Genomic DNA, 288,358 nt, shown 5'->3' on the forward strand with positions numbered 1-288,358 from the left:
GACTGGAAGAATTCAAAAGAGTTGAAATTCCCATCAAGAATCTAGTATGTGAAAGAAAGAGAGCCAAAATGCGAACATATATCTATATATTGATATACCGAATGAAAATGGAATTTTTGAGCTAATGGGAAGAGTCATAGATATGTGTTCAGTACTAGACACTGAAGTTGTTTACATACTTACAAAAGCTCCCAAGTCACATGAAAGGATTAAATATAGACTAACATATTCATTGTATGACACGAGAGAGGCATCTACAAAGTTGTGTAAACAAATCATAAATGAGATGAAACAAAACATTGTAAGTATTGTTATTTATATTTGTATTTTTCTTTCTTGAAAGTGTCTCCCTATATTTTTTTAATTTTGTTTTTATTGACATATGATATTTTGTTTGGCAGAATTTTGTTGAAAGTTGTTCAATTAGGTTGGGAGGCATTCATTTCAAAGAGCATGATATCATGAAAGTTGTCAGCAGTTTTTACTCAGTGTCAGAAGAAGATATGGATAACAAGCAAAATGTAGCAGTTGATGATGCTACAAAACTACATCCAAAGGATTAGAAAAAAGGCCTCTAGTGGATAAATCTAGCAAGGGTAGACAAGTTACTTTTGAGGACGATGAAGTTGAAATTGACAGTGAATCATATGTTGCCGTTATTGAAGATGAAATTGGAACTGAGAAGAGCCGTAAAAGACCAAAAGTAACAACGTCCAAGAATAAATCTGTTGAGAATGTTATGACGAAGAAAAGTAAAGTTGAAGATTTTGAAGTAGTCATTATCAGCAATCAAGAACCTAGTGAAACTTCAAAATAAAATAGAGAAATCGTTACACCAGGAGCTGATTTAGAGGATGTCATTATCAAAACAAAACAAAATGCCATTCGATAGAATTTGACAAAGAAAAACTTAATTGATGGTGGTCATACATTTCAGCTTAATGTCAGACAAACGTATAAGGCAAGTGAAGGAAAATGTCAATATCAAGTCAGAAAGCCACACCATCTGCATGTTCACAACTTGAAGACATTGATGAGGTACAATCCATATACTCATGTGGTTAATTATGTGCTTCTTGTTGATCCAGTTCAAGTTTCCAACAAAGAAGCATTTGATAAGTCAAAATGTTTTGAATACAGTTATTATGTGCTTGGGGGGAACCATTTTGTAGAAGCTCAAAGACAATTGATGGAGGAATATCCCAATAACCCACGTTTTGAAACAATGAAATGTATCATTTATGTTGGTTTATCAGATACAGAAGCAAAGTTAGTGGCATGGGATCATAATTCAGATAATGAATATAGGATGTCTATGACTTTCATCCAAAGGGTTAGATTTATTCACAGTGAATTTCAAGAAAAATGTGGTGGGGATAGGATAAATGTTACTGTAGATTTCCGAAGGGAATGTTGTATGGAAATAGGCTATCAAATTGAAGATAAACCCAATTCAAAAGGTCGAAAACACAACCTTCCTAGTGATATATTCAGAGGTGTTGATAACATTTTCCAATTGGCATTTAGAACTGGAGAGGTTTAGAAGTTGATTGATGAGATTTTTAGCATGTGAGAAAACATTGGCATTAAAAACCAGAAGGTAAAAAAGTCTAAGCCATTGATACGTGGCGGCAGTAAATTAGGTCCTGAATTGAAGCAGCTTCCAGAAGATATGACTGTCACACTTTGGAGAGCAATGCAAGGAGTGAAAGATGGAAAAATTGTCAAAACAATATTATCTCGTGTGAAGTCAGGGGAATTATCATTGGAGGAAATGTCTAAGGAATTTCAAAAGTAAGTTTGTTGAATTATTTTTATTTATTTCTAGATTATAATTTTCTTTTAAATAAAACATGTTGTTCTTGGTAGTATTTGTTATACATATCATTATATTGACTTTTTGTTACTTTATCTATGCAGTCACAAAGTTTACATGTAAATTCAAGAACAAATGGTTAGGTTGTTGAATGAATATAGTTGGGATGATGTTGTATGCAACTATCCAGATTCTAGTTCTACATCAACGTTAAAAACTTTTTATCTTGCATTTAAAAAGGTATCTTGATTTACACATTCATTTTTATTCATATGTATATTATTTTTAATTTATAACTTACAAATATATTTGTTTATTTTATAAGAGATGAAGAAGGATGATAATGGAGCGCCAACTAGCTTCAGAACCTTTATTGAAAAAATAAAGACCGAAAGACTGAGGAAGCAACGTGTTAAAAATGTTGATTTTGATCCAACTTTTACTCATTTTATTTGGAATGGGTTAGACACTGTTCAATATCAAGTAATACAAGGCGACTGTGAAGACATTGCTAAACTCATACCTAAAAGGGAGTATGCCCTAGTTATTGCAGATATTCCCCATGGTTTCAATATTCCAAACATTGACTATGATAGTGACCCTTATACTTATCAAGCTCTTAGTAAAGTGGTTGCGGGATTTGTAGAAGTCACGTCATCACCATTATGGAGATTTGTGACATTTCATTTAGACACACAATTGGCAATGATATTGTCAAGCTTCAAAGGGAAAACAAATTCAAGGATGCAGCTTACATGGTAAGACGTTTAAAATGTATATTTGATTAATGTTGAAAAATTCATTTATGTACAAGTTGATTGAACTTTTACTATTTCATGTTACAGGCAAAAGTCAAATCTTCTTAACCGTGACGATCAAGTATTTATAAATGATTGTGAGTTCATTCATATTGATAGTTGGGCAAAAGATGATAACTATATGTCTATGATTTTTAATCGGGTGGACGGAAAGAGTCATAGCCAAATACTGACTTATGATGCTGTTGTGAGAAAACTAACATATGAAGACAAAGAAGCAAAATGAGAGATAGTTAACATTTATCAAAAACCACAATTATTGATTAACTGTCTTATAGACATATCTTCAAATGAAGGATATTGGGTTCTGGATTTATTTTCTGGATTATGTAAGTTTTATAATATAGAATTGAATTTCAATATGTTATTTTTTAATTAATATGTCATTGTACTAATTTACTTCATTATTTCTTTTGTGCTTGATAATTAGGTACAACACTAGCATGCTGCCTTCAAAAAGGAAGAAATTTCATTGCAATTGAAAAAAATCCATTACAGTGCAATTTCATTCAGCAGAAAATTAATGCTCTTCAATTTCTTCCAGATGCAATGCAAGAAATTGGGTTGAAGAAAGGGGACTTTAGTGAATCACGTGTGGCAAAAAAGGCAAAGGAACCTCAACCACCATTACATGGGATGTTTGGAAAGACATACATTGGGAGATTCGCAGACATCAAAGATCTATTAGAAGACGAAAATGAGCAAAAGGAAGTAGAAAATATTGTGAAAGAAGACAATGATGAAACTCTAGAGGATGAAGAGTTTGGATTACATGACATTGTTGATTAAATTTAAGTTATGCTTGGAAATCAAACTCATTTTTTGTAACTATTAAGTAGTTATATTTGCAATGTTTTGACTTTGACATTTTATGAGAAGAATATACACTCAATTAAGGTTGTTATGCGTTCAATATTTGTAATATGTGATTTTTGCATTAATTTTTAAGTTAATCATTATTTTTTGAAAAAAGAAGAAGTGATTATTATTATTATTTTTTTGATATGAAATTCATAAAAAAAAACTATTATTTAACTATTTTTAGTTAAAATTTTCATATAAAAATTGTGATTTTTGCATATCAATTGTAGCAAAAAATTATCAAAATGTGTAGTTTTTTAATTATATTTATGTTAAAAATGACTATTTTTATGTCAATTTTTAAAAAATATTGTTTTTTAGAAACAATTATTTCATGTGGATTGAAAAATTAATTAATGATATATAAATATGTAGAATATCGAAAATTCAAAATATTGACCTTCTTCTTTAAATATGCGAAACAATAAAAACCTCACTACAAAAAAATAAAATTAAAATAAAAACAAGAAAATATGAAGAAAAAGACCACTTCAAAAATTATTAAATTTACAAAATAATTATATACATTTCATATAGTAGAAAAAAAAAGAAAAAAGAAAAAAGAAAAAAAAAGGGCCTGGCGTAGAATTACCACGTTTTTAAATCAGCGTAAAAACACTACCATTATAAAAGCAATGTACATAAAAATATTTGTAGTGCCAAAAAACTAAGCTCTAAAAAACACGTGTGTTCTGCATCACCCATTTTCAAAATCGGGTCACTTTTTTGCTATCTCAAAAAAACGGGTAACAATATGGGTTCTCGTTTCAAAGTTTACATTGTTCATGATGTTGATGCTTAAAGACGGCTTACCAATCTGACTCTTCTTATGAGAACTCTTCAGTTTAAAAATAACCTTGTACCAGGTGTACAATTATGAATACCTCCCTAGTTAAGAGGGAGTGTTGGAAAATATAACAAGTTTCGGTCTTCATAATTGTCAATGTATTTAAATCATTATGCATATTTTATGTTACAAGAAAAAGAAGAAAGAAAATATTATTTTTGAGAATGGGTTTCATGCCCCAGTTTGATGGTCATCTAGGTAAAGCATGTTCTTCATGCTTCTACGGTTTTTCATGTCAAAAGAACATTTTTCTTGCGTCGAAAGAGTCATTATATTTTATAAAAAGACCCTCTGGGGCAAGTTGTAACACGTAAAAGTTAATGATTTTGAGTCTAGAAAGTCCCATGATCCTCCAAGTACAAGTTGGCCCTAGTCAAGGACAAGTCAGACTAGAGAGGGCTATTTGACCTCTTGGAAAGGCTATATATAGAAGGAACTTCGGCCTCATTTGACACTCGCTCGCACACAAGTTCGCTCTGCAATAAGGAAGACGAATAAGAGTGAAGAAGACAAGATATAAGGAGAGAAGAAAAGCGAAGAAGGAAGATTTTGTTTTTGGGCTAATTTTCTCTCACACGTGTGAGTTAGGGTTTTTTTCTTGTTGTAAGGAGGTCGAAATTCTAAAGCTATTGCAGGTTCGAATTTATGAACTAGAGGGCTGAAATTTGTGATTGAGGCAAGATTGAAGAGGGTTGACTCTTGTTGCTAGAAGCTGATTTTGTCATCTTGAAAGGGCTTTGTTGGAGGGCTAACTTAGCACTTGGAAGAGGACTTGGTCTAGGGTGTGGGTCTTGGTTTTCTCATTTGAAGAAAATTCTATAGACGAAATTTTATGGGTTTTACCCTTGTAGGGTTTTGCCCTAGCTTGGAGCCTAATTTCTGTGTCCATTGTCTTCATTGTTTTGATCTTGATATTTGTTTGATGAAAAGATCAATTAAACAAACACAAGAAGATAAATGAAGTTCATAAGCAAATATTAAGGAATAATCAGAAATTGAATTAAATAGCTGCCATATTGCATTCTCCAACAATAAATTATGCTTGTTGCCTTATTTCACCTTGCTGATTATCAATTCCTTCTAGACATGTGCGATCACCTTGGGGCCTTTTATTTTATTATCTAGGAAGGCCATGAATGAGGCTTGAATAGAGACATAGTGTTCAAATCCTTCCATACTCAACACTTTCCATTGATCATTTTCTCTATTTTCCTTTCTTTTGAGTTGTTTGTTGTCAGTCATTCACACTAATTCTTTGTTTGTCTCATCCTGTGAGAAGGAGCTTGGGAATGCCCAGGGGTTGATGCAATTGCAAGAAAGAATAAAAGAGCATGTGCCAAATGTTAGAATACAAAATAATGGCAAGGGATGAATGATAGTTAAAAGCCAAGTTAGCTTGAGCTCTACCCCGTCATGTGAGGCCATCACCCCAACATGCATATCATGTTTTTTTTTTTTTTTCACTAAAGGAATCAACAACTAGGCTAGGCTCGTTCTCATGTGACATTAGGTCCATTTCGATTGCTACCATTATAACCCCTAGGTATAATTGCCCTTGTCACACAGAATGAGTCAATCTTGCGGACAAGATAGACCTTCCTAGAATCTAAAGAAGACCTAATGACAAGCAAACCAATCACAAACTATCTTTCTCTAAATATGATTTTATAAACAAAGGAAAACAAGTGTTTTAGGCCTACCTTGGGTCCAACACAAGTTTGTGGAAGCCTCGCTCCTTCGATCCAAATAAGCTCCCTTGTCGCGAATCTGCAAACACAAACAAACAAACAAATTAAATAGCACCTGAAAAGCCAATATCATAAAACATATTTAACATGAAAGTCAAGGAATTCATGAAACAAATGACATGAGACAATTTGTTGAGAAAGATGAATCTGATTGTATTAATTCAAATCAAAGAAGAACTTTACAACCTGTGCCTTGACGCTGTACAAGCTCCTCTCAAGGTTCAGCAAGAAGTCTCCTCTACTTTGACAAGTTTCACTCTCTTCCCAATGAAGACAAAAAAGGTATGTGATCTCTCCTCTCAAGCTCAACTAGGAAGTCTTAATTTCACCAGCATTTAACCTCAAAAATCTTCAGCTTCTAACCTCCATAGCAACCAGCCCAATGCCTGAATTTATAGTGCAATGGAGGGAAGTTACTAGGTCCTCCTTCAAAGGGATAAATCCCTCCTTCAAAGGGATAAATCCCTCCTTCAAAGGGATAACTCCTCTCATCAAGGGATTAGCTCCTTCTCTTTTGGGATGCATGAACCACCTAAGAGCCACCAATCCACGTCAAAATTCCTTCTAGAATCATCTAGAATTAACCCAAAGTGAATTTTTTAGAATAAACTTGCGCCTTTTTGACTTTCACAGGGGTCCGCACCCACATCTTTAGGGACAGAGCGGGCAGGTCCGTAGTTTTTGTAAACAAAAGGTGTGGGACTGCAGGCAACAGTGAGAGAAAGTGTGGAACTAGAGCTTTATTGATTTTCAATGTCTTTCTCTCATTTTCAAAGTTTGATTTGAAGAGCTGAGGTCTGAGACTTGCTTAGGAGGACAATACAAGTGATGATAGACCCATACTAACTGAAAATAATCACGGTGACGATATTTTTGTGTAACAACCCTGCCTTGTGAACGACACATAGGTCTACACATGGGGGATTTTAACAAAGGACCTCATTGCACACATAACTTTATATAAAACGGGCGTGCTAAGTGTGCTACCCTTAGAGGGCCGGTCCCATGCATATCATGATCTATTAGAGTAAAAAGGATTTAAAAGAACATCCAAACCGTTGTGAGCAATGATCTATCCATACTAAAAGGGGATTCAAAATAAAATCAATGAAGCTTGTAAAACAAGCTAATAATAGAAAAGTAAAAGGCTAATTAAGGGGTGGAAAGTGTAGTGCTGAAGAAAGGGTAACTCAAATACAAAAGTGCTCCCTCTATAAAGGCACTCATGTATGGTGTTCTTGTATAACCCATGTATAAGACTATGACAACAGTTGTGAAATCCAGTCCTATCCATGTCACTTATCACATATACCTATCAATTGAAGGGTCGACCTAGGAATTGTTCCTTTCCTTAGGGCATTTTCTTTCACTGTTATTTAGAAGCACTTAAGAGGGGTAGTTGATAGCCCTCCCATACCTAAAATTTGTAACTTTCATAAGGTCATAAGCTAGTGTCAAGTTTGTAGAAGATACGTAATGCGATCTACTTGTGTGGCTTTTGCATTAAATATGATTCACTCTTTATGTTATATTGAATATTGTATGCATGGGGGTTGATCTTACTTGACTCCTAGAGGTATGCTTGGTGATGACACACACACACACACACACATGGTCCTCTGGAGGACATTGATCATACTTTACCCATACTTCATGATGATGCTACAAAACTTTTGGAGGACGTTGGAGACTTTTTGATGTATGTTAGAGCCTTGATGATGAGCATTGTATTATGTGATGACTTGGAACCATGCTAGACACACTTCTTCACATATTGGAGCATGGACGTTGCACCTTGGAGCTAGCACATTGCATGGATGAGCTTGATGTGTCACTTGGAGAGTGCATGGAGCCCCTTGATGATTTGCATCCTTTGATGACATTGAGGCTTGGTTCTATGAGATGGAACTTGATGAAGATCATACACCTCTTGAGAGAGGCCATGGAGCCATTTTGAATTGATGACATCATGAGGATGATCGAGGATGTTACATATATGATGGGACATCATACTTGATGGGGAACTTGATGATATGTCATGTCCTTTTCATGACGAGACATAAATTTTGGAGAGGTGATACCTTTTAGGGGAGAGACATGTCGTTTAGAGCATTTACATTGTTGATTTTTGTAGCTTGAGAGGCACTCCAAGCCTTGAGGATTGAGGGTTTGGAGTAAGAAGCTCCATAAGTGGCCTTGTGGGCTTGAAACCCAAGCCTGGGGTTTTGTACCTAATGTTGTTGGGCCAAAACCGTGACGAGATTACAACATGTGATGGATGAGGATGATAATAGATGATAAGAGGAATCTAATGCATCGAGAATAATCCAATTCCAATTTGTCTTGAAGAGATATTTGTTGATCAGTGGTTGTCATTGATGTCAACCCAAGCAGCACAAGGGGCTACCCCGATCTTGCATGGGAATTTTGACTTGAAAACTTACTCTATTATGAGTCAAGGATCTTCTAGATGGGTTCTACTCTTTGAGATGTTTCCGTTGATATATGGCACACCAAGTAATTCTTAACGGTTTGAGAGATATTCATGTTTGAAGTTAGTAGCCCTAGTTAGTGGGCTAAAACCCTATGGGGTTGTGGCATGGCACTCATAATTGGTTGTGGTAATTGAATAGTCAATAATTAATAATGTTGTTTTTGCTCCTAAAATCCCTCCAACGTTCACTAGTTGAGGACCCTCTCAACTCAAGACATTCATATAAATAATGACCCTCATATCCTCCTCTAGTAGGGATTTTGTGGCTTCAAACAGGACATCGTGGAATTTTCTCTATAATTTTTTTTTTCTTTTTTTCTTTGAAGCTTCAGAAGCTGAAATTAAAACCCATTTGATCCGAAATCTTGATGAATCTCATGACCGAAATTCAGATCTTGGCTCGCTATATTTTTGGAGATATGATCTAAGGAATTTAGGGTTTTTGCAGGCTCCCGAATTCCATGTCAAACAGGTGATGTTGGGAAAATCTTCATAACTTTCTCTCTGAGCATTGGATTCGAATTTCATAAATAGTCACAGAAAGAGGACGGACTATAATTTTTTGAATAGCATCTTTAGGGTCGCAGGTAGCAACAGTGACACGTGGCACTTCGTACAAGTTTGCTCTACTGAACCAGTCTATAATCATGTCATTGTGGGAGAATGGAAATAACTCTTTCTAGAAGAATCCAATCTTGATCAGACTTGTGGGGTTGGAAAGAGGACTCAGAGGGCTACCACAAGACGAAATTTTAGACTCTGGAGATCGGAAATTACATAGATACAACAGATTCAATATTGAGCTCCTAGAAGGCAAGAAAAATCATGCATTCAAGGATGACTGCAATAAGGACCACACATCAAGAGTAAGTCTCCTAAAACAAGGTATGTATGATTAGTGTTTACATTTGAAATATGAGTATAATCTCTGACATATGTTTTGTAGGACAACATAAGTATATACAGGGTCTCGGTTATATCTCTATGTCTCCATATGTCATGGTTAGTTTTGATACCACATTTCGGATGTCAAGTCATGAGAGTGTGTGTTTGCATGATCACATATGCACCATTTCACGCATTCACACACTTAGTCATTTTACTGAAGTTCTAACGACCGGACCACCCTCTCGCAGCCAGACCTTCATCTGTCATCGACTCGATCGACTCCCACCAAAAATTGCGCAGAGGCTGCTGACCATGCCTACTCCGCTGACTAAGGAAATTGCGCAGACAGGCCAGACAGAGACCAAGTGTCTGCCCGTAGCTCCCCTCAAAAATTGTGGAGTTTTCCCAGTTAGTCACCTACTAGCCGATTGACTATTCCCTTAGAAAACTGCACAATTTTCCCAAGCAAGCCCTCCACTGCCCAACAGTCTGCTCAACTCAGAAATTGCGCAGAGGTGGTCAGCAGGTTAGCCTCCCAAAATTTGCGCAGTTTTTCTTGCCAGTGAACTGCTGCCCGCTACCGGTCCCTTCCAAGAATTGCATAGTTTCTCTGACCAGGGTCTCGCTGCCCGCTCCCATCAAAAACTACATAGAGCCTTCCTGTCAGTTACCTTGCAGCTCGACACCGCTCCTCCCAAAAACTGCGCAGTCCTTGTCTGCCCAGCCTCCAAGCAGCCCAGACTGCTTCTCCCGAAATTTGTGCAGATTTGTCCACCAGTCGAGCCAGACCCCGTGGATAGCCATTGCGGGACCAACATGCCCGATTCCATCTCCCAGTGACTCCTGCGAAGTTTTCACCAGTAGTGCTTGGAACCTGCATTCTTTCTAACCTTGTCCTCTCTCCCAGTCACCTGCATCCGAAGCGACCATGCATCATGGTAGCCTAGGAGATTTATGAATTTGATGTCGTCTCGTCATGAGTGACTGTAGATATAGATACATGCGCAAACATGACGCGATGATAGATGGGATTACAAAGGAGAGAACATGCAAAAGCACTTGGTCTCGAATGAACAAACAATTGAACCATGCAAGATGTGTTCGCGGATGGAGGACCATGCAAGAATGTGTTCACGGATGGATAGACGGTCAGGCAAACATGTGAAGATGTGTTCGCAGACGGACGACTGTGAGTTCGCGAACGGACGAATGCGGATTTTCGCGTATAGACAAAATGTCTTTGTGAATGAACAAACATGTTTGGCATGACCAAGTACAAGCAAGGAAGCAATGTGCCAACGCGACATCAAGCGAACCAACGACCATTGTGCACCATGCCATGCGAATGTGAAGCTGTGACACACCATGAGGACATCCATCACTGAGAAACACTGCAGCTTGACATGCACCAACAACATCACGAATGTCCCAACACTGTCATGTCGAGTCTTGTCATGAGTCATGCCATCCACATCTCTACTTTGGGCCATACTATCAATGTAATGTAACATGGAACTCCAAGAAACCCACTTGTCATATCAAGAGTCATGTAAAGTTTAAAGGTCATAGAAGTCAAACAGTCATGAGGGAAGTTGAACATCCACAAGGGTTAGTTTCACCCTTGGCTATAAATACCCCCTCATTTGTACATGCAAAGGGCTTTTCAAGCCGGCTCCTCCCAAATAGCCTTGAGAGTCTATAATCTTTTCTTTGAGGAATAAGTAGTGGCTCCAACGCCCCACATAGTGATGTATGGTGTAACGATGTGTCTTGGAACTTTCGCTTAATTCAGAAGCCTGCTAACAAGCCATCACGTTATCACACGTGTTGTAATTGTTGTAAGATTAATTTTGAACACTTGTAATGCATGGTTTTTTAACCTGTGTTTAACACTTGAATTCATTCAATTATTGTAATACATATATATTAATGAAAATGTGTTGTATGGGCTGTTAACGTTGTCCTGCCCATGTTGGTTACCTCCTCAGACATCAGACAGACCTTTCACGTAAACTTGCTATAACAACCGTCACACTCGCACGGACTCCTCCGCTATGTGTTATATTTCCTTGTTGACTGCCGCACCCGTGTGGACTGCTCCTTTGGAAGCTATGCACGTCCTATTGTGTTATGTGTTCCTAACAGAGTTGGGGCTTCCTCCCATTCGACTTGGGACTCACTCCCACCCTCTCTCTCTAAGGTGAAAGAACCATTGACACAAGTAACACTAGCAATCAACAGGCACGCGAACCTTGCTACTCGAAGACAAAGCATACCACTCTCCTATGGTGACAAGCAAGAGCTAAGGCAAATCTTTAAGATAATGGAAACCGGGCCATCATACTGGATGAGACTCCCACACCAAATGGTGAGAGGTCTAGTTGGGACTTCATATCGGGGTGATCCCCTGAATGTTGGCAGGTCCAACACCATCAACACCTAGATTTCATCATCAAATCTAAAGTATATTAATAATCTAAAACAATATACTTCTAGGGTTCCATTATCATGCCCTAGAATATCAATTTTTACTAGGGTTTTGTTACAAACCCTAAATTTCAAAAACTAAAACATGAATATCAATAATTAACATACCAACATTTCATCTCTAGGGTTTCATTGTTATTTCCTTATATCAATTTCTTTCTATGTTGTAAACCCTAGATGCAAACATCAAATTTCAAAATTAGATAACAATTTTGACCAGGCTAGGGTTTCGATCATACAGAAGAATATACACATAGGTTTTCATTCCTAGGATTTTACTATAACTATTACAAGGGTTTAGTTCATAAGCCCTAATTCAGCAACACCTGAAGATCTAGGATTTCATTACATAACCTAGACATTAATAGTAAACCCTAAAGGACTAGGGTTTTTACCACAACATTATCAAAACCCTACACTTCAAAAGAATAGTATTTCATTATATGTTCTAGACTTTAGCAACAACCCCTAAGTAAACTAGGGTTTCATTATTGACATTGACATACCTTTAACATCAAGAGGCTAGGGTTTTATAGTGAAACTTAAAGGTTAGGGTTTCACAAAAATGATCAAATAAGAGATAGTATGATAAGGGTAGATTCAATCACTAGAGGGTATGATAAGGTATGTATAGATCTGTCACTACTTTGTGGTTTCTATGCCACTAAATAGGTTTGCGAAATTATCTCCAAGGTGATAGGTCCACTAAATAATTCGACCTTATGTAAATTATATGCACAAGTCCTTTATCTTCTTTATGAATGTGATGGTGGCTTCAAAATATGCTTGAATCCATAACTAGAGGAGGTCTCGACTCTGTCTTTCCAAGATCGCTTTAGCTTCATGTTAGGCCTTTAAATTCAGCCTATTAATCCTTTAACCAACTTGGGTTGACTTGATTCTTTTGCTGGCTGAGAAAACTGATTTAAGCTAACATGGTGGCTCCAAACAAGGGTTTGGTTACTCACAAATATGCCCAGAATTTGGATGAAGTTAACACAAAAAATTCAGACCCTTTCAATGGAATTTCATACCTTATTTTACATACCCAGAACTACACTTTTCTTAATAGGATATTCAACCTTCTTTGGGCGATAGGACTAGCTTCCCGGTCCCTTAAAAGAGAGCTTTTAAACTCTTTAAAAACCCTTGCTCTATTTGTTATTCAAAACTTCAGTCTTGCAACTGCAATTTGTAAATAGGATCTGAATTTAGATCTTCCTTTTCTATGAGCTCGTCCCTGGGTGAAAGACTTCCTTTGCTTATCTTTTAATCCTTTGTGATCTCCTCCCTACCCTTATGTATGTGAACCAAGCTTTGATACCATGTTGAGAAATCTAGGGCAACATAGTTAGGGTTCCTTACTAAAAATGATTTCTCTTTTACTTGATAGTTTCTTGTAATTAGTTCTTACTTCTTCTTTATTATATGATTATCATCAAGACAATTGCCAAAATTTCAAAGACAACAAGAGAACATAAGATGTAGGCACTCATCTTGTAGATGATCCCTGGCAAAGTTTTCAAGTGTTAGCTTCACATAAGCAACTTCAATCTAGAATTTTAGCCCCTAACTACTAAATTTCAGACATGCTGTAAGTTCATAAATTTTGGCCCCAACTTCAGCCTAGAAACTTCACACATGTGAGAGAGAGATGCCCAAAAACTCGATTTTAGTCTTCCCAACGTCTTACTTCCTTCTCCTGCAACTTCGCTCTTATTTTCTACCTCTTTCTCTTGTAGATCAAAATTGTTGAGTGTGTGATTTAAATGAGTCGAGCTGCCTTTATATATAGCCTTTCTGCTGGGTCAAATGCCCCTAATCCAGGCCAACTTCAAGAGGACAAAACCGACTTGGTGTGGAGTTGAAAAATGATTCTTTTGACACAAAAATAATTCTTTTTACATGATACAAAATCCCAAGAAGGGTCTAATAAAAATGACAATGACTCTATTGACTCAAGGCAAAACCTAAAAGCCTTCAATGGAGGCTTTGACCTAAAAATCATTAACCCAAGCTATTGAAAAGTGTGCAACAAGAAATGCTTGTTGAGAATGAAACAAGATGATGGAGCTTAGTGAAAGGAGTCACCTTCACTAAGTGGGCCCACAGGCAAATTATGGCGCAAGTTCTATTTTTGATCACAGTGTGGATGATCATAGTGTGGATGATCACAGTGTGGGTGATCACAGTATGAGTGATCACAGTGTGGGTGACCACAGTGTGAGTGATCACAGTGTGAGTGATCAAAGTCTATTTTTAGACTGGCTGTCAAAAATAGAAAAGTCAAATATTATTGTCTCATAATAATATTTGGACTATAAACTTGATCTTATTCTCTTGGAGCACTTCAGGATGAGCTACGGATGTGGTACATGTAGATCCCAGAGGGAAATACGTGGTTACCTATGGGATGACTAATATTTTCATGCAGGACTTCAGTTAGAACTCAAGTGAGTTGTGTTTAGTGGACTGGAGGTGCAATTGATGGAGTTGTGTTCATTTTAGCTTTGTTAAACTGGTTGTATTTAATCTAACTGATCAATAGACTAGAGATGAGTTGGGTGAATTAGTTATTAATTAATTCACAAGTTATTAACTCATAATGCAACTATAGAATACATCAGTTAACTCAGTTGCATGTCAGTGCATGTTCAGTTCAACAGGGACAGGTGTTAGAGGATCAGATTTCTATCAGTTGTGACTATAGCTGTGCATGATGATTTTCACAATCAAAGGGATTGAGTATGCCAATGAATTGGCCAATACCAAGAATTGTAGCCTGTGCTCACGTGAAACACAGTGTGAGTGATTATTTGTAGGTCAAATACGAGTTTTGTAAACCATTCTCATCAATTCTTGAGCAGGTATTGAGCTGTGGAGGCAGGCAAGCAGCGAGGGAGATTTGGAGATCAGATCTGAGCTGTATTGTGTGTAGCATGTGGAGATAGTACTGAGTACTTGTGAGGAGTATTGTATTATGTATTGTTACATGATTCAATCACTATAATATACAGATAGTTGGGGTTTTTAGCGAGATGCTATCCCTGGGAAAATACTGTGTTGATATGTGTGATTGATGCTTCTATGTACACCTGTGAATGTTTCTGCTTCTGTAAATTGATGATCAACGTAGAGGAGGTTATGTATTATGCATGTTCCGCTTATAAGTGTATAATTAGGATAATCTCTGTGAATATGTGTCATATTATTCAAAATTTCTACATGTAATCAGAGCTAGATGATTTGTAGAAAAAGTTTCTACATGATTTCAGAGCTGCTTGATTTGTAGAAGAGATTTTTATAGGATATCAAGCGAGGATTGATCATCTGATCTACTATTCAGGAAGTGTTTACATTCTATTTCTTCAGGCAGAGTCTGTAATCGGGCCAGGTAGCCTCTGGATTCATCCTTCTTTTGGAAGGTGAAATATCTGGTGAATGCCCATACAGTCGATCTCTGTACAAGAAATATTGTGTTCTCACGAATCTTAGATCCGAGTTGGTTGAGTTGGTTGCTAGTGGAATTAGAATTTGCAGCAGTGTTTTCTTGGTGACAACGCAACAATGTCTTTCAACAGATTGCGATTGGAGTATGCTCTTGAGGGCAGCTCAAACTATATTGCATGGAAGGACAGGATGGAGGCAGTATTGGATGATAACGGGCTGAAGGAGTTCATAGATATGGATGTCCCAAAGCCTACTGATGCTTGGCAAAAGAAGACCGCAAAATGTTGAAGAATTCTGTTGGAGGGCATGAGGGATCACATTGTGTCCAGCCTCCATGGAAAGGCTACTCCATGTTTGATGTGGAAATCATTAACAGAATTATTCCAAAGCAAGAGCGATCAGAGGAAGCTTGCGCTCAAAGATAAACTCAGAAACATCAAATGCGAGAAGGGTGACAGTATGCCCAAGTATCTCACGAGGTTCACTCAGTGTCGAGATGAGCTGGGAAGTGTGGGGGTTACTGTCGATGATGAGGACTTGGTGAGCCTGGCTCTCCTTGGTCTTCCGAAGAGTTGGCATTCATATCAGGACTCTGTCAATGGTCAGGAGAAATTGCCAGGATGGGAAAGACTATGGTCAGATCTTGTGCAGGAGGAGATCAGGCGGAGCGCCAGAGACGGTTCTTCATCCATGCAGGATGAGGAGAACTGTGCCTTAGGGAGTAAGGCGAAGAAGGGGAAGGGGAAGGTTTCTCTTTCCAAATCCAATTCTTCCAATGATGGGAAGAAGGTTGACAAGGCGAAGGTGTGATGCTTTTGTTGTCATGAGTTGGGTCATTATGCTACTAATTGCCCAAAGAAGAAGTCCAAGAAGGGATCCGGGGAAGGATCTGAAGGTGAGGCACTTGCTTCATAATTTGAGTTGGATTTCACACTCTTCGCATGCATGGTTTCATCCATGATGGGAAGTGGTTGGTTTCTTGACAGTGGAGCTTCTTTCCACATGACCGGTGACAAAAGTTTGTTCAGTACTTTGGAGGAGAAAGATGTCCAGATACTCATAGGGATGGGTAATGATGAGAATTATAGTGTCTCAGGTGTAGGCACAGTTATTTTTCAGAGGGAGCATGGAGCTCGCCTTAACTTGACCGATGTCAAGTATGTACCAGGATTGAAGAGAAACTTGGTGTCGATCGCGATGCTGGAAGACAGAGGCTATGATGTGGTCTTCAGTAAGGGAAAGGTTTTCCTTAGACACATCATCACTAGACAGGTGAAGCAGATTGGTTCACAAGTCAAGAACCTGTATGCTCTTGAGTTTCAAGATGCATGCAAAGCCTTGAGCAGCGAGGCAACTGATGGAGACTTGGTGGTTGAGAGGGAGCGTATATTACCTTTCAACATGTAGAGCCAGAAGAAGTCTCAGACGATTGTGGAGGAGCCACGATTGTTGCAGCAACTTCAGGAGGTTGTGGAGTAGCCACAACAAGGGAAGCTGAGAGGAGATCGGGTAGAGACATCTACTCATGCAGAGACCTCCAGTGGGGGGAAACTTTGAGCCAGGTGGGCTGAGGGATTGCATGCAGCCAGACCTACAGGTAGGAGGTGGGGTGATGTGGATTGATCGTCCTAAGGAGGTGGGGCAGGATCCTTGAGGCACCCAACCTCTTGGATGAGACCTTGCTACGGGAGCCCCAAATGTGTAGTAGCAGGAACTGACTGATTGGGTAGAGACAGATGCGGATGGAGCAGCAGAGAGAGCGACAGTGCAGGGAATCCCAGAACAACGCATAGCTAGCAGGCTGCAGCAATGCGAGAGGCACACGTGTTTTGCACAGTGCTAGGTGGCATAGAGAGGTGTGCAATGGTGCGAGATGCATGGAGATGTTGCAGTAGCGCAGATGTCAGAGAGGGAGCACTTGTCAGCAGCAGGTAGAGCTTCAACATCAGAGGGTATTTCTAGCCCAACAGGGAGATCAGTTGGGAGGTGCAGTGCAGATGCAATGCTGGGAGATAGAACCAGCAGCAGCACGGATGCAGTCAGAGATCAAAGTGACAGAGGCTAGAGCAGTCAGATACTGAAGAGCACAGAGATGCAGAGTCTTCAGTCGACAGAGGCAATAACAGTTAGAGACTTTGATGACAGAGCAAGTGGAAGGGCCAGATGTGTTGCATGGAGAACATTCCAGAGTTACAGAATCGGGTTTGAGAGGAAGCCTTTCTTGTTGAGAGGGAGTGTTGAAAAGTGTGCAACAAGAAATTCTTGTTGAGAATGCAACAAGATGATGGAGCTTAGTGAAAGGAGTCGCCTTCACTAAGTGGGTCTGCAAGCAAATTATGGCGCAAGTTCTATTTTTGATCACAGTGTGGATGATCACAGTGTGGGTGATCATAGTGTGGGTGATCACAGTATGAGTGATCACAGTGTGGGTGACCACAATGTGAGTGATCACAGTGTGAGTGATCAAAGTCTATTTTTAGACTGGCTGTCAAAAATAGAAAAGTCAAATATTATTGTCTCATAATAATATTTGGACTATAAACTTGATCTTATTCTCTTGGAGCACTTCAGGATGAGCTACGGATGTGGTACATGCAGATCCCAGAGGGAAATACATGGTTACCTATGGGATGACTATTATTTGCATGCAGGACTTCAGTTAGAACTCAAGTGAGTTGAGTTTAGTGGACTGGAGGTGCAGTTGATGGAGTTGTGTTCAGTTTAGCTTTGTTAAACTGGTTGTATTTAGTCTAACTGATCAATAGACTAGAGATGAGTTGGGTGAATTAGTTATTAATTAATTCACAAGTTATTAACTCATAATGCAACTATAGAATACATCAGTTAACTCAGTTGCATGTCAGTGCATGTTCAGTTCAGCAGGGATAGGTGTTAGAGGATCAGATTGCTATCAGTTGTGACTATAGCTGTGCATGATGATTTGCACAATCAAAGGGATTGAGTATGCCAATGAATTGGCCAATACCAAGAATTGTAGCCTCTGCTCACGTGAAACACAGTGTGAGTGATTATTTGCAGGTCAAATACGAGTTTGGTAAACCATTCTCATCAATTCTTGAGCAGGTATTGAGCTGTGGAGGCAGGCAAGTAGTGGGGGAGATTTGGAGATCAGATCTGAGTTGTATTGTGTGTAGCATGTGGAGATAGTACTGAGTACTTGTGAGGAGTATTGTACTATGTATTGTTACATGATTCAATCACTATAATATACAGATAGTTAGGGTTTTTAGCGAGATGATTTCCCTGGGAAAATACTGTGTTGATATGTGTGATTGATGCTTCTATGTACGCCTGTGAATGTTTCTGCTTCTGTAAATTGATGATCAACGTAGAGGAGGTTATGTATTATGTATGTTCCGCTTATAAGTGTATAATCAGGATAATCTCTGTGAATATGTGTCATATTATTCAAAATTTCTATACAAGCATGAAACCCATGCTTTAATAAGTCAATTTCTTTTATAATAAAAACTATTTTTCTTTCTTTTCATCAAATACATTTATGAAGATGAACACTAGTTACATTCTTCAACACTATGATATTGAGTTGAACAGAGCATATATCTTGATCTTGTTGACCTGGATCTTAATGTGGAAGATTTTGGTCATCTCCTTCTCTTCTTGGTGATGAAGGCTACTTAGATTCACTTCCTTTTGCATTGACGTGAAAACAATCTTCTTGTCCACATCAAAGTTGCTTTCAACTTGATTGCTTGAATATGTGACTAGAAGATTCTTTTTATTTGCATATTTCTTATGGTTCTTCGAGTTTAGCTTTGGATGCAGTTTCCATCACTTTTCTTTGGTCTGACCATTAATGTTGCGATGGTTAGGATGGTTGCCAAAATCCTTGCACTGATGTTTAATGGTTGTTGTCTTCTTATCATTTCCCCCTTTCCACTTCTTCTTGCTTTCTTTGGAAGTTTCCTAGTGCTCTTTCTTCTTCAAACCACTTGGCTGTCCTTTCTTTTGAACCATTAATGTTGCAATGGTTAGAATGGTTGCCAAAATCCTTGCACTAATGTTCAATGGATGTTGTCTTCTTATCATTTCCCCCTTTCCACTTCTTCTTCCTTTCTTTGGAAGTTTCCTGGTGCTCTTTCTTCTTCAAACCACTTGGCTACCCTTTCTTTTGAACTATGCTATCTAGATACTGCACCTATACCAATGCTTTGTCTACTATCACTGGCTTGAACAATATCACTTGCTTTTGTAGATGGCTTTGTAGACTCCCCAGATGCTTGAGGAGTACATTTGGGTTCTTGGGGGAGATACCCAACATGATGACCATCCTTTTGAGCTTAGTGGTCTTCTCCTGCACACTTTTCCCTTGTCTTTGTCTCAAATAGTGCTATCGAATCTATTGGTTCTCTACATACGTGATAGGGTAGAATTGGGACTTAATGAGGTTTTGAAGTCATGCCACCTAGTTACTAGTGGGATCACCCTCTGGCCTAAGTGTTTACATATGGCTTTCTCACCAGGTCAAAGCATGGCTCTCTAACTTTAATCTACAAATGATATCTTATCTTCTTCATCTATGTGGTAAACACTTAAATAAACTTCTAATTGCTGCAACCAAGGATCTAGTTTTAATGCATTGATCTCACATTGGTATGGCTTTATGTCTACTTCGGCTTAGTGTTACTTGGGAGCGGGAGTGAAAACGGGTGCGGGAGCGACATTTTCAGAAGCTCCCGGTTTGGGAGCGAATCCCATAGCGTTATATATATATATATATATATATATTTATATATATATATATATATATATATATATGATACATATATGTCAACAAAAACATGTAGAATGATGAATTAGATATAAAAAACATAAAAAAAACATAGATTGAACATATAACAACAATCATCTAGAAGCTATAATCTTCATCAACCATGTCCACAAGTTAGTAACATAGTAACATACAACATATTGAGTCTCATGATTCATCAATCTTAAAGTTTCAAGCTTTCAAAATTCAATATATAACATTTATCATCATTGATCACCAAAGTTGTACTTGTAAGCTAAGTGTAACCATTACAACAAATAATATCTAACATGAAATGAAATTTTATAAAATGAAATGAAATGAAACAAATTTCAACTTTCATGAAGCATCATATTCATAAGTCATTACTAATGAGTTATAATTGCCAACTTCAAACTTAAATTTTCATATATTGTTTAAAAAAATATCATAATAAATATGAAAGCGTAAATAGTTATAACAACTACTAGAAACTAGAAAAGACAAGTAAATCTATTATCTATTGCTTATGCTTGGGCCTCTTGCTACCACGAGAAATGTCTAAGTTTTTAGTCTTGTTGGAAAATCAGGACCTTTGTCATTAATATCACCCTCTAAGCATTAATATCCAGAGGTATCTTTGTCATTACCTCTGTATCTGTATAGGGATCTTTGTCATTAATATCACCCTCTAAGAATTAACATAAGATAGAAAAAACATAGCATGTCAAGTCAAGATTTTGTTTGAGTGATGTGTACATTTTTAGGAGGGTCATGGTAGATAAGTTCGACAACCAATGTCACTAACATCAAGGTACATAGAGGGATTGGTGCTCTTGATTAAATAAGAGTTCCATACCCTAATACATGACAAAATTCAATGGAAACTTTGCAATCCCCCAATCCTGAAATCCTGAACAATTGATAAGTCTGTTGGATTTTGAATGAAATCTAAAATTCTACTTTCTCCATATGAAATCCAATGAGGCCGGAACCACTCTCAAACATCCTGAGTCATTTCATGATAGTGTTAAAAATTTAAGTAAAAGGATGAAAATGAAGATTAAGGAGAATGAGTGACATTCTCCTTAATCTTCATTTTCATCCTTTTTACTTTAAGAATTTAACATTGCCATGAATCACATATTAGTACTAGGGCCATAGGCTTGATCATTAAGTTGTCCCACTCAAAACTTATTTGTTTCTTTGAAAAAAAATTGTATTTGGAACATTATTGCAATTTTTTTTTTTTTGCAAAAAAGGCTAAACGATCTCGAAAAGGTAGGGATCGTTTTTTTTAGGGAGTGCGCTCCGGAGCCGCTCCTGCTCGGAGCGAAATTTGGGAGCATGAGTGAGAAGGGGGTGGGCACTCCCCCACAACCCTGCTTCCGCTGTTGGAAATACTGAGAAGGGGGGAATCAATATTTCTTATCAATTAGTAACTTATTAAAATTTTCAGAGCATTAACAACATATATAACATCAACACATCAAGAGAATAATGCACAAGAAGATTTTAGGTGGAAACCCTTATCGGAGAAAAACCATTGAATGCTTTTCTAACAATTTTGTCAGTACATAAAATGCGTCAGCTCCAATTGAAAAGGGAAGCCCCAACTCCCTAGTACTCTAGAAAAGTGTTCAATTCTCCCCGCTCCAACTAGAAGGACATTACAACACCCTGGTTTTATAAACAGATACTGAAAGGATGCTCCAACACCCTTGCAAGCTCCAACTTGCCTTACCACCACCCAACCACCCTGAAGTGTTTGTAGGCTACAACCTGAAGGTGACTTCAATCACTTGCCTAGCACCACCCAACCACCCTGAAAATGATAATGAGTTTGACACACTATTGTGGGCTCTCATACCAGGGAAAATGACCCACTTACAACAAACTATTGTGGGCTCCCATACCAGGGACAATGGCCTTACAATGATATAACAATGAAATCCCAACAATGAAACCCTTATAATAAAACGATGAAACCCTACTACGATTTTCCTCATATGCACAATGAGACAAATGAATCCATTAAGGCAAACTGCAAGATGACAAGACTTGTGTACTACTGCCAAATATGTTGATGTCTCTGCCTATAGATGCCAATACCTTGTAATACAACTGCTATAGTTTTATATACTTCAGTCAATGAAGCTCCTCATAAAACCCTGACTACAAAATCATGTTGCAAAGAAACTACTTATTCCAAACTTCCTTAATGATTGCAAAAAAGGCATCACAAGTTTATATTGCAACTCTGTCCCTATTTAACTTATAAGCCCTTTTTTATTCATGGCACCAATGATTAATGAACCGGGTTACTTATATATTTCACCAAACAAGAAGGACAATACTGCTGCAACCCTCATTGAATGAATTAGATAATGAAATTTTCAACTAACTAATTTCAGTTTGTCTTGTTGGAGGAGATGAATCTTCAAATTATGCCTTTAGAACAAGAGAACTATATTGTGGCTACAAGAATCAACAATTGCAAAACATACCTTGTTAGATGCTGTCAAGGGCACTTGATTAACCAACCTCCTTGCCAATTTTTTGACCACATCAGCAACTCATATCACTTGACTAACATTGTCACAGTAATGAGTATAGGTTCAGACTGTTGCTCGTATTACAACAAATTCCAGTAAGGTTGGCTTAATTCTTGAATGGATTCAATTAGGTCAGCTTGATTGGAGCTGTAGGCACAGGTATATACGTTGTCAACAAACTTGAGTAATTTGCACCTATAATTCCAACGAGTGTAAGACAAATCTTGTACCATTGCAGATCTGCTTCATAGCAACTCAAGGAATCACTGCTAGACTTACGAATTTCTAAAATTTTTGCAATTGAGTTATAGTTCAGATTGATGAGTAGCATTAGGGCTCGTGTCCTTGCTTAGATAATAGGTGATACTATGCAGAACCAATGCTAGATCCCAACCAACAATGCAAAATATCCCAAGGAGAAGGATAACTGCAAAAGAGAGATAGACCAAGCACCACTATATCAATTCACATGTTGAAACTTTCAGTGATAAGCCCACACCACAGGAGCTATAATAATTGTCAAACTTCACGCTGTCTTTGACTTAGATCTGCCGCAGAGAATTAATCACAAGGCTACAAAGGATGAAAGAGATCAAAACATGGTTATGCAAGGGTCGTTCTTCATATTTTCTACAAGAAAATCATGTCTCAAAAAGGGTCTGAACTGAGGACAGAGCCATGCCCTAATAGAGGGCCAAGATCCTTCAACGAGTTTACTCCTTTGCTGGTACAGTAGTTGCAGATATTTAAGAATAAAACAATGCAAATCTTGGCATAATATACTTCAGACTCCACTTGAAAAGAGATAACCCAACGAATCCCATAAGCTATACCAATAAACCCCACAACCTGCCTCTTGTTTGGTCTTCAACAATACCTTAGGGCCGAAATCAATTTCAGAGCTTGACAAAGATATGCGTTGAATTCTTACCAAAGGAGGGCTAACAAATGTCCTTATATAGTTTTTGAGGGTCATGTTACCGCTCAAACTAGTAGGGGTCCTAGGAGGGGATCATATAGAGAAACTACTAGGTCAAGGGGAAATAATGGAGTGATAGCCCAATGTCACCTCAGTTAAGGATCCTTGCTCTTTATAGAATTTCACTGAGGGGAGGAGACCAAATATAAGAGGGATCACAATGATGAATGGATCAATAATCAGATAAGGAGTGATTCCTAAAGCCTATTCACAAGAGAGACTCAATTAAATAGCTTGCTTGCTCCAGAAGCAAGGTGAAGGGCTCTTTAAGAAGGGCTATGAGAATACCTTGGCCTAGGGTTAGAGGATATGCCTTGAGAAGGGACTTCCTAGACTTAAGGATGGTTATTGAGAAATGGATTCTATGTAGTCCTTGTGGAATTTGAGTTATTAAATTGCGAGACTACAAAGAACCCAAGCAATGTTTTTAAAATCAGAACCGATGACCGGACCAGTCCATGTTATAAACAATTTTGTGCCTTACAGCAACAAGCATGAATTGTCAATAATCCAAGGGATCCAAAGTTCCCTAAACATGATGTTCCTACCCCTAGAGGAACAAGGTCAGCAAACCAACAGCTCTCAGATCAGTTCTCCACCTGAAAACACTCAAAAACAAGCAATCCTGAAATCAAAGCAGGTGCTCCACTGGGTTTCTGCGCTGAAACACAACTGCTCCATGGTGTACCTACGTTGCAAAGCAGGCAGAACAAAGCCCACCTGCGTTGGGCGAGTTTGGACATGTGGCACAGTGAGTCATTGCTTTGGAATCTTCCAAAAATGACACTTGGGTCAGGTATTTCGCCTTGTGATGAGTCAGAGGCTTTGTTTCTCCAAGTGGAAGCAAGGTTCACCAAGTGGACTCAAGAACTGAAGATCAACTAAAGATTAACTGAAGAGAGAGAGGACACAAGGCAGCTACACATCAGTTGCAAGCTAACTCATCCTTTCTCAATTCATCTATATATTGAGCTCTCTCCTATGAGCTCAGGAGGCTGGAATTTTGTGCAAAGTAATGATATGCTGTTGGTTTCATTCTTGAGTTATTGGGTGATTGTTTGAGAGAGGTGAAGAAGAGCAATTCTTTCTGCTGGGAGGTGTTGCTGGGTTGGAGCCTGCAATGGTTGTAATCCTCTCAGAACCTTTATTTCTTCATTAGTAAAAGCTATTGAAGTTCTTCTATGTGCTCTTGTTTCAATTATGTATTGTGATGATTGCATGTTTGGTTTACACTAATCCATGAACCAGTTATGATTGCATGCCTCTTGTAGTTTCCTTCTTTGTCATTGTGCAGGATCTCATTGCAGCTGGGCGAGCAGAAGGACAAAGAGCTAGGAGAAAGCGGCCAAAGAGAAGAGTTTGGATTCGACATTAAGCGCAAGGCAACGGTTAGTGCTCTCTCCATCCTCTTTTGCTTTCATAAAGAAGTAAACCTTCAGTAGTTTGTTTTACAGTTGTTGCTAAGGAACTGTCACCCTTAGAGTGGGTTAGGGTCATCCAAGTCGGATACTTTTCCCTACAACAGTCCACCTAATGAACCGGTTTACCGATCGGAACTGGTCGAACCAGGACTGGTTAGGTCTAAACGAACCGGTCTTAGAAAAATACATTAAATAATTTATTTTTAATGAAACAAAACTATTTTTAAGATTTAAAACCATGATTCCAAGCCAATAGAGACAAAATATGCAAAGTTTTCTCATTTATATACCATGTAAAGGTGAATATATCAAAATGGTACCCAGTGCAAGATATATCATCGACAAAATAGTCAAATACATAAACAATGACTCAAATAAACAATTTGTTTGGTTTGTAATTTTATTGCCATAAAAAAACCCTTTATCTTGCACTCAATCACCACGATGAAAAGATATTGTTGTTCATTAATAATGAAAAATGGTTTACTTACCTCCACCATGTTTGGCTCTTTGAGATCATCAAGGATAGACCCTATAATGCTTTCTTTGTGCTTCATGAGATGGTCTTTGACACTAATTGGAATTGCAGTAATTGAGTATGCCAATTAGACATTTCTCTATTAAACTCTCAATATCCATGTTAGAGATAGGATCTCCACAAACAAACCAGTAATACAAATGCCGTCTATGCCTTAAAATAAAAAAGGTGTCAAAATCCTCATTGTCTTGGCCGTCATGCTCTTCATTACATGAGGGAACGATAACACCTAAAAGGTTTTCATCTTAAGGGTTCTTCTACAAAATATACCCTCTCCAAAACATCAAAAGAATCATTACTAAATTTAGAAACTTGGAAGGGAATATGACTTACCAAACCCTTACCTTCATGCAAGTGTATCTCATCATCACAATGTGCTTTGTTTGAGACATGATGACATGCATACTATTTAATAGAAACATGGGGTGCTAGAACAAGGCCTTCGTCACACTTTTCTTCCTTGGATCTAAAATCTCATACATATATGGTTCAAGTGATGAGAGATAATGCTGGCCATCCTCATATAATTCATTTCCAAGCTTCTAATCATGTCACAGATAGGATCCCCACAAACAAACCAGCAATACAAATGGTGGAGGCTGGCATGGCAGGTAACTAGTCGATTTGACTACAAACCGGTCGGTTCTGTCCTAAACTAGCTAGTTAGGACCGGTTAGGGCCAAAATTTCACCACATTGCCTTCCTGACCGGGTTTTTCAGCTGGTTCCAACCGGTGGCCTTGCTGACCGGCTGGTTAGACTAGTAACTGGTTAGTTAGGCTGGTTTTAAAAGCACTGAACCCAGGTGGACACAAGCTAGGTTAAGGGTATGGAGTTGATCGACCAAAGAGGGGCTTCACCTAATTAGGGAAGAGAATGGGATCAAAGAACTAATTTCTTTTGAAATTTGAATGCAATGATTCAAGTGAGGATACTAATGCAAAATCAACTTAGGGAGAGAAATGATCCTTGAGCTAGGGCTTGCGATATCTCGGGATTCCACTGTCGGATTGTGCTCAAATATGGAGGACCCCTTGAGAAGACCCCAATGCAGTTGTGGACCAATTTTCAAGGTGTTTCGATGTATACAAAATAATTCTTGTAATGCCCTAGGAGACCTTTTGGGGTTAGGCCTAGAATTGGGAAAAGTGAAGAAAAGAGAGGGAAAGCCAAAGGGATACGAGGATCAGTGCCTTGTTACTTGGGCGTAATGGAGTCAAGATACACATAGATCGAGAATTTCGTGTGCTAAGGAGATCTAATTGATCTTTGCTAGTATCTCCAAGGGAAACAACTAGGTCAAAAGGGATTTATACCTCAAAGTTGTCAAAGAGATGAAGTTTCAAGGTCTTTCAACCTAAGAGGTGCCTCTAGGAATATTCACCCACTCTCTTCAAGTACAACACATGCATTAAATCACTAATTCAAGGTTCACAGAAGAATTTCACATTTACTTTAATCCATACAAGAATAATGGTAATCATAACATGCAGTAAACTAGTAAAATAACAAGAATATCATCAAAATTTGACTTACATGAGAGAGAAAGAGTATATCCATTCATCAAATTTGCATTAGAAAGAAGCTCCAAAGACAATAGCAAAAATCCAAACATCATAGTACATCAAGAAAGCTCCAAAAGTTTACCCAACAAAAAGTGCGAAAATTTGTCAAGGGATACTAATCCAATCCAAGTGATGAGGATTAGAATGAATAACCTCACTTCTTTTTATAAAATCACCAATGAGTTTGAGTTGCCTAATTAGGCCTATTTGAGCCCCAAATAATAAAATAATATGAAATAACACCATTTCTTGGTGACAAGCCCACCAAGATAGCTCAATAACATAATAATAAGCCTCTTAAGAGGGTGGAATGGTCAATAAAGTGAGTCATTGGGCCTTTGAGGAGGCCTAATGAAGTCCAAAATGTGCCATGATGTGAGAATGAACCTCAAACATAGTGGACAAGGGTTTGGCCCCTCATTTCCAAGCAAAATCCCTGTGGTGCACCGAAGTGGCTGTGAGGGGCATAAAGACATCCTCTTGAGTCTCCAAGTGGATAAAAAATGCCCGTAAACCATTTGTAAGGGATAGGATGATATCATGAGCTATATGTGGTGGTCATATGGACACTGGATCACGTGCCAAGTGCATGATAAAGGTGTGGAGCCAGTTGGGCATGGTGAACCAGGTGCATCATCCTCGTCCAAAAAGTGGAACATGAGCAAACAATCAGTGGTGCTGGGGATCCATGGAGTACGCTCTTCTATGGCAGATTCCCATGGCTCTCGACGCTCACCTTACAGATGCCACTGTGGCCCTCTGGAGGGCTAGGACCCCGTATAGGGGGACTAAGCCCCAAATGGAGACCCACCTGCAATCTTGCATAAGATCCAATGCGTCCGCTTGCCCTCCAATACAACAAATCATTAGAATAATCAAGTAAAAGAGCTTACAAGTCATGGAATCATTGAGGCACTTCATGGTGCCATGCCCTTCCATAGTGGTATTTGGAATGTACAAGTGTCTCCAAGCTCAATAGGGGGTTAATCAAGGACCCTATTAGGTGGTTTCAAACTTTAAAGGGGGTGACATGTCCATGGTACATCCCTCAAGTGGTAGTTGGAAAATGATAAAATAATGGAATGAAGTGGGGTTCAGGGAATCATCTAGACCACATGTCATGGTGCAAGGGTAGCTATAATAAGCGAAGCCCACACCCGGGTATATGAGTGTAGGAGGGAGCAAATCGTGGTACATGAGTTACCCCTATATTTGTTTTTCCACCCTTCTCCATATGCCTTTTTCCTTTGATTGGTTTTTCTTCATAGCTGTTCGGGGCTCCAGGGGATGAGAGCATGATGTGTAATATATAGTAGTGGATATCCCCTTAAGGCGGGGCAGTTCATCACCCACCAGGGGTTGGGACAATCATGGGTTCCTTAATGACAGAGGGGGCTCATCTAGGGCCCATAGGAACCAAGGTGATAGCCATGGATAAGGGGTAGAGCTCATGTTTGGCTTTTGCCCATGTGCTAAATTTGTATGTCTCGACAACCTTTTGCATTTTTTGGTACATTTCCTGTTGAGAGTGGCTAAATTAAGCTTTTTCTTTTCTTTCTAGTTGCATCAACCTTCGAGGCATCGTTCCAGGCTCGACCAAAGCTGTGGACAAGGGGAGCAGGAGGTTGTTGAAGAAAGTGTAATTAGGTTTGGTATTTACAAATGTAATTTTGATCTTTGTACTTGTCAAGAAAAAAAAACATTATTTTTGTAAATTATAAGAATGAGTTTCTTGCTCATTCCATAGGTCTAGAAAAGTCAAAGAGCCAAAGATGTGTAAAGATCTCTTCTTGAGCATGAAAAAATATTTGAGTCATAAACAATGTCAAGTAGCCTTCCAAATGACAAGCACCATCCTCTCTGTCACGTCGGATTGGAAATCAAATTAAAACATGGTCATTTTGGATCAAATAGAAGACATAATGGTTCACTGACACATCAACTAATTATGGAGGACTAACCACTATATATCCCCAATTAAGGTTAGCATAAAAGTAAAGGAAAATTCAGATTCTCTTTGAAATTTTTGGATGGCACAGTAAGTACAGAATCTCAGATATCTCACTGGGCAATATAACCTTCTCAGTGATATTAGTCTCAAATTAAATATGATAATAAAGGTCTCAGTGCAAGGAGAACTCAGTCACAAGGTCTTAGCACAGGAAGAAAACAATCATGATCTTGGTAATGAAGATGATCTCAGATCACATAGTATTACACACAAACTGAACATAATCATGGTAAAATGATCTCATAGTAGTGATATCATTGTCTCGGTGTACTGAATGGAGTCACTGTCTTGACAAGAAGGATTACAATGATTTCACTGTGACAAGAAGAAGCTCGATGATCACATAATAATGCTTTCTCGACACACTGAACTCAATCATGATCTCGATCTCAGGAAAGAAGTAGCAAGGATATTTGCGAAGGGGCAACAATGTGTGCAACAACGATTTCCTCAGTGAAGCAATAATGATGATGAAGAACTCAGTAGTGCAAAAGGAGAGGATTGGTGTCTTGGTCTTGGATTGGCATCATAGGCCAAGGGTCATGGTCTTGGTATTCGTCAATTAGAATCTCTATAAGAAGAATTATGTGCAGGGTTTCCTCTCCAAGAGGGAGAGGCTTTGGCCCTGGCATAAAGCCAACATTGTGTGTTCTTGTTTCTTTGTTTTGATAGCTATTTGATGAATTAATGAAGACACACTCTAATAATAATAAGTGAAGATTGGAATAAGAAGAAAAATTGAAAAACACCTCACAAATAGTTATCATGGCTAGAAGAATCTCATTAACTATAACTGCACTAGATTCTTCAACATGGTTTTAGAGCTAAGGTGCTAAAGTTAAAAAGGAAGGGCAAAAAAAAGAGGTATACAAGGATCAATTTTTGAGAAGGACATCAAAACAAGCTAAAGAGCTTTGTCAAAATTGAAGGGCCAATCTTCAACAACAGTCTACAACAACAAGACAATTCAAGATAATTTCGGTACAAGGATCAAGTAATCTCAGTCAAAGTGAAGTCTCAATGGTAGTGCTCAAAACTCAGATCACAGTCAAAAGAAGGAAAACACAGTACCTCTCATAGTTTCGGTAGCCCCAAATTGGGTGTCATTACAATCTATGTCATACCACAAAGACCTCAATGAATTAAGTTTGAAGCAGTTTTGATGCTTGGTATTGAACAATGCTTGAAGGCCTTAAAGATATTTGCTCATTCTAGTCAACTCAAGCAAGGTTCTACTCCAAGCAAGGAGCACTACAACAAGGTTACAAGGATATACAATCACATTGTACATTACAACAGTATCACTACATCAAGAGAACACAATGCCACATCTTGGATGGGCATCATGACAATACTCTCAAATTCTTGATTTCGATTTCATACCCTCACAAGGAATCAAGTAATCTGAACATATTATAAAAGCAGTAGTGCCTGGTGCTAAACAAGGCAAGTAAGTCTCAATAAAAGTATTGGAACTTAATTATACTAGGCACTTCAAGCAAGAATCTCATTAAAGGAGATCATTCAAGAAAGCATCAAGGCGAATATTTCATCTTCACATGACAAGTAAGTATCTATTCATTCTATATTCAAGTTTGGTTAAATGACTTCATGATTGCAAGGACATCTATGAATTGGATGGGTTATCAAGTTTCCTTGCATGAAGAAGGAGGATAGACATAGTCCTCTAAGTAGCTGAAGTCATCAAAAGGTCTCCTGTGAATTTATGAAAAGGGATATTTATAAAATATCCCTCACATTGCAATATTGGAGACATCAAAGTGATGTAGATGATAAACTCATTCTCTTAAGGTGCAATAAAGGACACTTGTTATCTAATCTACATGGAAGTAAAGATAGAGAAAGACAAGTCGATGGCAAAAGTATTGAAGGATAAAAGAACTCAACCATGTGCAGAAAGGAATGGCAAGGTTGGTCCTCAAGCAAGACAAAATAAGAATAGCTAAGACTCAATGCTATGGAAAGACTCTGGAAGCTCATATCACCAGATAAATGGAGGAAGCTGTAGAAAAGGGCCAAGAAAAGATGGAGTAACAAATATCTCCTATGAGTAAGATGATATCTCTCACAAAATGGTCCTATCATAAGCTTCTGTTATAAGTTATGACAATGATGATAAGATGCATCGTGGCATCATGGAATCATTATAAACAAAAGCTCGTGACATCACCATGGGAATCATGAAGGACAAAATGTATAACAAACAAAACATGAAGGATATAGCTCTTGAAAAACTCAGTGGACATTGAAGGAAAGAGTCATCTAGAACAAGGCTCATCATACATCTAGTCGAAAGGGGAAAATTTGCCAATTGGGGATATACAAGATCCTAAAAATTTCTCTGATGGAATCCTCATCATAGGGTTCACTAATCTAGAGAGGAAGCAAGTGTTTCGACAAGAATTCCAACTTATGGAATCCATGAGATGATGGTATGATGACATGAAGCAGATCAAGGGATTGAAGATCTTTTCAATCAAGGAAGCTGTTGGAAGAAGCCTTGATGACTTGAAGGTAAAATAAGGTATGTATGCTTGTGTTTAATATTATAATGACATGTCATATGGTTGTAGGAAACATGGATCATTACTTCTATCTTGAGAAGCATGAATCAAGAGAAAAAGGATCTCCTCCTCTGGAAGAATGCAGAAATACATAAGATACACTAGAATAAATCAACATAATATGTCCTCATATGAAGAATGAGGTAGGTGACTACAAGCAAGAAACTCTGATTAAAAGCTCCTAGGAATGGAATGTGCGAGGAAGGAAGAGATCATGAGATATGCAACCCCGATGAAGGCAATCAACATCCAAAATACAAAGAAGATTTGACTAGAAAATCTCCTGGAAAGATATGAAGGTTCTGATGGAAAAGATGAAGACCCTTGATAATGGATATCTTTGGGAGATGTGTCAACTTGAATGCAGGATGCTGATACCTACAAAAATATGTCATGATGAAGAGCCACCTAGTAAGGTACAATTTGATTTAATGATATATTTTGGTTTCTTGAATAATATTTGGATGAGTTCATGCAGGGCTACTTACAAGTACAACTAGCATTCATGTAATGAATGGAAGAAGCATGTTGAGAAAGAAGTAGTCATATGACGAAGGTTCCAGATATGAAGAAGGCCACTTTCCATGAAGAAAGGAATGACACGACGAACTAAGGAAGAAAGTGATCGATGGCTGTTTCCCTACAAGGAAGAAGCTCAACTAATTTTCATGACATCAAGAAGTGAAGTTGATCAAGCATTTGAAGGACCCCCGAAGAAAAAGTTACTGATGTACAGAAGAGTCCATAACTAAGATGGAGCTCTGACAGGTCCCTGATCAAGAGGGAGCTTGGATTATATCACCCCTGATTAAAAAGGAGTGACAATTGCGTTTTTATATTTCATGTGTCATGCACTAGACCAGGACTAATAGCCGTAAGTCTAGGTGAAGGCCATGAAGAGAAATATAAACACATGTTATCCTCCCTAGTTGAGAGGGAAAGATAGTCACAACATTATTGTCTCCACTTTGGAAGAAAGAATGGAGGATTGGGTAATCATCTAGCATTCGATGCTCTTTGAGGATGTGTAGGGCATCCAAGATAAGAGTAGGAAAGAGGACTGATATTCTTTGAGGGCTGTGAACTCAAGATAAGAATGGTCCTAGAAGGTCATAGTCAGTGAACACTTGAGTGGGTAGGTACCTTGAGATACAATGATAAAGGTGTCTATAAATCAATGGTCTCACCATAATTGTGCTCTGATCTTATGAGAGATAGAGTTATTAGTCAAGGCCTTGCCAGAAAACAATGTTGGTGACTATGATGCTATACAAATGGGTTACCAATCCGATTCTTCTTATGATAAATTATTCAGATTGAGAATGACCAAGTACCATTATAAATACCTCCCTAGGTAAGAGGGAGTGTTGAAGAAAGTGTAACTAGGTTCGGTATTTACAATTGTAATTTTGATCTTTGTACTTGTTAATAAAAAGAAATATTGTTTTTGTAAATTATAAGAATGAGTTTCTTTCTCATTCCATAGGTCTAGGAAAGTCAAAGAGTCAAAGGCATGTGTAAATAGCTCTTCTTGAGCATGAGAAAAATATTTGAGTAATAAATAATGCCAAGTAGCCTTCCAAATGACAAGCACCATCCTCTTTGTCACGTTAGTTTGGAAATCGAATTAAAACGCAGTCATTTCGGCTCAAATAGAAGACACAATGGTTCACTGACACGTCAGCTAATTATGGAGGAATAATCACTATATATACCCAGTTAGGGTCATCGTAAAAGTACAGGAAAATTTGGATTCTCTCTGAAATGTTTGGATGGTATAGTAAGTACAGATACTCAAATATCTTAGTGGACAATGTAGCCTTGCTCTCGGTGCAAGGAGAATGCAGTCACAAGGTCTTGACACAGGAAGAAGACAGTCATGATCTCGGTAATGAAGATGATCTCAAATCACATTGTAGTACACACAACCTCAACATAATCATGGTAAAATGATCTCATAGTAATGATATAATTGTCTCGGCATATTGAATGGAGTCACTGTCTTGACAAGAAGGATTACAGTGATCTCACTGTGACAAGAAGAAGCTTGGTGATCACACAGTAATGCTTTTTGGGCATAATGAAATTAATCATGATCTCGGTCTCAGGAAAGAAGCAGTAAGGATATCCGCGAACTGGCAATAATGGTGTGCAACAATGATTTCCTTAGTGTGGCAACCGTGATGATGAAGAACTTAGCAGTGACAAAGGAGAGGATTGGTGTCTTGGTCTTGGATTGGCATCATAGATCAAGGGTTATGGTCTTGGTATTCATTAATTAGAATCTCTATAAGAATAATTATGTGCGGGTTTTCCTCTCCAAGAGGGAGAGGTTTTGGCCTTGGCAGAAAGGCAACATCGTGTGATCTTGTCTCTTTGTTTTGATAGCTATTTGATGAATTAATGAAGACACACTCTAATAATAATAAGTGAAGATTGGAATAAGAAGAAAAATTGAAAAACACCTCACAAATAGTTATCATGCCTAGAAGAATCTCATTAATTATAACTGCGCTAGATTCTTCAATAGAGGCTAACCCTATGTGGACCTGAATGGGAAAAGAGATGAATGGGGCTAAAATGAGTGGAAGGGAGTGATGTATATGGTGTCGGGAAGTGGGACCATGCAACCAAAATTAGGATTTTCCATGTAGTGCCAACCCTAAATCTAATGGCCAGTAAAGGAGATCCCACAGGATTAGGATACAAGGCTAACCATGAAATCAGGTAGTGTAGGCAAGAGTACAAACCTAACCCGCTCTTTCCGCTAAATCCCCCCACCAATCCATGCCCAAAAGTGCCCATGACAAGTAAGGAGAATTACTCAACTATACCAATTAAAATCCATACCTTCGGGGCCGGGAGGCCCACCTTTAAACATACAATCATAACAAGTGGGCAAGGGACCACATGGCTAGCTCACGCGGCGGAGATAATGGCACATAGAGTTATCTAGTGGCTGTAAGGGGCAACTGGATGTCGACTGAGGACCATATAGGAGACATTTTTTCTCGTGTATACTCTACCCACAAGTGGTGGTTAACAGGTCACATAAGAGGCAGCTGAATTGATGTTTTGGAGGGAGGATAACATTTGAAATTAAAAAATGTTGGAGGGAAAAACCCCTTTGAGGGTTATTTGAATTTTTGAAATTCAAATGCATTTTCGAGACAAAACCCTCGCATGCTTTTGATTTTAATTTTAAAATAGATTTGGAAACCCTACAAAAATGACATTTTTCCATAAGAAGTATTAATTTAATCGTTAGAGAAGAGCCTCATTTGTCTTGGCCAAAAAAGAGTTGCCACATCATCAACCTTTGGGGATTTTGCCCACAAGTTGGGTGCATCTTCAAACAAGCATATCTCTCATATTGTGAGGGCTCTCATGGCATGCCACATAAAGCTGGAATAGACTCGACGAGGAGAATCCAACAAAGATGGTCTGGGCTTGAGAAACTATGATTTTCCATGTCATTTTGGTCAACAAATGTGGGTCATCTTTTGGTGCTGCTTGGGTTGACATCAATGAAAATCACATTTCAACATCCTCTTCCATCTTGAATGGGGTTTATGAATGATTAACAACTCTTGACCTCGACTGCTCTTTCTTGGGCTCTTTCCTTCAATCATTTTATGGGTTTTTGTGATCTCCCAATTCCTCCTTTTATCTGACCTCTAAGTTAAAGCCTCCCTCCTCTCTAAATGATTCACTATTTCTTGCTAAAGCCACCATGAGGAGGTCCATATTTTGACTAATGTTGGTGATTGCACTTCCATCCTCACAAATCTCTCTTCTGTTGAATCATGAGGGTTATTGTGAATATACTTGTTGCCCATGGTTAGGGTTTTGTTACTTTTTGATTAAACTGATTCTTGAAATCTTGCAACTTTTAAAGAAACCTGCTCTGATACCAATAGGATCTATAAACTACCGTGGATATTCCATTGGCACAATTCATCATGATAGATTTGATAAAATTATTGAAATCTATTATTGGAATGTAAATTCCCTTTAGATCTTAGATTTTTTATTTAATTATTTTATGCTAAAATATATTAACTAAAATTCAGGAATTATAGAACAAAAATAAATGCACACACCATTCACAATAGACACAATTTTTACCCTAGGAAACCCTTTTAGGAGAAAACCCAATGAGAAGGTGAGACTGGTCTACTCTCTTTTCTCTAGTATGAAAATATGAAAGTACAAAGTGTTGAGAAACTAAGCGTGGCACTTAATGCCTATTCTTGATAATTACTTTTGAATATTAGATGTCTTCTTCATCAAACAATTATACAATTGTTCAAAACATAAAGATCACACTGAGGCAAGAGACACAAAAATTATGTTGGTAGCCAAGGCAAAACCCACAACGGGAAAACCCAAAAATCCTTCTCTTATAGAATCAGATCAAAATGAGAAATATCCAAGACCAAGAGCAAGACCAAACTGCCATCTAAGAAACCGGATTCATCCTAGACCATTTGTGTGTCTTCAATCAGTTGAATCATACATAATTCTTTGGGACACGTGTCCTCTAATTGTGTCCAGTTCTGTCTGGGAAATGAGTCCATCGTGTCCCGATTTTGGGACATGTGTCCCTTGATTTGATGTCCCATAAAGGTCGGTTTAGGGCCATTTCTCCCTCACTTTTCTCTGTCTCTCTTGCTGTGGGTGTGTGGGAGCAAATAACAAAGGGTTTGGGAGCATTTTGGAGGCGATTCGTCTTATTTACAAGCATGGGGATGAGTGGTTGCAAGGAATGACAAAGATGCGGGATGTCTTTCCTGATGATATGGGTTTGGACAACAATGTTGATTTGGCATTGGTCAACTTGGATCTTAATGAGACGAAGCTAGAGCTTGTCACTTTTGATGATGGTGGTATTTGTTGAGTGGTCATCCTCCACACCAGAAGATGCAAAGATGACATTGGATAGAGAGGAGGAAGATGCAAGAAAGGAGAGTAGTGGTGATCATGATGATGATAATGATGCTGATTTTGATGATGATTATTGATGACTCATGAGCTACCTACTGCCTTTAGGCTTGTAGTTGTTTTTTATTTGCTATTTCTATTTTCCATTGGCATTGATACCAACTATGTAACACATTTTGATTTTGATGACTTAATGAGAAAACTGCAGTTTCTTGTCTTTCTCCTATTGGATCATTCATGAATCTGTCACAATTGTATTTGTATGCAGAATGTTACTTTGTAAAATTTACATCTAGATGAAGATCTATGTTTGAATCAATGAATTTATATCATGAATGAGAATTTGTGTAAGAAATATCTAATTTTTAATATATATATATATATATATATAACTTGTCCCAAATTGTCTTATTCTGGGGGGTCAACTGCCCGTGTCGGACACTCAAATCCTCATGTCCTACATGTCCCGTGTCCCCATGTCAGGTGACTTAGATTGCCACGAAGATACCGAGTGGAACCCTCCTCCATTCTCCTCCAAAAGTCAAAGTGAACATTCATAAAACTCCTTCAAAATTTGGTCAAACTCAGAATTTCTATCTTGCAATAGAGGTTGAATTTCGCCTTGCAATTACCCTCAGATTTTCGGCTCCACAAAAAATTCACACGTGCGAGTTGCAATAGGGTAGAAACCAATGTTGCGAAAATTGCGAAATCACGATTTTTTCGCATATGTGATTTTATTGGTGATATCTGAAAAACGAAAAAATCGCGATTTTATCATTGTTATCAGGAAAAATCATGAGGTGGCTAGTAAAAATCGTCGACTGGTCAAGAAGCAACTTAATAAAGGTTTTGACTTGGTTTTTTTGATTCATTTTTCAATTAGAGGGCAAGTGAAAGCGCTAAGGAGTAGGAGGGCGATTATACAAGGGAAATAGAGGAGAAAATCCACGTTATCGAGGATCCTAAGCAAAACAAATTATTTTGTACCTAGTTTCTTCAGCAAGCTGCGAATTCTAGGTATTGGCATTAAATTTTGCCCCATTTTTTTTCTTCTTGTTTTGTCTTGGGTTTCAGTCACCCATATTTTTTCCATGATTTTTGTTTGGATTTGACTGTGCGTTTTTTGCCATTATTGTTTCGTTTAGTAAAGGCATTTTTTTTGTCAAAAATTGAAAATGCTGATTGTTAATTTTGTTTTTATTAAATTCTTCTTGTGTTCTAGGTACAATCTAACAATTCAACAAACATGCCAAGACATTTGGATCCTTTGTGGGAATTTGGTGTACTCAATGGTGGGTTTGATTGTTAATTTGGCAGCTCAGAGAAAAATTCCCTCCCTTGAACAACCTTCCTCATCCAAAGAAGATCCTCTTTGCCCTTGGAAGAATTTAATTTGGTCAAGGAAAAATATATTTATAATGTGAAAAACCACATGTGCATAAAAGTACAGGCCGGGTTAAAGGACAATTGGGTCTCCAAAATCACATATAAATACATATAAATACAAATCAAGTCAACCTCGTTTGGACACACATCCCACACATCTTCTTCTTCTCATGGAGGTTCGTACAAGTCTGAAATTGCAAGTCTTCTTTCACACGTGTGAGTAGGAGAGAGAAAATTGTAGAAGGGCTGAAATTTGTCTTTGACCAACCTTTGACTAGTGTTGAATATTTTGTGTTTGGGCATACTTTGACATAGTTTTCCTTGTTGATGACAGGGTTTGACTGCAATTTGACCGTGGACTTTCTCTCATCGTTCACTGAGTTTGACCGAGTTGTTTGGGACCGTTTTGACTAAAGTTTAACCAATATGAAACGTTGATCATTTTTAATGTTGACCTAGCTCTTTTGGAGGAGTTTGACCATTGACTTGAACTGGTTAGGGCATCTTTGATTGCAGTTGAATTTGACAGAATTGCAGACTTTGACTTGTTGACCAAATTTGACTTTGAGGCTCATCTATTGGATATTGGTTGGTAGATCTCATGGATAGTCAAAGAATTAATTTTGACTATTTTGTTGATGAATTGAATCATTGTATCTCTCTACTGAATATTTTATGAAAATCTAATAAGAAGAATTTGGAAGGGTTTTCCCCCTTGTGGGGTTTTTTTTCCCGGTCTTTGAACAAATCTTGTGTCTCTTATTGCTTTTGATTGTCTTCTATTATTTATTGTTCTATTTACAATTGTTATTTTTTATTGGAAGATTAAATTTATTTGAAAGTGATTTATAATTGAAGAAAAGAATTGGGCTAGAGTGATTGTAACAACATAGAACAGTGGAAAATTAACATTGATAGATCAAATTTGAGTTGAAAATTGTGTGGGAAGCATATAATAAGGGGGGTATTCCAATTGAAATACCAACTTGCACAAGTTTCGGGACATGAAGTAGAACTTTGCCCAGATGCAACTCTAGGAATCATAAGTAGAGCCCTCAAAGCAATAGAAGATATGGACTCAACCAAAGTGAACAAGGAAGCTGTGAAGACTCAAATGGCAAGGGGTGGAGTGGCTACAAGTGAATTTGAGAGTGGTTCTTCTTCAACATCAAATTCTACAATCAACCCTATAGTTGCCTCCTCATTTTTTATGCCTAGAACCACACCTGGTGCACAGCCATCTATTAGGTTAACTCTTAAAAAAAATAAGGAAGAATTTGACAAGCTGGTGGGTAGGTGTTTTCTATGGATTGAAATTCCCTTCAACATTTCTAGGAGCAATCCATTTTACCAGCCCATGTTTGATGCTATTGCTATTGTTGGCCGGGGGTACAAAGCCCCTTCATATGATGACTTGAGAGGGACTATTCTTCAAAATGAAAAGGCCAATTGCACTAAGATATTGGAGAAATTAAGAGCATCTTGGGCATGAATGGGATGCATTGTGATGTTATATGGTTGAACTGATCAAAATTGTAGAACCCTTATTAACTTCTTGGTTAATTGTCCCCAGGGGAAAATGTTTATGAAATCTGTTGATGCATCTGCACATATCAACGATGCACAATTATTATGTGATTTTTTGTATGTGTTCATTCAGGAGGTAGGTCCACAACATGTTGTCCAGGTCATAAAAAACAATGCTACAAATTATGTTGCTGCTGGCAGGATGTTTATGTAGAGGCATCCTAACTTATTTTTGGACACCTTGTGCTGCACACTATATTGACTTGATGTTGGATGACATTGGAAAAATTCCGTTTGATAGGGATATTGTTGAATCATCAAAAAACATTACAAAATTTACATATAATCATGCATCTGTGCTTCATTTGATGAGAACAATCACCAATAACAAGGAGTTGGTGCACCCTACTATTACATGGTTTGCCACTAGCTTCATATCTCTTCAGTCTCTCTTGAAATGTGGGATGTGAAGAGAATTTTCTTTCAGAGGAGTGGTGTGCTTTATTATTTAGCCACAGACTAGAGGGAGAGGCCATATGCAGGCTAGTCTCATACAAGGAAATATTTTGGGTAGGATTGCAAGAGGCGTGTTCCATTACTGAACCTTTGGTAAAGGTTCTTTGATTAGTTGATGGAGACAAACTCGCAATGGGATACTTGTATGAGGCCATGGATAGGGTCAAAATAAATTCACAACTATTATGCTGATAAGAGGGATGAGGGGTTTGAGAAACAACGACTGATATGGAGAGTGATTGATGAGCGATGGAACAATACACTCCATTGTCACATTCATGCTTCAAGGATCTACCTAAACCTTGCATTTTTTTACTCTTGTGGTTTCATATTTGATGTTGAGATCATGGATAGATTCTTTACTTATATTCAGAAGATGGTGTCATCTCCATCAGAACGTGTAGGAATTTCCAAAGAAATGGAGATATATAAGATGGTAGGTGGCACATTCAGCTTTGACATGGTTATCCAGGATAGGACGACCAAAATGCTAGGTAAGCTTTAGTTTGTTTCAAATTTCATTGTCTCTTCATACTTTGCTTCAACTTTCAACTTTCAATTTTTTTCTTATGTTTCTCTTATTTGTTGTAGATGCATGGTGGAGAAGCTATGGTGGCAGAGTGCCCAATCTCCAAAAGCTTGCCAATCGAGTGCTCAGGAAACATGTAGCTCCTCCAGATGTGAGTGCAACTGGAGTGTATTTGAAAAAATACACGCCAAGAAGTGCAATAGGTTAAAAATTTGCAAATCAAAATTTTGAATTCATTAAATAATAAAAATTATAATTTATTATTTTTATAATTATTAATTTATAATTTATGACGCTCATACAAATTGGAGTCCCAACACCTTAATGACATGATCTACGTCTACTACAATCTCCGATTGTGGGTGAGGCAAATATAGAAGACACCTGATGTGGAGGCAATCTTATTGGATGGGATTGACACAATTGCTACATGGAGGGTTGAGGCCGAGAGGCTTGTCATGGAATTGACACTTGATTGGTTAGAGGTGGAGGTATTGGAGGAGGTAGAAACTATAGGGGAGGAGGAGGTCACACCACCTACCATGGTCACTAATAGAGGACATGGTCTACCACCTCTAGCTCTTAGTTCTTCGAATTCTAGAGGACATCAGAGTCCGTATCTAGCCCTAGGGCCTTCTTCATATAGAGGGAAAGATGTTACATTTTCTCACAAGAGGGGCAAAGGAAATCATTATTTACTTAGTGGTTCATTTCATTGTATATGACTCATGATATGAGAAACATTATTATATTTTTTGTTGATATTTTGAGGTTGAGTCAGGACTCAAGATTTTGGACATAATTCACTGTTATGTTTGATGTAGCATTATACATATTTCACATCTTATATATTATTTTTCTTTTCATGTTTATGTGTCAATGCATTTATTTTATGTTGTCGATGCTTTAGATGATAAAAAATTGAAAAAACGAATATTTTTGTATATTTTTAATTTTTACGATTTTTTCCTTTTCTGGACCCTCGCTGATTTAATCTTGATCATGATTTTTGCAACATTGGTAGAAACTTCAAATTTGTTCTTTGAATGCCTTCTCTCTCTGACTTTAGCTTTCTTCTTCGTTGTATAGGTGCAAAAGACATTTGTTGATGTGTTGGATTATTGATCTATCCAAGAGGTCGAATTGTATCTTATATATTGCCGTTCAGGAGGGTTGAATATGTGCCACTAGGATGAATTGTACAAGGAGGGCCAACTTGGTCATCTTGTGGGCTTATGACTCACAAATGAAATTTAAATCCTTTTTCTTACAAATGTTCAAATTGGACATGACTTAAATAAATTTTTCTTTTGACTCAAAAAAGTAAATTTCTTTCGACTCTTTTGACTCTAAGCATGAAAACATGCTTTAACAAAATATAAATAAATATAATAAATACATCAATGATAATTATATATTATGAAGAACGACTCTAGTTACAACTTCAACACTCCATCTTAACTAGGGAGGTATTCATAATGACTCAACATGATAATCTCAAATTGAAATATTCATATAAGAAAGGATCCATATTGATAAGCATCAATGATGATAACATCGTCATAACTAGCATTATCAAACTAACAAGGCCTTGATAAGTAGGCTCTATCTCTCCACTAGATCAAAGCACATTACTGGGAGGCATTCAATAGGACACCACCACCTCTTCGAGGCACATACTCCACCTAGGTTCACCAAAGTATGTCCTCACAGGACCATTTGTTAATCCATTATCACAATACTTGACACAAGGAAATGTCGGTCCGTCGGACCATTCTTATATTAGATGAATCTGCTTGACTTACGACTGTTAGTCCTGGTCGTAGTACATATCTCAAGAATGTTGGTCCCTGATGCTTATCCAATCCACCATTCTCCCTATTCATGTTCATGTACTTGACTTACGAGTATTAGTCCTGGCCATAGTACGTGACACATGGAGAACAAAGGTTTCCATCCTCACTCCCTCTCACACTTAGAGGAGATATCCAAAAGCCCAAGCTTGTCTAAAAAATAATCATCCTTTTCCTTAGAAAGGGACTTCATCAATACATCGAATACCTGTTCGTCAATGGAGATATATTGTTGCTTCACGGCTCCATTCCACATCATGTCACTAATCTTAATGTGCTTCAACATTCTTGGTTCTCTGACAATCTTCATATAGATTTGATCAATACAAAGTATTATAGTTGAATTCAACATGTTATCAAATATTCCATCAAACACCGTATGGAGCCAAACTGCTTTACAACTAATTGTACAAAATGTCATATCTTCTGCCTCTGTAGTGCAACAGAATCTTGCTTCATGCTCTTCCAATAAACCATACCAAGTCCCGATGATCAGTAGTAACTATACTCATCATCAACACTACCAACCTAATCAATGTATCCTTTTGGAAGATCTTGATCACAAGCTTCTCTTAATTTTTTTCCAAACATTAAGTGGTAATATATCCATCCAAGGTATGCCAAATTTTTCTTTCAACTCCCTCTTTCCAACTGATGTAAGTGAACTTCTTCCTTTTTATTGGGAGAACCTTGTCATGTTGACAAATCTAGGGCAAAGAGTTAGGGTATTTATTAACTTGATTTATCTTTAATTCTTAACACTTTCTTGTGATTTATATTAGGAAGTTATCATCATTATTTAGTTTTTTTCATCATCAAGGCAAATGCCAATAAGAAGATCATTATGCAAACACAAGAACACCAAATGTAGGTTGCTAGCTAGGGCAAAAACCTCTCCTAGAGAGGAAAACCCACAAAAATCTCTTATAGAAATTCAATGAAGACTTCCAAGACTGAGACACTAGACCATCCACCAAGAAACCAGGCCAACTATCCAAACAAAGAAACAAAATTTCTCCTTCTTTCACAATTTTAGATTTGTGTAACTTTTATTCTTCCACAAAAAATTCGACTACCAAAGAGAGAGTAGATTTGCCAAGATCCAAAATCAAATGATGTCTTCCTACTTTGCTGTCGTTTTGCTTCTTCTTTGCACTTTTTTTATGCCTCAGACTTGCTCAAAAAAACGAAATTCTTGTCTCTTCAAAGGAAGATGAATTCTCCTCAATATATAGCTTTTAGGGTGGGTTCTCAAGCCTCTTCTAGGTCGACCTTTAGGTCTAGCCCACTTGATTTCCTTGGTGGTTTCTAGAACTTTTATGACATAAAAATATTTCCTTTACATTGATACAAGACCCCTCCAAGGGACTTTACATCATGAATTTGACTTGATCCATTGTAAAAACCCTAGAGCACACAATGGATGCTTAACCTAGAACCAAAACCATCTGCTAGAAACCCATTTACAATAAATAAATTTTCTTTTACAAACATAAATATTGTTCTTTTAACAAGTACAAAATATAATTATGAATATCAACACTAGTTACATTTTTCAACACTCCCTCTTAACTAGGGAGGTATATATGCATCTCATCATATCAACCAACATTGTCATATATCAAGGCCTTAACTAACAACTCTATCTCTCCACAAGAGTATAGCACAACATTGTGGAGACAATGATTTATAGACATCTTCATCATTGTCTCTCAAGGCACATTCCCCATTTGAATGTTCATAAGGTATGTCCTTTTGGGACCATTCGTGTCTTGGATTAACACATCCTCAAGGAATTTCCTCTTCGACTACTCTTACCTACTGGATGTTGAAGAATCTAGGGCAATTAGGTATAGTAGGATTATTCTTTGACTTGATAACAATTTGTGGAGTCTTTTTACTTTTTCTTGTTAGCTTAATATTCTTCTTATTAATGCATGTGTGTGTACTTCGTCAAACTGCTACCAAAACATAAGAACAAGAACACAAGATGTTGGTTCTCTGCTAGGGCCAAAACCTCTATTCTCTTGAGAGGAAAACCCTTTAGTAAGTTTCTCTTATTGAAGCTTCTTATTGATTAATGCCAAACCCTAGACCCATGATTTGAATATCCTCCACGCACAAGTCAAGTCCTTCCGACACTTTCTCCTTCTCCTTCCGGCACTTCGTCTTCCTTCTTTCGGCACTTTGATATTCTTTCAACTGTTGATGGACCTTGTTGCACTTGCTCTAGAAGAGACACCTTTTGATGAGTCCCTTTTCTTGTGATGATCCCTTCCTTCTTCTTGACTAAATGAGCTCCTTCTTCAAGGTGTAGGCGCAGACCTGATATGACTATCCTGTAACCCTAAATTCTTGCACGTGTAGTGATTTACTTGATATGATAAGCTCTTTTCCTCCTTCGCTTGATTGGGGGGCCTTATAGGCATAGGTTACTAGCCTAGTTAGAGAGGTATGCCAACTGTGGGTTTCTGCTATTATGATCACAGGAAACCTTCCTTTTCCTCCCACGTGTGACTGTATTTTGCCCTAGAAATAGTCCTTTAAGGTTCGATGTTTTTCCTTCCTTCGTTGGTGTACTAGAGGCTCCCTTTCTTGTCTTTTCACCCTTTACTTGCTCATTTACTTCGCTAGTTTCAGAGGTGAGAGTGAGTGCGTTATAGTGGAGTGGACAAGCTCTATATATAGAGGACATTACCTCCCTTTAGGCCGACTAGATGACTGACTTGAGGACTGTTTGGAGGCCGAATTGCTGTCTCACTTTGGATGGCTTCTATGGTGGTGTCACATGCTTGAAGGAGCTTCTTTGATGGTGCCTTTGCCTAGGAGGGGACTTGACTTTTCTTGGAGGTATTCCCTTGTCCCTTGATACATGGTGTAACATGCCCTTAAGGCCTTCAATATTTCTATTTGACTATTTGACTCATCTATAGCACTTAACATGTGCTAGACCTATTTCAATGAGCAACAAACTCATTGTCATATATTATAAAAATAATGTTTCTTTTCTTGAATAAGTACAAATATCAAAAGTACATTTATGAAGACCGAACCTAGTTACATTTCCTTCAACACTCGCTCTTAACTAGGGAGGTATTCATACAATATTACAAGGTGTTTGGCTATGTTTCAATCTTGAAGAATTCACACAAGAGAAACCGGATTTGCAATCCATCTGTTATACCATTATATCAATCAACATTGTCATAGTGCAAGGCCTTGACTAACAACTCCATCTCTTCATAAGATCATGAGCTATAATGTTGGAGAGACCAATGATTTATATACACTTTCATCATTGTCTTTCAAGGTACATACCCACTCGAGTGTTCTTTGAGTATGACCTTATAGGACTATTCTTGTCTTGGGTTCCCAGCTCTAAAAAAATATCGGTCCTCTTGCCTACTCTTGTCTTGGATTCACTACACATCCTAAAAGAGTATCAAATACTAGATGATTACCCAATCCTCCCATTCTTTCTTCCCAAGTGAAGACATGAATGTTGTGTCTATCCTGTTTTTACATTTCCATTCATGGCCTTCATCTAGACTTACCGTTGTTAGTCTCGGTCTAGTGCATGACCCATGAAATGGAAAAACACACTTTTCACTCCTTTGTAATCAAGGGTGATCCAAAACTCCCTCTTGATGAGGGACTCGTTAGAGCTCCCTCTTAACTAGGAACTCTTTCATTCATCAACAACTTATTCTTCGTGGGTCCTTCAAATGCTTGATCTCCTTCCTTTCTTTGATGTCATGAAGTCTTTGTTCGAACTTCTTCTGGTAGGGCACCACCCATCGATCACTTTCCTTCCTAGTTTTTCATGTCATTTCTTCTTTCGTGGAAAGTGGCTTTCTTGTTATACATCAGATTTTCTTGTCATATGGCTACTCCTTTTTCATCTGTCCATGCTTTGTAATACACTTCTCATGGATACAATGTTGTACTAGCTTGTTTACATGCTTCAACCTAGTAGCCCGTCATGACTTCATCCTGATATTGCTTCAACATTAAATGGTGCTTTTGCTGGATGGCTTCTTGTTAAGTTATGTTATGTTCTATGCTTAGAGAAATTTACTTTTCTTTCTTATTATTATTAATAGATTAGAAATCACATGTGCCTAAGTAAAGTGTAGATAGAACATTAAACGATCAATATAAAACAAGCCAAGACAAGAGACACAAGATGTGGCGGCTAGCCAGGGACAAACCCCACAATGTGTGGGGAAACCCTTTGATCAAATATTATTTTATCTTCAATAATGCAGCAGAGAGAAATAGTAAAATAAATCTGATTTATATCAGCAGTAGCATACCCTAGATCAGCAGCATCAGCATTAGTGGCTTCATTATCAAAACTAGGGCAGTCGATATCTTGCAAACCGACCGTCGGATCAACTTGATTCCACCACCAAAAAATGCGGCTTTCAGAGGAGGTCCAAATGGACCTACAACACAGTTCAGAGGAGGAGATCTGGAGGTCAACGCTGGTCAAACTTTGGATCTGTAGTTGCAGCTTCAGGTTAAGCAACTTCCTTCCACATGTGTGAGAGAGAGTCTCTTTTCTGTGCAGTAGAGAAGAACCTATTTCTGTGTAGGAGAGAGAGAGAGAGATGTGATAAGATGAGTTAGTGAAAATGAGGAAAATTCCACCTGTATTTATACAAAACTGTTGATGTTTGAATAGATGTGACTATTGGGCTTCTGAGCCTACACGAGTTGTAGCCCGGCTTGATAATAATTCCATAATCAAAATAAATTCATATCTCCATAAATGCTTATCGGAATTGGATGATATTTAGATCAATCCTACACCTCTCGACGAGAGAAATATAATGAAAATATTATCAGCCATGAATAAGATGATCCACATGGAGGTTGGCCTTAGTTTCCAATTTTAACACTCCCTCTCAACTAGGTAGAACTCCATCTACAATCTGTTTATCGGTCGCTACTATTCATCCATCAAATGCACTGCCTAGTATAGCCTGACCCTTGCCCTGCTCTACTCTATTCAGGACTATTTTGATTTGTCTTGTTTTTCCCTGTAATGATCTGTACTGCTCTGCTCTTGCTTTGTTATGTTCTGCTCTGCTTTTGTCCGAATTATGAAGAAGAATAAATGATCGAGGATGCATCATACTGACTCAAGGTTAGTCTCGAAGTATGTACCACTGGTCCCAGACCAGTCTTAACCAACCCGAAGTCAGCGTCATAGTGAGTATAACTCCTACCACTGGTCCCAGACCAGTATCATCCTCCACTGACTCAAAGTCAGTCTCATAGTGCGTACCACTGGTCCCAGACCAGTATCGCAGTCCCAGAGAGTGTACCACTGGTCCCAGACCAGTCTCAACCGACCCGAAGTCAGTGTCATAGTATGTACCACTCTCACTAGTCCCAGACCAGTCCTGCATTGACCTGAGCTCAGTCTCAGAGTATGTACCACTGGTCCCAGACTAGTCTCAACCGACCCGAAGTTAGCATCATAGTGGGTACAACTCCTACCACTGGTCCCAGACCAATATCATTGATCCTAGATCAGTGAAGGTCATCCTAACGTAGGGAGTATGATAGATACAACAATGCATCCATCAATACTATTATGGTCCCTAACTTCATTTACCTGCTCATTGATCAGATGAGAGGTACTTCCCATGAGTCCCTGACTGCATGGGTAGGATGCCTTGACAATAGAACTTAATCAATCCCATCCTCACAGGAGAACTAATCATCCTGCTACGCAATCGCCATGGAGAACACATCATCCAGGCCTCACAGGAGAACTAATCATCCTGCTACACAGTCGTCATGGATAATACATCATCCAGGCCTCACAGGAGAACTAATCATCCTGCTACATAGTCGTCATGGAGAACACATCATCCAGACCTCACAGGAGAACCAATCATCCTGCTACATAGTCACCACAGGTTATACATGTATACCGCCAGGGGATGGTGAATCACCCTGGGGTCATATGTTGCTCTAAGAAGTACCCCACACCCCCCTGGAGCTCCCAGAGCTCAATGTAGCATACAGGACCCTCATCGGAGGGTATTGAACAACACTAAGTTGTTTTCGGAAAGTCAGGAATTTGAATTTCCCTAGGGGCTTTGTCAGAATGTTGGCGACCTATTCATCTGTACCAATATGTTGGAGCCTTATAGCTCCCCACTACACCATATCTCAAATATAGTGACACCTGATATCGATATGCTTGAAGTGATCATGAAATACAAGATTCTCTGACAAACGAATCCCACTCTAGTTGTCACATAGGATCACGGTGGTATCCAATGTAAATCCAAACAACTCATTGAAAAGCTTTCACAACCAGACTACCTCACAGGAGACCATGCTAGCAGCAATATATTATGCTTCGGCGATGCATAAAGCCACCGACTTCTGCTTCCTGCTCATCCAGGATATCGAAGCAGATCCCAAGGAGAAACAACACCCGAAAGTGCTCTTAGGGTCCTCCACATTGCTTGCCCAATCAACATCAGTATATCCAAGTAGTCTCACATCTCCGACAGTGTATCTTAACCCATAAGTGATTGTGCCATGAAGATATCTCAAAAGATTCTTGGCACCAATCCAATGTATGTGGTGAGGTTCAACCATATGTTGACTCAATGTGTTGACTACAAAGCATGTGTCTAGAGGGAAGTTCACTAAGAACATTAATGCTTTAACGAGTTGCTGATACTCGGTAGCATTTTGTAAAACAGGTCCAGCAACACTACCGCTTAACTTCTTGAAGTCAAGCTCCATCGGGGTAGTTATAGGTTTGCAATCTATCATACCAAATCTTTCCAATATCTTCACCACATATTTTCCTTGAGATAGGAAAATTTCCCCTGGCTTCTTCCATACTTCAAGTGCTAGGAAATAATGCATCAGCCCTAGATCCTTCATTTCAAATTCAGAAACCAACTCCCTCTTACATTTGTGAATAAGAGGGTCTACGCCTATTAGGAAGAGGTCATCCACATACAACACCAGTATGAGAGGTTTGTCATCTTCAACCTTAAAATAAAGGTTAGGATTAGCTTCACTCCTAGTGAATCCCAACTTCATCAAGTAGCTATCAATCCTCTCATACCATGCTCGAGGTGCTTGCTTCAGCCCATAGAGAGTTTTCTTCAACCTACATACATGAGATTTTCGATCATAAATCTCAAATACTTCTGGTTGCTCCACGTAGACCTCTTCTTTGATCGAACCATGCAAGAACGCGGTCTTGACATCAATCTGATGTAGGTTCCATCCTTGTGAAGCTGCAAGGGCTATGATAAAGTGGATGGTCATATATCTGGCAATAGGTGCAAATATCACATCATATTTTATACCTTCCTTCTAGGAGAAGTCATGAGCAATAAAACGAGCCTTATACTTTTCTGTACTTCCATCTACTGTAGGCTTTATCTTGTAAATCCATTTTGAAGTGACAACTGTCTTGTCCTGGGGTCTGGGAACTATTTCCCAGACATCATTCTTCATAATAGACTCATATTCTTCGGTCATAGTATCATTCCATACTTGATTCTTGACAACATATGAGAATGATGAAGGCTCATTTGGTATGATCGTGCTCATGATAGTCAGGTATCCATGATACCTGTTAGGTTTCTTACGGAAGGTTCCTCAGGATGCAGCATGTCCTTCAAGATCATCAAGTAGTCCCCTAAGCCATGAAGGCCTCTTCCTAGAAGAGGAAGGCTCAGTTGGATAAATGGGATCCATGGGTTCCTCCACATTAGGCATTTTTACATAATCTACCCATAGAAACTTCAGAAGTCTTTGATCATGGAGCATGGCATGGACAACTTCCACAATCGTACGGTTCTTCCTTTCTGCTACACCATTCTGCTCAGGAGCATGTGGTGTAGTAGTCTCCCTCTTAATGCTAGCCTCGGATATGCCTGAGTGAACTAACTGTAATATATCGGAGGTCTTTCTTTGGCTTGAGGGGAATGGTCCTCTTTTGAACTTTCCTTCGGCACATCCTGGACATAGACCTTCTTTCTCTACTTGGAATTCGGGCATCCTTATCACCATTTGTCTTACATTGGGTAGAGATTTATAATGAAGGTGGGAAAAATTTCGATGCCAAAGTTTGGACTGAAGAGATGTGTCATAAGACATGACACCTAGTGGACTTCCATTGACCTGATATAATGAATCAACACGTAACCCAAGAGTAAAGGCATCTTTAACGTTATTTTTCCATATACGTACCTTGCCATCGCTGAAGGTTACCTTATAGCCTTTGTCTTCCATTGCCGAGATGGACACCAGGTTCTTTTTGAGGTCAGGTACATATAATACATCCTGTAAGTGAATCGTATTACCTTGATTCAATTTGAGAGAGACATTGCCTACACCTTTCACGGGATATTTCATATTATCTCCAAGGACAATTCTAGGGTAGTTTCTTTCTCAATTAGATTATGGAGAACTTCTTTGTAACCAGTGAAGTGCCTTGAGGCACCACTATCAATGAGCCAAATTCCCATTGAGTTCGAAGGAGCAAAGGTAGATAGAGCAGTTGGTAGATAGTATTCATCCTGCTTATTTTCAACAATGTTGGATTAATATCTGGAATTTCTAGCCTTCTTGAATGGCTATCCTCTTCCTTGGTTTCCAGTGCTCCTTTTACCTTTGCTACTGAATTTTCAATTCTTTTGATTTCCATCATAGGGATTTTTATCATCATCGCAGTGTGAGTCCTTTCTATCAGGGAACTCCCTTGCATAGTGACCTGCTTTATCGTAGTTGTAACATCGTCCTTTTCTTCCACCCTTAGGTATAACCTTTCTTTTTGATTTAGTCCCAGAATTATTTCTTTTCTTAGCATGAGAAGAAAAGGTAGCAGGAGGACCTTTAGGCATGGGCATTTCTTGATCTTCTACCCTTTTTTCTTCTTGGATGCATCTAGCCATTAATTCCTTGAAACTAGGAATTACATTATTGTTTAGAAGAGTAGTCCTGAACACGTACCATTCGGATGGTAATCCTCCAAGAGTCATGAGTGCCATTTCCCTATCAATAATAGTCTCCCCAATAGATAGGATATCATTCCTGATCTCAGTGATTCTTAAGAAGTATGCTTGCATACTCTCATATTTACCCTTCTTAATTTCCTTCAGCTTATTTCTAAGAAGCAAAACTTGATTTGCATCATTAACTTTAAATAAACTCACCAGTCTATCATAGATTTCCTTGGAGGTGTTCAGGTCAGAGATGTAGGCTAATCGTAGATTTCCTTGGAGGTGTTCAGGTTAGAGATGTAGGCTACCAAGCGCTTGTCGATAGAGTCCTGGATGATATTCTTTGTTTTGAATTCTCCAGTTTTCCATTTGTTCCTGGCAACAACGGATGCATTTGATGGAGGCTCAACAATATTTCCTCTCACATGGTCCAACACTCCTTGATCTTCTAAGGTTAGATTGATAGACATCTTCCATCCATGATAGCCAGCTTTCTCACAGAGCTTGTCATTGGTAGGAAAGAATGATGAGGACCCCATAGTTCTTTTAGGATAGCCTTGCCAATCTTCTCTTCGGTGATTGCTCTTGCTCTTGCTCTGGCTTTGTCTTCACCTCAGCTCTGATCCCATGCTAAGTTATGGTATGTTCTATGCTTAGAGAAATTTACTTTTCTTTCTTATTATTATTCATAGATTAGCAATCACATGCGCCCAAGTAAAATGCAGATAGAACATTAAACGATCAACAGAAAACAAGCCAAGACAAGAGACACAAGATGTGGTGGCTAGCCAGGGACAAACTCCACAATGTGTGGGGAAACCCTTTGATCAAATCTTCTTTTATCTTCAATAATTCAACATAGAGAAATAGTACAATAAATCTAATTTATATTAGCAGTAGCAAACCTAGATCAGTAGCATCAACATTAGTGGCTTCATCATCAAAACTAGGGCAATCGATGTCTCGCAAACCGACTATCGGATTGGCTTCATTCCACCACCAAAAAATGTGGCCATTAGAGGAGGTCCAGATGGACCTACAACGCAGTATAGAGGAGGAGATCTGATGGTCAACGCTGGTCAAACTTTGGATCTATAGTTGTAGCTTCAGGTTCAACAGCTTCCTTCCACATGTGTGTGAGAGAGTCTCTTTTCTGCACAGTAGAGAAGAACCTATTTTCTGCGCAGGAGAGAGAAAGAGATGTGATGAGATGAGTGAGTGCGAATGAGGAAAAGTCCTCCTGTATTTATACAAAACTGTTGATGTTTGAATAGATGCGACTGTTGAGCTTCTGAGCCTACATGAGTTGTATGTCGGCTTGATAATAATTCCATAATCAAAATAAATTCATATCTCCATAAATACTTATTATAATTGGATGATCTTTAGATCAATCCTACACCTCTCGACGAGAGGAATCTAATGAAAATATTATCAGCCATGAATAAGAGGACCCACATGGAGTCTGGCCTTAGTTGCCAATTTTAACACTTCTTCATCATGACATTTTTGTAGAGTAGAATCAATTAGTTATCTATATCTTTCATATCTCCAAGGCCTTCATAGGTGTCAAGGGTCCTTCCTTCCTTTGTCAGAGTTGTCTTGCCTTCTTTCGAGAGATATCTTCAGTGGTTCTTTGTGAGATAGTGATTCTTTGTGATCATGGTGTTTTTCACATGTTTGATCTCTTTCTTCATTTGGTTCTTCTTGTATAGATTGGTTAACGACCTTGTGCATCTTGTGAGAGCACTTCTTCATTGCTTGCTTTCTGGCCTAGTCAACATTTCTTCTTGCTTCTTAGTCAGCAATATTATACTCCTTATGTGAGCATATCCTTTTGTTGACCTTTATTGCATTGTAGTACATGCCTTCGAGCATGTTATTGGTGAAAGAAATTCTTTCCTACTTGATCATGTTATATAACTATTCCTGTGACTCAATAATATACAAATGATGACATGACTAAACTTTGATGCATACATACCTCATCTTGATTCTCCTTTGATCATCTTAGATTTATTTGTTTGTTCTTGGTGAGGCCCTTCTTGCTTCATCTTAGCTTGCTTGCATATCACCCTTTTCTTGAATCCCATGAATGGGATTCCAAATGAGACATCTGCTTTAGCTCATGAACCTTATTTTGAAGATTCTAGCATAGCATCTTAAAGACCCTTGCCTTGCAAATGTTTCTTTTCTTTCGATGATGGAGGTTTGCTAAAATTCTTAATCATGATCAATTTTTCTTTCATCATGGATGAGGTCCTATTCTAGGTATGCTCTTTCTACATGAATATCTTGAGCTATATCTACCATGCTCCTAAATTCTAGAAGATATTTTTAACCATGCATTTTGTTCTCATTAGAAATGCTACTTATTCATGAGTATCTAGAACTCTATGTATTCCATGCTCTAGATTCTACAAGATGTTTCTAGCCATGCACTTTTCATTTTATTCCTACATGTTCCTATCCTACTCAAAACCTTGAAAGAAGACTTGAAGTAAGGATTTTGACTTAGTCATAGTAGAGATCCGAAGTATCTTCGTTCTTTTGCTTCTTTTCTTCTTCTTTCACCTCTTGAGTCATGTGGGCTTCTTCCCTCTTTCTTTTGTTGTTGTTGTCCTTCTTAAGCTTAGGAAAATTCCTTTTGTAGTGTCCATATTCTTGAAATCCATAGCATTGGATTTTCGACATGTCTTTGTTGTTTGTTCTTCGTGGACCAAATTTGCCAAATTAACCTTTTCTCTTGGCCATGGTAGCAAATGCTTGCTCCTTTAATCCCACATCTTCCTTTGCTTTAATTTTGGTTTCCTTTGTCTTGTAGAGAGACCACATTTCACTGAGTGTGGTTGCTTCCTTCTTGTCATATATGCTTGATGTGAAGTTTCTCGAATCCTCAGGTAGAGTATTGAGTACTACAATTGTCATTTCTCTGTTAGACATGACTTCCCTAAGATCTTGAAGTTGATCCCTCATTCCAAAAATTTTCATGAAGTAGGGAGCTACTCCTTGCTTTGTTATCTTCATTTTGTACAATTAATTCCTTAGAGATATTACTTCTCCAGCCGTCGATACCAAGAATAGCTCTACTAGCTTATCATAAATTTATTTTGATGTTTCAAATTTTGAGACATAAGGAATGAGAGAGTCTTTGATTGATTATATTAGAATACTTTGAGCTCTTGTCTCATCCTTATTGTACTTAAGCTAAGGCTTGAGTTTGTTCCTTAGCAGGGATAGTAATATTCCCTTTGACATGTTCTAGGGGTTCATTCTCCTTGAGAAGTAAATCAATCCTCTTCTTCCACGCAAGAAAGTTATTGGTAACTACCAATTTGTTTCTTTCCTTGCAAAGACATTCACGTATATTCATAAGGGGACATATACTTACTTGATAGATTTTGAGATGTAGTGGATTTGCTTTCTCCTTGAAGACTTGATGGCTTGCCTTCATAGGATCTTGATGTTCTTCAAGATGCCTTCTCCAAGTGGACTTTCTTGATGAGGAGATTTGCTTGGTGACTTGTAGATGATGTAGGTCCCTCTTTGATCTGCTCTTCTTTGTAGGTGCCTTTGTGTAAGGCTCTTCTTCTTGCTATGGTAGGCCTTCTTTTCCTTGAGTAGATTTGGCTTGATGCTTCAACCTTGTAGATGCCTTTCCTTTATGAGTGTTCTTGAGTTTCCCTCTCCTTGATGTGTCACCTTAGCTTTGATAACATGTTGAAGAATCTAGGGCAATTAGGTATAGTAGGATTCTTCTTTGACTTGATAACAATTTGTGGAGTATTTTTGCTTTTTCTTGTTTAATTAATCTTATTCTTCTTCTTATGAAGCATGTGTGTGTAGTTCATCAAACTGTTACCAAAACATAAGAACAAGAACACAAGATGTTGGCTCTCTGCCAGGGCCAAAACTTCTCTTCTCTTGAGAGGAAAACCCTTTAGTAATATTCTCTTATTGAAGCTTCTTATTGATTAATGCCAAACCCTAGACACCTGATTTGAATATCCTCCAAGCATAAGTCAGGTCCTTTCGGCACTTTGTTTCCTCGACACTTTCTCCTTCTCCTTCCAGCACTTCGTCTTCCTTCTTCCGACACTTCAATCTTCTTTCAAGTGTTGATAGACCTTGTTGCACTTTCTCTAGAAGAGACACCTTTTGATGAGTCCCTTTTCTTGTGATGATCCCTTCCTTCTTCTTGATCAAATGAGCTCCTTCTTCAAGGTGTAGGTGCAGACTTGATATGACTGTCCTGCAGCCCTAAATTCTCGCACGTGTGGTGATTTACTTGATATGGTAAGCTCTTTTCCTCCTTCACTTGAGTGTCCTTCTCCTTCGCTTGATTGGGAGGCCTTATAGGCCTAGGTTACTAGCCGAATTATAGATATATGACAAATGTGGGTTTCTGCTGTTATGACCACAGACAACCTTACTTTTCCTTGCACGTGTGACTGTAGGTTGCGCTAGAAACCATCCTTTAAGGTTCGGTGTTCTTCCTTCCTTCGTTGGTGCACTAGAGGCTCTCTTTCTTGTCGTTTTCACCCTTTACTTGCTCATTTACTTCGCCAATTTCAGACGTGAGAGTGAGTTCGTTATATTGGAGTCGACAACCTCTATATATAGAGGACTGTCCCTCCCTTTAGGCCAACTAGAAGGCCTACTTGAGGATTGTTTGAAGGCCAACTTGCAATCTCACTTTGGATGGCACTTTGGTGGTGTCACATGCTTGAAGGAGCCTCTTTGATGGTGCCTTTGCATAGGAGGGGACTTAAATTTGCTTGGAGGTATTCCCTTGACCCTTAATACATGGTGTAACCATCCTGTCCAGTATCCCTGAGCCAGAGGAGACTCGAAAATCATCCCAGAGTAGGGAAGAACATATCAGAAATGGGATTCCATGGGCTTATTTTGATGGGGCAGCTTAGATAACATAGCTGGGGCAGGGATTATCATCCATCTAAATACATCTCATTCATTAAAAGCTTCAGTGGGCCTTGGAACAGGATCAAACAATTATGCTGAACTTTCTGCTTTAAAACTCCTCTTATGCTGGCTTATACACAGGAACATATTCACAGTTCAGATCTTTGGGGACTCATTGAATGCAGTAAATTGGGTCAATGGGAAATACAGATGTCAGAATTATTTGTTGAGACCGCTTTTAGAAGAGATTCATAATTTAAAACTCTCTTTTAATGTGTTTACAATTGATCATATCTACAGGGACCGAAATGAAGCAGCGGACAAGCTTTCTAAAGATGGTCTGCAACAAGTTATGGGCTCGTGGAAAATAACTGAACAAATCCAGGATCATATCCGTGTGTCGGATCGCCCTTCTTACACTTAACTTTTATATTATCAGCTGGTTCAAAGTTTTTTTTGATATTTTTCTCATCTGTAGGCTACAGTTTAAAATTTTGGATGTTACAATTTTGTTGTTATTTGGACAAGGAAATATGGAGATCTCGGTTTCTTTTCAGTGGGTTGTTTTTCCTCTAGAAGGAGACCCACGAACTGGAATTGGACTTGTGACTTTTATGACTATGCTGTTTCGGTTGAAACAATGCCGAAACAGGTAAAGAACTGTTCGGATTCAGGGGAACAGTGTTTTGGTTTTTTCTGTCACTGGTTTTTGTACATAGGAGACAGGTTTCCCTTTTGGGACTGTTGTAGGTTTCATCACCACAGTTTACTGAATGTTTACTCATATGCTTGTAACTTTTTTATCCCTCATATATAAAAAAGTTCGCTCTTTTTCCTTTGGAAAAAAAGTAACATGCCCTTAAGGCCTTCAATATTTCAATTTGACTATTTGACTCACCTATAACACTTAACATGTGATAGACCTATTTCAATGAGCAAGAAACTCATTGAAATATATTATAAAAATAATATTTCTTTTCTTGAATAAGTATAAATATAAAAGGTACATTTTTGAAGACCGAACTTAGTTACATTTCCTTCAACACTAGATGCCCTACCTCATCCTCAAATATCAGTATCAGTCTCAGATGCTTACACAATCTTCCATCCTTTCTTCATAACATGAAGACACGAATGATGTGTCTATATCTCCCTTTAAACTAGGGAGGATCTTACTCATTCCTACAAAAGGAATATACCCAAGCCCCCTCTTAACTAGGGACTTGTTTTCAGCAGCAACTATCTAGTGGAGATCATGGTATGATCAACTACTTGTAGGCCTCCTTCAACTTCTATGCATATCATGGGGCCATCTTCTTTCTCATAGGGACTAGTAATCACTTTCCATATCATCAATCTTCATCAACTGCATATTCACAAACCAAACATAATAGAGCTTTAATATTGCTCCCTTTGAACATCAAGAAAGTGGTCTTCCAAGACATGACCAATCAACTATCTGAAACCTGCTACTTTTCTTGTCAGCGTGGTTTGCAATGTCATCTAATCATTTGGACCAAGTTCCAAAGTCAACTACTCAGATCATGCATCTTCTCAGGTAGCAGAAACATATCAAATATTTTTTGATTCATCAGATAACTTCTTCACAAGATGTCATGTCTTGTCTTCATAAACATCCTTCATCATGGTCTTCCTTCAAACATTTAAACAAGTAGATTCATCTTCATATCGGCTCATTGTGTTAAAACTTCTACAACTCCCTCTCAAGTTAGTAGTTTTTCATACTTTACAAGACCATATATGATGTTGATCACTGTCCTCATGTATTCATCCAGAAGAGCCCAAAAAGGTCCATGGCACATCATGCTTAGACATTCCTACAACCTACTCTTCTTGAATACATGAAACATGAGTTAACTAAATCAAAGAAGAATCCAAAAACATGCATACCTTTTAGTTCAATTGGTCATCTAGTCTTCTTCAAAATGCTCTTCATCATGTTGCAATTGTACTAAAAGGCTTCTAGGAAGCCAACTCCAAATCTGAGTGAGTAGAAGATATTTGTAGAACCATCATGGTCTCCCTTTTCCATAAATGAAGGAGTCTTCCCATGAATGTTGAAATTCTGGTAGATGGTTGGGCCAGATAGAGCCAAGGAAATCAGTTTGGGCTCCTTTCCCCTATTAGGATGGAACAACCTCAAGAGATAATACCTTCTCCCATGATGAGAGGAACCATATCCTATCCATCCAAGCTATATAAGCCTCTCTTTTTCCTAAACAAAAGCTGGTTGGAATATTGGAGCAAGTTTTGAATAACCAGCAAGTCATTTATAGCTTGTAGCTTTCTAGTGTGTGTTTGAGGGATAATAGTGTGATTTTGGTTTGGTTTGAGACTAGAGGGAAAAAGGCCTTAAAACTTCCATTTGTTGGGGTTATCCATGAAGTGTTAGCAGAAGTGTGGGAACTCGAATACATCGGAAGAGACCAACAACGTCAAGGCACTGGTTGTAATCTCTTTCTGATTTATATTAATGAAACTATCGATTGATTTCCTACATGAAGTGTCATTTTAAATCTTTATGGCTTAATTTTCCTTGACCTATTAAGTAGGCTGAATACAATATTGCATGCTGTCACATTTGTTGATGTTTTCTTGTTTCAGGTATTCGAAGGAAGGAAACAAAAGATAACTAGAGTGAGGAAGCAAGATCATCACCAAGTGGAATATCGTTCTAAGAGGTAGGCCCTCTTAATTGATTCTAGCTTAAGGAGATTTTCCATAGATTATTTGTTTGTGGAATTGTTTGTGTTCTCACTAAGAATTTACCTACACCACACACAATGCACAGTTCATGATCCCAGACTATCATCTTCATCCCAAAAATTGTGCAATCCCTCCCTTTAGTCACTGAGTTGTTGCTTTGATCTTTTTGAAGGAATTGATTTGATTGAGCTGATTCATATTCTCCATGAGTGCATCTCATGATATAGGTACTACATATTTTTGAGGTTATCTCTCTTTTATTAGTTTTTTTCATCATTCCACTGAAGAAATTTGCCTCTAAAGACACCACAAAGAGGAGCATTGGAAAAGTAGTTAAGAGTACTCCTGTCGCTATGCCCGTTCTATCAAACACTCAAATCTTCATCGAGAAATATTTAGATATAACATGGCACATAGTAAGTTATGCATTCATGACAAGTAGTTACAAAGCATATCTTGAAGACAAATAGGTTTATATCAATGTCCAGAAGTCAAGATTACATAAGATTGCATGTAGGGTTTTGGTCTTCTCTTGTGCATAAATTATCAAGTGGATCCTGTCACACATGGATGAAAAGAGAATGATACTCAACAATGTTAGTGGATAAAGGCTTGCCTCATTCATGGCACATGACTATCAGTTGATGTATCATTTTCTCTTTCGAGAAGTTTGCATTAATTCTTACTTCTACCTAGTCACTAGTTACTTGAGCACTAAATATGTCATCAAAGGTTGGGTGAAAGAGCCATCCAAATTCCATCAAACACCCAAAAATACTTACAAGACCAAATCTCTTAGAAAATAATTCCAGTACTTGATAGTGCTATGTTTATGGATCTATGGTCAAAAGAGTATTAAGACATTTCCCGAAGGTTGGGAATTGTTGCTACATTAGGTTGTGAATGATGGGAAAGAATTCAATTGCTCGGATTTGTTCGCTAAAATGTTAAATATCCATGTGACTAATTCCAAGAACCCTCCTAAGGGTAAGAACGCCAGGTTTTATATGTCCCCTTACTTGTTGGATGCGATATTTTCTCATAATTCATTTCCTGGCATGAACTGGACATGGATATCGAAGGAACCTATTGTACATATTTACTACAAGTTTCTTTCAAAGTGTAGCTACAAAGGATTCATGGAGAAGTTGACTGACAACTTACTCGTAGTGTTGTACATGATGATATTTGAGGAAGAGCCACCTTGCATGTCCCTTGAGGTGATGGAAGCAATAGCAGAACTTGCTGATTGGTTTGCATCACTGGATGACACTTACCTCAGGGTGTTCGATGGTTAGAAATCTTCTCATATGTTACTTAGGTATGCCATCAACAAATTGGTCATGCAGGAAGTAGTTTATCATCGTTCCATAGGTTTCTCAAGAGTCTTGCAAAGGAAGAATAAAGCACCTTGGCCTAATTCTCCTTTACAGATTAGATCATATGAGATTAAGAATTTGAAGGCAACAGAGACTGAAGGCAATGAGTTAGATAAATTTAGGTTTAGTCTTATGGAATACCACCCCTACGATCCCAAGCGTGTTTGCAAGTAGCACTATGAAAATATACATTTTAGTTGGCTAAGTGGGACTTATTCCAAACCAAAGTAAGAAAGGATCAAGAACTGTTATAATGCCTCTAAGCCTCGCGCACCAGTCAACTTTGCAGGAACATCGCAGGTTTCTCCTTAGCAACAAGCCACTCCATAAGTAGAACCATCAAAAAGGTGCAACCCAATGCATGAAAAGCGTAAGAGGAAGTTTGTGCATAGTATAGCATAAGAGCATAGCCGCAAATTCAAAGCAAATCCAATCATGTTGAAAGGGTCTATAGCAGTAGAAAGGAAGAGGAAGGAGAAGAAGCGGGAGGAAGAACTAAGGTAGAAGGAAGAACAAGAAAAAAATTAACAAGAATAGAAGAAGAAATGTGAAGGAAATAAGAGGAAGAAACAATACAGAAATGAGTCAAAGAAGAAGAAGAAAAAAATAAGCTACTTGAAGAAGAAAGAAAGTAGCTGCAGGACAAAGAACTTGCCTAGGAAATTGAAGACTTGATAGTGATCCAAGAGATGTAGGTAGATCCATAGAAGTAGAATGAGGATGTTAATCTCATTTCTTTCACGTTGTATATCATTACTCAATCTTCCCGTCCTCCTATAGAAGGGCAAGCTCTAGGTGAGGAAGATGAAATTGCTCCTCTTGATAAAGCTCCGATGATGGATATCTAAAGTTTAAATTTTGATGAGTTGCAAAAGAAGATTGTAAAAGCAAGAGATAAGTGCTTCGCGGATGACCTCAAACATCCATATTTAATCAAAGAGAAGGTGATCATGTTTACACCAGGAAGAATCCATAATCTATTTCTGCAGCCAACTTGGCCTTCGTAGGAGCCTCCAAGTAAAGCACACAATACTTGATGGCCGAGAATAGACATATGGAAAATAACTTAGAGGCTGCAAGGAAATAGATAGAACAACTCCAAGAAGATGTTTAGAAAGTAGGTCCCACATAGGTGTACCTAGAAGAACTCAAGGCAACCATACTTGGTGAAGTATCGACATTTGGAGAAACCATGAGGAACGTCTATGAGGAGTTGATCACAGTGCACAAAGAAGTTATCTGCTTGCACGACATGCAATAGAAAACTCACTAGCAATCAAAACCTCTCAAGATTGTTCACATAGATATTATTGTTGTGCATGAGTGGGGAATGCTGTGTATAGGTACACCTCCTGATTTGGTGAAGAAGACAAGGCACCAAGCTAAGTTGGAGAAGGCATAAGTTTTGATGCTGATCCAAAGCACCAAGCATCTTGTCACTTTCATAACCAACATTCAAACCTATTATACACGATTGCATAATAATGTGGACTTCATGGTAAAGTCACAAAAGATTCCTTCAGTTGGCACACTCACAGAAGCTAAGGGAGAAACAAGGTTAGACGGGAAGTGGAAGAATAGTTGGAATAGTTCAAGTAGATCACTACCAAAGGGAATTTGGAGGTCAATAGAAATGATATGTAGAAAAATATTGGTGACCTTTCTAGGATCAAAACCATGTTGTTATTGTCGAAGAAGGAAACACAAATTGGCTCCAAGACTGTGTACCCATATGTGATGGAGGCTAGAGTCCGCTTCGAGCCTAATCCCATCGCAAAGTTTGGGGAAATCAACACATAGTATAAATTTTGGCATCACTATGTGACCGAAGAGCTACAAGTAGAAGCAAATGAGCTAGAGCTTCCCCAAACTCAAGCTTGACATGTTGTTTTTCCTCTTAGGATTATTTAGTTGACTCTACCCAATTTTATCTTATATGGGTATTTTTAATATTGTATTTAAAATATTTTTGTAAGTGGAATTCCAAGTGTCAATTTTGGAATATGAAAGATCATTATGTAAAAGACGTCAAAGAGTCACAAAGGCATATCATATGTTATAAATATACCCTCATAACTCATGTAAAGGGATTTTGGTTGGTCTTTTGGCTTAGGATTTAAAGCTTCAGAGCACTGTTGAGAGCCTTGGCTTCTCCTTTAGCATAGAAGGATTATCTCTCTTTGGAGGAGCACTCTCTTTGGAGGAGCAGGTGTTGGCTTCATGTTCCACTATTGGGGCTAGTGGTTTATCAATTGTACATGTATGTTTGGAACTTTCAGTTTTTAATAAAATCCCAGAGCTGACATGTCTTCATGCATATTTTGTGGATGTAGTAAGGCTATTATTTTTATTTTTGCGATGTGTGTTGTTTCATTTACGCTAATAATTATGAACTATTTCATTTTACTTAGTATGAATCTTTTTGAATGCCTCTTGTTATGTTATTGCGATCATGGTTATCTTGGGAACTATTTCGCAAGCTAACTCATGGTTCATTTTTTTTATGCTTGTGAGTCCCTTTTAAGTGAAGTACTATTACAGGTTTCTAAGGGGCCCACTCTCTTTCCCTTTGATGTGATGGAACTTCTCATACATCACACTTGACACTCCATAAAGTCACACATTTGTTTCTGCCAAAGTTATGTATACATCATTCTATGTGTTATTGTAGCCAAGACATACCCTTAAACCATCCATATTCCATTTGGGACTCCTACTCCAAATGGTGCAAGGTCTAATCAAGACTTCAAAACGGGGAGACCCCCTGCACCTGTTGGCGGTTTCCAACACCGTGAACACATCCCTTATTTTTGGATAAATGAAGGTTGGTTGATTTTTGAGGAAGAATTTCAAGATATGCTAAAGGCTACCTAACAAGATTTAGAGTGCCTCTCAGTCGTTAGTGAAGGATCTATATTTTCACCACTAGGAATAAATTAACTATGCAGATATTTCAATACATATGTGGTATTAGACAAGTTAATACAAGGCCTACTCCTTGCACATTATCAATTAAAGTATTGATTAATCCTAGTTGTCTCCAAGTTAAGAAAGGTGTTATGGTTGTCACCAACATAATGGGATCAGATTGCTAGAGTAAGGAAACACTTAAATTTGAGGGTTATTTTAGAACAATTAATTATTTCCATGCAAATAGTTCCTCCACTTCAGTTTGTGGTGCAAGATTATGAAGAGTGGGCAAAAGAAGACGTCTTCATGACCATCTGTCCTAAACCAAAGATGAAAAATATTAAAGAGCCCCAGAGAATATCATTGGCTTCCACGTCAAAGAATTCAACCAAAGAAACTAAGAAATCTGCTAGAGGCAAAAATATCTCAAGGAGATAATTGTGTTAATTTATTTAATTGAACAGTTACTTTTCATTTAAAAACAAATATTTTAAGGCAATTAACTTAATCTTTTATAAATTACTTCATTTTGCATTTTAAGGGGGTTGATTTTGTGGTGAAAGAAACTTATGTTTTAAGAAGGGTCCAACTGCACTTGCTACACCGACCTGATCTCATGTTCTATAAATTTTGATTCATGTAGTTCATGTGCATGGTATATTTTTTATGTTCTACATGATTGCTTTGTAATATACTACTAAAGGAGAAAAATGACTTATTTATATTGACTTGAGAAATAATTTAAGCGACTATAAAATATCTGATTCAAAGGTTCTTGGTTTCACAAGCTAAGTCCTCAATGATTTGTTTTTCACAAGGCATCTTGGTGATTACTTCAGTATTTATTTTTCTTTTTCTGTGTGGTTAGAGTGTAGTTTTTGAGATAATGTTAAATTATTGACATGATCATGACTTAATTTTTCATCCAACTATGAATTCAATGATTGTCTGATATCATACTATTGGAGAGTTTCTTGGATGCAATATACTTGTCTTCAATGTTAAATTGTAGGGAAGTAATACTTGATATTGTGTACTTCACTTGGTTGTCTTAGATAAGTAATTGATTATGCACTATACCGATTAGTTAACCAATTTATTTTTTCTAATGTGTCTTTCTTTGGTTAATTATTAGTTTATGTTAATCTTGTTGATGTGCCATCCATAGGACTGTCGTTAGGTATGTATGAAGAATATGAGATCCCATTGTATGAATTAGTTTCTTACACTTAGAATCTTAAATTTAATATCACTTTTACACGCTATCATTAACCTGGTCAAATAAAAAAGGTATAACAATTTATATATAAATACAACGAATACCCCTCGATTCTACATGAGACCAGCCAGATAGCCTAAAGGTGGAGGACCTAGTCCTTAGTGAATGCCTTTTTAGTTGTTCCTTAGTCATCATAACAGTTAAGAAACCAACACTTGGCATGGGTATCATAGAAAAATGAAGTAAAGGAAAAAAACAGTGATTGGCCATCCTAGGTGCATTTCTGGGGTTGAATGGAGCAAGATAAGGTTAAGGATGCAACTAGCCATGGTTTAAATTTTCCCTCCTATAGTGACATTAGATTGTTTGATAATGTCTTAGTTTTAAGTTTCCCATTTCTATACAAGTATGATATGGTATGGTCAACACTAAGTTCATTGAGGCAATAGTTGAGACGGAAAAATTTACATAGCTCCAATATCAATGAAAAATCAACTTGAAACATATCTAAGGAACTGATACTAAAGTAAACAATGATTTTGAGTGAATAAACTAACTATTTGGTGAATAATTGAATTAAAATCAGCCATAAAAGACATAATCAAGTTGAATAAGAATAAAACTATGATTTGTTTTTATTGAGCTAGTTAAAACCAATGTTGATTAGGAAAGTTGATGTGAAATGCCTTGTCAATCAAGTGAGTTACTTCTAGAAGAGGAGAGCCAATTGGTGTGAGGAAATAACATCATTATGAGCTTGTTTTAAAGAGCTTCTCAAGATATTTTTCTTTGATTACTTGAGTGATTTATTTATTAAACTTGACTTTTTACTTTTTGTTAAATTAACTTGACTTAATAAAACTCAAGAAAAAGCCTTGAAAGCGAGAGAAAATATTGAAGTTATCATTATGTTGCTTGTTGAGGCTTTAAAATGTACTATAATGTTGTTAGGTCCCTATAATACTAGTGATTCTGCCATTACTATTGTCATTGTATCCCTTATTTTTATTATTGTGCCCCTATTGTCCCCATATTGTTATCAGTGTACCCCATAGAAATGCATTATTGTTATTATTGTGCCCTTATGTTATTACTGTTATGTCGGCTTGATTATATTATGACCCCTTAGACTCCTATATATAGAAGGGAGGTTTAGTCATTTATATCATCCAAGAATTGTTTATTTGTGTAATGTAAAGGAGGTTTCCCCCTCAAAGAGGCTGAATTCTAAGGCGTTTATCTATCTTTTCTATCTTTTTGTGAGCTGGTTTCCTAACATTTGGTATCAGAGCTTTGGATTCTAGGGTTTCGCTGCTCCAATTTTTTTTTTTTTTTTTTGTGATGTTTCAGAAGTTAAAAAAAAACCCATTTGAGCCGAAATCATTCTGAACATTGGGTCCCAATTTCAGAGCTTGTTGCGCTATATTTTCAGAGATATGATCTGAGGAAGTTGGGGTTTTTGCAGACTAGCGAATTACATTCCAAACAGGTGACCTGGGAAAAATTATCATAACTTTTGTTCTGGGCATCAAATTGAAATTTCGTAAGAAGTTTCAAAAATAGGATGGCTTGTAGTTTTATGTATATCAGTTTTAGGTACTAAGGTCGAAATAGTGACATGTGGCACGTCGCACAAGTTTGCTCTACTGAACTAGTCTATAATCAGGTTAGTGTGAGAGATTTGGCATAACTCTTCCTTGGAGAATCCAATATTGATCAAACTTGTGGGGTTAGAAAGAGGACTCAAAGGGCTACTGCAGGACGTGATTTTAGATATTCAAGATCCGCAGTTACAAAGATACAATAGATTCAATATAGAGCTCTTACAAAGTGAAAAAAAGTGTGTAGCTTTTTTTTTAAATTTTACATAAGATTGGTTTGAAAAATTAGTTTGAAGTAATTCAAAGGGAATAGTGAAGAATTATTAGCATTAATTGATGCCCCCAAAAAATGAAAATGGAAAAACCTAGTAAGAAACCTAAAAGCTCTAGCATGACTCGTGAAGAAGAGGAAGAAATGCAACATGATATATCAAAATTACAAGATCAAGTACAACAAATTTCACTCTCACAAAAGGTAAATGAAGCTAAGATGGATGGCATGGAAGCTAAGATGAATGAAATGGATGCTAAGATGGAAGAATTGAAGATAAATTTGAATATGTTGCTACAAGAAATGGTTACTAATGGCGAAAGGGTAGTAAAGGAAACTCATGATGAGAACAAAAGAAATGTTAATCATGATTTCATAGATTCTAATGTTGGATTGAAGACCCACCATGTTCCAAAAATCGTTATGAGGAAGTTTGATGGCAAGCATCATGGAACATGGATACTACATATGGAGCAATTTTTCAATCTCCATAATGTAAAAAACACACAAAAGGTACGTATTGCAACTTTATATTTGGAACCAAATCAGTTTGTATGGTATCGATGGCTTTGCTCTAGTAAACAAATTGTCGCTTGGGCAATTTTTATGGAAGAAATGATATCACATTATGAGGATACAAAAAGAAACACCTTTTTTAGCCAATTGATAAATCTCAATCAAAAGGGTTCAATGATGGAGCACACTGAGGACTTCAAAAAATTGAACACAAGGGTAAAAGATATTCCAGAGGAGCATATGATTGATGTGTTCATAATGAATTTAAAGGATAATATCCAACATGAGGTTCACCTTTGGGAACCTGATTCATTGGAGAAGGCATTCAGGTTAGCAAGAAAAATGGAAAGCAAAATTATGGCAATCAGGAAGCCTAACACTCACAACTATAAATATGGAAGTGTTGTTGCCCCTAGCCTTCCACAACCTACAAGGTTGACACCACAACAATTGGAAGAAAAAAGAGAAAAAGGGCTTTGTTATAGTTGTGATAGCAAATACACTAAAGGTCATAAGTGTTCTGAGAAGAAATTATTCCACATAGATTGTGAAGAGGAGGAAGAAAAGGAACAAGAAATGTCAAAAGAAGAAGATATACTCCAGGAACAAACCCTAGATAAAGAATAAATGAATCCGACCATATCTTGTAATGCATTGGCCAGAATTACCACTCCTCAAACTATCAAGGTAGAAGGGCATATCAAGAAGAAAAAGATAATAGTGTTGATTGATTCAGGAAGTACCCATAATTTTATTCATTGTAAGATAACTAAGGAATTGAATTGTTTCCTATATCCAGCATGAGAGTGTCAAGTGATGGTTGCAAGTGGAGGAACCATAAATTGCTCTAGAAAGTTTCATAATATCAAGCTATCCATGGGAGAATATGTATTTAATAGCCCAATGATTTCCATGCCAATGGGTGGAGATGATGTTGTACTGGAAGTCCAATGGCTACAATCCTTGGGTACAATATCTTTTAATTTTCAAGCAAGTTGAATTAAGGAGTATTATAGGGAAATCAGGAAAGGTAATCAGCTCTAACGATATGACAAAGCTTCTAAAGAAGGAACAACAAGGCATAATTTCACAATTATGTTTTCCAGAGGTTCCCACATTGAAATCATCTATTTCTCTAGATCTCCAAAAAGTCTTGGACAATCATTCCAAGGTATTTGAGACTTCCAAAGGCCTCCCACCTATTCGTCATCATGATCATGCTATTCATTTGAGTCTAGGAAGTGTTCCTCCGAACATCAGGCTGTACAGATGTCCCTATGCCCAAAAGAGTGAAATTGAACGTATGGTTACAGAAATGCTAGAGGCTGGTATAATTCAACCTAGTCAAAGTTCTTTCTCTGCTCTAGTAGTATTGGTGCACAAGAAGGATGGATCATGGCACATGTGTCTGGATTATAGGGAGCTCAACAAGCTCATTATTAAAGATAAATTTCCCATTCCCGTCATTGATGAATTATTGTATGAACTGCATGGATCAATTTACTTCACCGAGTTGGATCTTCGTTTAGGATATCATCAAATCAGAATGAAGACTGAAGACATTCCGAAAACAACATTCAGAACTCATGAGGGTCATTATGAATTTTTGGTCATGCCTTTTGGCCTTATCAATGCACCTTCTACATTTCAAGGTTTGATGAATTCCATTTTCAAACCCTTCCTTAGAAAATTTGTGTTAGTATTTTTTGATGATATACTAATCTACAACAAGTCTTGGAAGGATCATGTTGAAGATGTTGACAACGTGCTCAAACTATTGGAGGAGAAACAATTATATGCAAAAATATCCAAATGTTTCTTTGGAGTACAAGAGGTGGAATATATGGGTCATATTGTATCTCATGAAGGCGTTAAGGTAGACTCTAGCAAAATTAAATCCATTAAGGAATGGAAAATCCCCACATCCATAAAGTATCTACGAGGATTTCTCGGGTTGACAAGGTATTATCGCAAGTTTTTTAAGAATTATGGGAGAAAAGCAGCACCTCTAATAGCATTATTGAATAAAGATGCATTTTCATGGACTCCATAAGCAACAAAGGCCTTCGAACATCTTAAAGAGGCAATGTGCCAAGCACCGGTCTTAGCTACGCCAGACTTCACAAAAACATTTATTGTGGAATGCGATGCTTCAGGAAATGGAATTGGCGTTGTTTTAATGCAAGGTGAAAGACCCATTACTTTGGAAAGTCGTCCAATCAAAGGAAAGTATTTACACAAAACTATTTATGAGAAGGAAATGTTGGCAATACTACATGCACTTAAGAAATGGTGACCCTACCTAATGGGAAGACACTTCAAGGTAAAAATGGATCATGATAGTCTTAAATACTTTTTAGAACAAAGATTATCCTCTAAAGAGCAACAAAAATGGGTCACAAAGATGTTGGGTTATGACTTTGAAATTATCTACAAAAAAGGGAAGCAAAATGTTGTGGTAGATGCACTCTCAAGAAAGGATGAGGATGTGGAAGCATTGTTGTGCGCCATTTCTATTATCCAACCAGATTGGATAAACGAAGCAAGGGATGAATGGAAGAATGACGAAGAAGTGTGGGCACTCATTCAAAAGTTACAACAAGATCCCAGTACATCTGATACATTTAGCTTGAAAAATGATTCGTTATGGTACAAAGATCATTTATACCTATGTAAGAATTCCCAACTAAAACAAAAGATTCTTATGGAATTTCACACTTCTCCCTTAGGAGGGGACTCAGGATTTTTAAAAACTTACCACAGGGTTAAGAAGGAATTTTTTTGGGATGGCCTTAAATCGGATATTCAAAAGTTTGTGGCGGAATGTTTGGTTTGCCAACAAAACAAAGTTGAAACAATTAAGATCCCAGGTCCATTACAACCTTTATCCATTCCAAGCCAACATTGGGAGGAATTTTCAATGGATTTTATCATAGGTTTACCCAAGTCCGAAGGAAAGAGTGTCATCATGGTGGTAGTTGATAGACTTACCAAGTATGCACACTTTTGTGCATTATCGCATCCATTTAAAGAAATACAGTTTCTACTGCATTTATGGAAACAATTCAAAAGCTACATGGAAACCAAAAGATTATTGTAAGCGACAGAGATCCCATTTTTATGGGAAATTTTTGGACATAATTATTTTCTTGCCTCGGTACTCAGTTAGCTCATAGCTCATCTTATCATCCTCAATATAATGGGAAAACTGAGATAGTAAACAAATGTTTGGAATGATATCTTCGTTGCTTTGTATCTAATAAAGAGACACAATGGGTCAAATGGTTGCCTTTGGCTGAATGGTGGTATAACACTTCCTTCCATATTGTAGCAAAAATGACCCCATTTATGGCACTTTATGGATATCATCCACCATCCATAACATCATATTTAAGAGAAAATTCTAAGGTTCAAGTAGTGGAATATCACATCGAGCATCAAAAACAAGTTCTCCAACTCTTAAAGGATAACCTCACATTGGTGCAGAATAGAATGAAACAACAGGAAGATCAACATCAAAACAAAAGAAGTTTTGATGTAGGTGACTGGGTATTCCTACGGCTACAACCATATAAAAAAATGTCCCTCAAGCAAGCTAAGAAGGATAATAAATTATCACCAAAGTATTATGGTCCGTACAAGGTGTTGCAAAAGATTGGTACTATGGCATACAAATTGGAGCTTCTTGTAGCTTCCCGAGTGCACCCAATTTTCCATGTTTCATGTTTAAAGAAGGTTATAGGTGACAAGCTCCCAGTTCAAACAATATTTCCAAAACTTGATGAGGAAGGAAAAATCATATTGGAATCGGAAGCAGTCACAGAAACAAGAACTCGATAGCTACTAAATCGATCAATTTCGGATTATCTCATCAAGTGGAAGAACTTATCCGTTGAAGATTCCACATGGGAGGATGACAATTTTATACAGAAGCATCCTTAACTACTCAACCGTTGAGGACAACGCTTTTTGGAAGGAGAGGGGCATGTTAGGTCCCTATAATAATAGTGATTCCCCCATGACTATTTTCATTGTATCCCTTATTGTTATTATTGTGCCCCTATTGTCCCCATATTGTTATTAGTGTGCCCCATAGAAACCCACTAGTGTTATTATTGTACCCTTATGTTATTACTGTTATGTCTCCTCGATTATATTATGACCCCTTAGACTCCTGTATATAGAAGGGAGGTTTAGTCATTTTATCATCCAAGAATTGTTCATTTGTGTAATGTAAAGGAGGTTGCCCCCTCGAAGAGGTTGAATTCTAAGGTGTTGATCTATCTTTTCTATCTTTTTGTGAGTTGGCTTCCTAACAAATGTAGAGATGAGGCTCAATGGTGTGCTATAATTCCTCATTAAGGCTTAGTGATACACTACAGAGGAGGAAAGAGGCCAAAATATGAGATCAATGAAGAAAATATAAGTCCATGACAGTAGCTAGAGGCTCAATAGGGATTTATAGTGCTGGCTAGAAGCCCAATGGAGCATTAGGGAGGCTTAGGAGAGCACAAAAGTTGATTATTTTTGAGGCTATAATTCTCCCTTGAGGCCTAAGAGCGTGTTATGGTGTTGTACTAATGCTCAAGAGGGAAATATGACAAGCTTAGAAGATAAATTATTGAGAGAGAGACTCAAGATAGGGTTGTTCCCAACGTTGTAGCATGGATTGAGGCTTAGAAGGGAACTATAGAATTTCCTTGAGGTATAAAAGGGCACTACACAAAATGTTGAGGGCCTAAAACCAAGTCATATAATTAAGTGCAAGGAAATAACACTGGACTAAAGGTGTTTTGGTGTGCTATAACACTAGTTATAGGACATGTGTAGCGCTATGACACTTTAGGAAAAATAAAATATCCAAAGAAACTCAACTCAAAACATTTCGCAAAAGGTTATCTTAGTATGTTAAAGAGTTGCAAGGTTCTTCTTTGCTACTTGATTAGGGTTAGAGATCCACATTTTTGTTGATTTATTCATCAAGGCTTAATTAGGTCCACAAGCCTTCCTTCATTATCTCAAGTCATCAAACAATTAATCACAACTTACAAGTCCAATATAGACTTTGCAAGGAAACTTAAAGGATGATTGACTAAGTGGCCCCTCATTTCTCCCAAGATGAAGGCACTAGGAGAAATTGAGGGTTGTTGTAGTAGCTACAACACAAGGAAAGTCTAAAATTATTTTTGATAAAAGGAAGAACATCAAGATTTCCAAATTGATGACATGTGTTAGTGTCGGTATCTTCATCCCTCAGCCAGAGATCAAATCCTCTTGTTGCATTTCATATTAGGTGTCCCGCCTAGTCATCTGCATTCCATTAGGCGCATGGATCGTCTGACGGTAGTGGCTTTCCTACAGTTTCCCTCATGTTATTTACCTGCTGATTCATGTATGTTCATTAAAAAGCATATACAGTCTCCTTTTTATCTTAAAGATTGCAAAGGTTGTATTTAGGGTTTTATTGTCAATTATGTCTAGGGTTTCATCAAAAAATGTTTCAAAGTGTTTAATAGCAACCAGCAGGCCATAAGGAGGTTTCAGCATCAATAAATTTCATCACCAAGTGCTCATAATGTGTTTTTCCTCAAAACTCTGTTTTGAGGAAAAAACATAGTATTTGCTTTTATTGTACAAAAGTCATGAAAGTTTGTTTTCCTCATTGTAAATCCCTTCATCTGTAATCCTGGTTTCTTTCCTTAGCCCCAGTAGTTCCAACACCTACAAAACAAGCAAAGCTCAGGTCATTTAATTCATCACAAAACTCAAATGAAGTGAAAAATCCCAAAAAATAGAGTGTGAAAATAAGTCATTTCAAAACATTATGAAAGTGGGTTTGGAAAAATTAAGATCTAAAAGATCCACGTATAGATCATGTCTCCAAATGTTTAAAGCTCATTTTCACTGCAAGAGCAAAGAGAAAGCAAAGCAAAGTTGTTGTGGTGAGCAAGTGATAAGTTTGGGTGAAAATCGCTCCAAGTTACTGGCGTAGCACACTGGGCAGGAGGCACGACGCACTGGGCCTCAGACTCTAGTTCTATTTTTCGTGGGCGCGGCGCATACGCTGGGTGTGGCGCATTAGGTTGGATGTGCGGCGCACACAGCTAGAGAGCCTAAAAATTGCTAAACTTGCTCCAATCACCCAAAATGCATGGATTTGTCTTGGTACAAGTAGGTAGAGCCTCCATCATTGTTTTTTATCCAAGTTTGGTGCTTGTTTCATGGTGGTTGATGAATGGTGATTGCTTAAAGAAATCAAACCCTAACATTTGAAATTCCTCAAAGAAAATTGCTGCCTAGGGTTTTGATTCACTGTTTTGCTACCAAGTCAATCATTTAAATTCCTCCATCACTCCCTTACCCATATTTTCATTGATTTCATTATTCCCTAAGTTCCCCTACCCCGTAAATTCACTAATCCCCTATCCCAAGTTCCCTTTCCAAAAATCCCAAATGTAAATTCCCAAACCCTAGCCCCTCCTAAATCATTTCCTAATTCCCTATATCCCTAAATTACCCCTCCACTGTCCCTCATTTTAATGTTTTCCCTTGGTGGCAGAGGTCAAACACATCACCAAAGATAGTTCAAGATAGTTTAACACATTAGCTACTTCTCCAAGACAATTTATCTACCAGTAGCCATGGCATCTGATCCTTCATATTATTATGAAGAGGAAACCCACAGTGGCTCACCTACAGAGGGACATGCACCCAAGAGGCCTCATAAAGGTGGCAAACACATTAGAGAAGAACCAACCACTCTTGCTGAATTATAGGCCTGCCCTCTTGCCATCTCTTGTTTCCAACATCAGTCATGTTATGAATTCTGTGAGAAGGTTGCTAGCATTCAATTTCATCATGATTTGGCTTGTTTGTTTGTACTGCATTTACATGGTGATCAAGCCACTCTAGCTGGTGTCACTTTCACATTAATACCAAAATCCATTTCACTAGCAACCGGTATTCCAAACATTGGAGAGCCATGGAACAAGAGGCAGAAAATTGACCAGTAGCATTATGAACCGTACATCAAGCCCGGATTTTTGAGACAGCTCAAGAGAGTGTTTCCTTTTCGGTACCTCAAAGATGAATATTCTCCTTTAATGAAATTTATCATGAAGTATTTCAGCTGTGAGGGCCGGTTCTCCCGTTTATATGCTTATCATATCAGGTTGCTGATGCATTTTACCTGGGTACAGATGATGAACATCCCTTACTTCATGTACCGAAACATATAAAATATGACCACCCTAGTGCAGCACAAAACTCCTTAGCAGCATTTCAAAAGTATTTACCATTTTGCTCTCATCAAAATTGTGGTCGTTCATCAGCTTGGCTTGCAGGGCATCACTTGGGAGGACTTCATCTCTCGTGAGTTTTTCAGAGCTCAACAAGGACCTTTAGAGGCATGGCATGAGACAGGTGGACCTTCTTATCAGCACGAGGGCCATGAGACACAGACCGCTAGTGTGCTGGTGTTCATCACCTATCAGAAGGGCACTAGATGGTTGTTTGCAACAGCAAAGCGAGTGTTATCTCCACCCAGGGTGGAAGGGGCCTTGCTTCCGTCATTAGCACAACAGGTTCAGGACCGAGGCAAGAGGCCACTACAGGAGGAAGGACCATCAAGTGAGCGGGAGACTGATTTCATTCTCATTGAGGGTGATGATACTGATATGGGCCCGCAAAGCATTAATCTTAGAGAAATCATTCAGGAGCAGTAGGCGGACATTGATGCCTTGTATACCAACTTGGATAGAGCCTAATGGACAATACAGTACCTGGAGAAAAGGAATAAGAAACTTGAGGACCAGAAGGTGATTATGGAGTTGCAAAACATTCGGGAGAATCGCCAAGCTGCCCAAAGGAGGAGGGTGGAGTTCACTTCACTTGAGCAGGAGATTAATGTCGATAGGGAGTCATGGCTTGAAAGAGTCAATATCCACTTGGAAAGGAAGCTAGAAAAGGCCAACAAGGAGAAAAACTTGTTGAGACACATGGCTGTTCATTACATGGCGAGGAACAAAATTTGCAAGGCAAGAATCAAGAGTTTGAAGGCAAAATTGAAGAAGGCATCAAAGAGGAAAAAGGAGCATGATCGACTTCAGATATTGGCTGAGGCTTCCTTGGCCCAACATAGCTCTTGATAGAGAAGAATCAGCCCAAATTTCAAAAAATTTGGAGCAATTTTTTCATTTTGGAAATTTTTTGGCACAAAAACAGGATTTTTTGCCCTATGCGCCACGCCACATGGCGCTCGCTTTCGCTAGGGGCCTCCAAATCACAAAAAATAAAAATTTTTAGATTTGGCATGAAAACTTATGCTTGCCTACCTATGGCCAAGAAATTTGGGCAGGTTTTGAGCCCTCAAAAAGTTCAAAAACACCCAAAAAATGACCTCACTGCCCCTATTTTGACACACAGGAAGCAGTGTTGGGAGAATGGACTTTTGGAGGTGAAAATGGATGCCAAATTGAAAAATTCCATTTAGGTTGGAAAGTAGAGGCAAACCTTTCCAACAAGCAAACCTGGAGCTCATTTGGACACCGGGAAGGCCTCAAAAAGTGGGTCGAAACAGGTGCAATGCATAGAGAATCAGGCGTGGCGCATAGGGAAAATTTTGCCAGTTTGACCAAGTTTTGCTCTGTTTTTCACCCAGTTTTGCCTAGTTTGACTTTTTCACTTTCCTAATGGCAAATTTGTGATGTAATTTGCTGAAAATTGATGGATCATGATGTAAATATGCTAAATTTTCACTTGTAGAGGTAGATTCATCAGTTTAGAGGTTGTTTGAAACTGAATGAATCAGTTCCATTGTTTCTAGAGGCATGCTGTTATGTTGCCTAGTTTTTAGTTCTTAGTTTAGAATCAATTGGATCAACTCCTAAACATGTGAGCTCGACCCCTGGAGGCTAGGATGAGTTGTTGTTTGCTCATATCTTATGTTTTTTCAGTCATTAGCATGGTTGGACTCTTGAGAAAGAAAGGAACTTCATTGTACACTCAAATTTTCATTTTGGCTAAGGAATTGAGACCAGGATTTGCAGCACTCTTTGGGATTCATGTGGCAATTTGTCTTGGTACAGTGCTTCTCTTTGTAATTGTGAATTTTTTTATGTGATTGTATGTCATTATCTATCTTGTTTCTTCTGAACTAAACAAACAAGAGTGCAAGTAGAATCCATTGAAATTGCAGTGCTCTACTTGAATTTTGCTTTAGTTTCTTGATTGTTTCAGCTATTTGGGGAAGATCCATGATTGCTCTTTCCCTATTCAACACCTCACCTGTCTATTCCTTCCATTTCATTCAATTTTAAGTGCCAAAAACAATTGCCTACCTTGCCCCATTGAGATCTCTGCAAGACTGAGCCTCAATCCCCGCACCCAAAATCTATCTTTCCATCTGAGCCAACAAAACATCATTTTATTAAATCAAATTCTCTTGCACTTATACCTAGCCTAAGATCAATAGATATTTCAGTCATCTCAAGCCCTCATCGATCATTATTTTCTGAGATTGACCCAGAGAGAGCCCTCTCCTGACTTGGTAGGGCTAGCTACCAGGCTGAGCATGGTTTGATGTTGGCCCTGGATCCTACCTTTTCAGCTTGAGGTAAATCTAGGCACTAACAACATGAACCAATTATGAGGAAAAAAAGAAAATTTGAAATCATGGGAAATTTGACATCTTGTGTGTATGACCTTTCAATATTGATGGTGTAATTGGGCTTAACACGTTCTATTTTAGAAACCTTAAAAGAAAAAACTAAGAAATGATTGTAATTGGGTTGCATTTAAAATTTTAATTTTTCTAAATGGCATATTGTGCCATGGTAGGGTAGGAATCAGGGGAGATTCGAGGTCAAAAATGGATTTCAAATAAAAAACATAGTATCAAAATCAACTTTAAAAGATCTAATAGGATTCAATATGATGATGTAATCCCTAGGGATAAATATTTTTGGAGGGAAAAGAAAAAAAATAATCACGTTTTTTACTTACTTCCTTATAGGCTTGCTCAAATCAAGGCATTGTTTGGATGCAGAATTAAGTTTTGCATCCAATGAGTACCCATTATACATAGCTTAAGTAGACTTGCATTGAGATCAACTCAAAATTCATATATGTTATTCTTTTCCTCAAAAAATTCATAGCTCTTGTTTTACTATTTTAACTATCATATAATTAATTTCCTTAGGAGGCCCATTTTAGAACTAAAAATTTCTCTAACAATTTATTATATCAAAATAAGGATTAAAGTTCTTACATAGAATTTTTATGTCATTGTGGTTGTAGCAAAATAATTATAGATATAGTTTTCCATCCATGCTTTATGTTAAGGTTTTTAGGAGTGTGTGTGTGTGTTTTCACTCAAATAAAAACATACTTCAGTACATTTTAAACTAGATGAAAGCCTTGTGTCAAAGAAGTTAAGAACTCAATTACCTTTCCATTTTTTATCATCATATTATGTTCAAATTCTTAAGGAATAATATTGTCAAATTTAGTTTATTAGATTATGGTGCCAATGAGATTGAGATTGTTCAAGGATTTGAAGGGTTAGTCATTGAGTTTGGTATTTATTAATAAAATTGTATGTAGGCACAACATTTACGAAGTGTAATGTTCATGGCCATATTTTTATAAGAAGTGGAAAAATGGAATATTTTCCTTTCTTTTCAATAAAACTAGTATCACAATTTGATTCCATGATGTATGTGGTAGAATGGAAATAAAATGTATTGTGAAAGAAAAGAATGTGTGGACTATAGTTCGAGACTTATTGTTTTTCATTATATAATTATATTGGTATCTTCTTGTAATCCAAGGATTCTTCAATACCTAAGAGAAAAAAATTCTATTGGTGAAATAATAATTCTACTGCAATTTGAAATAGAATAATAGACAAACTTATTGCACTGAAAGGCACTCTACAACCTATTGTAGGTGAGATGTGTGTAATCTATCTAAGTAATGTAATGTAATTGAGTTTGTCAACATTTATTAAATACCGAGAATATATATATATATATATATATATATATATATATATATATATATATATATATATATATATATATATATATATATATATATATATATCTATATATATATATATATATATATATATATATATATATATATATATATATATATATATATATATATATGAAAAAAACCAAAACAAAAATAAGTGTCGACTTCATATTCAAATTAAAAAATGTAAAATGTAATGTAAAAGATAAAATGAAAAATTTAAAATGTAATCCACAATGAAAAACGTAAAATCCATATAAATTAATATAATGATTTCATATCGATATTTAAATTTAATTAATAAGCATATAAAACTTAACATTTACAATAAACTTACAATATAACAAGATTTTTAACCATGCATATTCACCCCCACTTTACCATGGATATTATTAACTTGTAAATAGTCTTTGTTACAATACCATGGGCCAATACCATGACTTATCAATACTAGATGGCCATAAACCATATTTTATTTTAATTAATAAGCACACAAAAACTTAATACTTATAATAAACTTATAATATAACAATATTTTTAATCATGGATATTCACACACACATTACCGTGGATATTATTAACTTGTAAATATGCTCTTTTACATTGACATGAGCCAATACCATGGCTTATCAATACGAGATTCCCAAAAACCATAAATCATTTCACAATTAAAATGATTTAATTTTATAACAAGTTTTAATTAAATGTAAAAGCAAAAAGTGTTATAACTATTTTGAGATATATTTAAACCTTTATCCTCGCCAGTTCTAAAAATATTTCATAGATATTCCAAAGACAAAGAGATGGATTTGAAGGGGGAGAGAGGGGGAGGAAAGAAAAAAGACGTAGAGAAAGAGAGGGGGGGATGGGGGGAGACAGATGAAGGTGGGATAAAAAGGGAGAGAGAGATGACCTGAGAGAGAGTGAGGGAGAGAAGAGATCAAGAGGGAAGAGAGAGGGGTTACTTTTAGATGTAAAACAAATAATTTATTTGTGCCTTAAGACAATTCAAACCTCAAGTAAAGTGGCATGATTACCACTAGCACGAGTTGTGCAAGGACTACATGGACACATCATAATGTTCATACATGGACACATCATAATTTTCATACACATGTCCAGAGGATATACATGTGGAAAATTAGGTTTATGATTCTAGGTAATCATGTGGTGAGTACACAATAGTGTATATGATGAACGATTTAGTGGTAAATTATAAGTGACTTCAAAGTTGTAATAAATAACATTTAGCATGGTTATTTTTTTTTTAATGTTTTTATGTATATATGGTAAAACTAATAACTAACAATTTTATTTGTTTATTTAACCAACCTATATCCATCTTAACTACTGATATACCAAGTGTCAAGAAGGATCAAATCTCTTGAGTTGAAAAACTCTTTTAGAGTGCAAAAATATTTGATCACTCTTGGTGCTTGGTAGATCCAGAGTTAAGATGGATCTAGGTTGGTGCTAGAAACAAACAATGCTAGCATACATAGAACCTTTGTTTCACCCTTCATTGATATATTTGGTGTGTGAAAAAACTTTAAAACTATAGAAGTAGATTCATTCCTTTGAACACTTCAATTTGTAACTCAAAATTGTGGTATGAAGGTGTTGTGCTATGCAACAACCCCCCCATTTATTTATATATAAATCTCTTAGGAAATTATTGTATAAATAAATGAGGACCCTTAAAAATTTTAAAAACATAAGAAAATAGCATAGTTTAAGTTTTTGAAAGAATAATTTTATTTTTTAATAAAACATATCCAATTAGCCCCAAACAACTTGAATAAAGCATTCCCTAAGGAAAATCCTGACGACATCACACATCGTAAAGTCTCAAAGAAACAACACTTTGCTTTTATGCTTTCGAAACTTGCGATGCGATAAGGGATAGCCCTTGAGAACCAAACATATCTATTCCTTAAAAGGCTTAAGTGTTAACACAATTAATTCATGGCGGAACTTTCTCACATCACAAACTTATAACGAAAACAATATACGAAAAGGAAAAGGAACAATCTTATTTCGAAATGTGATAAGCGAACCGAACCCGATAAAACAATAAACGCAATATAACAAACATATTGTGTCTATAACAAAAGATCCCCTCTTATTCCACTCACGATTCCTCCCGATTGCGATAAAGTTATTTCTCAAAAGGCGTGCTTAAAGAAAATCATAATACTGAATAACTAAAAAAACATAAGCCACACTTATCAAAAATTCGTTGGGCCCATTGTAACGCCACGTCATGTCTTGCGATTTCACAATCGCATAAAGCTTTTGACCATTATCCATTCTTTGCTACTCCCAAAACCTTTGATTGTGATATTGAAATTATCAAAATCGTACATCTATCATATTTAATGAACTAATACAGTGATATCACTGTCACGTATCGATAGAGTGCTTGAAAATAAGTTTTATTTACTATTTGAAAAGGTTTTTTGCGATGCGATATATTAATGCATAATAAATAACCACGTGAAGCCATGATTTTGGTTACTTAAATAATTCTAATGATATTTATGATTTCAAAGCCCAAGGTGATTTGATGGCATGTATAGATTGATCACATTTAAACTTTCCTTTCTGCCATTTCAAAGCCTTGTGTGTTTGTATGTTTACTAGAGATTTTTCGGTGAAAATCACATGAAATACCATTTGTCGACGCGTTTCGAACCAACCAGTGTGGTTCATCGTCAGGACAAGTTGAAGAAATAGATCCAACTTAGCATGTTAAATAGTCTGAGCAAAGCCTCCAACAGCTAACTTGACCAATGACTAATTTTGACTTTTGGACTAGGGTCATAATTTTTTTTATAATTTAATGGAAGTTAGTTATATTAGGTGACCATTCCCTTAATATATATATATATATATATATAGTAATAATAATTTTAATTGGTGTTAATAGTTAGTTAAAAAGGTATTATTTAATAATTAATAATTATAAGTTATTTAGTATTCAAATGGAAATTAGTTATATAAAGGACATTTCTTTTCCGAATTTCACATCTATTTCTTTGTGTTCTCAATTCATAGTTTTAGCATGAGAAAGAACTTTGTAACAAGATGACTAAGTCGAAGAAGGGAAATAAATCTATGGAGGCTTCACAATCTTCTGCTGCATATGTAACGGAAATGTCCCCACTGTTCTTAGATACGACATGCACATTCGACAACGGTACTTCCTCATGGGAAACCATGTACCAGTTGCTAGATAGCGAGGGTCGTAAGATAATTCAAAGAGTAGCAACAACTAGTGATACTACCTCTTCAGAAGCCTCCCACTTTGAATTTGCGAGCTCGTTTCTCCATAGAATTACTGCTAGGCCCAAAGTTCTTCCTTACACCGATATGGGAAAATGGATAATTGAAAACATTAACATTACCAATCAAACATTTCAGACTTCAAGGAAAACGGTTATAGGATCCTTCATAAAAGAAGACTTGAAGAGAATGTATCATGTAGCAGACCCACAAAAGGTATATGATAAAGCCTTTCTTGAGCAATTCATAAGCGAAAATGATTTTCCATCAGACCCAATTAAGAAATGGAGGTCAAATTCAAACAAACACAAGCATGAGAAATCATGTATGTATTATATTTCGCCTCTCGCTTCTCCATACTCGTATATCACAACCATGATGTGTAGATTGTTTGGTTATGTCGATACAACTAAGTTATCTATTGAGTGGGTTCCCCTAAATGATGTTGCTATAAATTATTTTATAATGGATTGGGGCAATATCCTGTCTAATAATATTGCTTCTAAAACACGAGAGTTTAGACAACACCGATATGTCACCACTAGAATAGTTCCACCATTTTTCATGAGTGCCTACATTATGGATGAAGTTTTTTCACTACGAATTTACCAACCATGGGATGGAAATGGACTATTTGAGATCCCACTCCCATCCATATATACCATAAAATCCCGTGGGAATCTAATTTCCACACCCATTTCTGTAAGATTTTTCAAGGAGTTATGCTTCCCATCCACCAAGCCATTTTTGACATAAGGGCCTCAAGATTGTTTGATGAGGCCAAAATTGACTTTTTACCAATAGGTAGGTGGTCTCGAGAAGAACTATTTACTTATGTCCGAGTCTATGGAAGCCTAGCACCTCCCCATGTTCTCCAATGGTATGTACTAGATAAATTTCTTGCTCGAGAGATTGCTTACCAAACTTTAGTGGACGGGTTAAACAACACCCTAAAAGAATCTAAGAAGTCTCTTTGGCCTTCCTTTCCCCTCTAATGTGGTGTTTATGCATATTTCAAGCATGCTACGCTTGAAATCGATCACATTACATGTTTAAAACTTGCCACCATTTCTGTCAAATAGTGTGACCCCAATAAGGTTGCACAAAACTTCACTGCCCAAGTGAAAATTAGACAGTTCAGCCATGAGGATGATGATTTTGATGACCTATTTGAGTTTGCTGAGCTATTTTTACAAGTGCAACATTTGGCTACTTTGTGAATGGATCCACAAATGCTAGCTCAATTCCACTAGTACAAGAGGAAAAGGCTACCACAAATCCCTTTGGATCTATTAAAGATCACTTCGCCAATTGTTCAAGAGGAGTAGGGTTTAGATCAAGATTTAGAAAAGGGCTTAGAACATAGTTCTGAGCATAATTCATAGAAGGAATTGGCACAAGGCTCAGAACATAGTTCAGAGTGTGCTTCAGAACAGGGCTCATAGCACAACTCATAGCAGAGTCCAGAGAAGAGCCCAGAGAAGAGTCCTGAAAAGAGTCTAAAAAAGGAAACTGCGAAGGAAACAGAAAAAGCCTCCAAGGAGAAAGAAGTGGAATATTTATCCACTGAATTACATATAGATGAATCTCCTTTCAAGAACTAGTTGGATGAAGTGTGGAAACAATTTGACCAACAACTTATAGGACAATAAGGGGAAAAAGATTGTGAAATGGAAACAACATTCAAAACTACCCAAAACAATGACTAGGGCTTGCTTACTGAAAGGTCCACTCATAAATTTGTCACTATGGAGGAATTTGAGATCATCTCGGCATTCCCTTCATCAAAAATCGTTCTCAGGGTAGAAGAAATTTGTCCTCTTGATGTCTTTTATAGTCCCAAGCAACGGGTTGTAGTAAAATACAGAAGAAAAGGAGGAGAATAGAATAGTCATCAGAAATAATTCCTGATAATGAACCTGTGGATGTAGTATGGAAGGATACCCCCATGGATCATTCAGAAAATTTGACAAAACTATCACAGTTTGCAGGTGCTTATGCATCTGCTACTATTGACCAGGCAACTCAAGTCAGACAACTAGTAAGAGAGAAAGACGATAGAATCCAGTAGCTAGAGTAGCAGTTGATAGAAGAGAGACATAATATTGACCATCAAACAAAGAGTCAAACGTCCCAATTACAACAAAGGTTTCACCAATTGAAGCTCTCGTATCAATCATAAACAAGTGCTAAATATATCTAGATACATCAGCTATAGTTTTCACTGGACCAGTTGACAGATAATCCTAAGGTTGAGGATTTTATAAAGGAAGCATTGGAGGTCAACTCTTTATTATCAAAGAAATAAGCAACATTTTGGCAAAAGTTGTCTATCATCAATCCAATGTGCAAGACAAGTGATTCATTAATGAATCAAGCATCCAATCTAAGGGTGACTTTTAATGAGATTGATGATAACATCTTAGGATATATAACATGGCAAGACACTCCAGAGGGTAGAAAAACAAATCTTCCCAGGATAGAGGAATCTCATAAAAAATCCTCTTTTCCGATTGGGACATTCAAATAAAATAGGTAGAAAGAGCAGTTTCCAGAATGACCAATGCTGCAAAGAATATCATTGAAACCATCAATGATAATTTGCACAACGGTAATCTGATACAAGAATTCCCACCTGGGAGTCTCCACAATATCAATTTCCTGGAAGCACAATGGCAAGAAACCTCAAAATTGAGGGAAGAGGCGATTAAACAATTGACAAAACTAGACTAGGAAGTATATTGGAGATATCTGGTGAAGCCACACAGTCAGTGACTAATGCTATGCTATCTTGCTGACTCATCCATGCACATGCTTCCTACTCTTTCAAATGCAGTGTATACAAGACAACTGCGCATGAGGACAAGTTAGCCTCCTGAAGTCAAGCCGGTGATGGATATGTACGAGCTCAAACAATGAATGAAAGAGTAGACACCATTACATGTTGGAGCTCGTCATTGCAACAATTTCTATTTCTGTATTCTTGTCACTTATTTTAAGGAGAGTTGTTTAAACCTCCTCAAAACTTTCATGTAATATCTATTTTTGTACTTTATTTTTATTATATAAACCCTTTCATGTCTTTAAATAAGGGGTCCCCAATTTTATAAAGAAATGCTTTAAAATATTTCACTTTTGTAATTTTAAAGTTTATCTTAGTAGAATGACTGGATCAGAGTCCTGAAGTTTTGTGAAGAAGGCTTTTGGAAGCTTGCACTTTTGTACTTTTGGAAACCATCTTAATGAAAAAGACTGGATTGGAGCTATTTACTTCATGAGCAGAGTTATATGCATTAGGTATTTGTATCATTGTGTATTTATTTTTTATGAATTGATAGCCATTTCTCTTTATATCATTTGTCATATGTATCTCTTTTCATGCAGTTCTATATCCATTTACTTTTAAAAATGCTTGGACTGTTATCTTTAATACATAGATGAGAAAATGTTTGAATGATATTTGATGTGATATATGTTTATGAATTATTTTGATGAACTATTTAATCAAAATATTTTTTTAAAGGATTTTCCTTTATGTTAGTATTTTATTAATATTCATTATCATACACTAAAGATAATCATTATAGATCGCATAAGTATAAGTAAAATCTAGGGTAATAAATATATAGGTTAAATATACATGTATTTCAGTTGAAAATCACCCCATCTATCACTTAGTTTTTGGTATCAACACCCTATCCATCGTATCACATTTTCATTAGGAAACTGGTCCCATTATATCCAGTCAGAGCCACTAATAAATAGATAAGGCACGATATTCAAGTCCCCGCCCGGGTGGTTTTTCCTCATGTTGTTGCAACAATTTTCGAGGCATCAACATTTTGATGCTAGAAGGAGCGCCAAGACTATGAATGGAAAAGAGAACCCAACCTAAATTAACAAGCCATTCCAAGAGTCACTCCCCCTCAAGATCACCTCCAACTTCTAGATCCTCATCTAAAACTCCGATTTCTAGATCAAAAGTTGAGCAGTCACCTCTGAAATCTCCTAGTACATTTCCGAAGCACATTCTTCTGATTATAATCCTGAATCACCTGAGGTCCAAAATTTAATAAAGAAATTAGAAGAAATCTCTATTTTAGCATAAAAACCTGTGCCATCTAAAGCATCTGAAGGAAGTATCATTTATATTTTACAACCTACTCAGGTTCTAACTCATTATCAAAGAAAAAAACTTGGAGTTCCTCCATTTGAATTTCCTCTTCCTTCTTTCCGAAAGAAGACTAAGAAATATGAGTCGCAAACATCAACTAGTGAGGTTTTATCAAATTCCCCTCCAAAAGCACTTTCATTCCCTCCATTCATTCCTGTTAATACCCATTCTTCTTAAGGTGTGGTGCTAGTTCATTTAGCCCAAGTAAACAACCCGCCCCTTCTTCCACATAAACACCCTCAATATCCACTTCCCCCCAAAACCCAATAATGGCAGGAAGACAACAGCAACAACCGCAACAACCAACACCAGTCAGACCATGGGCTAATCCTGGAGTTGTGAAAATGGAAGCACCTATTCATGATCTACCTAAGAATCCTGAAATATGGCTACCAAAATTTAATCCTGATGATGGCTAACCTGCTGAAGAGAATATCCATAATTATATGTTAGCCATTAGTCTAAATGGATTAGTTGAAGAAGACTGTGTAGCAAGATTATTTCCCTACACCCTTCAAGGATCAGCAGGTTCATGGTATTTCTCATTACCACCAGGGTCTATTACTAATTGGGACATGTTTGAAGAGAAATTCTTAGCTAAATTTGGTGATGACCGCACAATTTCATCCCTTATCAATGATCTTTCTAATTTAAAAACTAATTTAGGTGAAAAGATAAAATATTTCAATTCCAGATTCAATAAATTACTAAAAATAATCCCAGCGACATCAAGCCCTAGTGTTGATGTCCAGATTGAGTGACATATTTCTTCTCTTCCTTCCAATATAGTAACTTTTTTAGATAGATCCATTAAGAATACTTTGGTAGAAAACATGAAAGAAGCCCTGCCTGTAGAAAAGAGAATAGTTTCATTGGAAAAGAAGACAACCCAGGAATATAGGAAAACAAAAAAGGTTACATTTAAGGATGAATCAAAGAATAAATCCCTTAAGGATCATTTTGATCTTGAAGGCCTACAAAAAGTCCTTAAAACCATGTCAAATGAGATGGTAGATATTAAGAAATAGGTAGTTGAATCCTCTTCTAAGATCCTTCAAGAGGAATCCGACATCTAATCCTCAACCACAAAACACAATATCCAATGCTGAATTTGATTTAGATGAATATGAATAAGAAACTACATTATCTGATAAAGAGATTGAAGATGAAGAATTGGTTTAAGTACATGGAATGTGGGATTTTATCCTCCCTGCTTCTGATGATGAAGATGAGCAAGAATATCTACATGTTAGCACTAGGAGTAAGGGCCTGCTGATTCAACACAATCAACTCAAAATAAAAAGCCCTCAACCTCTGCGACCAAGGATAAAGTGGCCAGTGAAAATTCATCTCCTAAATCTCCTCAACCAACTCCATCCTCATCTAATCTTCAATCTTCGTCTAAAACCTTGGTAGTAGTTGATACCATGTAATATAACATAGTGGAGGACATGAAGAAAACTAAAGAAAATATCTCTCTTCACAAGCTTAGTAAGCTTAAACATCGGCATAATTTATTACTGAAAGAACTGAATGAAGTTCCTGCTTATCCTCTTCTTGTTGTTGTCATATCCCAAGCTTCCAGAGGAATGGGTAAGCCACCCAATGATTCATAAAATAAGGTTGATCCTACTAATGTTATCTTAGTTGGTGACAAATATAATTCACATACTCCCCCTTTCCTCTTGACTTATGAAATGTTCAATAAAAATCTACATAACTACTTAATAGACTCAAGGGTCCCTTCAAACATTATGCCAAGAACAATCTGCATTAAATTAAATGTTTCACCCCAAAAGTGTGTTGTTCACATTGTGCAACTTGATAGAATAAAGGTTGAAGTCTTAGCGGAAATGAATGTAGTCACCATTAGACTCTCTTCTAATCCGAAATTTTGTCAAGCAATTGACATACTAGTTGTTGATATTCCCCAGTTCTATGGTTTATTTCTTAGTAGAGACTGGTTTGAGAAACTTCACGGTTATTTTGCAATAGACTAGTTTCACATGTGTCTCCCTTACAATGGAAATCCAAATCAAATTAAAATTGACCGAGAAAATCATTTGAAGTACACAGTAACTGATTTTGAAGATGAAAATGATCCAATAGCTTTTAACAACAATATCATTGGAAACTACTCTCCTGAGTCATTTTAAGGAAATTCCACTGCAGAGAAGTCACCTTTTTGGATAACTTTGTTACTTCCCAGATTGAGAACTTTTCTCAAATAGATTATTCATGTATAAATCTTGTAGATAAACCATTAGTTAAAAATTTATTTTGGACATTATATTTTGATTGATCTAAATCCAATGATGGTGCAAGCGCTAATTGTATATTAATTAGTTGAGAAGGAGAAAAAACCTTGCTAGCATGCAGGTTATAAATTGAATGCACAAATAATACCGCTGAATATGAGGCATTGATTCAAGGTTTGTATAAGGCAACATGCCTTGATATAAAAAATCTTCAAGTTTTTGGAGATTCAGAAATAGTTATCAAACAAGTAAGAAACACCATTCATTGTTTCTCTAGACATTTAAAACATTACCAATCATTAGTCCAGGATATTACTTCACATTTTTTAGCATTCAACATCTCTCCTATCCCTAGGCTTCAAAATGCAAGCGCTGGCCTTCTGGCTAACATAGAATCCAAGCTTATACCATCAGAAGATTATAGTCCAGATAGGTTTTCCATAGAATTAATTTTTCGACCATCCATTCCCGATAATGTCACCAATTGGCGAGTCTTTAATGATGATGAGAATATCATAAGATTTTTAACATCTGAGGGGTCATATGATGATAAAATAATTGATGAAAGTGAGCATGAAAATTAGTTAAAACAGAAGTCCAATGAGAATTCCATACCTAAATCTGTGGTAAAACTTGAAGATCTTTATGATCTAAAAGACAGATTTAAGAAGGTTACTAATTATAAGCTCCAAAGTTCAACCTTGGAACTAATATCAAAACTCAAAACATCAATCTAGGACTTGGTCTCTCACCTAATGAGAGATCAACCTTTATTCATTTGTTAAAAAAATATAAAGGTATCTTTCTTAGAACTACGACGATCTTAAAACATATGATACCCCTATCATACAATACACCATTCCCATGATATCCAATGACAAACTTGTACAATAGAAATGAAGGAAAATTCACCCCAATTTAGAAAGTGAAATCAAGTTTGACCTGAACAAACTCCTTAAAGTCAGATTATCTTTTCTGTTAGGCATTCAAAATGGGTTTCAAACATAGTACCTTCTAGGAAGAATAATGGTGACATTCGCATCTGTATAGATTTTATAAATCTCAACAAATCTTGTCAGAAGGACAATTTCCCATTACCGACTATGGAGCAAATACTGCAATCAGTAGCTGGTTCAAAACTAATGTCTTTTATTGATGGATTTTCATGATATAACCAAATTCTCATCCACTCAGATGATAAATTAATGACTATGTTCAGGACTAAATAGGGAACTTATGCCTACCAGAAAATTCCTTTTGGTTTAATTAATGCAAGGGCAACCTTCCAAAGAGCTATGGATATAGGTTTCAAAGGTCTGATAAACAAAACTGTTGTCATTTATTTTGGATGATATAATTGTTTATTCCAAGAAGAGAAATAACCATTTACATGACTTAAAGCTAATTTTTGAATGTTGCAAAAAGTATGGAATTTAATTAAATCCAAAGATATCTTATTTTTCTCTAGATGAAGGTAATATTTTATGGTTTATTATATCCAGAAAGGGAATTTTTATTTATCCAGACAGAGTAAAAGAAATTTCTGAAATTTCTTTACCCCATAATAACAAATCTATGCAGTCTTTTCTAGGTCAGATAAATTTTGTTAAAATATTTGTCCTCGACTTTCCCAAATTGTTTTACCATTACAAACCATGATTAAGAAAAAATCTATTTAAGTGGGGACATAACGAAAGAGAAGATTTTGATTTAATTAAGCAAGCCATTATGAATTCTCCCTCTTTAACAACTCCAAATTTTCCTAATCATTTCTTTTTGTATACATTCACTTCTAAAACATCTTATGTTGATGTTTTAAAGTAACTTAATGATCAACAAATTGAAGCACCCATATATTTATTTAGTTCTAATTTTCAAGGTGGTGAACTAAATTATTCAGAGGTGGAAAATAAAGCTTTTGCTATTTTTAAATCTGTAAATCACTTCAATCATTTTCTCCTAAAAACACACACTAAAATAATAGTCCCATTCTCAGCAGTGAGACAATTACTTATGCAAAGGTAAGTAGGAGAAAAAAAGGGAAAATTGGGTAACAACTCTGCAAGAATATGACGTTGATATTAAACCAGCCAAAATTGTCAAAGTACAAGGTTTTTGCAGATTGTTTATAGGAGCTTCCAACCTACTAGTAGATGAGGAATCAGGTAGTATTGTACACATATCATAGGTAAACCTAAATTATTTAGAGTCCTAATATGTTGATCTCATTTTCTATTTGAAAAATGGATATGCTCCCCCTGAACTCAAACACAAAAGGAAAATGGCTTTAAGATTAAAAGAAAATCAATATGAAATCATTGATGATGTGTTATTAAGGAGAAATTATGATTCTATATTATTAAGATGCCTTGGAAAGTCTGAAGCATAGAACGTTTTGAAGGAACTCCACGATGGACCAGCTAGTGGAGATTTTGGAGGGGATACTACTTCACATAAGATCCTGCATGCTAGGCACTATTGGCCAACATTGTTCAAACATACCCATCAATATATGAGGAAATGAAAAATATGTCAAACTGCTACCAGAAGACAATGGAAACCTGCCTTACCTCTACAACCAGTCAACATTGAACAATTGTTTGAACAATGGGGATTGGATATCATAGGTGAGATTGTTCCTCATTCCTTAAAGCAACATAAGTATATCCTTACAGCTACAGACTATTTTACTATGTGGGTAGAAGAAATTCCACTAAAGGTAGCCAATTCTTATGTTATCATTGAAATCATTGATCAATTCATTATTACTAGTTTTGGCTTACCAGCTGCACTTATGTTTGGTAACTCATCTTACTTTTCAGGAAGTAATATGACTGAATTTTCTCTTAAGAGGGGTTTTAAACTTAAGTACTTTGCTAACTACTACCCTCAAGGAAATGGTTTAGCATAATAAAACAACAAGAAACTCATAAGAATTATTAAAAGGACTATTGATCAGAGTCAAAAGAATTGACATAAATCTTTGACATTTTTTCTATGGGCAGTTCGAATAGCCCAGAGGGTCTCAATAGGCACTTCTCCATTCAATCTAGTATATGGGAAAGAAGCTATCATCCCTTCAAATATAGCCCTTCCCTAATTAACCCTAGTCAAATTTATTGAAGAAAGACCTTCTTCTTCTTTACAGCTAAGACAATCACAAAATTTTAAACTAGAAGAAGAAAGTGGGAAATCCAAACATACACATACTCGCCATCAACAACTAGTCAAATATTCTTTTGATGCAAGTTTGTTTCCACAAAATATTTTCAAATTGGAGATCTCATCCTTAAATGGGACAAGGCACATGAGGAAAAAGGAAAGAATACTAAATTCTAGAAAATGTGGCTTGGACCATTTCAAATTGTTGAACACGTAGGCCCATCAAAATTCATATTGCAAGATTATGAGGGAAGAGAGATTATGTTCCTGTCAATGGGCTTATTTCGAAAAAAATCTTTTCTTAGAAGATTATATCTTCTATTGTAACATTATTGCATTTATTTTTTACTTCTTTTGGAAAATAATGTTAAATAGCATTACTTTTGGCTTTCCAAATAAAATCTCTTCAAATATTTTTGATCTTTCGCTTTGAATGTAGAAATTCTTAAGGAAATGATCACAACATTTGAAAATTAGCTAAGTATCATAAAAATCTGAAATTTTATTTTTTGTTGAAGTTGTAAATTCTTTAAAAACATCAACTTTATAAAACCCTTTTACTCTATTATAAGTCAAGAAAGGTTATCTTTAACAAAGTAAAGGCTATTTACAACTAAGCATCTCCAACTCTCAAATTGTCATCCAAAACTCTTGAGTCAATGATTCCCCCCATCCATTAACTTTACTATTTTTAGAGTGTAATTCAAAAATATATTAACCTTAAAAGATAAGGGGTCTCATCACGAGCCTTCTTACCATGTTAATAGGGAGATAATAGACTGACATTACCAACACTGAATACCAAACCAGGGTAATGGCTTATGATTATTTTAATCTTAAGACAAGGGGTCTCATCATTAGCCAGCTTGTTTAGTTCAATTACAACCAGTGAATACCATTGTCACTTTTTGGTCACCAAACTAGGAAAATGGCTTTTAGGTGATAAAAAAAAGTTGTTAAAAGAAAAAAATAAATAAATAAAAAAGAAAAAATAAATATATATACTTTTGGAATTATCTCTAAGGAATGCACTCTTATATGGATGAGATTTTGAAACATTGATGGTTAAAAGGTAACCCCGTCGAGGCTATGAACGCTTGTTGGAAGTAGTGGCTCTACCTATGACAAATGAGTATATTAAAAAACATTAAGTTGTAAAAAGCCCCCTACTTTATCTTTACAACTAATTAATGGGTGATATAGAGAAAAAGTATTTTCATCTATAAGAGGATATAAAAAGATTTATAATTAAGTTTTTATGTTAAGAGTAATGTTACTTTTCTCAATATTTCGAAAATATTTTTCCTTTCCTGAATTAGTTTACTTAGAAAAGTTTTAGAAATTTCATTATAAATTAGAGATAACTAGTTCTTCTAGTGAATCACCAATTGTTGTGCTATGCAACAACTCCCCAATTTATTTATATATAAATATCTTAGGAAATTATTGTATAAATAAATGGGGCCCTTAAAAATTAAAAAAAACATAAGAAAATAGCATAGTTTAAGTTTTTGAAAGAATAAATTTTATTTTTGAATAAAACATATCCAATCGGCCCCAAACAAATTGAATAAATCATGCCCTAAGGAAAATCCCGACGATATCACACATCGCAAAGTCTCAAACAAACAACACTTTGTTGTTACCCTTTCGAAACTTGTGATGTGATAAAGGATAGCCCCTGAGAACCAAGCATATATATTCCTTAAAAGGCTTAAGTGTTAACAAAATTAATTCACAACGGAACTTGCTCGCATCACAAACTTATAATGAAAACGATATATGAAAAGGCAAAGGAACACTCCTATTTCGAAAAGCGATAAGCGAACCAAACCCGATAGCACAATAAACGTAGTATAACAAACGTATCGTATCAATAACAAAAGCTCCCCACTTATTCCACTCCCGATTCCTCTCGATTGCGATAAAGTTATATCTCAAACATTTAAAGAAAATCATAAGATTGAATAACTAAAAACATATAAGTCACACTTACCAATGTCATTGGGCTCATTGTAACGCCATGTCTTGTCTCGTGAAAAACCTTTTATTTACCATTTGAAAAGGTTTTTTGCGATGCAATATATTAATGCATAATAAATAACCATGCAAAGCCATGATTTCAATTATTTAAAGAATTCTAATGGTATTTATGATTTCAAAGCTCAAGGTGATTTGATGGCTTGTATAGATTGATTCGCATTTAAACTATCCTTTCCGTCATTTCAAAGCCTTGTGTGTTTGTATGTTTCCACATTTCACAACTATTTCTCTTCATTTATTTGTGTTCTCAATTCGCAGGTTTAGCCCGAGAAAGAACTTTGTAACAAGATGACTAAGTTGAAGAAGGGAAAGAAAACTATGGAGGCTTCAAAATATTCTACTTCAGATGTAACAAAAATTTCCCCATTTTTCTCAGATACGACATGCACAATCGAAAATGTACTTCCTCATGGGAAACCATGTACCAATTGCTAGAGAGCGAGGGTCCTAACATAATTCAAAGAGTAGTGACAACCAACGCTACTACCTCTTTATAAGTGTCCCACTTTGAAGCTACCAGCTCTTTTCTCCATAGAATTGCCACTAGGCCCAAAAGTCTGCCTTACACTAATATGGTAAAATGGATAATTGAAAACATTAACATTACCGATCAAACATTTCAGACGTCATGGAAAATGGTTATAGGATCCTTCACAGTAGAAGGCTTGAAGATAATGTATCATGTACCAGACCCACATAAGGTATATGATAAAGCCTTTCTTGAGCAATTCGCAAGAGAAAATGATGTGCCATCAGACCCAATTAAGCAATGGAGGTTAAATTTGAACAAACACAAGCATGAGAAATCAGGTATGTATTCTATATCATCTCTCGCTGCTCCATACTCGTATATCACAACCATGATGTGTAGATTGTTTGGTTATGCCGATACAACTAAGTTCTCTATTGAGTGGGTTCCCATAATTGATGTTGTTGTAAATTATTTATAATGCATTGGGGAACTATCCTGTCTAATAATTTTTCTTCTCAAATTCGAGAGTTTAAACAACACTGGTATGTCACCACTAGAATAGTCCCACCATTTTTCGTGAGTGCCTACATTATGGATAGAGTCTGTTTCACTACCAATTTCCCAACCATGGGATGGAAATGGACTATTCGAGATCCCACTCCCATCCATATATACCATAAAATCTTGTGGGAATCTAATTTCCACACCCATTTCTATAAGATTTTTCAAGGAGTTATTCTTCCCATCCACCAAGCCATTTTTGAGAGAAGGGACTCAAGATTGTCTGATGAGGCCAAAATTGACTTTTTACCAATAGGTAGGTGGTTTGGAGAAGAATTGTTTACTTATGTATGAGTCTATGGAATCCTAGCACCTCCCCATGTTCTCCCATGGTGTGTACCAGATAAACAACTTGCTCAAGAGATTTATTACCAAACTATAGGGGATGGGTTAACTAAGACCCTATAATAATCTAAAAAGTCTCTTTGGCCTTCCTTTCCCCTCCAATGCGGTGTTTATGCATTACATAGTTTCAAGCATGTTGCACTTGAAAGCGATCACATTACATGCATAAATCTTGCCACCATTCTTGGCAGACAGTTTGACCCCAATAAGGTTGCACATAACTTCACTACCGAAGTGAAAATTAGACACTTCATCCATGAGGATGATGATTTTGACAACCTGTTTGAGTCTTCTGAGTTGTTTTCACAAATGCAACATTTGGCTACTTTGAGACTAAATCCATGAAAGCTAGCTCAATTCCACCAGTTGATCCAAGTGGCTCAAAACACATGCATAAGTCCAAAAGGACTCAGGAAGGGTCAAAAATCAAAGTGTTTGGATTGTGATCAAGCTAGGTTCATGTTGAATATCTCGTCGTCGTGATCACAGTGGTTTGAACGGTTTGTCAAACTGAGTTCGTATGTGAAAGTTAGGAGAAGTCAAAGTTTTGGTTGACTTTCACTGACTCGGAAAGATTAATGGAGACACAATTTGGAAATTTTCTGGCGGACGGAATCCGGCCTACTCTAGCTAGATTTCGGGTGAAATTATCGCCTCATTAAATCGTCTCCTTTGGCCCAAATTCTGAATTTTTAAAAAGGGCCATATTGTTATATAACTAAAGAAACAAAATTAATAAAAAAATGGGGCAGGTGGCCATGACCCCATTGCCCCCGGAACTACCATATGACAAAAATTTAAAATAGCGGGGTGGGCGGCCATGACCTCGCTGCCCTAGGTACCCACCGAAACAAAATACAAATTAAGTGGGGTGGGCGGCCATGATATCGCCACCCCGAAACCTTAATAACGACCATGTAAAAATAGTGGGGGGCGCGGGCTTTCAACCCCGCCGCCCCTCCACCTCACTCAAACAATAGCGCCAACGGGAAATGGGGGGAGCAGGCCACCGAGACCACCGAACCCACCCCCAAAATAAACTATGCAAAATATTACGTGGGTAATACGGGAGGGGTGGGATTTGATCCCTCAACCCCTCCTCAACTAATTTCTAACTTTTGCCATTACACCAAACCAACTTATTGTTAAGTCCACCCATCAAAACATTAAATAAACCTTTTTGCATAGTGTGTTGGGGAGAAGGATACCATACGCAGTTCAAGACAAGTTAATTTGTAGGTGGCAGAACTATGAGCAGTGCAGAGAGGGGCGGAACCATGATCTGAGCAATTTCTCTTGGGGGCCAGATTTTCATTTTGTCAGTTTTCGACAAATTTTATATGGTTTCAACATTTCTCGACACTAAAAATTCAATGGTGCTATCCATTTCTCCATCTGAGGTTTGTAATTTCCAAGCTTCTTCAATGTTCGAGGTATAAGGTTGTCATTTTGATTTTGATGTACTTTCGTTATTTTTCCATCTAATGAAAACAGGTTCTCCCCACTAGTTAGAGTAGGGCTCAGAGACGTAATCCCTCCTGGATGAACTTCGATATCAATCCTGTGTCTTCTATGTGTGACTTGTTATTCCTCTCTTCCTCTTATTTTATGCACTTGTAATTTCATGGTTAAATGCAAGCTTAATATGTAATTCATTAATGCATCACAAGGAAAGGGTTTTTGGGATCAAGTGGTATCAGAGTTGGTCCTTGTAGATGTGAATTTCATGTTTGTATGCTAACAAGAAATAGGCTCTAAAAAGGTGAAGGGAAACTAAAGTATTTCTATCTCGAAGCGGGGCATGCATATCGAAGGAGAAGCATGGTAGATGAAGAGGCTCGTTATGAAGAGGAGCTCAATTTCCGCAAAACATTATATACAATGGCAGAAAATGTTAGTCAGTTGCTTTCAAGGTTGGATAAAGAAGAAGGGAAAAAGGAAGAAGAACAAAATTCAGTGCATGGAAATAGTGGAGAAGAACCCCCTCCTTCTCCTTCCACGAGTGAAAGCTCTTCTTCCTCTCATCACATCATCATAGAAATTTAAGGGGTGCATCTAAGAAACCTTTCTTTAAATTAGATGTCAAATTTGATTTGCCCATGTATAACGGTGAAAGTAATGAAAAAAATCTTAATAATTGGATTAGGAAAATTGAAATCTATTGCAGGATTCAGCAGATCGAAGAGGACGATGCACAAATTCAGTTGGCCTCTCTTAGGCTGAGTGGCACCGCTCTCGTATGGTGGGAGAGAAAATTGCGAAGTAGTAAGAGTGTGGGTAATCTTCTTTCCTCATGGCCTAGTTTCATTTTTGCATTAAAAGAACAATTTTATCCCTTGGGTTATAAACAACAAGCCTTAATGTATTGGCAATACTTAAGGCAAGGTAGAGGTCAGGATGTTCAGAGCTTTACCAAGGAGTTTAGAAAACAAGCACTTAATTTGGGCATTGCACTTGACTCACCTGAAGTAGTAACTAAGTATATTGGATCATAACATAGTTACATTAGACATTCATTATTATTGTTTGAACCTACTACCGTTGACTCGGCCAGTGTAAAGGCCCTTCATCTGGAAAATAGGGGAACACATGGACGAGCTGACCACCCAAAGAGAACCATAGCAACCAAGAGAAGGTGAGAAAAGCCCTCTTGTACACATTGTGAGAAGAGGGGCATGATGAAGAAAATTTCTGGAAGCTGCACCCTGAACTGAGACCCGAAAGAAATGATAGAAAGGGGAAGCAGAAGGTTGTCACCACCATGTAGAAAAACCAAGATTTCGAGTCAAAGGAAGATGAGAAGGTCACATCTGCAGGATTTGCATGAGGTAGACCCATTGACCTGGGGTCTGATTCTAGCAATGAAATGATGTTTTCAGACTTGGGATCGTGGCAAAAGGACCCATAGATTTGGGGTCTGATTCCGACAATGAGTCAAGGGTTTCAACAGACATAGCGAAAAGGGCACTTCCCGCAGTAGGACTTCAAGAAATTGAGGAGATCAACCACCGCATCCAAGTAGAGAATGATGAGCTAAGGGGGATTCTACATGAGGAAAGGGAAGAAAAAAAAATATTTCTACGCCAGTTGCAAGCCAAGGATGAGGCATTGGAAAAGCTGCAGCATCACTATCTGGAGGTAGAAAATGATTCTCCGATTTCATATAATTTTCATGATAATGAATTCACTGCTTTTGAAAAACATTCTATAGGGATTGGATCCAAAATATTGAAGAAAATGGGGTATCAGGGAAAGGGCCTCGGCATCAAAGGCCAAGGCATGATAAACCCCATCGAAGTCAAGGAAATTTCACGTCGTGCAAGACTCGGATACGCTAGAAGGGAAATGGGAGAAAGATCCAACACAACTATCGACAAATGATGAAACTCCTTCCTCACATTCCAGTGATAGTGAGGGATCAATGAACACTTATCGGAGGAACACCAGGGGAAAGTGCCCCAAGATAGCCCCAAAAGTTTGGAGGAAAAAGAAATGTTGTAGTCCTTGCAACAAAGCGACACACCAACAAACCATGTGCCTGATGCTCCATGCTCCGGAAACATCATCAGAGGAGTCGAAAGGTGAACATGTTCAACAAATGAATCCACCCAATTCACGGTGATATGCTTTATTAAGTTGGTTTTTTTAGAGGTAGTAGCTTGTTATGGCCACCATTGTAAATCATACGCTGCAAGTAAATGTAAAAGTGATGGTGCGTTTCCTATCACTTCAAGATGCAATGATGATATTTTGGCCTTTCTTTATTAGTATTGATTCCTTTTTATGTAATCCTTGGCCAAGGAGTGTGTGTTATAAATTCTTGGTAGGGAAGGGTTGCTAAGTCATGTGTGGTGTGCATGGTTGCAAAGAATGTACTAGTTTCGCATGCAGGTGATTGAAAGTGTGGATTGAAAATGACACAAGCAGTGTGCTAAGTGTAAATTCTTTTGGGGCCCAAAAGCTCCTCAGTGGGGAGGATTGATCCAAGCGGCTCCAGACACATGTAGAAGTCCAAGAGGACTCAGGAAGGGTCAAAAATCAAAGTGTTTGGATTGTGCTCGAACTAGGTTCATGTTGAAGATCTCATCGTTGTGATCGCGGTGATGTGAATGATTAATCAAACCGAGTCTGTATGCAAAAGTAAGGAGAATTCAAAGTTTTGGTTGACTTTTGCTGACTCGGTAGGCTTAATGGAGACACAATTTGGAAGTTTTCCGGTGGACGGAATCCGACCAAATCTGGCCAGATTCTAGGCAAAATTGTCACCTCGTTAAATCATCTCCTTCGGTCCAAATTTCAAATTTTTAAAAAGGGCCATATTGTTATATAACTAACAAAAAAAAAAGGCGAGAGACCATGACCCCACCACCCTGGAACCTTACTAACGACCATGTAAAAATAGTGGGGGGGGGGGGCAGGCTGTCAACCCCGCTGCCCCTCCACCTCCTTCAAACAACGACGCCAACAGGAAATGGGGGGAGCGGGCCACTGAGACCGGCCGACCCACCCCAAAAATAAACTATGCAAAATATTACGTGGGTAATTCGAGAGGGGCGGGATTTGATCCTCTGACCCCTCCTCAACTAATTTCTAAATTTTTCCATTACACCAAACCGAATTATTGTTAAGTCCACCCATCAAAACATTAAATAAACCTTTTTGCACAGTGCACTGGGGAGAAGGAGCGTGCACACAGTTCAGGGTAGGTTAATTTGCAGGTGGCGGAACCATGAGCAGTGTAAAGAGAGACACAGAACCATGATTTGAGCAATTTCTCCAGGGGCAGATTTTCATTTTGTCAGTTTTAGACAAATTTTATATGGTTTCAGCATTTCTCGACGCCACTAATTCAATGGTGTTGTCTGTTTCTCCATCCGAGGTTTGAAATTTTCGGGCTTATTCAATGGTGGAGGTATAAGGTCATCATTTTGATTTTGATGTACTTTCATTATTTTTCCATATAATGAAAACAAAGCATCCCCAATAATTCGAGCAGGGCCCAGAGACGTAGTCCCTCTTGGACGAACTCTGATATCAATTCTATGTCTTCTATGTGCGACTTGCTAGTCCTCTCTTCCTCTTCTTTTATGCACTTGTAATTTCATGGTTAAATGCAAGCTTAATATGTAATTCCTTAATGCATCACAAGGAAAAGATTTTTGGGATCACCAATACAAGAGGAAAAGGCTACAAAAAATCCCTTTTGATCTATCAAAGATTCCTCAGCCAGTTGTTAAAGAGGGGCAGGGTTCACATCAATATTCAGAAAAGGGCTCAGAACATAATTTTGAGCATAATTCAAAGAAGAAATCGAAACAAGGTTTCGAGTAGACTTCAGGGTATAAATCGACACAAGGCTCAGAACATAGTTTAGAGCATGATTCAAAAAGGGATCAAAGTGGTGGGCTCCAGTATTGTAGCAATAATGCTACAACTCCCGGGGCTCCCTATCTCTAATTTTATCAACCCGGTAGTTCGTACAAACTTGGAAGCGACGGTGTTGTATGCACAAGTACTAGCTCTTGTCACAACTGTCACTTGGTCAGCTGGCACAAGTCCGCTAGGGCTCAAGCCAACTTCTATATGCTCTTCAGAAGAAGCTTTCTAAATGATGGACGAAGGCTATCTCGAGGGAAATTGATCTACTTTGAAAAAGTGAACTGAAAGCCAACCAAAACATGAAACCCTAGTAAACCCTAATTTGACTAGTTTGACCTCTATGATGCAATATTGAAAGTGAAAATGTCTAAAAAGGATGCCATTACCTCTAATGATGTGAAATGCATGAACTCAAGCTACTTCTATGAAAAAGAACATTGTTTTTGCATTTTTGCTTAAGTGGATGGAGTGATTATGACTTTGTTTCTTATTAGGGTTTGGCTGTGCAGAGGTGGTGCGAAGGGAGAGAAAGCTTGGGAAAGGTCAGGATGGTTGGGAGAGGTCCCAGAGGGTCCCTAGCATCAGTCCCCAGAAGTCTACAACGTTCAGATGCTCGGCAACCAAGTTTGCAGGCTTCTACAGGATGTCTGCAGGGGATCCTACAGGAAACTAAGGAATTCTACAGGAAGTCTGCTAACTTCTACAGGATGTGCTGTAAGTGGAAGTTTTGGGTGATGGTGAAGTGATGGAATGGCTTGGGTGGATAGGTAAGGTGGAGATGGAACTTGTGATGGCTCAGGGGTAGAGGAATAAGATGGAGAGAGAGTGCACGGAGTTGATTGGTGGATAGAAGGATGGCAGCAACGAAAGGTCAAAAAGATGAAGCTATGTGGCAATGGATGAGTTGGAAGGTAAACGAGCTGAACAAAGGTCGAGGAGGTGGCTTGAGGAGAGGTGAAGAAGAAGAAGAAGGAAGTAGAATGATATGGAGCAGTGTAAATAAAACAAATGACTTATGTCTTGCACCAAAAATGAGAATTCATTAACCAGTGCTACCTGTGCTATTAAATCAATAAACAATGATGTAAATCATGAAGGAAAGTCGTGCATGGAAGGATCCACGATTAAACCGACTGTGTTGCAGCTTGCATGAAAGTAGAAAAGACTGCGTTTTTTTTGGTGGTTGGTATAGACTGCACCCTAATCCCTAAACAGAGATGGCAGTGATCTCTAACAACCTTTTCTTGGAGCTCCAGTGGATTAAAAACCTCCTATCTGAATCTAAACAGCTGAAAGTAATTTAATCATAAACCAATCCTACTCAATCCTATTAAAGAAATCAAATCAGCAAACTGTGTTCTTGAAATGCATATCAAAACAAGTAAACAAAGTGCTGGAAAGAAAGGTAAATAACACTACAAGAAGAGGAGATCTATTGCTCTCAGGTTGGGCCCTAACCTGAGAGCTATAGCTCCCTTAAAAGCTCAGAATTAGATCCAAATCTGCTTGACTTTATTCATAATCAAAAGTCTAATGTCATGCCAAAACTGGCTTACAAAAACAAACACCGAGCTATGCTCCAAAATTACAATATCAGTCCAAAAGTTAAAAAAGCTCCTAACAAAGGCTACGACCTTCATATTTATACAAAATGAAGATCAAGCTGGCTTCCTCCATTCGTGGAGCTTGGCTGTCTAACTGAAAGTCAAACTGCTGTAAAACTGCTGATCGTGTAGAACGTGTTGGATGTCTTTAAGCTCGGTGGGGAGAGCTGTTAGGGCTCGAAGTTAAGGTGAAAATCACGAGGAGGGTCATCAAGACTGTGGACAACCTCCCTATGAACCCGCAATGTCACCTTTGCTGTCTCCTTGTCTCCTTTTGTGTGGTCTTTTGCTCTCTTTAATGCCAAGAACCTGAAATCATCATGTATTAGTCACATAGATATAATTCCTGCCCTTCTTCCTACAAACAACACGAATATACTAAGAAATGAATGCATAAGTGGTAAAATATGAATGGTTGAGCAAGGTAAGTAGGCCAATATGAGCCCAAATTGTACCAAAAATTGGGGCTCATCATCACCCCCCAGCTAAACTATTTGCTCATCCTTGAGCAACTTAGTCCAAATCTTCATCCTTCATTGCTTTCACTGCTTCCCTTGCATCCCAAGGCCCTGTGGTAGTGTCCTCTTTGTTGATATGAAACCCTGCTTTCCTGTTCACCTCTTCCCATTGTTGACTGTCATCCTCCTCTGTATTGCCTTCAGTCAACCCTAGCAGTAGTGGTGGGCTGAGTTTAAGGCCAATCCAGCTGGCCTGGAGGCTTTGCATGGATTTCTTGTAAAGGTCAACCCTTGCCAAAGCTTCCCTCATCCGAATGGGGGTATGGTACTCTTGGATTTTCAAGCTGTGTGCCAAGGTATTCCATCTGCGTGCACATGCTTGGGCGGCACTTTCTCCTAACAACCTTTCCATGTCTTCAAAGTGAGCTATGGCTTGGGCCTGTTGGTCCATAAATCTCAAGGAAGCTGTGGGATCAGTAGCCAACTGTTGGTGGGCTGAGATGAGTGCCACCGGATCCTCTGGTTCTGCTCGAATGAACAGTGGCTCGCTCACTTCTCGGTTCATGACCGATTTTGCTTCAGCTGCTCTTTGATCCTCATGGTTTAACCATGAAGTGAATGCCATCAATTGCATATCACCCAAGGCAATATTAGGATCCCAGGAGACTTCATTAGGCAAAGCCAAATTGTGGAGGTAAAACTCTGCTAATTTGGCTTTGTCTTCTGACGAACTAGTACTGCACAATTCAGAAAATTGTTGTGGGTTTTGGATATGTGAAATACCTCTTTGTGCCAAGGTGTTTATTTGGAACTGCAGCCATTGATCTTTTAAGTACAATCCATAGGATTTTGCAGGTTGTCTGCACTGTATTGCCTCCATGGCCCAGCTGGCCATGCAGGCCAATTGTGTTTCCTTTTGTTGCAGCTGTTCTTTTAGAGCTTGCACTTCAATTTTTGTTTGCTGTTCTGATTCTTGTAGAAGTGTCATTGGCTCTTCAAGACCGGTGGTCAGCTCCTTTTTGCCTTGTTGTTCTTTTGTGATGTCTTTGGAGGATGTTCCTGCCCCTGCCCTTAGTTCCTGTAGCTGCAATCTCAGCTTCTGATTTTCTTCCTGTAGAAGCACATGTTGGCAATTAGCCACATGTTTAGCCATGGTGAATTCACTCCTAACCTCCTTGAGTTGCTCTTGTAAAGGGCCTATGTCCGCCACACCCTTTGATTTGGTGATCTGCATCCATGTGTGGGAACAGACTCTTTCTTCCTCTAAGGCAAAAAATAAGGGTACAGTAAATTTCTGCGGTATGATTTTGCCCGCCTCTAAAAAGGTGTAGTATGAACTCAGACTAGGCTGAGGGCTGGGCTCTGGTATATGTACTTCTTCTGCCTCTTTAGGTGGCTCTACCTCACGCTCCTTTGGTGGTGATGAGGGTCCTTCTCCTTCCCTCTTCTTTGTTTCCTGTAGCCGGGCCAGAGTGTCCTGTAGAACATTTTCAGCTTCCTGTAGCTGAGTTTTTTCAGTCAACAGGTCTAACCTTTCTTGCTACGTATTTTTCTTTGGACTCCCCTTCTCGTAGGTGACTGTGATCCTGGAGGGTGACTTTTCCTTGGGAGAGGCAGGTGTATCTTCGATGACAATCGGGCTGCTGGACGGAGGCTGTGGCTTGCCCGTCTTTATCCTAACACTTCTTCGAGCTTTAAAGTATAGAGGGGTCTCCCTCTTCCTCTTTTATTTTGGCTTAGGTGGCGTGCTGAGGCCAGCTAATACAACTGCTGCCTCCCGTGCCAGAATATCCACCTTCTTCTCTTTGGGTTTCACCTTTTCGGGGCTTCCTGTAGAAGCCCCTGTTTTGGTAATTTTTGGGCTTCCTGTAGAAGACCCTTTTGCCAATTTCGGGCTTCTTGTAGAAGACTCTTTCTCTGTTTTCGGGCTTCTTGTAGAAGCCTGTTTCTGCTTTCCTATAGACACGGGTGTCACCACCTTTTCTTTCTTAGCCGCATGGGTTTTGCTTTTTGCTTTGGTTGCAGGTGCTGATGAGGTACTTGGGCTGACGTGGACCACCTCAGTTTTGTCCATTCTGCTCTTCAACCTCTTTTCTCTTGCTGAAAAGATGGGTGTGCCACCTTTTTCTTTGTCATCCTTTTCCTCATGCTTCTTCTTTTGTTCTTTCTTCTGCACTGTGGTCGGGGTCTTCTGGCCTTTTTCTCTCTTTCCCTCAGCCACTGCTTCTTGTTCCTCACTGCTGGAGGAACCCGTTTCTTCAATCAACATTTTAATGTCTCCATCTCTTGTCAAATTCCGGAATGATTCCCATGAGAGGGGAACCTTATATGAATGCAGCGCATCCTCCACAAGAAGCTTGATCAACCCATGGTGGGCTATCTGATCTGGTATGCCCTCTTTTACCTTTGTGGCACACTCAATTAGAGACTGCAACAGGAAATAAGGAATGCTCAGTTTTTGTTCTACAGGAAGATCAATCCGGTGCCTCAATTCAGTGAGAAACCGAAAGTGATATGCATACACGATGCTAAAATGGCCTTCACAAGTTATATATTTCATGATTTGCAAGCTGACTTCATTCCAAGGTGCAGCAAGCTGGTTCTTCGCACCCCATTTTTGTTCTCTGAGAATTCCTCCTCAGGTGGAAAGAATTATTTCTTGGCTTGCTGGCTCAACTTTCTTTCTTCCTTATCCCATGGCAAACCCATCGGAAGTTCAGTAATCCGACTGATATATTGCGGGGTGAGCTTGAGGCTTAGACCTCTGAAATTCACTGTGGCCAGTGTCTTGGATTTTGGCTTCAGAGCCTGCAAAAATTCTTCTGCCACTTCATCATCGTACCCCTGCAATTTGTCACAAAAAGATATCCATTGAACCCGTGTGAAGAGCTCTACCACTTCCTGGTTTTCCCTTAATTTGGTTGAATCAGTGGGTTCTCGTCTTATAAACCCACCCGGCATGATAAAACAAGTTTCTTAACCAGAGGTAGTGATTGTGGATGGGATTTTGGTTTACTGAGACAGAGCGTAGAATGTCATGCACATAACCCACAAAACTTATCCCTGAGGAACTCACACAGTTTTAATTACTTGACATCCTGTAGAATGACAGTATAGGCACAACAGACAACAATTTCACCGTTTTTCTATGACCGGACTATGGACGACAATCTTGCCACCTTTAATAACTAGTTGCATGAAGAGTTCAGGGTTACCTCTTTAATTGGCCACCTTTTTAAGTGAGGCACCTGCTTTCCTGTAGAAAACTGCGTTCCTGTAGGATGACAACGTTCCTGTAGAATGCAGCGTTCCTGTAGAATGACAGCGTTCCTGTAGAATGCAGCGCGCGGTTTTCGGGAGAGATTGCAGTCGGTCTGCGCCTTGGGCGTGCTTCTCAATCGCTCTGATAGCCAAAGGCTCGGCGTATCACACTGCAGAAGGATCAGGATAGCCGCTCGAGTTCAAACCGGTGGGTGATAAATGCATGAATGCAATCTAGCCGATTAGATTTTGAATTCGGCGGAATCCGTGGCGCGACGGTGAGCTATCCCCGCCGGATCGTTGGGTGACGTCACCCCATCATTCAACTGTGCGTTCACTTGCTGCCGCATCAATTCCCGCGGATCTGCCGCCACCTCTTCTGTTGAACTCGTTTTCTCGACGGTATTTCTCTCACGTGCGTGCTGCCCATTTTTTTTGTCACGGCCGCCACCCATACATCCAACTAGACCATTAACTGGCCGACGTGGCCGGCCAACTGACCATACTGCCGCTCAACCCATTCACCTTTACACTTAAGCAATCAATCAAAGTAACATTCATGCAATCTAATGGAAGGAAGGGTCGAGACACTTACCTGCGTGGCTGCACACAATGTTTCGGCTCTTTGGATGCTGATGAGTCGATTTACCTGCTGCTGGCGGACTTATACAGGCCCGAAGGTCCATGTTCATGAGCTGCCGTCGATGGATGGGATGCTTCAGTTGCATGCACCCACGTTTCACTTCATATGGCCTGCGCGGTGAATGGTATCCACTCCAGCAGGCTTAACTGTTACAGGACTCCCGCGGGATGTCTTGGAACAGTTCTTCCTCCTTGGGTGCATGCTGCACGACGATGGATGGCCTCACGATCATGCTCTCAGAGCTTCGGGCTGACTGTGATGAATATGGTGTGAGATCTCTAACGATTTTTCCATTTACAAGTTACTTTTTTTCTCGAGACTCATCGATCTGCTTTGCTGGTGCAGGTACTTTGTTGCATGTCGACAAGGATGGTGGAGCAAGATAGCAGCAATGTGCATGGTTGACAACAGTGGCATGCATGCATCCAAACTGATCCTTAGCCGTTAGATCACCTCATGAAATGAATTCTAGCCCGTTCTGAGCTTCTACAGGAAGCTTCCTGTAGAAATACAACGCTTCCTGTAGAAAGGATGCGTTCCTGTAGAGAGTCTGCACCTTCCTGTAGAAGATCTGCATCTTCCTGTAGAAACTCTGCATTTTCCTGTAGAAACTCTGCATTTCCCTGTAGAAAATTTGCGTCTTCCTGTAGAAGACTCAAGCTGTAATAAAATTTCACATACCTTGGAGAAAATGAGGATTCTTGGAGGAGGTGCTGGTGAGGTGTCCTGGCTGCATGATGAGGACCCTTGGCTTTGAGTTGAGAGGCTTCCTCTCCTCCATAGAACACCTGCATGCAATTTTACATAATGAATCTGCTGACCTTGTTTTTCTTTTGTTTTTTTTTGTTTTTTTCTCTTTTTTTGAAAGATAACAGGGGCGCCTCATTGAGGTTTTCACCCTTGCCATCTGCCTTGAGCGCCTCAAAGAGGTTTTCACTCAAAGATCTTTTTCCAATCTCTTTTTTTTTTTTTTGAAAAGACAATAGGGGCGCCTCAATGAGGTTTTTACCCCTACCACCTGCCTTGGGCGCCTCAGAAAGGTTTTCACCCAAGGATCTTTATTATTATTTTCTCTCTTTTTTTTTTTAGATTCTTCAAGGTATGCCCAAAGCAGAGGCAGAACCATTCTCTATGACCAACACTGCCTTCTCCATAGTTTTGATGAACTCTTGTCTTGAGGGAGGCTTCCTGTAGATCTTCAATCGATGCCCATTGACAAGCATGGGGATGGTTTCCTCATCAATGGTCCTAATAAGCACAGATCCATTGTCATGACATTTTTCCACTGAATATGGCCCTAGCCATCTGGTTCTCAGCTTCCCCTTGAAATCTTTGTATCTGGAGTCATACAACAAAGCCCAATCTCCCGACTGAAATTGCTTGTCATGGAGATGTTGGTCATGCCACACCTTTCTCTGAAGTTGAACCACTTCTGAGTGAAGGAGGGCCTGCATTCGGTGCTCATCCAGGCCATTCAGCTGCAATAGCCTTTCTTGTTGTGCATGGCTGAGATCTAGGTCCAGCTGAGCTGCCATCCTCAAAGTGTTGTATTCAAACTCAATGGACAACAAAACTTTCTTCCCATAGACCAGCTCATAAGGTGTGAAGCTGGTGGTGGTCTTCCAAGTGGTGTTGTAAGCCCATGTGGCTTCAACCAGGCGATCTGCCCAGTCCTTTCTGCTGCTGCTCACCACCTTAGTCAAGATCCCTTCTAATGCTCTATTGGTGACTTCCACCTGCCCATTTGCTTGAGGGTGATAGGGGGTGGAAGTCCTGTGCTTGATCTTGTGATGAGCTAGTAGATCTTCAACCAGGTTGGAGGTGAACTGGCTCCCTTGATCAGTGACCAGCTCTCTTGGATAGCCAAACTTATAGAAGATGTTTTCTCTTAGGAACTCGGCCACCTTTTCTTCTGTTGCTGCTTTGATTGCTTTGGTCTCTGCCCACTTTGTCAGGTAGTCAGTACACACAATGATGTAAGACCTTTGCCTCGAAGGAGGGTTGATTGGGCCCACAAAGTCCATACCCCACTTCTCAAATGGCTCAAGAGTCACCTGAGGTTGGAGAGGCATCTCATCCTTTTGGGTCGGTTTCCCCATTCTTTGGCATTGGTCACACTGGCTGACATATCTTCTGACATCTTGATGAAGTGTGGGCCAATAGTAGCCTGCCTACAGGATCTTAAAGGCAGTTCTCTTTGCTGCAAAATGTCCTCCACAAGGCCCATCATGACAAGCGAGGAGGATATCAAAGACTTCCTCCTCCCTTACACAACGCCTTAAGATTTGATCGGGGCCAAGCTTGAACAGATTGCCCCCGATCCAAGTAAATGAGGCACTTTTTCTGATGATTCTGCTCTTCTCTCTGGAAGATAGGTGCGGAGGGAACTGTGCTGAAACAAGGTAGTTTGCTATATCAGCAAACCATGGAGAGAGTATTGAAATAGAAAACAGATGCTCATCGGGAATCTGGTCATCCACCGTTCCATCCTCATCTGCAGACAAATCCAATCTAGATAAAAAGTCAACAACAACATTTTCTCTACCTGGTTTGTCAACAATGGTCAAATCAAACTGCTGCAATAAAAGTAACCATCTAATAATACGAGCATTCACATCTGGTTTATTCATTAAATATCTAATTGTAGCATGGTCTGTATGTAAAAAGGTTTGATAGCCAGTAATATAATGTCGGAACTTGTTAGTGCATGGACCACAGCCAAGAATTCTTTCTCGGTTACAGTGTAATTCAACTCAGCTTTGGACAAGTTTTTGCTAACAAAGTAAATGGCATATGGAAGTTTTTGCTCAACCTGTCCTAAAGCTGCACCTATGGATTTGTTCGAGGCATCAGTGTGGATGTGGAAAGGTAGGGCCCAGTTTGGACCTCTCAGGATTGGGGTTGACACCAACTTTTCCTTCAATTCATTTAAAGCCCTCTGACAATCGTCAGTCCATTTAAACTCCACATCTTTTGCCAACAGGCCAAACAATGGCGAGGCTAGCTTGCTGAAATCTTTAATGAATCTCCGGTAGTATCCTGCTAATCCCAAGAAACTCCAAACATCCCTTACCTTTTGAGGGGGTGGAACCTTCTTGATGAGAGCAATTTTGTTAGGATCCACCTGCAACCACTAAGGGACAAGTTCATCTCAATGCATTTGATTAGGACTTTTCCCAGATTGGACAATGCTTCCTGGAAGTTGGCCCCATAAGGAGTAAATTCATCCATATAGATTTCCACTGCATCATGGACCAGCTCCGAGAAGATGCTCAAAACAGCTCTCTGGAAGGTAGCAGGAGCGTTGCATAGCCCAAAGGGAAGGACTCGGTAGGCAAAGGTGCCCCAAGGACAAGTGAAGGTGGTCTTATCTTGGTCTTCCGGGCTGATTTGGATTTGGTTGTACCCGCTAAACCCATCCAGGAAAGAGAAGAAATTCTTTCCTGCCAGTCCATCCAACACTTGATCTATGAAAGGTAGAGGGAAATGGTCTTTCTTGGTAGCTTTGTTCAATTCCCGGTAGTCCACACAGATTCTCCATTTCCCATTTTTCTTGGGAACCAACACCAGAGGGGACACCCATTCACTATCTGAGATGGGGTAGATGAATCCGGCATCCAACAGTTTTTGCAATTCTTCCTTGACAATGTCCTTAAGGGCTGGATTCATTCTCCTCTGGGGTTGCCTAACCGGCTTACAATCCTCTTTGATGTATATGTGATGGGTACAAACCGAAGGATGGACTCCTTTCATCTCCTTATAGCTCCAAGCAAAAGCATCTAGGTGACTGGCCAATAGGCTACACAACTCCTTTTCCTGGGAAGGAGATAGGGAGGAGCTGATTTTCAACGTTCTCTCAGGGCCGAACTCCACATTCTTGACTCTGGGAGTGACAGGGTTGGTTGTACAAAGATCCACTAAAGTGCTAGCTTGGGCATCCTCCACCAATTTCTCTAAGGATAGTGTACTGGAAGGTGGATTCCGGATCAAGGTCTCAATCAAGTCATCCTCGGTTGGGGGGTCTCTTCTAGTGGTCTCTAAGGTGCACAGAGGTGCTGAGTACACCTCGTCTTCCTCTCCTTCTTCTAACCAGAGTGGTAAGTCATGCTCTAAGGAGGGTTGGGCAGGAGGGTATAGGACTAGCTGTTTGGACATAGGACCATTTTTGATGGTCATATTTCCTGCACGACAACTTATGTAAGCATCTGCAGTGGCTAACCAAGGCCTTCCCAAAATGAGAGGATATCCAGTAAGCTTTGCCTTGGGTTGCAGAACCAAGAAATCTGCAGGATATTCCCAAGAGTCGATAGAGACCAAGACATCCTCCACAATCCCTTCGGGAGTCACAGTGGAGCGATCTGCTAATTGCAGTACTGTCGAGGTCTTCCTCAAGGAACCCTGAAGATTGAGTTTGAGAATGGTGTCCCTGGTCATCACATTAATGGCAGCCCCCAGATCAATCAAGGTGTGAGGTATGATGGTGCCATTGATGTGGACATCGACTACAGGACTTCCAGGATCTAGGTACTTTGGGCAAATGACTTGTCCTAACATAAGGTCAGACAATTGTCTTATGACATTGATGGTTGAAGCATCTTTCTTCCACCTGCTGGGTGTTTGAAACACTTTTCCTTAACCAGTTTGTTGTATATTGGCACATCCTTGATGGCTTGGAGAAGTGGTATTTTTACACACAACTGCTTGAGCTCACCCATAAGCTCATCCTTCTCTGGGTTGGGTTGTGTGGTGGCTGTTAGTCTCTCAGGAAAGGGTGGAATAGCCTTTGGTTCACTTTCATGTTTATCTTCCTCATCCTCTGGGGGAGGAGGTTGGCGATCTGGTAGAGTCTTCCCAGATCGAAGGTTGATCTCCTGGATCTCCACAGCATAGGTAGGGCATGAGGTTTCCCCAGTGTATACCTGCTGGGCCTGTCTATTGTTGGGGTTCGGGTTCAGTTGAGCAGGCATTGGAGGTTGCCTTGGAGGAGCAGGAGGTAATGGCTGAGGTTGAACCGGTGGTGGAGGCAAAATGGCGGGAGGAGTGTTGTACTGGGGCCTCCACCCCGACTGAGGTGCATTCCACTGAGGCTGTGGCTGGGCATGTGAATGATATGAATGAGAAGTAGGTTGAGTAGGGTACTGAGGTGGATAAGACCATGGAGGAGGCATGGACCAGGAAGGATGAGCAGGGGGGCCCCAGGAAGGCATAGGAGTCGATTGGTTGGGGCTGTAATAAGCTTGAGGTGCCCCTTGCATCCCCTGCTGATAAGGTCTAGATCCTTGTGGCCTCCTTTGGTTGAGGTAATAGAGAGGTTCAGTGGGAGCTTCTGTCCCTTGGTACATGGCTTTAAACCCAGGTAAGGTTGGACACTGATTTGTGGGATGGTTCTCCTCACAAACGAAACATACTTCAACCGAATGCAATGGGCATTCGTTCTTAGGGTGTCTCCTTGTGCACCTAGGGCAGAAGACAGCCAAGGCTCTCTCAGATTCTTCTTTCTTCTGCTGGATTCTGAATGTGTCCAGCTGCATGGAAATGGTCTGTCTCACCTCACTCTTGAGATCTTCTAATTGATTTGCAAGCTCATGTTTGGAGAAAGGGACACTAGTTGAGAGAAGGTTTCCCCTACCTCGTTTTCGAGCTGCCCTGGAGTGGTTTCTAAACAAAGTCTTGATGTCCTCATAAGGCAGTTGGTAAATTTCCCCCCCAGCTAACATGTGAAGGGTATCTAAGAGGTCTTCAGGGACTCCTCGGAGCAGGACCAACTTGAGGGATTCAGGGTCAAGTGTGCACGTGGCCCGCTTATAGCTTAGCTGGAACCTCTCCTCATAATCCTCTAAGGACTCATCATTTCCCATGGTCATCCGAAAGATTTCTCCCTTGGTTTCCTTAGACCTACAATAATCCCTGTACTTGGTATTGAAAGCTTGCTGCATCTGAGCCCAAGTGGTGATACTATTCCCAGGTAAGCCATGAACCAGCGTAATGCTGCATCCTTAAGAGTTGAAGGGAAGAGTTTCAACTTTTGCTCATCTTCAGTATAGTCATAGGTTCTACAAAGGACAACAAACTCAAACAGGAAGGTATCAGGATCTTCAATAGTTAGTCCATGGAAGTGAGGTAAGGCGGAGGGGCTAATGTTCTTCATTTTCATCTCTCCATTGGTCTCTCGGATGGGGAAGGCACCTTCTATTCTCTCATCTTCTCTTCTATTGTTAGCCATAGCTTCAGGTGGAGTGGTCTCTAACTCTTCTTCTACTATAGGATCTTTGTATATCTCGGGATGCTCACCTATAGGTTCTTCTGGGTCACTGTCACCAGAGAAGAGAGAAGGGTGACTCAGTGATGTGGTGGGGGTGTTGGGTAGGAATTTGCCTGATTTATCTCGGTTCCTACGAGGCATGAAATGGAAAAGACTTTCTTTTTTGATTGTTTTTGCTTTTTTCTTTTGTACCTGCAAAACTGAAACAGATTGATCTACAACTAACTATAAAGATGCAGAATTAAAATGAAAGCAAGAAGGAACTAATCTACTTTGCTCAAATGAAATTGCAGGAATGGAAATGCTAGTCTACGCTTGCAGAAATGAAATGCTAATCTATGAAAGCAGGAAATGCTAATCTATGAAAGTAGGAAATGCTAATCTATGAAAGTAGGAAATGCTAATCTATGAAAGCAGGAAATGCTAATCTATGAAAGCAGGAAATGTCTATGCTACTTTTGCAGAATGGAAATGAAATAAACTACTTAGCAGAAGGCAAGAGTAAGAAAATAGAAGAAAAGCAACAATTACTAATACTTTGACGCTTCCCCGGCAACGGTGCCAAAAAGATGGTGGGCTCCAGTATTGTAGCAATAATGCTACAACTCCTGGGGCTCCCTATCTCTAATTTTATCAACCCGGTAGTTCGTACAAACTTGGAAGCGACGGTGCTGTATGCACAAGTACTAGCTCTTGTCGCAGCTGTCACTTGGTCAGCTGGCACAAGTCCGCTAGGGCTCAAGCCAACTTCTATATGCTCTTCAGAAGAATCTTTCTAAATGATGGACAAAGGCTATCTCGAGGGAAATTGATCTACTTTGCAAAAGTGAACTGAAAGCCAACCAAAACATGAAACCCTAGTAAACCCTAATTTGACTAGTTTGACCTCTATGATGCAATAGTGAAAGTGCAAATGTCTAAAAAGGATGCCATTACCTCTAATGATGTGAAATGCATGAACTCAAGCTACTTCTATGAAAAAGAACATTGTTTTTGCATTTTTGCTTAAGTGGATGGAGTGATTATGACTTTGTTTCTTATTAGGGTTTGGCTGTGCAGAGGTGGTGCGAAGGGAGAGAAAGCTTGGGAAAGGTCAGGATGGTTGGGAGAGGTCCCAGAGGGTCCCTAGAATCAGTCCCCAGAAGTCTACAACGTTCAGATGCTCGGCAACCAATTTTGCAGGCTTCTACAGGATGTCTGCAGGGGATCCTACAGGAAACTAAGGAATTCTACAGGAAGTCTGCTAACTTCTACAGGATGTGCTATAAGTGGAAGTTTTGGGTGATGGTGAAGTGATGGAACGGCTTGGGTGGATAGGTAAGGTGGAGATGGAACTTGTGATGGCTCAGGGGCAGAGGAATAAGATGGAGAGAGAGTGCACGGAGTTGATTGGTGGATAGAAGGATGGCAACAACGAAAGGACAAAAAGATGAAGCTACGTGGCAATGGATGAGTTGGAAGGTAAACGAGCTGAACAGAGGTCGAGGAGGTGGCTTGAGGAGAGGTGAAGAAGAAGAAGAAGGAAGTAGAATGATATGGAGCAGTGTAAATAAAACAAATGACTTATGTCTTGCACCAAAAACGAGAATTCATTAACCAGTGCTACCTGTGCTATTAAATAAATAAACAGTGATGTAAATCATGAAGGAAAGTCGTGCATGGAATTGCAATGATGAGGTATGGCTCAAGAGCGAAAGTGCATGGAAGGATCCACGATTAAACCGACTGTGTTGCAGCTTGCATGAAAGTAGAAAAGACTGCGTTTTTTTTGGTGGTTGGTATAGACTGCACCCCAATCCCTAAACAGAGATGGCAGTGATCTCTAACAACCTTTTCTTGGAGCTCCAGTGGATTACAAACCTCCTATCCGAATCTAAACAGCTGAAAGTAATTTAATCATAAACCAATCCTACTCAATCCTATTAAAGAAATCAAATCAGCAAAATGCGTTCTTGAAATGCATATCAAAACAAGTAAACAAAGTGCTGGAAAGAAAGGTAAATAACACTACAAGAAGAGGAGATCTATTGCTCTCAGGTTGGGCCCTAACCTGAGAGCTATAGCTCCCTTAAAAGCTCAGAATTAGATCCAAATCTGCTTGCCTTTATTCATAATCAAAAGTCTAATGTCATGCCAAAACTGGCTTACAAAAACAAACACCGAGCTATGCTCCAAAATTACAATATCAGTCCAAAAGTTAAAAAAGCTCCTAACAAAGGCTACGGCCTTCATATTTATACAAAATGAAGATCAAGCTGGCTTCCTCCATTCGTGGAGCTTGGCTGTCCAACTGAAAGTCAAACTGCTGTAAAACTGCTGATCCTGTAGAACGTGTTGGCTGTCTTTAAGCTCGGTGGGGAGAGCTGTTAGGGCTCGGAGTTAAGGTGAAAATCACGAGGAGGGTCATCAAGACTGTGGAAAACCTCCCTATGAACCCGCAATGTCACCTTTGCTGTCTCCTTGTCTCCTTTTGCGTGGTCTTTTGCTCTCTTTAATGCCAAGAACCTGAAATCATCATGTATTAGTCACATAGATATAATGCCTGCCCTTCTTCCTACAAACAAGATGAATATACTAAGAAATGAATGCATAAGTGGTAAAATATGAATGGTTGAGCAAGGTAAGTAGGCCAATATGAGCCCAAATTGTACCAAAAATTGGGGCTCATCACAAAGCACAACTGAGAGCATAGTCCAGAGAAGAGCCCAGAGAAGAGTCCTGAAAAGAGTCCAGAAAAGGAAACTAAGAAGGAAACATAAAAAGCCTCTAAGGAGAAAGAAGTTAAAGATGTATCCACTAAATTACATACAGATGAATCTCCTTTCAAGAACCAGCTGGATGAGGTGTGGAAACAATTTGACTAGCAACTTAGAGGACATCAAGGGGAAAAAGATGTTGAAATGGAATCAACATTAAACACTCCCCAAAGAACTAGGTAGGGTTTGCTTACTAAAAGGGCCACAGATAAATTTGTCACTATCGAGGAAGTTGAGATCATCCTGACCTTCCCTTCATTAGAAATCGTTCTCAGGGTAGAATAAATCCCTCCTCTTGATGTCTTTTATAGTCCCAAGCATCGTGTTGTAGTAAAAAGACAGAATAAAAGGAGGAGAACAAAATAGTCATCAACAATAATTCCTGATAATGAACCTATGGATGTAGTATGGAAGGATACCCCATGGATCCTTCAAAAAATTTGACAAAACTATCACAATTTGCAAGTGCCTATGCATCTGCTACTATTAACAAGGCAACTTAAGTCAGGAAACTAGTAAGAGAGAAAGAGGAGAGAATCTAGCATCTAGAGCAACAGTTGATAGAAGAGAGACAAAATATTGAACATCAAATGAAGAGTCAAATGTCCCAATTACAACAGAGCTTTGACCAATTGAAGCTCCAATATCAAGTAGAAACAAGTGCTAAGGATATAAATATACAAGAACTATAGTTTTCATGGACCAGTTGAAAGATAATCCTAAGGTCAAGGATTTTATAAAGGAAGCATTGGAGGTCAGCTCTAATGTGAAAGACAAGTGATTCACTGACGAATCAAGCATCTGATTTGAGGGTTACTTTTAATGAGATTGATGATCAGATCTCGAGATATATAACATGGCAGGACACTCCAGAGGGCAGAAAAGAAGATCTTCCCAAGATAGAGGAATCTTGTAAAGACATCCTCTTTACTGATTTGGACATTCAACTAAAACAGGAAGAAAGAGCAGTTTCCAGAGCAACTACTGTTGCAAATAATATCATTGAAATCATTAATGCCAATTTTCACAATTCTAATTTGATACAGGAATGCCCACCTAGGAGTCTCCCTGATATCAGAGTCCTGGAAGTAGAATGGTAAGAAACCTCAAAAGCGAGGGAAGAGGTGATTAAAAAGCTGACCAAACTAGACTGGGAAGTATATTGGAGATATCTGGTGAAGCCACATATTCAGTGGCTAATGCTACGTTGCCTTGTTAACTCATCCATGCACATGCTTCCTTCTCTTTCAGCCTCCTGAAGTCAAGCTGATGATGGATATCTACGAGCTCAAACAACGAATGAAAGAGTAGACACCATTACATGTTGGAGCTCGTCATTGCAACAATTTCTATTTCTGTATTTATGTCACTTATTTTAAGGAGAGTTGTTTAAACCTCCTCAGAACTTTCATGTAATATCTATTTTTGTACTTTATTTTTATTATATAAACCCTTTCATGTCTTTGAAGAAAGGGTCCCCAATTTTATAAAGAAACACTTTAAAATCTTGCACTTCTATACTTTTAAAGTTTATCTTAGTAGAATGACTGGATCAGAGTCCTGAAGTTTTGTGAAGAAGGCTTTTGGAAGCTTGCACTTTTGTACTTTTGGAAACCATCTTAATGAAAAAGACTGGACTAGAGCTATTTACTTCATGAGCAGAGTTATATGCATCGGGTATTTCTATCATTGTGTATTTATTTGTTTATGAATTGATATCCATTTCTCTTTATATCATTTTTCATATGTATCTCTTTTCATGCAGTTCTGTATCCATTCACTTCTGAAAATGCTTGGACTGTTATCTTTAATACATAGATGAGAAAATGTTTGAACGATATTTGATGCGATATATGTTTATCAATTATTTTGATTAACTATTTAATCAAAATAATTATTTTAAAGGCTTTTCATTTTTGTTAGTGTTTGATTAATCTTCATTATCATACACTAAAGATAATAATTGTAGATCACATAAGTATAAGTAAAATCTCAGGTAATAAATATATAGGTTAAATATACATGTATTTCAGTTGAAAACCACCCCATCTATCACTTAGGTTTTGATAATCAACACCCTATCCATCCTATCACATTTTCATTGGGAAACCAGTCCCATTATATCCAGTCGGAGCCACTAATCCAAGTGGATAAGGGATGGTATTCAAGCCCCCAACCGGGTGGTTTTCCCCCATGTTGTTACAATGATTTTCAAGGCATCAACATAAGGATACACTAAATGGGGATATTTGATTTTCTCATGTATCCTGTTGGGTGAAGATGTCCTATATGAAGCCAATACTTATCCTTAACAATATAAAGTTTAATTTTTATGGCCAAATAATTAAGGTGGCACTACATTGAGTGCCTTTGGTGATGCAAATTTTTTTAGGATCAATAATGACCCTTTATAAAAGACCCATATAGTGCGCTAGATGCACTATGCATCTTTTAAAGTGAGGAATTTTGGGGGGATTACCCAACTAAAATCTTGGGAAATCATAGGGAGGGCACAATGACACTATGCCAATAGAATATAGCACCAAGGAGTTAATGGGATCACCCTCTTATAGGTTGTAATACTCCCATGGAAATCCCCAAATGACATTATATTCATGATCTTACATCTAAGAAAATTCTAATTTCACCCTAAATTAATTTTAAGACTACTCAATATGAAGGATGAAATCTTATCTCACAAGTGGAAAATAAATGACAAGTTAGACAAGTGGTGCAACAATGGCACAATGTGAAGTGTTAGTAGGAAGATAAGGATGATGTAATAAAAGGTGGTATTTGGTTGTTGATGTGGAATGGTGACAAGGCCTAGATATGGTAGGGTGGAAGTAAATGTGTGCATGGAAAGTAAGAGAAAATGGTAGCATATTCTAATATTTCCCCCAAATACAAATGTAAAGTGATTTTTAATATAAACCTTTATTGGAATTTTCATACTAGGAATATGGTTTAAATAATTTATACTATGTCTCGAGACCATGGATTCTTAGGATATGTTAGAGTCCTATAAATATAGTAGTCATGTATGATTATTAGTCATTCATCCCACTGGGATAATGTAAAAAGTTATTTTTCATTTTAAATTTGTTTAGCTCATAAAAGAAAAATAAGAAAAAATAGAAAAGAAAAAGAAAAGAACGAAAAATAGAAAAATAGAAAAAGAAGACAAAATAAATAAAAGAAAAATAAAAGTCTATATAAGAAAAATAAAAAATAAATCCCAAAGGTATGGACACGCTAACTTAAATGATGACGGAAGGGGGGGGGGTGTTGGTCGAAAGGTGGTTTCAATAAAACCCCGCTCGACTATGTGTCAGCTCTTGGGAATTTTTGGGGGTCCCTTCCATTTACCATTTACCACCCCTACACCCCCAGAAAACTGCCATCCCGCTCTCCTATCCACCGTCACCCACGTGCCTTTTCCCTCACATCCATCTGTCATCCCTTCCACCAGTCATGTAGCCCCACGTCACCTCTTGCCATCGACGTCAACTCTCACCATCCACGTCATTAGATTGTTACCTTTCAAATCACCCGCCAATTTGCAAATGGATGTTATGCATTAAAACTCCTCCCACCAACTGATCCATTACAAATAAATGCTTTGCTCCCAAAACGATAATAATTTCGTTATAATGCCTATCCCACCAGCTATAAAATCCATTAGACACCTGCATATTTTCCCTTTCAACATTTTTTGGATTGTGCAGGTTAGGATCAAGCCATTGCAAAGTTACCAGCGTAAATTTGTGAGTCATTTTCCTGTGCAACTTTAGTGAAACAAGTCACCTGGTAGCTCTGTCCCCCAATTTCCTATGTTTAATTACCTATTCCTCCATTTTTCCTCTATAATTCGATATGTCTTCACATAAGGACAAAGGAAAAATACCTGAAGAGGATCCCCTGGTACCCCCTGTCCCTGATCTTGATAGAACTCCATTTATAGATACCCAATATAAAATTGTTGAAACCCAATGTGAATTTGACCTCTTTGAGCTCCATATTTCGGCAAAACAAAAATACTTAGACTAGAGTGATGAATTGAGCATTTGGGAGTCTTTCCTTCCCCAGTTTACCTTTCCCCAAACTCATTTCTTCCCTGAATTTTCTACTTGGTGTCATCTTAGATACCTCCCAAGCTAGAAAGCAGTGATTGCCCATAACAATGAGGTTCTATTTTCCATTTCCTTTGAGAGAATTTTCCAATCCTTGCTGATAAAACCTCAGACCTCCCTGCATGCATTTTCCACTGGTGCACTGATGGAATTATACAAGAAGCTTAGCTTCCCCCAAGGAGCTCACATTTTTGAATGGTTTCTACCTGAAAATGTTGAGTTTCCCATAACAAACCCACCATATTATGCTTTTATCTTCCCAGAAATTTCAAGACAAGTGATCTCTATGGTTACTCGTTTACCTAGTTATCCTATAGACCAGTGGGTTATGAGGTAGTTTTAGGATTTTTATTAGTTTTTGTAGTTGGTCAAAAGCCCTCAATTTTGTTCGATTATAGTGAGTATTTATTAGATATCATACATAAGCAATTTTTGAAGTTAAAAGTTGAGGATGTCTTCAAACACTAGTGAGTTTTGGTTTATTTAATGTTGTTTTACCGGATAGATAGATTTAAGTTTCAATTGGAGAAGATGGACGAGTAGGGTACTCATTTAGCAGTCATTCATTGGACCTCTCTAGTCAAAATAATCTCAAAGGAGTATCCTTATACACGTTTTGTAGATAAGTTCCTTCACGCATCTTTATGTCTACTATGTAATGATGTTATACCAAGGATATCCCCAGAAATCAAGAAATTTTTGCACCTCTCAGAGCAGTCAAAGGTTGGAGACTGGTATTTATATCAGAACTATATAGAGATCATAATTTATGGATGTGAGCTCTCTCCTTATAGATTACCAGTGTTTGTTCTAGTAAGAATTTTTGCCTTAGAATATACTAGACAAATGTTGAACATGGATGAATTACACTTTGTATCCAATAAGAAGAAGGCACAATTTTGAATTAAAGGCACAGATAGGTCCTTATATTGTAAATACAAGAGCATCAACAAAGGAAGTGGAGGCAATTTTAAAACAGATGAAATTCAAACCCAATTTCACATGGTCTTATGATCCTTTAGGGATAATTTCCAAGTTGAGGGTTGAACAAAAGAGCACTCCATATCCACATACACCAAGGCCAGAGATAGAGTAGTATGCTAATCAAGAGGAATGGGAAGAAAACAAATTACAGGAGGAAGAAGAGCAATTTTTCATTCAATCTTATTTACAAACGCATATTCCTAAAGACAAGGAAATCAAGAGGCCAAGGGAAAGCATGTCCCCTACAGATTCAAAAACTTAGGCTACAAATTTGGTTGTATTCAAGAGAAGGAAAAAGGATCCACAGAACACCACAAAGACTGATAGTAAGATTGATCATTAGGTAATCATTATTCAAGAAGAATCTTCAGAAGAAAGAGATGCACAGGAGCATACTACTTTGGTTTTGACATACCCTCTTACCACCTCTATCCCATACGTAGAAGAGACAAATTAGTCTCCTATCTCTTCTACCTCTCAGGTTCCACCAAAGCCAAGAATTTTTACAAGGTATAGGGAGATCAAATTGAAGAATGGAGCTCTCAAAGTTTCAACCTACTCAAAATTATGGAAACAAACTGCCACCACTCAAACTAGGTTGTTGTCTGAATTTGACTCAGAAAAGGGACAATTTCAAATGGCCTTTTTGGACCCCAAAGTTCCATCTCCCATAGGTGTTGAACATTATAAGGCCTCCATTTTTTCAGTTGATACTAAACAAGTTCATGCAATTGATCAGATCGATCTGCGTAAGAAGGTACATGAGATGATATACTCAACTCTAACTAGATCAACTATGGATACTTCTAAATTGTAAGTTTCTTTGAATAATATGCACTCACATTTTAAAATTGAAAGAATGTCTTCTCTGGCCAAAGACACCAAGATTAATACATTAGAAGATTTGGTTGTCAAGCTAGGATATGATCCTAGTAATGTCAAGGCAGTAGAGGAGATAATCAAGAACAAGAATGCAAACATTCAAGCTCTCAGGAAGCAACTCAAACTTCCAACTACAGAACACCCTTAGGCTAAGGAAGTCACTAATTTGGAGATGGAGAAAGAAAAGTTGTTCACAATAGTAGTGGAACAAAATGTTCAAATCCGAAAAATGGAACAAGATATGGAAGCATTACTGAAAGAAAAAGAGTAATGGGAGGTAGCAAGAACATCATCAACAGGAACATCGACAGCAGGAACATCAACAATAGGCACATCAACATCAACAACATCAACAACAACAATATCAACAACAAGAATATAAACAACAGGAACATCAACAATAGGAACATCAGCAGCAGGAACATCAACAACATGAGCATGAACAACAGGAGCATCAACATTAGGTACTATAACACAGCTAACAACACAAGCCTCAGTTTCAGATTCCTTAGAAAATCTATCTCAATATTTGGAGGAATTATCATCGACAAATAAATAAGTAGAGAAATTAACAACAACATTCAACAAGATGGAATAAGATATGATTAAGGTAGACAATGCATACTTGGTAGAATTGCAAAAGAATTTAAAATTGATTCATCATATTCAGAAGTATGAAGATAAATCTATCATTATTCAGATGTTGGCAGAAGACAAATGCAGTATTTGGCACAATATCAACGCAAATTTTATTGAGTTGTGGCCATCAATTCAAATTATTTTTGAATAAGAGGAACTAGTCCAAAGAGTTAAAGAAGCAGTGGAAACAACTAGAGTTGATATTAAGCATAGGCGGAAGAAGCAAAGAAAATTATAAGAATACTAAATTCCAAAAGCAGAGATAAGCTTGAGGAGCTAAACATTTAGGATAGGACAAAGACAGTGATGGAACTCAAAATAGTTTTGACTAAGAATAATCTGATGGTGCAGTTGGATAATAAGTGTAAGGAATTGGAACTACAGGTCAGAAGATTTAACAAGAAGTTTTCTTTGTTGTAGGAGAAAGGACTTCCAACTCTCATAAATTCTATTGGAAAATTGATTCCATTAGAAATTTACCAGGAACAATTATGAAACATAGTTGTAGATGCATCTAAGTTTGCAAAGGCAAAGGGAGCTATCAGTTGAGAAGCCTTTCTGGAGGGCCTGTAGTTTGATTTAAACATACAACATGAGATTCATCATTTGTTTTTGAATAAACCAACTTTTTAGACTTACACTGAGGTAGATGAAAGATTTAGAAATATGGTGAATTTTTCTATCCCAGGTGAAGAGCGGTGGGACCAATTACTAGAATTGGTCGAATAAGCACAAGTATAAATTTTACAATTTTGGAAATAAGACAAACAAAAGGAGTTGGAAATTAGCCACAGTCAGCAACATATTTCCTCCAAATTTTCAACAAACAACTGAATTTGTCCAAAACTCCTATTTTCTAGTTTTGTTTCAGAAATATATGTAATTTTGTTAGATATTATTTTGTAATCAATTCCTTTTTTAGGAATCCTAAGTTATTTCAATAGCAATTCTATAAATATTTTGTAATAAGACTTAGAAGGGGTTGGAATGTGTTGGATTATGTATGAAGAAAGGAACTTTACATTGATGTAAGCCATGGATTGTACTCAAAGTGGTCAATATACAAAAATACATAGAGTTTTGTTCCAGTATTCCTGTGTCAAGCAATTGGTGATGTGTTCTTTCATGTAAAATTATGGTTTTTTTCTCAATTTCCATATGTCTCCCCCCCATTGTTGCAAGATGATTAAGGGCCAAATTTTATTAAGTTTACTCTTCTTTGGCTTGTTAATAATATAATTTTTTTCTTTCTGATATTAAGTATATAATTCATTTGTGTATGCTCTATATGTAATAAAACTTAAATATCATTCATCGTATTCACACCACAGACACTCTATAAGATCCAGGAGTTTTCCTACCTTTCCATGTTACAGTTCCTCTGATATTTTATAATTGATTACTAAAATCCTTATGACTCCATGCCCGATGGAATTTCCCAACATCTTTCAACCAAACTTTTGAAAAACCCACCTCAAATTTTAATAGCTAGCCTAAGATCTTAAAAGCAGAAATCTAAATCAGACAGAGAGAGACCTCTCTGAAGCTAGAAGGGCTAGATCCCAGCTTTACAAGTGGTTTGTGGTTACCTTTGTAGTTTTCTTCCTCAGCCTAGGAAAATTACAGAGTGATAATAGGATCATGACCTAAGCTATAGTGGGACAAATCTAGAGTTGGATAGCTCATTGGAATGTTAATATTCCTTATTCAATCTCTCTTTGTCAACATGCTAACATTTTATCTTGAGGCTTGGGGTTTAGGACAATACCTATAGGGATAGGATCATTATGAATAGATTGATTCATTCCTTCAATAAAGAACAAGAATTCACTTGTAAAGGTAGAAGTTAAAACCATCATCACATCCAACCAAGGGTAGTCAAGAAGAATGTTATACTTAGGTATCATTATAGTACTAGAAAATGAATGTCATGTGTCTTATATCTAATATTCAAAGTAATATCAACATCCTTAAGGGGTCTAGCCTCTAATTTGTTAAAACCCTGAAACATACAAGGAACATAAGAAAAGTGGGTAGCATCGTAAATGAAAAACAAGTGTAGCGATGATACAAAGGAAAGATAAATATCGTGTATGGATCACCTTATAGTGAATTCATTGCATCATATATCAATGAATAATGCATTTTCCATGTTGTTCTATCATTCCTTGTTGGAAAATATCCAAGAAAGGTTAAAGGAGAGATGGTGAGCCTAAGATTTGGAAAGCTCATGGGATAGCTCTAGAAAGGTTCAATCATTCAATCCATTTGGTCAAGGCATGCTCAAAATGATATCCATATATGAAATATTAGAAGCATGAGAGGACAAACAATGGACAAGGGGAGAAGGAGTGAAAGGTGACAATGTAGATCAAATATCAAGGCGAGGAGAGAGAGTGACAGAGTTTAGGAAACTTTCTATTAATCCTAAGGGATATCCCTAATCTAATGAGAATGAATGGTACCCTTAGTAGCAATGAGGGTAAGTGAGGGTTAATTAATCACATAATATATGGGGAAATTCCTACTATATGAAATAGGAGGATGGTGTCAAGATCATTAGATTAGGCAAGGAATGAGAAAAAGGATGCTCATTTGTAGGTAAAAAGGTCACAACTTTGATCCAATATGGTATAGCCTCTAGTTCACTAAGGACTTGTTAAAAATATGGACCCATTCTTCAAACTTAGGATAGACAGAAGAAGAGTCAATGATATTTTCACTTCTTCATAGGGTAAGATGGGCCTCTTCTACTTCCTCTTCTTCAAAAGAATCAATTTTGGGGAAATACTTCTTATTCCATTATATGAATTTGGAGGGTCATGTTAAAACATTAGGTCTTTACATATATTCAAAGTGCATTTTAGTTTGTGACAATATTTTTAGGTCTCAAATTCGGGTTGGTTTGGCCTTTGTTTATCTTTGATAGTTTAAGAGCATCTAGTTATTTAATTTTGTGGAATTCCTTGGCATTATGAGTATTTCACTTTATTTTATTTAGAACAACATTACCCTTTCATGTTGAGACATTAGGTTGATCCTTATCATGGGCATAAATGACTTTTTTATTTTCCTTTCTAGTGAGGGTGCTTCTATTGCCATTTTTTCCATTGTAATTTTGTTGGAAACTTGGGTCTAAGGTGGTTTAGGTATACTCTCTCATGGAAGCCTTCAATTAATAATTTTATATTAAAAAGAGGAGCTCAGTGGATTCATCAACTGAAATTTGTATTCAAGAAAAAATAAATGTTGTCACTCTTGATTGAAGGTTTTATTAAATACTTCATGGAGGGTGTCTTCGAAGAATTCCATTGAATGAATGTTGAATAAGGTTTTCTATCATGGTGTTTAAGGCCCATATGGGTGAAAACATCAAAGTTATCTAGTATAGGGGTGTTAAAGTGTTGGATGAACTTTTCTTATAACAAGAAAATGTTAAAAATGTACCCTTCAAGGAGATTATGGAACTAGTGAATGGAATTCCATGTTAGGGATTGTAAAAATAACTTAACCATAACATTGTTTTCATGGTTAAACTTGGTAAAGCGTAAAAGTGGAATATATAATGTTCCTCAATAGTGACACTAAGCTAAGATAATTCTTACATATTTAGAGAAAGCCATGTTATTTCAATTTAAGGCAAGAAAAGGTTGTCTAAAGACTCTAATAAAACAAAGCCTTGTGGAAGTGCACCTTATTTTATAACTATGGTTTTGATTTTGAATAGGATAACCACCATAAGGGTTTGTGTTGTTATCATGGGATAGTGCCCCAATACCACCTTCTATGAATAATTACATTTAAGGGCATGCATTATTAAAAAGGGGTGTTGTTTAAAATGTTTGTACTCAAGATCCATCTTCCTTGGAAATTAAAGCTTTGAGAAAGTTTGATTGGTCTCATGAATACTTTTCTATGGGCCTATAAAAAAGTTCAAATGAATTATTTCCTTGATATCTATAAAAAATAGATATTATTATGGTCCTTGAGGAAATGTTAGGATTTATTATTGGATTTAGGAGAATGTTGGGAGATGTTTTTAGTTTTGTGGGAGCATTGGGAAGTAAACTTGTCTTATCAATTATATAAAAGCTAGTTTCAAAACTTGGATTATATAGGAAATCGTGGTGTATGAATAGTTTTCTAAGGAGGGGACTTAATAGAGGTTAATTGATGGGCCTACCAAATACGTACAACATAAGTCCCATTTAACCTATTCTAGGCACATTATACCTATCCTTCTACAATTAATAATTTTTTTAGCTTAAACAAGTTCTTAGGAAGGTTAGAGATGTTTATCATACTTTGTGTGCCTAATAAGTTTATGTTGCAGGATATCGAGGGGATTTGGTTCAAATAATGAGGATACCCAATCAGAGAATTTTATGGGACATGTCTCCCTATTGCAAGATGACAAAAATCAACTGGTTCAAAGCACTTATTACTCCTCGTTGTAGCTGCGATGTCACTTAAGGAACAACATCTTTTTTTTGAGGGATTTTGGAGGGAAATAAATCATCCTTTCAAGGAGGCCGAACCTTAGCCATTTTATGTAAATAAAGGGCTTGAGTAACCATTATTTTTGAGAAGACAAAATTTTCGAGTATAAAGTTCATAGTAGTCAAGTTAGTAATGACATTAGCCTAAAAGTTCCAGTTCTACAAATTTTCATGTATAAGTACATTTTCTGATCAATGAAAGCCATATTTGCTTCTTAGACTATTATCTCTTCATGGATATGATCCTCCTTAGGTTAGGGCCCAACCTAGGCGCTCAAGACCCCTCTTTGTACTCTTATTTTATCTATTAAGTTATTTCTACAATTTCCTCCCTCTCTCTCTCTCGCTCTCTCTCTCCCTCTCTCCCTCTCTCTCTCTCTCGCTCTCTCTCTCTCTCTCTCCCTCTCTCTCTCTCCCTCTCTCTCTCTCCCTCTCTCTCCCTCTCTCTCTCTCTCTCTCTCTCTCTCTCCCTCTCTCTCTCTCCCTCTCTCTCTCTCCCTCTCTCTCCCTCTCTCTCTCTCTCTCTCCCTCTCCCTCTCTCTCTCTCTCTCTCTCTCTCTCTCTCTCTCTCTCTCTCTCTCTCTCTCTCTCTCTCTCTCTCTCTCTCTCTCTCTCTCTCTCTCTCTCTCTCTCTCTCTCTCTCTCTCTCTCTCAGAAGTTAGATTGCTTACAAGTTTTATTATGCATAATGTTTTGGTAGACGTAGCAATATTTATTTTATCGGGTCCCACTGCATGCATGATGTCTGGTCGGGTACCTGTCAAATAAAGTAGAATTCCAATCATAGATCTGTAGGTTGGTTGATGCACTGCTGCTGATTCATCATTTGCACTGAGGCTACATCCTGTGACCATGGGTGTACATACTGGTTTTGCATCTTCCATGCCATATTTCTTCAAAATCTGCTTGAGATACTTGGTTTGAGACAAAAAGATCCCTCCTTCTTTTTGTTGGATTTGCAAACCAAGAAAATATGTCAGTTATCCCAGCAAGGACATTTCGAATTCTTTTTGCATCACCAAGGCAAAGCTTTGACTCATAGCTTCTTCATTGCTGCCAAAGATAATGTCATCTACATACACAACAAGTATTAGCAATTTGTCATTTTCAACTTTTATATAAAGATTGTTGTCTGCTGATCCTTTTGAAAAACCTTGTTGATGAAGATATTTGTCCAAACGATAGTACCAAGCCCTTGGAGCTTGTTTGAGACCATAGAGAGCCTTTTTCAATCTGCATACAAGATTTGGATCATTTCCAAGAATGAAACCATCTGGCTGCTCAATGTATACTTCTTCTTCCAAGTCTCCATTCAGAAAGGCTGATTTCACATCCATTTGAAATACTTTGAAGTTTTGAAATCTTGAGAGAGCAAGGAACATTCGGATGGCCTCAAGTCTTGCAACATGAGCAAAGGTTTCTTCAAAATCTATTCCTTCTTGCTGCACATACCCTTTACAAACAAGTCTGGCCTTGTTTCTAATTACTTCTCCATTTTCATTCAATTTATTTTTGAAGACCCATTTTGTCCCTATAACATTCTTATCCTTTGGTCTAGGAACCAGCTCCCAAGTGTTGTTCTTTTCGATCTGCTCAAGTTATTCATCCATTGCTTTCACCCAACATTCATCTTTGCATGCCTCTTTCACATTTTGTGGTTCAGTGGAAGAGAGTAATGCCAAATAGCTTGAAGCTTCTGCAACTGTTCTTCTTGTTTGTACACCTGCTTCTTTCTGCCCCAAAATCTGAGATTCTGGATGATTCTTCTGAACATATCTGGATGGAGTCTTCTCTTCTATCCTTATCTGCTCCTCTGTTTCTTCTTGAGGTTCTTCTTCTTCATCATTCTGTCTTTGAGGGTAGTTTTCATCTTCTTCGATATCTTCATGATTTACTTGCCTAGGAATGTATCCCTTCTCATCAACCACTACATCAATGCTGTCAACAATTCTTCCAAGTCTTTTATTGTAGCACTTGTATGCTTTGCTGTGTGGAGAATAACCAAGAAGAATGCCTTCATCTGCTCTAGGTTCAAGTTTGCCAAGTTGCTCATCAGTATTCTTAATATAGCATTTGCTCCCAAAGATTTTGAAGTGCTTTACTGAAGGAGTCTCACCATACCAGAGCTCATGAGGAGTTTGAGTGTTGTTCACCCAGACATTTGTTTTGTTGAGAATAACAACCGCAGCATATGCAGCTTCACCCCAGAAAGTTGCGGGAGTTCCAGACTCATCAAGCATAGCACGAGCCATTTGTTGGACTGTTCTGTTCATTCTTTCCACTACTCCATTTTGCTGAGGAGTTCTAGTTGTAGAGAATTCTCTTCTTATCCCATGTTCTTCACAGAAATCGAAAAATTCATTTGAGGTAAACTCCCCACCTCTGTCGGATCTGAGGCACTTAATTTTGTATCCTGATTCATTTTCAACCAAGGCTTTAAAGGATTTGAATTTTTCGAATGCTTCATCTTTGTGCTTCATAAGTCCTAACCAGACAAACCTGGAGAAATCGTCAATGAATAATATCAAGTATTCTTCTCCTCGAGGTGTCCTTTTCTTGAATGGTCCACATACATCTGTATGTACAAGCTCAAGAGGCATGCTAGCTGATCCTTCCTTCTATGGAAAGTTAGTTCTGGTTTGCTTTCCAAATTGACATGATTTGCATATGGCGTTGTCTGGAATTTTGATATCTGGAAGACCGCGAACTGCCTGATATTTGCATGCTTTCCTTATTTGTGAAAATCTTAGATGCCCCAACCTCCGGTGCCATAACCAGTGTTCATCATCCTTGCTTAGATAGCATTGTTGTTGTCCTTCTTCAAATATGTATAGATTATTTGGAGTTCTTTTACCTTTGATCACCGTTTTACCTGTATCAAGATCACGAACAAGACATCCATTTGTTCTAAATATCACCTCGGTTCCTTGATCACACATCTGGCTGACACTTAGAAGATTATGTTTCAATCCATCAACATACAAAACATTTCTAGCTTTGACCTTTTCTTTTAACTGAGCAGTGCCTTTTCCTTTTATAGCTGCAGGAGTATCATTTCCAAAAGAGACTTTCTTTCCCTTTTCTAGAGCAGAATATGATTCAAGTTTTTCTTTATCACCTGTCATATGCTTCGAACATCCACTGTCAATGTACCATAGATTTTCTTGTCCCTCTGCATAAAATGCTATCCCACATCTTTCTGTTTGTGGTTCCTTTATTCTCCATGTTTTGGTGCTTGAGGCTTGTTCCTTTGTCTGCTGAAACCTGCTCCTGCATTCAGAATCTTCATGACCAAAATTATTGCAAATAGAACATTCAACTTCATTTTCAAGAACCGAAAAGTTGTTATAGGTTCTTTTTGTAATCCCGGTCATACTTCTTTGTTTTTGAGCTTCTCTAGTCATGATCGTTTTATATGCAACACATTGAGCTGCTTTGTGACCAAAGTTATGGCAAGAAAAGCATTGTCCATTGAAGAAACTTCTGCGGTTATCAAGTCTTCCGGCCAAACGATTGTAATTTCTATTGTCATTCATTCTTGAAGCAAATTTAGAGGATTTTACCTGTGGCTGGTTGTAGCTTTTGTTCATCCTTAAGATGGATTGCCCCTGATTTGCCTGATAGTCTTTGTTTGTAATTGGTCCCTGCTTTACCTGGTGATCTCCATTGTGCTTTTGCTCATTCCTTCTTGCTGCATCAAGATAACTCTTTGAGGTGGATGCTTGAGAAGTTTCTCCATTATAGCCCAGACCTGTCTTGTTTAGAGGAGAACGCTGTACATTGATGATCTCATCCATAGTTTCAGATCCTTTGACAAACTTAAGATTAATAGCCTTTGTTTTCTCAATCTCTTTTCTAAGACCAACAATTTCACCTTCTAACTTTTCAAGATATTTTTCTTTTTCATCAGTTTGAAGTTGTAGAGTATCAATGATCCTATTCTTTTCTTCTATACATGTCTTGAGTCTAGAAATTTCTTCACAAAAGCTATCCACATCTATAGCATCCATGTAATCATCATCTTCAAATGCCATTAAAAGTTTATAGTCATTACCTCGTTCATCTTCATCACTATTTGATAGACCATCACTATCTTCATGAGTGTAGTAGCTTTTCTTATTTGCAATCTGTTTCTTGTTCCATCTAGCAGGTTCCTTTCCTTTATCCTTATGAGGACATTTCGCAGCATAGTGACCTACTCTTCCACAAGCAAAGCATTTAAAAGGTAACTTACCTCTGAACCTTCCAGTACCCCTTTGAAGATTTCTGACAAAATTTGATTCTTCTTCTTCTTCTTCTGGCACGTGACTTGCTTCATAATGGTCTCCTTTGCCTGAAGCCTTGAAAGCAGCTTCTCTTCTGTCTGATGGACCTCCCTTTCTCATTTCATAAGCAGTTAGAATTACGTGTAGCTGAGACATAGTAAGAATTCGTAGATTTTCCTTTTCTTCTATTGCAGACACTTTAGATTCAAACTTGGGGGACAGTGATCTTAGAACTTTTTCAACCACAATAGCCTCTTTTATTTCTTCACCCAAGTTTTTCATGCAATTAACAATCTCGTCTACCCAAAGGAAATAGTTAGCCACACTTTCATCATTATACATTCTGATATTCTCATACTGAATCCTGAGGGTTTGAAGTTTAGCACGTTTTACCTGTTCATCTCCTTCGTAGCTCAAGACAATCTTGTCCCATATTTCTTTTGCGGATTTATATTGCATAACCTTCACGAATTCTGTTTGAGATAAGCATCCCAACAGAGTATTGACTGCTTTAGCATTTGTTTCATATTTCTTCTTTTCGACCGTATCTATAGGAGTAGCTGAAGGAAAATTGTAGCATGTATCTATGATATCCCAAACTTCTGTACCAAGAGATTGAAGATAGGCAGTAACTCTTACCTTCCAATAATTTAAGTTTGTCCCATAAAAAATTGGTGGCCTGATTGATGCTTCCCTCTTGTAGTTGCTCATGATGAATGATCTTCCTTCAAGCGATCAAGCTTCTCTGAAGGACCTGCTCTGATACCAATTGTTGGAAATAATACTGAGAGGGGGGGTGAATCAGTATTATCTAGTTCTTTTAATAAATCTTCCTTATTTATACTTTGAATTATTTTTGCATGTCAGTACCATAAAATAATGAGCATGAACAAAGAAAACAGAGAGTCACACCAAAGAACACCAGATGTAAGGTGGAAACCCAATGTGGGTGAAAACTACCTGTTGCAATATGTCTCTATCTTCTTTCAAATTAGAAACTCCTTTTACAATGGTTTTGTACTGGTGCAGTCCTTTACCAGTACGCAGGCTGCAACTTGCAGAGAGCTACAACTCTCTCTCGTTTTCCAGTTTCTCCTGGAAGGGAGCTACAACCCCCTACTTCTTTTCTTTCAAGGACCACTTTTCATAAATTTTCAAACTGGATCCATAAACATCAAGAGATCAACAAGTACAAGTAAATCACCCAGTCAACTGTAGTAACCAGATCCACAATAACAGTAAACTAAACCCAGAACACCTTATCAATAGAAAAATTCAGTCAACAAAAGATCTTAAGACAGATACGCAGTTTTTCTTTCTCTGGCCTGTGTGGCTACGCACTTCACCTTCTGCTCCCTTGCGTATACCCGCAGAGAGCCTTCTGTTGCACCGCATACCCACGCCTTCTGTTGCACCGCATACCCACGCTCTATTTCTTCAATCGCGCTGCGTACTGTTACTGTAGGCATGCACCCACAGATACTATCGCGCCGCGTACTGCTACTGTAGCCACGCACCCACAGATGATATCGGGCCGCGTACCTACGCACCTGCGGCTTCTGAAGCGCCGCGTACTTTCCCTATGCCTACGCACCTGAACCTCTGTCGCGCTGCGTACCCACGCACTGCGCCTTCTTCTGCTCTGCGTACCCACACACTTCTCCTTCTTCTGCTCTGCGTACCCACGCACTTGCACCGTTAATCACCTGCGTACCTCTGATTAGGGTTGAATTGGCAATCCCCCAGTGTGCCACAGATAGTCAGATGCTCAGATCTGTTCATGCGCTCGAGAGGTCACCCTTCACAGATTCGCTTTCAACTTCACTTTTATATAGATCAAGCTTTTAAAACAATAACCCAATATTTCAGATCTTAAGATATTCAATTTGCAAAAGATGCTTAGCCAAGTGATCTCCTTTGCTTTATATAGGCAAGCTCTTCCTAAAATCATGGATCAATACCATAGATAACCAATACAAGGGGCCCAAAAACATGGGGCTCAATAATAATAATAATATAAAACAATACCACGGGCCAAAACCATAGAATCAAGAATGGCGAGCTAAATACCACGGACCAAACATAGGAAACCCCACATGAACGCGCTTCTCTGCCTTGAAGTAAGTGAACTGGGGGTACGCACCTTCTGAATGGGAGACCTGCGTGTGTGGCCACAGTCCCTTCACGGTGTACCTGCGTGTACGCACCTTTTGAACTATTCTCCTGTGTACCTCTTAATTTTCAACATTTTGAGAGCCTGATCAGAGCATTGCCACTTGAGGGTGTTGCCATCAAGTACAACATCTGTAACATAGAGCCATACCAGAATCATAATGCCAACAATGCCTACCCCTTGTGACTCTTTGACTACCCTCATGACTGTTCAGCTTCCTTTGAATTTTAAAATTACATGGTTCTTCATATTCATGTGTGTCCAATGGACTTCCACTTTACAATACATTTGATTTACAATAGACATGGCTTACAATAATGATGTGGAAGGTGACAAATCATGACACGACTTGACATGACACTGATGACATGGACTAGCTTGATGATGTGGCAATGTCAAGCCGCTACTACTATTGAGTGATAGACGTGTTCTTGGATGTGCTTTCTCTTCTCCTCTGCATAGCTTGATCATGTGGGGTCTTTAATGGTCTTCTATCTTGGATGATGTTTGCACATTGTTGTTCCTCTTGCTTGATCTTGGTAGGTTCATTCGTTCATTCAGCTACAAGTGAGTCTTTGGGAATGCTTCCTCTTTCTTCTTCGTCATCTTGCCATGATTTGACAATGTAATTATTCCTGCAATTCACTCATGACGAGACAACATCAATCCAAAAAATACCTAATCTAAGGTGATGCATTGTTATCCATGGAATGAGCCTGAAACCAATGACAGGTTGAGAGACAGGGCCCAGTAAATGTGCATTGCATAGTTCCAGGTGATCGGGAGAGGGGTTGAACACTGAGACTGTTAAGAGTGCAACTCAGGCTTGACTGAGGAACTTCTGAGCACAGTCCCTACTGGGTAGAAAAATTGCACATTGGCCATTGGGATTTAGGATTGTGCAGTTCAAGCAAATAGTGGTTGATGTGGGATGGGGCTCTGGGAGGTATATCTGTGCAGTTTTTGAGACAAGGAGGATTGTGGAGTAGAGAGACCTAGAGGACAAATCTACACAGATTTTGAGATCAGTGAGCTCTGGCTATGGGAGGACACTAGGGACACCTCTGTGCAGTTTTAGAGGCTAAGGGAGGTTGGGGTCTATGCACATTGTGGGGTTCCAACAGAAAAGGGGGAGAGATTTAGGACTGGAAGTGCGAAGTACGATGTTCAAGTCAGACTGAAGGAACTGTTGCAAAATTCTAGTGGTCAAGGGAGGTTGTTGAGCTCTAGAATTATGAAGTGAAAATTCCCTAGGGGACAGTGATTGCACACTGTGTAGTTCTAGGTAGCAGGGTTACATCACTGAGGGCTGAGACTGCATAGTGCGCAGTTCATTCGGGGTTTGGTGAAGTTGAGTTGCCTAGTCGAGAAGATTTTCAGAAAAATGGCTAAGTGCGGGAGGACGATGTGAAGAACTTGGACTTGTGATCACACACTTAGATTTCTTCAATGATACAACAAGAGAGGCCACCGAAACAACAAGACAAAAATGACCCTCTGTGTGATTGTCTCATAATAAGAAGCAACATGTGCGACATTTGAGATATAATTTAGGATGACATTGACGACACTTGTGCGACAATGCAAGAAAATTTATGTATGAGTGTGACCGATGTTTACATAGATAGGATAACGTGTCTACACAAAGACCAACCACCAGAAAAGTTCGCAAACATGACATATTATTCACACATGCCAAAAGATGATAGCTAATCTAACAAGAAAAAGGGGTTAGAGGACTTTAGGAAAGCTCATGAAATGAGCTTAAGTGTTTGCAAAAATCAAGGGGAAGACTAAGGAAGGCTACAAAATTTGAGTGCGATCCAAAATATTGGAGGGTGTTGCAGCCACTACAACACTTGGCGACACACTTGTTGAATTCTAGCTTACTTTTCTTGGTTATTTTCTTCTGTGCGGGGCCTTGGTCCTTTAGGGAATATTGATTCATCATGTAGATTACTTTGTCTTACCCACTTACCCCATGGGAAAGCATGGTTCCCGGTGTACCTTGTTAGTTGAACACAACATATGATTCAACATGATCAAAATGTTTTGAATTGGGAAGGGTAGTTTAGCTCATGAGCTTAAGATTTCTAGAGTATATTTTTTCATCTATGGTGTTTATCTGCTGCCAGTAGACCTGGATAGTACTCCAAAGGAGTCACGTAGGAACACAAGCATTTCTCTACTGCCAGTGGACCTAGTCAGTACCCCAGTGGATTTTGTTGCTTCACCTCTCTACACCAGAATCCTTTCTCTTATTTCACCTTTCTTTATTTATTTATTTAAAGAGAACTATGCATTGGCACTTATTTATTTTGGGGCGTGTTAGTGTCTGTCTTCCCAGCCTTCCTCCAGTGATCAAATATGCTCTTACAAAGTGGTCTCAGAGTTTCCAAGTCAAATTTTGTCATTTCAAAGAGTTTTCAAGCAAAATTTGGTCACTAGGCATTAGGTCTAGGGTTTGCTTTAACTCCTTCTAAAGTTGTCAAAATGTTGGTCCATGTCACCATTCAGTTGAGTCTATCATCATTCATAGGGTTTTCATTGTCATATCAGTGTCTAATGAGTCATTTTACATCTTGTTCATGCTTCAGTTGTGCCTTGGCAAGGTCATTTCCCTCTCCTAGGGTTTTGAAAGCCAATTTCTCTTGGATGGTCAAATCATCGGAAAAACTTGTTTCCTGATGTTCATACACCTTCCCCTATCCTTAAAGTACCTTATCAAACACTTCCCATCCCTTAGATCCGCCAAATTCCTCATTTTTGCACAAACCCTAGTTTCTAGCTACAACCTAGCAATTTTCTAGGTTGGGCCTGTGTTTTGCCCTTTTGGACCCCTTCCCCTCACTCAATCTCTGCGATTCCACTTTCCCCTACTTCCTAACATCCCTCCCTACTTCCAAAAATTTCCCAAGAATTTAGAAACCCCCTATCCCCTTCATTTCGCTCCATTTCGACAAAATTCCTTGTTTCATACATCGGGACAAGTCGCACTCAAATGATGTTCCAGAGCAATAAAAGATGAATTTTGGAAAACTGAGAGAGGTTTTTGTCCAAAAAATTCCAAATAAGAAAAACCTCCTTCACTTTTTGCACATGTGTCATGGTTTTAGAGAAATGTCAAAATTACAATCGCCGGATCCAAGGCGGTTGGCCAAGGCACAAAAAAAGAAAAAGAAGACCAATCCACTCCGTATCTTGGCTGAGGCTTCACTCATAGATCATGGAACTCAATAGCCTAGCCACAACTCAAATCCCAAAAAATTTTGAGAATTTTGGGTAATTTTGGCAATTTTTGGAAATTTACAGGTTTTGGCTCCTCAACGGGTCTCACCCCCGGTGAGACCCTTTGTCATGGCAGCTCCTTTTTGCAAAAACTCAGCATTTCTAGATTTTTCATGCAAATTTACATATGTCTATGGATGGACTTGAGTTTTTATGGAGTTTTGGGCCTCCAAAAGGTCAAAATACATGCAAAATTTGACTTTCTGCCCCTTTTTTGAGTTGCAGAAACTAGTCTTGGGAGAATTAAGTTTTGACAGAGAAAACGACCTCCAAATCCAAAAAATATAATTGGGTTGGAAAGTAGACTCACAGACCTTTCCAACGAGCTATCCTGCACCCAATTCTGACACCTGCAAGTGCCTCAAACAGAGCTCCAAAGGGGCGCGACCCGTTGAGCAGGGGGGCGCGACCCGTTGAGCAGATTTTGCCAGAATTGACTTGTTCAGCCCAGAAAACGCAGATTTGACTCTTTTTGACTTTTTGAGGTTAATGATGGTCCTCTTGGATGTAATTGTGACACTTTTTAGATACTTTTACTCTTTTTTAACACTTCTAGAAGATTCATTTATGTAAAGGGTAAAAATTGAATGTATGAACTGGTTTCCAAGTTTATAGAGGCAAGTTGTTTTGACTGCCTATTTTCTAGTGTCTAGTTTAGAAGTTGTTGAAACAGCTCCTAGGATAGTGATCTCGACCCATGGAGACATGGAAAGAGGTTAGATCATCTATATTATGTACTTTCTTGCTCATTTTCATGGTTGGACTCTTGAGGGAGAAGCTATCATTGTATATTTTCACTGTATCTCTGCAATTTTTGGCTAAGGAAGACCAGGGTTTTGCAATCCTCTTTGGGATTCTTGTGGACTCATGTGTTTATGGTGTGTTTCTCAATGTTCTTGTAATCTTTTTATGTGATTCATTTCCTTTCTTTTACTTCTGCACATTAAACAAATGAAGTGTTAAAGTAAGAATTCATGCTTGCCATGCTCTGCTTTTAAGTTTGTTTAATTTCAATGTTTTCTTCTGTCTAAAGAGAATTCAAAGTGATTGTTTGCTATCTTTAGCTCCTCATATTTCATTCCTGACCATTCATTTCATTTAAAGGCATCAACGCTGTCTCCTACCTCGCCCCAAGGAACCCCCTGCAGAAACTGTGTCCAATCCCCGCACCCAAAATTGCAATTCCTCAATTTGCCACCAAAAACCCAAAAAACCCCAAATCAACCTTTTTAATCAGTTTACTAGCCTAATACCAGTGTTACCTTGTTGGTCATCTCATCCCATTGAAGATCTACCGAGATTGACCGGAGAGAGTCTTCTCCTACCCCGTAGGGCTAGCTACGAGGCTAAATGGTTTGATGTAGCCTTGAGGTTTGCCTTTCTCAGCCTGAGGTGAAATTTCAAGTGCTAACATACTGGCGACCATACTGGGGAGAACAAACTTGTTTGTGGGTTGATGTGTTTGATTCATAAGTCTTAGACGGAGCTTGAAGTTATGCCAGGTAGCCTTCGAAACGCTTTTGCTTTGCATTAGCGGAAGTAGATAAACGCTGCTTCAGTCAATCTCCGTGAGCTTGTGAATACAACACTTCATTTGCATTTTACCCCAGCACATGTATCAAGTTCAGATCTGATTGTTGATAGTGGACAACGATCAGACACTGACAAGGCTGAAATCATTCACTGGCGACTCCTTCATTGAAAACTTCAGAGATCAATGCTTCATGGTGACTTCACTGCAGGAAGATCAGTGGATTTGAGCTTTTCAAGATGGACCAAATCGCAAGAAGATATGCTCCCTTGAGCCGAGATCACATTCCAGGTTTTCCAAATAAAATTCCAAAGGTAGATTGGTCAAGGAATTTGCCTACATTTAATGATGATGGTAAGAAGGATGCTGCTTTACATCTAGTTAGATTTCATATGCATATTCGCAAGTTGAAGGTGGATTTTCCTGAAGATTGCTTGATGAAGATATTCCTGGCCACTCTAGAAGGTAAAGCCCAATCATGGTATGAAAGTTTGCCACCTGCTTGTATTTACTGTTTAAAGGATTTTCATGCTATGTTCATTGAAAGATATAAGGACTCTTATCCATCATTGAATTTAGTTCAAGACTGTTGCAAGTATGCCTATAGTTTTATTGAAAGCCTTGAGAAGTTTTATGAAGATTATAATTTCATGGATGAAGAGATCATGGAAGCCCTGTATGAAAAGCCGTTTCAGCAGCACATAGAAATCTTAGAGGATACTTGTCAAGATCAACTGGTTGAAGATGGCCATATGGCTGTAATTGATGAAAGAGAAGATCTTGTTTCAGATCTGCCCATAGAAGAAGACAACGTACAGGGTAGCCAAGATTCAATTTTAGAATGTAATGCAGTCAACTCAGCTATTTCAGATCAAAATTCAGATCATGGTGACCAAGAATACCTTGTGTTGAATCCTATAAAGAAGAACTCGACTGTTGAGATTAGCTGGCATGAAGAAATCGAAGTTACAAATCTAAATGCTCCCACCTCACCAGAACTAGATCTTCATGAGGAGGTCATTCAGTCAACTCATGAACAACAAGGTGAGATCTTTGCTCAAGCAAGTGAAAAAGTTTTTCTGCATGAATTTGTGGTAGACGATATAAATGATCATCTTGTGCTTCAAGGACCATCTGAAGTTTCTTCTCTTATGATTGATGAATGTAATGAGAATCTGGCTATCATATCATATGAGGATGACTTACCATGTATTCAAACTATAAAAGATCAGATCATTCAGGATTCCATTTCAGATTCTTCCTCATATGTCTCATGTTTTGAAATGTTATTTCAAGAGGAGATCTACTCATCTACTTGTTCAGAATTTTTTGAGGACCAGGAACATACTCTTTCCGAAGCACATGATGAAGGCATATCAGAATTTGAAGCAAAGGATACCTTGTTCTTTCAGCATGAGGTGGCAATGTCAAGTCTTCATGTTTTCTAGGATCCAATGGCAGATTTGTTACAATCAGCAATGATAGTGTTTATTGCAATGTTCAGTGATGAAGGAGACCATGGTCAACTATGTTTTTGGATGCCCAGTGATAGGTTTGTATTGTTGACCAAAAGATCTAATCAGGAGAATCAATCAAGAAGGCATCTGCTTGATTGGTTGCATTGGCATTTTGATATAGTTTGATGTATATAGTCTTGTAAGAAACACCGGTGGTTGTCATCATGATTTCACATCTTGATGGACTGCTGCCCTTCTCTTGTTTTAGTTAAGTCAGTCATGAGTCATTTGTGTTTGGTCTATTGAGTGAGTTTTTTCAAGTTATTTCAGTTTGCCATCGAGTCGGTTTGAGTCAAGCTTCAGTTAAGTTTCAGTCAGTTTTCAGTCAAGTTTTCATTCAATAAATGTGTCAAAGTTTTGTGTCAAAGGTGTAAATAATGACTCCATCGCCCAATGGTTGCAAGCACTGGTCTGCTCTCCCAGATGTCTAAGGTTCTTGGCACCTCCAAGGAGCTACCATCCCCATTGGAGCCAATGTTAGTGTCAGTCTTCCCAGCCTTCCTCCAGTGATCAAATATTCTCTTACAAAGTGGTCTCAGAGTTTCCAAGTCAAATTTTGTCATTTCAAAGAGTTTTCAAGCAAAATTTGGTCACTAGGCATTAGGTCTAGGGTTTGCCTTAACTCCTTCTAAAGTTGTCAAAATGTTGGTCCATGTCACCATTCAGCTGAGTCTATCATCATTCATATGGTTTTCATTGTCATATCAGTGTCTAATGAGTCATTTTACATCTTGTTCATGCTTCAGTTGTGCCTTGGCAAGGTCATTTCCCTCTCCTAGGGTTTTGAAAGCCAATTTCTCTTGGACGGTCAAATCATCAGCAAAACTTGTTTCCTGATGTTCATACACCTTCCCCTATCCTTAAAGTACCTTATCAAACACTTCCCATCCCTTAGATCCGCCAAATTCCTCATTTTTGCACAAACCCTAGTTTCTAGCTACAACCTGGCAATTTTCTAGGTTGGGCCTGTGTTTTGCCCTTTTGGACCCCTTCCCCTCACTCAATCTCTGAGATTCCACTTTCCCCTACTTCCTAATATCCCTCCCTACTTCCAAAAATTTCCCCAAGAATTTAGAAGCCCCCTATCCCCTTCATTTCGCTCCATTTCGACAAAATTCCTTGTTTCACACATCGGGACAAGTCGCACTCAAATGATGTTCCAGAGCAATAAAAGATGAATTTTGGAAAACTGAGAGAGGTTTTTGTCCACAACATGCCAAAGAAGAAAAAACTCCTTCACTTTTTTCACAGGTGTCATGGTTTTAGAGAAATGTCAAAATTACAATCGCCGGATCCAAGGCGGTTGGCCAAGGCACAAAAAAAGAAAAAGAAGACCAATCCACTCCGTATCTTGGCTGAGGCTTCACTCACAGATCATGGAACTTAATAGCCTAGCCACAACTCAAATCCCAAATTTTTTTGAGAATTTTGGGTAATTTTGGCAATTTTTGGAAATTTACAGGTTTTGGCTCCTCAACGGGTCTCACCCCGGTGAGACCCTTTGTCATGGCAGCTCCTTTTTGCAAAAACTCAGCATTTCTAGATTTTTCATGCAAAGTTACATATGCCTATGGATGGACTTGAGTTTTTATGGAGTTTTGGGCCTCCAAAAGGTCAAAATACATGCAAAATTTGACTTTCTGCCCCTTTTTTGAGTTGCAGAAACCAGTCTTGGGAGAATTAAGTTTTGACAGGGAAAATGACCTCCAAATCCAAAAATTCCAGTTGGGTTGGAAAGTAGACTCACAGACCTTTCCAACGAGCTATCCTGCACCCAATTCTGACACCTTCAAGTGCCTCAAACAGAGCTCCAAAGGGGCGCGACCCGTTGAGCAGATTTTGCCAGAATTGACTTGTTCAGCCCAGAAAACGCAGATTTGACTCTTTTTGACTTTTTGAGGTTAATGATGGTCCTCTTGGATGTAATTGTGACACTTTTTAGATACTTTTACTCTTGTTTAACACTTCTAGAAGATTCATTTATGTAAAGGGTAAAAATTGAATGTATGAACTGGTTTCCAAGTTTATAGAGGCAAGTTGTTTTGACTGCCTATTTTCTAGTGTCTAGTTTAGAAGTTGTTGAAACAGCTCCTAGGATAGTGAGCTCGACCCATGGAGGCAGGGAAAGAGGTTAGATCATCTATATTATGTACTTTCTTGCTCATTTTCATGGTTGGACTCTTGAGGGAGAAGCTATCATTGTATATTTTCACTGTATCTCTGCAATTTTTGGCTAAGGAAGACCAGGGTTTTGCAGTCCTCTTTGGGATTCTTGTGGACTCATGTGTTGATGGTGTGTTTCTCAATGTTCTTGTAAGCTTGTTATGTGATTCATTTCCTTTCTTTTACTTCTGCACATTAAACAAATGAAGTGTTAAAGTAAGAATTCATGCTTGCCATGCTCTGCTTTTAAGTTTGTTTAATTTCAATGTTTTCTTCTGTCTAAAGAGAATTCAAAGTGATTGTTTGCTCTCTTTAGCTCCTCATCTTTCATTCCTGACCATTCATTTCAGTTAAAGGCATCAACGCTGTCTCCTACCTCGCCCCAAGGAACCCCCTGCAGAAACTGTGTCCAATCCCCGCACCCAAAATTGCAATTCCTCAATTTGCCACCAAAAACCCAAAAAACCCCAAATCAACCTTTTTAATTAGTTTACTAGCCTAATATCAGTGTTACCTTGTTGGTCATCTCATCCCATTGAAGATCTACCGAGATTGACCGGAGAGAGCCTTCTCCTGCCCCGTAGGGCTAGCTACGAGGCTAAATGGTTTGATGTAGCCTTGAGGTTTTCCTTTCTCAGCCTGAGGTGAAATTTCAAGCGCTAACAGGGCGGAAGAGGGATCCTGAATTATTGATAGCATGAGAGGTTTTTCCTTCATAGAAGCATATAAATACCTCCGATTTAGGTTTTCTTATTTAAATTTTCCCCTTCTACATTTCTACTTGTTGGATAAGCTTGAAAACACCAAAGTAGAAAATTGAGTATAGGCATGAGGTTCCCAGGTTGGACACAGGTTCATGGTTGGACCAAAACTCTCCTTACAGATGGATTGTATTTTCTGTCAGAACTTCATCAGCCAAAAGATGCAACCAACATAAAGAATACGGACACAGGACTAGCCAACTGCTACTGTGTCACAAGACTCTTTGAACTTCAACCATACACACACTTGGAAGTCACAACACAGAAAGGTACAACACTTATTTACATGAAAAAAACAAAAAAAAAATGAAGAAAACATAACAAAAAACAATGAAAGACTATGTACATAGTGTGGGGTGCAACCTCATATCTTCATTGGAAATATTGTTTTAAGTCTTGGCCATTGACAGGGAGAGAGTCAATCTTCCTGTCAAGTGATTGAAGATGATACATGTACTGGGCAAGATTTTTGTGGACTGTGTCAGGGCCAATCCATAGGGATTGAAACTTAGTGTGTTTTCCTTTGTACTCGTGGGCTTTATCCCACTTCAAGACTAAGTCACCCACACTAAAGTTATTCTTCCCTGCATACTTTCTATCAAACCATCTCTTGATATGATTCTAATGGAGTGAAAAGTTTTCTTTTTCTTTAATGCTTTCTTCCAGTAACTTGTGCAAGGTGTCCATCCTACGCTAAACTAAAAAACATGGCTTTCCTTGAGATTATTGGTACAATTGGAGAGCAGGAAAGTAGATGTTTAGTGGAATGATGGATTATTTTCTGTACACCAAGAAGTAAGGGGAGGTATTAAGAGAAGGCTTAGACATGAATCGGTCAGCCCATAAGGCATTCACCAAAGTAGAGTGCCAGTTTCACTACTCATTGAATATGGTCTTTTTGATGATGCGGATGAGGTTCTTATTCATGGATTTAGCAAGACCATTCCCTCGTGGATAGCAATTAGCAGAATGCTTCAAGATGATACCATTTCTCAATAAAAAATCATAAATATTTAACGAGGAAAAATATGTTGCATTTTCAAAAATAAGTGACGTAATAACATCGAACCTAGAGATGATATTCTGCTGCAGAAAGTTGATGACTTCCTAATCATTCACTTGTTTGAGTAGAACTTCCTCAATCCACCGTGTAAAATAATATGTAGCAGTTAGGATATACCAGTGCTGCTTCGATGAGTGAGGGAAAATATCCCCAATGATATCCAAGCTCCACTATTGAAATGGTTCTTCTACTACAACAGGCTACAACAAGGTTGTTGACTTCAGATTTCTGCCAACACACCTTTGATAGACTAGATACTTGCGGGCAAAGGCATGAGCATCCTTGAATAATGTAGGCTAGTAGAAACCAACCTGCATGACCTTGTGCACTGTGGTATTGCTTGCAAAGTGTCCCCCGATTGGTTCGTCATGGATATCACGTAAAAACTTGTCTGAATCATGTGCCTCCAAACACCTGAGCAATATCCCATTGTGTTGCTTCCTAAACAACATCCCATGCACCAATTGATATGACAATGCTTTGAGTCAGAGTGCCCTCTTTTGTGGCACATATAAGTGAGAGGGAATGGTGCCATGTTCAAGGTATTAGCAAACATCTGTGTACCAAGAGTTTATTTCTAAAGTGGGGAAGGCTTGCTCATCATTGTACATTTCGATCTCTCGCTCCCATTCTACAAGCTTTTCTTCCTCCTCTTTTGTGTTGACTTATTCTGCTGCTAACTTGCAGAGACCATGACCCTTTATGGTGTAAAATGGTTTGATTTCCAGATCATATTCCTGTATTCCAGTCATCCAATTCACCCTTCTTTCACCCATCTCTTGCTGAACAAGAAGTGATGTGATTGCTGGGTGTGGAACAAAGATAATAGAGTGGTTTTTCAACAAATAGGGTCTGAAGTGTTTTACCACCTTGTATACTTATTAAGTTATGGTATGTTCTATGCTTATAACAGTTTACTTCTTTTCCTTATTATATTCCACAGATTAGCAATCACATGTACATAAAGTAAAGTGCAGATAGAACATTAAACGATCGACAAAAAACAAGCCAAGACAAGAGACACAAGATGTGGCAGCTAGCCAGGGACAAACCCCACAATGTGTGGGGAAACCATTTGATCAAATCTTCTTTTATCTTCAATAATTCAGCAGAGAGAAATAATACAATAAATCTGATTCATATCAGCAGTAGCAAACCCTAGATCAGCAGCACCAACATTAGCGGCTTCATCATCAAACTAGGGCAGATGATATCTCACAAACCGACCGTCGGATCAGCTTGATTCCACCACCAAAAGTTGAGGCTTCCAGAGGAGGTTTAGATGAACCTATAGTGCAGTTCAGATGAGGAGATCTTCTAGTCTACGTAGGTCAAAATTTACTTCTGTAGTTGTAGCTTCAGTTTCGGCAGCTTCTGGCTTCAAACCAGGGCAGTCGATATCTTGCAAACCGTCTGTCGGATTGACTTGATTCCACCACCAAAAGTTGCAGCTTTCAGAGGAGGTTCAGATGAGCCTAAAATGTATTTCAAATGAGGAGATCTTATAGTCCATGTAGGTCAATCTTTACCTTTGTAGTTGCAGCTTCAGTTTTGGCAGCTTCCGTCTTCAAACTAGGGCAGTCGATATCTTGCAAACCATCCGTTGGATTGACTTGATTCCACCACCAAAAGTTGCGGCTTTTAGAGGAGGTTTAGATGAACCTATAGTGCAGTTCATATGAGGAGATCTTTTAGTCCACGTAGGTCAATCTTTACTTCTGCAGTTGCAGCTTCAGTTTCGGCAGCTTCTAGCTTCAAATGTGTGAGGGAGAGACGCTTTTCTGCACAGTAGAGAAGAGACTCTTTTCTGCGCAGTACAGAGAGAGAGATGTGATGAGATGAGTGAGTCCAAATGAGGAAAAAGTCCTCCTGTATTTATACACAACATTGGTGTTTGAATAGATGCGACTCTTGGGCTTCTGAGCCTACATGAGTTGTAGGTCGGCTTGATAATAATTCCATAATCAAAATAAATTCATATCTCCATGAATACTTATCGGAATCAGATGATATTTATATCAATCATACACCTCTTGACGAGAGGAATCTAATAAAAATATTATCATCCATGAATAAGATGACCCATATGAAGTTTTGCCCTAGTTGCCAATTTTAACATTCCCTCTCAACTAGGGAGAACTTCATCTGCAATCTGCCTATCAGTCGTTACTATTCATCCATCAAATGCACTGCCCTGTACAACCTGACCCTTGCCCTGCTTTGCTCTATTCTACCTATTCTGCTTTGTCTTGTTCTAACCTATACTGATCTGTACGACTCTGCTCTGTTATGCGCTACTCTACTTTGTTATGTTCTGCTATGCTTTTGTCCGAATTATGAAGAAGAAGAAATGATCAAAGATGTATCATACTAACTCAAAGTCAGTCTCAGAGTATGTACCACTAGTCCCAAACCAGTCTCAACCAACCCGAAGTCAGCATCATAGTGAGTACAACTCCACTGGTCCCAGACCAGTATCATCCTCCACTAACTCAAAGTCAGTCTCAGAGTGTGTACCACTGGTCCCAGAATAGTATTGCAGTCTCAAAGAGTATACCACTGGTCCTAGACCAGTCTCAACTGACCTGAAGTTAGCGTCATAGTATGTGCCACTCTCATTGGTCCCAGAGCAGTACTGCACTAACACGAAGTTAGTCTCAGAGTATGTAACACTGGTCCCAGACCAGTCTCAACCGACCTGAAGTCAATGTCATAGTATGGTACAACTCCTACCATTGGTCCCAGACTAGTATCATTGATCCCAGATCAATGGAGGTCATCCTAGCGTAGGGAGTACGGTAGATACAACGATGTGTCCATCGGTACTACTATGGTCCCCACATTTCCCTGCTCATTGATCAGATGAGAGGTACTTCCCATGAGTCCCAGACTGCATGGGTAGGATGCCTTGACATGAAAACTAATCAATCCTATCCTCACATGAGAACACATCAATCCTGCTACAATCGCCATGAAGAACACTTCAATCCAGGCCACCATGGAGAACACATCAATCCAGGCCTCACATGAGAACACATCAATCCTGCTACAATCGCCATGGAGAACACATCAATCTAGGCCTCACAGGAGAACACATCAATCCTGCTAAAATCGCCATGGAGAACACATCAATCCAGGCCTCATAGGAGAACTAATCATCCTGCTACACAGGAGAGAGAATCATCCTGTTCCACAAGAGAGCGAATCATCTTGTCCCACAAGAAAGCGAATCATCTTGTTCCAGTGCAAACCACTAGGGGAGGGTGAGTCACCCTGTGGTCGTATGTTGCTCCAGTAAGAACCACAAGCCCTCAGAGCTCCCAGAACTCAATGTATGCAACATGCAGGACCCTTGTACAAGGGTTTCTTGATGACTCCAAGTCGTTTGGGAAAATCACAAATTAGATCTTTCCTCGGGGCTTTGACAATGTGTATCGACCTGTACATCATCTTAATGTGATGGAGCCTCCTTTCTCATCGACTTACCATATCCTAGATGATGTCTATCTACTGGAGCAATCGACGAACACAGGATTCCTCAATAATCGAATCCCACCTTTGGTTGTTACAGAGAATCACAGTGGTATCCAATGTAAATCCAAACAGCTCACTGAAGAGCTTTTGCAACCAGACTGCCTCACAGGAGACCATGCTAGCAGCAATATATTTTGCTTCGGCGGTGCTCAAAGTCACCAACTTCTACTTCCTACTCATCCAGGATATCAAAGCAAATCCCAAGGTGAAACAACACTCGAAAGTGCTCTTATGGTCCACCACACTGCCTACCCAATTAGCATCAGTATATCCAAGTAGTCTCACATCTCGGACAATGTATCTTAACCCATTAGTAATTGTGCCACGAAGATATCTCAGAAGATTCTTAGCATCAATCCAGCAAGGCTCAACCAAATATGAGCTCACAATGCTAACTTCAAAACATATGTTCGGACGGAGGTTCACCAAGAACATCAATGCGAATGAGTTTATGAAACTCAGAGGCATTTCCCAAATTTGGTCCGACATCGCTACCATATAACTTCTAAAAGTTAAGATCCTCTAGGTAGTCACAGGCTTGCAGTCCATCATGCCAAATATTTTCAATATCTTTAACACATATTTTCCTTGAGTTAGGAAAATTTCCCTTGCCTTCTGCCACACTTCAAGTCCTTGGTCCTTCATTTCTAATTCAGAAGCCAACTCCCTCTTACATTTGTGAATGAGAGGGTATGCACCTGTTAGAAAGAGGTCATCCACATACAACACCAGTATGAGAGTCTTGTCATCTTCAAGCTTAAAGTAAAGGTTAGGATCAGCTTCACTCCTAGTGAATCCTAGCTTCATCAAGTGGCTATCAATCCTCTCATACCATGCTCGAAGTGCTTGCTTCAGCCTATAAAGAGCCTTCTTCAACCTGCATACATGAGATTTTCAATCATAAATCTCAAATCCTTCGGGTTGCTCCACTAGACCTCTTCTTTGATCGAACCGTGCAAGAACGCGGTCTTGACATCAATTTGATGTAGGTTCCATTCTTGTGAAGCCTCAAGGGCTATGATCGAGTGAATGGTTGTATATTTGGCAATAGGTGAAAATATCACATCATAGTCTATACCTTCCTTCTGGGAGAAACCACGAGCAACAAAACGAGCCTTATACTATTCCATACTTCCATCTACTACAACTTTATCTTGTAAATCCAGTTTGAAGTAACAATTGTCTTGTCCTGGGGTCTGGGAACTGCTTCCCAGACATCATTCTCCATAATGGTCATAGAATCCTTCCATACTTGATGCTTGACAACATCTGAGAATGATGAAGGCTCATTTTGTATGATCGTGCTCATGATGGTCAGGTATCCCTGATACCTATTAGGTTTCTTACATTCACAAAAGGTTCCTCGGGGTGCAGCATGTCCTTCAGCATCATCAAGTAGCCCCCTAAGCCATGAAGGCATCTTCCTAGAATAGGAAGGCTCAGGTGGATAAATAGGATCCATCAGTTCTTCCACATCAGGGATTGTTACATCAACTACCCATAGAGACAGCTTCCACAATCGTACGGTGCCACACCATTCTGCTCTGGAGTATGTGGTGTAGTAGTATCCTTCTTAATGCCAGCCTCAGATATGCCTAAGTGAACCAACTGTAATATATCGGAGGTCTTGCTTAGGCTTGAGGGGAATGGTCCCCTTTTGATCTTTCCTTCGACACATCCTGGACATACACCTTCTTTCTCTACATGGAATTCGGGCATCCCTGTCACTATTTGTCTTACACTATGTAGAGCTTTATAATGAAGGTGGGCAAACCTCTGATGCAAAAGTTCGGACTGAAGAGATGTGTCATAAGACATGACACCTAGCGGACTTCCATTGACCTGATATAATGAATCATCATGAAACCCAAGAGTAAAGGCATCTTTAACATTATTTTTCCATATACGTACCTTGCCATCGCTGAAGGTTACCTTGTAGCCTTTGTCTTCCATTGCCGAGATGGACACTAGATTCTTTTTGAGGTCAGGTGCATTTAATACATCCTAGAATTTCTAGCCTTCTTGAATGAATGTCCTCTTCCTTGATTCCCAGCTCTCCTCTTACCTTTGCTATTGAATTTGTCATTCATTTGATTGCCATCAGAAGGATTTTTATCATCGTCCCGGTGTGAGTCTTTTCTATCAGGGCACTCCCTTGCATAGTGACCTGCTTTATCACAGATGTAACATCGTCCTTTTCTTCCATACTTAGGTCTAGTCTTTCGTTTTGATTTAGTCCTGGAATTATTTGTTTTCTTAGCATGAGAAGAAAAGGCAACAGGAGGACCTTTAGGCATGGGCATTTCTTTCTCTTCTACCGTTGTTTCTTCTTGAATGCATCTAGCCATTAATTCCTCGAAACTAGGAATTACATTATTGTTTAGAAGAGTAGTCCTAAACATGTACCATTCGAATGGTAATCCTCCAAGAGTTGTGAGTGCCATTTCCCTATCAGTAATAGTCTCCCCAATAGATAGGAGATCGTTCTTGATCTCAATGATTCTTAATAAGTATGCTTGCATACTCTCATCTTTACCCTTCTTAATTTCCTTCAGCTTATTTCTAAGAAACAAAACTTGATTTGCATAATTTACTTTAAATAAACTCACCAGTCTATCATAGATTTCCTTGGAGGTGTTTAGGTCAGAGATGTAGGCCACCAAGTGCTTGTCGATAGAGTCCCAGATGATCTTCTTTGTCTTGACTTCTCTGTTTTTTCCATTTGTTCCAGGCAACAGTGGATGCATTTGATGGAGGCTCAACAATATTGCCTCTCACATGGTCCAACACTCCTTGATCTTCTAGGGTTAGATTGATAGATATATTCCGTCTGTGATAGTCAGCTTTCTCACGGAGCTTGTCTTCGGCAAGAAAGATGTTGAGGACCCCATCGTTCTTTTAGGATAGCCTTGCCTATCTTCTCTTCGGTGATTGCTCTTGCTCTTGCTCGGGCTTTGTCTTCACCTCAACTCTAATACCATGTTAAGTTATGGTATGTTCTATGCTTATAACAATTTACTTCTTTTCCTTATTATATTCCATAGATTAGCAATCACATGTACATAAAGTAAAGTGCAGATAGAACATTAAACGACCGACAGAAAACAAGCCAAGACAAGAGACACAAGATGTGGTGACTAGCCAAGGACAAACCCCACGATGTGTGGGGAAACCATTTTTTCAAATCTTATTTTATCTTCAATAATTCAGCAGAGAGAAATATTACAATAAATCTGATTCATATCGGTAGTATCAAACCCTAGATCAGCAGCATCAGGATTAGCGGCTTCATCATCAAACTAGGGCAGATGATATCTCACAAACTGATCGTCGGATTGGCTTGATTCCACCACCAAAAGCTGTGGCTTCTAGAGGAGGTTCAGATGAACCTACAATGCAGTTTAGATGAGGATGTATTCTAGTCCACGCAAGTCAAACTTTACTTCTGCAATTGCAGCTTTAGTTTCAGCAGCTTCCGGCTTCAAACTAGGGCAGTCGATATCTTGCAAACCGTCCATCGGATTGACTTGATTCCACCACCAAAAGTTGCAGCTTTCAGAGGAGGTTCAAATGAACCTATAGCACATTTCATATGAAAATATATTCTAGTCCACGTAGTTCAATCTTTACTTCTGCAGTTGCGGCTTCAGTTTCGCCAGCTTTTGGCTTCAAACTAGGGCGGTCGATATCTTGCAAACCGTCCGTCAGATTGACTTGATTCCACCACCAAAAATTGTGGATTTCAGAGGAGGTTCAGATGAACCTATAGTGCAATTCATATGAGGAGATATTCTAGTCCACGTAGGTCAATCTTTACTTCTGCAGTTGCAGCTTCAGCTTCGGCAGCTTCCGGCTTCAAATGTGTGAGGGAGAGATGCTTTTCTGCACAGTAGAGAAGAGACTCTTTTCTACGCAGTAGAGAGAGATGTGATGAGATGAGTGAGTCCAAATGAGGAAAAAGTCCTCCTGTATTTATACACAACATGGTGTTTGAATAGATGCGACTCTTGGGCTTCTGAGCCTACATGAGTTGTAGGTCGGCTTGATAATAATTCTATTATCAAAATAAATTCATATCTCCATGAATACTTATCAGAATCAGATGATATTTATATCAATCCTACACCTCTTGATGAGAGGAATCTAATAAAAATATTATCATCCATGAATAAGATGACCCACATGAAGTTTTGCCCTAGTTGCCAATTTTAACAATACTGCATAAGCTTGTTTGTCCATGATGGGTAATTGATCTCTGGTCGCTGCATGCTTGCACTCATGAAGGAGACAGGTCGTTCATTGTTTAAATCATCCTTATGAAGAGTACAACAACAAGAGAGGTGTCAGAAGCGAAAGTGTAGAGCAAGAAGTCTTCGCTGAAGTCTGGGTTGTACAATGTGGTTGGTTTTTCTATAGATTTCTTAATACGGGCAAACACATCCTTTTCCATTTTATCCCATTTACAGATTGCGTCTTTCTTTATCATCTCTTGTAATGGTTTAACAATATGTGCATAGTCAGAGATACTGTTCCCACTGTGTTCGTTAATGTGTCTGTTAATGTATTTGCCGATGTGTCTGTTAATGTATTTAGATGTCTTGAAATATGTTGAGAGGTAATGTAATAAAAAATTATTTCCAAGAGACGAACACGTAAGTACATCCTTAAAATACTAGGGTTTCTAACGGAATAATGCCCATTTAATTGTAATATAATGAGTTGTGAGTCAAGTTTAACAACTAATTCCCTAATACTAAGAGCAATAGCTTTTGATAATAGTTTGACAACTGTACTATATTCGAAAATATTCTTAGTTGTATGACCTAGACATATACCTTGTAAAATCACTAACTCACCATTGGGAGCATAGATTGTCCATGCAGTAGAAGAGAGATTCTATGTACTACGACAAGAACCATTAGTGAAACTGGTATGAGGAAGAAGGTTCATTGACATCTACAAACCAAGTGGAATATGCAGTAAGTAGAGAAAACATGTTTGTAAAAATGCAAACATTCACACCAAAAATTGCACACCAATGAAACACACACTAATGTACATGGTATCTATGCAAAATCTAGGCATAATATTTTTTGAGGTAGAGTCCATTACGAGGCTTAGACAATTGATTTCCATAATATTCAACTAAATCATATGCACCCTTTTGTAATATAATTTTAACGATATAGGGTCCATGCCACATAGGTTTGAATTTCCCACCTCCTAATTTGTCATTAGCTTGATCATATAATAGGACTAAGTCACCTTCTGCATATGCACAAGGGTTCACAGTTTTTTCATACTAAATTTTAACACATTTTCACTAAGACTCAATTACCAATGCAAGAATTTGATGAGTCTCATCAAGACGTTCTAAATAAAATAACCGTTATTCCTCAGGTGAAGTGCTAGGGAGTAATTTTATAGCTAGTTTTAAAGATGGGATTATGGATTTGATAGATAGGGTGGCTTTCAGACCATAAACCAATTGAAAAGGTGTGAATCTAGTCACCATTTTGGTAGTGGTTCGATATGCCCATAATGTTGAAAAACAGATGAGATGCCAGTTATTTTTTTGCATCCCAATGGTTCATTGAAGCATTGTGACCAAAAATTTGTTAACAACTTCAACCTGGCCACTGGCCTGTGGGTAATATGGAGTTGAGCTATTGTGACGTAAGACCAACTGAGTAGTAATTTATTTCATGTGATTTTGGAAATGGGAGCCATGGTCGATGACTATGGCTTGTGATACACTGAATTGAGCTATGACATGGTTGAAAAGAAATAAAGCTGTAGTTTCACCGTCAACATTGTAGGTAGGCATCCCCTTGGCCCATTTTATGAAATAATCAACAACAATGATGATGTATCCATTCCCCCCATCTGAGTGAGGGTTAAAAGTCATAAAATCAATGCCCCATTTAGCAAATGGGCCAATGGTGATAACTGGGTGTAAAGGAGAAGGTGGAGTTCATTGTTTCTGGTTGTAGACTTGGCAAGCATGACACTTTTGGACTGCAAGAATGCAATCTTTGAAAATAGAGGGCCAAAAATAACCAACATGAAGGATATTTTGAGTGGTGTCATATCCTAACATATGCCCACCACACGCTCTAGAGTGACAACCATTCAAATCTTTCTCATCTTCCTCATGTGTTAGACATCATTAAATGAATGAATCCACACCAAGGCAGTATAAGGTATCCCCAATAATGCGATAAGGTTGGGACTAGTACCGGATTTGGTGCCGCTCAGAGCGAGATAAATTTAATTGAAAGGTGTGATTCAAAGATATATGATGATATCTCCATACCATGGATCATGGGTGATAATAAGGAAGAGAGATTCATTAGGAATCAACTCATCAGATACAACAGTTTTGTTTGCAGAGGGAAGGTCACATATTAATTCAACAAAAACAAGTGATTTCTTCGACTTAGTGAACTCTAAGGGAAACTCTTGTAGGATGAAAATCCATTTGGATTATTTTCCCCCAAGCAACTGACGATACAAAATATAAGTCAAGAGGTTTCAATTGGATATCACTATAATTTTGTGTAAGAGAATATAGTGGCAAAAACATTGGACATCATGAACTTTTGTCAAAGCCAAATTTTCTACATGAGCATATAGAGTCTCAACATCAAAAAAGTTACGAATCAAGTAGTATATAAAATTCTCATTTTCATCGTCATCATAATGAACCAACACCATACCAATGGTATTGTCAGTGGCAGCCAAGTATAGGAGATAATCACGATGGTAATTTGGAGATGCAACAAAGGTGCGCTAATGAGTGTGACCTTTAAAGTATCAAAGGAATTCTAAGAAATGTCATCCCAAATGAATGGGACTCCCTTCTTCAAAAGGTGAGTGAAACCATTGGCAAGCTTGGCATAATTTGGGATGAAACGACGAAGAAAGTTTCCCTTTCCCTCCAAACTCTGAAGTTGATTTAAGGAAGATGGAGGTGGAAAATTGACAATGGCCTCCACCTTGAGAGGATCAATGCGGATGCCTTCTTTGGAGACTACTAAGCCTAAGAGCCAACCATATTCAATGCAAAAGGAACATTTATGAGCATTCAACTAGATATTGTAGTGTCGACAGTGAAGAAAAATCGCTTGAAGGTGAGATGGATGGTCTTGACGTTTAAGGGAATACACGGGCAAATTGTTAATATATGGATGAAAGGTATTTTTAATATTGTGGAAAGCATAAGACATGGCCTATTGGAAGGTTGCACTAGAATTTTTCAAGCCAAAAGGAAGCTTTTTGTAGGAAAAATCCCCCCAAGGACAGATAAAGGAAGTTTTGTGTTGATCAGCAGGAAGGATACTAATTTGATTATATCCAGAGAATCCATCCATAAAGGAGAAAATTTAACTCCCCACACATTCCTCAATAATATAGTCGATAAAAGGAGTAGGGTAATTATCTGTAGGACATTCTCGATTAATATCTCGATACTCAACATAGACTCGTATGTTTCCATGCTTTTTAGTTACCTGAACGATATTGGAAACCCAATATGTCAGTGGTATAGGGTAAATAAAGCCAGTTTTGAGAAGTGTTTCAACCTCACCCTTAATAGAAACTGCCTTCCTTGGGTGCACCAGACAACAATGTTGTCGTACAAGTTTCGTGTCTAGATAGGTGGGCATCTCATGCACCACAATACTGAGATCGATGCCAGGCATATCTTTGTAAGACCAGGTGAAGACATCACAAAATTATTTGAACAGTTTTGTGTATAATTTAATCTCATTAGGAGAACAAGAAGCCCCTATGTGAATGTTATTGATAGTCCCAGGTTTAACTGAGATGTTGATGGGCATGGTTGCCAAAATGTTCCCCAAATTTCTTTCAGACAACACCTTGTCAACCAAGATAGGTGTCTAGAACAGAGTAGTCATTTTAATGGGAAAGTAAAGTACCCAAGTAGGAATTGATCCAAGGCTAGGAAGAAAAGAGGAACGATGATGAATATCATTCCAAGGGGTTTCTTCAAGAGACAAGACTTCAACGATGTTTTCATCACTAAGGAATGTCTCAATCAAAGGATCTTTAGAATTAGAAGAACCAAGACTAGGATTTTGTGGATATGAGTCTAGGAAAAATCTCAATCTCTCATGAGTTGTAGATGCAGCCGCAGAAGCCAAAAGGACACTTTCATAAGCTTGCTCAACTGGTCTAAGCGGCATGGCGTCACCAAAATTATTGATCAGTTCAGGACTAGGGATGATCCATGGGTCATAATTAGACAAGATCATGTTAATTGAGGAAACATTGGAGGGAGGAGCAAGGGAAAAAGTTCCCATTAAGGCAGGGTCCTTGAAAATACCTGCACCAACACTTTCATAAGGAACGTTGGATTTCCCAACGTAAGGCACATTACCAGTTGAAGAGTCAGAGGAAAAGAAATCCAATTGATCAACTATGACAATTTTCCCTTGGTGTGGAAAACAAAGCACGCGGAAAAGGGTAGAAACCACACAAAACAATGCATGAGTCTAGTTCTGACCAAGTAGAAGGTTTTAATTGAGATTAGCATCAACAACCTTGACTTCTAAATTGACCATATTTCCTTCCAACTGAATGGGTAAGGAGTTGAGAATACCATATGGGCGGAAACCTCGACCATAAAAAGCTTCTAAAGTGTTCAGAGACTGGTTGAGAGGAGGGGAACCAATGGCTTTCCAATATGATGTGGAAATGATGCATGTGGAGGATCCTTCATCAAAAATAGTCTGGTGGATAGTCTTTCCCATAAAAAAAAACTTGTATGAGAAAAGAAAGTTGAGGTGGAAAGCAAGGAACATGGTTTTCAAGATCAAAAGTAATCAAACTCGAATATGCGTGATCAATTCCTCCTATAGTGGATATCAAATCCTTCCACTGTGATGGACACGTTTGAAGAACTTCTAGGGTTGACATCACCGGGGGTGCTTAAGCCAAGCCTTCTACAATATTGTAGTTTTGGGAAGCTCACACATTCGAATTATAGGACGACTTTCGAAGAACACCTTTAGGGGGTGGTTGGATTATGGAATCAATGCTAGGTTTCTCAATATGGAGAGGACCGAAATTGGGTAAGGTGTAGGAAGAGGGTACATCAGTGGTATATTTCTACACCATAGGTTTCTCATGAGGTGGATAATATTTTGACCTCGTGGTTATGAAAATCTGCTCTGAGCCACTCATGAACACTTGAGAGCTTCTAGAGGTTTGATTGTGGGGTTGGTATACCAATTCATCTGCTGAGATGGAAAGGTTCCTTCAACACAACTGGCATCCATGTAGTGACTTTCAAAAGACGACTTACTTTGGCACGTCGGGGGAAATCCTTAGTGTAATGATATTCATCACAAATAAGGCAAGGATATTTAAGATTTCATTTGGCTGTGTCATCAGCTCACGATTTTTGGGAATCCTATTTAGGGGTATCTTGTTTAACTTTTCCTTTTCCCTTATTCTTACCTTTCGAGGATTTATTTGCTGCAGTAGACTGGACATCATTTACCTCTAAGGCTTTACTAGGATTCTTAGGACTATCAACAATATTGGAAGTTGTAGCAGTCGAAGTAGATTTAGGTTTGGAAGAAGCAGCCGGAGTACTACTAGACTGCTGAGCCACATATACATTGATGTCATTGATAGGTGGTGAATATGTGGGTTTGGAAGATGCAGGGCCCGTCATTTTGGGTGTGGAGCCTGATTATCTTCTTTATTCAGAGGTATCGCCACATTGGACCCTAGATCATAATGTGGCGGCGTAATGTGTATTGTCAAGGGGGTCCAGGGGGGAAAAAATAAAAATAGATGTAAAGTTGCCTTGTACAATGTTGTAATTTCATAGTCAATTTGGGCCATTCATTAGGCGAAAATCTGACGGTAGAAATTATTTCTAATTTAGGGTTTTTTCCCTAGAAGGCAACACCTTGCTATATATGAGGGAATTGTATTGCGTCTATGTAGATGTGTATATCGAGTGAGAAAGAGAGAGGATATTGTGTGAGAGAAAAGAGGGAATTACAGTGTATCTGTTGTAGGTTGTATCTCTTCATTTTGCTGGATAATATAAAAGGAAGGACTAGTTTTTTCTCTGTGGACATAGCCCAAATTGGGTGAACCATGTATATTTGTGTCTCTCTTGTTTTATGCATATTTTGTGTTTATATTTCTGCAATATTTTATGTGTTCCAATGCTCTATAATATATAATTTTCTAACAAGTCGAAGGTCGTTGGGAACCAGGTTGGAGTTCATATAATGTGCCAAATTATGAATAAACCAAATCCAAATACTGGGAATGGGCAATGGCTTGTTCCTCAATCACACAACCACCCATGGCTATGTCTTTAGCAATAGGAGGGATGAATGATTTAGTGAACCATTCTGTTAAAAGTTAACTCGGGATATTGAATTTCATGAGACAACGCATATGCCTCCATTCATGGATATGATCAGAGATGTGAGTAGAAGTCATATGTTGCAAAGACGTTAAGAGATGGGTTCCAGTATCATACCATACATGAAATTGAAAATGGGTGAGGAAATAAATAGCCAAAGTATTGAAGTATTGAAAGCCCCACGAGGGAGCTCGATGTACCATTTGGCATCAACACCCGTTAAAGTGTGCTGGAAAAGATGTAATCAGATAGAATCATCCACCCAAGAGTTAGAGGAACACCAAAGGTGATAAGTCATAATGTGTGCTTGGGGGTATTCTCTAGATTTACCTTTGAATTTGGGGAAATCACTAGGTATTTTGGTTGGCACCAGAGGCCAATAAGGTGAGTGAAGTATTAGGTCATTCGTAAGCCTTGAAACATCCAACAATTCCAACGTTGCAAAAAAATATAGTTGTGGATTGTATGGGGTATAGGGTCTCTATTATGTACCAGACTGAGTATTCCAACCTTTTTGATTTTGGGTTTTCCCTCACTGTGGTGGATTTTTTCCATAAGGTGGTTGACCATAAGGATATTGACCATATGGAGGTTGACCATATGGTGGTTGAGTATATGGAGGTTAACTATATGGAGGTTGACTATATAGAGATTGACCATAAAGAGGTTGACCATACTGAGTCTGGTGACAATATTGGACGTATGGAGTTTGTGAAGAAAATTGACCATACTGTTGTTGGTAAGGTCCTTGTTGCATCTGCCACAAATGTGGCAATGGTTGTTGGTAAGATCCATGTTGGAATTGGTTGGAAATTGTTTTCTGCGACTGTGAGTAAGGTCCTTTCTGGGGTGGAATAGGAACTTGTAGTTGTGGTTGCTGGTATGGTCCCTGTTGGGATTATTAAGAAACTCACGGCTATGGCTGCGGGTAAGACACCTGCGGTTGTGGCTGTGGGTAGGAAACCTACGGCTGTGGTTGTAGATAGGAAACCTGCAGTTGTGGATGTGGGTAGGGTCCCTGCTACAATTGAATAGGAATTTGTGGCCACAAAGGAGGATTACCAGTCCCATTAGTATATTGCATTTGAGGACCATACTGCGTTTGAGGACCTGCTTGGTGATAAGGATTTTGGAGCTGTTGAGATCCTACAAGAGTATAAGGTTGCTGGTAGGAAGTTTGAGTCAAAGGGACTTTATGAACTTGTAAATGGGTCCTTATGACGTTACCCGATACAGTTGGAATTGGCGTTCCACCTGGGTTAGGGACAACACCAATAGGTTGACTTGCCCCTGATAAGGGAGGAGGGGATGGATAGTTTCCACTAGAAGCAAGAGGCATGTAGGGTAGATGAATTTTCCTCCATACATTGGAACAAATGAATTTGTAAGTTGTCTACTCACATTAGGGAACACAGTTACCGTAGCTATAGTAGGAGGAGAAGAAATATTAAGAGGAACATGTGTTTCACTTACCAACATTGTAGGTTGGGTAGGTTTTTGTGCAGTTACCAACATGTTTGGGACAAACAACTTGGTAGTAGGTGTGACACCAAAGGACCAAATAATATTGTGAAACAGTGAAGTTGCACGAGAATTGTATGAAAAAACATTTCCGAGAGAGTTATAACTTGGTGGAACCAAGGGTGTACTATAAGTAGGAGGTGTACTTGACCATGTCGTCATGTATGCAGCATAAACATAAGGAAATCCTTCAGGAGGAAGAAGTGGCAATGGATCAACCTTCGTACTGGGAATGTGAGTTCCAGAACTTTCCACTAGAATACCTTGGGGTGTTGACCCTATAGGTGGATTATCACCTTCTATTTCCATGGTTGGGAACAACGCTCAGTTGGGAACTCGAGTCTTTCTGGAAGGACTCAAAGGTACACTGGGAGTATCAAACAAACTATACAGATGTGGAGGTGATAAATAGATAGGAGAATCTGATTCAAAGAGTGGATTCAGAGGAAAAAGATAGAAATCTAAAATAGGTTGAGGATTAGCCAAAGGAGAGTCCTTGGATGATCCTATTGACATTGGAGGTGGTCGGGAAGCAAGGGGTTGGATGATTAGGAAAATACCAAGTTTAACTCAATTTTCAAGGGATTTAGGCTCAACAGTATCAGAACCTACAACTCTATGTGAATTGGGTGCATCAATATCTCCATGGATATTCGAGGTCTCGTTCGGGACTCCTGGTGGTTCTCCCATGATGTCTTTTCAGAAAACGAATCAAAAATGTGTGTTAGTGAATGCTTTGGGCTTAAATCCAATTTTACAATTAACCATTAATGTTTCAGGACAAAAGGAGGTTTTCATTTTACGGGTAATTGGTGATTCTGTGGTCGATTGAATTTATTATCAAAAAAGAGATAAATAAAAAAGGGGTAAAATTAGGTATGATGGTTTATCAAGCAACTATGAACTGCAATATACACCTTGGATGAACTAAGGACTTAACATATGGAAGCCAATCCCCCTAAATGTTGTTTTCGACGTATCATGGTATATGAGGCGGCAAACTCGGTTACCTGTGGCTAGATAACAACTTCTAGGGGACTCCCAAAATATACACAACATGTGGGAGTGTAGTCCATAGTAGTGTTGCATAATGTGTAACCATTCGATGAGAGCATTCCCATATACTTACCAGGCGTGTATTGCCTCTGATATACCCGAAAGTACTGGAGAACAGTCCTATACGCTTCCGTACATGGAACAAGATATAGTCCCTGGGATACAAAGTTAGAAAACAATGACAACTGCTATGTTTAACGACGTTGGAAGGCATATTTATCCTAGACCTTTAAATTTTTTTTGTTAATGACAAATTCTCCTTATGTTAATTGAGGTAAATTTTAAGCTGATATTCAATTAAGTTTCGGTTTTAAGGCTCAAAGATGGATGTCACCTGAACACCTATGATGCAACTATCATGAAAAAACGATTCTTTTCAATTCAATGAAAGTTATCTAACATGGGGACGAGGTTCGCACACTGATACAACAATCAAGTATACGACAAACAAATTCTCCTAACTAGATCTTTCACTTTCACTATTTCAATGTACCTAGCAAAAGTAGAATGATATTCAATTCATTAACATGAAACTACATGAATTGTTCACTTTTCTTTTCAATGCACTCACCGAAGTAAAATGAAATTCAATTAAAATGCACCTACATTAATCTTTTCACTTTTCTTTTTGAATGAATGAGAATGCACTTCTTTCAACTTTCAGAATCAAGCAATGTGATCTATGCTCAATTATAATCCAAAAAATGACTTTTCAATGCAATTTAACCTAATGTAATTCCAAAAGTAACTCTTGAGATAAAAGCTAAAACAAATGAAAATGTTATTTCTTTATGATTTCCAAAAGAACAAATAATTCTTAGTCAACAACAAAATCAGTACTCCTTTCACACAAACAAGCAACAAGCAGTAAATCCAATTGACCTAAAACCCTAAGGACTCAATCAGACTTCACTTCCACTACTTCAAAGCAATGGGATGGATTTTGAAAATCAACAAGAAATTAGCCAAAATACTAACAAATCCAAAGCACACAGAGTAGGAGGATACCTCAGAGGTCAAGACACACTAGGAATTTTTGCAAAAACTCTAAAATTTCTCAAGTTTCAGGGATCAATGTGACTATGACAGTTCAAACCCATGATGACAGGGCTTTCAATGCTGCTATTATTGAAAAAGTTGCATTGGTAGCATGACTATTCGAAGATAAAATACTCTAGACAAGAAATACTTGGAAAAATAAAAATAATTTCAAAGAGAAGTCTAGACTTAACACTCTAAAACATTGACTACACAAGTTGCTGACCCGTACAAAATTTAAAAGACAAATCATTAAGCGACTGGCCAAACTGATCAAATAGAACAAACACAAAAAGGAGGTTGAAAGGGCTATAGGCTCCCCAGCGGAGTCATCATTTTGTTTTGTAGACAATCCCTTCTATGGAAATAAGCAAACTCTCTAGTCCTATCAGAGGATCTAGCAACAAAATAGACAAACATGTGCAAACTTTCCTAGTTTGTATCAGAAAATGCAAAGTAAGAAAGATGACTACCTCACTCTGATACTAAACGCTTGTTGATGTCGTCCTTGATATTCTCGCTTCCAAGTTCAATCCTCCTTAAACCGTTGTGGATGAATACCTACAAGGAAGACCAAACTAAGATGATGCAAGCATACATAGCATAATTCATTCTAATATAAACTATATGTCAGATCAAGGAATATCATACTAAATGAGTAATGTTTTACACACTTATGGAAAGTAAACACATGATGCATTTATTAATAGAAAATGAGGGAAGCATACAACCACTCAAGCCTTTTGGATGAGTTTCCAAGTCCTAGCCAAGACCTTCAAGTACTCCTTCTCCTTAGCAAAATGGGTAGCATTTAAGCATAGTTTTAGCATAGGAATGCAACCAAGTAATGAACAACCAATTGTGGATAGAATGGACTTCAAATATATGGAAGGGGAGGGATTTAGGGATCCATAAAAGGAGGGAACAATTGTACAACTCAAGGGGAAGATCCATGAGAGTAGGATCAAGGACCAAGAATGGGAGATCTCGCTCTAATCCTTATTCGCATGTATCCATCTCACTGTTCTTGAGGCTTCTAGTAAGAGAAGCTTCTCCTCCACTTTAGGAAAAATTGCCATAAGAGGTTCAATGTGGGTTTTCCTATCAAAATCTTCACTGACATTGCTAGGTTAGTATGTTACAACAAGCCACCAACATGGGTCACCAGTGGTGCAACAAGCGTTGATCTTAAAAACTAGGTTTTTAGGCAAGCTTCTTCAGAACTTTTCAAGGAAATTTTTCTTCTCTTCTTCAGGGATTCTTTTGTATATGTTTCAAGGTGAATACACTGACAACTTTCATCATTTTTATGCTTCAGCATATAGGACGGGAAGTGTGACAAAATACTGTGTAACAACCCTGTTATTTGATACCTCATATAAAATTAGAATAATTTGTAGAAACTATAATGAAATTTATGAGTTTCTTGAAAAAGGAGATTTTACAAATGAGGAACTAAAAGATGGAAACATAAATGTTGAGATCTAGTGTTTGGCCCTCCACAAAGTTATAGCAAGGCATGCACGCATTTAGTATATTAATATTGTACATTGGGCTATAAAAGAAAATTGATATTAAAACTTATACCATAGTTGATAGCAAGAGGTAGGTCATAGGCTCGTTAAAACCAAAGGATATTCATCTTATGTATAAATTACTTGAACCTTAAGTCGATTATGATAATGAGTTTTTTAAAGTCTTCGTAGACTGAGATGTTATTCATAATAAGATAAAAGTGCTACAACTAATTAAGTATTGGTAGTAGGATGAAGATAATTTTAATATCATAGAGAAAACTCTATAATTTCAAGAATGAAATCACTACTAGCAATAATTGTTATCATGCTTTGTAGAATTTTTTAGGAACAAAATGCACTCCCCTTTAAAATATAATGGATTCCTCTATTGAACTAAGTTCTATATAAGGATTAAATTTTCCACCATTCACATTTTATACAATAATTTAAAAAGGAAAATTGAGAAATTAATAATCTCCCCTTGGTTTTGTGCCACAATTCATTATGTCTACATATTTGATTAATGTTATTTGTGAAAGGATGCCTTTTCCTCTAATGAATTGGTATTAGTATCCTATTTTAGAATCAATGCTTTATTTCTCAAACTTATTGCATGACAAGACAAAGGATTGTTTTTATGAAATTTGTAATAATTTCATTTTTCATCTTTATCAAATTATATTTGATTAGTTACCTCAAGATTCACTAATGGTGTTATGGAGGGTATTGCACCTATTGGGGATTAGTTTATTGATGATCCTTTTTCTTACATGAGAATTTATGGATGTCAATCTCCTCCTCATGTACTTCCTAGGTATATTCCAGATAGGTTGGAAATCAAAGAAATTTCCTATCAAATAATTAGAACAATAATTGTTAGATAGTTTTCTATCTGGTTCTAAGAAGTCATGGCCTTCATTCCCAATCAAATTGGGAATCTACACTCTAGATAACCAAAATCATGCTATAATTGAAGCAACTACATTAGAGTCCATAAATTTGTCTGATATAGTATCCAAAAAACATAATCCACACAACATTGTCTAGGAACATTGCAAGACTCATAAAGGTTTTGAAGTATATGAACATGAAGCTTTACCCTTTGATGAGATTTTTCAAAGTTCCAAAACATATAAATAAGTTATTGAAATAATTTAGGAGATCCCAAAAGGACGTGGTAGAAAAATAATTAAAATTTAAACAATGAAGAAAATTATCCCTGGGTAATGAATTCATGTTAAACGTCTAGCCCCAATACACACAAGTTCAACTAGTATCTCAAGCAAAAGAAGTTCAAACAGAGAAATTGTAGGTAGAAAAAATTCCAGATGAGAAAATTCAAGAACAATAGGTTTAGAAAGATTTTCATATAGAGTCTTGGACAAAAAAATTGTAGATACAAAAGATTTAGTCACAATACACTCAAATAGAAGAAGTCCAAACACAAGGATTACAAAAATAAATATCGACTGAATCATAATTCCAACAAAGTCAATCTCCAGATCTAAACAAAACTATATCAGAAAATATTCAAGGTGATTAACTTAAATAAACTTTCGGAATTATTATAATTGAAATCTCAAAAACCTCCTTATCATCATATCCAGGAATTGTGATGAAAGGAAAACTGCTTAAAGGCAGTTTAGCTTCATCTTTACAATATTCGTACGTGGACCTGTGGGTTATGGGCCCACGTTTATACCGGAACCTTTTAAACTAGTGGCTTCACATTAAACCCAGGCGCAACCAACCAGCGGTAACAACGAAACCCAAGCAAACAAGCGCCAATCCTCTTCTGCTGCATAAGGCCATAACTCTAAATAAAATAAACCTGCGTCCATAACTTCTCGGGTCCACTCAGGCCATTAACTTGTGTGCAAGTTCGAGTGTGATCACCGCCCAATCAGCCACCCAATGGATGGTTGTGATTGGTGGAACTTAATGAGGTATTAACCTTGTTGTATAAACCCTCATCGCTTTCGATTTGAAAATTAATCTCTGCACTTGTTTGCATGCGATATTCGTTCGATCACCCTTCAAATGGATGGTCCGATTACCTCCGGACTTCAACTAGATTAAGTTATGGTTCCTAACTTCATCAGGTCTGTCTTTGGGAATACTGCCTAAGGTTTTGAGGGCACATGAGAATCTGCTTCTCTCCTAAGAAAACTGCCTTTCATTGATTAACAGTCACGTATCTAGGCCACACGATGACCGTAGATATGTTGATCTGTCAATCAGACGATCTAGACCTACTTCACTCTTTGCTGGTTCAATTCTTTCTACATCGTCCATCTTCTCACATGATCCAGCAGTTCCTCATTTAACCGTTGATTGATGGAATTTGCATTTTCCAAACAGATTACTCTGCCACACTCTATTTAAACACTCACACATTTATCATTAGATCACCATCAATCCTTATAGTGATCGACGGTCAATCAATAAACCTACAACACAAATCTATTAACTTACAGTACAGGACTATACGTAAACCATATATAGACACACGAATTCCACATAACACACATATTTCCATTATATACATAATTTGATTACAGCTTAAGGCATTTCAGCTTGTAACAATTTCCCCTATGATTACATTGTATCCTATCTCTATATCTCTCTCCATGTCTATTTATCTCTATCTCTCTGTCACACAAAACATACTCTTTATAGAGAAAATTACAAAGTAGTGGATCATCTAAGATCCACGATTTCATCCCTCAATCACTCAACCAAATCCCCTAAATCTCTCCATATGCATACATGGCAGATAATTAAATTAAACTAAGTCTTCTAGAGACTTATCAATTCCATCAAATTAGCTTGTTTTAAAAGAATTTTTCACCTTTTAAAATGGTTGTCCATGTTTCCTCATTCCACAACTCTGACTTTGACTTTTAATGAAAGGTGCTCAGATGCTCCTGCATCAGACTCCCAAGGCAAAAGGTCATATGCTTCTCCTTCATCCCTTAACAATTCTACCCACATATTCTATGGAATTGCCTTCATGATCTTTCTATGAGTTGTGCAACAAAACCTCTGCAGTAAAAGTCTTCTCCCTGCTACATATTCCTCACCAAGCTTCCTCCTCTGAGCTTAGTCTTTTGGCATCTTTCTGGTTCTCTCTTTTGTGGAACCATTTGAGCACTCCATGTTCTAGGCTGCTGCAAGTATTCTCACCTTCACTGAATAAAGATCACAAACTCACCAGTCTTCAACATAATTGTACCTCCTTTCCCTGCTCTGATACCACTTTGATGAAAGGAAAACTGCTTAAAGGAATTTTAGCTTCATCTTTACAATATTCATATGTGGACCTGTGGGTTATGGGCCCACGTTTATATTTGAACCTTTTAAACTAGTGGCTTCACATTAAACCCGACCACAACCAACCATTGGTAACAACGAAACCCGAGCAAACGAGGATTGGTACTCTTCTGCCACATAAGGCTAGAACTAAAAATAAAATAAACCCATGTCCATAACTTCTTGGGTCCGCTCAAGCCATTAACCTGCACACAAGTTCGAGCACGATCACTGTCCAATCAGCCACCCAACAGACGGATGTGATCACCGGAACTCAATGAGGTATTAAACTAGTTGTATAAACCCTCATCACGTCCGATTTGAAAATTAACCTCCGCGCTTGTTTACACATGATATTCATCCGATCATCCTTCCAACAAATGGTCCAATCACCTCTGGACTTCAATTGGATTAAGTTATGGTTCCTAACTTCATCGGGTCCATCTTTGGGAATACTGCCTAAGGTTTTGAGGGCACGCAAGAATCCACTTCCTGCCTACGAAAACTGCCTTCCGCTGATTAATGCCCACGTATCTATGCCACGCAATGACTGTAGATCTATTGATTTGTCGATCGGACGATCCAGACCTACTTCACTCTTTGTCGGTTCAATTCTTTCTACACCGTCCATCTTCCCGCATGATCCAATTGTTCCTCATTTAATCACTGATTGATGTAATTCACATTTTCCACATAGATTACTCTGCCACACTCTGTTTAAACACTCACACATTTATCATTAGATTGCCATCAATCCTTATAGTGATCGATGGTTGATCAATAAACCTGCAACAAGGAACTATTAACTTACAATAAAGGACTATATGTAAACCATATATAGACACACGAATTCCACATAACACACATATTTTCATTATATACATAATTCTATTACAACCTAAGGAATTTCAGTCTTCGTAACAATTTCCCCTATGATTACGTTGTATCCTATCTCTATATCTCTCTCTATGTCTATTTCTCTCTGTCTCTTTGTCACACAACATAGACTCTTTATAAAGAAAATTACAAAGTTGTGGATCATCTAAGATCCACGTTTTCCTCCCTCAATCGCTCAATCAAATCCCATAAATCTCTCTATATGCATACATGGCAGATAATTACATTAAATTAAGCCTTCTAGAGACTTATCAATTCCATCAAATTAGCTATGTCTTACCAGAATTTTGCCTCGTTTAAAATGGTTGTCCACGTTTCCTCCTTCCACAGCTTTGACTTTAACTTTTAATGAAAGGTGCTCGAATGCTCCTACATCAAATTGGCTCTCCAAAGAAATACCCCTTTTAATGAGCAATCTCGTTAGTGGCAATGGATCCCACATACTATTGAGAATCACTATCCCAAATGAGTATAGGTCTATTTGGTACCTTGATTAGGTGATTTCTCCAATTGTATGCCAAGAAGTTTCTAGGCATCAATAATTTTTGTGCTAGAAGGAGGACCACCTATAATAGATGGCATGCAAAGCACCACAAAAGACTAGAATCCATTCATTAAGATAACAATCACCCTCAACACCACTCCGAGAGTGAAGATCTAATTCACCCCCAAAGCTTATTTCTTCAGCATTAGAGATTGACTTTCCAGAGTCTTATATTCATATAGAGTATTTAGAAGTAACACAACCAATACAAAAAGAAACTACAAAGTTTGGTGTTAGTTAGGAGATCTCACAAGAGATTAAAAACTATGTTTCTTCAATGCAAAACCTACCATTTTATTGAGATATTGTTGCTCAATTTTTCCAACAAATTATTGTAGAGAAAAATAAATGTGAAGTCCCTCAATAGCTTGAATTAGCCCTTCCTCTTCATTAGAAAAATTTAGTACTTTTAACAAGAGCCCAAAGTACGAAACTTGGACAAGAGCCTATTGAATATACTATATCAACTAAAGGTAAAAAAACCTAATATAGAATGTGCTTTAAGATCCCTTTTCAACATAATTTTTAATCATGTAGTTAACTCTAAAAATATATAAGAATATACTAGTTGAGAGCATGAATTGTTATTTTTTCATACACCTCTTATATCTACACTTTCGGATAGCCCACTTTATCAACCACTACATTCTCATTCTACGAATACTACTCCATAGAAAACTCCTCATAAAATAGCATTGTAGTTATGGCTAGTCAACCAAGAAGAGCTTGGTTAACTTTAGGAGCACTTCAAATCCTCGGTGATTAGCATGGTTTATCTAAACACCTGGAGAATATCTCGCCAAAATCTGACCCTGATAACAAAGAATCTCCTTAAAATCATATTAGTAGGTTTGTGCTAGCAATTAACCTAATGAATGTAGAACATGAGGATGTCGTGTGTCACTTATTTCCTTATACTTTCGAAGGTAAGGTTTTGTTGACAGTGCTGGAAATATGTCAACCAAGGGGTCTCCCTGATGTGAAGTCCCAAATAGACCTCACACCATTTGGTGTAGGAGCCTCAACCAGAATATCATCCTTGGCTCTAACTTTCAGCATGAGACAGGGATGCAATGGTATCTTTGAAAAGTGAGGAGGTGTTCCTAGTGAGTGTTTAGTTGTAAATGTGTCAAGGTTCTTCTTTTGCAGAGAGGGGAGAAAAGTGAGCCTCCAAGTGAGAGGTAGTAGTACCAGCCAAGAAGAGACACGCATGAACCAGAAGGATCCGTCTAACATCCAATGGAATAGTCCACAGAGTATGTGATGGTCATTACAACCCACGAATGAAGAAATATTTGTCTAATATCCTACAGAATAGTCCACAAGGATGGGACAAAAATAACGACCATTACTGCACATTTTCAATAAGTCAAGTACTAAAATAACTGAAATAGTTCAACTATATTGGCACATGTGAAAGAAAACATGAAATACAAACATCCACAGAATAGTCTTACAAACATTCATAATCCATGCATGAAGAACGTGTTGGCCTTAAAGGCTTCTATCATTAAGTAAAAATTCCAAGACACATGTTTACAATGTACATCATTAGCTCCATTAGTGGAACATTGAGCCACTCCTTGCTCCTCAAACAACTAGCTTATCTCTCTAATGCTTTGCGGGAGGAGCCAAGGTGAAAATTCCTTTTAATCATACAATGAGGGAGTATATATAACAAGGGGTAACTCTTTGACTACCCTCATGACTATTTGACTTCCTATGACTTTTCAACTTACATAACTCTTTACATTCCATGTGTGTCCTTTGGACTTCCAGTTTACAATACATTTGAATACAATATACATGGTCCACAATAGTGATGTGGCATATGACCACTCATGACATGACATGACATGGCACTATTGATATGAACTGCTTGAATGATGTGGTAATTTAAAGCCACTATTGTTGTTGTGAATGATGTCTTCTTGAGAATGCTCTTGTCTTCCACCTCCTCATGGCTTGGTGACAGAAATCTTCAATGATCTCAAGTCTTGATTTGTGGTCACGAGTTGGTGTCCCTTTGCTTTTATTTGGTAGATCAGCTTTCATGATTAGCTATAGGAATGAATTTTTATTGTCCTCCTCCCTCATCCTCTTCTTCATCATCTCACCATCGTATGATGAGATACCTGTGTATTTGATTCACTCATGATGAGACGACATCATTTTGAAAAACCCCCTAGTGTAAGATGATGCATTATGATCAATCAACCAAGTCCGAGACAATTGACAGGATAGGGAGAGGGGCTCATTTAATACACATTGTGCAGTTTCAATAGTCAAGGGTGAGAGCTTGAGCTCTGAGACTATGTAGTGCGCAACTCAGGGAGGTCTCAAGAAAAAGAATGTACAGTTTCTGGAGACAGTGGGGTCTAGTTGAGGGAATGGACACTAGGAAAGTAAACTACACATTTTTGGATGTCAAGAGAGGTTGGGATTCTATTTATTATGCAATTCTAATAGCTAAATCTTAGGCTTGAGGCATAAAACTGTGCAATGTGCAGTTGAGGCTGGGATGAGGGACAAATCTGTGTAATTTGTGCAATTTTGGCAGCCACTCGGACACGCTGAAGGGATGGTCACTATGGGAGAATTATACGTAGTTATGAGAGGCAATGGAGGTTGATCCACCACAAGATTATGTAATTTAGAGGCTCAAGGAGAGAGATTGGGGCTTGTGTTTGCACAATTTGCAATTAAGGCCAAACTGTCTCAGAGGATTGCACAATTATGGAGGTGAAGGTTAGGTATTGGGATCAAGAATTGCATAATGAAGTAGTCCTGGGAGGCAAGAACTGTGCATTGCATAGAACCAAAGCTCAAGGTCACATCTAGAGGCATATACCTACCTCATGCGTAGTCTAGGTTGGTCATGTAAGGTCAATTTGTTGGGTCGGGAAGCCTCTTCAGAAAGGGTTAAGTGCTAGACTAGTGAGACTGTTGTGTGAAGTGATAAAGTTTCTACTGTGATCTAACACTTAGAACACTTGATGACTCCACAACATAGATCACCCATGACACATAAATAATACATTTTATTATGTGTGACTTCTTTATGACCAGTTACGACAAGTGTGACACCACGTATACACTTTACTACGATTGTGATGACACTTGTGCAACAGTGCTCAAAACTTTGTGAATGAGTGCAAAAGGTGTTTATATGGTTAGGAAAACTCATAAACACAAATTTGGACCCTTGAAACAATCAAAATGTTATTTTACATTTGATGTGACAACCCACATGCGAAAAGGAGACATTTTTCCTAAGTACCAAATGGGACCAAAACACTCCAAAAATATAAATGAAATGAGTCTTAGTGTTTGCGACAAAAATGTACAAGACTAAGGAAGGCTTTGAAATTAAGCATAGGCCAAAATTTTAGAGGGTGTTGCGGTCGCTACAACACTTGTTAACACACGTGTAGAACTCTGACTTCTCTATTTTCGTTACTCTTTAGTGCAGGGCCTTGGTTTTCCGAGGAGTATTGATTCATTGTGCAGATTACTTTGGCCTTCCTGCTGACCCCACGAATAGACATGGTATCCTCTATAACTTATCAGTTATACACAATATAAGCTTCAACATAATCACAATATTTCGAGTTGAGAAGTATAGTGTAGGTTGCGAGTTTAAGGTTTTTAGAGTATAATTTTTCATCTCTGGTGTTACTCCATTTCCAGTAGGCCTGTAAAGTACCCCAATGGAGTTAGGCAGGAACACAAGCATTCCTCTACTACAAGTGAGCCTGAACAATACCCAGGCAGAGTTGCTTGCATCACCTCTCTGCGCAGGAAGCATTTCTCTTCTTTCGCCTTTATTTATTTATTTAAAGAGAAATGTGCATTGGCACTTATTTATTTTGGGGAGGAAGAATGATCTCGACTTATTAAGATAAGAAGAGGTTGTTCCTTCATAGAAGCATATAGAGACCTATTATTTAGGTTTTCTCATTTAGATTTTCCTCTTTATCCATTTCTACTAGTTGGATAAGCTTGAAGACACCAAAACAAAAAAATTGAGTATAGGCATGAGGTTTCTGGACTAGACATGGGTTCATGGTTAGACAAAAAATCTCCTTACAAATGGATCGTATTTTTCGTTGGAAGTTTAGCGATCAAAATATGTAGCCAACACAGGGAATATGGACAAAATGTTTTCCAAATGTCGAAGTGTCACAAGACTCTATATAGTTCAGCCACACGCATATTTATAATCCACAACATGTTTGGGAACAACACTTATTCACGCAATGAAAACAAAGGAGACAAACAAAAAGAAACAAGGCGAACAGAAAGACAACATGCAACAAGGGAAAAAATCAGAAGACAAACAAAAGAAGCTAAAACAAAGAGACAATAAGCAACGATAAGAGAAACTGAAGAGAACAACACGAGATGGGTGCAAGAGAAGGAAACTACGGTGTAACTAATCCTACTCCTAAACTAACAAGTAGAATGTTAGGGTCACGTATAATGGAATTTCTAGTGAAACCATCGTAGTTGTTCTAGACCTACATCCACTAAGATATGAACAATTAAAATAGATATAAAGTAATCTGCAATAGAAAAGATAAAAACTTGAATAAGTTTCACAAACATTTGAAGGTATTTCCTATGGGCATAAAGATGTGTTACAACTAGTAGTTTTATCCAATCCACATTCTTACCTCTCTGACAGAAAGAATTATTGTTGGGATGTGGTCCCCTGGGTTAGTTTGGGGTTACGATAACCCAAATTTTGATACAATTTTTTAAATGATGTAAAGTCTCCGCAATTTGTGGATGCGGAGCGCATAGATGAATAGGATTCAAAGGGGTTTAGCCCCTTGTTTTGGTAAGTTTTGAGCCGGTTCTTGAGATTCACCCATGATTCACGGACCATGGCATTGTATGAAAAAATTCTATAAATAGTTGAGTCCTAGAAAAAGAAAGAAAAAACTAGAAGATAGAATGAAGATAGAGAATTGGGTTGAAGAGTCTTGGCGGGAACTAAGGAAGGAAGGCTCGCTTCTTGCGATTAGATAGGGAAAGAAATGCTCCGTAGTTGAGTGCGCAGAGGCCTAGGTAGAGTCTGCAGCTGAGAGGGCAGACCCCTACAGCTGTGTGCACAGGGAAGTTTTGAGTCTGTAATCTGTGAATTGAGATCAATAAAGACAAGTGTATGAAGAATTAATGAGTATTTCTATTCATGTCTATTTATGTTATGTGTCATTTATGAATAACTTGTTTTATGAAATATTGATCGAATGCTATGCAATTCTCTTGAATAAATCTTAATAATATATGCAATGCATGTTTAAACACTTCCGCAAAGTTTCTGGTAATTTTTCTTATGTTTTCCAATGGATTAAGTGGATATGCATAAACACCAAATTAAGATTTCTTTCTGATGCACGTAAGTAGGTAAATTGACCGTTAAAGGTCCACAAGGAGTGATCGTTGACTTTCATGGCAGTCTGAAGGTTGTTTTAACAGAGTTTCAGTAAAGTGACCTAAGATTTTATCGATCTGCGTGAAGGCAGATCCAAGGAATTGAAAGACATCACACTAGTCTCTGGATGCAGAGACTTGGTTCTTGCATCCCCTCACATTGCTTTAGGTGAGACTGCAGCCTGCACTACGTGGGTTGTTCTCGAAAGGGCTAATAGTGTAGGGTTTTGATGGTTGGCGCAACTAACACACCCCTAAGCCAATAATTATCAGAAAAACCTTGAGGAATTCTTTCAAATGCACCTTCTTTTGTGTCATCCTTCTTAGCAAGCATGAGAAAAGGTCAAACCTTGTTTATTGCAATGGATCTTATCGAGTACGATTGCTCCAACCATTCATCGATTGGATCATAAAATACATGATGATCCTATTGAAAGCCACAAAATCTTTGAAAAGATGGATTTTCAATTAGAGGCATGGGATTATGACGAGAATCATGTGAGGGAAAATAGATATGATCATATTCAGCAGTCATGTCGAGATGATGAGGAATTGACATAACCATCAGTAGAGACTGAAGTGCCTCAACCGCTTGACAAAAATATGAATAGTAAGATGTTGAATGATGAAGATCGAAGGATGTAAAACAAATGTCATTGGATATGCTGGAGGGAAAATGATAACATGAATGATAGTCATTAAGGACATAATAATTATAATATGACCTGATTAAATAATCAGATTCCTAGTTTGTGATGAAGGAAGATAAATCAATTTGAATAGTTCTATGAATGCTCTGAACAATCGAACCAAGTTTCTCGCAAGCCAAATGTGACACATCGTTTTCTTGTAACTAATGATAAACTATGAAAGCATCGTAGTCATGAAAATAATTTAGAAGGGATTTCAACACAACAAATACATGAAACTAATCAAGACATGGTGAAAGGGGGATAAATTTATTCATGTGATATCTCATGCATTGATTATTACTCAAGAGGATATCAAGTGTGATGAAGGACAAGATTTTCGATATGATACTTGCAAGGAAATCCAAGAGCTTCTCATCATGAAATGAACCTCATAGATATGATTCCTTTAGCCAAAGATGGTCTTTGGAATGATAAAATTCAGAATTTCATGAATCTATGAGAGATACACATTCCAAACCTGATTTTTTTGGGAGAGATTTGCATGAAGGTGAATGAATTGAAAAAGATTCATGATTCTGATAAGAAGTAATATCTTGGAAATTTGAAAGATAACATCTGAGGTACCAGACATTTATCAATAAGAAATTTTCATCGAGTGAAACCATGCAAAGAGAAGGATCGTGTGGGAGAAACAAGACTTGACTTAGTTCAGGGGGCTTACCAAAGTCGCGAGATCCTAACATAACCATCAACGGAAGTTGAAGTGCCTCGACTCCCTGGAAGGTCTCGAAACTTTCTAGAATTGTAAAATCACATTTTGAATATTGTACCAGATCGTGCATGGTGTGAGGGTGGATGCTACTACCAGTTTCAATAAGCCCAATGCTCACCGGAAGGTAACCATATTTGTCACCGATTTAACCGGATTATTCAACTTCAATAACCAGATTACTCAAGTCAAAAGGTTCTTCTGATCGTGAGTTCAAAGATGAATGAATCGAGGAATTTTCACGAGAACATTGATTTGAATAGTTTTCTTCATGAAAGTGAAGAGATGATGATGGCTGGGAAGAGTACTCAAAGAATTGATTGTTTTCATTTTCATCTTGGATAATCTCACCAACTTGTGTCAATTGATATGTTAACTCAATGGATCATGGACTTGAAGAACATGGAGTACCCCCATCGCAAGTAGATGCATCATAGAAGGTAGAGCAAAAGGGATAATGAGATAAAGAGGAAGCTTCAATAAGAACATATTCTTTGACTGAATTAGATTCTGGATCTAAAGTAAAATATTCATGAGAATCTAAGAAATTAGTTGATGCACCCGGGAAATCGTGATCACGTACTTCAACAAAGTCATCATAGTTGGAATGATTGTTGCCCGAGGTTACAAATTGATTGAAATAATTGATTGTATTTAATTCACTACCGAGATTAGCAGATTGACAATCACCCAAGAATGGAAGCACATAATATTGACACAAAGGATCTTGATAAAAATAAGAAAGATTGAGAGCATATTCACCTTCCTACTCCTCTTCTTGTGTAAAGTGATTGCCTTGTACCCGATCGCGGTTTAGACCAGCAACGTAAAAATCAAGAGAGTGTGAAAATAACAGTTGGTGGAGCATATGGATCGAGGGGATCACGGTACAAAGAGTCAAGGCATGTAGATGGGAGAGGATAATAGGAATTCAGACTAGAGTTATGAACAATGAGATCATCTTGTGGAATAGAGGAGTTAGTCTTCACCATAGGCTTCATGAGCCATTCTAGAATTTCCTTCATTAAATATGAATCATGAATAGAAGAAGAATGAGAGGGTGGATTAGGAATTTGATTTGCAGATTTTTTAACTTTATTGTTATCACACGGAGGTACCCACATCGGGACTGGAAAAGGAGGAGGACAAGGTAAAAAAGGAGTAGTAGATTCCATCTCTGAAATAAGAGGTGTATCATGATTCACAAGAGTTGAGGGAGTAGAAAAATCAGGGGGTTTAAGTTCACCCTGTAAAGAGATAAGGACCAAGTGCTCAAACTCTTGTTTCAAGAAATCCTGATTCATGTCTTCTTCATAACAAAGGTGAAGGAATTGATCAAAAGAATCCTCAACTGATTCAATAGGCTTCATTATTAAGAGATTTATTCTTTTACAAACATCTCGGTAATTATACCTGCCAAAGGCTTGATGAAGTTCCCTGAGGAACTGATGAAGGGAATGGATGGAAGCAAGTGGCAAGGTATGGCACCATCAATTAACACAAATTTCAAGGGTGGGGTAGAAAAGCACAAAATCAAATTCGTCACCACCGATTTCGTAAGATTCACAAAATTTAAGAAAATCAGAAGTGTGCCCAGTTATGGGTGTTCCATCCTCACCATCAAACTTTCACCGGGACAAGTGATTGAGAGGGTCATTGAGGATTGAAATTGAAAAAGGAAAATATTAGAGGAATACCATGGGAGTAAGATTTGTGTATGAGCCATTTTAGATAAGAGGTTCAAACCAGATTCAATGGGCTCAACTTGTCATCTGGCCCTCCTTCTAGCGCCAATGTTAACGGTGCTGGAAATTCGTCAACCAAGGTGTCTCCCTGATGTGAAGTCCCAATTAGGCCTCACACTATTTGGTGTAGGAGACCCATCCAGAATATCGGTCTGGTTGCCATATATCTCAAAGATATGCCTTGGATCTAACTGTCAGCACTAGAGAGGGATGCAATGGTATCTTTGAAAAGGGAGGAGATGTGCCTGGTGAGTGTTGAGTTGTACATGTGTCAAGGTTCTTCTACTACGGAGAGGGGAGAAAAGTGAGTCTCTGAGTGAGTGGTAGTAGTACCACCCAAGAAGAGACACACATGAATCAGAACGATCCGTCTAACATCCAGTGGAATAATCCACAAAGGATGCGACGGTCATTACAACTAGAAAATGAAGAAATATTTGTCTAATACCTTGCAGAATAATCCACAAGTATGGGACAACAATAACAACCATTAAAACACATTCTCAATAAGTTAAGTACTAAAATAACCGAAATAGTTCAACTATATTCGCACATGTGAAAGAAAACATGAAATACAAACATCCGCAGAATAGTCTACCATTAAAACACATTCTCAATAAGTTAAGTACTAAAATAACCGAAATAGTTCAACTATATTAGCACATGTGAAAGAAAACATGAAATACAAACATCCGCATAATAGTCTTACAAACATTCATAATCCATGCATGAAGAACATGTTGGCCTTGAAGGCTTATTTCATTAAGTAAAAGTTCCAAGAAACATGTTTACAATGTACACCATTAGCTCCTGTTGTGGAACATTGGAGCCACTCCTTTCTCCTCAAAGAAATAGCTTATCTCTCTAATACCTTGCAGGAGGATCCAAGGTGGAAAGTCCTTTTGCTCATACAATGAGGGAGTATATATAACCAAGGGTTACTCTTTTACTACTCTCATAACCAAGGGTTACTTTACAATACATTTGAATACAATATACATGGTCCATAATATTCATGTGGCATATGACCACTCATGACATGACATGACATGGAACTATTGATATGAATGGCTTGAATGATGTGGTAATGTCAAACCATTGTTGATTCTATGAATGATTTATGCTTGAGAATTCTCTTGTCTTCCACCTTCTCGTGGCTTGGTGATAGGAATCTTCAATGATCTCAAGTCTTGAGTTGTGGTCACAAGTTGGTGTCCCTTTGCTTTGCCTCAATAGATCATCTTACATGCTTAGATGCAGGGATATATTTTTCATGTCCCCCTCCCTCATCCCCTTCTTCACCATCCCGCCTGTTATCACCTAGAATTTCAGTCCATGTACTACAGTCCATGTATTACAGTCTATGTACATAATGTTGTCTCAAACAAAATTTTTTTCATTGTCATGTGTGATGAATGGTTATGGTCTTGTGTGTGTTACTTAGGGATCATGTTTTAAAAAGGTATTGATGTGAATCATTACAAAAAACCGTTAGTCACTCTCCATCATAATTCTTTAAGGCATGTCATGTCTTGTTTGCGTCATTGGTCCTTTGCGCAGTTTCGTAGCGCAGTCTGATTGGCCAATTTGGCAGCGTAATGATGTTTCCGCCTTTTCGTAGCGTGTGATTTATCAGCCATTTCGTAGCGAATTCTGTCCATTTATAGCTGTTTGCGCTACGGAATCGGGGATTCGGGGTTTCTGCAGCGCATTTTCTTGAAATGTCAAGTCTGGGGGGATGAGTCATTAGGTCCGTCCATATGTTGTCAGTTGATGTCCTCTCCAGGTCATTATGGGTCATCATTCCGCTATGAGGTTCAAAACCACGCACATAAATATCATTCAAAGTGATTTATGATGTATGGTTGTATCATGATAGTTGTTATTAGTGCGGGAACTGACTTGTTTGTATGACAAAATTATTGAAGCGAAAAGGAGCCCGAGTTTTCATTTAAAGGAGCTGATTGCAAGCGAGCCTGCATTCCAAAGTTTGAAGTTGCATTCTGAATTGAAGCCACTGTTAGTTTTCTGTTCGAAAGTTTTCAAAGTAAAATGGAGAAAAGGGAACATCGATCTGGTAGGTGCCAAAGAACAGAACCAGTGGGGCTTGATATTACTTTAAAGGATGAAGGTGTAGCAAGAGCTTTTAAAAACGCTGGTTGCTGGAGGTTTTGTGAGAAGTTGCAAGGAGGGCACGCAGAGGTAACAAAAGCTTTTGCATTGAATTTTACTGGTTTAAACTCTAAGGTGTCAATGCTAGAATTCCCTGTATCCCCAGAAGCCATTTCTAATGTGACTGAGATCCCTAGAGGTGGAAATGAATGGTTCAAAAATTTTAAATTCGACATGAGCCCATGTAAGGAATTTTTGAAGGAGCCTTATGTAAATGAGGATCTCACGAAAGCTGTGCCAAGGAGTTACGTGAAGGAACATTTTGCCCTGCTCCTCACATGCATCCAAAAGTATTTAACATGCGAAGGGAGGTATAACAAAGTTTATTCATATCATTTTAAACTTTTGTTACATTTCACAGGCAAAGCATCAATTGATATCCCTTTCTACTTATTCAGAAGCCTAAGTAAAATGTGTGATAAAATTCAGCTGAAAAAAGATGACTGTGAAACATCACTGTTCCATCATGGTTTGGTGAAGTTGTTAGTGTTAGATGGTTTGCAGAAGATTGGTAAAGATTGGGACTCCTTTATTTTTATGGCTGGCTTTCAGAGTAAGACGGGCCTTACTCCATTGCCTGTTAGGGAAAGGGAGAAAACAACTGAAGAACCTACTCTTGCTGAGATCAGAAAGGAGGTGAAAGATCTAAAGAAGTCCAAAACCAAGTTGAAGAAACCAGTGAAGCCTGTGGTGATCAAGGAGACACCTAAATCATCATCAAAAGAGAAGGTCAAACAGAAGAAGGATGCACCTGCACCAAGTGAAGTTGAAAAGGTATCAAGAGTAAAAACCAGAGGTCAGTTGAGCAAGGAGAAGGGTAAGTCAATTGCTGTTGAAGAAAGTCCTGTGTCAAAAGCTAGTTTAACTGATTTACTTGAAGCAATTGAACTTGAACAAGATCAGTCAGTGCAGATTGAGCCAATGGAACTTGAACAAGATCAGCCAGTGCAACCAATGCACATTGACTTAACCCAATCCTCACCAGAGAGCATGAAGAAATCAAAGGCTTCGAAAAGGTTACGGTTTGAGGAGCCTAGTGAAGAGTATGTGTTCAAGCCACGGAGGCCAATTACAAGAAGACAAATGAAAGAGGCCGAGAAAGTGCATAAAGAGGAGGCAGCTGTAAAAATGCCTAGTACAGAGTTTATTGAAGTTTTGACTAAAACAGTGCATGCAGCCAAGAGTAAAGACAAGAGTAAAAAGGTTATTATTAGCCAAGGAGGGAATGTCATAGCTATCAAGAACCAGGCAGGAAAGACCCAGGAAGAGGTGGCTCAGACAAAGAGTTTTTCTAGAGAACGTGCAATGAGATATGCTAGTTATAGAAGGGCTGTATTAAAAGGCAGCACAAGTCTACTGAAGCAAGCTGGCTCAGGGTCTGATGTATTTTCATGGATGATACCAGCACTTAAACAAGCAAAACACGTGAGAAAGTTGAACATGTGTCTGAGATCAGAAAATAAGGCTTTGAAGGAAGAGGTTAGCAGTTTGAAGAAGAAGCTAGGTAAACTAGCTCACTGACTTAAGAGGAAAGGTACTTTTCAAAGTTTTGATAAATTTTGGTTCAACTTCTATCATTTTGAAGTTATTTAGGTCCCTAGCACCTGTATAAAATGTCTGAAGAAATCATGAGTTTAAGCAGAAAGCGCTGCAAAATAAATATGTTTTGTTTTGACAAAAACAGTAGTTTCGTAGCGCGCTACGAAACTACTGTAGAACGCTGTTTTATAAGAAAACAATGAAATTTGATGATGGGGTCAGCGAATTTTGAAAGGAATGCCTCGAGGACAGGAGGGAGATTATACATGGATATCATAGCAGCTCAAATAGTGACAGGTGTGAGTTTTGAAGAAAAAGTGAAATATTTTGTTTTTTGCTAAAGTTTTCTTAAAGGCACTTTATGACCGAATTATTAGGGTTCTGGTAGGGTTACCGGGATTTTTGGTTAGCACACCTGTTCAGTCCACAAGGCATCCAGATCATGAGGCATATGGTGTTATGCGTTGTTATTGAAGGATTAAAGAGCTTGGAGCGTGGTTTTTAAATGGTGAAGAAGAATGGAAGACAGGGACCGTGAAAATAGGGTGTTCATGTTTACTAATAAATAAGCCATCTTCACAGCTAGCACCCGAAGGTCAGCTCATTCAGTGAATGCTCCTCAACATATCTCAGCCACAACAGAAATTGTACAGCTGTCAAGGATCCAAGGAGAATCATGCACACGAGAAGATAGAGTTGGGCTTTCAATGTAATTAGGATTCTCTGCATTTACAGCACAATACCTTATGTATTTAATAAGTTGGTTTAGAAATAGATAAGGTTAATTAATGGTAGTTCATCGAGCTCTCCCCTCATGCTTGTTGAGGAGACTCAAGATAGTTTTAGTTTTGGTTTTCCTATATATAGTGAAAACTCTGATGTAAGTAGGGTTGGAGATTTATGAAAAAACAGAGTTTTTATCAGCTTGTGTAAGAAGACTTTTGACAGTAATATAAGAATTACTTTTTCTTCCCAAGATTCATTATGTGTTTAATGCTCAGAATCAAGGAAAATTTTAAGGATGGAAATTTTTTTTGAAGTTTAAAACATTGGCGAATCTCATTAATCCCTAATATGCAAATTATAAATGTTTATTGATATATTTGTAAAATTATTCAAATTTATAATTATTTTATATATAGTCTCTATATAATGTTGGCGATTTTTAAGGTAAAATAATTTTATATTCTAAAATTTGGGCGAATCGTCTTTTATAAAATTGGAAATTGGCGAATCTTTTTTGTGGAAAAATCATGGAAAATTAGCCCACTGGGCGAACATTAGCCCCTAAAATTTTCCATGCTCAGAATATGTATGGTTTTGTTATTATCCTTTATGTATTTTACAGCTCACTAAATATGCAATCACTCTGAATTCACCTAGTGCTCAGACTTCCTGTGTATATTTATGAGTTGAGGTTCTTTTTGAGAGATGTTTTGAGTGTTAAACATTATATGCCTTGGCTTCTATGATTGAGTGGTTAATAGTTTACTGCAGAAGTGTTTGACTCCATGAGCCCAATGGAAGAAGTGTTATTTTGTTGTTCCAACCAGCTTGTTTTCATAAACTGTTTGAAGAGTTAGCCATCTTTTCTTGTTAATATTTCCTATCAAAAATCAGTGAGAGAGCCCTCTCTGACTAAGGAGGCTAAGCCTTAGTCTAAAGCCTGGTTGAAATAGTTACATGAGATCTTGCTAGGTAGCAGCCCTTAGTACTGATTTTGTGATAACATCGCCATCATATAATAAGATACTTGTGTCTGTGATTCACTCATGATGAGACGACATTAGTCCCAAAAAACCCCCAATCTAAGATGATGCATTCTGATCCATCAAATGAGCCCATAACAAGTGACAAGCTAGGGAGAGGGGCTCAATGATTGTGTATTGTGCAGTTCCAGCAGTCACGGGGGAGAGATTGATCTCTAAGACTATGCAGTGCGCAGTTCAGGGAGGCCTGAAGGACAAGACTGCGTAGTTTATGGAGACATTGGAGTCTGGCTGAGGGAATGGACACTGGGAAAGTCAATTGTGCAGTTTTGGATGTTAAGGGAGGTTGGGATTCTACACATTTCATAATTCCAATAGCCAAGGATGAGGCCTAAGGCCTGAAACTACGCAATGTGTAGTTCAAGTTGGGCTGAGGGACAAATCTGTGCAATTTTGGAAACTAGTGGGACAGGGTGAAGGGATGGTCACTGTGGGAGAATTTTGTGTAGTTATGAGAGGCAAGGGAGGTTGTTCCACTGTGGGATTACATAGTTCAGAGGCTCAAGGAGAGATCTTGGGGCTTGTGTTTCTTCAATGTGTAATTAAGGCTAGGTTGTCTAACAGGATTGTGCAATTCTGGAGGTGAAAGTTGGGTCTTAGGCTTAGGAATTGCACAATGCAACAATCCTGAAAGGAAACAATTGTGCATTGCACAAAACCAAAGGTCAAGGTCATAGCTAGAGGCCTGGAACTATGCAATACGTAGTCCAGGTAGACCAGGTGAGGTCAAGTTGATTGGTTGAGAATCCTCTTCGGAAATGGTTAAGTGTTAGACCAATGAGACCGATGTGTGAAGTGATAAAGTTTCGACTGTGATCTAACTCTTATAATACTTGACAACTCAACAACATAGATAACCCATGACACATAAAAAATACATTTTCCCGCATATGACCGATCTATGACTAGTTACAACAAGTTAGACACCACATATACACTTTACGATGACCGTGGCGACACTTGTGCGATAGTGCTCAAAACTTTGTGAATGAGTGCAATGGGTGTTTATATGGTCAGAACAACTCATAAACACACAGATGGACCCTTGAACCAACCAGAATAAGATTTTACACTTGATTCGACAACCCACATGCAAAAAGAAGACATGTTTGCTAAGTAACAAATGGGACCAAAACAATCCGAAAAGATACATGAAATGAGTCTTAGTGTTTGCAACAACAATTTACAAGACTAAGGAAGGCTTTGAAATTAAGCATAGGCCAAAATTTTGGAGGATATTGCAACTGCTACAACATGTTTCTATTTGGTATTTTTCCTTACCATCTGGCTCAATAACTAGCTGGGATACTTTTGAGGAAGACTTTATTAAAAGTTTGGTTATGACAATTCAACAACCACATTAGTTCTAGAAATTTCGAAAATGAAGATGAATTCTAAAGGAAAGAAATAAAGAATTCAATCAGAGGTTTATGAAATTATTAAAAAATATTTTTATTGATTGCAAACTTGTAGCTAATGTGTTAATAGAATTTTAAACAATTGATTTACCATGTTCCAATACTACCTTTATTAAAATAGTTGGCAATAACACATTAGCCGAAAAATGCAAGAAAATTTGGAGGTAGAAAAGGAAATGATAAGAATTTCTAGTAAAACCCTAGGTGATTAGAAAATAGCTTTGCCTCCTACCAAAAAGGTCACTTTTAAAGAAGAAAAGAAATATAAGGAAGCCTTAGACATGGAAATATTACACAAGTTAGTTAAGAATATAGCTAATGACGTCATAGACATAAAGAAGGATGTAGTAGAGGAGTCAACATGTGAAATACCATGGATACCATTTGTTAAAAGAAATACACCACATCTCGATAGTCAAGTCTCTTCTACTAATGATAATGAAGATGAACAAGAAGACAAAAATTATCATATTGATCAAAAAAATCCTTAAATGAACATTGTTAGTGTCAGTCTTTCCAACCTTCCTCTAGTGATCAAATATGCTCTTACAAAGTGGTCTCAGAGTGTCCAGGTCAAATTTTGTCATTTCAAAGAGTTTTCAAGCAAAATTTGGTCACTAGGCATTAGGTCTAGGGTTTGCTTTCACTCCTTCTAAAGTTGTCCAAATGTCGGTCCATGTCATCATTCTGCTGAGTTTATCATCATTCATAGGGTTTTCATTATCATGTCAGTGTCTAATGAGTCATTTTACACCTTGTTCATGCTTCAATTGCACCTAGGTAAGTTCATTTCCCTCTCCTAGGGTTTTGAAGGCAATTTCTCTTGGATGGACAAATAATCAGCAAAACTTATATCCTAATGTTAATACACCTTCCCCTATTCTTAAAGTACCTTATAAAACACTTTCCATCACTGAGATTCCCCAAATTCTTCATTTTTGCACAAACGCTAGTTTCTTGCCACAACTTGGCAATTTTCTAGGCTAGGCCTATGTTTTTCCCTTTTGGACCCCTTCCCCTCGCTCGATCTCTGAGATTCCACTTTCCTTTGCTTCCTAACAACCCTCCCTACTTCCAAAACTTTCCCTGAAGAATTTAGAAGCCCCTTATCCCCTTCATTTCACTTCATTTCGACAAAATCCCTTGTTCCACACATCAGGATAAGTTTCACTCAAAAGATGTTTCGGAGCAATCAAAGATGAATTTTGGAAAAAGGAGAGAATTTTTGTCCACCACATGCCAAAGAATAAAAACCTCCTTCACTTTTTACACAGGTGTCATGGTTTTGGAGAAATGTCAAAAATACCGTTGCCTCAGGAGAATCGAATGCACCTCTGAAGTGACCTTGGGAAAATCAAGTTTTCTCCTATCTTGGTTGGCCAAATGACTTTCTTGATGAGTCAAGTGATAACTAGACACAAAGATATTTCCAATGAGCTATCCTAAGCTCAATTTTGAGTTGAGGAAGGCATTCAAAAGTTGACTGCAACAACACTCTGCCTTGAGGTAGCCTCATTTGGCACATTTTGACCAGTCTTGGGAGATTTGATTTTTGACAAGGCAAATGAACTCCAAATTGAAAACGTCTAGTTGGGTTGGAAAGTAGACTCAAAGACCTTTCCAACGAGCTATCCTGTGCCCAATTTCAACATGGGGAAGGCCTCCAAAAGCCTCCTGCAAAATGCACTATGTAGCTGGGTGCGCGCTATGCATCAGGTAGGGCGCGCTACGCGTCAGGGGCGCGCTACGCATCAGGCTGCCTTTCTCAGAACAAAATTGCTCATGCGCTACGCGTCAGAGGGGTGCTATGCGATGGGCAAGGCGCGCTACGTGTTGGGTTTTTCGCCCAACAAACTGTCAGCAAGCTACCAAATCCACTTTTCTCTCAAGCAAATTACAGCATTGTTTAGATCAGAAGAGTAGTTCACATTCAGTTGTATACAACAGTTTCACATATCAGCATTCATCCAAGGCAGTCGTGCAACAACAGTTATGTCATCCGGTCATTCATCCGATTATGAAGTGGAAACCCAAAGTGACTCACCCTTGGAAGGACATGCACTCATGAGGCTTCATAGAGGTGGCAGAAATATCATTACTTGTCCCGGAACTTGGTGTACAAAGTGAGAATCGGAAGTTTGAAAGCAAAGGTAAAGAGAGCTTCAAGGAGGCAAAAAGTGGATGAAGGACTCTAGATATTGGCTGAGGCATCCTTGTCTCATCATTGCCCTTGATGAAGAACCTACAGTCCAAATTTCAAGAAATTTGGAGAAATTTTTGACATTTTGGAATTTTTGCACTAAAAAACAGGTTTTTGCCCTCAAGCGTAGCGCGCCGTGCACTACCCTGAAGATGGGGAGGTCCATTTCACAAAAACTCTGCATTTTTGGATTTTTCATGACAAATTACACTTGCTCAGCCACTGCCAAGACATTTCATGGAGATTTGGGCCCCCAAAAGGTCAAAAAACAAGCAAAAAACGACTTTCTGCCACTTTTTGGACACACAGGAAGCAGTCTTGGGAGATTGAATTTTTGGAGAGGCAAATGGCCACCAAATTGAGAAATTCCACTTGGGCTGGAGAGTAGACATCTAGAACTTTCCAAAAATCCCACTTTTGCCTCATTTGGATGCCGGGAAGTGCCCCAAAAATGGGCTAAAAGGAGCGCTATTCCTTGAGAAATGGTGCGCTACGCATCAGGACATTTTCTCTATTTTTCATCTTCAGCTCAGGAAAACGCAGCATTTGACCAATTTTGACTTTTGGTGGGATTTTTTCACCCTCCTTGATGTAATTAATGTAATTTTATGTTGACATGACACTTATTTACCTATTCTAGAAGATTCATTCATAAAATAGCAAAAAATTAATGAATGAATTGGTTTCCTAGCTTATAGAGGCAAGTTGTTTTGATTGCCTAGATTGTAGTGCTCAGTTTAGAATTGGTTGAAACAGCTCCTAGGATGATGAGATTGACCCCTAGAGGCAAGGAAATGTGTTAGATTGCCTATATTATGTACTTTCTTAGTCATTTTCATGGTTGGACTCTTGAGGGATAAGCTTAGACTGTTTTACTCTTTGTATCTCTGCAATTTTGGCAAAGGAAAGACCAGGGTTTTGCAGCACTATTTGGGAGTCCTGTGGTGATTTGTGTTGATGGTGTGTTTCTCTCATGTACTTGTAAGTTTGTTATGTGTATCATTTTCCTACTCCTCTCTTCTGCAAATTAAGTAAATGAAGTGTTAAGGTAGAATTCATGGTTTCTATGCTCTGCCTTTAAGTTTGCTTAATATCTATGTTTTCATCTGTTTAAGGAGAACTCTCGATAGTTTCTTGCTCTCCTTAGCTCCTCACCGGTCATATCTATCCATTCACTTATTTCAAAGGCATCAAGACAATCTCCTACCTTGCCCCAAAAAGACCTCTGCAAAAACTGTGTCTCATCCCCGCACCCAAAATTGTTGTGCTCAGTTTTCCAACAAAACCCTAAAAAAATTTAAAATCAAACTTTCCCTATCAGTTTACTAGCCTAAAATCAGTCTTCTTTATTGGTCATCTCAGCCCTTTGAAAATATTTTGCTGAGATAGACCCGGAGAGAGCCCTCTCCTGTCCTTGTAGGGCTAGCTAAGAGGCTAAGTGGTTTGATGTTGCCTTGGATTTTGCCTTCTTCAGCCTGAGGCCAAATTCAAGCGCTAACATATTGGCGACCATACTGGGGAGAACAAATGGTTTGCTTGTTGATGTCATTTGTTATATACCTACAGACGGAGCCTGAAGTTATGCCAGGTAGCCTTCGAAATGCTTTACTTTGCATTAGCGGAAGTAGATAAATGCTACTTCAGTCAATCTCCGGTCTAGCTTGTAATCGTGACATCTAACTTGTTAATTGCCCCAGTACATGTATCAAGTTCAGATCTGATTGTTGATGGTGGACAACGATCAGACACTGGTAAGGCTGAAATCATTCACCTGGCGACTCTAAATTAGTTTTGAGATCAGATCCAAAGACTCCACTGGAGGATGATCCCGACCAACAGAAACATGAAAGGACAATATGGACATATCAGGTATTCAAGTTGGAATTTCATCCACGACATTTTGTTCTTTGTCATAAATTATTTCTTCTCTTTTCCCAAGAATGTCAAGAAGGCTTTGCAAAGTATATTGTATTTGAGAAGAGATCCTCGGCCTGCAGTTGATTCTTTCCCTTTGAAGATTGTGAATACCAAAGATTTGCATGCCTTTGAGCTTGATCAAGATCCTTTTTCCGAATTTTGTGATGACCATCTTCAAATGGATGAATCTCAAGAGACCAAGACTGATTCTATACCTGCTGTACATACCCATACACCTTGTAAAATTCCAGATCGGTATAAACCTCTTGTTTTACCTTCTGTTCTCCATGCTTTCCCCAAAAACTATGATCTATACTTGCCGAGGTTCGATGGTGAATGTAAAAATGTCAACGCTGAGCAACATGTGCAGAATTTTGAGTCTTTTCTAGACCTTTTTGAAGTTGATAGTGAAGATGTTAGTATAATGTTTTTTGCTCTTTCTTTGCAAGCCAAAGTGAAGAGTTGGTTCAAAGCCCTGCCTGATGCAAGCATTTCAGGTTTCCAGCAGTTTGTCAAAGTTTTTCTTGACAGTTGGATGATCGGACAAAACCTTCTCTTGATTGTAGAAGAGTATAACCAGCTGAAAAGATTGCCAGGGAGACAGTACAACAGTTTTCATCCAGATTTAACCAAGTTTATTATTCGATGCCAGTTGATATAAGGCCTACTCCTAGATCTGCTCTCTTGCACTATCCGGGTGCCTTTGATCCGGAGATGGAGTTTCAGCTGAGAGAAAGGGATATTGCAACGTTTCATGAGATGAAAAACAGTGCAGTAAATGTAGAGGCGCATCTGCTGATCCGACGGGCAAGGTTGAAGGAAGAAGAGATGAAAAACATAGATCCGGAGGAATCAACATCTCTAGAGGTAAAGCTTGACATTTTGGTAAGTGCAGTGGAAAAGATGATGGACAAGATCAACACAAGGAATTATTATGATGTTCAAGGCTCGCTGATTGAAGAAGAACAAGTTGTTGATCCAAAACATTTTGTTTCTTATCCTAGTTGTCATAGATCTGATAATGATTGTCTTATAGATCATCTTGGCGAAGAAAGAACTGTTGATATGACCTGCATGCTTGATGATATGTTTTATACCGATGATTTGCCTCAGTTTGATCAGTATGATGATGATTATGTTCTCCAAACAGAAGCTAATCTTGCAATCAAACAAGCAGCTAGTTTGTGGGAGGAAGAAGTTCACTTACAGCAGCTCGAGTACAATGATCAAATGATGCATAGCAGCTATGACAATGATGAGGAAAGTGCATCAAAGTTTGAAGTAAGTGAAGGATCTTTGCCTTTTTGTTTTGATTCGTTTCAGTTCATCAGAGATAACTACCATGCAATCAGAAATCAAATGTCAACAAGTCTTGATTTGAATCATCTTGAGAGCAATGAAAATTTTGTTCAAGACTTCTCATATTCAGATTTGCAACCCCCGAAAGCCATTGATTGTCAAGTTGCAGCTGAAGACTTGGAAGTGGACACACATGATTTAATGATTCAAGGTGACTCTTACCATTCTGTTTTGAATCATTTCAGTTTTTGAAGGGTAGATTGCATAGTAAATCTTCAAATGAACAGCCTATAACAAATCAACAATCTCTCAGTGTTAATGTTGAGGATGAGACAGATAACAAAATTCTTGAGCAGCCTGTAGCATCAGATTTGCAGCCACCAAATGAAATTGAAGGACATATTACAGATGAAGTTGTGGAAGACGAAATACATGATTCGATGATGCAGGAAGATTCTATACCCTTTTGTTTCGAAGCATTTCAGTTTATAAGGCAGAATCTTCGTAAAATCTCTCAAGAAAAAGATGAACAGCTAGAAGGATGTCATACATTTTCAATGGATACATTACAACAATCTTTTCAAGTTTTTCATGATCCAATAACTGATGTTTTGGATGAGGTTTGCAGTCAAAGTCTTTCTCCATTGACTACATGTGAGCTTGAAACATGTGCTGATATGAATTTGATCCGACAGCCAGTTTCTTTCTCATTTTCAGCAGAGGTCTCGTCACAAGGCTCAGATCAAAGTTTGCATTCATGGTATGAGGAAATGAGAAGTAATCCATTGGATGAGCTAAGTCCCAGTGTTCATGAACTTCAAGATCCTTATGCAGTGTTTTTGGAGGCGGATAGAGAATTCATATCATTCAATGGATCTGTTTCCAAGTTGTCATGGGAGTTTCCTTTCAGTAGTTCTCTCTTGTTATTCATAAGCGAGAACTTGTGGAGAATTCAACCAACGGACCGGATACTTACTTGGTTGCATTGGTTGTTTCATTTCACTTGATCAGGTGATGAATGAAACTGTTAGAGTAGGTTTTGACGAATAAGCTCCACTTTGAGCATCATTTCCAGTTTGTCAGTTGTGTTTAAGTATTGAGTCAGTTTTTAGTTGAGTGAGAGTCAATTTGTGTTTTCAAGTCATCATTTTTCAGTCATGCATTTCAGCTTGAGTTTTTGACTCCATTGCCCAATGGATGAAGGCACTGTCTAGCTCTTCCAGAGATCTGTCGTTCTTGGCACCTCCAAGGAGCTACCATCCCCATTGGAGCCAATGTTAGTGTCAGTCTTTCCAGCCTTCCTCCAGTGATCAAATATGCTCTTACAAAGTGGTCTCAGAGTGTCCAGGTCAAATTTTGTCATTTCAAAGAGTTTTCAAGCAAAATTTGGTCACTAGGCATTAGGTCTAGGGTTTGCTTTCACTCCTTCTAAATTTGTCCAAATGTCGGTCCATGTCATCATTCTGCTGAGTTTATCATCATTCATAGGGTTGTCATTATCATGTCAGTGTCTAATGAGTCATTTTACACCTTGTTCATGCTTTAGTTGCGCCTAGGTAAGTTCATTTCCCTCTCCTAGGGTTTTGAAGGCAATTTCTCTTGGATGGACAAATCATCAGCATGTTGGGTTGTGTTATATTCTTTCCACGACTAACCGACGTAGTTAAACGGGGGGTTAGAGGGGGGTGGTAGCCCCCCTTCGTTGCGCCGATTGTGCAGCGGGGGGGTGGCAGCCCCCCTTGTCTGGGGGGTTTGAGGGGGGCGGGTAGGCCCCTCTACGGGGTCTGGGGCAGCGCCCCGGGAAATTTTTTTTTGGACCCTATATTAGGTTGGGCGAACCTACCTATGGTTTTGTGCATGATTTTCGCACATGTTATTGGACGCGATGGTTTTTCGGTCCATGGTATTGGATGCTTCGGCATGTATAAATATGTATTGTAACATTGAAAGGAACATAATGAAAAATCAAGCTGGTAGTCCTGGTTTTGGGATCCAGGGAAAAATCTCTGTGCATATGTGTTTTATGGGTTATGCTCTCGCATTGTTTATTTTCTTTGTTTAAGAATTCGTATGCAGGTAATTTCTGTATAGGGTTAAAACCTACATTTGGTATCAGAGCTGTTTTGGCTTCAAGGGGACGCCTTTGTTGCTGAGGGGTTTCGCTCGGGCCTGTGGTAGACCCTGTTCAGTGGGAGATCTGCGAGATCGATTCTGGTGGTGAAAGAAGATGGCGAGCAGTGGAAAGATCGAGATTGAGAAGTTCAATGGTCAGAGTTTTGAGTTGTGGAAACTCAAGATGGAGGATCTGTTGGTCGATAAAGATCAGTGGATCGCGGTAGATCCGGGTACTAAACCATCGGGAGTGACCGATGAAGAATGGAAGAAATTGGATCGGAAGGCAAAGAGCACAATACGATTGTGTGTCTCAGATTCAGTATTGTTGAATGTATCAGGGGAAGCTACGGCAAAGGCTTTGTGGGTCAAGTTAGGGACTTTGTACCAATCTAAGTCTCTGGTGAATAAACTGTTCCTGCGGAAAAAGCTGTATAACCTGAGGATGAAAGATGGAGACTCGGTGACAGAGCATCTGAATGCGTTTAATACTGTGGTAAGTCAATTATTATCTGTTGATATTAAAATTTCAGATGAAGATAAGTGCATCAGTCTATTGTGTTCTCTACCAGATTCGTGGGATAGTCTGGTTATTGCAATAGGTAGCAATGCAACTGCTTTGCAGTTTGATGAAATAGTCTCAGCCTTGCTGACGGAGGAGATGAGATGGAAGAATATGGACAACCAGAATGGTGATGCCTTGTCTGTACGAGGACGGTCCCAAAACAGAAACAAAAATAAGTCATCGAGTGGGAGATCTAAATCTAGAGGGAGATCTAAATCTCCAGGAAAACCTACAAAGGTGGTGTGCTGGAAATGCGGAAAGGAAGGGCACTTCAGAAGGGATTGTAAATCTAAAGCTCCTGATAAAGGAAAGGGATCTGATGATGCTCCTTCTGCAGAGGCGAAAACCACCTCAGATGAAGGTGGGGATGTGTACTTGGCTTCTTCAAGTACACATGTAGATCATGAGGCATGGTTGATTGACTCAGGTGCATCCTTTCACTTCACTCCCCATAGAGAGTGGTTCTGCGAGTATGAGAAATAAGATGGTGGTGATTTCTTCTTAGGAGATGATAGGAAGGCTAGAATCATTGGTCGGGGAAAAGTAAAGTTGAAGTTGCAAGGTGGAAGGGTTAGAACACTTCTGGGTGTTCTACATATTCCTGCATTGGCCAGAAATCTGATTTCTGTAAGCAAGTTGGATGATGCAGGTGTAAAGACGGTGTTCGAGAAAGATACCTGCAAGATGGTTCGAGGAGCAATGATATTGATGCGGGGAGTTCGGATTGGAACTCTGTACAAGCTGCAAGGTAGCACTGTTGTTGATGGGTGCAATAGTTCTATGGTTCCTGAAAATGGAGTAGAAAATCTAGTGGTCTCTGGAGAGAAGACCATGTTGTGGCATCAAAGGCTTGGACATATTGGAGAGAAGGGCCTTCGAATACTTCATGGTAAAGGTATGGTAGAAGGTATGAATGATAGCTCTCTGGATTTTGATTTCTGTGAAAATTGTGTGTATGGGAAGCAGAATCGAGTGAGTTTCCCCTCTGGTGGTAAGAGGACGAAACATATATTAGAGCTTGTGCACAGTGATGTGTTTGGACCTGTGAAGGTTCCATCACTGGGTAAGTCTGTGTACTATGTATCATTCATAGATGACTTCTCAAGGAATACATGGATATATTTCCTTAAGAACAAATCTGAAGTCTTTGACAGGTTTAAAGAATTTAAGGCTCTGGTGGAAAATCAGACAGAGAAGAAGATAAAGGTGCTGAGGACAGATAATGGTGGAGAATTTTGCAGCAAGGAATTTGAAGAATTTTGTAAGAAGTGTGGTATAGCACGACAGAAGACTACTCCATATACACCTCAGCAAAATGGAGTCGCAGAAAGAATGAACAAGACGTTGATGGAAAGGGCAAGAAGCATGCTCAGTGGTGCCGGGTTAGGACAAGAATTCTGGGCAGAGGCGGTGGATACTGCATGTTACCTGATCAACATATCACCCTCATTAGCGTTGGAGGATAAGACTCCACAAGAAGTATGGACTGGTAAGAAACCCTCTCTTTCACATCTGAGGGTATTTGGATGTGATGCATATGTACATGTTCCAAAGGAGAAACGAACCAAGTTGGATAGTAAATCTGAAAAATGCATCTTTATTGGGTATAAGGATGGTTTAAAGGGTTATAAGCTTTGGAACCCAGTCACACGGAAGGTTGTGTACAGCCGAGATGTGGTGTTCAGAGAGGTAAAAGATGTTATTCAATCTGAAGTCCAACCAAAGGAACCTGAGAAGATAGAGTTTGAGCCAAAGGAGGAAGAATCAGACTCTGCAGCAGAGGAGGAATCAGAAGATGAAGAGCCACAAACTTCGGCTGTGAGAAGATCAGGTCGAGAAAGAAGGCAGCCAGAAAGGTATAGTCCATCTGCTTTCAGTTCAAATTTTGCTTTGTCTGTTATTGATGATGATCCCAGAACTGTGAAGGAAGCAGTGGATTCAGAGGATGGAAAACTCTGGAAAGAGGCCATGGTTGATGAAATGGCATCTTTGCACAAAAATGAGGCTTGGGATCTGGTAGAGTTGTCGGCTGGAAGGAAACCCATTGGCAGCAAATGGGTGTTCAAGAAGAAGACTAATGCAGAAGGAAAGGTGGAGAAATACAAAGCTCGGTTGGTAGCAAAAGGTTATTCCCAGGTGCCGGGAATTGATTTTGGTGATATTTTTTCTCCTGTTGCCAAGGTAGCTTCTATTAGATTACTTTTATCTGTTGCTGCTGCTTTTGATTTTGAGGTAGAACAGATGGATGTGAAGACAACATTTCTTCACGGGGATTTGGAAGAGGAAATCTACATGAGGCAACCTGAAGGCTTTGCGGTGAAGGGTAAGAAAGAGCTGGTATGCAAGTTAAAGAAGTCTCTGTATGGGTTAAAACAGTCACCAAGGATGTGGTATCAGAAATTTGATACATTTATACGAGGACTTGGCTTCACCAGAAGCAAAGCAGATCATTGTGTGTATTTTAAATTAATTGGTGACCGTGTTATTTATCTGGTCTTGTATGTGGATGATATGTTGCTGGTTGGAAATGACAAAGAAATTATCCAGGATTTGAAGACCCAATTGTCCTCCAAATTTGACATGAAAGATCTTGGTGCTGCAAACTATATTTTGGGCATGGAAATTAAAAGAGATCGGGCAAAGAGGAAGCTCTGGTTAAACCAGAGGAAGTATGTCGAGACAATACTGCAGAGGTTTAATATGCAGGATAGTAAACCGGTGAAGGTTCCTATTCCTGTAGGTGTGAGGTTATTTGCTGAACAGTGTCCCAAGACACAAGAAGAGGAAGAGGACATGTCCCGTGTTCCATATGCAAGTGCAGTTGGTAGCCTGATGTATGCAATGGTCTGTACTAGACCAGACATTGCACATGCAGTGGGAGTATTGAGCAGGTTTATGTCAAAACCTGGGAAGGAGCACTGGACAACAGTGAAGCGGGTTTTCAGGTATTTGCGTGGCACTAGTGATTATGGTTTGTGCTACCAAGGAAGACCAGGATTGGACAGAGTGTTGGATATTCATGGTTTTGTTGATGCAGATCTGGATCAGAGAAGATCTACAAGTGGGTATGTGTTTAACCTATTTGGAGGTGCAGTCAGTTTGATGAGTAAGAAACAATCTGTAGTGGCACTATCAACTACAGAGGAAGAATACATGGCAGCCACTCATGCAAGCAAGGAAGCAGTTTGGTTGCAGAGATTGTGTTCAAGTATGGGGTTAGTACAGGGAGCTATAAGAATAGACTGTGACAGCCAAAGTGCAATTTTCTTGGCAAAGAACCCTGATTATCATTCAAAGACAAAGCACATTGATGTTCAGTATCACTTTGTGAGGGATATGATAGAAGACAAAAAGGTGTTGCTGGTAAAGGTGGACACTTTGAAGAATACTACAGATGCATTGACAAAATCTGTGAGCTCTGAGAAGTTCTCTTGGTGTAGAGAAACAATGGGTGTTTCAGGGTTGGAAAAATGACTAAGCTCTCCTATGGCCCCCTGTGGAAAGAAAACAACAAGTGGGAGATTGTTGGGTTGTGTTATATTCTTTCCACGACTAACCGACGTAGTTAAACGGGGGGTTAGAGGGGGGCGGTAGCCCCCCTTCGTTGCGCCGAGTGCGCAGCGGGGGGGTCACAGGGGGGGTTTGAGGGGGGCGGGTAGCCCCCCTCTACGGGGTCCAGGGCAGCGCCCCGGGAAATTTTTTTTGGGACCCTATATTAGGTTGGGCGAACCTACCTATGGTTTTGTGCATGATTTTCGCACATGGTATTGGACGTGATGGTTTTTCAGTCCATGGTATTGGATGCTTCGACATGTGTAAATATGTATTGTAACATTGAAAGGAACATAATGAAAAATCAAGCTGGTAGTCCCGGTTTTTGGATCTAGGGAAAAATCTCTGTGCATATGTGTTTTATGGGTTATGCTCTCGCATTGTTTATTTTCTTTGTTTAAGAATTCGTATGCAGGTAATTTCTGTACAGGGTTAAAACCTACACAACAAAACTTATATCCTGATGTTCATACACCTTCCCCTATCCTTAAAGTACCTTATAAAACACTTTCCATCACTGAGATTCCCCAAATTCTTCATTTTTGCACAAACCCTAGTTTCTTGCCACAACTTGGCAATTTTCTAGGCTAGGCCTGTGTTTTTTCCTTTTGGACCCCTTCCCCTCGCTCGATCTCTGATATTCCACTTTCCCCTGCTTCCTAACATCCCTCCCTACTTCCAAAAATTTCCCCCAAGAATTTATAAGCCCCTTATCCCCTTCATTTCGCTTCATTTCGACAAAATCCCTTGTTCCACACATCGGGATAAGTTTCACTCAAAAGATGTTTTGGAGAAATCAAAGATGAATTTTGGAAAATTGAGAGAGGTTTTTCTCCATCACATGCCAAATAAGAAAAACCTCCTTCACTTTTTACACAGGTGTCATGGTTTTGGAGAAATGTCAAACATACCGTTGCCTCATGAGAATTGAATGCACCTCTGAAGTGACCTTGGGAAAATCAATTTTTCTCCTATCTTGGTTGGCCAAATTACTTTTTTGATGAATTAAATGATAACTAGACACAAATATCTTTCCAATGAGCTATCATGAGCTCAATGTGGAGTTGAGTAAGGCATTCAAAAGTTGACTGCAACAACACTCTGCCTTGAGGCAGCCTCATTTGGCACATTTTGAACAGTCTTGGAAAATTTGATTTTTGATAAGGCAAATGAACTCCAAAATGAAAAATTATAGTTGGGTTGGAAAGTAGACTCAAATAAATTTCCAACGAGCTATCCTGCACCCAATTTCAACACCGGAAAAGCCTCCAAAATCCTCCTGCAAAATGCACTATGTAGCTGGGTGCGCGCTACGCATCAGGGAGGGCGTGCTACGCATCAGGCTGCCTTTCTCAGAACAAAATTGCTCGTGCGCTACACGTCAGAGGGGTGCTACGCGTTGGGAAAGGCACGCTACGCATTGGGTTTTTCACCCAACAAACTGTCAGCAAGCTACCAAATCCACTTTTCTCTCAAGCAAATTGCAGCATTGTTTAGATCAGAAGAGCAGTTCACATTCAGTTGTATACAGCAGTTTCACATATCAGCATTCATCCAAGGCAGTCGTGCAACAAAAGTTATGTCATCCAGTCATTCATCCGATTATGAAGTGGAAACCCAAAGTGACTCACCCTTGGAAGGACATGCACTCATGAGGCTTCATAGAGGTGGCAAAAATATCATTACTTGTCCCGGAACTTGGTGTACAAAGCGCGAATTGGAAGTTTGAAAGCAAAGGTAAAGAGAGCTTCAAGGAGGCAAAAAGTGGATGAAGGACTCTAGATATTGGCTAAGGCATCCTTGGCTCACCATTGCCCTTGATGAAGAACCTACAGTCCAAATTTCAAGAAATTTGGAGAAATTTTTGACATTTTGGAATTTTTGCACTAAAAAACAGGTTTTTGCCCTCAACGTGTAGCGCGCCGCGCGCTACCTTGAAGATAGGGAGGTCCATTTCACAAAAACTGTGCATTTTTAGATTTGTCATGAAAAATTACACTTGCTCAGCCACTGCCAAGACATTTCATGGAGATTTGGGCCCCCAAAAGGTCAGAAAACAAGCAAAAAATGACTTTCTGCCACTTTTTGGACACACAGGAAGCAGTCTTGGGAGATTGCATTTTTGGAGGGGAAAATGGCAACCAAATTGAGAAATTCCACTTGGGCTGGAGAGTAGACATCCATACCTTTCCAACAAGCCCACTTGTGCCTCCTTTTGATGCCAGGAAGTTCCCCAAACGTGGGCGCAAAGGTGCGCTACGCATCAGGACATTTTCTCTATTTTTCATCTTCAGCTCAGGAAAACGCAGCATTTGACCAATTTTGACTTTTGGTGGGATTTTTTCACCCTCCTTGATGTAATTAATGTAATTTTATGTTGAAATGACACTTATTTACCTATTCTAGAAGATTCATTCATAAAATAGCAAAAAATTAATGAATGAATTGGTTTCCTAGCTTATAGAGGCAAGTTGTTTTGATTGCCTAGATTGTAGTGCTCAGTTTAGAATTGGTTGAAACAGCTCCTAGGATGATGAGCTCGACCCCTAGAGGCAAGTAAATGTGTTAGCCTGCCTATATTATGTACTTTCTTAGTCATTTTCATGGTTGGACTCTTGAGGGATAAGCTTAGACTGTTTTACTCTTTGTATCTCTGCAATTTTGGCAAAGGAAAGACCAGGGTTTTGCAGCACTATTTGGGATTCCTGTGGTGATTTGTGTTGATGGTGTGTTTCTCTCATGTACTTGTAAGTTTGTTATGTGTATCATTTTCCTACTCCTCTCTTATGCAAATTAAGTAAATGAAGTGTTAAGGTAGAATTCATGGTTTCTATGCTCTGCCTTTAAGTTTGTTTAATATCTATGTTTTCATCTGTTTAAGGAGAACTCTCGATGGTTTCTTTCTCTCCTTATCTCCTCACCGGTCATATCTATCCATTCACTTATTTCAAAGGCATCAAGACAATCTCCTACCTTGCCCCAAAAAGACCTCTGCAAAAACTGTGTCTCATCCCCGCACCCAAAATTGTTGTGCTCAGTTTTCCAACAAAACCCTAAAAAAATTTAAAATCAAACTTTCCCTATCAGTTTACTAGCCTAAAATCAGTCTTCTTTATTGGTCATCTTAGCCCTTTAAAAATCTTTTGCCGAGATAGACCCGGAGACAGCCCTCTCCTGTCCTCGTAGGGCTAGCTACGAGGCTAAGTGGTTTGATGTTGCCTTGGATTTTGCCTTCTTCAGCCTGAGGCCAAATTCAAGCACTAACAAACATCACCTTAGGACGTTTTTAATGGTATTATTGATGGCGAGGAATAAAAACTTCATGAGGAAGTGAATGTTGTCCAAACTAGGAGTAATGGTTCTCCATCTAGTACCTTAGCTTCATCCCTTGCAACTCCTCCCAAGAAAATTGTTCCTCAAGACAAATCAATCCCAAGGACTTTAGTAATATTGGATCAACTGGATTAAGATATGGATAAATATATGAATGGAACCAAGGAAATGATTTATTTCTTTGAATTAAAAAAAGTATAAAATAACAAATAGATAATCTTCATAAATCATTAGAAAACCATTATGTTGAAAAAAAACTATTGCAACTTCAATTAAAGACAAGTGGAAATTTGTCTAAAAGTTGTCTCCTGATAAAAACAAACAAGTTAATTCAAACGTTGTTTTGATAGGGGATAAATCAAATTCCCATACACCACCTTTCCTGTTGACTTTTGATATTTAAAAAAAAATTTACATAATGATTTAGTAGACTCGCGTGCTTCATCTAACATTATTCCATACTATGTTTGTAAGAAGATTAATGGTGAAAACGAAGAGTCTACCACTCAATTTTTACAATTAGATAGATAAAATTTAAGGTGTTATGGGAACTCAAATATGTACTTATTATATTATCCTATATTCCTAATTCCCATCAAATCATAGACATATTTTTGTTGACATACCTAAATCTTATGGACTACTTTTGAGCACATATTGTGCAGAACAAATTAATGATTATTTTGCCATAGATTGGTCACATTAAGGTTACCATTCAATGGTAAACCCAATCAAATTAAAGTAGAGCATGAGAAGAATATGAAACATACTTTCATTGAAATAGATTATGAAAATGAACTAGTAATATTTTCTAATTCCATCTTAGGTAACTATTGTGTCCACCAATTTTTAGGGAACCATGTTGCAGAAATTTCACCATTTGTGGATTCATCCATTCAATTTGAAGTTGTAAGTTTTTCTCAAACTAATTTTTCAAAATGTATAGGTTTTGTTTCTAATAATGTAAAATCAGTTGTAAATAAATAGTTTTGGTTATTATTTTTTAATGGCTTGAAGTCTCACGATGGTGTTGTAGCGGATTATGTTCTAAAATGTCTCAATGGTCAAAGAACTATGCTAGCCTGCAAAATAGAGTTTCAATGCACAAACAACTTAGTTGGATATTAAGCATTGGTTCAAGGCTTAAAGAAACTATGTTAGGTAATTTCCCTTACTTCCTTTTTTATGGAAAGGAATACATTTTACCAGCCTATATATATTTCTCTTCTCTCCAACCTGCACAATTTGTTAGAGAAGACCCTTTCCCAAAAAAGTAGGAATATATTGAAGAACTATTGAACTTAGAAGAGATAAGAAATAAATAAAAATAGACATTTTCTAATAATCAAAAAATTAAAAGATGGTTTAATAGCCATTCAATTGGTGACACAAATTTTGAAATCGGTGACTTTCTTCTGAAATGGGACAAAGCTCATGAAGAAAAAGGAAAACATATGAAATTTCAGAAGCTATGGCTCGGCCCATTTTGGGTTTTTGAGAAAATTGTCCCTTACAATACATTCTACAATCTTAAAAATACATCATATAATCATTAGAGAGGGAGAAAGAAATCCTCCATATGAACAACCAAATACTTTAAAGGTATTTTTCACAAATATGTGTAAATCCTTATAAATATGTATACAAAATTTTCTTTACCCATCTTTGTTGATAATTTGTCTTTTGAATTTTACTTATGAAATTATAAGTTTTATTATTATTGTTATATTCTTTCTTTCACACTCTAAGAGCCTATTTCTATCATGAATATTTATCATTGAATTTCAACAATTAAATTTTTATAACGATTATGATTCTTAAAAGTAAGTAATTTTTAGTATGATGCATAAAAATTTTATATTTGATTTGTTTTTATTTAAAGTTAATATGTAAGGGAAAAACTTAAGAGATTGCTTTTCATAAATATCCATCCATTTCATAATAAAATTGATAATTATTAGAAAATTGGACATGACTAAATAAAAAAGACCAATTTTGATGCACATTGATAAAGCATCAAAATAAAATAATTAGCATATTACCCTTCTTCCTATTCGCCCAATCACAAATCCAATTATATACATACATAAAAATAAGGATGATTCAAAGAAAGTATATGAAGTTGAAAAGAACTAAAAGTGTGGGAAGTGTATATAAACTCGTTAAGGCTATGGATGTCTGTTGGAAGTGGACCAATATATACATGATACTAAGGTAGCTTCATCAGGGTTATGGACACTTGTTGGCAGCGAAGAAATACCAAATCAAAAGAAAGTTGAGTTGAGCCAACTGAAAATAAATATTTATGTATAATGATTTTGCCTCCTAGCTTTATTCATAACTAAATTTTGAAGTGTTTATCCTAAAATGAAATAAACTCCATAAGTTATATTCTTGCATAAATGATGTTTTTAAGTTGTGAGTACTAGTAGTGAATTACTTAGATGTTTTACAAACATGTATTAAAATAAAATTTCATAATTATGTATGAAATATCTAGAGATGTGTTATACTTCTATTTATGTTTTGTTTTACCTAAATTATATATATTGGCAGAGATAATTGTTCTTGCAGTGTGTCACCACTTATTGAGCCTCAACAAGATCCCCTTAAAATTTTATCTAAATATTTTTGAAAGCCTACTTTTCAATTTTATATTATCAAGTTATTGAATTTACCTTGCAATTTATTTAATTTTTGAACATTTCTAGGTTTTTTAATAATCATAACTGTAGTTTTTTTCTTTTAAAATGTATTTAAGATACAAATAGAAACACCAAATTCACTTATATTGAATAACATTTTGTTGGGAAAAATACTGAGAGGGGAGGGTGAATCAATATTTTAAAACTCACTTAAACATTTCAATTTCTTATTCATATTTTTGTACACTACTACCATTAAGTAAACTAGTGTATGTTTGTGACTAAGATGAAGACAAACAACGTATACCCAGATAACTAACTTTTCATTTATTTCATCATTTGTTTAACTTGAACTAGTGCATCATTACTTCATTAGATAGTAATTAAACATTAACCATGAGTAGTAAGAGAAGAATAAGCCATCACACATAAGCAATACAAAAACACATTAGGACACAAGGATTTTAGATGGAAACCAAATGTGGGAGAAAACCATCCTTGTCATCGTCTTTATCTTCTTCTTTTATTATAAAGGAAAACATCTTACAATCTTGTACTGGCACAAACTCATACTAGTATTCAGGCACCCACCTGCAGAAGGCTACAACCTTCTCTCGTTCTCCAGCACCCACTGGAAGGGAGCTCCAATCCCGTGATCTTATTTACTAGCACCCATAGGAAGGGATTTCCAACCCCTTGATTAGATTCACTATCGAGCGGTATAAATGAAAGATTTATATACCAACATTTAAATTGTCAATCTAGGTTGGTAAGCTTAGAGGCATAGCACAGTAAATGCTAGAAGAAGACCTCATGGATCTGTAAAATCGATATTAATATCTTGCAAACAATTCAAAGGCATCATTCAGGAAAAAATACTTTCCAAAGTAAGGAAAGTACACATTGAACCTACTTCTGACTCCTCTTCTAGGTTGAGTGACTCATGCAGAAAGTCTACCTCAGTTGTCAAAGGGACAAGGGAATGTAGATTCCACTCAAACTAACAAACCATTCAGGAAATAAAGAATGAAAAGCCTCTTAAAGGATTACTTGCTATGTTGCAAAGAAGGAAAGCATGAAATAAAACTAAGAATTATAAGACAAACTCATTCCCAACTGATTCAAAGCTTATCCTAATATGAGAAAATCATTAAATTCTTTCTTTCCTAATGTAGAGGTATTGCTACTTAGAAGGAATCTAGATTACATGTACATTGTTTCTCTGAAGACAATGCAACATTCAATCAAGAGTTTAAGTCATCAATTATATCCTTTGACCAAAGGTATTCTCAAAGAGTTCTATTGGACACTTTACTATGTTAATGAAACAAGGATAAAATATGGACAATAAATCAAATCAAAACTCTTAGTGATCATACCCCTACTTCGTGATAAGTAACTATTATCTCTATCATTGAATCCTTGCAAAATGAAAGTATATTTCGTTATGTGATAAATAGAATCAGAGTAAATAATGCACTGAGCTTTTAATAAATGCGAAATGCAATAAGAAAACACTCACTAAATATACTCTGTTTTCTCCATATTAGTTTACATATAGAATCCCAATGTGCTAAATAGTAATGAATTCCAAGAAAGGAACCATACCATCAAACTCATCAATCAAACTTGTGCAATTTAACATTAAAGCATAAAAGAGAATTCTGAAATAATATTTCAAATTTCTACGTAATCAAACTCTCACACTTATGCATTGATCAAGCAATAACTCAGAAAATCCTAAGAGGTATGGGGCAATGGCTAGTTGATGGGCCTAAACCACCCAACTCGTTTCCCTTGTAATGGTTAAATCACAATCCCAGAAGATTCAAAAGAAAAATAGAAATGAATCGAATTCCAACTTGTATTAGTTCTAAAGTCTTGTTACATAGACATGAAAAAATGTAAAGCTTGGCTCCAGTGGTCCCCTCTAGGGATCATCCCACTGGGCACACAGTCGCCTCCCTTTCTTGCCTAACACAATCATCCTTTTTCTATCAAAATACAACCTTAAAGTCAAATCCTACTCCCCTGTAGAGTACAAGGTATCCCTATAAATAACAACGATATCTCCTAGTTACCTGGATCGAAGGTTAATGAGCGCATTCAATTTTAGAGTTTATTAACTGATTTCTGGACTAAAATAAGGAATTTGATTATTTGACTGGATTCACATTGATATGAGGTTCCATATGAACACAACGATTGGTGCCTAGTCATGAAATATCTGTCATAGCATCCATGGGAATATCACAATGTTAATAAACCTTGTGACTTATAGAAAGTAATTTGACTACATGATTTGACTTCGCTCTACACGTTGTTTGGAAGACCTAGGCACGATTAACGAAACATAGAACCATCTTGATCCTCTTCTCCTCAAAACCCATATTCTTGTTTCCTATCATGTAAACTTGATGTATGACAATAACGGAGATGAGAACAAGATTTGTATTGCACGAATAGGAACTAAACTACTGGAATAGGAACTATACACTTGTCATAAGGATAACTTGTTATTAGTGATATTTTCACACGAATCCCATCAAATCATTAAAACAAAAATAATTCATATAATAATAACATGTTACCTCTTAATGCCTCTATAATAGTCCAGCAATGTATAGAAAAGGATAATAATAACTACAAAGATCAGGTGAAGTCATAAGAGATCCTTAGAAAAAAGTGTGAAAATCTAGAAAAAATGGAGGCTCAACACTCCCCCACACCAATCTCCTTGCATGTCCTCATGCAATCCAAACCATAAGATAGAGACCAAAATTTCCAAAAATACAAGGTTGTGGCCTAGAGCCCTATTGTATTGACCGAAATATTCAAGTTCCTTCCTCCCATGTTTCTAGCCATTTTAATCTCTCGTTTTAAAATCCTATTATGAGCAGCATAATATTTAGCTTGCTTCATCCATTCGTTGGCTAGCTTCTGCAATTTATTATTCTTAAATCTCGACTTGTTGTTTTTATGTTGCATCTTAATATAGAGTGCCTCCAAATCTCTGTTCAACCCTTTTACATTTTCCTCAAGAACAATGAGCTCATGTATCTTCCTTTTCAATCTCTTTATTGTCTTGTCTTTCTTACTTAAGAGATAGCCATCAATGGAGTCTTTTGGTTTTTGTTGATTAGTGGAATAAATGTCAGTGGTTTTTGCTACGGGAGGATCAAATGAAAATTTAAACCTTGAATTTACCTCTGTCATAGGAGTTTCAAATTGAATTTATTCTTTTATGGGACTTTTGATTTGATCTATTTCTATAGTTTGATCATTGACTTGATTTTCTAATGGATTCATGATTTGAGACATAAATTTCGCAGTAAATTCTTCAAACTGCCGAATTTTATCTCCTTCTTCATCAATGGCACCTGCATTATCTTTTTTTTCTTCTTCTCCCTCTTGTTTCGGGTCCAAATCAACTATTTAAGGCTCTAGGTTTTTGGAAGGAGGTCGGTTGGTTTTCATCATGCTTCATGTAACCCTTCGTCCAACAGGGGTTTGAGGTGAGGTTACAGGGGTCCTAGGGGTTTTCATTTTTTCCTCTTCGACTTTCTAGGATGTGAGGAGAGGATATTATCTTCTTGATTTTCCTTTTGAGTATTTTCCTCACTCATTTTAGAATTAAGTTGGGTGTCTGATTTTCCAAAGACTGTTGCAAACCCATTCTGCTGAAGAAAACCATCCCAATTATCATTATTATACCTAATCCATCCAAAATTAGTATTTTAATTGTTAGGATATTCCGACACATAGGATATAGTTAAGTTCAACTTGGTCTAGCATAGAGTTAGGTTAGAGTTAGGTAAAGTGTGTTTCTTTACCGTTGTACATTTTGTAACTTACAATCCGACGGTCACGATATGTAGTGATCCGACGGTTCACTCTCACCTCGGTATTACCGACACTTGATCCGTGGCTTGACACCCGATTGGTCCATGAGTTCTATTTAAAGCGCATGGAGGGTCATTGTTCGGGTAATCCGTGCATGAGAGAAGCTTATGTAAATTTTCATTCTTTGATTAATAAATTGCCTGTAGTACCCACGTTGGGACAGGCCGTGGACTGTTTCCCTCCTTGCACTCTGAGGGTTTTAACCACGTCAAAAATACTGGTGTATTGATTTGAGATCTGGTTGTGAGCGGTGTCCTTTTGGTATTCTTTCTGTGGAACTTACCCTGTAAATTCCTACATGGTATCAGAGCTATTTGAGGGCCGCGTCCGTTGGTGATCCAAATCTGAAGCCGGTAGAACTGCATGCGGCTGTCGTTTCCTAGATCTGTTGTTTCTGACTGCTTTCGGGCCGAGAGGACTGCTCTGTTGCGTTCGGAGCATCTGTTCCAGTGAGGAACCCCTTTCGTTTCATGCGAAAAGGTTTCCGGTAGCCCTAGCTGCGTCATTTTTCAGATCGGGAGGTATACAGTTTTTTTTTTGCAGTTTACTGTTAATTTCTCTCTGCTTATTTCGGTCTCAGTTTATTTAGCCTTTTTTTTAACCGGATCTATACCTTTCATTTCTGCGTATGCTCTTTGCCCTGCGACTCTGTGCGATCTGGGCAAATCAGAAACAGAAAGGAAGGATTTTTCTCATGCGTATGCTCTTTTCCCTGCACCTTAGTGTGATCTCGGAAAATCAGAAACATTGAGAAAAATATTTAGTTTTTCGGCTAAAGCTAACCTTGAGATTTTTTTTTAAATTTCTAGTTTTTTGGCTAAAGCTAACTTCGAGCCGCAAGGTTCGTTTTTCTTTGCATATTCGTGTTGGGTTTTGTGTTTTGTGTTTTGTAGGGAAAAAGAGCTTTCTCAAGGCAAGCACGCAAACCGAGGCCCCCCCCCCCCTCTCTCTCTCTCTCTCTCTCTCAAATATTTTGTATAGATCAATTGGTTCAAAGCTATTTTTAGAGAGTAGAGGTCTTGGGTTCAAGTCTCCATTTTGTGGGGGCGGATTTTTTCATTCCCGCACATTCGCGCACTTTGCCGGCAACGTCAACAAGTTTTTTTTCAAAAAGCCATAACTTCTTCATCCGGAAGCCTTTTTCAGAGCCGTTTTTTTTAAAACCGCCTATTTTTTCGAGATCTATCCGTTGGTACACTTACTTTCAACATCTTCAGCTTCAGTTTTTAAAAAAAATGGAAAGTCCATGCCAAGTCATTCTTGACAGCACTAACTACTTCCAATGGGTAGAATACATGGAAGATTTACTTAGAAGTAAAGGTCTCTTCAGAATAGCCACAAACCAAGAGAAGAAACCAACAGATGAAGACAAGGCGGCAAAATGGGAAAATAGACAAGATCAAGCACGTGGTTTGATAGGGATGTCTATTTCTCCTGATCTTAGATTCCACATTGCAGGACTTGAGACTCCTCATGAAGCATTAGAAAAACTTGCTAAAGTTTTTGGGATTAAAAATGAAATTAGATCCCATCAACTTGAAAATGAGCTGCTTACTTTGGATCCTAATAATTTTTCTTGCATTGAAGATTTCTTGTCCAAATTCAAGACCCTTAGATATCTCTTGGAAGGTGTTAAAGTTAAGAAAGATGATGGTAACCTTATTTATTCCATCCTTACTAAGTTAGGACCAGCCTACTCTGTATTTGTTTCCACTTTCCATTCTACAAGGGAAGCTTTCATTTGTCAAGGACAAGACTACAAGGCCCCTTCCTTTGACTCCTTTTGTGATTCCTTAATAAGAGAACAAGAAAAACTCTTACACCTTGGTCTTCTTAATCTTGGAAACTCTTCCACGAAAGCGTTAGCCGCCCAGCAGCACCCAAATTCAAAGAATCCTAAGAAGTCATATCCTCAAAAGAATGGTCCTAAACCATCTCAGCCTCAAAATGAAAGATCATTTCAGCAAAATGATAAGACCAATAAAAACAAATGGAAGAAGACTGATAGACATTGTAACTTTTGTAATCGAGATGGCCACTTAGAATCTAAATGCTTTAAGAAGATGGAAGCCTTGGAAGCCGCAATGAAGAAACATAACATCCATCTGGAGCCTACTTCAACTTCAACTTCCGGAACGACACTTTCTGCATGTCATCGTCAATCATCTCAGTCTGGTTATGCATTAAATGTATCTTCTTCTTCTTCTCATTCTCATGAGTGGCTCATTGATTCTGGAGCCTCTTGTCACATGGCCAAAAACCAAGCCATGTTTTCTTCTTTAAATGATTGTAACACCAAAAATATATATATTGGTGATGATAGATCTCTTAATGTTGTAGGGACTGGAACTGTTCATCTAGACAATGGTCAGTTCAATGATGTATTATGTGTTCCAAACTTATCCTGCAACCTTCTATCTGTCTATCAGATAACTCATTCAGGTGAAGGTAAAATTGTTGAATTTTCACCTCATGATGTTGTAATCAAGGATCTAAAAGATCCTAAACAGATTCTAGCTACTGGTCTTGCTGATGATTCCAAAAGGTTGTATAAGTTTCACAACTTTGGGTCATCCCATCTTCCCTCAGTATTTGTTGCTCATAATGATGAAGTGAGCAAACTTTGGCATGAGCGGTTTGGTCACTTAAACTATCGCTCCCTTCAGCATCTATGTAAAGAAAATATGGTGACAGGTCTTCCTATGGTATCTTGCAAAGATGGTGTTTGTTCCGGATGTGTACTCGGAAAACATCATCGGGACAGTTTTGACAAACGTAACTCTTGGCACGCCTCAGCCCCTTTACAGCTTGTGCACAGTGATTTATGTGGTCCTCTTCCTGTTGCTTCATTCTCTGGCTGCAAGTACTTCTTAACTTTCATTGATGATTTCTCCAGACGCACTTGGGTATACTTCTTAAAACTCAAGAGCGAAGTATTTACCACTTTTTTGGCCTTCAAAGCATTTGTTGAAAAACAATATGGACATCAAATTCTTAAGCTAAGAACTGATAATGGTGGAGAATATGTTAAAAACGCATTCATCAACTTTTGCACCGACAATGGAATTCAAATGCAACATACTGTTCCATACACTCCACAACAAAATGGTGTAGCTGAAAGGAAAAATCGCACCTTAAAAAAAATGGCTATTTGTATGCTGCAATCTAAAGGACTCAGTCTTAGTTTTTGGGCCGAAGCAATTAATTATGCAAATTATATAATCAATTGCACTCCTACTAAGGTTCTAGAGAATATCACTCCAGAAGAAGCTTGGAGTTCCATTAAACCAGATGTAAGTCACTTTCGTGTGTTTGGAAGTGAAGCATGGGCCCATATTCCAGATGAAAAGCATAAAGCTTTAGAACCTAAGAGTGAGAAATGTACTTTTGTTGGATATTCTGAAGATGTAAAAGGTTATAGACTTATTCCATTTAAGTCCAAAAATGTTATCATTAGAAGAGATGTAAAATTTGATGAAAATAAATCGGCCTGCGAGCCTAGTCCGGCGGATGTGCCACCTCTTCCTATCTCTTCTATCTTTGAAAACATTTCTTCTTCTGATGATGAAAGCGAGGATGATAATCCTCCCCCACCTTCTCAGGATCCTCAACTTCCAAGATGGGTCCGTGCTACTCGGGATGCAGCAGGTGATCTTGCCGGTGATCCTACAGATCAGCGACGTACACGTTCTCAGTTTGAAAGAGCCTCTTCTTTACTGGCTCAAGCTCCAGTAAATCATGATCCTGACACTTTTGCAGAAGCTTCAGGCCATCCACATTGGGAAGCAGCTATGAATGAAGAATATCATTCATTGATGACAAATGATACATGGGATCTTGTTCCTCTACCAAAGGGACGCAAACTTGTTAGATGCAAATGGGTTTACAGAACCAAGTATGGACCAGATGGGAAAGTTGATAAACATAAAGCAAGTCTAGTTGCTAAGGGCTTTTCACAGGTTGAAGGCATTGACTACACTGAAACCTTCTCTCCAGTTGCCAAAATGAACTCTATCCGCCTTGTTCTTTCCCTTGCTGCCTCTTTAAAATGGGAAGTCCATCAAATGGATGTTAAATCTGCCTTCTTGCATGGGGACTTGCAGGAAGAAATCTATATGGAACAACCCATTGGCTTCATACAAACAGACTCCAGCCTCGTTTGTCGACTTAAGAAATCCCTTTATGGCCTCAAGCAAGCTCCTCGGGCTTGGTATGCCAAAATGGATAGCTTTCTTTTAGAATCTGGCTTTTCTAGGTGTCATTCTGACAATACTGTCTACACCAAGAAAGTGGGCAACTCTCTTATCATCCTTGTTCTTTATGTTGATGATCTTATTCTTACTGGTAGTGATCCCAACCTTATAAACCATGTGAAGTCCAGCCTTAAAAAGAAATTTGAAATGACAGACTTAGGACACTTACACTATTTTCTCGGTCTTCAAGTCTTGCAATCCCAAGAGGGTATTTTCCTTTCCCAGTCCAAGTATGCTTGTGATATTCTTCGTCATTTTCACATGGAAGACTGTAAGCCAGCCCCTTCTCCCTTTCAGTCTGGAGTCAAACTTTCAGTCTCTTGTACTTCTCCTGAAGTTGATGCTACCTTATACCGTCAACTTGTCGGAAAACTCTTGTATTTAACCCATACTCGTCCTGATCTTTCCTTTGCTGTTGGCCTTGTTTCTCGTTTTATGCAAAACCCCCGTGAAAGTCATTGGAAAGCATCTAAAAGAATACTTCGTTATGTTTGAGGTACAGTACAGTTTGGGATTCATTACAGTGCCAAAGCAGCTCCTCTGTTAGTTGGTTTCACTGATTCTGATTGGGCTGGTGACCTTGATGATCGGAAGTCTACTGCCGGTTATGTCTTCACTCTTGGTTCAGGACCTATTACATGGGCTTGTAAGAAACAGGCTGCCATTTCTCTTTCGTCAGCAGAAGCAGAGTATCGTGGAAGCTAGTAAGGAAGCCTTGTGGCTTCGTCAGATCCTATCAGAGTTTGGCTTTGAGCAGCAGCATCCAACCACACTTTGGTGTGATAATCAAAGTGCCATTCAACTATGCAAAGATCCAGTCCAGCATCAGCGCAGCAAACACATTGAACTACACATGCACTTCATCAGAAAGCTCATTCATGACCATGTTCTTGAAGTGCAATATTGTCCAACAGATGATCAGGTTGCAGACATCTTCACAAAGGCTCTCACAGAGGCGAAGTTCACTAAACTTCGATATATGCTTGGAGTTCAGGAAGTTGTCACTAAGGGGGGATAGGCTCTAGTGCCTCCTTCCTTCTCCTATTGTGTCATATTTGTAAATCCTTCAATCCTATCCCAAGTTGTTCTTAAGGGGGGATGTTAGGATATTCCGACACATAGGATATAGTTAAGTTCAACTTGGTCTAGCATAGAGTTAGGTTAGAGTTAGGTAAAGTGTGTTTCTTTACCGTTGTACATTTTGTAACTTACAATCCGACGGTCACGATATGTAGTGATCCGACGGTTCACTCTCACCTCGGTATTACCGACACTTGATCCGTGGCTTGACACCCGATTGGTCCATGAGTTCTATTTAAAGCGCATGGAGGGTCATTGTTCGGGTAATCCGTGCATGAGAGAAGCTTATGTAAATTTTCATTCTTTGATTAATAAATTGCCTGTAGTACCCACGTTGGGACAGGCCGTGGACTGTTTCCCTCCTTGCACTCTGAGGGTTTTAACCACGTCAAAAATACTGGTGTATTGATTTGAGATCTGGTTGTGAGCGGTGTCCTTTTGGTATTCTTTCTGTGGAACTTACCCTGTAAATTCCTACATTAATGAGGTCGTAATGGTAAAGGCTAACCCTAAGGATTTTAACAACTTTATGGACCCCTTGTGACATCTTCTGCAAACTCTTTAGCAAAAAATAAGGGACATTGAGCTTTTGTTCTCCAGTAAAATGTAGTAGTAACCCTATATGATATAAAAAAGTTGTTGCATACTTACCTTCGCAGGTCAAATACTTCTTAAGAATAAATAAAGGGATGCACCATTCATCTTTAATCTAGGAACATGGTATCCCTTTCACCCAATTAACTTCCTGGTGTCCTCCTATGAGAAATTGCATGTTCAGTTGTTTATCTATGCTTTTATTCTTGAACCATTTAATCCCTTGTAGGGGAAAACCAGTTGCTCCAGTGATGGCATTCTCATTCATAGTCACGACCAGATATCTTATTTGAGCTATGTTCCCATCGAATCATCAGGCAAACAAAAATGAAACCTCATCTTCAGACCCTTGAAATTTAGCGAGGAATTCATGCCATCCTTCCTTAACCAATGTTTGCTTGCAAGCATTATACTAAGGAGTTTTCTCAAGCTCCCCTATGGAAGATGGCTCATGGAAATCATACTTCACTTTCTTCATGTTTTAATCATTACGAGAATGATATGCAATTATAAATGAATAAGATGATTAGCGATAAAAAAGTGAACTCAACATGCTCCAGTGATATACTTAAATCATAGAGAATCAAACAATCTCAATAAACTGGGCAAGTTGATTTGTTTTTTATCAAGCAACATAACTACTCATGATGGGCATCAGATAAGATCCTAAAGTCAGTTTGATGGAACTAATACTAGAGGGAGAATAATTATCAAAAGGGATGATAGTAGTTTGGTTTCAAAATAAATTCGATCATGAAAACGATTGCAGAAAAACCTCATTTGGCCTTCGTTCATAACATAATTACCTTAGTCAAATAAGCGTTGGATTAATGTACATGGGTAGTATCATGAGAATTTGATAGACATTCCAAGGATGTAAAAAAAATCATGATTACAAGGTCAAGACACTCCTGACATGGACACTTGGCATCAATATTCCAAACACACCAAAATATTTGCTCATAAATCGACCATTGTCTTCCCGTTGAAAGTATAAGGCATAAATTAAATTACTTTGACAGAAGCATCAATGTAAAATCATGGAAGATAGCAGGGGTTGGGGGATGCTTAAATATTAATGATCATACTATGCTCCCCAATACAAAAGTGACAACAAAAATCACCAGCAAGGAAATATTAAGGTACCCGATATATTAATCATTATTTAAAGTATTCATCAAGTCTGTAGCATCATCATCTCAATGCTAGCTAAACCATGCTACAGTCCTTATGAAAACATCGAGTGCAGGAATGATAAAATTATCAAAGGTAGGAATCTCCGATGTGAAAGGAGGATCATCATACAACAGGATCAATTCAAGTCATCCAAAATTAGGTACACAAAAACAGTAATTGTACAAAACATTATAAAAAACTACAGACCAAGTCCCCATGCACCATTAAGATAAACAATGCATACTTGTTTTCTTGTCCTAAATAAACTCCATGATTTGTCATAGATTTTATTTTATTTTCTAGAATTCCATTGTTTATTCCCTGAACTTGTAGTCTTATTATGATAGGTCCCTATAATACTAGTGATTGCCCCATTACTATTGTAGTTTTATCCCTTATTAATATTATTGTGCCCCTATTGTCCCCATATTTTTGTTACTGTGCCCCATAGAATCCCTCTATTGTTATTTTTGTGGCTTTATATTATTATTGTTAGGTTGGATGGGTTATATTGTGACTCCTTAGACCCCTATATATAGAAAGGAGGTTTTCTCATTGGAATCATCGAAGAATTGTTCATTTATGTAATGTAAAGGAGGTTTCCCCCTCGAAGAGGCTGAATTCTAAGGCGTTGATCTATCTTTTCTATCTTTTTCTTGAGCTGGTTCATAACATTTGGTATTAGAGCTTGGGATTCTAGGGTTTTGCTGCTCCAAACAGGTCATCGTGGAATTTTCGCTATAACTTTTTTTTCTGCAACATTTCAAAAACCATTTGAGAAGAAATTGCGCTGAATCTCGGGTCCAAATTTCAGAGCTTTTTGCATTATATTTGCGGAGATATGATATGAGGAAGTTGGTCTTTTTGCAGACTCCTGAATTACATTCCAAACAGGTGACCTGGGGAAAATTGTCATAACTTTCTTTCTGAGCGTTGGATTGAAATTCCGTAAGAAGGTACAGAAAGAGGACAGACTGTAGTTTCTTGTAGATATTTTTTAGAGCCAAAAGTAAAAAAAGTGACTCGTGGCACGTCGTACAAGTTCACTCTACTAAAATAGTCTATATTTAGGTCACTATGGGAGATTGTGCATAACTCTTTCTTGGAGAATCCAATTTGGATCAGACTGGTGGTATTGGAAAGAGGACGCAGAGGGCTACTATAGGTCGCAATTTTAGAACTGGATGATTCGAAATTACAGAGATACATCAGATTCAATATCAAGCTCCTACAAAGTGAAAAAAGGTGTGTAGTTTTTATTTTTATTTTTGCATAAGCTTGGTTTGAAAAATTAGTTTGAAGGAATTCAAAGGGCATAGTAAAGCATTATTATTGGTAATTGATGCCCCGAGGAAAGAAAATGCAAACACCTAGTAAGCAACCTGAAAGCTCTAGCATGACTCATGAAGAAGAGGAAGAAATGCAACATGATATATCAAAATTACAAGACCAAGTGCAACAACTGTCACTTGCACAAAAGGGAACATAATCTAAGATGGATGGTTTAAAGAAAGATGTAGAAGCTAAGATGGATGGTTTAAAGAAAGGCGTAGAAGCCAAGATGGATTGTTTAAAGAAAGGCGTAGAAGCTAAGATGAATGACGTGGAAGCTAAGATGGACGATTTGAAGATAGATTTGAAGACATACATGGAAGAATTGAAGATAAATATGAATAAGTTGCTACAAGAAATGGTCACTAATGGTGAAAGGGTAGTAAAGGAAACTCACGATGAGAACAAAAGAAATGTTAATCATGATTCCATAGACTCTAATGTTGGATCGAAGACTCACCATATTCCAAAAATCACGATATGAGGAAGTTTGATGGCAAGGATCCCGCAACATGGATATTACAGATGGAGCAATTTTTCGATCTCAATAATGTGCAAAACACACAAAAGGTACGTATTGCAACTTTATATTTGGAACCAAATCAGTTTGTATGGTATCAATGGCTTTTCTCTCATAAACAAATGATCACTTGGGCAATTTTTATGGAAGAATTGACAGCACATTATGAGGATACAAAAAGCAACACTTTTTTTAGCCAATTGATAAGTCTCAAACAAAAGGGTTCAATAATGGAGCACATTGAGGAGTTCCAAAAATTGAACATAAGGGTAAAAAATATTCCAGAGGAGCATAGGATTGATGTGTTCATAGGGACTTTAAAGGATAATATCCAACATGTTGTTCGCCTTTGGGAACCTGATTCATTAGAGAAGGCATTCAGGTTACCAAGAAAAATGGAAAGCAAAATTATGGCAACCAGGAAGCATACCAGTCACAACTATAAAGATGGAAGTGTTGTTACCCCTAGCCTTCCACAACCTATAAGTTTGACACCACAAAAATTGGAAGAAAAAAGAGCAAAAGGGCTTTGTTACAGTTGTGATAGCAAATACACTAAAGGTCATAAGTGTGCTGAGAAGAAATTATTCCACATAGATTGTGAAGAGGAAGAAGAAAAGGAGCAAGAAAGGTCAAAGGAAGAGGATATACTCCAGGAACAAAGCCTAGATAAAGAAGAAATTAATCCGACCATATCTTGTAATGCATTGGCTAGAATTACCACTCTGACCATATCTTGTAATGCATAGAAGGACAAATCAAGAAGAAAAAGTTAATAGTGTTGATTGATTCAGGAAGTAACCACAATTTTATTCATTGTAAGGTAGCAAAAGAATTGAATTGATTCCTATATCCAACACCAGAGTGTCAAGTGATTATTGCAAATGGAGGAATGATAAATTGCTCTGGAAAGTGCCATAATATCAAGCTATCCATGGGAGAATATGTATTGACTAGCCCAATGCTTTCCATTCCAATGGGAGGTGCTAATATTGTACTAGGAGTCCAATGGCTACAATCCTTGGGTACAATAGCTTTTAATTTTCAAGAACTTTTCATGAAATTTTCTGTGGAAGGAAAGGAAGTTGAATTAAGGGGTATTACAGTGAAACCGAGAAAGATAATCAACTCTAACGGTATGACAAAGCTTCTAAAAAAGGAACAAAGAGGTGTAATTGCACAATTATGTTCGCTAGATGTTTCCACATCGGAATCATCTATTTCTCCAGATCTCCAAAAAGTCTTGGACAATCATTCCAAGGTATTTGAGACTCCCAAAGGTCTCCCACCTATTCGTGATCATGATCATGCTATTCATCTGATTCCAGGAAGTTTTCCTCCAAACCTCAGGCCGTACAGATATCCCTATGCCCAAAAGAGTGAAATTGAATGTATGGTTGCAGAAATTCTAGAGGCTGGTATAATTCAACCTAGTCAAAGTTCTTTCTCTGCTCCAGTAGTATTGGTGCACAAGAAGAATGGATCATGGTGCATGTGTTCGGATTATAGGGAACTCAACAAGCTCACTATTAAAGGTAAGTTTCCCATTCCTGTCATTGATGAATTATTGGATGGATTGCATGGATTAATTTACTTCACCAAGTCGGATCTTCGTTCATGATATCCTCAAATCAGAATGAAAACTGAAGACATTCCAAAAACAACATTTAGAACTCATGAGGGTCATTATGAATTTTTGATCATGCCTTTTGTCCTTACCAATGCACCTTCTACATTTCAAGGTTTGATGAATTCCATTTTCAAACCCTTCCTTAGAAAATTTGTGTTAGTATTTTTTGATGATATACTAATCTACAGCAAGTCTTGGAAGAATCATGTTGAACATGTTGATAGGGTGCTACAACTATTGGAGGAGAAACAATTATATGCAAAAAGATCCAAATGTTTCTTTGGAGTACAAGAGGTGGAATATCCGGGTCATATTGTATCTCATGAAGGAGTTAAGGTAGACCCTAGCAAAATTAAAGCCATTAAGGAATGGAAAATCCCCACATCCATAAAGCATCTGCGAGGATTTCTCGGGTTGATAGGGTATTATTGCAAGCTTGTTAAGAATTATGGGAGAATAGTAGCACCTCAACAACATTATTGAAGAAAGATGCATTTTCATGGACTCCAGAAGCAACAAAGGCCTTTGAACATCTTAAAGAGGCATTGTGCCAAGCACCAATCTTAGCTACACCGGACTTCACAAAAACCTTTATTGTGGAATGTGATGCTTTAGGAAATGGAATTGGTGTTGTTTTAATGCGAGATGAAAGACCCATTGCTTTTGAAAGTCTTCCAATCAAGGGAAAGTTTTTACACAAAGCTATTTATGAGAAGGAAATGTTGGCAATACTACATGCACTTAAGAAATGGCGACCTACCTAATGGGAAGACACTTCAATGTAAAAACAAATCATGATAGCCTTAAATACTTTTTAGAACAAAGATTATCCTCTGAAGAGCAACAAAATTGGGTCACAAAGATGTTGGGTTATGACTTTGAAATCATCTACAAAAAAGGGAAGCAAAATGTGGTGGCAGATGCACTCTCAAGAAAGGATGAGGATGTGGAAGCATTGTTGTGCGCCATTTCTATTATCCAACCAGATTGGATAAATGAAGCAAGGGAGGAGTGGAAGAATGATGAAGAAGTGTGGGCACTTATTTGAAAGTTACAACAAGATTCCAGTACACCTGATACATTTAGCTGGCAAAATGATTCGTTATGGTACAAAGATCGCTTATACCTCTGTAAGAATTCGCAACTCAAACAAAAGATTCTTTTGGAATTGCACACTTCTCCCTTAGGAGGGCACTCAGGATTTTTAAAAACTTACCACAGGGTTAAGAAGGAATTTTTTTGGGATGGCCTTAAATCAAATATTCAAAAGTTTGTGGCGGAATGTTTGGTTTGCCAACAAAATAAAGTTGAAACAATTAAGACCCCGGGTCTATTACAACCTTTATCCATTCCAAGCCAACATTGGGAGGAGGTTTCAATGGATTTTATCACAGGGTTACCCAAGTCTGAGGGAAAGGGTGTCATCATGGTGGTAGTTGAAAAACTTACCAAGTATGCACACTTTTGTGCATTATCACATCCATTGAAAGCCAGTACAGTTCCTACTGCATTTATGGAAACAATTCAAAAGCTACATGGAAACCCAAAGATTACTGTAAGTGACAGAGATCCCATTTTCACTGGAAATTTTTGGACATAATTATTTTCTTGCCTTGGTACTCATTTAGCTCATAGCTCATCTTATCATCCTCAATCTGATGGGCAAATTGATATAGTAAACAAATGTTTGGAAGGATACCTTTGTTTCTTTGTATCTGACAAACAGACATAATGGGTCAAATGGTTGCCTTTGGCTAAATGGTGGTATAACACTTCCTTCCATACAACAACAAAAATGACCCCATTTATGGCACTTTATGGATATCAATCACCATCCATCACATCATATTTAAGAGAAAATTCTAAGGTTCAAGCAATGGAACATCACATTGAACATCAACAACAAGTCCTCCAACTCTTAAAGGATAACCTCATGTTGGCACAGAATAGAATGAAACAACAGGCAGATCAACATCGCAGCGAAAGAAGTTTTGATGTAGGAGATTGGGTATTCCTATGGCTACAACCATATAAAAAATGTCCCTCAAGCAAGCTTTGAAGGATAATAAATTATCACCAAAGTATTATGGTCCGTACAAGGTGTTGCAAAAGATTGGTACTATGGCATACAAATTGGAGCTTCCTGTAGCATCTCGAGTGCACCCAGTTTTCCATGTTTCATGTTTAAAGAAAGTTATAGGCGACAAGCTCCCAGTTCAAACAATATTTCCAGAACTTGACGAGGAAGGAAAAATTATATTGGAACCGGAAGCAGTCACAGAAACAAGAACTCGACAGCTACGAAATCGATCAATTTCGGAGTATCTCATCGAAGTGGAAGAACTTATTTGCTGAAGACTCCACATGGGAGGATGAGAATTTTATACAGAAGCATCCAGAACTACTCAAGCGTTGAGGACAACACTTTTTTGAAGGAGAGGGGCATGATAGGTCCCTATAATACTAGTGATTGCCCCATTACTATTGTAGTTGTATCCCTTATTAATATTGTTGTGCCCCTATTGTCCCCATATTTTTGTTACAGTGCCCCATAGAATCCCTCTATTGTTATTTTTGTGGCTTTATATTATTATTGTTAGGTTGGTTGGGTTATATTGTGACTCCTTAGACTCCTATATATAGAAAGGATGTTTTGTCATTGGAATCATCGAATAATTGTTCATTTATGTAATGTAAAGGAGGTTTCCCCCTCGAAGGGGCTGAATTATAAGGTGTTGATCTATCTTTTCTATATTTTTCTTGAGTTGGTTCATAATATATTAACATAAATAAAAAATCTCTACTAGAAGAGTGTATTTTCACGAAGATTGCCACAATGTTCCTACACCTATTATAGCAATCCTGCACCTAGACCATGTAATGCTTATTATAGGCAATGGTAATCAAAATACATTATTATCTATCAACAAATTGTGAGTAATCATCAACAAGTAATCATCACTCTAAATACCTTGTTATGATAAAAGTGAGTGATGATACCAGAAAAGGATAACAAAAAATAGAACAATATGGAACCTTCCTCGATCGGTCAACAAATTCTTTATATGCTACCCTAAATCTTATTGCCACCCAAGTGCAAGACTAAATTTCTCCATAATCTAGCACAAAGAATTCCCTGCACTAAGGGTACCACATCCATTAAAAGTTTTATTTTCGAAAAATAGAACTCCAAAGCATCATGCCCAAAATATCTTAAAACCATTTTCCAAGAGATAAGATTATGAGTTTTAGGAATTAAGTTTGATACCATAGACATAGCCATTGCTTCCCGCAGATGTCTATAGCCTCGACAGGGGTGTCTTTTAACCTATCGAAATTCCCGTGTCCCATTTACTAGATATAGATTCAAAGTTATCTATTTGATTTAGAAATTAGATGAAGGCCACTATACTAGCTTGGTAGCCAGCTAATGGCAGTGTCATTCACAAGAAATAACAAGAATGAATAGGTCAGATTGTGATGAGACCTCTTTTCCTCCAGCTTTTCAGTTAAAATCCATTACCATTGCTTGGTGACCAGTAGCAGCAATTTCATTCATGTTAGGTCCTATGATCATGGTAGGTCGACTCATAATGAGACCTCCTATCCCTCAATCAATAATTTGTAAAATTTGATTACGATTAACTCCAAAGGTTACTTAATAAGTGGGTAGGCAGAGCTACTCCTTAAGAGTAGTGGATGGTGTGAAAAGTTTTTAATGTCTAATCCTTATTGGTTAATTCCTCTACCCTAAAGACTCATTTTAAATAAGATGTCTCAGATAATGACTGAAATATTCTTTGAGTTAATAATGCTAGTGTTCTCATGAGTGGATCATTATGGTCTTTACAGGAGTGGTCCACCATAGGAGGTTTTTCAATAATACCTTCTAAGAGAAACTTAAAAAAATATTTTTCAGATGACAACTCATTAGAGTGACTAAACTAGAAAATTAATCATGGTCACTTTTGCAAAATCATGAGGTATTAGAGTGAATCATACTCAACAAGACTTACCACAGATGCATGTGTTAACAACCAATGGGAATCAAAAGCAGTTTCAGTAGCTATGCTTTGGAAGTTATAGCCCTAATAGCATGTTATAATGTAATTATTCATGGAATTGATTTATTCTTCTATCCTACCCTATCCTAAGAGGTGGAAGAATTCCTTTTAAGTACAGGAGTGCTTCTAATGAAACCATGTGTGTAACAAGAGGATAATCCTAATCATGTTAAAACTTGGAAAGTATATTCGAGAAAATACCAAAACATGAAGAACCAACTGCATTAATTGATGTGATGTTTGGAATTGTCGAATAATAAAGGAGGAGTTGGCACTAAAAATCATCTGAAACCAATATTTTATGGGATCCACATACTCTCAGTCATTTGATTCATGTGTAACATTCAGCGCATCTTCCTTTATTGTATCATGCAAATATTCCAAAGTTCTTTGATTGTCTCCTAAAGTGCGGGCCGAAACATATGATAAATATGCTGGGTGCTCTTTAATCTCTGCTTCTGATGGTCTCTCATCATCAAACATGACCCATAGTTCTTCAGTTTCCCTAGAAAATTCTTGTGGATAGTCATGAGTCTTTACTTCCAAAGAGATAGATTTGTTTCTAGTCGCTTCCAAAATGTATTATTCGTGAGAAGTAGAGACCCCAGATGTTGCTAGGATTTGAGATACTTATTCAAGTAGCATCAAACTACCTGGAATTTTTCCTGCTAGATGGAAGCTCTTGTTAGCACGTGGATTGGTTCTTATAGCACCAGAAAACTAAAAAAACACACTAACTCAAAAGTTCATTTTTAAATTAAAAGAAACAAACTATGATTGTAATCTTAGCAAGAAAATCACACTAAAAGCTAGTTTGCAATAAATTAAAAAAACCAAGCATTACACAAAAAACTAATCTGCAGTAAAGAAACAAACCATGCATCACACTGAAATCTCATTTGCTGCAAAGAAAATCACACTTAAAAACTCATTTTTTGTAAAGGAAAACAAATCATGCATCGCACTTTGTAGTAAAGAAAATCACACTTAAAAATGCATTTGCAGTAAAGGAAAACAAACTAGGCATCACACTTTTTAGTAAAGAAAATCATAACTAAAAACTCATTTGGAGTAAAGGAAAATGAACCATGCTTGTGAGCTCTCTAGCAATACTGTCCAGTATGCTTCAACAAGTAAGGGGAATCACACTAATCTAAAAATTTATTTGCAAAAAAAGGGGAAAAATGACAAATCGTTGAGGCCTTATCCTACAATGCCTCCCTGACAACGATTCCAAAATATCAAGTGGTATAAATGCAAGATTTATATACCGACATTTAAATTGTCAATCCAGGTTGGTAAGCTTAGATGCGTAGCATAGTAAATGCTAGAACAAGACCTCAGGGATCTGTAAAATAGAGATCAAGCTATTGAAAACAATTCAGAGGCATCATTCAGGAAACAAGACTTTTCAAAAGTAAGGAAAATACAAGTAAACCTACTTTTGGTTCCTCTTCTTGGTGGCGTGACTCTTGTATCAAGTTTAACTCAATTTCCAAGGGACGAGGGAATATATATTCCACTCAAACTGACAAACCATTCAGGAAATAAAGAATGCAAAGCCTCTTAAAGGTTTACTTGTTATGTTGCAAAGAAGGAAAACATGAAATAAAACTAAGAATTATAAGACAAACTTATGCCCAACTAATTCAAATCTTTTCATGATCTAAGAAAATCATTAAATGATTTCTTTCCTAATGTAGAGGTATTGCTACTTATAAGGAATCTAGATTACATGTACATTGTTTCTCTGAAGACAATGAAACATTCAATCAAGAGTTTAAGCCAGCAATTATATCCTTTGACCAGAGGTATTCGCAAAGAGTTCTATTGGACACTTTACTATGTGAATGAAAAAAGGATAAAATATGGACAATAAATCAAATCAGAACTCTTAGGGATCATACCCCTACTTCGTGATAATAAATTGTTATCTCTGTCGTTGAATCCTTGAAAACTGAAAGTAGATTCCATTATGTGATAAATATAACCATATTAAATAATGCACCAAGCTTTTAATAAATGAGAAATGCAATAAGAAAACAGTCACTAAATATACTTTGTTTTCTCCATCTCAGTTTACATATAGAATCCCAATGTGCTGAATAATAATGAATTCCAAGAAAGTAACCATACCATCAAACTCATCAATAAAAATTGTGCAATTTAACATCAAATCATAAAAGAGAATTATGAAATAAGATTACAAATTTCTACTTAATCACACTCTCACACTTATGGATTGATCAAACAAAAACTTAGAAAATCCTAAGAGGTATGGGGCAATGGACTGGCTAGTGTGCCAAAACAACCCAGCTCGTTGCCCTTGTAAAGGTTAAATCACAATACCAGAAGATTCAAAAGAAAAATAGACATGAATCAAATGTGAACTTATATTACTTCTGAAGTCTTGTTACATACACATTGAACAATGCAGAGCTTAGCTCTAGTGGTCCCCTCCAGGGATCATCCCATTGGGCACACAACCTCCTCCCTTTCTTTCCTAACAAAATTGTCCCCTATCTATCAAAATACAACCTTAAATTCGAATCCTAATCCCCTGTATAGTACAAGGTCTCCCTATTTATAACAACGATGTCTCCTAGTTACCCAAATCGAAGGTTAATCAACGCATACAATTTTAGAGTTTGTAAACCAATTTCTAGACCAAAATAAGGAATTTGATTATTTGACTGGATTCACATTGATATGAGGTTCCATATAAATAGTACGACCGATGTTGAGTCACAATATCTTCATCATAATATCCATGGGAATATCATGCTATTAATAAACCTTGTGACTTCTAGAAAGTAGTTTGACCACGTGCTTTGACCTTCACTCTACTCATTGTCTCAAAGACCTGGGCACGATTGAGGGAACACAACACCATCTTGAGCCTCTGCTCCTCAAAATTCATATGCTCATTTCCTATCATGACAACTAGATGTATGACAATCATGGAGATGAGAACATGATTTTTATTTCACGAACAAGAACTAAACTATTGGAACAAGAACTATACACCTGCCATAAGGATAACCTATTATTAGTGATATTTTCACACAAATCCCTTCAAATCATTAAAACAAAAATAATTCATAAAATAATAACATGTTACCTCTTAATGCCTCTATAATAGTCCAACAATGTATAGAAAAGGATAATAATAACTACAAAAACCAGGTGAAGGCATAAGAGATCCTTAGCAAAAAGTGCGAAAATCTAGACAAAATGGAGGCTCAACATTCACCAGCTACCACTAGAAGGAAGCTTTAACTCCCTCATTGAAGGCTCCAACCGTCAACACTTATGTGGACCACATTTCATAATATTTCATACTAGATCCACCTGACTCATAACATAAAACTCTAGGCCACTTTTCATTATATTTTTAGTCTGGACCCAATTCCATCATTTAAGCCCAACATCAAATAACAATTCTAAAACCAATCACTAAACAACTCATCCAATCATTGAACCAATTAAAACACTATACCATCAATAACTAAATCTCAAGCAACCAATGCAATGAAAACCAATTTTTATCAAATCATATCTATGCACAACCACTCATAAGAATACCAGACCATATTTTGTTTTTCACAGAAACTAGTTGTTATCACTGCAAACCTTGATCAAGCATACGTCAAAAGGTATACGATATTATTCTGAATCATATCCACATATGTATGCACTTCTCCTTAAGAGTACCTATGTAGAAATCTCAAAACACTTATATATGAATTTGAATCAATGTACCACTAAATCAATCACTCAATCAGATACTGAAGTCAACACAAATCACTGAACCAAATACAGATCACCACACAGTATCATCATCACTTAGTCAACTTCTATTTCATAATCAATTCAACCCAATCAGTACTGTAAAAAACATATTATCATAAGAGAGACTTCATTGACAAACAACAACAAACATAATAGAATAGATCAACCATCATCAACAATTCATACTGTAAAATCCTAGCAAAATTATTTGACTCTTATAAATCATATCCGTGTATGTACGCGCTTTTCATACTTGACACCTGCATATAGATTATGGACTTTTTGCATAATTTATACGTGACTATCCAAAGGTACATCCATGTAAATATGATACTTATATGAGGAAAACCAACATATATATCTGTAATTACTGAGTCATACCTTCATTGCACAACACAACATCTGTCAAACCCAAATCTTGGCATACATTGTTACAGGCACGCATCATAATATCATCATCACATATCTATCAAGCCCTAAACATATTATCCAATATGTGTTCATTTCAGATCTAACATATCTACTTCATCTCCATGCTCCCTGGTGCATACCTAATTCAGATCAAATCATTCATCATTAATCCATCACTTTCACACTCTAACACTTTGATCTCCATCTCCTTATATAGCTTAAGCCTTATCCAATCCTTGAGTAATGCCGATGGTATTCTTTGACGGGATCATATATTTGTAGTTGCACTCAATACTATGGGCTAATACCATGGTAAAGACCCCTAGTATTCCAATTACCATTGCGTGGAATATGTATGTGACTTTTCTTCGTCGTACCTACATATGTATGTGACCTTTATTCACAAAACCTCCGTATAATTTCTCAAACTTTACCTTCATCATTCCTTTTTCTCTGAACTAATGTTACTTTGTCCATTATCTTTGTTACATCTGTACTAGCCTTTGTAATCATTCTGCTACCATAATGTTGACATCTTTATTAAGTAGGTCATCATCAAGGACAACACATTAGCCATAATTCCAACAATCTCCCCCTTTGGACTTGATGGAAACCACTTTGGTGTTTGGTCACCACCACCTATAAATACCTGCAAAAACATTTGTAAGCACACCAAGCTTCTCTCCAAGCATTCTTCTCCAAACACCAAGCTACTCTCCCCCTTTGACATCAAGGGAAAAGGGTTGACCAATGTTGAATGAAGACTTCTCTCTCCCTTTGTAGAGATGAGCACTGTAGATCTGATCTGTTGAATATGAACATTGTATACTGACCATGCTCCCCTTGAGCATATGCTAAATATTCTAGAAGATATACAAAGAAGTACATGACTCTATGACTCAAACAAATATGGCCTTTCCTACCACCAAGGGATTATGCTTAAATCAAACACCCAACATAGTGGGGTCACATATTTAACTCAACATTACATCAAATGCCCAAAATAGTGGGATTAGATACATAATTTTATTAACCCCAATGACTAAGTATTACAATTATTACATCATGGGTTTGTACATGACCTTTACATAAAGAGACATATCTGACATTTATGATCAAAGACAAGGACCTCAACCATGAGGTAGAAACACCATAATAGTCATCATAAACTTATAATATCAACAACATGAACAAAAAAATTTGCACCCTCATCATCATTATGCAAGATAAGAGAATAATAGCTTCATTATCATCAATCTATGACCGAGTATGCAACATTACCAAACAATTGTAGCAACATCATAAGATTGTTCCATAGAGATATGTTATCAACTCATACCCTTGACCTCATATCAACAAGGTCAACATGCTCTTTCAATTTGTAGGAAGAACCACAATCCATGTACATCAAAAACATATAGATCTTTTGCAACACACCAACATATCTTTTCATGCATCAACAACATATGTGAGAACCAAAAATATCACATGCAACAACATCATAACAACTTTTCACATGAAGCTTAATCAACATATAGGCATCATCCATAACATCACCATATGCAACCTATGCATCATTGAAGACATACTGACAACAACATATAAGTAGTGAGTGAATCATAAAATCAACATCATCAAGCAATGTCACTAAGGTCCATAGCATGCACAACCTCTTCATGTAGAATTAACTTCACTAAGTGAAACTTTAACCAACATTGAAGACTTCATAATTACAAAAATTAGCATATGTGTCTTTAGTAGTAACAAGCATAGGTCATCAATAATCTATATACTTATCATGAATGTCATCATGCAATAGGGAATGCTCAAGAAATTAGAATGTTAGCAATGCACTATTGTAGAAAATGCTCCCCCCTGAGTTTGTCCCATTGTTTCTTCATCTCAAATAAACATACATGACTGTATAGATCAAAACTTGTGTATATACATGAATTTTCTTCATAAGATCTACATACAAAAAGTAAAATATTGAGTTTTCATAACCACACACCCCTGAGCCTGAACTATATGTTCATTTTCATTGTTACTACATCAGATGCACTGTCAGTAATATAAGAAACATGAATATAAAAACAACATGGGAATCATCATCAAGATATACATATGTATAGCTCCCCCTGAGATCATACATCATTGATCCTGATAATCTTCTCCTGCTCTCATGTACCTCACATCAATTTGGCAGTCGATGTGAGATGTATTCTTTTAAGAACAATGTACTGCAGTAGAGACATTCTTATTTTGCTTTGAGTTTGTACAAGGATGAGAAAATGTATATATTTTATGAATCTTTTCTATTCCCGAGGGACTCAAACTTGTTCTTATCTCCTGTCATGTGATGAGAGCATCCTCTTTTTACATACCATTCATCTTAATCTTCAAATGAGAAGAGGGCAAGACCACACATTATCTGTTCTTCTTCTTTTTACTTATTATGAAAAATGTTGGTGGATCCATCATATCTTTTGACATCAATATTCTTATCTGATTACTTTCCATGTTGTCTCTGACGATTTATTGATTTGTTCCTGCATTATTTTGCTACATGCCAAAATATGTTACAAGCTTAACATCTTATATGACCAGAAAAGGGAGCAGAGGAATCACAATATTTCAGTTTCGTATTCCTTCTATTTCAATCACTAGCTTTGTGACCAAATACGTTCCAAGAAAAACAATATCCTTTAAAGAAACTTGAGTACCTGGGAGTTGATGATCTTCCTGTGAAGCGACTATTTGCTTGAGATTGAAACAATCTACTTCTGCAATTTGCAGCAACATGTCCATAATTATGACATATAAAACATTTAACATTATTGATTAGAGGAGAGAATTGATTAATGTTTCTATTATTGGAAGCGGATGATTTCTTTTGAAAAAGAATCTTCCTTAGATGTTGATTTGGTTGACTTCTTATCTCTTTGAAAGGAAATTCAGATTTCGTATTTTTATCCTTCAAGATCCTTGTACAAGCATGTAAAATATATTCTCCTTTTATAGTTTCATGAAAACCAAGATTGTAGACCTTTGAATATTAAGAATAATATCCAAAATCTTAGTATTATCTTGAAATCTTAAGTGTTTATCCTTTTCTTTTAATTTACCTTTTATAATTCTTAACTCAACCTCCATTCTTCGGTATTGTTATTCCTTTGCATGATAATGTTTCCTCATTCCTTCTTCAACCTTTCTTCCTTCTTCCAATTTCTCCTCTAATTCGATAATCGATTTCTTCAATCCATTTTCTTGTTATTCAAATACTTGAAGTGGCTCTTCTTTTTGCTTGTTTGATTTTTCTAGATCTTCTCTTAGAGAGACGATCTCAACTTCAATTCCTTCACAATATTGTTTAGATTCTAATGCAACACAATCCATGTTATCATATGATTTTAGCTTATCCTTAATATTAATAATCCTTTTCAAAGCAATATTGATTTTTCCTCTAGGGTTAAGAACTTCCTCTATCTTATCTTCTTCGGAATCACTAATTCCATTTGACATAACATACTTCTCTTTTGATACGTCAATATTTTCTTTAGAATTAAGGTTACCTAGTGGTTATTTTGATGGTCAATCTTCCTTTGTTCTTCCTTCATGGATTTCCTAAAGATTATCCCATAATTTCTTTGTAGTTTCATAGTGCATAATAGTTCCCAACGCTGAATCAGGTATGTTACAAAAGATCTCATATAATGCTACATGATTATTTCGTAATTTTTCACCTGATGGAGAAGTTTTAGTGAAACCAATAAATACTAAATTTCAAACATCATATCCTAGGTTCATTAACTTAGACTTCATTTCTTCTTTCCATTCCTGATAGTTATCATTACTTATCATAAGCATAGCTTTATTGTCCATTGTTTTTTACTTGCCTTGTTCTTCTACTTCTAGGGCCATCCTTTTTTAATCTATTAGCCCTTTAGAATGCTTACTTTCACTTTTACCCATGAGAGAAAGTTAAGTTCATTAGATGTCATCTTCATTATCATCATTATTACATAGACAATGAAATGGACCACAATTAGAATAGAAACCCATACTTGATGATTCTTTGTTATTGTCTTCTTCATCCTCGATCAATAGAAGGCGGCGTGCTCCCAAAGTTAAATATTTGCTGACATCTATAACTGTCACTGCATTTGATATATTAATGTCACTACCACAATTTTCTGACTCCTTCCTTTGAGTTATCTTCTTATTTCCCATCATCTTTGATCCACTCCAAGTTGTTAAGCTTCAACTGAAGTGACTTTCTTTGATTCCAATCGTTGGGAAAAATATTAAGAGTGGGGGTGAATCAATATTTTAAAAATCACTTAAACCTTTCAATTTCTTATTCATGTTTTTGTATGTTATTATCATTAATTAAACCAGAATATGCATGCAACTATGATGAAGACAAACAATGTATATCCAGTTAACTAACTTTTCATTTATTTCATTATATGTTTAACTTGAACAAGTGCATCATTACTTCATTAGACATTAATTAAACATTAACCATGAGAAGTAAGAGTAGAATAAACCATCACACATAAGCAACACAACAACACATGAGGACACCAAGATTTTAGGTGGAAACCCAATGTGGGAGAAAACCATTGTTGTTGTCGTATTTGTTTTCTTCTTTTATTATAAAAGAAAAAATCTTACAATCTTGTATTGGAGGAGACTCATATCAGTACGAAGGAACCCACCTATAGAAGGCTACGACCTTCTTTCATTCTCCATCACCAACTGGAAGGGAGCTCCAATCCCTTGATATCGTTTACCGACACCCACCGGAAGGGAGCTCCAACCCCCTAACCAGATTTACCAGCTACCATTGGAAGGAAGCTTTGACTCCCTCACTGAAGGCACCAATGGTCAGCATTTTTGGACTATGTTTCATAATATTTCATACTCAATCCACTTGACTCACAACATCAAACCTGTAGGCCACTTTTCATTATATTTTCAACTGGACCCACTTCCATAATTTAAGCCCAATATCAAATAACTATTCTGAAACCAATCATTGAACCAACTGAATCACTATGCCATCAATCATTGAATCTCAAGAAACCAATTCAACAAGAGCAAACCAATTCATATTAGATCATATGTATGCACAACCACTCATAAGAACACCGAAACATATTATGTTTTTCACATAAACTCATTGTTGTCACTGCAAACCTTGATCAAGCATATGTGAGAAGGTATATGATATTGTTTTGAATCATATATGTGTATATACACACTTATCATTAAGAGTACCGACATACAGATCTCAAAACATTTATAACTGAATCTAAATCATTGTACCACTAAATCAATCGCTCAATCAGATATTGAAGCCAACAAAAATCACTGAATCTAATATATATCACCACATAGTAGCATCAACACTTAGTCAACTTCCATTTCATAATCAATTAAACCAAATAAGTATTGTAAAACACATATTATCATAAGAGAGACTCCATCGACATATAGTAGCAAACATAACAGAACAGATCAACCATCATCAACAGTTCATACTGCAAAATCATAGAAGGTGTATGTGACTCTTATAAAGAATATTTGCGTATGTACGCACATTTCATACTTGACACCTGTGTACAGATTCTTAACTTTTCGCAGAATGTATACGCCACTACCTAGAGGTAGATCCATGTATGTACGTGACTTCTCTAAGGAAAACAATGTAGAGATCTGTAATTACTTATTCATACCTTCACTGCACAAAAAAACATCTGCCAAACCCAAATCTTGGCATACATTGTTACAAACACACATCATAATACCATCACCACAGATATGTCAAACTCTAAACAGATGATCCAATATGTATTCATTTCAGATCTAACATATTTTATCCATCTCCATGCTCCCTGGTGCACACCTAATTTAGATCAAATCATTCATCAATAGTCCATCACTTGCACACTCTAACACTTTGATCTCCATCTCCTTATATATCTTAGGCCTTTTCCAATACCTTAGGCCAATCCCTTAGTAATTCTGATGGTATTCTTTAACGGGATCAAATATTCGTTGCCACACTCAATACTATGGGCCAATAACATGATAAAGACCCCATGTATTCCAATTACTATGGTGTGAATATGTACGCGACTTTGCTTCACAATAACTACGTATATATGTCGCCTTTATTCACATGGCCCTCATATACTCTCTCAAAATTTGCCTTCGTCATTCCTCTGTCTCTAAACTTATATTCCTTTGTCCATTCTCTCTGTCACATATGTACCAGCTTGTGTAATCATCCTACTACCAAAATTTTGAGATCTTTATCAATTAGGTTGCCATCAAGGACAACACATTAGCCATAATTCTAACACAGTCCCTTGAATTAAACTTGTTCTTAGTCTTTTCCAGCCCTGATATAAGCCTTGATATTTGATAAAGAAATAAATAGGAATTTTTAAACGTCAATTAATGGAACATTTTCCGTCATCCTAATATCGTTATGCTCATGTTTTACACATATTGGATATCAACTCTGTCACGAAATATTTTTTATTACAAGGTCCCAATACCAATATGGTGATATAACCTCCTCCCACTCCTTGTCCAATGTTGGCTTGATGGGCCTTTACCCAGGTTCAACGTTAAGTAGCCAAGCAAATCCCTACACTACTGGCCCTTCCGGCATCAATCTGTGGAGCGCACACTGAAGTCTCATCTAAAGCAGTATGGGGGGATGCAGGAACCAATTTTCCGCACCTTGAGATGGTTGTGATGTCGGTTATATGCCCTAACCCTTCCTTCATGTAGAACGATAAGCCCTTTAGGGCTTATCAAAGTACTTCTCTTATTCGTCCTTGAAGCCTCCCCAAAATTCTATGATCATCCTTCGCGGACCGTAAATAGATAGATCAAGCACTTACGTGCCTCTGTAATTACTCATACTTCTGTATTTACTCATATTTTCTGAAGTATTAGTTAACTTTAACATGCCTTACAATTATCTTCGCGTAAACATATATTCTTACTTGCGTTCATATGACAACGTAAAATACATAGATTCACGCATCAATATAGCATTAATTCATAACCCCAATATTCAACATAACATAATCACAACATTCATAATTGAAGTCAAATAATGCATACACAAATAATTCCAGAATACTTCTCTTTATTAATAATCTAGATTTCCAGTACAGACTTAGACTACCCCACGCACACAGCTGCAGGGGTCCGCACACTCAGCTGCGGACTTCTACCCTAGGCCTCTGCGCAATCAGCTACAGAGCCTCTTCCTACGCTAAGAATCTTCACTCTTAGCTCTCACAAACCCATAAAATTACTCAAAACTCTACCAAGAACTTATCAACTGTTTTAGACTCTTCTAAGACTCCCTTTTTATACAATCCCATGGTCCCCGGACCAAGGGTGGATCTCATCAAGCCGACACAAACTATCTAAACTAAGGGTGGAAACCCTTTTTGACAACTTACATATTCATGCTCCATGGCCACAAAATGCGGATACTTTACATTCTTTACACAAAACTTAGGCCTTTAGCCCCAAAACTTGGGATTTTAACCCCAAAATTGACCCCAGGGTACCCGTTCCCAACAGGCCCCCAACACAAATTTGGTGAATCATCCATGAGTCACTCTGTTGGCATGTAGATCTTGTTGCAAAGACCTTTCAATGTCACTTGTACCATTGCGACTTCAGCAGTGCATTGTGTTGCCGCCTGCTTCACCTGCTCAACCAACTACTCTGTCGTTGGCTCTGCACTATCTGTTGTGTCATTTGCAGATTAGCCAATTTCCCTTCAATGGAGGCAATGAGTACAAAGGCCCCAATCTGGCCTTGAGTACTATCTCCTTACGCTGAGCTGCATCCACCTGTTCTTTTAGTGCCTTTGCTTCCTATAGCTTCACTAACCTTTGCGTAAAGGTGATGGTGCGCGCCGTCACTGTAACCTCATCATATCTCTATTGCAGCTCCCACGCCTCCGTCTCTAGCTTTGCATAGTGGGATCCTCTTGTAGGTTGGTGACTACTTCGAGCAACTGCTCGAAGAGCGCAGTGCACTCCTTCACGGCGGCATCTATAGCTGCTACCACATCTTTGACAGTGGTTGCGTGCTACTCTTTAACCTCTGGTGGAGTCAAAGATTGGGCCCTCAACTCGAGCTTTGTAGTTTTAAGGTTCAGTTCAAACTGAACCTTAGCCAGCTCTGTTCTTGCTTCGTGCACTCTGGCAGTGAGCTTCCGGATTCTCACATACACTGGCGCATATTTAAGAATATCCAGCTCTGGCACAATCTTGCATGCCTCAGGCACCACCTTAATCATGTGCTCATTCTTTTCCATGGTTGCATTAAGAAGATCAATGGTAGAATTCTTTTGGGTAGCCAATTGAGCATTTTTCACCTTCTGCTCACTGATAACGTTTAGGGTGTGTTGTTCGCGAGCCCGAAGTTCCACGATTACACAATCTTGCAAGGTGTGAAGGGCTTCACTTGGAAGCACGACCAAATTTAGCCCAACCCTCTTCAGGGCGCTGACAATGGCCCTATCAGCTTCTGCTTCTGCAGTTAGCGCTCCATCCGGCAACACTATGGCCTCAGGATCCAGCGTGCGCACCATTTCTGCTGCCTCCAACGTTCTAGGTGCCAAACTAGTTGACACCGCACTACTTCACCCCACACGGGTTTGTACTTGTGACACCTGGATCTGTAACTCGCTCAAACTGGTTTGAATGGCACCCAAGGCCTGTTGCTACTGCTGCTTGAATTTCTACAGTAGTACCGTGGTCGCATCCCTCACCACATCACCAATGTCATTTAAATCACCATATGTCAAGGTGATTGGGTCAAGGGACGTTTTGCTGGCCTTGGACTTCTTTCACGACCCTACTTTCTCCTAATCCTTGTTGCGCTTAAACCGGAATGGAGTAGTATCCAAGTCTGCTCCTCCCTAGTCGGATCCCTGCTCTTCCTCTTCTATCTCCGGGGAAGGATATTTCTAACTCATGTCGAAGTCACGCTCCTCCTCTTCTTCCTACCCTTTTGTCTGCTTTTTGGCAGCACGCTCCACTTTGGCTTTATCCTCAACCTCTTTCTTCCTCTTCTCGGCCAACTGTTCCATCTTTAGTCTGGCCTCTTCCTTCTTATGCTTCACTGCAAACTTTCTAAACCCAACTGTTAAGTCTGAGGTCGTGCACCACTCTTCTAGCTAGCGGTCGAGGACTACCACGATCGCCTCATCTATGGAAAGGTATGGAAGGTCATACCACTTTTTCTCAGGGTCCTTTCATGCTCGCATGGAGACACAGTGGAAGACCGCCTTGAACTCCGCATACTCTGCCAACTGGTCAAAGAAAGTCGGTGACAACCACATTTTACGGTTGATGGCCATGTTGATACTCATCTCCATCAAGATCCAAAATATCTTGCTATCCTTGACCCTTTGGGGGTCTTTGGTGGCCCAGAGCAAAGCGAACTTTGTTACTTCCAGTAAATCCTGTGCGACCGGAGGAAACTAACCATCCTTTGGTAACTCCCATGTAACCAGTACTATGGATAGCAGCAACCATGCATAGTGAAAGGTTTTGTTGTGGTCCTGCGCCTCTCTGCAGTTCGCGAGGAACTCACTGCAGAGGTAGCGCACCCAGTTGAATTGTACACCCTCCATGCACTGGGCCGCTAATGATACAACCCGTGTCGGCACTTCATCTGTGTGACACTTCCTCATAATTTTCCCAGCCAGGATCTAGGTGGCTACTTTGACTGTGGGGTTAGCTATACTGGAAAAGGAGTAGCCACGCAGCTTCTTAACGAGCTTAAATTTGTCCTTTATTTTCTTGGCAAGGTCACGCTCACCTATCTTTCCGCCAAATGCCATGGCCGGATTTAACCCTGAATGTGGCATCCAAGTGATCCTATGGATCAACATGTCAGTCATCGGTATTAGCTCTTCACACCACAGGAACCCATCGTGCACCAAGCATAGCAGTTTTTTGATCATTATCATAGTTATGGGAGTGCAGTTGTAATGCAACTCCCATAGCATGTTTAGCAGTCCTACCTTTTCCACCCATTTTATCCACTTCCTTGGCTCCAGTGCAGTCACACTGGTGTCCTTATAGAAGACATGGCACATGAAATGATCAGTCGCTAAGTGGGGAAAGCACTCCATATCAGCCAAATCCCAATCCTCCAGCTTTGAAAGGGGGACACACGCCAGGTGCGGTTCATGAAATGTGATCTTGTCCGGTAGCAACGGTGTATGCAGTGTGAATTTTCTTTTGTCAATGTCCTTGGGGAACTTTTCCTTGCCTCAACGTGGGGGAATGTATTAAGCTAGTTTAGAGATAGGGTCAAACCCTTCAATGTCAGCGTCCTCGGCCCCCATGTCAATGTCATCCCAACCCATATTTATTTCTTCATTGTCTTCTTCAGGTTCCAGGTCAAATACCTTGCCCTTCTCTTGTGCGGTGGGCTTTTACTTTTGTGGGTGTTTTATGGGTGACGCTCACACCGACGGTGTTGCTTTCTACTTATATTTCTTCATTTTCAAACCCTCTTTGGTTGGTGTAGGCCTCGGCCTGGGTGACCTCAGCAATTTGGCTACCTCTGCAAGTACTTCAACACTTGCTATCTCCGGGGTAGTTCCCTCAGCTGCCATTGCTTCTCTAGCACTTATAGTTTTTGCGGGTGCTGACATGATACTAGACAACAACTCCTGTGTTTCCTTTGGCAACTTCTAAAACGTTGAACTCACTATCAAAGCTTCAAATTACTCACGGTTCATATGCGCTTGAGAGCTCAACACCTCAATTCTCAAAATGCCAAGTGTTTTTTGTTGGGCAGCCATGTTACAGATCCATTTGGGTACATCAATGCCATCATCCAGATCAATGTTTTAGGGCTCACCGAACCCTAATTTCAGTTGCTACATGCCCTAAACAAGTCACTCCTTTGAATGCCTCCTTCCCAGAAAATTTCATGACTTGAAGACATCCAAACATAGCCTCTAGATGGACCAACGCAGGTAAGCTCTTGTAAGGGTGCGCTGCATAGCAGTTAAGTCCACTACCACTGTGCTCTATAGAGCACTTAGGCTTCCTTTCATTTGTGTTGGGCAAGAATGAGCGAAATTGACATAGGGTTTGGGGAATATTCTTATCTCTTGGAGTCATCTAAAAGGTCCCCTCACTTATCAACTCCTATGAGCTCGAAAATGGATGAGGAATGAGTTAAGGTGCATCCTATCCTCTCATCCCTTCCTCCATGGAACTAATTCTAAGTATGGAAGACCATTCAATGTCACCATTTATGACAAAACCTCCTTATTCTTCCTATAAATTGACCACTCATCTAAGTGATCAGGGGCTAGCAGGCTGGCTGGACTATGCTGAATTGTAAGGAGATAATGTTGCTATGAGAATTGGCTTTGAAGCAAGTATTGTGATGCTACAATTTTGTCATGCTTTTGATGTGATGCGGATGGGATCCAAGCTGGAGGAATGACTTTGAGTCAGACACAATGGTTGTAATTCCTTCTTCTATTCAATAAAGTGTTTGAACCTTTCTCCCATATTTTTGTATTGTTTTATGATGCTTATATGTGTGAAATGAATCTGATTCCATTTACTTGTATTCAATAGATCTTTTTCTTTGATCAGTTCTTTGTCTTCTGTTGATGTTTACAGGTACTTCTCAAGCATGTTAAGTACGGGAAGGAGCAACAGAATTTATACAAAGGAGACAAGAGTAAATTGAAACTACAAGTAGGTTTTCTAATCCTCTTTTCCTTATCTATTGCTTATAGGAAAAGGCTAAAGTGCTTTAAACTGTTGTTCTAGATATGGCTACTTATCTAGGGAATTAGTGTTTATCTGTAGATACTAAATTCTCCAAAAACAAATTGGTGACTCCGCTAGGGAACTATCACCTTTCCTAATAGCTTAGCCACCTCCTAGGACATTCTTGTATACCCTACTTGTGTTCATTGATTGTATTTCAGCTCTTTTGCATTGAATTTTGGTCAAAAATTGAGGTTAGATGACTCTTGAGTGGCCTCTCAGAAATCAGCGCAGGCTTGGTCAAGGGACAGTGCTCTACAGAGCACCCTTGAGTGAGAGACAGTGCTCTACAGCGCAGTTAGGCCATCTTTGACCTGCTTTGGTCCACCTTAGGTCAAATTCCCACCTTTGGATTGAGTTTTTTCCAAATTTCTTGTGTTTGATTGCTTGTTGATTGATCAATGAATGTCATGTCTCAGATTACAAGTTTTTATCTCCTTTGCCAGCCCTACTTTGACTTGGTTGATTAATGTTTCTTAAATGTTTTCTTTGTCATTATCGATCCATAGTCAAAGTTAGAATATAGTTGATTAATATTCATTCGAAAGCAAGTGTCGTAAAGTCTTCTTTTCCTTCAAAACAGAAATGTCGTAAAAGTCTTCATTCTTATGAGAGATTGATTGATTGTATGTGCATTAGTTTTCTTTTTTGTTCATCATAGCATTAAGGGATTCGAAAACAAAAACTTGCATCATTTATATTGTATTTTGTGAATGCTTGTAAGGAATTGCTAGGGAAATTTCATTAGATGTGCTCTTTGCTCTTTGTCAAAAATATGATTGCTCTATCCCTACTAACTAAGGTTTTCATTGTTTAATTGAATGAAAATAATTCTTATCATATTAGTTGGATTTTAGGAATTGAAAACATACATCACGTGGTGAACCTTGAAAGGCAAATTCTAAAGAAGATCAACTTAAAATTTATTTGAATTTACCTAATGGAGCGTTGTCACTTAACAAAAAACATTTAGAGGTCTAGGCTAGACACGTGTTCCGACGTCGTAAAACAAAGCAGTTGTCGCTAACTTGTCTACAATACATCCCGAGTGTGATACCTCATTCCACATACGTGAGTATATCATAGCTCATCCACGTACCTTTGGGTATATAGGGCGGTGTTACAGTAAGTAAAGTATATGGGAATGCTCTCATTGTGCGGTTTGGCATTAGACAACGCTTATACGGATTGGGCTTCCACGTACTTTCGGGTATATATGGGAGGAAAACACTAGGTTGCTATCCATCCTTAAGTAACTGAGTCGACTGCCTTGTACACGGTGATACACCGAACACAGCATTCAGGGAGATTTCCTGCTCGTACTTCTTGGTTCGTCAGGAAGTATTCTGTAGTTCACAGTTGCTTGGTAAACATTTTCCTAGATTATCCCTCTTTTGTTTTGTTATGTTACTTTGATTAAAATAAATTTAAATGACTGTGGATAACATCCTCCATGCTCACTCCTTAGTTGATCTTAGGTTGAAACATATAGCGACAAATCCAAAGTCCACCAATCAAGGAATTCCTTTTGATGGGAATCTTAGTCGTTTTCCTCCTTTTGGAAATGTTGGTGCTCCATATATGGCTACATTGTCCCTTCCGGGATTTACCATTGACTTGCCAGTATGGTTTTTTTCAACCTCCTTGGTTCAAAATGTCATGATTTCTTCGCAATCGAGTACTCCTCCAACTGGACAAAATCAACCTCCAGTTGATCCTAAAGTTGACCCTTTGTCTTATTCCTCGGTTGTTTCTTCCTCCCCTTCTTCCTCTTTACCTGGTGAAAGTATTGGTACTAGTAACTATGTGGCTAAGAAGAAGAAGAAAGGGAAGAAGAAGAAGAAGAAGCAAATTCAGCAAAAGGGCAACCAAGCAACCATTTCTTTGAATGCAACATCTGATAAGAAACCATCCATCAAGACTCATGAAGTTTGATATCCATGCAAACTTTGTGCGGGAGACCATATTCTTCGAAATTGTTCTGATATTCCTCAGATCTTAGAAGAATGGTCTTCTTGTTCACATCATCCTGTGTCATCAACCTCTCGAGATCATGCTGGTGACACACCATCAACTAGTGATAGTAAAGTTCGGGGAGAGAAGGGTAAAGTTAAGTTTCCTTGTAGGTTATGTGAAGGGAATCACCCCATTCACCTTTGTCCCTATCTGGACGAAGCCAAAAAAGTGTTGGATAATCATCCTGCTTCATCGCAGCGACTTCCCTCTGGTTACGGGAAACTCTCCCTTAATCCTTCACTAGTTGATGAATTGAATGACCAAAATCAATCATCGGTCAAACCCACTCTCTCTGAATGTGAATCCTATGAGTCTATACCCAACCCAAATCAACAGGTCAAGGAAATAGTTGACTTGATTTCACCTTCAGTTAATCGTACCTTTCCCGAAGAGAGTAAATATGATACCACTCAAGTTCTTTCATTTCCCGGTCCAAATATGGCTTCTAGTCAACCATCTTCCCTAAATGGTCCTTTTATGCTAATGGTATCATCCCTGCCACGTGTTAATTATGTGGCAACCCGTTCCATGCCTACATCAACTGACGATCAATTCAGTGATGTTGTACATTATGTATCGAGGGCATTGGAACCAGATCTCTCCTTCCAGAGCATTATTCTCCCATCTGATGAGAAGCTCTTGGAAGTCATGACCTCTTATGAGTCGTGAACAAGGAATATGAGGATGGTTATTTTCCTGTGTCAACCTCATTAAAAAATGAAACAACATAGGAGGATATTTCCTTGTCTTGTGTCAACTTCGTTAAAAAATGAAACCAAGGATATGAAGATAGTTCCTTGTCTTGTGTCAACCTCATTAAAAAATGAAACCAAGGAAATGAGGATAGTTCCTTGTCTTGTGTCAACCTCGTTAAAAAATTAAACCAAGGATATGAGGATAGTTCATTGCCTTGTGTCAATCTCATTAAAAAATGAAACCAAGGAATATGAGGATAGTTCTTTTACTGTGTCAACCTCGTTAAAAAATGAAACAGGCCAATGAGGAGAGTTCCTTGTCTCATGTCAACCTTGTTAAAAAATGAAACGAAGGGTAAGAGGATAGTTCTTTTACTGTGTCAACCTCATTAAAAAATGAAACAGGTCCATGAGGATAGTTCTTTTACTATGTCAACCTCATTTAAAAAATGAAACAGGTCCATGAGGATAGTTCTTTATTGTGTCAACCTCATTTAAAAAATGAAACAGGTCCATGAGGATAGTTCTTTTATTGTGTCAACCTCATTAAAAAAATGAAACAACTCCCATGAGGATAGTTCTTTGCCTTGTGTCAAGCTCGTTAAAAAATGAAATGAGGAATCCGAGAAGAGTTCCTTGTCTTGTGTCAAGCTCATTAAAAAATGAAAAATGGTCCCTTGGAGAAAATTTACAAGTTGAGTCTTTGAATAGATCTCGTAAAATCCCAGTCGAGTCTTTCACTTGATCTCCTAAAAGAACCTTCATTCCATCCACCTGAGAGCCACGGGTATTCTAATTAAGTGAATGTAATGAAGCTTGGGGGGCATGCACCTAGCAGTAAAGTTAAGTTTCCCTGTAGGTTATGTGAAGGGAATCACCCCCATTCACCTTTGTCCCTATCTGGACAAAGCCAAAAAGGTGTTGGATAACTGTCCTCCTTCACCACAACGACTTCCATTTGGTTATAGGAAATTCTCCCTTTCATCATGCTGGGGCATGTAAACCAATCTCAAGCATAGTTCTTCATTTCAAGCTTGTGTAAAAGTGAAATTGAATCCAAGCATAGTTTTTCGTTTCAAGCTTGTGTAAACATGAAATTGAATCCAAGCATAGTTCCTTATGGTTCAAGCTTGTGTAAAAATGAACTCATTTCCACTTTTAATCCTCGCGATTTCCATTTTATCAGCCTCTTTCGTCAGATGAGCCATGGTTGTTTTCATCCCATCGCCACCATCCCTTTGGCCGATCATACGCTTTCACTTGGTTGTTTTACCCTTTTTTGAGGAATAGTTGCAATGAGTGGCCTTATTAGTGAGCCCCTTCACATAAATCAACATGTTTTGAGAAGTTCCAACATCACTGGAACCAATTGCTACCCTAGACACCACTCATTCCTCAAAATGGAGTCCTCTTTAAGCTCTTTTCAGACTCTCTAAACATGAAAATATTGCCAATCACTTGTCCTTTTCAGCTCGTTAACAGATTGGAAACGACATCTCTCTAGTATTATTTTACACTTTTTCATACTTGAGAGATTAATTTACGAAAAAGAACTTGCATATTTTTCTTTTTGTCCCTTTTCAAACTCTCTAAACATGAAAAGGACTGAGTTATCTTTGTCGTTAAACTCGTTAAAACATCAAATAGCGACAAACTTGTCCATCTAGACAAGACCGAGTTTCACCTTCGCTAGACTCGTTAAAACATCAAATAGTGATGGATTCACTCGAAAAGTGAAATTATACAACAAGCATATGTTATCCTCCTCAAGATTGATAAAAATAAAGAGGTACTAGTCAGCAATGACTGGGGAAAATGGGAAAAAGGGGAAAACCACTTTATGGTAGCAGGTCTCTCTTGAACATGACACTTTCACTTCATCTCCGTGACTATTTGGGTTGGGTTATCTGCTTGACAGTTATCATACTTATGGTCTATCACACCATCCATAACTTTTGTTTTGGGTTAATGCTGCCAATTCATTTAGACTATTTGGGTTGGGTTATCTGCTTGATGGTTATCATACCTTTGGTCTATCACACCATCCATCACTTTGTTTTGGGTCAATGCTGCCAATTCATTCAGTGTCACCAATATGTTCAAGAGAAGTCATCCATTGCAATACCATAAACCTTGATTTTCATGACCGCCATTCTTGAACCTTGTGTCGTCAGTTAAATTTTGTCTTCAAAATCACTACACTTGTTTCGTGTAATTGATGTGGGATACATCAAGGCCCTCCTATGACGAGTTGCTTCCTGTCGACATCAACACATTATCCAAGAAGTTGACTTAGAAACACCCTTCCAGTTTTAGATTTTCCCCTTGAGAGATGGACACATAGCTCTACTATATCATGAAGTGGAAGTTGAGATATATCTCCTTTTCCCATCATGTTCAAAATATCTATCCATTCATCTCTAATGGTTTTTAATAGAAGGGCTTTCAAGGTTTCCTCATCTAAGTTATTCATTTTTTCTCTTTTCAGGTTGTATTGAAATCTTTCAAGTAAATCCTCCAGGTTTTCATCTTCTCTTTGCACCATTTTGAATACCTCATCCTTGTGATTGGTGGGCATACAATAGTCTAGGTATCTATCAGAAAATGTTTGTTTCATATCATTCCAAGTCCTAATGGATTAAGTGACTAATCCCATGAACCATTTCAAAGCAGCTCCTTTCAATGTTGAAGGAAACAATTTGAGTTTTTGAGAGTCTTCCAGATAATCATAAGTTCGACACACGACTTCAAACTCAAATAGAGATGTTTCAGGATCCTCATTTCTTAACCCATGAAAGTTTGGGAGGACAGACGGTGAGATGTTTTTCATTGTTGCTCAAGAATCCTCATCAACTATTGGAAATCCGAATGAGTTATCTCCATCCCTATTTCCCCCATTGTTACCTCTACCTCCTCCTCCTCTACCTCTACCTCTACCAAATCCGTTTACTACTTCCTCTGTCATGATAGTTTCCTCAGAGACTTCAGAGTCCTCTGGTTCCTCTACTAATGGCGAACGAGAAGGAATTTCCCCCTCTTCTTCTTCAGGTGATTCTACTTCTTCAATTACAATGTGTTTTCCTGTAGAAGTAAAGAAAGGGTCTTTTCCTAATTCAGATTCGATGGATGGTGTGGGAGAGTCTCCTAATTCAACTATTGCCTCTTGAATTCCAGGAATCCTAAGGCTAGGAGTGTGATTTGGAGATGATGGAGGTGTCTCTTGTATATTCCTTGAAGTAGATGGAGTTGTAAAAATCGAACTCTTGGCCCTAGCTAAAAACCTTCCCCTAGAATCTCTTTCTCTATGCATGTCATTTTTATTTTTCTTCAAGTCGGGCTAATAATTCTCTTTCTGATCTTCCAGGTCACTCTAGGTACAAGAAGAGAGTATACTCAAGAAATTATTAAACCAATAACTCTCTCTTTTCTGATCCTCCAGATCACACTAGGTGCAAGAGGAGAGCATACTTTGAGAAGTTATCAATTTTTCCTTCCTTGAAATTTTCTTGTTTTTTTTTTATTTTAAGAAATTGGCTACCTAGTTTCACTTCCCCGGCAACGGCGCCAAAATCTTTGGTCAATTTAGTGTGTCCTAAATTGCTATTTAAAATGTCAATCCGAGAGTCGTAAACTGCTGAAGTGAAGTGCACTATATATGCAAGATAAAAGATTTCTTAGTTCTTTGTCGTTTTTGAGTTTTTGGTTTGTTTTTGGTTTTATCTTCTGTGGATTCCCTAATGTGAGATGGCAAAATTGAAGGTCAAGTATGGATGGTAAAGGTAGTTTCTACAATGATTTTCCAAACTTTAAAGTTCTCAAAAAGAAGGTTTCAACTGGCTGTGATGAAATCAATTCTCCAAAAGAAAATAAAAATGTACCAAAACAATGAACTAGTGACAATGAAGCCCAGTATCCTTACTGCAGTATTAAAAAAAAATAAAAATAAAAATGAACTCAAAGCAATTCAAATACTGAAAGCAAATCACACTACTTCAACCCATATTCTGACCCTTCACCTTTCGACTCGCTCTGGCTATAGGAAGTAATCATAAACAAGTTGAGTAATATGATATCTAAATTACAGGAAATAAAATTGCATAAAATGAAACTAAGATTTAACTACTCATTCATATTTCAATTCCTGAAAATGACATAAGTAATTTAATCACTAACTTGCAGGAAAGTAAACTAAATCATACTACATCAAGTATTATTCTGATTCCTCACTATTTGAGTCTCTTGGCTATACGAAGGAAATCATAAACAAATGAGTAATATGATATCTAAGTTGCAGAAAAATAAATAAGCAAAGAAAAACTGAAAGAAATGACAACGCTGGAATTAAAACTCAGTAAATGAATCAGCAGAAAGTACAAGATGATCTCATGTCATTAGTCATTAAAACTATGTAATTTGCCCGGGCTGCCTACAAGAACCTGAAAGAAAAATACTGATCAGCTAGCAATCATGAGAAATCATAAAAGAAAAGATGAACAACAGTTAGTATAAATATCAGGACAGTGTAATATATACAAGCAAATGATTATAAAAGTAGTAACATAATGAAATCAAGTAAGAAACTATACAGTAAATACAGAGCCTTGGTGTACAGGGGCCCTCTGCAACCTCGGCCAATCAATACTCAGTCACAAATTGAACTTAAGAATGTTGTCTTCTCATATATTAAAGTGCAGTCAAAACATAGAAATAGAACACGACACAGTGGGCTCGTAAACACAGTCAATATTACCTGTAAAAGCTAACTATCAAGTGTATGATAACGCGTTATTTATAAGTGAAAATGCTATAACTAATTCCTAAATTCTACGCTGTCAAATAGACACGTAAATCCCCACGTCCTGAGATCTAGCAGTATGGTAGTCATGACAAATAAATCTATGGAGTGGTGGCTGTTCGATTTGGTTCACAGATTGATCCACAGGTGTTAGCACACCTCCGGTGATTAAGGATCTTGCCATGCAAAACTTCACGTGGTCAAAACAGAGCCGTGCCACCACAAAACTCTTGGTTTGACCACTCCTTTGACCGTCTTTGACCATGGCTGTTTGTGAGTGATTTGGCTGAACCAAGGGGACACGCTCCATGTACATGTCATTTGCAGCTTTCCCATGTGGTCGGATTCTCCATTGGACACCTGTAACATAGTCTTCAACTAAATGGCTGCGGAAACTTGAGCTGGCTGCGGAAAGTGACAAGTTTCCGCAACTGATTGAACAAAAATCTAAATCAAACAGTAGTCACAAACATAGTTAGGAAACCATTTTATAAGTTCTTTTCAAACTAATATGCAATGATTTGACAGCTTGGTGGTTCAAGTAAATGGAAAAGAAGGTTGAAAAGGTATATAGGGAATATGCAAGTTTGGGACTCAACAAGTCTTTCACTTGATCTCCTAAAAGAACCTTCATTCCATCCACCTGATACCCACGGGTAGTCTACTTAGGTGAATGTAATGAAGCTTGGGGGGCATGCACCTAGCAGTAAAGTTAAGTTTCCCTGTAGGTTATGTGAAGGGAATCACCCCCATTCATCTTTGTCCCTATCTGGACAAAGCCAAAAAGGTGTTGGATAACTGTCCTCCTTCACCACAACGACTTCCATCTAGTTATAGGAAATTATCCCTTTCATAATGCTGGGGGCATGTAAACCAATCTCAAGCATAGTTCTTCATTTCAAGCTTGTGTAAAAGTGAAATTGAATCCAAGCATAGTTTTTAGTTTCAAGCTTGTGTAAACATGAAACTGAATCCAAGCATAGTTCCTTATGGTTCAGGCTTGTGTAAAAATGAACTCATTTCCATTTTTAACCCTCACGATTGCCATTTTATCAGCCTCTTTCATCAGATGAGCCTTGGTTGTTTTCATCCCATCGCCACCATCCCTTTGGTTGATCATACGCTTTCACTTGGTTGTTTTACCCTTTTTTGAGGAACAATTGCAATGAGTGGTCTTATTCGCTAGCCTCTTCACATAAATCAACACGTTTTGAGAAGTTCCAACATCACTGGAACCAAATGCTACCCTAGACACCACTCATTCCTCAAAATGGAGTCCTCTTTAAGCTCTTTTCAGACTCTCTAAACATGAAAATATTGCCAAGCACTTGTCCTTTTCAGCTCGTTAACAGATTGGAAACGAAATCTCTCTAGTATTATATTATACTTTTTCAAACTAGATTAATTTACGAAAAAGAACTTGCATATTTTTCTTTTTGTCCCTTTTCAAACTCTCTAAACATGAAAAGGACTGAGTTATCTTTGTCGTTAAACTCGTTAAAACATCAAATAGCGACAAACTTGTCCATCTAGACAAGACCGAGTTTCACCTTCGCTAGACTCATTAAAACATCAAATAGTGATGGATTCACCCGAAGAGTGAAATTATACAACAAGCATATGTTATGCTCCTCAAGATTGACAAAAATAAAGAAGTATTGGTCAGCAATGACTGGGGAAAATGGGAAAAATGGGAAAACCACTTTATGGTAGTAGGTCGCTCTTGAACATGACACTTTCACTTCATCTCCGTGACTATTTGGGTTGGGTTATCTGCTTGACAGTTATCATACTTATGGTCTATCACACCATCCATAACTTTTGTTTTGGGTTAATGCTGTCAATTCATTTAGACTATTTGGGTTGGGTTATCTGCTTGATGGTTATCATACCTTTGGTCTATCACATCATCCATCACTTTGTTTTGGGTCAATGCTGCCAATTCATTCAGTGTCACCAATATGTTCAAGAGAAGTCATCCATTGCAATACCATAAACCTTGATTTTCATGACCGCCATTCTTGAACCTTGTGTCGTCGGTTAAATTTTGTCTTCAAAATCACTACACTTGTTTCGTGTAATTGATGTGGGATACATCAAGGCCCTCCTATGAGTTGCTTCTTGTTGACATCAGCACATTATCCAAGAAGTTGACATAGAAACACCCTTCCAGTACCTTGAGGCTTGCATACATCAATGGTAGGTTTCTCACTTCTGGTATTATGCATACATCAATGGCCTTCGACTGAAAGACTTTGTATGGTGTTCGACATAAAATCATCCATTCACACCATGCAGAATGTACTGCAATACCTTGAGGATCATTATCATTATCAGTGATCCCTCTCACATCTGTTAACAGCTTACATCATTGGCTGGCAATCAGATGGTGTCTTCCCATGTTCGACTTCATATCATATATTCACATGGTTAGACTTGTACTTGAGCGAATGATTGAACAAGATAGAAGACCCCAAATCTAGTTTCATTTATCTAGACTGTGATTTCAGGAGTACTAAACCAAATGTACAATGGCTTTACATTGATGGTCATTCTGATCATGGGTCTATATCTATAGACGACTATTTATGTACATGTAATGAAAGTTTATAAGCTGAGCATGTGTATGGCTTCCCTTAGCGGTTCATGTAAAAATAAAAAATCATGATATATGTATTGTAATTGATGCAGGTCACCTTCCACTTCGATACCTCCTCATCACATCGTAAAGCATTTCATCCGACATTGGCATTTTTTCGACTTCATGCTTTAGGGGACAACTATTACAGATCCATTTGGGCACATCAATCCCATCATCTAGATCAATGTTTTAGGGCTCATCAAACCCTGTTTCAGTTGTTACATTCCCTAAACAAGTCACTCCTTTGAATGCCTCCTTCCCAGAAAGTTTCATGACTTGAAGACATCCAAAAATAGCCTCTAGAGGGACCAGCACAGGTAAGCCCTTGTAAGGGTACGCTGCAGAGCAGTTAATTCCACTGCCATGGTGCTTTTCAGAGCACTTAGGCTTCCTTTCACTTGCTTTGGGCAAGAATGAGCGAAATTCACATAGGGTTTGGGGAATATTCTTATCTTTTGGAGTCATCTAAAAGGTTCCCTCACTTATCAACTCCTATGAGCTCGAAAATGGATGAGGAATGATTTAAGGTGCATCCTATCCTCTCATCCCTTCCTCCATGGAACTAATTCTAAGTATGGAAGGCCATTCAATGTCACCATTTATGAAAAAACCTCCTCCTTCTTCCTATAAATTGACCACTCATCTAAGTGATCAGGGGCTGGCAGGCTGGCTGGACTATGCTGAATTGTAAGAAGATAATGTTGCTATGATAATTGGCTTTGAAGCAAGTATTGTGATGCTACAAGTTTTTCATGCTTTTGATGTGATGTGCATGGGATCCAAGCTGGTGGAATGACTTTGAATCAAACACAATGGTTGTAATTCCTTCTTCTATTCAATAAAGTGTTTGAACCTTTCTCCCATATGTTTGTATTGTTTTATGATGCTTATATGTGTGAAATGAATCTGATTCCATTTACTTGTATTCAATAGATCTTTTGCTTTGATCGGTTCTTTGTCTTCTGTTGATGTTTACAGGTACTTCTCAAGCGTGTTAACTATGGGAAGGAGCGACATAATCAATACAAAGGAAACAAGAGGAAAGCGAAACTACAAGTAGGTTTTCTAATCCTCTTTGCCTTATCTAATGCTTATAGGAAAAGGCTAAAGTGCTTTAAACTATTGTTCTAGATATGGATACTTATCTAGGGAATTAGTGTTTATCCATAGATACTAAATTCTCCCAAAACAAGCCACTTGCAATTTATAGGCATTTTCGAATTCAAATCCGACTGTTCCCCCCAAAATTCATTCATAAACGCTGGATTGGTGGCAGATTTTCAAAGTTCTTACCCTTAAATTTCGACTTAAATGATGCCCCCCTCTCCATTTAGTTGTTTTCCCACTATCAAGTCATGAACAATAACCATAATGGTCACTTTACAACTTCCTTGCACGGTCCCTTCTTCGATAGCACAACTCCCTGCACGTTTCTGTTGACATTGTGACATTCCTTCATTCCACGCAGGTGCCCAATCACATGGCTCCACAACCCGGGCAGTGTAGTTTATAGTCTTGCGCCTCCTTTCAGCTACCTGGAGCGCTAAGATTGTGCTTCCACCATGTAGTCATCTAGCCAGATTGTCGGTGTATGGCTTCAATCATCTACCATTCACCCTCCCTTGGAATGGATATCCATTCAACTTTACCAACTGAACTGCTCCACCATCGGTAATATCTTTCATGACATAGGACCCCATCCAATGCATCCAAAATTTTCTTAGAAATTTATCAAAGTTGTTGTCATATAATATAACTAAATCATTTACCTTGAAGGTGCGCAGTTTGATGTGTCGATCGTACCATGCCTTTTTGCGCTCCTTTTGAACTTGGTGATGGAATCCAACTAGAAATATATCCTCTTCAAGCTCTGTTAGCTACACGAGCCTCTCCTCCAAGGCTTTGCGATCCGCCATTCCTGTAAATTGTACTATGTGTATACTAGGTATAATGTACTCCATCGACATCAGAGCTTCTACACCATAAACCAGTCTGAATGGCATTTGTCCAGTCAACTTCTTGCAAGTCATTCTATAAGCCCATTGTTGGGCCTCAAAATAGTCCCTATTTTCACTCCATTATTCACCAATATCTTCACATTTTACCTTCATGTCACATCCATTCCACCTCCACATCATTACATTTACCTCATTATTGGGTCATAACTATGCTTTTCCAAAGTTTATTAATTCTTAACATTTTTAAGTGGATTTATGGCTAAACTTTAGAAAATAATATGCTTATACTTATACCTAACAATTAGAATGAGTTTGTTGACATGTGTAGGAACAAAGGAAGCTTCCAGGGCATCTTTATGTGGCCTTGAATGATCAAATTCGAATTTGATAAGATAAGCCTCATGGAAAAGATCATGATCTCATGGAGAAGATCATGGACCTCATGGAGGAAATCATGGAGGATAGGGTTATGTGTCTAGATGGTTGAGAAATGTATGGAACTAAAAGAGATATTAGTGGATCATCATTATGAGTTTGTTATCTCATCTCATTGTATAAATAGGAGTACCTCCTCCATTCCAAAGAGAGGACTCTTGGAGCATTGTTCAACTTATGATGGAATAGAATAAAGCTTCATTTTGCATATATTTCCATTATGTAGTTATAGATATAAGTTGTACATATATTTCCATTAGGTAGTTTTAGATATAAGTTGCCTTAATGTAGTATATGGAATAGCTTGTCACTTTGTTCTTAGGAGAATTGAGCTCACTCTAGAAGGATCAAAGGAGCATGTTATTTCATATTAGATCTTATTTCATTTAATTGCTTAGATGTTTGAGGATTTGTTTGTGATTTATGAATGAGTTTTAAATTAGAATCTTATCAACATATGAGAGGATATCGAAGGGTTTAAGTTAGGCTCTCTCTCTCTCCATTTGATTTGCATGATAATTGAAATTCATTCTTTTTCTTTTATGTTTCAAGTATCATATGAGGAGATAACCAAGATTCTAAGTTAGGCTCTCTCTCCATTTGATTCATATGATAATTGAAATTCATTCTTTTGCTTTTATGTTTCAAGTTATTTCATTTCTTATGCTTATGGATGAATCTTAGTTTAGTTTGGATTAGTACATGAGAGGACAATCAAGAGACTAAGTTAGTCTTTCTCTCTCTTTGAATCTGAACAACAATTAAAGTTCATTCTCTTGTCTTCATTTCAAGTTTCTAGTTGTATGTAATCAATGATTTCTCTATGATACTGTAGGGAAGGACAACTAGGACCTCCTTAGTTAGGAGAATCTTCCCTTGGATATTATATTGAATCATAAATCATTTAGTTAGACATAGATTTAGTCACCTACTCCTGTATATATTTTGCTGGCATCATCACAAGCTTACGAGTTTCCCTGGCTGATAATTTAATGCAACAATTTAAGCCCAATAAATTGCCCAACACCCATAACATCGCAAGCATGCGCACACCCCAGTTTTTTCTTTGAGCATTGTAAACCTTTGTTAGCATGATATCCAATATTTTATTAAACGCCTTCACCGTCCCATTAGCATGTGGATGATACAACGTGCTCTTTTAATGGTAAACCTAAAATTCCTTTGTCATCGCGTTGATTGTCTCATTAAGAAAATGTGGACCGCGATCGCTTATTAAAATTTTTGGACAGCCAAACCTTGTCAACAAGTACTCAAAGATAAATTTTTCTATTATCGCGCTTGTACAGTCCTTCACAGGATGTGCCTCCCCCCATCTGGTTAAGTAATATGTCACCGTGATGATGTACCACAGACCCGTCTTCTTTCCTGGAGGCTGAATTGGTCCCACAAAGTCAATCTTCTTCTTCTCAAAGGGTTGTAATGATGTATGTGGATTCAACGGCATCTCATCCCTGCGCGAGGGTCTACCAGCCCTTTGGCATGCGTCGCATGCCCTACAATATGCTTTTGAATCCTTATGCAAGGTCATCCACCACAACCCAACACACAGAATATTCTGCACTATTGCTTTTCCTACATAATGACCTCCCGTGACTCTGTCATGAGCCTCAACAAGGATGTTGTTTCGTTCAAACTCTATCACGTAACTTCGCAATATTTCATTTGATCCCATTTTTTACAAGTGCCCTACAATGACAAAAAAGTATGCCGCATGCACCACCAGTTCCTTCTTTTGTTGGCTTGTATATCCTTCTGGAGCCATACGTGTCGTTAGGAAGTGTATAATATCTTCAAAGTGGTTGTCCGCGATGCACACTACAAAGAGCTATGCATCAGGTAATCTTTCCTCCAAATTAATAGGCTCTTCTCCAGTTTCAATGTGCGATAGATGTTTCGGTCCTGCATTCAATCGTCCTGGTTTCACAATGACTTCAACATCATATTCTTGGAACAACAATAGCCACCTGCATATCTTTCCCCCCAAAACAGGCTTGTTGACTAGGTATTTCAATGTAGAATGGTCTGTATACATCTTAAAATGTTTGCCCAATAGATAATGCCTAAACTTCTGGAGCACGTACACCATAGCTAATCCTTCGCGCTCTGTCATGGAATAATTTTTCTCAGCTTTGGACAACTTCCTACTTGTGAATGCTATAGGGTGATCCAAGTCCCCTTCACCAGCCTGTGTCAACACTACTCCCAACGCAATACATGACACGTCCACATGCATATGAAATTCCTTCTTCCAATCTAGGAAGACTAGGTGGGAGCGTTGACCATTTTCTCCTTTAGCACATCCAACATCTTCTGGCATTATTCATTCCAACAGAACGTAACATCCTTCATTAGAAATTTTTCCATCAACACGGTGATCTGCGCATGGATCTTGATGAACTTCCTATAGTATCTCGTATGCCCCAACATTGCGCGTAGCTGTTTCACACTCCTTGGCGCCTCCAAATTGATTATGACCACGATCTTCGCGGGGTCTACCATCAAGCCTTGTCTACATACCACATGACCTAGCAAGATCCCAAAAGGGACACAGAACAAAAATTTATTCAGATTGAGCACGATCTGGTACCTCTAGCATGTATCTAACATCAAGCGCAGACTTTCCACATGGTGCTTTACCAATATAAACACTATCTAATCATCAAAGTATACCTCCAAAATTTTTTGATGAAATCCTTGAACGACACAATGAATACGCGCAAAAAGATTGTCGGTGCATTCTTCAGCCCAAAAGGCATCACCGTATACTGAAATCATCCCCATTCAGTCACGAAGGTCATCTTACTTCTATCCTCTGGCATGATCTTGATCTGATGGTACCTAGAGAACCCATCAGTGAACGAATATGCTTCTTGGCCACCAACATTGTCGAAGACCTCATCGACGAATGGAGTTTGGAAGGATCATGCACACAAGCATCATTCAACTTCCTGAGATATACACATATCCTTGTTTCTTCCTTCTACTTCTTTTGTTGAACTACTATTGGGCTCACCCAATCATATGTTAGAACATTATATATTACGGAGCAATGGAACACATAAAATATTGCAGAAATATAAACATAGAGAACACATAAAACAAGAGAGACACAGACATACGTAGTTCACCCAGTTTGGGCTACGTCCACCCCGAACAGCCAGTCCTTCCTTTCTATTATCCAACAAAATGAAGAGACACAACCTACAACAAATCCGCTGTAATATCCTCTGTTTTCTCTCACAATCTCACCTCTCAGTTTCTCGCTCACTGAATACACATCTATATTCTCAGCCTCAAATACAATGCCCTTATACATAAGAGAGGGAGTTTCCTTCTAGGGAAAAAAACCCTAAACTGAACATAAGTTCTACCGTCAGATCATCTGCCTAATGAACGGCCCAGATTGACTAGAAATTACTATACTTTTACAAGGCAATTTTACATTTGTTTTTAGCTTCGGGGGCGCTGCCCCCGAGCCCCCGTCGGGGGACGCTGGCCCCCAGAACCTCCAGCCAGGGGGGGATCGACCCCCCCAGACCCCCGCGGGGGGGAAAAGTCTCCCCCGCACCCCCCCCACGTGTAGGGGTGTACAAACTTCTTGGGGTATACATCCGGCTAAAACAAAGACCTCTAAACAATCATGCTCCACACACAACAATCTCCCACTTGGAGAATGATTGTAGAAACTCCACTGCTGCTTCATTTGCTGGACAATGACTCCTCTTTGGACCTGGCTGTTTCTCATCTTCATCGTCATCCTTGAAGACCAATTGAAACTGAGCATATTCTCAGTTTCTCCTTGGTTACAACTTTTGTTAGCATATATGCAGGATTCTGGCTAGTGTGTATCTTTTCCAGCTTCAACTCTCCATCTTCCAACACTGATCATATGAAATGGTACTTGAGCTGTATGTGTTTAGTCCTAGAATGAAATGCTAAGTTCTTTGCAAGATGAATGGCACTTTGGCTATCACTGTATAACGTGCCCATATCATGCTCCTTACCCAATTCACCCATAAACCTTTGTAACCAAATCATTTCTTTACTAGCCTCTGTAGCAGCAACATACTTTGCTTCTGTTGTTGAAAGAGCAACAACACTTTGGATTTTTGAAATCCAACTGACAGTTGTTCCACCAACAGTAAATACATATCCTGTAGTGCTCCTCCTGTTATCCATGTCACCTGCCATATCTGCATCAACATATCCCTGTAGAGAAATGTTTGCACCACCAAAGCATAATGCTTGATTTGTGGTACCTTTCAAATATCTGAGAATCCATTTCACTACCATCCAATGTTCCTTTCCTGGATTGTTCATGTACCTGCTTACAACTCCCACTGCATGTGCAATATCAGGCCTTGTGCAGACCATTGCATACATTAAGCTTCCAACTGCTAATGCATATGGAACTTTAGACATATAATCTATGTCTTCTTGGGTCTTTGGGCACATTTCCTTACTAAGTTTGAAATGGCTAGCAAAAGGTGTACTAACTGGTTTTGCATTGTGCATATTAAATCTTTTCAACACCTTTTGTATGTACTCATTCTGAGACAATGTTAATTTGCGATTTGTCCTGTCTCTAGTGATTCTCATACCAAGGATTTGTTTTGCAGCTCCCAAATCCTTCATTGCAAATGAATTTGCCAATTTTCTTTTAAGTACATTTATTTCCTGCATGTTAGATCCTGCAACAAGCATGTCATCCACATAAAATAACAATATAATATAGCTGCCATCATTTTGCTTTTTCAGATAAACACAATGATCAGAGTGACATCTAGTATAACCTTGTTCAGACATAAACTTGTCAAATTTTAGATACCACTGCCTTGGAGCCTGTTTTAAGCCATACAAGCTCTTCTTCAACCTGCACACTAGTTTCTCCTTCCCTTTCACCTCATATCCTTGTGGCTGCTGCATATATATCTCTTCCTCCAAATCCCCATGGAGAAAGGCTGTCTTTACATCTAACTACTCAAGATGCAAATCTTCAGCTGCTACAAGACTTAAAATAGTTTTCCTTGAAGTCATTTTAACAACAGGAGAAAATATTTCATCAAAATCAATACCTTTCTTCTGTGCAAACCCCTTCACCACAAGTCTAGCTTTGTACCTCTGTTTTCCTCCATCTTCTTCCTTCAGCCTGTAAACCCATTTATTCTTCAATGTAGTTTTTCCTGCAGGCAACCTTACTAAATCCCAAGTCTGGTTATGCATTAAGGAGTCCATCTCTTCTTCCATGGCTACCTCCCACTTCTTCCTGCTTTCAACCTGCATTGCTTCTTCATAACATTCGGGTTCACCAAAATCAGTCAACAATAAATAATATAATGAAGGAGAGTATTGTTCAAGGGGTTTACTTATCCTGGTAGATCTTCTAATGCCACTTTCAGGTGTTTGAGGTGCCTGTTGCTGTTGTGGTGGTTGTTGTTGTTGATTATTATTATTTCCAGGAACCTTTACCTTTTCAGTGATTTTATCAAGAACTGCATATTCCTTGTTTTCTTTTTCTTGTTTCTTTTCCTGCAACTGATTCTTATACAAGACCTTTTCATTGAATATTACATCTCTGCTCCTAATGATTTTGTGATTTTTGTAATCATATAAGCGATAACCAAAATCATTAACACCATATCCAATAAAGGTACATTTCTTTGACTTTTCCTCAAGCTTTGTTCTATTTTCTTTATCAATATGGACAAAGGCCTCACAACCAAAAGGCTTTAAAAATGAGTAGTTTACCTTTTTACCTGTCCATGCTTCCTTCAAAACACCACCATCCAAGGAACTTGAAGGCCCTCTGTTTATTAGATAAACAGCAGTATCTACAGCATCTGCCCAAAACTGTAAAGGAAATCCTACATGCAATCTCATGCACCTTGCACGCTCCATGATTGTTCTGTTCATCCTTTCTGACACACCATTTTCTTGTGGTGTTCTTGGAACTGTCTTCTCTCTGCGAATTCCATGCTCTGAACAGTACCTGTCAAACTCTTTGCTGCAATATTCACCTCCATTGTCTAATCTAAGACACTTGAATTTCTTTCATGTCTCAATCTCAACCAAAGCTTTCCATTTCTTGAAAGTATCAAATACATCAGATTTATTCTTAATACAATAAATCCAAATTTTTCTAGTTGCATCATCAATAAAAGTAACATAATAACGAGAGCCACCGAGAGATGATACCTGAGCAGGTCCCCATACATCTGTATGCACAAGCTCTAATTTTTCATTCTTCTTTTCTTTCCCAACTCTAAGAAATCTGACTCTCTTCTATTTTCCATAAATGCAATTCTCACAGAAGTCCAAATCAACATTCTTCAAACCCGGAAACAAATTCCTTGAGTGAAGAATCTTCATCCCCTTTTCACTCATGTGTCCGAGCCTATGATGCCATAATGTTGCATCTGCTCCTTTGGAAGTTAAAGCATTAATAGAGTTAGAAATACCATTGCATAAATACAATGTACCAACCTTTTCGCCTTTTGCTATTACCAGGGCTCCTTTGGTGACCTTCCAAGCTTTATCTGTGAAAGTTGTCACACAACCTTCACTGCCTAACTGCCCTGTTGAAATCAGATTTTTCTTTAGATCTGGAACATGCCTTACCTCGTTTAATAGCCATTGGTTTCCATTCTGCTGTTTTACAAGAACCTTACCCATTCCAACAATTTTACAAGGTTTATCATCACCCAGACGAAATTTTCCAAAATATCCTTGAACATAGTCATGAAAGTATTTCTTATCAGGTGTGGCATGGAATGAAGCCCCTGAATCTACCACCCAGGAATCAGTAATATTTTTGAAAGAAAGAATCAAAGCATCTTGTAACACCTCACCTGTCACATTTGCTTCATGATTGTTTTCTTGCTATGCATCTCCTTTTCCCTTCCGAGATCTACAATCTTTCTTTAGGTGTCCTTTCTTTCCACATTTCCAGCACACTATCCCCGATCTGGACTTGGATCTGCCTTTCCTTGATTTACTGCGATATCCTGAGCTCTTTCCTCTTTCCATTTTTCTTCCTCTAGACTCTGCACTCAAATCATTTCCCGATGTCTCACCGGAGCTTTTCCGTCGCATTTCCTAGCTAAGGATAGCACCGACAACATCATCAAACTTTAAAGTACTAGATCCAGAAACGGAGTTACTAATGGCCATTACCAAACCATTCCAACTTTTTGGTAATGAGCACAAGAATAATAGAGCTCTAACTTCACCATCAAAGTTTACCCCTACAGAACTTAACTGACTTGTAACTGTATTAAAATCATTTAAATGGTTTGCAACAGATCCACCTTCTGACATATTCATATTAAATAACCATTTCATAAGAAATACCTTGTTTGAGGCCGAGGGTTTTTCATATAGTTTCGACAACGTCTGCATCAAACTCTCTGTCGTGGTTTCCTTCGAAATGTTGAAGGCGACTGACGCAGAAAGGCACAACCGTATTGTTCCGAGTGCCTTTCTATCGAGAAGGTTCCATTATTCGTCTTTCATACCCGTCGGCATCTTTGTTTTTCCGCCCAATGGTAGGTATAGATCTTTCTGATACAGATAATCTTCCATCTGCATCTTCCACAGCGAGAAGTTTTGGCCATTAAATTTCTTGACCCTAAACTTACCATCTTCCGCCATTGCTCCCACTTGAACCAGGAACCCTTCTTTCCTGTGAGTTTATCATCCAAATAGACCTTCGGCTTTGATACCAGTTGTTAGAAAATTATATATTATGGAGCAATGGAACACATAAAATATTGCAGAAATATAAACACAGAGAACGCATAAAACAAGAGAGACACAGATATACGTGGTTCACCCAGTTTGGGCTACGTCCACCCCAAACAACAAGTCCTTCCTTTCTATTATCCGACAAAATGAAGAGACACAACCTACAACAAATCCGCTGTAATATCCTCTATTTTCTCTCACAGTCTCACCTCTCAGTTTCTCGCTCACTGAATACACATCTATATTCTCAGCCTCAAATACAATGCCCTCATACATAAGAGAGGGGGTTGCCTTCTAGGGAAAAAAACCATAAACTAAACATAAGTTCTAAACAAAGACCTCTAAACAATCATGCTCCACACACAACATCATATTCTTCCACCAGTTCAATAATACCTGTTGCGAGCATCTTATCTAACTCTAAGAGGACAATTTCTTTGTACTTCAGATTGAGGCAATAAGGTCTTTGATTCCCAGGTTTCACGTCTGGTTTTAGGGTGATCTTCATGACACCCAGGTCCCCTATTATCCCTTTCAGATCTAAAAACTTCGTGGGAAACAGATTCTGATATTTGCGGAGTAGTTTAGCAACCTTATCTACTGTAGCGTCATCCCAGTAGTCCCCAATCATTGCAAACTTCGGCTCTGCCTCCGTGCCAATGTTCACCTATCTGGTTTTGAGTGGCTCAGTCTTCGTATTTTTCTTCCGTTGTTACATTGTAGCACTCTAACGCGTGGCTCAGTTGGATAGTCCAATTAGGTTGAATCAAATCTACAGGATCCTGTGGTATCCTGGAAATTGTTTCCATAACCTCCTACAATGCTTCATCGATACTTTCAAATCCATCCTCAAAGTTGAACGTCATAAAAAATCCTTGGTGCAAAACATCCCATTCTTCAGTGCCATGGTGGAGTTTCGTATCCAATTACCAATTCATCGGTATAACATCCAAGGTATGACAAAACAGATGGACCCACTCTGGTTGAGGCTTCACTCCATACACTTCAGTCCATTTAGCCAAATGGTCATGTGCATCATTTCTCCCATCATATTTTTCTGTTAGCCGTACTTGTGGGTGACCAATCTGCAATCTCATCATTTTTCTGTATACGTGCCAATCATCAAAATTGTCCTTGTAAGTGCCCCACCATCTCGTAGGTGTAGCGCACAGTGCCCAGTCCAGGGCCTGGAAGTGATGTTTCTGTAGAAATTCTCTCTCAAATGCATCCAAAAAGTGATCAACATTAGTTAAACCATCATAGTAAGGCAGATTTCTTACCTCTCATGATACACAGTGCAACGACTTGGTCATCATATTACAGTGTAGCATAGATACTTCATGCAGTTGATTCTACCAGTGCTCCAGTTCTTCATTTGAATCTGATGTGCATGAAATTTTGCAGTCCCATGCAATACATCCATCTGCTGTCGGATTCACCAAATCCTAATCTCGCACCGTTATCTTGTAAATCTGGTCCAAATCGTCATCACTTTCATAATCGCGGATTGGTTCAGTATAGCACGGTCCTTCTGCAGGGTCTAGTGGCACCACTACACGGAGCTATTTCTTCTCAAATATCATCTTTCACTTCTTCAGATTGATTACCCCATTCACGTAAGTGGCCTAATCGATCCCAAGGAGCGCGACGTAGGGATTGTTTTCATCCATAATCTCCATCACTTCAAAATTAGCTAGTGCGCTCTGCCTTTAATATCAACTGTTACCCCCTGCAACCTCCTCATTGGGATTATTTTCTGCTGATTCTCCATCCTTAACTGAATCAGAGAACACTGTAGCATAGGTCTCCCCATTATTTCCCATGTCTGTTTCAGTAAAATGTTCACATCAGATCCTAGGTCCAAGATAACTTGGTCCATTTTGTATTCTCCTATCTACGTGGTGAGTCTCATCTCATGTCCAGTTCTTCCCTTATGCTTACCAATATTTCTAACTACGCGGTCCATCAGTAGTGTTTTCATTGCCAGCTAACCTATTGATCAACTCCTGCAGTCCCTTCACAACCTTGCTATCATGTAGCAGTTTCATGTAGGTCTCCAAGAACATGGTAATCATGGATGGGTCCATTTCTTCAGCCAGATTCTCTTGACTCCCTAAGGTAGAGGCCTCAGTGAAACTTTTCTTCGCTTCCATAAATATTTCTTTTGCACGTTCTAAATCAAACCCGGTCTCATTTTCTGGTGCTTTGCGAACCCACTCACCTTCTTCAGGCTACTTCCCCTTATCCTCACCAGTCATCGCTCCACTTCGTAGCACAATATTTACCTTAGGGTCTTCCTCGCAAGGCTCGGCCCTCATCATCTGCAGGTTCTGAGTCAGTTGCTAAGGCTGCACCATCTTCTCGCATATCTTAACTAACAATATAGGGAAATCTTCTGTCGCATGGTCAAACTAAGTATAACAGCAGCGTGACATCCACGTCGGATTCGATCAGTCTCACGCGTAGTGTCCTGGTCCTCCACAATTGTAACAAATAACTTGCCCTCAACCTCTACCAGGTCCTCCTCCACCTTGGCCTCATCTGTACCCCTGATACTCACCTCGCGCTCCTCCAATGCCTTGGTCCAGAGGTCGCATTTCTGCCTGCACCCTGTATGCAGGTGTCTCGTCCATCATTAATTCATAACTCTGGCAATTGCGCTCATCATGACCCACAGATTGACAGAAGTTGCAGAAGAATTGTTGGGGTGTTTGTACGAATTTTTGTAGCAAATGGACATTGTTTGTCGCATGTTTCTCAGGTAACTGACAAATATCATACTATAGCACATGCCCTATACTTGGCCTTGCTGTAGCTTCCGACGTCAGAGGCATTGGTCCCCCTGCTATAACATAATTTGCGAAAACTGGACAGTGATCTTTGTCATGCCCCTAGCTTTTTCACTTTAGGCATCACACTTCTTCGCACGCCTCTTGCCGAGTTGTTTTGTCTTTTTTTAGACTTTGCATCTCGAGGCAAAGGTTTTGCAATTGCGCATGAATCTATTGAACCCCCATATTAGCATCCTCCATTGGTGTCTCATGCAATCTCATCGCGATTTCCAGAGCTTTTGCCCGGGTCCAAATCTTCTGTTGTGATAACGCAACCCTTAGATGAGGCAGGAGTGAGGCCATAAACCATTCGCAGTGTTGCCCATTAATCAGATTCATGTTAGCCTCATGGATCGTACACTTCAATCTCTGATCCAAATCCCAGGGTGTCTCACCATGCTTCATCATTATCTCTTTGAATCCAACAATTGATTGCACCTCAGAATTATGTCTACTATATTCCTTATTTAGCATAATCTGGATATCTGCCAATGCGGACATCGGATTATTCGTGCAGTACTTAATGTACCACGTTAGTGCACTCTCCTACAAAGCACTAACCAACATCACTTTCTTCATTTGATCATCCGTGATACCCTGAGCTTCCCATACAACCTTCGCGATGAACCAAAATTGGTCCAAATCTTCATTTCCCATGCCCTTGAACACAAGTAGCTTTACGGAGTTCGCCATGTTGAATGGTGGTGGAGGTGGCGGTGGTGTGGGTGAGGGTGTAAGCGGTGGGGGTGAAGATGGAGGTGGTGTGGGTGGATGAGGTATTCGCGGGAACCCTTGCTTTATCAACTGAATAGTGCTCTACGGAGAAGCCTGTGTTGTTGCCTCATCATCGCTCATAGGAGGTTCAATCAGTAGGCTATATTCAGGGCCTTTTCTTCCTTCGTCCCTAAAAGTCCTTCCACTTCGCGTAGCCCCAAACATCAAGGTAATTGCATAACCCTCTTTTCACACAAGAGCATCTTAATCCAAGTATTTAACGATTTCAAATACTTACCTCGCGACCCTTTGAAGAAGCAGAATTCTGCTTCGTTGTAATTGACCGAAGTATCAACCGCAAACTCTCTCACAAACCCTCATATGATATGATCAAGCCAATGATTGAAAGCATGCGCGATCTTATCTTCAGAGGCTTCCAATTTCTGCACTAACTCTGGGATCCATACAATCGGACCGTCAAGCCTCCACCTCCCTTGGTCATCTGCCAACTTCGCGATCCACTTGTATAATTCAATCGAGAAGGAACATAAAAAGATTTCGTATATTTATGTGTACAGATATCTGTCCAACCACTGTTCTTTCATCAATCACAGATTCCTATTTTCTTACGCTGCAAATTCGTGGATTTTTCTATCCATCCAGTCTTCAATCTCCTTCTTAGTTGGATTCCAATGATGCGACATCACACATCTGATTATGCAGATCCTGGTCCTGGCAATAGAACCATTTGTTGGCTTGATGGGCCCTGACCGAGGTTCAACATTAAGTATCCAAGCAAATCCCTACACTACTAGCCCTTTCGGCATCAATCCGCAGAGCGCGGACTGAAGTCTCACCCAAAGCAGTATGGGGGGATGTAGAAACCAAGTTTCCACACCTTGAGATGGTTGTGATGTCGGTTATATACCCTAATCCTTCCTTCATGCAGACTGATAAGCCCTTTAGGGCTTATCAAATTACTTCTCTTATTCGTCCTTGAAGCCTTTGCGAAAGTCTCCAATTGTCATTCACGGACCCAAAATAGATAAATCAAGCACTTATGCACCTATGTAATTACTCGTACTTTTGTATTTACTCAGATTTGCTTAAGTATTGGTTAACTTTAACATGCCTTATGGTTATCTTCATGTAAATGGATATTCTTACTTGCGTTCATATGACAAAGTAAAATACATAGATTCGTGCATCAATATAGCATTAATTCATAACCCCAGTATTCAACATAACATAATCGCAACATTCATAACTGAAGTAAAATAACGCATACACAGATAATTTCATAATACTTCTCTTTATTGATAAATATGATTTCCAGTACAGACTCTGACTACCCTTCGCACACAGCTGCAGGGTTCTGCACCCTTAGCTGCGGACTTCTACCCTAGGCCTCTGCGCACTCATCTATAGAGCCTCTTCCTATGCTAAGACTCTTCACTCTTAGGTCTCACAGACCCATAAACTTACTCAGAACTCTAGAAAAAACTTATTTCCTGCCTTAGACTCTTCTAAGACTCCCTTTTTATACAATCCCATGGTTCGCAGACCAAGGGCAGATCTCATCAAGCCGACATAAACTATCTAAACTAAGGGCAGAAACCCTTTTTGACTGCTTACATCTTCACGCTCCGCGGCCACAAAATGTGGAGACTCTATATTCTTTACACAAAACTTGGGCTTTTAGTCCCAAAACTTGGGCTTTTAACCCCAAAATTGACCTAGGGAACCCATTCCCAACATCCAATAATGAGAATTTTAACATTATCACACACCTACCTGCATATTGGCATATCAGGTATTGTTATTTGCAAACACTTTCTTTCAAACTCCCCAATATTGATGTCGAAATGTTTCTGCATGCCATATCACACCTAATCAACATCTGACATGTGGAAATTTTGACATTGCACTTGACACGTGGCATTTAAATTTTCACCTTTCTCGAACTAAAAAAACTTTAAATCTACTTAAAACACACACATTGTTTTGGGATATTGGCATATCACCTTTTGGTTATGAAATTTATTACCCACCCATCTGATATTTGATATCATTAAACAATGTCAACTAATAGTGTGATTATGTCGATTAATCATACACTTAGCAAGTTAATTAATAAACTACTTTTTCATTTAAATGCAGGAAAAATTTAGTTTTATGATTTTACAAAATATTTTAAAAATACCAAAGTAATATTGGGATATCGAGAAAACGTAAATGCACCCACCCAAATGTTGATGTCCAATATACGATATCATTAAATATGTTTAATTATGTTCTAAACAAAGACTAGCACTAATCTCTCTTTTGTTTGATAAATGTTGATGCCATACACAACATGGTATAATGCTCTTGGTATTTTCAAAAATTGAATGAACATCAATACGAATCTATTACCGAGGTGTATTGAAAGTAATGTTCATAATTAAGTAATTAACAAACCATAGCTCTTTAAAATCACGATAGGATCAGTTCAAATGACTATCCAACCTTTTCATCTACACATAGTTATGTTAAATGGAATTCAGAGTTTATTTCTTGGTCAATATGCCTTTAGGTATATTGTTCTTTTATTTAGTTTCAATAATGTTTCTTCTTTTCTTCGGGAGTTGTTCCTTTACCTGTGTTTGTCATGAATTTCTCATATTTGTGAACATGGCTTTAAAAAATGCTAAAAGGAAAACAAAAATTGTAAAACCTATAAATGAGAATGTAGATAGTCTTAACTTGGCCTTATTCTTGGATGCCTCATATAAAATTGGAAGACTTTGCAGAAACCAGAGAGAATTTATGAGTTTCTTGAAAAGGGAAATTTTGCAGATGAGGAACTACAAGATGTAGATGGATATCTGGATATTTGGCACTGCACCCTCCACAAATTTGTAGCAAGGCTTGCTCTCATTTCGTATATAGATATGGTATGTTGTTATATAAACCATGTTGATATTAAAACTCGTACCATAGTTGATAGCAAGAGGCAAGTCATATGCTCTTTCAGAATAAAGGATTTTAGCTTATGTATAAATTACCCAAACATTAATTAAATTGTGATAATTAGTTTCTTAAAGCCATTAAAGATCAATAGATTACTCATAATAAAATAGAAATGCCACATCTAATTAAGGATTGGTGATAGGATGAAGATGATTTTCATGTTAGATACAAAAATATATTGAAAGAATGAAATAACTGCTAGCAACAACTGTTATCGTGCTTTGTATTCTTTTTGGGGAACAAAATGAACTCCTCTTTAAACCAGATTGGATTACCTCATTGCATCAAGTTCTAGATAATGCTAAACTTTTCGATTGGTCAATCATTTTATTCTATAATTTGAAAAGGAAATTTGAGAAATTCCTAAGTTCTCCTCCTAGTTTTGTGCCATAGATATTTATGTATGCATATCTAATTGTTGTTATTTGTACTAGGATGCCTTTTCCTTTGATGAATTGGCATTAATATCCTAGTTTAGAACTGATACATATTTATTACTCAAAATTATGGGATAATAAGGCAAAGGATTGTTTTTAGGAAATTTGTAAAAAAATCATGATTCCTCTCTATCAAATTTTGTTATGGATGGGATTGCACCTATTGGGGAATGGTTTATCGATGATGATTTTTATTATATTAGAATTTATTCATGTCAGGCTCCTCCTCATGCACTTCTTAGGTATGTTCTTGATAAGTTGGAAATCAAGGAAAATTCCTATCAAACAATTGGAACAGGGATTACGAAAGATTTGGCCTTTGGTTCTGTTAGCACTCTATGAATCCCTTTAGGTTGAGGAAAGAGCCACAGAGGTAACCACAAAATGCTTTTGGCTAGAAACTGGTCTTTTCTAGCTGGAGGGGGCTCCCTCACTATTAAACTCTGATGATAAACACACTAAATCTCATAGAGACCAGATCTGGAAAAGATGATATAAAAATTAATGAAATGGTTGAGAGTTTCAGGAAAAGACCACTGAGGTATGAATCCAATAACATAATATTAATATCAAATCATGCATGAGTCTTTAGAAAAACCTAGCAGGTTAGGCATACATTCCAATCTAACATGAGTTTAATTATAGTGGGAAATGGAAAGAGACACAATTATATATGGTGACAAGTAGCAAAGCATATTATAATGAATTATGTAGCATAAAATAGTGACCAAATACTAGAAGAACCATGACATAGAAATGAATAATTCCATCATGCATGATTCCAAAATTACCCTAAGCATCTCAAAATGAATTCAAGATAAAAGCTTCAGAAATGGACATTTAGGTAACACAAAGGAAAACAAAGTTGAAAGAAATATACCACAAGAATCTCTAAGATCAAAGATACCAACTTACACAAGACATATGCACCATCTTATTTTTCCAAAATCGAATGCATTCTCCATATTTCTTTTACATTATATACAATTTTTATAATATGATCATCATGACTATATACAACGCATCCCAATGTCCATCAAGCTTAGAAACATCAATCTTTGAAAGCAAAAAAGTAAGATAAAGCTAAATATAAAACTAAAACATATTTTCTTATAGATCTTATCTACTTCTATGATACCTATCCATTTATTTCTATCCATATCACAAACATCATTCTGGATATCTATAAAGTTCCACATTTTAAAATCGAAATCCAAAAATTTCATCATTTTGTCAACAAAAAATATGAAAATGGGCCACCAAGTGATGCGTGTAACTCCAAAATGGTAGCACCTATGTAAAATATGAGATATTTTTTTTGTAAATGAGATTGTTGGGAAGAAAAGCCTCTCTCAGTTTCTTTAAATTATTCCCCATCTTCTCAGAAATGGTTCTTCAAAATCATGGCTAAAATAGAAAAATACATAGTCCGGAAAATAGGCCTTAAAAATGCATTCGAAACTCCCAATTTATGACACATGTGAAAAAACTAGAAGAGGTTATTGTTCTTTGGTTTTTTCTTGAGAGCAACCCATTTTAGTTTTTTTAAATTCGGCTCCATGTGATCGGAATCAACGTTTCAAACTTATGTCTAAAACAAGGTATTTTGTGCATGGGAATCATTAGAACTCTTGGGTAGATAGTTGCTTAGCTAGTGGGGGGAATATATGAGTTATGTCATGTATAATATGTTCATGGTCTTTTGAGGGGATAGGTTTAAGATAGGATGGGAAAAATGAAAGTTATATGAGTAATGAGTAGGTAATAGGAAAAGGGATTTATGAATGGATAATGGAAGGTTTAGGTTATGAATCTAGGGAAACAAGGGTAGATTAATGGGGGAAATAAGAATTAGGATATTCTCAAAAGACCATTTTCCTTGAGAAACATAAATTGAATGCAATGATCTTGAAAGAAAATTTCAGACAGACACATAACTAACACATACCCCATGACTTGACTGTTTAGAAATACGTAACCATGACTCCCAATGACTTGATACTACTTCATGCTTTGACTAAACCACTTGATGACTAAACTCATGGAGATGTTTGATAGTGACTTTCATTTTTCGAATATCTTTCAAATTCTTTAATTTTCAATTTGAATAAGTTGAACTTATACTCATTTTCATTGTCATAAGTTCGAAAGTCACTGTCCAATAGGTTCTAAGAAGTTATGGCATTCATTCCCAATAAAATTGGGAATCTATGCTCTGGATAACCCAAAGCATGCTAGAATCAAAGCAATGTCATTGGATTCCATAAAACTATCTGATGTAGCTTCCAAAAAACATGATCCACAAAACATTGTCTGGTAACATTGAAAGACTCAAAAAGGTTTTAAAATATATGCACATGAAGGTTTACCATTTCATGAAGTTTTCATGGTGCCAAAACATATAAAGAATTTCCTGAAAGAATTCATGAAGAACAAAATTTTTAGTATTTCAACGATGAAGAAAACTATTCTTGGGTAATGAATTCATGTTAGAGGTTCAATCCCAACAAACAAAAATTCAACTAGTATCTCAAAGACAAGAAGTTCAAATGGAAAAAATGTAGGTAGAAAAAATTCAAAAGGAGAAAATTCAAGCACAACAAGTGAAAAAAGAGTCTCAGAGGATCAATGAATATTCACAATAGTCTCGAACAAAAAATGCAGATAAAAGAGATTCAATCACAACAAACTCAAATAGAAGAAGTACAAACACATGGGTTACAAAAATAAATGTAGAGAGAGTAACAGTTTCAACAAATTCAAGCTCATGACCTAAAAACACATGTCAAAAAATATTCAAGGTGATCAACCGTAAGAAACTTCTATAATTATTACAACAATTGCAATCTCAAAAACCCCCTTATTAGCGTATTTAGGAATTTCCTCTCCCAGTATTATCTATGTAAATTCCATTGAACCAATCAAAGAAGAAGAAATTCGCCTCAATGCCTATTTTTTGTATAGTGCTAAAAAAGTATATTATTAAAGGAATACCTAAGAGGTGAAATATACAAAAAAATTAAGCATCCCCAATAAAGCAAGTAATGATATGGGTTGCTTCAAATATCAATAAAAAGGAATTTGTTGATTCAATAGGTTCATTTGCTCATGCAAATAAATGGTTTGTGGGAGGCCTTAAAGAGATCATTAAAAAGAAACACCAAATAACTAAATTTCTTGAAGATAATCTATAACAACAACAACCTCTAATGGAGGTCAAGTATCAAAAGAAAACTACTTTTCTTTTAAAACATCAAAGATCTATTGAAATAATTTAAAGAACACTTGAAACAGGAAATTCAACAGTTACGTAAAACATCTACAATTTCAATTGCAAAAATAAATATTCAAATTGATCAACTAGTATCAAAGGTCAAAATCTTATAGGAAAAATAGTTTGATGTCAATCATTTCAGAAAAGAGGCATTGATATCTAATGAGTAGCTTAAATTGTCTCAGGATTTTTTTTATCATAATATGAACCACATCCAAACTCATCATAAAACATTAAATGATTTCTCTAACTTCGTGAGAGACAAATTGTATGAAAACAATCATGTCAAGAGTGTATTCAGTAAATTGATGAATTGGCAGACAAATTACAAGATGGCACTAGGAAATATCTCAAGGGTCTCTATGGAGGATAAATGGAAATCTTGTATTTCCTTGGATAATTGGGATCAAAAACTCAATGCTTCTTTAAATCAAGTTTCTAATGTAATCAAATATTGTTCTAGTTTCATTGATAATGTAGTTGGTATCATTACCAATTTCAACATGCCAAATGTGCAGTTCCCCAAAAAGACCATTATAGGAAATTCCTAGAGCACAGATTTCCAGCAACAACAAAAAGAAAAGTAGAAAATTCAATCCAAAGTTTAGATTAATGGTCCATAAAATCCATTAATCAAATGTTGGTAAACCCTCTGACTTGCACAAAATCACTCAAAAATGCATGTTTTTAAACTCCGAGGAGAAATAATCATTATTATTGAAAAGATTTACTATTGTCAAAATAATTTAGACATTTAAACTCCAAAACCAATTTCACAAACTATGCAAGTTCATTTTGAATGGGAAACATAGGTAAAAGAGATTGAAAAACAAAAAACTACATATTAAGGAAAAAATCCCAAAACCTTATAACACATTTTCCCTTTCAAGAAAATAGTTTATCTTTTTATTATGAATTAGTTAGTCTAAAAGAAAAAGATTTTTTTTGTTATCTTGAAAAATATATTTATCGAACCTCATACAAGAGTTAGAGGTTTGCAATTCTCGAGAAAGATTTGTACACTATTTTCAAGACAAAATTTTGAAGAAGTTAGAGCCTTGAAGTGATTTAATTACTTGTTTCTTAAAACTTTGTATGGTATTGTTACTCGTAAGTTTTTTTATTCAAGTTTATTTGATCACATTTATTTAGCTTTCATATTTTTTTTTTTATGAATGAGTATAACAGATCGGAAATCTACATTGTTCTTAGATATTAAGTTTTGGTGTATTGGGTCCATCATGATGATTATTCAAGTCTGAAATCTTTGGTAAGTTTGTTATTCATTTAACTAATTTGAAGGAAGGATAGATTTATTGTTGTTGTTATAATAATTATTAAATTTAATGAACTATTTCTTAGTTTAGGAACTCCATTTTCATGCTTCATACTTTACTTAATCACACTCTCAAAATAGTTAGAATTTAGAGTGAACCAACATAAAATAGAGTAGCCAATTTATTTTTGCAAATATATTATAACTATATTTAGGATTCAAATAAAATTCAATGAAGTCTCTTTTTAATGAGAAATTTCTTTAGTGGTAATGGAGGCTACATACCAGTGAGAATCATTATTCCAAGTAGGCATAGGCCTCATCAGGAACTTGATCGGGTTATTTCTTCAATATTCTACTAGGACATTTCCAGGCATCAACATGATTATGATAAATAAACTAAAAAGTTCTAGATGTTGAGAGTGTAGATTGAAAATATTTGAAAATAACAAAACACAAATTAAAATTGGATTATTTATGTTACAAGGACATTGTCAAAAATTATTTTTCGAGGATTTAATAATGTTTGATATTTCAATGCCCCTAGGAAGTTAGCTTAATTAGTGAGGGTTGCAATATGAAGTCTTTGTGAAGTATGTGTTTTAGGTTCAAACCCCCCTAATTTACCATGTGGGCCATGTGTGGGGGTGTGCATGGGATCACTTAGAGGTTATAGTGGTAGTGGTCGAAATCGACTACATGTCATGCAAGTATAAGCCCAATCTAGTTGCAAATTTCTCTAGATACAAACAAAGTGATATTTCGATATATTTAAAATATTGAGTACTCCATATTTATTGGAATTTCATTAATTTTCATGCAATAATAAACTACATAGAAAAGGTTTATATGAAAAATAAGTTTTGTGGATTTTCAATAGTCTTTAAAGTTTCATTCAATTTAGAATATTATGTATTACATTTTATTGCAATTTTTGTATCATTAAAAACATATTAAAAATTTAAGTCAAAATTAATTTTTCTAAGTATTTTAACATAAAAAACATAATTAAAAATATAAAATAATTAAAAATTACAACATTACAAAACTAATCCAAAATCTTTGAATATCCTACCTAGAAGTTACATTACATAAATAAATTAATGTAACTCAATAAAATGTTGTGATATAATATCATTTTCAATTCCATAAATTCAAAAACCTTTTATAATTATAGATATTTATTTTAAAAAATATTGTGAAATTTATTTTCAAAATTTAAATGTATTACAACAACGCACCTTCGAAAAAAGGGAATAGGATTTTGTTGAGCCAAATATGTTTGTTTCCCTATCCAACAGAATATTATAGATATCTATTATAAAAAATATTGTGAAATTTATCTTCAAAATTTAAATGATTACAACAAAGCATCTTTGAAAAAGGTTTCCGTATCCGTATCCGAAGAGAATTTAAAAATTGATTACAAGTATATGATGATTACACATACAAATTTGTAAAACCAATACAAAGCATCTAATATTCAACACCTACATTATGAGACATTATGATTAAAAAATTAATATATCCTCTCTATCAACTTTCTACGGGGTTATTATTCACGTTTACTTCTTTAATTATGATTTTCATGGATTCAAAAACATTTATAATATAGTTATAAATATTCAAATTAAACAATATTGTCAAATTTATAATATGTTACCATGAAGTATTTTACCAAAAAAAAATAAGATTTAAAAAAAAAGTTTTTATTTGAATAAATTGAAGTTAATTTGTGGATAGGTGTATATATGTGAACTTTCAGTGGAAGAGGGTAGGTTGATTTTTGTTCTATATTGATAATCGACGGATGGATTTGATGAAGAGCGAATATGCCCAGCATATTCTTGGTCTGTGTGTTTAATCCACGACTGCGAAAAGGGAAAAACAAACATCCAAACGTGTGGCAAGATTTAGTGTGGAAGTGTTGGCGGCTGCATTAACATGTTCTGCAATTTAGTTTATTAATATAGGAAAAAGTTAATATTAATATAGTTTTTCTTAAAAGAACACGTTAAAGTTAAAGTTAAGGTTAAATCTTATTGTGTTACTATATTTCGCTTCCATGAAGTGGATGACAAAGGTCGAATAAACAAACTTAGTTCATGGATACAAGAAAACTGCCATGTATGTTGTTATAATGATTTTAATTAAATATATGTTGTTGTTAAAAGAATACGGTAAAGTTAAATGTTATTGTCTTACTATATTTTCCTTCCATAGGAAGGTGGAATAAACAAACTTTTTCCTTATTCAAAGTTGACAAATGTTTTCCTTATTCGAACCCACAATTTTACTACACTGGAGTGGAATAAACCTCAATACCTCCAGAAAAGCATTCGAGGTACAGTCAACCTTTAAGTTGACTAAGCATTCAGCGAATTAGTTTACTATGTTACAACTAAAATATTAAAGGTAATTTAGTATGGTAAAAGTTAAAAAAAAAATCATTAAGGTTAATGACTACTTCTACCAGTCTTTACTGGTTATTGTTTGTAGAAGTGGATGCTAAAACACGTGGGGTGGGGGTGGATTGGAAAATGGTTGCCATCATCATGGATGCTGAGACCACTTGCATATATTTGGAGTTTCATATTTTATGGAAGCTTGGGTTGTTTTGTTCTTCTTTGTTCGACTTAGCTGTTGGCATATAATTGCAAATTGCATGGGTGGGGTGTGCTTCCTAAGCTTGGCATTGGAGACGAATACTACAGTGGTTGTCTGTCATCTGTCTTCAAATGAGTAAGAATACTAAATGACATTTTTTATTCAAAGTATGAATTGACATGTTAATCTAGCTATTTAGTGTAGGAGTTGTTAATATGAAAACAACTAGTGTGCCTAGTGTGCCTATTGTGCATGTTAATAGGAAAATATGATAGGTTTGTACCTTAGAAACTCGGGTTAGTCCTCTGGCCTAGCCAGAAGGCAGTCTCGAGGTCTATGATAATAATATGCAAATTTATTTAAATTTTAAAGGAAAGATTTAAGTAATAGTATGCTCTACTTTAAAGGAACACACATGTACATTAAAAAATAAGCATGCACATTAAAGAAACAACTATGGAACCTTTTCATTTTTCTGTTAAGAGATAAGTTAAGTTGAATTAGACAGTTTGGTAATTTATAGAACACCAAAACAATCAGTGAATCTTAGTAAGTCGAAATATTATCAGATAAATAAAAAATGTGAAATAATTATCACATTTAGTCCCCCATTTAGTCCCTAGGTCGAGTCGGACTAACCAACAACCTGGGGACTTGTCTGGGTTCAATGCAACCTCACATTAGTTTCTGGGGTTGAATAATAAGACCAAAACTGTGTATACCCTAGGGATGAGCAAAGCATAAATATGAATCTTATAAATGAATTGTGAACCTAACGAAGACAAGAAGTAAAAGACAATGAACAAAATAGTGGTTGTACCAAAGACAAAACAAAACCAACAAATGAAAACTATACTTGTCTGTAATATATTCAAAATATCCACATAAAACTGATTATTGATACAAAACCAAAACAGAAAACCATTTCCAATGGTGAAACCCTCATTCACGGGAATTAAAAAAGGAATATAATAACAATACATTTCATATATTAACATCTAGACTTTAAAAGGACCATAACTTAATTAAGTCCATTACGCCCAGCCAAGCTGGTTAGGATACCTAAACCAACAGACATTATATATCCATATATATAACTTCAAGTCACAGCAAACCTCAAATAACTTGCGGTGGTGCCAGAAAATACAAGAATGAAATAACAACACTTTGTGGCCACATTTGGGCTCGCAGTGTATAATTTGTCCCTAGCCATTAATTAAAAACCTAAGAAAATAACTATAGGGACCAAATCTAGAAACCGTAATGAAAATAACACAGAATTTATGAAACCTGGAAAGAAGAAATATGTGCGGAGGTCAGCTTGTCGGCCCCCATCTCAAACAAAATTACAGAAGAAAAGATAAACCAAAAACATATTGGACCTGTAATTAAATTCAACATTTTGTACATTCATGAGGAATGATATTTTGTGGAATAACTTCATTAATAAAGAGAATGAGATATATTTTTCTAAGTTAATAACAGATCCATATACAAAATTATGGTAGTTATATAAGAATTATGTGTATAACATTAACCAATAATAGAGCCGCAACTGTGTAACACTATCAACACAGAACCATTCAAAATATACAAATTCGAACACGACTATCAATTCTGAGAAGCCCAAACCCTTAGCGCGAGCAGGTTGAGGAAAGGCTTGGAGCCTACCCTCTAGTATCTCGTAGATGAATGCTGGTGGTATGGCAAACCCCAAAAAATAGAAAGGAAATTATTGTACATACGAGAGGGAACCAAAACCTGGAAGGTTTTCCCCAAAATAGTTCGTCCACCCATGGTCCTCTGAGGATAGGCAAGTATAAAAACAAGAGTTACTGGAATGCCAACCTGGAGATGAGCGACCAACGTTTCTGGGTAACATAATGAAGCTGACAACCCTAGTAAATGTCCTCTCCACCTGCAGGAATAGTATGCATGTTAGGAATAATTCGGTAGAAGGCATTTAGCTAAAAAATTACAACAAATGGAAAAACGAAGAAACAATAAAACGAAAGAGTAAACCTTACCTAAGCCGGTGGTGAGAGATTATTATCCATGTGGGAAGTACAATTCTCATATGGATGGAACAGTAACCAGCCAACGAGAAACTAAAGATTTCCTTAGTGATTCAGTGTAGAATAGGCTTTGAGTCCTGAGGATCATTTACTTTGCCTAGTTTCTGCACTCTCTCTGCCTTGGAGAAGCAACTGGAAAAAAGAGGGTTCTCTCCACTTGCAGGAATAGTCTGCCTATTAGGAATAATTTGGTAGAAGGCATTTAGCTCAAAAATTACAACAAATGGAAAAACTGACGAACAATAAAACAAAAGAGTAAACCTTACCTAAGCCGGTGGTGAGGGAGTATTCTCCATGCGGGAAGCACAATGCTCAGATGGATGGCACAACAACCCAACTAGTGAGAAACTAAAGATTCCCTAAGTGATTTGGTGTAGAATAGGGTTTGAGTGTTGAGGAACATTTACTTCGCCTGGTTTCTGCACTCTCTCTGCCTAGGAGAAGCAACTGGAAAATGAGGGTTGTAGAGCCATCAAAGCCGACAGAAAGGAACAAAATGAATTTTGTTTACAGTAACCCAGCAAGGTGGTTACCCTAATTCGTTCACAAGTGATCATAGCCTTAGGATGAGCATCAAGTCAGTAAATCCTTGGATGATCGCCATGTGGCATTCTAGATTGATGTCCATCTAGAGGGGTACCTCGCAATTTTTGAGAGCCACCCATAGCATATGAATTAGTATCGATACTTAATGTTTTCCTGCGAAAACTAATGTATGGTACCTGACCTGATACATGTCGCAATTAAATCTCTTCAAAATAATTTACACTATACATAACTTCGTGATACATGATATTAATGTTCCATGGCTAGGCTCGATGGTTCATACCATTGAGTTGTAATAAATTAAATGGCTTACATAACTATAATGTCAATAGTAATATTGTGTTGTGACATCAAATCATAATGTTTAGAGTAATAGATAAGTGGTGACATGTAAGTAGAATAAATTTTTTTTTTCATTGATTTATTCAAGGTGTTAACGTATATGTGACAAGTATGGTTTAATTAAGGGTTAACTTCCAAGGTTTCATAAGGTTTTGTTTGCATTCATAATCGATGTATGAACCCACTTACCTACCAAGCGTTCGGATTTCCCATTAATTTATATGAGCATAGCTACAATTGGAAACTTCCTTCTTGTCACCTCAACCATTGATTTGAACCCTGAGCTTAGAAGGTCGTAGATCCAAAATTGCTCCAATCTCGAAGAGAACTCCAAGCCACATGGAAGTAGATCCTAGCGCGAACTTTGATTCTTTTTATGGTGATCTAGATAATGGGCACTTTTTAATGCTTTTATGGTGATCCTTCTAATATATTGTCATACATTTCTGCTTGAGAGGTGGTATCCCTTACCCTTAAAATTTATGGTAGAAAATATCATCATGAAAAATACTTGTCATAAACTTTTATTCTACATTTAAACTTCTCTATGTAATAATAGGTTGGGAATAATTCAAAGTGCATGATAATGATCACATGTAAATAATTTATGGATCATCATTTATTTAATAATAATAGTTTAAATGGTTTTAGTATAGTTTAAAGCAATTGCAAATACAAATTTTATTTTACATTTAAACTTTAATTCTAAACATTAATGTGTGGGAATAATTTACTGAAAATGATAACTCATAAATAATTTATGTGTAATTATTTATGTTGCAAGGTGATAATGAAACTAACTTGTCATAAGATCTTTGATCACAATTAGCCAAGCCTCGTGGAAGGAGCGACTAGGTTCTAGGGTTCAACAAAGAAGGAGACAGGGGTCAATAGGTAACCATGGAAGTGTAGGGAGGAGGGAGCTCCACTCCCTCCTACAGTAATGTGGTTTCAAACAGAGGAAGAGCAGGGAATAGGAACAAGCCTCCACACTCCTTGGAGGACAAGACAAAAATTCCTGAAACCCAGAAGGCGGAAGGCAGCAAAACCCATGCAGAGCAAGGGACCCACGAGAAAGACCGACAGGAGGATAAAGCAGAAGACAGAGGTCAGGGAACAGAGAACAAAACCAAGATGGGGCCCTGCAAACCCAAGACCAACACTAAACCGCCGGTAATACTGAATGATCCTGCTCTACAAGTGCACAAGGATCATATGACAAACTATGCTATAATATGCAAGTTTATGGGAATCTGGCCAATAGAGAAAGCACTATACACTTGGATAAAATACAATTGGAAACCAAAAGGGGAGTTAAAAATACATCTAGGATCCAAAGGTTTTTTTTATAGTGGTGTTCACGAACATGGAGGACAGAGATAGAATTTTTGAAGGAGGACCATACTTATATGCAACAGCTAGTCTCTATATGCGCCCATGGACGATGAACTTTGTGTCGGAGCGAGAAACTTTCACATCGGTACTGGTATGGATTAGACTCTACTCCTTACCCTTAGATTATTGGATGCCAGAGTCTTTAAAAGCTATAGGCAATAAATTAGGTCATTTTTTAACGATTTCAAAAGCAACACTATGAGGAAAGTATACCTCCTATGCCCGTATATGTGTGGAGATGGACCTATCAGGAGCTCTTCCAGATGAGGTCATTCTAGAAGTCTATGACGACGAATGGGTCTAGGCAGTTGACTATGAGCACATTCCGTTCAGATGTCACAAATGTCATGAGCATGGACACCTATTCAGAGATTGCCCTCTTAACAAAAGGGAGGAATACCTAAATACCAGTGAAGGGAAAGACCACACCGGTTTTACTAAAGTGGGAGGAAAAGGGAAAGGAGGGGGAAGGAAGACACAAAATAACCCTAATGATAACAAAACAAGAAGTCACAATGGTTTTGAGATCTTAGAAGAAAGAGAAGAAGATGAGGGAAATCAAATGCAAACAGAGAATCAGGTGGAAAGAGGGAAAGGAAAAGAGACAAGTATGGAGTTCACATAGGAGCAGAATGAACACACAAAAGACCCCTTGAGTACCATGGAAATAGAAAAATACCATGAAATGACTCAAAGTGAAAGTGGTACAAAGGACCAAGACTTACAGGAGATCCTGGAAAGGGAGAACCTGGAAAGGGAGAACCTGGAGCTAGAAAATTTTTTAGAACAAGGAGGAAGCCTGGGTATTAACTTCATACCTCAGGAGGAAGTTGACAAGGTTCAATAGATATTCCTTAGCAAGTCACACCAAACAGCTGTAGGAGTAAAAAGAGGACATGACAATCAGGAAAACAAAGGGGTTTCCTCAACAGGATTAATAACAAGAAAATTGGCAAAAAACCTAGGCAGGAAGAGAGGAAGAAAGAGACAAAAATAATTGTTGCTAGAATGTGGCAAACTTATGATTAACTCAGGAAGGATGAAAGATCTGTCTAGTTACTCTTTAAAAGCCCCACCTCAATGAAGATCACAACCTGGAACATTAGAGGACTAGGTAGTAGAAGGAAACAGAGGAATCTAAATAATAGGATCAGAGAGGAGAAACCTAACATAGTGTTCATACATGAAACAAAATGCTCTATGGAGAAGATCAGAGAAAAACACAACAAATGGTTAAATAGATATGAATATCTTGACGTCAAGGCAAATAAGTCGACTGGTGGCATTCTCACTCTATGGGATCTTCAGAAATTTGGTATACAAGATGCGGAGGCGTCTAGACATCACCTTTCTCTGATCATCCAACCTGTGGGTGACAGGTAGTGTTATATTATCACCAATGTCTATGGCCCTCAACTAGTGGAGGACAAACTTCGACTCCTTACTACATTGGAGGATATGAAAAAGAGATACTCAGCTTTACCTTGGATTCTAGGGGGAGATTTGAACATGATAAAATCTCTCATGGAGAAAAAAGGGGGAACTAAAACACTTGGTAGGGATTCAGAGGCCTTCCAGAACTTCCTCACCAATGCAAAAATGGTGGATATGGACACTAACAATGGAATTTTCACTTGGAATAACAAAAGGGGGGGCTCTAACCAAGTAGCCTCAAAATTAGATAGATTTATTATCTCAGAGGAACTTCTACTCATGGGAAGAAGCCTAGCAGCGTTCATCCTACCTTTTGGTGGTTCAGACCATTGGCCCATCCAATTGGAAGCTTCTCTAATTGGTAAACCTAGGAACAACCCCTTCAGGTTTGAGAATGTATGGCTCACGCACTCAGATTTCCTCAAAAACATTGAAAAATGGTGGAAAGAAGAGATACACTTTCAAGGCACAAAGATGTTCCTTCTTCATTGCAGGCTTAAACACATTAAAGGCAGACTAAAAGAGTGGAATAAAAATGAATTTGGAAACATATTCAAAGCTAAAGGAGAAGTGGAAAAGAAGCTAAAGGAAATAAACCAAATTCTTATCACAGAAGGCTACACAGAGGAAAGGAAAGAGCTTGTAGATTCACTTCAACATGAATGGGAGAATAGATGTCTACAAGAGGAAATATTCTGGAGACAGAAATCCAGGGTCCAATGGATTAAGGAAGGGGAGAGAAACACCAAATTCTTTCACATATCCACTATAGATCACAGAAACAACAATAGAATTGTGAAACTCATAGACCAACATGGAGTGGAATGAAACAACAATAGAATTGTGAAACTCACAGACCAACATGGAGTGGAAAGAGACAATCATGAGGAGATGGAAGAGGTTTTAGTCTCAAGAGAAGACAATTTCAATCTCAATAGACCAGTAACAGAGGAAGAGCTTGAGGAAGTCAACACAAAGATGCATAATGGGAAAGCTCCAGGCCCTGATGGCTTCAATGTGGACTTTTTCAAAACTTGCTGGAAGATTGTAAAGCATGATATTCTAGAGGTGGTGGAAGACTCGTGTAGATCTAAAACATTCTTGAGGGCGCTTAATGAATCTTTCATAGCCTTAATCCCCAAACAAGAAAAGGCCACCTCTCTAGAAAGATTCAGACCTATAGCCTTATGCAATGTGGTGTACAAAATAATATCCAAAGTAATTTCCAACCAACTTAAACCACTCTTCCCAACCCTGGTGTCAGAGGAGAAAACAGGTTATGTGGAAGGAAGACAGATTCTTGATAACATAATTCAAGCTCATGAAGTGGTGTATTCACTCATTACCAATAAGTAGGCAAGGATGATAATTCAGCTGGACATAACGAAAGCCTATGACAAGCTTAGCTAGACTTACATAAGAGAAATGCTAAAAGCTAATGGCTTTGACTACAACTAGATTAGATGGGTCATGGCTTTAGTTACCACTGCCAGCTGTTCTATTCTTCTCAATGGCTCTCCCTCCCGAACCTTCAAACCTACAAGAGGTCTCAGGCAAGGTGATCCTCTTTCCCCATTCATTTTCATTCTCATGATGGAAGGGTTCGGTAGAGCTATAAGAGCTGCTAAGGTGGAAGGAAGAATTCAAGGTTTGAGACTCACTCGAGGTGGAGACATGGTGACACATCAGCAATTTGTGGATGATACTATGCTTCAAGGCACACCCACAGTCAAGGAAGGCAAAGCATTGAAGAAAATTTTGTATGAGTTTGCAATGGCAGCGGGCACTGAGGTAAGTCTTACTAAATCAAAGATCTTCTTTTTCAATACTGATATTTTGATTCAAAGAAATATTTCTAGAATTCTGGGCTTTCAAAGAGATTCATTTCCCTCGAAGTATCTGGGAGTTCCCCTCACTAACAAACCATTGCACAAGGACATTTGGGAGCTTGTTCTAAATAAATTGAAAGACAAAGTTAGTAAGTGGATAAACAAAGCTCTAAATCTAGCAGGGAGGATGACTCTCACTAAGGCTGTCCTCCAACCATCCCTATTTATATGCTTTCATCCATTCCGACACTAATTGGAGTCAGTATTCAAATAAGAAACATTCAAAGAGACTTTCTCTGGGGGAAAGGTGAAGAAAAGAAGAAATGGGCTTTGGTGGCATGGGAAAGGGTATGCATGCCTAAATCCCATGGTGGCCTAGGTCTCCATGACCCAGGAATTCTAAACAGAGTTCTGGGAGCTAAAGTTTGGTGGAGATGGCTAACGGAAATTCGAGCCCCCTGGGAAAAACTATGGAAACAAAAGTATGCAATGAATTGGTCGGATATGAACCTCATAAGAATGACAGGACAAGTAAAAGGTTCACAAGTTTGGAACAAAGCCTGGGAGAACAGGGCCTTAGTTCAAAAACACAGTTTCTGGGAGATCAGAAACAGAAATTTGGCCTGGTTCTGGGAGGACAATTGGCAATAGGAGGGCAATCTCAATAGAGAGGAATTAGCAAGTATCCAAATGGATACCATCAACAAAGGCTTAAGAAGGGTAAGTGACTATTGGGATCAGTCAAGGAACAATGGAAAATGGAGAATATGGAAACTTCCAGTTTACAATGAGATGAACATGCTGAATACTCAAGCTAAGGCCCTCAAAGGTATTCTGGAAAAAAGGAAAATCTTAACCTCAACCTCAAATGATCAATTACGATGGGGGAGGAATAAGGCGGGTCTCTTCACCCTCAAAGAGGCCAAAAGAATAGCTACAGGGTTTAACTTTCCAAGCACTGACAAGACTTGGAAAGAACTCTGGGATAACCCTCATTGGATGAAGGTCAAACTGTTCAAGTGGTTGGTTCGTCAAGGCAAGATTTTGACATGGGATAATCTTAGAAAGAGAGGCTTTGTTGGCCCCTCAAGATGTCACCTGTGTGGACAACAGGAAGAAACCACTAATCATCTCCTCAATAGTTGCTCCTTCACTGCCACACTATGGAACTGGGTTGGGAATGTCTTCGAGCAGACAGACAAGCATGAAAATGACATCATTGCCACGCTGAAAAATTGGAGGAAATTTTTTTCAGATAATGAGACAATAAACTCAGCCTGGGCTTTGACTCCAGGGTTCTTGATCTGGAATGTATGGAAGGAGCGCAATAATAGGATTTTCAAAGATAAAATGGGCCTGGTGAGTAACATCATAAAGCTAATCCTCAAGCAACTCAAGGAGACTGTCCACATCCTGGGGGGTGTATCCTCTGGAAAACTCAGGGGACACAGAGAGGCTAGCATCCTAGAAAAGTTGGAGCTTCAGGTTCATCTCCCTCAGAGTCCTCTGCAGATTACCAAGCACAACTCAGAAGGAAAGGTTTTTTGGCAACCCCCTTCACAAGGTTTTTTGAAATTTAACATAGATGGAGCCTCAAAAGGAAATCCTGGAGACGCAGGGTATGGAGGGGTCATGAGAGATGAGGAGGGCAACATACAGGTCATTTTCCACAGTTATCTAGGGAAGGCAACCAACAACATGGCTAAGCTCATGGCGATGGAACTATGCTTGGAAATATTGCTCAAGCACAACATTCATAATGTCATCATTGAGGCTGACTCGGAGTTAGTCATTAATTCGGTCAAGCGGATAAGTGCAGGAGCAGCACCAGAGAAAATCTCAGGTCACTGGCGGCTTCTGCAAGTCTACCAGAGAATTCAATCACACCTAAGAATTCTAAGAACTCTAAGGTTTGTGCATGTTCGCAGGGACGCAAAAAAAATGGCGAACTGGCTTATCGATATAATGACAGAATGAGAGATGAATGCTCATCTCGGGCCCTCACAGATAGACAACACTATCAGAACAGACAGAGAGACAGTATTTCTCTCTACGTAAATGAGGAATAAAATCACATTAGACAGTTTCTCAGAGGATGTGCACTTTATGATCGCACAGGAATTTAACAAAGTCTACATTAGCCTGGGGGCTACTGGAAACCTGGACAGAGGAAGTCATCGGGCCAGAAGCTATCTTCTCAAAAGGAAAAGCTTCGAGGAGATGGGCTACCGTGAAGAACGACAACGGAGGCCAACGCAAATCCTGGTGTTTTCTGTGCAAGAAGCGACCCTTCAGGGCACGTCTTCCTCGTGCAATGCTTTGGGGACCAGGGGAGTAGAAAACTGGAGTCAAATACTGCTCGGGATAAACCACCTACATCGAGCGTCGTTTGACCAGGAAGTAGTTTTCCCGAATGACGTGCGATGCCACTCAGCAAGCGACGTGTGGCAGGGGAAGAAGAAAGAATACCACCCTCATCGCGCGGTATTCCTAGAGCTTATGTGTTGCGCGATATTGATTATGACCGTCGGATCAGGAGGGGGACGATCAATGGCCACATATGGTCGTGCAGGTTTGTGGGGATGGAAGGTCAAAACTACTTACGATTCACCCCTTTATCGGGCACCCTCAAACCCAAAGATGGTTTCATGTAAAGCTAGCGATGCCACTCGGAGAGAAACAAGTGTCAGAGATGAGGAAGGGCTTTATCGCACAGTATTCATTGGGCTTTTGAGTTGAGTGATATGGATACTAGCTGTCGGATCAGAAGGGGAATGATCGACGGTCATAATTGGTCAAGTTGTTTTGGGGGTATGCCACGGGCTACTTCTTTGTGAGATTTGTTTTTAAACCGCCAGATCAATGGAGGCTAACTTGTGAGAGGACTTGTTATCACCCCAAGAAACTCTCCTAGGTTGTAGCTCAGAGATGCTTGGGAACATTACAAACTCAACTTAATGTTGGAAATGGATGAATGGAAGGAATGATGCTTGTTCAAGCCAGATAACCACTTCTACTATGCTTAACTCCAGACATGCGTGAACACCCCAGACTACAAGGCTTTAGACCACCAATTACTCACAATTTAAGGATTGGGTGGATATGGAGAATATTGACCACACCAGCAGATGCACAAGACCATGTGATGGCTAGCTACAACCAGTAAAGAGGTCTGCAAATCTAATTCCCTAGCGCACAGACAAGATGACAGTTCTCTGTCACTAAGTGAGAAGGAACCTGATTAACACATTCACTGATACATGCAAGATTTAACCACAGAGGTAGGATGACAGCTCCTCTAGTGCTAAACATCAAGAGTTCAAGAAAACTGCATATCAGGCACAACCTGGAACATAATAGAAATAGAAACTGAGCAATTAACAGCAAAAGAAGCTTGTATTAGTTGAAAATGAAGACGAGACGCTGCAAGTATCAAGGTAGTTACAATCTCCAAAAGCTGAACCTTACATCAAAACAACCATCAACCCTGATTACATCTTGTTTCTAGGTATATATAGAATTTGAATACAAAGGCACTTGGCCATTCTAAGTATGGGGAGGTCATAATCGACCACCAACCGTTTTAACTGCCTAATGGAGTCTCTGGTGCAATTTTCTTACTTCAGTGAACAAATTCGATCTTCTCAGGTGCTCTGTTTTCCTTCTCGAGCAGGTGGAGTGTCATATGGGATGAAGTCCCATAATTGTTAAATGCATTTACTTGATCGATCTCTGTCCTTTTTCTTCTCGGCCCTGCTGTCTCTTGAATGTAGTTGTTGAGGAACTACTGCAATCAGTACCAAAGACTGGTTATCTTCGTCCTTCAAGAGCACAGAATGATCAGAGGTCGCGTAATGCATGGCAGGTGGACGAACTGCACGGAGGAGCAAGATTGGCCATCAGATTGAGCAGATGGATGGCGGGCATGGTTTGGCGGGGAGTACCAGTAGATATGGAAGCGGGGTAAATGTAGGTCGTTGGATCTCGAGCGGACAAATCCAACGGTCATCGGGAATTGAAGATGAGCGGGCGTTACCGAGCGGGAAAATGGGTTCGAGTGGTAAGTGGTATTACTCGCACCACTGTCGGGGGTCGGGCGGTAAACGTACAACGACATGCGATACCACTCGGAGGGCGACGCGTGGCAGCAGAAACCGCTCTCGATCGCGTGTTAACAGGTTGTCACTTCACGGGTGCGGGAAGAGCGAACGCCGTCCGATCGTGGTGGAGGTGATCGGACAGTGGGGAACAAATGGGCAGGTTATTCATTGACTGCGGCGGGGGTACCATTGGATCGGGGTACCGCAATCAACGATTGCGATTTAAAGGCGACTGTGGGTTACAGAGGCGCAGGGTCATGTGGTGGCAGTGCTATGTGGCTTTAAACTTAGCGCTTTGGGGCTTGATGAAACAGGGTCTTATGCCGAGTTTTGGAGGAAAAGCAAAGATAGTGGGGTTAAGGGAAGGTAAGTGGAATGAAGGAGAAGAAGGAAGATGACTACTGCAAGCTCTCTTTTGAGCATAAACACATGGCCAAGCTTGTATTTAGCCCTCCAAATGTCAAGATATGTAGCAGAGCTAACACTGGCTCCTTCTGGGGATGAGATCTTTCCTGTGAGGTATCAAGAACTGCAGATCATTGCCTTTCTTGTGAAAAACAAATTAGCGAAATTTCCTAGTGTTCCATTGGGCATGGAGTCTAACTGAGAATACACTAAAATAGATAGAACAACATATTTACAATTTTAAGGCCAAAAGACCATTAAATAACATAAATTTTCAGAAAACGCCCATTGAATGGGCCTCAAAAAACAGTTTCCATTTCTATACTTTGCATCATGGAAGTATTGTTCCCTTGGATCTGAGAGATGATAAAAGGCCCTGTCCAAAAAGCATCAAAATTCCCATGGTTGCCTTTCTTCTCTTTCAGGGCATCCCACTTAAGAACTAAGTCCCCAACCTGAAAATTATCTGTTTTTGTCCTTCTATCAAAAACTTCCTTGATTCTCTGCTGATGTGTTGCTGACCTTTCACCCAGTTGTTCTCTGATTTGATGTACCTCTGCTAAATTAGTGATCCTTTTTGCCATGTCTTCTTCCCCATCCTACTCTTCTTGTAGGAACTTTGCCACAGGGAGGGTTAACTGAATTGGGAATACAACTTTAGTGCCATATTCCAACTTGAATGGAGAATTCCCTGTGGATTTCTTGGTGGTCACTCTGTCAGCCCACAATGCATATTTGAGCTTAGAATCCCAATTCTTTTTGTTGTCTTCCAATAAATTTTTAATTATCCTTATTAGAATTTTGTTGGAAGATTTTGCTAAACCATTGCCTTGAGGGTAATATGAGGTGGAATGAACCAGCTTAATGCGCATTGAGTTGCACATGTCCACCAATTCTTTTGCCCTGAAGGCTACTGCATTGTCTGTGATCAATTTATGTGGACAACCAAATCTGGTGAAGATATTCTCTGTCAAGAACCTCATGACCACATGATGATCAACCTTTCTAGAAGGGATTGCTTCAATCCACTTAGTGAAGTAATCAGTGGCTACTAAGATCCATCTATGCTAGCAACTAGAATGTGTATTGATTTCTCCAATGAAATCCAAGCCCCACTACTCAAAAGGGCCACTGGAATGTATGGGTTTTAAGGGCAGGGACTTCAATTGTTGTTTCCCTTCAAATATTTGGTAGCTATCATAAGATTTAACAAATGAAAAGACATCAGCAAACAAGGTGGGCCAATAATACCCAGCTCTAAGGATTTTTTGGGTTGTAGTTTTCCAATAACCGTGTCCTCCACATATGCTGGAATGGAACTGCTACATGACTTCAAGGGATTGTTCTTTGTCGAGACACCTCAAAATAATTCTAGAGGGGTCCCTCCAGTAGAGAAAAATTTCATGAATGCAATATTTGGCTGCCCTAAGTTTAACAGTTCTAGCTTGGCTTGAACTAAGACCTGGAGGGATTTCTAGCTTCCGCAAGAATTGAGCCATGACAGAATACCATTCACAAGAGGCTATATTTTCTGCTAATGACTGATTTTTTCCTGGTTCAGCTGTTTCTTCTTCTATCTGACCATTCTCTGAAATCGTGCCCATGAGATTTATGTCCAACGTCCTGCAATTATCTTCAGCCATTAATCTGGCAAGACCCTAACCTCTGACAAGCTTAGTGGGCTTCAATTCTATATTAAACTCAATAAGCTTTGCAATCCATTTAGCCCTTCTTCCATTAGCATCAGGCTGCGTTAGGACATCTTTTATTGAAGCAGAGGGTACATATGCAATTATCTTGGAATGAAAAATGTAATTTCTGAATGCTTTCACGGAATTGATAAGAGCATATGCCTATTTTTCAATGACATCGTACCTTAGCTCAGCATCCCTTAAGGTTTTGCTGAAAAATGCCACTGCATGTTCTGAGCCTTCTTCATCTGCTTGCATCAAAACTGCTGCAAGGGTGTCATCAGAGGCAAATGAAAATATATGGAACTCCTTGCTGTAATCTGGACTAATTAAAGTAGGAGCTTCCATAATATCCCTTTTAATGGATGCAAAAGATTTTCTTGCTACATCAGTCCATTTGATATCCGACCCCTTTCTGAACATGGAGGTAATATGCTTTACAAGTTCTGCAAAATTTGGGATAAACCTCCTTACAAAATTTATCTTGCCCAGAAAGCACTGAATATATTTCTTTGATCTTGGGACAGACAAGGTTTGTATTGCTCTTACTCTTTCTGGGTCAATTCAGACACCTGCAGCAAAAATGACATGCCCTCCTCTAAAGCAAACTGTGACTTGTTAGGATTGACTAAATCCCAAACCTTCTACACTTTAGGAACACCTTTTTCAAATGTTGCAAATGGTCCTAATGGATACTGGAGTATATTGTTATATCATCAAGGTAAACAAGGACAAACTTATCATTCTCCCCCACAAATGTTATATCCATAGCTCTCTGAAAGGTGGCTCCAGCATTCATCAGTCCAAAAGGCATCTTGGAATACATAAAAGTGCCCCAAGGAGTGGTAAATGCAGTCTTATCTTGGTCATCTGGATGTACAACAACCTGATTATATCCTGAAAATCCATCCAGGAAAGACATTACTTTGGCTTCTGAGACCTTCTGCAGCAAATGCTCCATCTTGGGTAGAGGATAATTGTCTTTCTTAGAGAATTTGTTTAAGTTTTTGAAATCAACATAGAGTCTGATTTCTCCACTTTTCTTCCTTACCACTACTAGGTTGGCTACCCACTTTGAATATCTGAGAGGGACTATGATTTTGGCAGCCAGTAACTTCTTTATTTCTTTTTCAATCAGAGGGAAGAGCAAGGGATTTATTGGTCTCAGCTTCTACTTAAAAGGGATGGTGTCTTTCTCTAAAGGGATTTTATGCTGTATGATCTTTTTGTCATATGTTTTCAGGTCACTATATTCCCAGGCAAAGACATCAGCAAATTGCTTCATTAAATTGCAGTATTCAACACTATGGGCAACAGACAGATGAGTGGACAGATTTATGTATCTTAGGTGATCTGGACTCCCTATATTATGCTTACAAACTACAAAATGGTCTTCTTTTTGGGCAGCCTTATAAGGCACGTCATTTTGGTCAAACAACTTTTCTAATGGAACCAGACCCTTAGGTATATGATTGCTGGGCAGTTGGAAAATGCTATCTTTACCAATTCTATTTCTAAACTGGGATTGCGGATTTTCTTCCAAGGCTTCATTTTCGTGGTCAATTTTCATTTCAAAAAATTCATCAATGACTTGCAGAAACCTATTCACTTCATCATCATCTTCAAAGACTTTCCAACGCTAGACATTATCAGGCAAGGATAGTCTGTATTTCATTTGAACTTCATAAACTAGTCTGGGAGGCATGGGATGGATAAACATGCTAGCAGACACAGCAATGGCATCAACACGCTGATTTTTGGCTTTAGGGATATACGAGATACAAAAATTATCAAAAGCATCTTTAAGTCTCCATACCTCGACTCTGTATGCTTTCAACCTTGGGTGATTTTCTTGGAATGTTTTATTCACTTGCTGAATGATAAGATTAGCATCTCCAAACACCTTTATGTTCCTAATTGGCTGCGTTAAGACCCAATATCAGAGCCTCATACTCTGCTATATTGTTGGTAACATGAAAGGCCAACTTAAAAGACAAATGTGTGCTTTCTTGTTTTGGAGATATCAGCACCACCCCTGCTCCTGCGGTCTCCCTAGAACATGCTCCATCAAAGAACATTTCCCAAACCTGACCTCCTTGCTCTTCCTCGACCTGGACTACTGGTTTCTTGATCTGCATTGAGGCCTTCTGGGATTCTTCAATTTGGAGGATACAAGCTCCAAAATCGGTGTCCACAACACATATGGGATGATTAGAAGGATTCTTCTCATCAATGATGATGTAGGCCAGCTGTACTTCTCTGTACAATCTCCTGCTTTCTCCTCCAAAGACTGGGACAGTGGCATAAGATCATTCTGTAGTGTCCCACCTAGTCTCTTGATCCATTCTCTGGACAACAGCATGCCAAACTTGGGAGGGACATCTTCTACCACAATATCCATGATCATGCTCTTCATGGGCAACTGAGTGAGGGTAATGGCCAGGTCTTTGATTAATCTTAGGCATTTTACCTTTCTTGAATCAAATGAGAATAAGTCATGATATGGTCTAGTAATATCAAGGCCTAACTCTTCCATGACAGCTTTAGGCATCAAATTGTGGCTGGCCCCTGTGTCTAGTAGGTAATTGTGGAGGATTTTTTCATGAATGGTCAAGGAGACATAAAATGATGGAGAACTATTATCAGCAGGTTCAATCATGGGGCTAAGCACAACAGTAGGCTTACCATCTTGAAAATAGACATAGTCAGTGGGGGGTTTGTGAGGCTTGCAGCTCAAGGGCATCAAGGATAGGCTTTCTAAAAACTTCACTCTTCACTAGTTCTATCAGAGGTACAGATATTTTTAACTTCTAGACTTCTGACTCAAAACTGAAAGGGGAAGGGGACTTGTCAGGACCTCTTACCTCTTGAGCTAGTGCTTTGAGGATGACTAGATCAGCTGCTGGTCTCTTTTGCCTGATATTATGTTGCTCTGTTTGGAAAACAGCTCTTTGGGCAGGGTTCTCCTTGATATTGTTTGCTTTTGACCTTAGATTATATCTTTTATGTTCACCAGTCTGCAGAATAGGCTCTCTGTCCCACTCTTGACTGGTTTGGTCTTGGAGTAATGACTCTTGGTATGCGACCAGTGTAAAAAAGGCAGCACTGCCTTTGTCTTCCATGTAATGAATTTCATCCTCTTCTTCGAACTGCTCCTCCTCCATGACTACATTTTGGAAAGGAGTCTTAACTCTTTGTTCTTCATTTGCCTCTTTACCCCTTTGAATGATTTACAACTGTTCATTTGCTCCTCTAAAGGGATTTGGGTTTCTTGGAGCGAATGTGTTTGGTATCCTGGGTTTTCCAAAGCTCTGCTCAACTTTCAGCTTAGATATCTCAGCAACTAATGACTCTATCATCTTATTCATCTTATCTAATTTGGGTTTTGAGGATGAAGTAGAGGAAGAAGAAACCTCACCTCTCTGCCTCCTTCTATCAGCATGAATTTTAAGCTTTTTTGCAGCCATAATATTTGATTCCACCTCTAGTGTTGCATCTTCCATATCAGCTAGAGTGGCACATCTTCTTTCTCTCAAAAGCAGGAAGAAGTTAGAGTCAAAAGCATTAGCATAAGTGAGCTTGGTAGAGGCGGGGGTAGGATTTACTTCAGCTGGTATCTTACTATGCATACGATTTAATCTTTTATTAAAATCCGGCGGTGATTCCCCATTCTCCCTCTTCAGGTTTCCAAACTCTGTATGGTAATAGAGCAGAGCTTTCCTATCCCCCCATTGTTTCAGGAATGCATCATCCAATGCTTCATTGTCTGCTATGGACCTATGGGGAAATTCTCTGAACCACTTTCTAGCCTCTCCATCAAGGCTCTAGACAAACACTCTCATCCACACATCATCTTCACTAATATCTAAGTTATCAGCATAGCTATAAAAATATTCAAGGTGTTCTTCAGCTGTTACTCCCTCTGTACTAGTGAACTTGGGCATATATTTTTGATATTCTCCTGTAGGCATGGCATTCAAAGGAACCAACAAGACCAGGGGTTCGTACCTAACAGCTATGATTCTTTCCATCTTTGTGGGAGCTTGTTGGCCTGCCATGACTGGGGTTGGTGGAAGGATACTGGCAGATTGAATGGTAGGAAGTAATGAAATAGATGACAGACACAAAGGAATATGATGGACTATATGGGAGGCTATCTTTGGACTAAGATCCAAAGGGGAACTGACTGAACAAGGAGCTTTATGAATCTCTGAGGGTATTTCTTCACTAACAATGTTAGGCTCTATATCTTCAAACTATATATTCTCCGCTATAATATTTTCTTTCAGAGATGCATAAGATTTCTTAGGCTTACCTGATCCTGATGCTCCTTTCTGTGATGTTTTCCTTTACTCATCAATCTTCTCAGGGTCAGACACTGGGTTAGCTGGTGATTTCTGAGAATTTCTCTGGGTATGTCTCACAAACTAAGCCAGAACTGAAATGTGGAGTCGCCACTAGGTTGGTTCTCCAGTAGAGTCGCTAGATAGATGATTACAACCAGAAATGTGTCCAGACTTTGTATATCATCAAAGTTGGATCTGTGTCATTCTCCCAGGGAAGCTGAGCTTCAATCTCCTCTCCCTGGAAACGGTGCCAATTAATGTTATCACCCCAAGAAATTCTCCTAGGTTGTAGCTCGGAGATGCTCGGGAACATTACAAACTCAACTTAATGTTGGAAATGGATGAATGGAAGGAATGATGCTTGTTCAAGCTAGATAACCACTTCTACTATGCTTAACTCTAGACATGCGTGAACACCCCAGACTACAAGGCTTTAGACTACTAATTACTCACAGTTTAAGGATTGGGTGGATATGGAGAATACTGACCACACTAGCAGATGCACAAGACCATGTGATGGCCAGCTGCAACTAGTAAAGAGGTTTGCAAATCTAATTCCCTAACGCACAGACAGGATGACAACTCTCTGTCACTAAGTGAGAAGAAACCTGATTAACACATTCACTGATACATGCAAGATTTAACCACAGAGGTAGGATGACAACTCCTCTAGTGCTAAACATCAAGAGTTCAGGAAAACTGCATATCAAGCACAACCTGGAGCATAATAGAAATAGAAAGTGAGCAATTAACAGCAAAAGAAGCTTGTATTAGCTGAAAATGAAGACGAGACGCTTCAAGATCAAGGTAGTTACAGTCTCCAGAAGTTGAACTTTACATCAAAACAACAACCATTAACCTTGATTACATCTTGTTTTCGGGTATATATAGAATTTGAATGCAAAGGCACTTGGCCATTCTAAGTATGGGGAGGTCATAATCGACCACCAACCACTTTAACTACCTAATGGAGTCTCTGGTGCAATTTGCCTGCTTCAGTGAACAAATCTGATCTTCTTAGGTGCTTTGTTGTCCTTCTCAGGCAGGTGGAGAGTCATATGGGATGAAGTCCCACAACTATTAAATGCATTTACCTGATCGAGCTCTGTCCTTTTTCTTCTCGGCCCTGTTGTCTCTTGAATGTGGTTATTGAGGAACTACTATAATCAGTATCAAAGACTGGTTATCTTCATCCTTCAAGAGCACAGAACGATCAAAGGTTGCGTACTACATGGCAGGTGGACGAACTGGATGGAGGAGCAAGATTGGCCGTCAGATTGAGCAGATGGACGGCGGGCATGGTTTGGCGGGGAGTACCAGTAGATATGGAAGTAGGGTAAACGCAGGCCGTTGGATCTTGGGCAGACAGATCCAACGGTCGTTGTGCGTCGAAGATGAGCGGGTGTTACCAAGCAGGAAAATGGGTTTGAGCGGTA

This window comes from Pinus tabuliformis, chromosome J (assembly GCF_031772625.1).
Source record: "Pinus tabuliformis cultivar Carrire ecotype Pingquan chromosome J, CPIR1, whole genome shotgun sequence".
Classification (NCBI taxonomy): Eukaryota; Viridiplantae; Streptophyta; class Pinopsida; order Pinales; family Pinaceae; genus Pinus; species Pinus tabuliformis.